Source organism: Sorex fumeus, unplaced genomic scaffold, assembly GCF_029834395.1.
Source record: "Sorex fumeus unplaced genomic scaffold, SorFum_2.1 ptg000098l, whole genome shotgun sequence".
Taxonomy (NCBI): Eukaryota; Metazoa; Chordata; class Mammalia; order Eulipotyphla; family Soricidae; genus Sorex; species Sorex fumeus.
Genome location: NW_026606155.1, coordinates 82,620,488 through 82,908,845, shown reverse-complemented (window position 1 = coordinate 82,908,845; position 288,358 = coordinate 82,620,488). Strand labels below are relative to the sequence as shown.

At 43.7% G+C, this 288,358-nt stretch overlaps 2 protein-coding genes, 1 non-coding gene and 2 pseudogenes across 3 annotated transcripts; 3 read left to right on the top strand and 2 right to left on the bottom strand.

Annotated features, from left to right (window-relative positions):
* The first annotated feature begins 128,176 nt into the window (after positions 1-128,176).
* On the top strand, positions 128,177-205,229 carry RASGRP1 (RAS guanyl releasing protein 1). The gene is made up of 17 exons (XM_056134124.1): positions 128,177-128,358; positions 132,840-133,024; positions 179,382-179,487; positions 184,356-184,418; positions 184,741-184,872; positions 186,598-186,751; positions 188,951-189,124; positions 191,917-192,033; positions 194,216-194,491; positions 195,255-195,335; positions 197,126-197,230; positions 198,188-198,297; positions 199,142-199,286; positions 200,101-200,137; positions 200,724-200,876; positions 201,607-201,995; positions 205,098-205,229. Exons 1-17 carry the CDS (start codon positions 128,324-128,326, stop codon positions 205,227-205,229), a joined length of 2,394 nt encoding a protein of 797 aa, XP_055990099.1. The 5' UTR covers positions 128,177-128,323.
* LOC130042154 (U6 spliceosomal RNA) lies at positions 155,840-155,946 on the bottom strand. The gene has a single exon (XR_008795128.1). It is a non-coding gene; the product is annotated as a U6 spliceosomal RNA (small nuclear RNA).
* A 5,039-nt stretch (positions 205,230-210,268) lies between the features above and the next one.
* Positions 210,269-241,988, bottom strand: FAM98B (family with sequence similarity 98 member B). The gene is made up of 8 exons (XM_056133722.1): positions 241,880-241,988; positions 233,040-233,185; positions 231,181-231,315; positions 226,335-226,513; positions 224,973-225,053; positions 223,290-223,406; positions 215,461-215,628; positions 210,269-211,437 (listed from the first exon to the last, which is right to left on the bottom strand). Exons 1-8 carry the CDS (start codon positions 241,948-241,950, stop codon positions 211,081-211,083), a joined length of 1,254 nt encoding a protein of 417 aa, XP_055989697.1. The 5' UTR covers positions 241,951-241,988; the 3' UTR covers positions 210,269-211,080.
* Positions 241,989-248,332: 6,344 nt separating this feature from the next.
* Positions 248,333-248,444, top strand: LOC130042222 (uncharacterized; annotated as a pseudogene).
* Positions 248,445-261,122: 12,678 nt separating this feature from the next.
* Positions 261,123-261,890, top strand: LOC130041726 (40S ribosomal protein S6-like; annotated as a pseudogene).
* The last annotated feature ends 26,468 nt before the right edge of the window (positions 261,891-288,358 follow it).

Here is a 288,358-nt window from a genome sequence, read left to right as displayed (position 1 = left end):
CTAAGGAGAATCAGAGACCTAGGGGATGATGCCAAGAGGAACAACATTAGAATCATCAGAGTACCAGAAGGAGAGGGAGGCAACCCCAATGAAAAAGCCACAGTCAAAGAAATCATTGCTGAAAAGTTCCCAGAGTTAAAGAATGCAGACATCCAGATCCAAGGAGCCAGAAGGGTGCCAGCTAAAAGAGACTCTAATAAAAACACTCCAAGGCATATCATAGTCAGAATGATGGATGCTATGGACAGAGACACAATACTGCAAGCAGAAAGGTCAAAGAAGGAAATCACATACAAAGGAGCACCCCTTAGATTTATAGCAGGCCTATCAGAGGAAACCCTTCAAGCCTAAGGACAATGGTGGGATATAGTGAAAAAAACTCAATGAACTGAACACCTCACCAAGAATACTTTATCCAACTAAACTCACACTCAAACTTGATGGCATTATACACCATTTTGTAGATTAAACAACAGCTCAGAAACTTCATAGACTCAAAACCAAATCTAAAAGAAGGATTAAAGGGGCTATTGTAAGATAAGAAGGAAAACACTTATAAACACAACCAACCCCTACAGAAAAATGGCACAAAACCTCATGACAATAGTCTCTCTCAATGTCAATGGTCTAAATGCACCAATCAAGAGTCACAGAGTGGCAAAATAGATCCAGAAACTGAAACCAACATTCTGCTGCTGTCTACAAGAAACTCATCTGAACAATCAGAGCAAACACAGACTCAAAGTTAAAGGATGGAAAACAATCCTGCAAGCAAACAGCTCCCTCAAAAAAGCTGGGGTGGCCATACTAGTATCCGACAACATAAATTTCAGGTTGAAAAAGATTAGAACAAACAGCGAAGGCCATTTTCTATTTATCAAGGGATACATACAACAGGAAGAAATCACACTTTTAAATGTATATACACCTAATAAGGGAACAGCTAAATATTTAAAATAACTGCTAACAGATTTTAAGGAGAACTTTGCTAGCAACACAATAGTAGCCAGAGACTTTAACATCGCCTTATCACCTCTGGATAGATCAACAAGAACAAAACTCAACAAGAAAACATGGGCTTTGAAGGAAGAAACAGAAGGGATAGGGTTTATAGAGGGCTTTACACCCCCAAAAGACATAATACACATTCTTCCCCAGTGCACACGGAACATTTTCCAAAATAGACCACGTTTTAGGCCATAAAACATACCTCAACAGAATCAGGAAGATCTAAATAGTATCAACAATCTTTTCAGACTACGATGCACTGAAGATAGAAGATAGAAGCGAATCTATCTTTCCGATAAACAAATCAAACACCTGGAAATTAAACAACTCAATGTTGAACAATGAGTGGGTCAGGAAGGAAGACAAAGACGAAATCAAAAGATACCTGGAGACAAATGAGAATGAAGATACGAGCTACCAGAACCTATGGGGTGCAGCTAAAGCTGTGCTAAGAAAAAATTTACAGCATTGCAAGCATTTCTAAGGAAAGAAGAAAGGGCCTACATAGATAACCTAACCACACAGCTCAAGATTTTAGAAAAAGATCAACTAAAAGAACCCAAAATTTGCAGAAGGAAAGAAATAATAAAACTTAGAGCAGAAATTAACGACATGGAAACCAAAAAAAAAATCCAAAACGTCAATGAAACCAAGAGCTGGTTCTTTGAGAAAATAAATAAGACTGATAAACCATTAGCAAGACTCACAAAGAAAGAGAGAGAGAGAGAGAGAGAGAGAGAGAGAGAGAGAGAACCCTAATAAACCGAATCAGAAATGAAAAAGAGGACATCACAATAGAAACCAATGAAATTCAAAAGATCATCAGAGACTAATTTGAAAGTCTGTATGCCACGAAACAAGAGAACCTAGAAGAAATGAAGAAATGGATAAATTCCTGGATTCCTATAATCTCCCAAGATTAAACCAGGAAGATTTGGGATACCTGAATAGACCCATTCATATCAAGGAAATTGAAGCAGTAATCAAAACTCTTCCCAAAAACAAAAGCCCAGGCCCAGATGGATTCACTAGTGAATTCTTCCAAACATTTAAAAAGGACCTATTGCCAGTTCTCCTCAAGCTTTTCCAGGAAATTGAAAAAACAGGAACTCTCCCAAACAGCTTCTATGAGGCACATATCTCCCAAATACCAAAAACTAACAAAGACACCACCAACAAAGAAAACTATGGACCAATATCCCTGATGAACACGGATGTGAAGATCCTCAACAAAATATTAGCAAATAGAATCCAACAACTCATCAAAAAGATCATACACTACGACCAAGTGGGATTCATTCCAGGGATGCAAGGATGGTTTAATACTCGGAAATCAATCAACATAATCCATCATATCAACAAAAGTAAAGATAAAAACCATATGACCATATCAATAGACGCAGGAAAGCTTTTGACAAGATCCAGCACCCGTTTATGATGAAAACTCTCACCAAAATGGGTTTTTCTTCAAGATAGTCAAAGCCAACTACGACAAACCTATGGCAAGCATTATCCTCAATGAGGAAAAACTAAGGGCCTTTCCTCTAAGATCAGGGACAAGACAAGGGTGCCCACTATCACCACTTCTGTTCAATATAGTACTGGAAGTACTTGCAATAGCGATTAGGCAAGAAAAAGACATTAAAGGCATCCAGATAAGAAAGGAAGAAATCAAGCTCTCACTACCACAGATAATATGATACTATATCTTGAGAATCCTAAACCCTCTAACAAGAAACTCCTAGAAACAATAGACTTGTACAGTAAAGTGGCAGGCTATAAAATCAATTCCCAAAAATCCATGGCCTTCCTATACGCAAATAATGAGAGAGAGAGGAAAGTGACATGAAAAAAATAATCCTGTTCTTATTCGCCAACTACACATCTGATAAGGGGTTAATTTCAAGAATATACAAAATACTGGTTCAACTCCACAAAAAGAAAACATTCAATCCCATCAAAAAATGGGGAGATGAAATGAATAGAAACTTTGACAAAGAAGAAATCCGAATGGCTAAAAGACACATGAGAAAATGTTCCACATCATTAATCATCAGGGAGATGCAGATCAAAACCACAATGAGATATCACTTCACACCACAGAGACTGGCCCACATCCACAAGAACAAAAGCAACTGGTGCTGGCGCGGGTGTGGCTAGAAAGGGACACTCCTTCACTGTTGGTGGGAATGCCGACTGGTTCAACCCTTTTGGAAAACAGTATGGATGATTCTCAAAAAATTAGAAATTGAGCTCCCATTTAACCCAGCAATACCACTCCTGGGAATATATCCCAGAGAGGCAAAAAAGTATAGCCGAAGTGACATCTGCAATTGTCTGTTTATTGCAGCACTCTTTACAATAGCCAGAATCTGGAAAAAACCTGAGTGCCTGAGAACAGATGACTGGTTAAAGAAACTCTGGTACATTTACACAATGGAGTATTATGTAGCTGTTAGAAAAGACGAAGTCATGAAATTTACATACAAGTGGTACTACATGGAAAGTATCATGTTAAGCGAAATGACTCAGAAAGAAAGGGATAGACATAGAAAGATTGCATTCATCTGGGGAACATAAAGTAACAAAATAGGAAACTAACACCCAAGAATGGCAGAGATTAGTACCAGGAATTTTGCTCAATGACCTGGAGGCCAACCACACATGTTAGGGAAAAGGGAGCTCAGAAAGAGAAGGGAACACCAAACAAAGGGTGTTGGGAGGATCCTCCCAGGATGGGAGAAGCATGCTGAAAGTAGACTATTGACCAAACATGATTGCCACTCAATGCCTCTTTTGCAAACCACAGCACTCAAAAGGAGAGAGAGGGAAATGCCCTGCCACAGAGGCAGGGTGGGATGGGGGCTGGGGGTGGGAGGGATACTGGGATCCGTGGTGGTGGGAAATGCGCACTGGTGTAGGGATGGGTGTTTGATCATTGTATAATTGAAACCCAAGCACAAAAATGTGTAAGTCTGGAAAAAAATAAATAAAATGTTTTTTAGTGGAAAAAAAATAATAATAATCCTGTTCACAATTGTGCCCCAGAAAATCAAATAACTCAGAATCATCCTAACTAAAGAGGTAAAGGACCTCTACAGTGAAAACTACAAAATTCTACACCATGAAATAAATGAGGACATGAGGAAATGGAAACATATCCCCTGCTCATAGATAGGAAGAATTAACATCGTCAAAATGGCAATACTCCCGAAAGGATTATACAGATACAACGCAATTCCTATAAGAATACCCATGAAATTCTTCAAAGAAATAGATCGAGCACTCCTGAAATTTATATGGAACAACAAACACCCAAGAATAGCTAAAGCACTTCTTGGGGAAAAGACATGGGGAGGTATTACCTTCCCCAACCTCAAACTCTACTACAAAGCAGTAATAATTAAAACAGCATGGTACTGGAACAAAGCCAGGGCCACAGACCAATGGAACAAAGTGGAATATCCGTACACACAACCCCAAATGTATGAACATCTAATCTTGGATAAGGGAGCAAGAAATGTGAAGTGGAACAAAGAAAACCTTTTCAACAAATGGTGCTGGCATAACTGGACAACCACATGCAAAAAAATGGGCTTAGACCTCGACCTAACACCATGCACAAAAGTCTTATCAAAATGGATCAAAGATCTCAACATCAGGTCAAAATCCATAAGGCACATTGAAGACAAGGCCAACAAAACCCTCCACGATATTGAAGCTAACGGTATCTCCAAAGACGACACTCCACTGACCAACCAAGTGGAAACAGAGGTAAACAAATGGGACTATCTTAAATTAAGAAGCTTCTACACCTCAAAAGATACGGTGACCAGAATACAAAGACAATCTACAAACTGGGAAAGGATATTCGCCCAATACCCATCCGACAAGGGGTTGATTTCAAGGATATGCAAAGCACTGTTGAACTCTACAAGAAGAAAACATCTAACCCCATCAAAAAATGGGGTGATGAAATGAACAGAACTTTCCCAAAGAAGAAATCTGAATGGCTAAAAGGCACATGAGAAAATGCTCTACATCACTAATCATTAGGGAGATGCAGATAAAAACAACAATGAGATATCATCTCACACCACAGAGACTGGCCCACATCCAAAAGAACAAAAGCAACCAGTGTTGGCATGGATGTGGTGAGAAAGGAGCCCTCCTTCACTGCTGGTAGAAGTACCAACTGATTCAGCCCTTTTGGAAAACAGTATGGACAAGTCTCAAAAAATTAGAAATTGAGCTCTCATTTGACCCAGCAATACCACTCCTAGGAATATCTCGGAGAGGCAAAAAAGTACAGTCAAAATGACATCTATGCTTCTATGTTCATTGCTGCACTATTCACAATAGAAAAAATCTGGAAAAAAACCCAAGTGCCTGAGAACAGATGACTGGTTAAAGAAACTTTGGTACATCTACACAATGGACTACTATGCAGCTGTTAGAAAAGATGAAGTCTTGAAATGTACATACAAGTGGTACTACATGGAAAGTATAATGCTAAGTGAAATGAGTCAGAAAGAGAGGGACAGACATAGAAAGACTGCATTCATCTAGGGAATATAAAGTAACAAAATAGGAGATAAATACCCAAGAATAGCTGAGATAAGTACCAGGAGGTTCATTCCATGACTTGGAAGCCAGCCTCACATGCTAGGGGAAAAGGCAGCTCAGATAGAGAAGGGAGCACCAAGTAAAGGGTGTTGGTAGGAACTCCCCAGGATGAGAGATGCATGCTGAAAGTAGACTATAGACCGAACATGATTGCCACTCAATGCCTCTTTTGCAAACCACAACAACCAAAAGGAGAGAGAGAACAAAAGGGAATGTCCTGCCACAGGGGTGGGGTGGGGGTAATGGGGGAGTGGGAGGGATACTTGGAGCATTTGAATTGGAGAATGGGCACTGGTGGAGGGATTTGTATTTTCAATCATTGTATAACTGAAAACCAAACACAAGAATTTGTAAGTCTACAACTCTACCTCATGATGTTTCACTAATAAATTTTTTTTAAATATTGAATGTAATCAAAGTAAAGAGATAGTAAAGTGAAAATCATCTGCCACACAGGCAGGGGGCAGGTGGGATGCGGGGGTATACTGGGGTTCTTGGTGGTGGAACATGTGCACTGGTGAAGGGATGGGTGTTTGATCATTGTATGACCAAGACTTACCTTAAAGCTTTGTAATTGTTCTCACAGTGATTCAATTAAAAAAAATGACTTTGGGTGAAGACTTCCCTTGTTGCATGTACATATATGCATGAGACAGAGGCCAACACCATCTTCCATAGTCTGCACTAGCTCTAGGTCTCTGAAGGTGAGCAATTGATGACAATATTCCACAAATTTGCTATTACTTGCTCTTGGGGAAAGTGCAACTTTTCCAAACTCCACAGTCAAGGAAATAACAAGAGAAAAGGCTAGTGTCCCCTGCTTTTCCCAAACATCTCCCAAACAAGCAAAGGAAGTAAGCAAGGCATGAGACACTCACATCTCAAAGGGTGCTTGCTGCTGGTCCTCAGTCAACACCTGAGCACTTGCCCAAAAAATCAGAAGCAACCCCTCATGGGCTGCAATTCCCCAAATGGTCAGTAGAGGGGGTCTTGACATGCTTGTTCTTCCCAAAGGTGCTAGAATTTGCCTAGTGTATAAAGCTCGTAGATAAGTAAGTGCAAGAATGTTCTGCTTATAAAGGAAGAATTCAGAGACCTAATGTGTAGCCCCAAACCAAACAAGGAAAGTTAGGGCACTGAGGCCTAGGTAACAGCCCAGACAGAAGTGTGAAGGCATGTGTTTGATGAAGAGCTCTGGAGAGTCGCAAGCGGGGTTGCAATTAGAGGGCCTGGTCAGTCCTTGCAGCTGGCTGAGGAAGGAACTCGGAGCTACATTAAAGACGGTATTGCTGTGGAGAGCCTTTGACTGATAACCTCTCAGAATCTGTATTGCAAATCATAATGCCCAAAAGTAGAGAGAGAGAGTATGGGGAATATTGTCTGCCATGGATGCAGGAGGAGAGTGGGAAAGGGGGGTATACGGGAAATATTGGTGGTGGGGAATGTGCACTGGTGGAGGAATGGGTGTTTGAGCATTGTGTCATTGTAACCCAAACATGAAAGCTTGTGACTGTCTCATAGTGATTCAATAAAATTTTAATTAAAAAAAAAAAAAGATGGTATTGCCCCCAGCCAAGTCTCCATGTGGCCAATCTCCTTATTGCAGAGAACTTTGGTCAAAGAATTCGATACTTAACAAAACCCATGAAACAGCATGACAGCTCTGTCGCTTCCACACTGCGATTATGGGGGGCAAAGGAACTGTTTAAGTGAAATTCGTCTTTTCGTCTTTGGTGACTTCTACCTGATCTTAAAGCTCCTGATCTGAGCTCTGTCCCTAAGGCTGACCCCATTTTCCCCCCAAATTCGCTCCTCTCAACCCCGCTCCCTTCCTCTGCCTCTTGGCTCCCATGGGGGTGAGGCGGGGGGTGGGGGGGTGGCAAAGAAGTTTTGCTTCCAAAGAACAAAAGCAACCGATGCTGGCGTGGATGTGGCGAGAAAGGGACACTCCTTCACTGTTGGTGGGAATGTCCACTGGTTCAGCCCTTCTGGAAAACAGTATGGACGATTCTCAAAAAATTAGAAATTGAGCTCCCATTTGACCCAGCAATACCACTCCTGGGAATATATCCCAGACAGGCAAAAATGTATAGTTGAAGTGACATCTGCACTTGTTTGTTCATTGCAGCACTCTTTACAATAGCCAGAAACTGGAAGAAACCTGAATGCCCAAGAACAGATGACTGGTTAAAGAAACTTTGGTACATCTACACAATGGAGTACTATGTAGCTGTTAGAAAAGATGAAGTCATGAAATTTACATACAAGTGGTACAACATGGAAAGTATCATGCTAAGCGAAATGAGTCAGAAAGAAAGGGATAGACCTAGAAAGATTGCATTCATCTGGGGGATATAAAGTAACAAAGTATGAGATTAATACCCAAGAATAGCTGAGATCAGCACCAGGACGATTACTCCATAACTTAGAGGCCAGCGGGTATCCTAGAGGAAAGGGCAGTTCAGATAGAGAAGGGAGCACCAAATAAAGGATGTTTGGAGGATCCTCCCAGGAGGGGAGATGCATGTCGAAAGTAGACTATGGACTGAACATGTTTGCCACTCAATGCCTCTTTTGCAGACCACAACACCCAAAAGGAGAGAGAGAACACAGGGGATTGCCCTGCCACAGAGACAGGGGGGATGGGGGGATGGGGGTGGGAGGGATATTATCCATGGTGGTGGAAAATGGGCACTGGTAGAGGGATGAGTATCTGATCATTGTATAATTGAAACCAAAGCACAAAAAATTGTAAATCTACAACTGTAAAAAAAAATAAAATAAAATAAAGGGAAAAAAAATAAAAAAGAAGTTTTGCTTCCACCTTGGTCTTTTTTTTTTTTTTTTGGTTTTGGTTTTTGGGCCACACCCGGCGATGCACGGGGCTACTCCTGGCTCTGCACTCAGGAATTACTCCTGGCAGTGCTCAGGGGACCATATGGGATGTTAGGAATCGAACCTGGGTCAGCCGCGTGCAAGGCAAACACCCTATCCGCTGTGCTATCTCTCCAGCCCCATTGGTCTTTTTCCTCTTTGCAGGTGCCATTGTTTTTTCACACAGGGCTTGGGGGGAAAAAAAAACTCTAAGACTAGCAGAGTTTTTCAGCTCTAAAGTGCCTTTTACACTTCCCTTGGCTGAGTCACAATACAAAACAATCCTCAGGAAAGTCAGTTTCAACAAGTTGAAGCCATCTCCCTGAAGAAGCACTGCTCCGAGATCAGGGTCTCCCTGAAGGGCTGCGTAAAGCCTTTGAAGAATCCTAAGGCCCTTGGGCAGGAAAGGGTGGAGCTCTGCTCCGGCTGTTGTCTCTGGGTGCCTTCCTGAGGGTTCTGAAGTGTAGGTGGGGCCAAGGGGAGGCTGGGGGGAAGGGTGGGGGTGCTGGCAGCTGCAGTCACGCATGGAAGCAGCTGCCACACAAACCTCCTTAGCCAAACACATCAGCGCTCCTGGGGACAGGCAACAAGGGCGCTCCTGCTCCCATATGCCATGTGCCTGGTCCTGGCCAGCATCACATCACAACTGCATTTGATGCCACTGAGTATGGACTGGGCTTTGTCTCAGACTGGGCAGGGAGGAAAGGAGGCTTCAGGCAAGACAGCGCTGAGGAAAAGGGTGACACATGTACCACTGACTCAGGCAGCTGAGGTTGGAGGCTCAGGCAGGTGTGACCTAAGTCCATCTCCAGCGTGAGAACCAGGAGTCTGCAGGCTGGAAGCCTGGGGTCACGTCCTGCTTGAGTTGCAGTAAGTCTGAGGCTTTTCCTAAACCTATTTCTCCTCTGTAAAGTGGAAGGGTCTTGACATTGGCTAAGAGCGTGCCCATGAGAGTGAGAGGTGAGCTCCACAGAACAGGTAACCTGCTGTCCAGCACCCCGGACTGGCAGGAGAAGCAGGACAGGGCTTAAGGCTCTTGCATAGGGTCCCCCAAGCACTGCCAGGTAGGATCCCTGAGCACTGTGGGGTGTGACCTCATCATCCCACTACCCCTGCCCCACCCTCCACCCCCCCCCAACACACACATACACAATGAAACAAAACAAAAAGCAACCTCAATGGACTTTTGTGGCTTTTTGTTTTCTTTGGGGGCCACACCTGGCAGTGCTCAGGGCTTGCTTACTCCTGGCTGTGCACTCAGAGATCACTTCTGGTAGTGCTTGGAGGACCATATGGGATGCCGGAAGTCTGGGATTAAACCCAGGTAGGCCACATGCAAGACAAGTGCCCTACCCACTGGACGATGGCCTTGGCCCCACTCCTGTGGTCTTTTAAGGTTCTTCCAAGAGATGGGGTTACCACGAGAAGGTTCAGGTTTCTGTTCATCCCCTCACCCACATGCCGATCTTTAGCCTGACAGATGGTGGAAAGAGGACACTGGCAGGTGGTAGCAGCCCCTTGCTCACTGCCTTGTTGAACCAAGTTTTGTGCTGCTGCTTACTTTCTGGGAAACATCCTGTGCCTCAGGGCTCCCACCCCCAACCCTCCCCCCCCCCCAGCCCACACAGGGGGTTTCTATCACCTCAGCACTTAATGCAGGATCCTGGGGAGATAATGGATTGGAGAGAACAAGGGGCCACTTAGAGGCAGAAGCCCCAGGGGCACTGGGTAAAGGGTGACAGCCCAGAAACTCACTAATGCACTCTGGCCATTACTTTTCTCGAGTTACCCTCAATTAAGCTTTGCTCTTCCAAATCCCAGGCTCCCGGAGCATCCCCTCCCTCGCCATCATTAGCTTTCATCTGGCACAGCAGTCTGGCTGTCAGAGCAGCCTGGCATTTCTCAGAAATCTCCCAGCTGGGGGCCATACAATCTTGTAGAAACCTCCTTAACACAGTTCCTGACTGTTCTCAGCCTTGACAACAGCTACCTGAATGTGACCGGGAAGAAGCCATGGATGAGTTGGGAGAAATGTGTTGCCCCTTTTCTCTGTTCTCTGCCCCTGGTGCTGGGGGTGGGGAGGCTAGTCGATTTTGCAGTGGGTTTCACCATTAGGGATGGATTATTTCTAAATTGGCATGTCGTTTAACATGTTCTCTGAGTAACTCCAGAAGTTCATGCAGTGTTAATAATCTTTGCTAAGTCCAATAGGGCTGGAGCGATAGCACAGCGGTAGGGCGTTTGCTTTGCATGCAGCCAACATGGCCGACCCGAGTTCGATTCCTCCGCCCCTCTCGGAGAGCCCGGCAAGCTACCGAGAGTATCTCGCCCGCACGGCAGAGCCTGGCAAGCTCCCTGTGACGTATTCGATATGCCAGACACAGTAACAACAAAGTCTCCAATGGAGACGTTACTGGGCCCGCTCGAGCAAATCGATGAACAATGGGAGGGCCTTTACTTTACTTTACTTTTACTAATTGGGTGGGGGAGCTGGGGTCCTGTCAGAGAAAGTCACCCCCTTAGAGCATGGTTCCTGGGTTTCCCTCCAGAGCAGGGTTTTCTAAAGTGAGTGATACTGGCCCCCAGGGTGCGGTAATAGACTCAGGAGCAATTGTTGGGGGCTCTTTTTATTTGTTCACTTTAAATAAGGTAGAGACCAGAGAGATCCAACCAGTAAGTAGGCACTTGTTTTGCACGTGACCAATGCAGGTTTGGTCCCTGGCATTGCCTATGGTTCCCTGAGCACCAACAGGAATGACCACTAAGCATCATATCATATGACCTAATAAAACAACAACAAAAGTAGATCTCCAGGGGTGGGAGAGGAATTTTTTTTCTTGAAAGAGGTGTTGCAGGGGCTGGAGTGATAGCACAGTGGGGGGGTTGGTGGGGTAGGGTGTTTGCCTTGCACTAGGCCAACCTGGGTTCAACCCGGGTTCGATTCCCAGCATCAAATATGGTTCCCTGAGCACCGTCAGGAGTGATTCCTGAGTGTAATACCTGATCATCAGACCTTTTGTTAAATAAAATCTTAGAACTTCCCTCAGTATTTACAAGGTGATCCACTTCCCTTCACTTCTCTGTCACCCACAAAATAATTTAGTCTTGGCTGAGTCTGAAAAATGCTTAGTTACTGCTCTGTAATACATGCGTGCTACCACCAGATGGCGATAAAGGTTACTGTTGTGACCAGATACCTTGCTAGGCGTTAAGAATTCGGAGATCGGCCGGAAAAAAAAAAAAAAAGAATCCGGAGATCTGGGGTCAGAGTGATAGTACAGCAGGTAGGGAGGTTTTGGGGGGTTTTTTTGCCTTGCACATAGTGGACCCCTGGCTTAATTCTTGGCATTCCATATGGTCCCCTGAGCACTTCCAGGAGTGATCCCTGAGTGCAGAGCCAGGAGTAAGCCCTGAGTGCAGAGCAATAAGTAAGCCTTGAGCAGACTGGGTGTAGCCCAGTGGTGCAGGTTGCCTAAAGTCATTACAGTGACAAAAATGTATTAACTTCACATGCTGCTGAGGTTGCCCATTCTATCCTAGCACAAGGTTAAACAAACAATAACAAAAAAATAGAATCTAGAGGTAAGAAAAATCCCAGTGCCCTCCCTCCTGCCCAGCCACCCTCCTAAAGCTGCCATACTTAGCAAGAAAGCACTTAACAAAGTACTCCAAATACTTCAATGGCAACACTGGAGGAAACATCTAGATACTAGTGTTAGTAGTGAGCAGAGAGCGTGATTCTATGCCTCATGCTCCAGCCACCTGACAGCCAGCTGGGCCTCACAACTCGTTCTGGCCCATGGGATGTGAGGCTGTTGTCACATGGGACACTTTGGAGACCCAAATGTAGAAAACTGAGCCTATGGGTATTTCTTGCTGCTCTCCTCTCCCTGTGCTGAGCTAGCTGATACAGTGGCATATGTGGACCCAAGGTGAGCCTGAACCACCCCTCACCCCCACCCCAACCCCGCACCAGCCCTGCCCACTGAGCTGCCAGACCCCAAACCTCCATGGCTCTTGCTCTTAGGTAGTGCCTATGTTTACTAACTGTACATTGGAAGGCAGGCTGATTCTGCAGCAGCCCCTCATCAGAATGCGGGTCTGATGGAAGACTGACTTGGCAATAGCAGGAATGGGACTGGGAGGGAGGCTTTTTCCTCCTGAGTGGGTGTCAGATAGCTTATGAGGATGGAGAGAAAACAAAAGTCAGTCACATTGTCCCCTCCAGCCTTCCCGAGCCCAGTGTGGGGATGAAAGAAGACCCCTTAGCCACAGAAGCCAGGAAAGTGGGCTGTTCCTTACTCCTGAGCAGGACACTGAGCATGTGACCCACAGAAAGCCACCTCCAGGCCAGGAGAAATTGGTGCTGAGTCCGGGGCCGGACTTTCCTGCAGGTCAGCTGTGGGGTCAGTGCCATGCACAGAACTCTCTTCACTCACTAAGGTCCCACCTATAAATGTTTTCTCTGATGAATGTTGCCCTGAGTAGCCTACTTTGAGGAGGGTCTGGAACACGGATTTGTCTACTTCCCCGAAATAAATTCCTAAAATTAAACGTGCTGCGTTAAAAGGCAGGAGCATTTTTTAAATGTTTTCGATTTGTTGCCAGATCATCCGAGAGCGCTCATGCACCAATTTCCAGCACAGGCGCTCACGAGAGCAAGCCCGTGCTTGGACTCTCTCCAACACAGTCTTCTTCTGAGGTTTTGATTTATATTTAATTACTGGAGAGACTGAATCTTTTCATAGCTTGATAGGTTCTTTTTTGTTTTATTTTTCCACTTAGTGTCTTTGCCTTCTTTTTCCTTTATGGATGTTGAGTGACTTTTTATACATTAAAGATACTCGGTCTACTTTGCAGGAAAACTGAATGACAAAATGTGAATTTAGTATTGAGTTTTGAGTTTGACAGGAATGAATGCTACGTTTCAAACAGAGCAATGGGCTTTTAGAAATGTCTTTTCTGTGAGCAAAATACATTTTCTCTACATTTTTATCCCTGGAAGGGTGAAATTATGTTAAAAATGCATTCTGGAGTGATAACTGAATGATGTGGTACACACACTTAGCATGTGGCAGGCCTGGGTTAAGTCCCTGGCACCAAATGGTCTCCTGAGCACCACAAAATCAATACCCAGAAATAGAATTACTAGTGCTTGAGCAATAGTACAGCAGGAGAAGCACTTTCCTGCATGCAACTAATCCATGTTCAATATCTGATTTCCCATATGATCCCCTAAGCCCTGCCAAGAGTGATTTTTGAGTGTAGAGCCAGGTGTAAGCGCTGAGCACTACCAAGTGTGCTCCTCCCACTGCCCCCCCCCCCAAAAATTACCATCTCTTCTTTGTCCTCTCCCACATCTCCTGGACTGACCTGTGCCACTGACTCTACGTCATCTTGATGAACGGCAAGGATGGAATAGGCCCAGGGGACCTGCCCCAAGCAGTTCAGGAGAGAGCTCATCGGACAAAGTATTTCTAGGGGCCAAGCTAAGGGACCAGCCATAAAGGCACCTTTCATCTCACTCCTAGAATAAATTCAAAGTTGGTAACCAGGAAGCTGGGAACAGTTACTCTAGTGAAAATATGTGACCCCTGGCCCAGAGGCTGACCCATGGGTCAGGGGTCAGAGACTCATGGTAGAAGGAGAGACTGGATGACTAGAAGGAAGCACCTGATGGAAGGTAACCTACTAGTGACAAGAGTAGCAAAACTGCTGGTATCAGGTGTCTCTGAGAAAATGCAAAGTGGCTAAAATGTGGAGTATTTGATGGCCTGTATCACCTGTATTACCTGTCATCCCTTTGTTCATCAATTTGCTAGAGCAGGCGCCAGTAATGTCTCATTCATCCCTGCCACGTGATAGTGTAGCCCAGTGGCATATTGGGGGCTCTTTCAGGGTTAGGGAAATGAGGCCCATTATTGTTACTGTTTTTGGCATATCGAATATGCCACGGACAACTTGCCAGGCTCTGCCATGTAGGCGGGATACTCTTGGTAGCTCGCTGGGCTCTCTGAGAGGGACGGAGGCTTTCGGGGGTGAAAAGCGTCCAGGAAATACTGCGTCGTTCTCTTCCAGGAGCTTTGTTTTATAGTCTCTGGATCTTGGCCATTGATGAGGTTACATGGCGTGGGAGCAGTTTGTGGATGTGACTGCCAAGCTTCTGGAAAACGGGGGATCTGGGTGGAGAAGGCCCAGTCTCAGTTCGAGCAGGCTTGGAGATCTCAGCTCTGGGTTCTGCACACCTGGGTTCCTCTGTCAGTTCCTTCATGGATGAGGCTTGTCCAAGCATGCGGAGAGTGGTCCTGAGCATGGCTGTGACTGGGTTCTAGAAGTTTTCAGCTGCCAGGGCTCTGCTTGGGGCTAGGAGGGAAACTTAACCTGCCCCCCTCCGAGAGGACCCTGGTGATGAAAGCCTGGTGCGGGGGCAGGAGATTCTGCCAGTGATTTGATGACCAGTGAAGATTAATCTTGTATGACTAGGTAGTAGAACTCTAGTACTGTCAAAACCCAAGATCAGAAGCTAATCCTGCCTCCTGCAGAACCCAGAAAGTGTACAAAGGGATCAGGTGATGGACACTTTTCCATTGCTTTTGACTTTTATCATTTACATAACAATAACAATTAAAAACAAAACAAAACATAAAAACAACCCTTGAATCTTACCGTAGAGCTTCATGACCTCTGAAAGTGTATGTAACCTTCTGCACTTTTTTCCTTGCTATTCTAGCTTTTTAATAACCTGTTAACCTACTTTCTCTAACTTAATTTTAGAATTACAGGAAAAGCAAGAAGACCAGACGAAGTGTTTCCATATACCCCTCACACAGTTTCCCTTATCATTAATATTTACATGAGTACAGTATATTTGTTGTAATAAATCAATGGTGCTATACTGTTGTTTCCTTAAATTCATGTTTTAAGTGGGTCTCCTTAGTTGTTGTTTGGTTTGGGGTCAGGGAGAAGATTTGAAGAAGACACCAGTACTCAGGGATCACTCCTGGCAGTGCTCAGGGGCCCATATGTGGTGTAGGGAATTGAGCTGGGGTCGGTTGCATACAAGGCAAGCACCTTAATTATTGTACTATCTCTCCAGCCTCTCCCCAATGTCCTTTTGCTGTTCTAGATTCCCATCCAGATACTAGGAGAAAACTCAAATGAAAAGGCACATGCTTGTCATAGGCAAGACCCTAAGTTTGATCTCCAGCATCATTACTCTGCCCCCCCCACAGGGTCTAACCCACGTGGCCTTTCAGAATTTTTGCGTGTGAACCCCTTTTATTTGAAGCAGTGTGATCTACAATACTACTAATGATAATGCTCCATGCAAAGGACATTCCAGCACTATCCAGAGCATTTGCTTTCTTACACTGTTATTTCAGTGGCCCTGACATGGTAAAACTCAATTCTGTAGACCAGTTTTCATATCCTGTTGAATTTTTTTTAAGTATCTCTGTGTCTCCTTAGGCTTCTCTTGAGTAAGGCGGCTTCTTAGACTTTCCTTGTTTTGGGTGATCTGACATTTTTAGGGGTCCCTGTCCAGTATTTCATATGATGGCCCTTATATTGAGATGTTTCTGATGTTCCTCTTGTGGTGAACTGGGCTTATGAGAAGTTTGTGCCTGTTTTATTCTGTTTCACGTAACTTTGCATGCTGTCCCCATCGCTGGGGAGAGTTCTGATCTCTTGGAAGCCTCTGTTTCTTGCTGCTTTTGTGGGTTGAGCTAATGTTCAAGTTTTGAGCAGAGTCAGAAATAGTAGCAGAATAAAAAAGCAATGTAATATTTGCTTTTAGAAAAGACCTCTTTGCACCGCAATACCTATAAAGAAACCTAGCAGCTACCACCAGTTTTTCCTGAATTAGCATCTGAGAGGTCCTGCTGGCTTCTTCCTTGCAAGCACTCAGAATGCTCACAATTCAGATTCCAGTTCAACAAAAATCTCTTGTTATTACTTTATAATCCTTGCATCTTCATAAAATACCAAAGAGCAACTAGTTTTTTCTAAGATCATTGGCATTAAAGTATTGCTGCAATTTTTGTTTGTTCTATGGCTCTTTTGTCTCAACACGATTCTACCCAGTGAAGTGACACTGAATGTGCATATGCAGAAGGTACAAATGCTGGGAGTTGGCAGCAGCTCTCCCCCATACCTGTAGCACTTCTATTGTCTTATAAACATCTCAAACCAGGCACTATCACTATCACTATCACTATCACCCTGTTGTTCATCGATTTGCTCGAGCGGACGCCAGTAACGTCTCCATTCATTCCTGTCACCTGCTAGTGTAGCCCTATGGCATATTGGGGGCTCTTTCAGGGAAATGAGGGCCATCATTGTTACTGTTTTTGGCATATCGAATATGCCACAGGTAGCTTGCCAGGCTCTGCCGTGCAGGCGGGATACTCTCGGCAGCTTGCTGGGCTCTCTGAGAGGGATGGAGGCTTTGGGGGGCAGCCTCTAATCACCTTGACAGGTGTTCCCAGTCAGGCATATATGTGGGCAGGATACTCTTGGTAGCCTGCCGAGTTCTCTGAGAGTGAGAACTAGACAATAGGAGGTTGCACGGCCGCTTGGTTTTATAGTTTCTGAATCTTGGCCGTTGATGGGGTTACATGGCAGTTGGTGGGTATAACTGTCTAGCTACCAGAAGATGGGGGATCTGGGTGAAGGAGGCCCAGTCCTAAATTGAGCAGGCTTGGAAATCTCAGCCCCGGGTCCCTCACACCTGGGTTCCTCTGCTGGTTCCTTCATGTGTGAGGCTCATCCAAGCGTGTGGAGAGTGGTCTCAGCATGGCTGTGGCTGGGTCCCAGAGGTCTTCAGCTGCTGGGGCTCCGCTCAGGGTGGAGAGGGAAACTCAGTCCAGGCAAAGTAGAAGGAATCTGTTTGCTATATCAAAAGTGTCTGAGTTGGGGCTGAAGTGATAGTACAGTGGGTAGGGCATTTGCCTTACATGTTGCTGATCCGGGTTCAGTTCCTAGCATCCCAGATGGTCCCCCAGGGGACCATCCCAGATGACACCACCAGGAGTAATTCTTGAGTACAGAGCCAGGAGTAACCCTTAAGCATCGCTAGATGTGACCCCAAAAGAAAAAAACAACAACCAAAAAAAGTGTCTGATTTTTCTTTACTTTGAGGTAAACTTCTAATAAAACACACAGATCAGTAATCAATTAGAGTTTTGACAATTAGAACCCCAGGTATCACTACCCCAAGAAAAAAAGGAACATCTCCATCACCTCCAGAAAGTACCTTTGTGTCCCTTTTCAGATAAATATCCTGAAATAGGTCATGGCAAAGCCTGGCAAGCTACCCGTGACGTATTCAATATGCCAAACACAGTAACAACAAGTCTCACGATGCAGACGTTACTGGGCTCGCTCAAGCAAATCGATGAACAACGGGAGGACAGTGACAGTGATGTTAGGTCTATTTTTAAATTATTTTTTTAAGAAGATGCTCTAAGTTTTTCCACACAGCTTCCATTGGTTTTTTATTTTCATGACAAATTTATCTTGCTTATTCTTTATTTTTGTTGTAGTGAAATTTTAAAACAAAAAATATATATAGTTACTGCTTTAACCATTTTTTGATTGTGTAATTTAGAGGTAGAAGGCCTATGAGATTTTTTTAACCATGTCACTGAGGACATTATCATAATGTGGATAAATAACTACATCTTCTATATTATTTTACAAGTGAAACTTTGTGCCACTTGCTCCCTTTAACCTATTAGGTGAACCTAATTCCCACCTCCGAACACCTTCCTTCTGACAACCACCAGACTGTTCTCTGAAATTTATTAAATTGGTTGTGTCTTATTTGGCTTATTTAGGCTCTTACATCCCACACATGAAATTATATGGTATTGTCTTTGATTCATTTAGCTTAGTATGACATTCAGGTCATCCATGTTGTCACAAATAGCAGGATTTTATTCTTTTGTATGACTGCATAATATTCCATTACATATATATAGATAAGTGTATACACATGCACATGTGTACGTGTATATAATTATATGTGTTCATGTGTGTAAAAATACGTTACATATACTTTATCCATTTTTCTATATCAATGGACAGTTGGTTTGTTTTCATACCCTGGCTATTGTAAATAATGGTGCCATGACCATAAAAGATGCATATAAATTTTATAATTAAGATTTTAGTTTTCTTCAGATTAAAACCCAGAAATATAATTACTTGGACTGGAGCAAGAGTACAGCAGGGAGGACACTTACTTTACATGCAGCTGACCCAGCTTCAGTCCCCAGCCCTGCCAAGAGTGATTCCTGAGTACAGAACCAGGAGTAAATTCTGAGCACCACTGAGTGTGAACACCCCTCAAAAAATACACAGAAATAGAATTACTATATCATGTGGTAATACTATTTATAATATTTTTAGAAACTGCCATAATATTTTTCGTAGTGACTAAATTCGTTTACACTCTTGTCAGCAACATACCAGGGCTTTTCTCTGCTCACATTCCTTCTGACACTTGTTGTTTCTTGTCCCACCATTCTCACAGGCATGAGGTAATACAATCATTATGCATTTCCTGAATGAGAAGAGGTGAATAAACATCTTTTTATGTACCTATTGGCCATTTGCATGTCTCCTTGGAAAAAAATTCTAGTTAGAACATCTGCCCTTTTTCAATCATATTCTTTGGTAGTTTTTGTTTGTTATTTTTTGTTACTGGGTTATACAAATTTTTTAAATCTATTTTGGATTTTAATCACCTTCTCCCATTCAACAGGTTGTCTTTAGTTTTATTGGTGCTTTTCTTTTGTTTGGGGGACACACTCAGTGTCCAGGAGTTGCTCCTAGTTGGGGCTGGGTGGGGGGTGGGATTCATGCTGTAATGGGGATAAACCCCAGGCCCTCTCCTGCACACAGAACATGCACTCAGTTCTTTGTGCTATATCCACAGCACTGTTAGTCATTTTCTTCACTGTGGAAAACGTTTTTTGTTTGGTATAGTCCTATTTGCTTTTTTTTTTTCTTTTTGGCTTGTGTTACCCTTGTCTTTAGCATCACTTTGGAAAAAAAAAATGAAACAAAGCCTGCTAAAAACTGACATCAAGGAATAGACTGACCACCTATATACCTACTTTTTTTTATGAGTTTTCAGGTTTCAGGTCTTACTTTCAAGTTTTGAATCCCCTTTGAGCTGATGTGTGTGTGGTGTCAGTGGTCCAGATTTATGCTTTTATGTGGTTGTCCATCTCTCCCAGTGCCATTTATTGAAGATGTTTGATCACTGTATTTTCCTAATATAATTTGAAATTAGGGAACATGAGGCCTCCAGATTTCTTCCCCTTTGTTGGAATGGCTATTTGGGATCTTGTGTAGTTCCAGACAAGTTTTAGCAATGTTCTACTTCTGGGAAAGATACTGATGGGATTTTGACAGGAATTGCATTATTCTATTTGTTTTTCTCTTCTCAGATTTCATAGACATAGAATTATGTTGTGTGGAATCTTATATCCATATTTGTAGCCATCTTGTGGCCACAGGGTACCTGGGAACAGGAAGCCGATCCTTCAGGGTCTATGGCTGGTAGCTCAGCAAAATCATGCAAAGAATTGGCTGGGGAACAGTCCACACATGTCACAGATTGATGGACCAATGACAAAGTTTATTCAGGGAGAACAGTGGTAAACGGGGTAAACGGAATGTGATATGTGTAGAGCGTGAGAAATGAAAGGGTATGAGGTAGGAGGGAAGGGGGTTCAGATTGATGGCTACATGGGCTATGTGGGATAGAGTGGGACAGAGTCCCCATGATCTAAAGCAGAGGCAAAGCTGTAATTCTTACAGATACCATAGGTGTCAGCTTCCCACATTTCAACCCTGGCCACCAATAATTGCAAGGTCATCCATCTATACTAATCTCCAGGAAATGCCACTCGCCTAGCACTAGCTCTCCCCCATCCAGGCCAGGACCCAGTTTTCTCACAGGCCCTGCAGCCCAAATGGTTGAAGAGCTGTGCCAGGAAGAACTCCAACACAGGTTTTTAATTTAGTACTACATCTTAAGATTAATTAGACATAATAACAATGTAATATCCAGTTCAGGGAGAAATCATAGCTTATTTGCAGTATATAATAGGCCCATCTTTAACATTTGCTCTTCTAGAACAATACTCTTTAGCTGGGGTGCTAACCACCCAGGGCCTCTCCATAAGGAGCTAGAATACAGTTAAGACTGAGAAACAGTGACAGGAAGATTTCTGATCTAGAAAATTCTTTCATGAAGAAAAGAATGGAGGGGCAAGAAAACAGTCACTCCATATTACAGGGGCTGTCAGCAGGAAGAGAAAGTCAATTCTTTGTGTGTAGTTCCAGAATTAGAAGCTGGGGTAAAAGAACTGGGAGGCAGTTTGGGGCACTGTCAAAGTGGAACTATTTTCAATAGCAGGCCATCAGGGTGCTTGCATAACAATTTGGCTTCTCCTCACAGAGTGGGTGGAAGAGGTTAATAGTCATTTCTCATGGGCAGGGTTAAAGGAAATCCCCCAGGGCAGGAGAGGACCTCTTTCGATGCAGTGCTTTTCATTTAGACAAAGATGGGGCTTATGAAGAACAAAACTTCATGCTTATTGGTTGGTGTGGTTTCTTATTCCCCTGCATCTCACACTGGCAACAGGACCATATGGCTTTCATACCAACTCTCTGAAAACCAGCTGCCGCCATGAAGACTGCGCTCTAGCATTCAGAACTTAGGCTGGAATGTGTGCTCTTATTTTTAAAAAGTGTTCTCTGTAAGAAAGTGTCCTTCTCTGCACTACACCCCAAGGCACCTGCCAGAGGCTCATCGGCACTGGCACATCTGCATCACCATCATGAACACAGCATCCAGAAGTGCAAGGGCCACGAAAGGGTGGGCCTCATCCTCCCACAAAGCCCAATTTGGCACTGAAATAAACAGTATGAGTGCTGCCAATCCTTTGCAACTGATGAGGAACTGATTAGGATAAAGGAAATATTTACGAGAGGTGGCCACTGTCCTGCAGGTGGCTGACAGGTCTCTTTTGTTTGTCTACATCTGTCACATCCTTCCTTCCCCATGTCTCCCAGTCCCCCTGCCATTTGATCTGGGCCTGACCACCTGTGTCAGAGATCTGAACGCAGGTTTCACCCCAAGCAGCTGTCTGCAGGGGAGAGCAGCTGATCTGATCATGGTTGGCCTTTATCACTGTCGACAAATCCCAACTTCCAGCGAACCTCTTTTTTTAAAACCTCATTGCTTATTTATTCTTTGTAGTTTCTCTCTCCCCAGCAACTTCTTATTTTTCCTCTTCTTTCTTTTTTTTTTTTGCTTTTGGGGTAACACCCAGTGATGCTCAGGGATTACTCCTGGCTCTGCACTCAGGAATTACTCCTGGCAGTGCCGGGGAAGGGGGGACCATATGGGATGCTGGGAATCAAACCTGGTTCGGTCACGTGCAAGGCAAATGCCCTACCCACTGTACTATTGCTCCGGCCCCTATTTTTTTTTTTCATTATTTTAATATTTGTTTGTTTGTGGCGGGGTTGGGGCAGTGAGGAGGCGCACATCCGGTGAGAATCAGGACTTTTTTCTAGCTCTGCACTCAGGGAATCACTCCTGGCAGGCTCAGGTGACCATTTGGAGTGTTGGGATCCAACCTGGGTCAGCCACGTGCAAGGCAAGTACCCTGTTTGCTGTACCATAGCTTCAGCCCCACCCTCCAGCAACTTCTGAACATCACTCCATTGGCAAAATAACTCAAGCATTTATAGATGCCCAGAACTGCCCTCCTCCCTGCTACCCGCAAACCACCATCTCTGAGAAGCCTGCCGGGAACTCCTCAGTGTGTAAACAGCTAGGTCATGCCAATGTGACCTTGTGTATCTGTTGCTTTCTATGCAAAGCAGAGACAGTTTTGGAGATACGTGTAACATTTCATAACCAGCAAAACCCCCTAGAAGCTCATTTTCTTTAAAATCTAGGGACACTTCACAGTATGATCTTTAGCAGAAAAGCCTTCCCATGTGGAGTCCCAAGCTGCTCACGGAGAATATGCAGCTAAGGCTTCATTGGCCTGGTGGGTGGTGACTCTCCGCCAAGAACCATCTGGCTCATGTAGTGACTCCTCTTTGCCATGACATCTGCCGGAGGCACACCCCCCAGCCACACCCATTCTGGAGAAATACTGGACAGGAGGGGGCTCACTGTGCATCCAAATGGCTTGCTGTGTGGTGCAAGCCAGTGGGACTTTTCACAGCTGATTTCTGCTTTCAGAGGTTTACTCGGAAAGGGGAAGTGGTTCATCCAAGGCCTCTGGGAATGAGGGGCAGAGCCAGGGCAGGAAGCCTCATTTCCCACTACTGCATGACTTATCTTCATTAAGGAGCTGACCGCAGGCAATGAAAGGTTATGGTCATGGCAGCTGTGGGGATCTGGTGGAACACGCAGAGATGCAGGTTTGACTTTTGTCAGTGGCTCCTGAACCGTCTTTCTCCTCTGTGAAGACACGGACATCTGTGCCTCCCATTAGAGCCTTTTGTGAGTGACAGAAAGGACTCAACGCAAGGAGACAGCCTGCCACTGATGAGCATTCATGAAATAAAGACGTCTCTGTCCTTTGTTGTTATTTGCCCTGCTCTACGAAGGCATTCGCTTCGGGAGTTAACGCCACGCCCTCCCCCAACCCTACCAAGACTTCTCTTACATGTTTGAAATGTGAAGCTTAACCAAGTGCAAGAACTACTCTTTAAAATAAACAGTTTGAAAGTTTCCTAGAGTGTCTGTCAAACAAAGAGGATATTTTTTAAGGCATCCATCCCGTGGATGCCAAATGATGTTGGGAACATTTGTGACTTTGTTTTTCCCCACTTGAAGAGGAGGGTGCCTAGGGTTTCTGCAGCATATGGGTACCAAGCACGCTGATCTGTTGGCTGGAGGCAAAAATTAAAAAAAAAAACAATCCTGATTGAATAATTCTTGGATGGAATCTTCTCCTCTCAGAAAATTCCTTTTTCTACTGATAGGGCATGCTAGTAGATAGCCATGGTTTTGCCAACACTGTGAGATGATTAAGAGAAGGAAATCAAATACGGTGCCTTCACAAGACAAGAACTGAGTGTTAAATGTAGGTGAAGGGATATACCTGATAACCTTTCAGCATCTGTGTTGCAAATTAACAATGCCCAAAAGGGGGAGAGGGAGAGACAGAGACAGAGAAAGAGACAGAAAGAGAGAGAGTGAGAAAGAGAGAAAGAGAAAGAGAGAGAGAGATAAGAAAAACGACTACCATAGAGGAAGGGCTGGGGGTAGGGTGGGGGGTGGTGTGGGGGGTGATGGGAGGAAAACTGGAGACACAGGTGCTAGGAAATGTACACTGGTGGAGAGATGGGTGTTGGAACACTGTATGACTTAAACCCAATCATGAACAGCTTTGTAAGGGTCTATCTTACAGTGATTCAATTAAAAAAAATAAAAACAAAACAAATAAAACCAGTGCCTTGTTTCCTGGAGATGAGAAAGAGTGGGAGCCCAGGGCCCTGAAATCTTCCTTCGAGCAGATAGAATAAGCCCTGAGTCGTGCCCAGGCATTCTGGACATTGCCACGAATGTCTGAGCTGGAACTCAGAGAGGCAAGAGGACTCAGGGAGGCTGCTCTGCATGCTAGCGTCTCCCTAAGGTGTCACAAAAGTCAAGTAGCACCCTTCCCCAGCATGCCGGCAGCTCATTCTCCCTCCCGGAGCCCAAGCCTCTGCTTTTATGACTTCCCCTTCAGGGCTGCTACGGCACTCCTCATTACCTGATTTCACTTCTAGAAAACATGCGGTGGGGAAGGAAACTCAGAAGCTCTGCCGGAGCCCTGTGCCACCATGTGCCGCCATGTCTCCCCACTGCAGCTGGCTCTAGCTGCAAACGTTTGCATCTGGCCATCACGTCTGCCCTGAACAGCTGCTGTGCTCCCGGGGTCCTTCAGTGAGCCCTCACCCCTGCAGGAGTCACTTCTCTTTATGTTTTCTCCTCAGCTGTTGACTCTGTGTTGGCATCCAGCGTATGTGATCACTTTGAACCCTGACCTTAAGAAACTCACAGCCTTCTGCTAATTTTAAGGAAGGAAAACAAAGACCTTAGGGGGGATTAATCTCTCAACATAGTAGCAAGATTCTTGTGGCCTGCTATACAATAATTTCTCCCTCAACAGAATTTTCAATTAAAAAAAATATTTGTTTTCTCTCTTAAGTAAATAACTGGTGGCTGAGGACACAGCTCAATGGGCTGAAACTCATACTTTGCATGCCATGCCAGGGGCTATCTTCCCTGAGCACTTCCAGGACTGATCTGCAAGCAGTGCTCTGAGAGTAGCCCCGCAGCTAGCCCAGGTGTGGTCCCAAAAACAGAAGAAAAACAAAAAATGAATTGATGTCAGCGATTTATCCTTAAAGCAAAGGAAGAGCAGGCTGCGTCCAAAAATTTCTGGCCATCCCCCTTCTTTCTGGTATAACCCCAGCTTTGCTTTTTGTTCCACATAGCTGGTTTCTCTCAGAAAAGCTGGTCTCTACCACCAAGTCCAGGGTGGACCAGACGGGTGTAAGGATGACCTCACTCCCTCCTTGTCTGTGATTGGCTTAGAAATGATCCTGTGGCCCAATGCTGGTCATGTGGCCCTTTAAGAAGGGAGGTTTTGAGGGCTGGAACAATAGCACAGCGGGTAGGGTGTTTGGCTTGCACGTGGCCAGCTCAGGTTCAATTCCCAGCATTCCATATGGTCCCCTGAGCACCACCAGGAGTAACTCCTGAGTGCAAAGCCAGAAGTAATCCCTGTGCATCACCAGGTGTGACCCAAAAAAGAAAAAAAAAAAAGAAGGGAGGTTTCAGAGGACCTTTTGAAAATTCATTTGTTCCTCTAAAGCCCCCTCCACAGTGTCACTCACCCACTGAATGTGAACAAAAAAGCCAAGAGCTACACTTATTCCTGGCAGCACCCTGGCCAACAAAGAATAAAGCCAGTAGTTTCAGAGTCACAGAAGATAGAAAATGTCCTGAGAAATAGACCTACCAACCCTCCCAGAAGCCTGCCATTTAAACATGGACTTTCTACCTAACGACTGAATACCTCTTCACACGCTGTCGGATTGATTTAGGTTTCTTTCTTTCTGTTCTTCACAGCCAAAAGCATCTTCAACCCATTGGCAACTGACATATCTGTGAACCCTCATAATGATGCTTTTAACAGTTCAAATACTAGCCAGGAGGCACCACACAACTTTCAATTAAGCAGCAATAGCCAGTTTGGGAGATGCCAAGTATTGTTTGGTGTGTAACAGAGTCATAAATTCTTTCTCAGTGGGAGGCTGTTTTCCCCGTGAGCATGGCACTCATTCTGACAACAAAATATAGCGAAAATGACTCTAATTCTGAGAGTGGGCCTTGCGAGATGTATGGATTCCATTGCATTGCATCACATGGAACACTTAGTTCCCTCTCAACCCAGCCACGCTGGAGGTAGAGTGCTGTAAAATATGCCAAGCTGGCTATTCTGGGGAGAGAGACAGACTATGAGGTAGCACTAAGGCTCCCATGTACAATAGAAACCTCCTCAAATGCAGCTCCGTGAAAGGGACGCTCCTTCACTGTTGGTGGGAATGTCAACTGGTCCAGCCTTTTTGGAAAATAATGTGAGTATTCCTTCAAAAACCAGAAATTGAGCTTCCATATGACCCCACAATACCACTTCTGGGAATATATCTCGAGGGTACAAAAAAGCACAAGAGAAATAACGTCTGCACCTGTATGTTCACTGCAGCACTGTTCACAATAGCCAGAATCTGGAAACAACCCGAGTGCCCGAGAACAGGCGAGTGGTTAAAGAAACTTTGGTACATCTACACAATGGATTACTATGTAGCTGTTAGGAAAGATGGTAAAGGTAAAGGTAAGGTAAAGGCCCTCCCGTTGATCGTCGATTGCTCGAGCGGGCCCAGTAACGTCTCCATTGGAGACTTTGTTGTTACTGTGTCTGGCATATCTAATACTCTCGGTAGCTTGCTAGGCTCTCTGAGAGGGGCGAGGAATCGAACTCGGGTCGGCCATGTTGGCCTCTTGTAAGGCGAACGCCCTACCCGCTGTGCTGAAATTTGCATATAAGTGGATGGACATGGAGAGTATCATGCTAAGTGAAATGAGGCAGAAAAAGAGGAACAGACATAGAATGACTGCACTCATTTGTGGAATATAAAATAACATGGGACTGACACCCAAGGACAGTAGACACAAGGGCCAGGACTATTGCTCCATGGTTGAAAGCCTGTCTCATGAGCTGGGGAAGAAGGCAGCTGGAATAGAGAAGAGATCACTAAGTCAATGATGGTTGGCAGGATCATTCAGGATGGGAGATGTGTGCTGAAAGTAGATAAAGGACCAAACGTGATAGCCTCTCAGTATTTGAATTGCAAATCATGATGCCCCAAAATAGAGAGTATGGGGGAAATTGTCTGCCATAGAGGCAGGGGAGAGTTGGAAAGGGGCGGTGGTATACTGGGAGATTGGTGGTAGAAAATGTGCACTGGTGGAGGGATGGGTGTGCGATCATTGTATGACTGAAATTCAAACATGAAAATTTTGTAACTGTACCTCACGATGATTCAACAAAAGAAAGAAAGAAAAGAAGAAAAAAATAAAGCTCTGTGAACCCCAGCAGAACCATTGAGAGCCTAGCTTTTAAAACTGAAAGAAACAGACAGACAGACAGACAGATGAGCATGAGCACCTCCTCAAATGCAGCTCCGTGAGCCCCAGCAGAACTATTGAGAGCCCAGCTCTTAAAACTGACAGAGACAGACAAATAGATGGGCGTGAGCACCACAAGCTGTAGTGAGAGCCCGGGAAACTGTCCCAGGAAGTGCAACCTCTGGTGAACACTGAGCAGCACAGCAGCCCCCTACAAGCACCACAACCATCCTTATGCGCTTCAGGTAGAATGTGACCCCTTGTACCCACCACAGCTCAAGGAACACGGGCCTCGGCCAAGGGTGTGTATCCCCACCAGAACCACAGCCAGGTGTGTGTGTGTGCCCCTGGTCATCCCATCAGTAGCCAAGTAGACAAGACAGGAAAGGGAGAGCGATGGGGAATAAAGATCAATTAAAAGTCAAGTCCTTAGGGCTGGAATGATAGCACAGTGGGTAGGGTGTTTGCCTTGCACGTGGTCAGCCTGGGTTTGATTCCCAGCATCCAATATGGTCCCCCGAGCACCACCAGGAGTAATTCCTGAATGCATGAGTAACCCCTGTGCATCACTGGGTGTGACCCAAAAAGCAAAAAAAAAAAAAAAAAAGCAAAGTGATCATATAGTAAGTTGTGTGTGAGCAACAGGCTTTCAATGTATAAGGCCAGCACCGTTTCACTCCATCCCCTCCTGTTCTCTGTCCTCAGTGAATTCTGGCTTCTCACCAAGACTTGGCCAAGACTATAAAAAATGTGTATGAAAGTAGTGCACAACCCCAGGGAAAACCACGTTTTTTAAATTGAATCACTGTGAGATAGGCTTTTACAAAACTGATCATGATTAGGTTTCAGTCATATAGGGTTCCAACACCCATCCCTCCACCAGTGTCCATTTCCCACCACCAAACAATGTCCCCAATTCCTAGCCCCCCCCCCCGACTCCACCCCCAGCCTCCCTCTTTGCTCTTTGGCAGGTGCTTCTCTCTCTCTCTCTCTCTCTCTCTCTCTCTCTCTCTCTCTCTCTCTCTCTCTCTCTCTCTCCTGCCCCTCCCCTTTTGGACATTGCAATTTGTAATACAGATACTGAAAGGTTGTCATATATATCCCTTTCTTGGTCTGTCATCCACCTACACAAACAAGCAGACAGATTTCACTGCACAACTGTTGCACCAGGGTTTTTCCATTTGGTTTGGGAGCTGGGGGTAGCACCCAGTGGTGCTTAGGGGCTATTCCTAGCTTTGTGTTAAGGAGTGATCCCTGGCAGTACTCAGGGGCTCTATGTCACGTCAGGAATTCAGCCAAGGATTGACTACATGCAAGGCAAGTGCCTTAACCCTGTGCTAGCCCGTTACCATGAAGTTTAAAGAAAAGAAAAAAGAAAACACCAGCAACAACTAATTCCAGCACAATTGTTTTTTTAAAGATTCACATAATAGTTGCATCCCTTTTCATTTGACCCCTCTGCTCAAAAGGAAATTGGCACAAAATCTGTGATAAAATGCAGTGCTTTTCCTGTGTGGAAGGCTGGTCTTTTCTTGTCCCTCTGCTTGGCTTGGCAGGACAGGGGCTTCTCCAGAATTTGTCCCGTGGAAAGTCAGGAGACTAAATTCGCCTCCAGTTTCTTTTTCAGCTGAGCTGACATTTTGAGCTAAATTTATTTTAACTAGGGATTTATGACAGGAAAGGAATAGTTCTAATTAAATAAGTATTAGCCTCAAACAGTGTGAATAATGACCCATTGGAAGTTTCCCAGTCCCCTAATAGCTAATTAACAGCTCATAACTGGGTTCCCTTTGTGTCCTGAGGCAAGTGTGAAAAGGAGGCTTTGACTGATTAATGAGATCGACTCAAACAGGATTAAAAACGAAAATTGGCTTGATGGACACCAGACCTGCAAATCCGCTCCCCTGAAAAGAAGGGATTATTTTTAAGGCCTCGGGCAATCACTGTGAGAACCAGAGGGCACAGCTGAACGTATTGATCTGTTCACACCTTCCTGGTGCCGCTTTCCCAGCAGCCTGGACAGAAGAGAGGACAGACAGCCTGCTGGGCCGGAAATGGGCGCGCCATTGTCGGAAGCCTAGGGGATGGAGAGGGAAAGTCAAATAGTCTTTGTGGAAATGTACCCTTGCTTTGTCAAGTTTGTATTTCACATCAATTTGAAAGCACAGGCTGCAAATGAATAATGTGTGATTGTTAATGACTGATAAATTCCGGTCCCATCTCTGTAGTTCCTTGTTAGAATGTGTTAGAAATGCATCTCTCTCTATCAAAGACCAAAAACGAGCTCCATCATATGAAAGGAGCATGTGCTGAGTGAACTTCCCATGCAGGCCTTGGTCCTGGCTGCCTCCCACATCACATCCTGCCACTTTTCAACCACCGCTGCTGAGTTACTATCTCCTCTGCAGCTGATGGGGGGTGTCTCATGGTCAGGTCCCTGAAACTGGAAAATAGGGTAGATTTTATTTTTTGTTGGCAGGGTAGGGATGAAGGGCTTGGAGCCATACTTGGTGGTGCTCAGGCATGATTCCTAGCAGGGTTCAAAGGACCTTGCGTATGGGGTGTCAGGGTTCAAGCCCAGGCAGATTGTATGCAAGGCAAATGTTCTACCTGTTGTATTATCTGTCTGTCTCCTAAAAGTGTCTAGAAATTGTAGCAATAGTAGATTGAGTAGGGTGGCCAATCCAGGTGCTCCCCAGCACCCTATATGGTACCCTAAATACCATCAGGAGTGATTCCTGAGTGCACAGCCAGGAATAATCCTTGAGCATCACTGGGTGTGACACCCTCTTTAAAAAAAAAGAAAGAAAAGAAATAGAAATTGAGGCATGTTTGTTCCTCCCAGTTCCATTCAGTACACGAGAAGTGATGTCACTGAGGTGGGGAAGATAGCTGGAAGGGTCCTAAAGTACCATAAAATGTAATTGCCCAAGAAGGGAACACCAAGTAAAGGGTGTTGGGAGGATCCTCCCAGGATGAAAGTAGGCTATAGACCGAACATGATTGCCACTCAATGCCTCTTTTGCAAACCTCAGCAACCAAAAGGGGAGAGAGAACAAAAGGGAATGCCCTGCCACAGAGGAAGGGTGGGATGGGGGGATGGGGAGTGGGAGGGATACTGGGATCAGTGGTGGTGGAGAATGGGCACTGGTGGAGGGATGGGTACTCGATCATTGTATAACTGAAACCCAAGCACAAAAACTTGTAAGTCTACAACTGTACCTCATGATGTTTCACTAATAAAAATTTTTTTAAATAAAATAAAATAGGGGGTTGGAGTGATAGCACAGTGGGTAGGGCGTTTGCCTTGCACGCGGCTGACCTGGGTTCAATTCCCAGCATCCCATATGGTTCCCTGAGCACTGCCAGGAGTAACTCCTGAGTGCAGAGCCGGGAGTAACCCCTGTGCATCGTCAGGTGTGACCCAAAAAGCAAAAATAAATAAATGAATAAAAATTAAAAAATAAAATAAAATTTACTGTTAAAATAAAAAAAAAATGTAACTGCCCAGAACAACCAGGCCTCTCCTACTTCTGATCTGATCTGGGGACATTCTCTAAGTGTGGGCCCGGGCAAGGCCACCAGTATAGGGGTGGTGGTTTAGGGATCCCCACGGAGTGGGGTTATATCATCACATAGTTGATCTGTCAAAAGCAGATTCTACATAGGGAATTCCATAAAGGGAACTTTCTTTCTGGGTTTCTAAGTCAACCATCAACTGCCATGATCAGAAAATGGAAGGCTTTCCCAAGGTATGAGCCAGCGGTGACGGGGCAACTGCAGTCTCATGGGAAGGGGGACGCGGTACTGGCTAGTCCTTCACACCCTACCGAGGTCACGAGTTGCCCCCCACGAGCGGCTTTCTGGCACAGCCATGGCTCCAGAGGCAAAAGAACTTAATTCAGAGCCTGGCAACTTGTGGCAGAAAAGTAAATGGACCATGCGTTAAACTACGGCACCATGCCGCCCCCCAGGAGGGAAAGGGTGTTGCTCCCTTCCGCCTCCCCCACCACCCCAGCAGCAAGGTGACTGCCGCCTCAGAGCTTATAGGAAAGCCAGGTATGAGCCGGAAGTGATGGGGCAACTGCAGTCTCATGGGAAGGAGGGCGGTACCGACTCATCCTTCATGCCCTACCGAGGTCACGAGTTGCCTCCCATGAGTGGCTCTCGGGCACACATAACACCAGATGCACAGAAACCAATCTCGTAATGATCTGGCTCTTTGCAGAAATCCAAAATCATTATATGACATTATATGATTCTCATACCAGCTATAGAAAACAAAGTATTTCACAATGCCTTTTCAGCAATTCTGATTGTTGGGGGGGAATTCTAAACAATTATGGTGCATCTTTGTCGAAATAATGAATGTAATCAATGTAGAGAAGAGTTAAGAAGAAATCATCTGCCTCACAGGCATTGGGAGGGGTGGGAGGTGGGTATATTGGGGTTCTTGGTGGTGAAAAATAAGTACTGGTGAAGGGAAAAGTGTTTGATCATTGTATGACCGAGACAAACCTGAAAGCTTTGTAACTTTTCCCACAGTGATTCAATAAATAAATATAAGAAGAAAAATAAATAAATAAAATTATGAAAAAAAAGTAAGGTGGAGTTCATGCCCAATTCAATCAGTTAATCAGTGGCTGAATAAATAGCAGTACTCCTACATAAAACAAACAAACAAAAAAAAATGGAAGCTTTCCACTAACCAACAGATCTCCAGTGTTCAAAACCTTAGGCCTGCATTCTGTTTCGCCTTTATTTGACAGTTTTGGAAAGGTATTCGAGACTCTTTAGGGTTTCATAATAAATCTTATGAAAAAGTGGCTAAGAGCTAACCAATCAACCAGGGCATTGGGGAGCTGATTTTACCTGCCTTATTGAATTATCCCACTCCTGTATTCCAGGAGAATAGTCCTAAACTTCACTCTCCTTAGCTTGATCCTTACCATCTTCAATGGCAAGAACAGAACCATGGTAGGGATACACTATTGTCTTCTCTCCCCTCAAAGCATATCCCCTCTGCCTGGAGCTCTTCACCATTTTATACCCAGATCAGAAATGAATCCTGACCATTAAGAACCTTCAGCCCTGCTCTGGACAACACATAAACTAAAGCCAGACCGTGGATATGGCTCAGTGGTAAAATATATGCCTCGCATGTGTAAGGAAATCCCTGGCCTTGATCCCCAGCTCTGTAGGGTAGCCCAAGTAGCAAGCCATAAGAAGCCCCAGAACACTGCTAGATGCCACACACACACACACACACACACACACACACACACACACACATTCCCATCCTTTGAAAATTGCATGGAGAACACTGACTTTTGTTTAATCCTTGCCAGGCTTAATGATAACCTGTTTGAATTACTGCCAAGAAAGGCACCCTCTCTCCAGGGAGGTAGAGACTCTTGTTATCAGTTAATTAACACTCTTACAAGGTGAACCAAAGTGCTCTCCTAGGCAGCAAAGAAAGCCATGTTTTTCTGACACTGTGACTTGGGACCTGACACTTCAAAATTGTCAACATCAATTTGAGGGATGGGATGTGTCTCTTTAGTTATTTTAATCAGCAGTAAGTTCTAAGTACACTTTCATGAGAGCTCTGACTGCATAAGCTTCTGTGGAAGATAAGGAAGTAGCAGTCACAGGGCCTGAGAGAAGGGCTCTTGCCTTGCATGTGGTGGAGCATAGTTCTATCCCCAACACCACAGATGGTCTCTCAGGAGTAATTTCTGAGCCCTGAACACTGGCAGGTAGGGCCCTAAAATAAATAAAATGAGCAATTATGTCTGCTCTAAAGGAGTTTGAGTTGCACAGATTACATTGTAAAAGACCTAAAGGAACACACAAGTGGCATTACAATAATGTTGTGCCTCTGTTAAGTAAGAATTCTCAAAGAGTGATTGTTTAACCTGAGCACTTCCAGGAGTAATTCCTGAGCACAGAACCAGGAGTAACCCTTGAGCATTTCTGGGTATGATTCAAAAAGCCAAAGAAAGAAAAATTAGAGTAAACATTTTTAGTATTTTCACTAAGATCTTCAAGTATTAGGGCATTTTTAAAAAGTGCGTTGGAAGAATTTGGGGATGAATAGTCAGTAAATTCTGTGTCGGGACTGGCTGGTGAATGCAGTGGGACAAGCAGTTAAGAAAACCAGGCTTTCATAAAACGAGAGATAAAAATTAAAATGTAAGGTTTAGAGTTATAAAGGTAATGAAAAGAGAAACAGAGATCAATATTAGCATCAAAAATTGGAAAAGGCATGGGGTGTGGGGAAAGGGTGAGAATGAGCTAATCCTCACCTCTCCATCACGAAAAGATCGTGAAGGGCATCTAAAATAAAGGCGTCAAAGAGCAAAATCATCAGCACATTTTATTGTGCAAGTAATCACCAAGACAGTGAAAAACTTAAGTCATTAGGGATACTCAAGAAGGAACTAAATGAAAACTGCTGCTTGTCATCTTGAACTTCATGGTGCTCACTAATGTTTTCGCATGTATATACAGTACCTTGACAAGTCTTACAACAGAGGCTTTCCTGCTCTTCTAAATGCCTTTGATCCCTTTCCAAAGTCTACTCAGGAGGACTAAAGAAATAAAAGAACAATTCTCTCAAATGCAATACTTAGTAAAAGCCCAGAGAAACACTATATATATATATATATATAGTCCATTCTAAAGAAATACCGGCAATGAGAGTCTTAAAACTAATAGTATATGTTGAAGACTTCACTCTAATTTTCTTCTTCCTTGGGGGCCTCCCAAGGGCTCAAGGGGCACCTGGGTCACTCCCAGTGATGCTCTGTCAATGAAACCAGTGCTAGATTCAGTGCCTGGACCCAATGCCACAGTGCTGATGTTCAGTTCTACAAGGGCCACTAGGGTCACCATGGCAGTGCTTACAGGCCCTGAGGTGCCAAGAATCAAACTTGGGTCCTTGTGCATATAAGGCATGCACTCCTGGTCCCTGAGTTGTCTCCTCAGCCCCTCGTTTCACTGTTAAAGGTTCTTGCTTATCAGTCCTTATATTTAGAGGGGGTGAAAATCATGTCTAAGAGACTTGGAAATATTATAGTTTATATTCCTATAGCCTGTCACTGTCTCTGTCCTCCCATTGTTCATCGATTTGCTCGAGCAGGCCCAGTACCGTCTCCATCGTGAGACTTGTTACTGTGTTTGGCATATTGAATACATCACTGGTAGCTTGCCAGGCTTTGCTGTGTGGGCAAGATACTCTCGGTAACTTGCCAGGCTCTCTGAGCGGGGCGGAGGAATCTAACCTGGTCGGCCAGGCCGGCTGCACGCAAGGCAAACACCCTACTACTGTTCTATTGCTCCTATGGCCTATTCAAAACTAAATGCAAAGACAGCCAGAAGGGCTGGAGCATTAGCACAGTGGGTAGGGCATTTGCCTTCCATGCAGCCAACCCAGGTTTGATTCCCAGCATCCCATTTGGTCCCCTGTGCACCGCCAGGAGTAATTCCTGAGTGCATGAGCCAGGAGTAATCCCTGTGCATCGCTGGGTATGAAACACACACACACACACACACACACACACACACACACACACACACACAAAGACAGCCAGAATTTTTTATTTTCTCAAGTTTTTCCAAAACTTCTGCTTTCGCATCATTTTCTTAGCTCCTTCCCATATTATATTCTGAGATGGGAGATGCTAGAATTTAAACATCCAGGGTCATCTGGCCTCATTTCTTCATTTTAAAGATGAGTAAACCAGGAACTCCAGGTATTCTGTGCCTAGTTCCAGGATATAAACAAATTAGTGAATATGCCTTTCCCTCTCACTGCAGTGAAATGCAAGAGATAAAATTCTTAAGAACAGTGAAAAAAATTACCTTCACCACAATTAAGGAGTGAGTCATGTACCAAAATTTCTCCTCCACCCATCACTTCTTAGGCACATCATCTTAAAGTATCATTTTTGTTCTGTGAAGAGAAAACAGCCTTTAAAGGGTCGGATATTCTTGAGTCAGTCAATGTGGGAAGGGGGGGGGGTGAAAAGGGAGCTCTTCGAGGATAAGCACAACGAGAACAAAAGCCTTTCCAAATTATGCAATACATTATAATTATGCTATAAAATTGCTCTTCAGCTGGAGATGTCAATGGAGAGCGCATTACAATTTTTAAATAGTTTTGTTCTTGATGGGAATTCACGAACACTTGAGGTGTTCATGTGTGTGCATACATATTCAGGCTACAAGCATTCTACTGGAGCTCTGCTGTCCTTTCTCCCATCATTTTTTTTTTAAAGAAGAAGCAAAAGCAAAAGAACTGCCTAGATGTACATGCAGACCTTGCCCTTATGGTGGAATACTTTAATAAAAAGAATTTTACCTCTATTGTTGATATGTCTTGAGATAGTTCAAAGGGCTTCCCAAAATTCTTTGGTTTAAATTTTTTGTCCAAAGATGACTGTTTGCCTGCAGGCGATGTTGATCGAGATAGAAGCAGTTAAGTTGTTCCAAATAATAATAGAAAAGACAAAGAAAATACCAGAGACAAAGCCTTCACAGTGTGAAAAGGGACAAAGTACTACTGTCATTTAAGTGGCTGTCTCTTTGAGTACAGCTCTGTGCATTTTGAAAATACAAGAAAGGAAAGACTTGAAAACATCAATGGTTTTAGTTTTTTGGTTTTAGTTTTGCTCTGTCTATATCCAGATGTTACCTACAACTATATTGTTATTCTGAATTTCATATTTCTACCTTAGGATCTTACATTTCCATCACCCACCACCAGTCCCCAATTACACACTTCCTTGCCTTAAGCTTTGAATCAACTATTTTTTGTTGTTAATGCTTCGGAGGCCTGGAGCAATAGCACAGCTGGTAGGGCGTTTACCTTGCACACAGCTGACCCAGGTTCGGAGAGCCTGGCAAGCTATCGAGAGTATCCCACCTGCATGGCAGAGCCTGGCAAGCTACCATGGTGTATTCAATATGCCAAAAACAGTAACACACAATGGCGATGTTACTAGTGCCTGCTCGAGCAAATCGATGAACAACAGGAGGACAGTGCTACAGGACAGTGCTACAATGCTTCTGGGAGTTCGGAGGGGAGGAGGGTAGGTGGGAGTTTAGGGCCATACCTGACTGTGCTCATGGATCACTCCTGGCTCCAAGGCATGTGCCGTAACTCTTTATATATCTCTCCTGCTTTTGTTGTCCATGCTTTTATTCTCTATGGCTGTCAGCCTGGACTCTCAGGGGAATCCTTTGAGGATCTAAAGAAGAAAAACACTCTCTCCACCAGATCAATTGTATCAGAATCTCTGAGTGTTCAGTGTTTAGAAAAGCTTCCTAGAAACACTAATTAGAAACATTAATGTATAGTCTTGAGTGCTACAGATAGTGTGAGGAGATGTTTCTCTAAAAACTTTAGTTAAACTCATTTTTACCTCAGAATGTGATCAAGGATTTAGAACACGTAAATGAGTCCCTTGGTGGGACTTGAAACTCAGTGTGCCTGTTCCACAACCTGCCATGTCTGAGGGTGACTTGAGGATTTCGGTCTTTGTAATTAAGGAGTTTCAGACAGGGAGCAATCATTTCCTTCATCGATGCCTCAATTTCACTGTGACAAAATAAGTAGAATAATTGCCCTAATCCTGGCTATGTTGTTTCAAAATTGAAATAAATGTTTTGGAGAAAGGACTCTGGAGAGTAACAATGTCCTAGTAAGAAATACTAATCAGAGAAACTTAACTTCTGTGCTCAACTCCATAGAATTTGAGAGGGGCCACACCTTGTGGTATTTGGAGGCTACTCCCAGCATATTGCTTGTAGGGCCACTCCCCCCAGATCTAGGGATATAAGACTCCAGAGCACCCACATGCATTCTGTGCTCCTGCTTTCAAACTCTCTCCCAGATCCCCATCTTAATAGTCTTAACCTAGGAAGCTATTGCTGGTCTTAGGTACCTATGCATACTGACTGCAATGGAATGATGCAGCCAGTGATGCAGTGAAGATTGGGAGAAGGGGCGGAGGTGGGAGGTGGGGAGCAGATTGTTCCCTAAGTCAATGTGGGTTCTGTGAAAGGACATGACTGTGTAAGAATTGGGACAATTTACAAGAGGTTTTATTTCCCAGATGACTCCTTCATATCCTCTACAATAACTCAGACTTCAACTGGGACATTCTGCCTGAAAATCTGACTTCTCAGGAGTCGAACATTTGGGAGTAAATGCTAATGGTGTATATACTAACTATTGAAAACTGTGAAAGTCATAAACAGAGGCCCCTTGAGGTTGGGAGATTGTAGGGATATTCTTCTTGCAAGCACCTTAAATAATTTTAAGCCCAAGCTAAATATTTAATAAAGCTGCTGCAGTAATGGATTCAGAATTAATCATGTAGATGTATGATGATATATAGTACCATTTCCTCAACCTAAACTGTCAATATACTATATAAACAAACACATAGAAACTATTAAAGAATGAACTAATGGGCTGGGAGATAACTCAAGTGGTAGAACATCTGCTAGCATGTGCAAGATCCAGAACTTAATCCTTGACACTGATTTATTCCCAAGCCTCCAGCATCACTGGATAGGGCCTCATGGTTCCCAAATCAGGCTGGCCAAACCCTAACATTGTGGGGATGATCCATATTAAGAACGACAACAAAAGAAGGTGCTAGTAGACAAAGGCTAACTAAGAAAACAAAGATTTGGGCAACTCACATTCTCATCTCTGACAATCTTACAGTGCTTGAAAGAGCCACTCTATGCTACTCCTGATATTTCTGTGCATTTAATAACTCTATCTTAAAAATAAAGAGTTTTTCCCTATGTATATGGCCTTTTCCTAGGGAGAAAGGCAAATATTTCTTATTGTCCAGGGTAAGAATAAAGAATATTTGCAATGGGACTGGAGTGATAGCACAGCGGCTATCACTGTTTGCCTTGCACGCAGCCGACCTGGGTTTAATTCCCAGCATCCCATATGGTCCCTTGAGCATCACCAGGAGTAATTCCTGAGTGCAGAGCCAGGAGGAACCCCTGAGCATCGCCAGGTGTGACCCAAAAAGAAAAAAAAATTTTGCAGAAGTTGGAAAATTTGTTAAGTCACTCTTGTTTTTTCTTGTACCATATTTTTTTTATTTCTTTTGAGAGCAATATTGGGGTCACAGAATAATTAGGGAACGAACAGAGATCTCCACATCCTCCCTTCACCACCACCCCCACAAGCATAGTCTCCTCCATTAACAAACAACCTCCACGTAGGGGCACATTTGTCATAACTGATAAAATTTCAGGGATGCATCATTATGACCCAAAGACCATATATTTTTTTTAAATGGAATCACCATGAGATACACAGTTACAAAGATGTTCAAGATCCGGTTTCAGTCATACAGTGTTCCAATTCCCATCCCTCCACCGGTGTACATTTCCCACCACCAATGTCCCCAATATCCCTCATACCACCCCACCCCCTCCAAGCTTGCAAGCTTGCCTGTATGTCAGGCACTTCTCTCTCTCTCTCTCTCTCTCTCTCTCTCTCTCTCTCTCTCTCTCTCCATCATTTTAATTATAATTTACTTTTTATATTCTACACTCCATCAGGTTGGACAAATGTATACTTGCTTATAAGTATCTACAGTAACTTCTTAGCACGTTTACTGTTCAGTTTCTCAACAATCAACCAGCTTGTGGATTGGGTAGGATTATTATCTACAGTAAAGTGACTCATCCAACATAGCAAATAGGAAGAACCTGGATAAAACCTAGGGCATTGCAGCAAGGGGTCTATTAGTTGTCATCTGCAGCTGCCCTGTCACAGCCTGGGGCTCTGGTGAGTGCCCTCATCACCTTACCAGAGGTGAAAGGGTCCAGAGAGGTGCCAGCCCAGACTCAGGGTGCAAAATATTACTTATGAATAGATGGCACAGATGTGCTGTTCCTGAATTGCTTCCTGGAGGAGAGGAGTGAAACAGATGTAATTTTCCAGGTTGGTTTTTCTTTTTCCTTATTTTTATTTTCTGGTTTGTTTTGATTTTTGTAAACATCATTAAGTGAGGTGTTCTGTTTTGCAGTAGAGCTGAGAGCAAAGGGAGAGAAGGGAGGTTGGGAGACAGTCAGGAATAGAATATTCTAATTAAGAGCTAGAGAGTGGGAACTCTGCAGGGATTTTTGGGAGGGGAACACCCTTACTTGAAGAGAGATGTGAATTGAAAAATTCAGAGAAAATCAATAACAAATATTGGTGTAAGTACCAGAATCAATTAGCTTAATTTGTTCACTGAGATCTCATTAGAAATGCTGCCCACAATTAAAATTGCCTTGGAAACCTGAACTCTCTTTGGCTCACATTTCATGAAAAAGATGACATGAATATGGGAGAAAATTGCTTATACATGTACCAGCAGAGATAAATCACAGGGTCATCTTGACTTCCAAAAAGCAATAAACAATATGAAAAGATACCAAATAGCAATTGAAATTAGTAGGTTATCAATGGCTTTGAAGCACAGATGGAACCAAGATTCTCCAAGTTGGGGAAGGTTGAACTGGGATATTCACCTGAACCTTATATCAGACAGTCCTGTGTCTTGAAAGAAGAGCAGAGTTTTCACAAGGAGTATGAGTTGAAGGAATCAAATAGAGAATACAGCGGATATTCTGCCTTGCATGCTGCTGACCCAGGTTCCGTTCCCAGCATCCCCATATGTTCCCCTGAGCCCCACATGAAGTGATCCCAGAGCATAGAGCCAGGAGTAAGTCCTGAGCACAGTCCAATGTGATCCAGAACACCAGAACCCATTAAAAAAGGGCCATTCTACTGTACAATAATGATGATAAATAGACTAATCTGTCTCTGCTTGAATGAATTTTTCAATTAGTAAAGACTGTTTTTAAAAGTTTCCTCCAAAAGGACAATGCTATGACTTTTGTGTAAATTATCCATGGATTAGGGCTGGAGCGATAGCACAGCAGTAGGGCGTTTGCCTTGCACGCAGCCAACATGGCCGACCCGAGTTTGATTCCTCTGCCCCTCTCGGAGAGCCCGGCAAGCTACCGAGAGTATCTCGCCCTCACGGCAGAGCCTGGCAAGCTCCCCGTGACGTATTCGATATGCCAAACACAGTAACAACAGTCTCCAATGGAGATGTTACTGGGTCCGCTCGAGCAAATCGATGATCAACGGGTGGGCCTTTACTTTACTATCCATGGATTGAAAATAATCTTAAATTTAATACCGGTAAGCTCAAGAAAGCAGACAGGTTGTGCTTTCTACTTCTGTAGAAACTCTTCATCAGCTTCAGTAGGATGTAAAGGAAAGGATTATGTAACTTCTCAGATCTGGCAGAGTGTCAACAGATTTCTGAAATAATCACATACACACAAATTTGAAATGTAGGTTTACGTCAATTACTGTTAATGATGGACACATCCTAAGGGAATAATTTTCCTTAAGATCTAAGCTAATAATAACATGAATGTATCATAATGAGCATGTTTTTTAAAATATTATTTATTTTTATAAATAAAAACCCCATCAGAAGTGAGCCAAAAGCCAGAAGTATGCCTTGAGCACAGCCAGATGTGACCCAAAAACCAAAAAAAGAAAGAAAAACAGAAAGACACAAAGAAAGAGTGCTTGTTTTACTTTTACCTCCTCTTTTAAAATTTCTTTGCTTTCTACATAAAATTTTAGAGCAGTTACATGTACATATTTTAAAGAATTTTAAAGAACTAGTAAATATGTATTTTTAAAAATCAAATAAGCAAACAAACAAACACTGTCCTCCCGTTGTTCATCGATTTTACTGGAGACGGCCCAGTAATGTCTTCATTTTGAGACTTGTTGTTACTGTGTTTGGCATATTGAGTATGTCACGGGTAGCTTGCCAGGCTTTGCCGTACAGGTGAGATACTCTCGGTAGCTTGCCGGGCTCTCTGAGAGGGGCGGAGGAATCGAACCTGGCTCGGACGGGCTGGCTGCGCGCAAGGCAAATGCCTTACCATTGTGCTATGTTCAAAAATGCTCCACTGGTAGGGCTATATAATAAGAAAAGCAGAAAGTAGTAAAGCAGCTGAGGAAGATTAATAGAAGCTGAAATAAGAGAGCATTTCATAGAATTTGTATCTGATGGATGGCATGCATGGGGAAGGTAAGTCCATATAAAAGAAAACGTGTCAATGAAGCGGGGGGAGTGTTAGGGGCAGAGCATAGAGATTAAGATTCTTGCTTTGTATCCCTTGCACCTCAGTTCAAATTCTTAATATCACATATGGTCCTCCCAGCACAGCTAGGAGTCACTCCTGAGCACAGAGCCTGGAATAACCCCTGAGTACTGCTGAGTTTGAGCAAGGAAGGAAGGGGAGGTGGGAGGGAGAGTGTTAGCAGATCTGGCTTGTGGTCACATAGGGAAGGCTGGACCACTCCTAAATTAAGGAGGAATAAAGGTCTAATAGTTCACTTTGGGACACACCTGTCTGCTAAAAAATAAAAAAGAACTCTAGTCTTTTACTTCTTCCAGTCTTACCTGACACTCCTTCCCTCAGCAATTCTATAACCTCACTTCTCTTAAGAGGGACTCACAGACATACCATTATCTCTGCACTATTTTCTAGGTGCCCATTGGTCCCCTAAGCGCCACCAAGAGTGATCCCCCAAGCACAGAGCTGGGAGTGGCCCTTGAGCACTACTGGGTGTGCGGTCAAAACTAATAAGAGAAAGGGGGCTGGAGCGATAGCACAGTGGCTAGGGCATTTGCCTTGCACACTGCCAACCTGGGTTCAATTCCCAGCATCCCCTATGGTCCCCCGAGCACCGCCAGGAGTAATTACTGAGTGCAGAGCCAGGAGTAACCCCTGTGCAACGCTGGGTGTGACCCAAAAAGAGAAATGTGACCTAATCAGAGAAATAAAAATAACAAAAGCTACATTTTACATTATTTTAAAGATATAAAAACAATAAGTCATTCAACAGATATTTACCTACTATGTTCCAGATACTGATGAAGATGCTATGGATACATGAATGAAAAAACACACAATGATATCTGACCTAGATGCCTGACTCCAGTGTCTAAATTAAAGTAAAAGTAGCAAAACTATAGTAAAGTGAATTGTCAAGTTCACCAACTAATCTTTGAGGAAAAAATGTTTGAGGTAGTTAACTAACATATCTTACTTTATAGGAGCAATTTGCTCTTTTGTTTGAGTCAAATCTCAGCTCCATTACTAATAAGCTAATTGACTGAGTTAAATTATCTGACATCTTCCCCTTCTGAAAAATGGACTTTCTAATATGAAATTAGGGCAATATATTGGGGTATTTCATATTTTTATGAAATAAAGTCTGTGTTTACAACACTTGTTAAAGAAAAAATTTCTTTTTCTTCAACTTTTTTCGGCCTTCATCTAGAAATTGAATGTGTCTGTGAATGGCATATCAAATTGGAGGGATAACTTGGGTTGGGTTGAGAAAGGGGCACACATGAAGGAACCTCCTTCACACCCTGGCAGCCTGCCTTTTGGAAACTTCTCAGCTTCCCTGCCAGAATCCATTGTCTGGGTCCTGCAGAGTTGCTCTAGACCACAGCTGTGGTAACGGCTCTCTCTGGCTTTTCCCTTTGGGGAGACAGGGTCTTGTCATGCTTCAGGTTCCAGGGTCTTGTCATGGTTCATGTCCCTCCCTGTCTGCATATGGGATAGTGCTAACCACCAAGTTCTACCTTGTTGAAATCAGGCACCCCACTGACACATTAGTGAAATATTCTATTTAGTATATCCTAACAAGGTGTTCCACGTGTATAGAAAAGTGCATTGTGGCATTGGTTCTGTATGTCATTACAAATGCCAGAAACTTTATCTTAGCCTTTTCTCCACGCATGTATGCCGGGCTCACTTCCTCTTAAAAGAGCAACAATCCCTGGGACTGGAGTGATAATACAGTGTGTAGGGCATTTGCATTGCACACAGCCGACCAGGTTCAATCCCAGCATCCCATATGGTCCCCTGAGCCCTGCCAAGAGTGATTCCTAAGTGTGCAGCCAGTAATAACCCCTGTGCATTGCCGGGTATGACACACACACACAAAAAAAAGGCAACAATCCTTAAGGCTAGGCTCACCTGGTGGATCCCACTGAACTTGCAGACTTTATCTACAATAATAGTCATATTGAGGGGCAACCCTTCCACAGATGTACGGGATGTAGGGAGGACATTATTCAGCCCATGAAAAGCAACAATCCTTGGGGCTGGAGTGATAAATATAAAAACTTTATTTTTGTCTACAGAGAGAAGTGTAAACTAAAGTAAGGAAGATTTACGGTCCTTGATCTCAGTTCAGCCTTCAAAACAGAGTTATAAATGAAAAAGAAGGGAGTCCAAGATTCCATAAATATGCAAACTGTATCACCAGGATAAAAAGAATTAATCAGGGAATTAAGAATCTAAAGCTAAATGCATTAACTGAGAAGTACTGATCTCAGGCAATGCATCTAATCTCGCTGCTTAATTTTCTGTTCTATAAAATGAGGTTAAGACTTCCTGCTGCAAAAAAGAAAAAAGAAAAAACGATCCTGTGATTCAAAAATAAACAAGGCAATATTTTCCATTTTAAATCATCTCTTTCCCCTGATTAATGTCTTCACACTCACTGCCTTTGGAAATATATTTGGTGTGGTTATTTTTACCCTGTTTAATTCTCAGGGTGAATTTGCTCATCAAGCACAGGCAATCCCTTTGCATGTACTTTCTTCTATAATGACCAAGAAGCTGCCTTCTGGTTTCTTGCCAAAGAGAATAAAGGAAAGAGCTTTTGCTACTGTAATGTAAGCAGTTAGTGCAACTAAGAAATGACATAGCTGTGTGTAAAGCACTTACAGGGTTTCTTTCAAAGAGACCTACAGTATTCTAATTTTATATTTTTGATGCATTTTGTCACTGAGGAAAGTTTACAGATAAATTGGGTAGATTGCCCAAGAAAATAAGCTTATTATTAGTGATGGAGTTGAGATTTGATAGATTTCACTTAAAAAAAAAAAAGTAACTCAACATGGGGCAAAAGATAGTACAAGGGTTTAAGTTACATGCTCGCATATAGTTCACTGCAATTTGACTGTAATCGATGACCACTGTGGTGACTCAGGATCCCAACACCCCAAGATCCAATTAGTACCACCTCCTTAGGCCCTCTCATTGAACCACTGACCTATTGGGTTGAAAATCATCCAGAAAGAACCCTGGCCTCCAGAGCAGCACTTAGGAGCCCCTCCTCTCCACACAAACCTAAACACACTAAAAAACAAACAAGACAGCATATTAGGGTGCTTTTATAGCTGAACCTCATCTACCTGAAAACTTGTCTTTTGGGACCTTCCCCTCTACCAAAAACAAATCACGGACAGGATTCACTTAGAAAGCTCGTATTGGAGCTAATGGCATAGTACAGGGGTTCAGGCACTTGCTCTGATGCAGCTATCCCAGGTTCAATCCCAGACATTACCTATAATCCCCTGAACATTTTCCAAGAGTGATCCCTAGAACAGAGCAATAATCACTACAGCAAACCAATGCTTTTCAACGTTTTTTATGCCTGCAGCTCAGCACCACTGTCCTAAGGGGTAGGGTCTCTCCACCTTGTACACCCATCCTTACACATATGATTGTTTAAACAGACACAACTATAATGGACAAGAGAAAATAGATTCACAAGTTGAAGTAAAACATGTATTTTCCTAAAGCTCGGTTATCTGGATCCACAGTGCTGAAAGGCTCCATCAGTTTTCAAAGCTTCCTTGTTCCAGACCTACCCCATGCAGCTGGGGACCACTACTCACGCTTGCTCCTGAGCACTTGGCATTTACATATTTAGCACAACTGAGGGGCTGCATGAGAAGGTTCACCTTGATTTTAACACTGAGTTCATTAAATGACAAAAAAAAAAAAAACCACAGCAGTTTCTTTGATGGAACATTGTTTCTTTTTCTTTCTTTCTTCTTTTTTTTCCCAAAAACATTACCAAGATTATCCTACCTGAACATTACTTACATCTGGACAATACTCACATTTGCATTCTGACACAAAGAACTCAGACATCTCCTTAACCTCCTTAAACCAGGAAGCTACTAAACACACCTAAAAGTTATGTTTTGTTATTGTTGTTGTTGTTGTTGTTGCTGGTGATGGTTGGGGCCCATACCAGGAAATGCTAGGGGTCAGGCATGCATTCCATGGATCAAATTCAGGGTCCCACACATAAAAGGGAAAACGCCGTACCAGCTTGAGCCTCATCCCTAGGCCCTGTGTATGTTTTAATTCTGGACTCTTTATGTCATGGAGCAAGCATGCCCCGAAGCCCACTAGCAACAGAGAAGGGAACATTTACTTTAAATACATGTTTTTGAAGGGGGTTGACTTTATCTAGTTCTTAGATCAGGGCTGCTCAATCTTTTTCTACTCGTGACCCCTTTTCACTTAAGAAATGTTTTACCCAACCCCTGAGAATACAGTTATTAAAAATAAGCATGCAAACATTCACTGATAGTAAGTCATGAATGTATTTTAAAACAAATTTTCAAAAAGCTATATGATCCATAATTTAAGAACCTAAACTTTGAGGGAGACAGATAGCTCAGTAGGGTAAAGTGCTAACCTTGCACAGGATCAACCATGGTCTTATGGTTTCCTGGAGACCACCACAAGTGATGCGTGAGCACCAAACCAGGTGTGACCCCAAAACAAAACAAAATAAAGAAAAGGAGGAGGAAGAGGAGGACGATGAGGAACAGGAGAAGGAGTAGGGGGAGAAAAATAACTTTATATGACTCTCTGAAAATAGATTTATCCTGCCTATATTGTCCTCTGTTAGAGTGTCTGGCTAGAGAGCAAAGGACTTATGTTGAACAAACTTGACATTCAGCAACATAAGTGCAGCGTTTGTGTGCAGACTAACTCTTGACATGCTTATAGTCCTTTGCTCTTCTCAATGAGAGTTTAGAATATCTTGCATGGTTTAAAGCCAAGTCATTATAACAGACTTATAGAATCTGCCAGAGACTTGGGAGCTAACAGCATTATGAAGATTATGAAGCTCTGGGCTCCTTTCATCTTTGCTTAAGATATTTATCTGACCTTTGGTGCTTGGTTCCAATCTGACTACTCTTCTGAGCGTCAAATATCCTGACCAAGTATCACTTTCTTTAAAGAAAGGTAGAAGTTGTCCCTGCCCCCACCTCATCATGGCCTATCACAAAAGACTCACTAGAGCTGGTTATCATTTTTGATTTGCAAAGATCAAATATTTCTTCTGCAGTGCTCAGACAGCCACAGAAAACCTCCAACCCACCCCTCCCAAGCCTAACTTCCTGACCCCAAAACCCAAGAGTCTAATCACTGAGCCAATAGCTTCAAGTTTGGGGTTTTGACAGCTACAGAAAGCCTCACTGCAGCAAAGTGGCTCCCGGAGCAGGGTAGAAGGGGGCATGATGAGGCAGCCTGCAGGTTAACTTACTTTCATTCTGCTGGTTCCCATCAGCATACTGCTTTGTATATATTTTCAGTTTGCTTTCTCATTTCAGTCACTCAGGTTCCAGGGATTTGATTCTATATTTTATGTACTAAGCAAGGCAAGGTCTAAGCATAAGGCACTGCCTCTGTCCCAAACTAGGGGTATCAGAAGATGGAGAATTGCACTGGGTAAAGAGACAGATTCAGATCTGTGGCCCTGGGCTTGGCACCCAATAACATGTTGAAGTGATTAAGTTAATGATAGAGTGGATGAATTTCTTGATATTGAGAAGGATCACCATGCTTCTGACCCAAAATTTAGTGGTTCGGATGGAGACTAGAACTAGAACAGGCAGTTGGTGGGCTAGGCTGCCTTCGCCTTGATCATTGCCAGGAAGTAAAAGTTTCACTCAAATCAAAGGTCCTTTGCTTTACTACAGCGGAGTCTAAGATCACAGGCCACTTAACAGTAAATGTTATGTGCCTGTTTCCAGTGTAGTTTTTTTATGTTATGTTTCATGTTTTTGTTTGTTTGTTTGGGTTGTGCTCAGGCTTACTCTGGGCTCTGGGATTACTCCTGGCAGGGCTCTGGGTACCATATGTGGATAGAATCTGAATTGGCTACATGTGAAGTAACAGCCTTACCCACTTTGCCATCTCTTCCAGCCCCTGTTATGTTTTTGCAAGTATGAGTGGTAGTTACTCCAGTAAGTTTAGAATCCAGAGCATATCCTCTACTCATATTACCTCCATTCCTGAATCACTGATGCCTGAAAGCACTACAGCACTGTAGCACTGTCTTCCCATTGTTCATCAATTTGCTCTAGCAGGCACCAGTAACGTCTCCCATTGTGAGACTTATAGTTATTGCTATCACTCCAGCTGGCAGGGCATTTGCCTTGCACGCGGCCGACTGGGGTTCCATTCCTCTGTCCCTCTTGGAGAGCCCAGCAAGCTACCAAAAGTATCCCACCTGCATGGCAGAGCCTGGCAAGCTCCCCATGGCATATTCGATATGCCAAAAACAGTAACAACAAGTCTCACAATGGAGGCGTTACTGATGGCCACTCAAGCAAATCGATGAACACTGGGAGGACAGTGCTACGGGGCTACATCTTCTGGCAAGATACCTGAAAAAGCCCATTAAAAGTCATTTGGCTAAAGGGTAAAATAATCTGGGAAGGAATGATACATTAAAATTCATTGGTTATCAGTAGCATCACTGATCAGGAATTCATTTTGTCAGTTTTACACTATTTCATTTTATGAAAGCATTTTTAAGAGAAGGAAAAAAAAGCAGAAGGTGGCACTGGAGTGATGGTACAGCCAGTAGGCTTTTGCCTTACGCGTGGCCTACCTATGTTTGATTCCCAGTACCAGATGTGGTCCATTGCCCCCTGCCAAAAGTGATCCCTGAGCGCAGAGTAAGTCCTCAACAGTACCAGGTATGGCACAGAAAACAAAGCAAAAGGTATAAGGTGCCTGGGAAAATATCTTATAGACAATGGCAATGCATATTCCCCTCACGTCTCACTGCGCCAGTTCTAGATGAAGTTGAAAATAACACTTCAGGGGGCTGAAGTGATACTACAGTGAGTAGGGCATTTGCCTTGCACACAGCCGACCCAGGTTACACTCCCAGCATCCCAGATGTCCCCCGAGCACTGTCAGGAGTAATTCCTGAGTGCATGAGCCAGGAGTGACTCCTGTGCAACACCGGGTGTGACCCAAAAAGCAAAAAACAAACAACAACAAAAAACAAACAAAAAATGAAAGGAGAGAAAAAAAGAAAGAAAGGAAAAGAAAAAAGAAGAAAAAGAAAATAACACCTAAGGAGGGAACTAAAGGAAACTGGTAAGTGGGTGCCCCCTAGTTCTGCTTTCTCTTTCCTGTCCTATAACCCTTCACTTCAGACTGCCTATTGCTGAAACAGAGAGGCCTGATGGGAGGTTATTGTTGTCACCTACAGGGGAAGGAGTTGTTTTACTTTAACTTCAGCTTCCTTTGCTGTTTGGGTGCAGCTCACACAAGTGTTCACATGCGCTGTTTGTTGGAACAGAGGCGTTACTACCTGAGCCCGTGTATTTAGGCAGTGAGAGGGGGAGGAAAAACATCTCTTTGAAGGGTTGAAAAAAAAAGCCACATTAAACAGCCAGCCAGTGTTATATTTGGGCTTGCTCCTATTTGCAAGAGGTATAAAAATACCCTGGGCCATTTCTGCGACTGCACTTATTTAACCTAGCAGTTCGCCCCATTTCCAAGCAGCCCCATGTAAAGGCACTTCCTTTGTTTCTCTCATACCTGCCGTGAGCTTTGAAACTGTTTTCTGAAGGCTCAAGAGCTCCAGAAATTCCCATGGAAAATTTAGACTCCGGCCCAAGGAGAAACCAAGATCTCAACTCAAACAGGACAATCAACTATTCATCCTGCCCCACCCACCCAGCACACACCCCAATCAAATCGGCCTAAACCCACACTCCAGGGGTGTGTCCCCCTAGGTGCTTACTCAGAGATAAGTGAATTTAATTGTCATGAGAGAGTTGTGTGGGGTATCTTTGTTTGATGTGGGGTGGATATTTAAAACTGTCAAGAGAGTGTCTTGATTTGTCTCTGACAGTTGAACAATTATGGAGACACAGAACATTTTGTAGCCAAGTAAAATCCTTTTGTGTCCTATACAGATGAGTTTTAAAATACTGCATTCAAAATGAGAAAAGGTATGGGGCTGACCTCAGTCAAGAGAGCGTTAAATATAATGTAGTGTGACCATAAATGGAAAATTGAGCAGTTGCAACAAAATGAAAGAGAATGAGGAAGCTCCCTGGGCATTGATATGGAACAATCACCAAGAGATATTATTATGTACTGAAAAACAAGTTAAAAACACTGTTAAAAACACTGTTAGAACAAAATTCTGCAGAAGCACAGAGCGCCTATCATCCTCAAGGTAAAACATATCCTGTGTTACCTTCCAGAGCTCCAAAGTACTGAAACCCCCAATCCCTCCAAGAACCCAGTTATTGTGTGTCAACTATGTGCCAGGGGGTCTTTCTCAAACAAATAAAATCACAGAGATACTCAACATTACAATGAGTAATATCATAAACACTTCACCATGACACTCATTCATAGCCAAATAACCCTTCCATAAAAAACAGATACAAACTTAGAATTATTCTGAAAATAACAGGCCTCTTATCATTTTATCCATGAAGGTTTCAGTACAAACTTACAGTTATAATCATCAAGTTTTCAAACAACAACAGTACTATTGACTTACCATCCCCAATTTTACAGTACCACTGTAGCACTGTCCTCTTGTTGTTCATCGATTTGCTCAAGTGGGCACCAGTAATGTCTCCATTGTGAGACTTGTTGTTACTGTTTTTGGTATATCAAATACGCCATGGGAAGCTTGCCAGGTTCTGCCGTGCGGGCAGGATACTCTCAGTAGCTTGCTGGGCTCTCTGAGAGGAATGGAGGAATCGAACCCCAGTCAGCCGCAGGCAAGGCAAACACCCTACCTGCTGTACTATCACTCCAGCCCTCGATTTTACAGTAAATCTTTAAAAATCATCACAGTTCCTGACCTCTGCCCATGTTCCCCCACGTTTCCAGCAACTCAGCAGTCACACCCACAAGCCACCTTTGACTGACACCAGACAATCTCATCAACAGCTACAATCCATCTCCTTCTCTCTCAGAAGAGAGCATAAAACAACATGCCATAGCCATGCCACCGAACCCTGCGCCAGGCTTTTCATTAGGGGCACCCTGGAGGGGGCCAGGTGAGACCCCTCCCCACCCCCAAGATATTTAGCCACAGCAGCCGAAAACCTCCAGAACTCAACTGCCACCATGCTCACGGCCGCTCTCCACATGCTCCGCCAGCCTCACCCACAAATAAACCTATTCCTAGACATCTCATATCTCACACCACTCAAACTCCAAGAGTAGCGCACCACATTTGCTGGGGTTTAAAGTAGAAGACAAACAACCTTAAAGTGAAATACAACAATCTCCACACACTCTCCTCTAAGGAGAGTGTTTTGGAGCATTTTCGGTGGTTTATTCATAACAAACAATACAAAATAAATTATTTCGGTTCTGCTTTGGGGCAGGGATTGGTGTTCAGGATGGAAACATCCAAAATATGGTGGTAGGAAAGTATAATTATGGTGGGATTGGTGTTCGAATATTAAATGCAATCAAATATTGTGAACTACTTTATAAAAATAAAATTAAATTAAAAAAACTTTTTTTAAATTAAAAAATGTTTAAAAATCATCACAGTTCTGTTCCACATTCACTCCAAAGGAAAATTGAGAGCAATTGAACAATACCTGGATTTTCATGTAATGTTAAGAATTAATTACTTTGAATCAAGATTTGAACAGGATTCATTGGTATTTGGTTCATCTGAAGTCCACTTATGATTTTAAAATATGTATTTTTGTTGAATGAACTGTATTAGTTAATCTAGATCCTTATCCCCTGTATTTGGCTAATTGTATTCTTGTAGACTTGGTTTTGTCCATTGAACCTCCTATGTTAATAATGTTAAATATAGAAACTTGGCTTCACTCAGGTTTAATCTTTTTTAACAGGAAAGCTTCTGAGAGGGATTGTGTTCACCCACTGGGATGGCATGTGTCTGGTCATCTCTCTTTTAGTGACTTCAGCTGATGGTTGGTTACCTGGATCCATTATTTCATTTGAGGTCATAAAATGGGGCTATACCTGTTCTATCATCCTTCTTTATATAGAGAGAAGTGTTTTAATTAACTCTTTGGTTTACCTGATAGAGTTCACACTTGAAAGAAAGAATAAATGCTTAAACTCTTCCCTCTACTTGTAAGTCATTGACCTAATGAGAAAATTCAAATCCCATTTGGATTAATGATACTGGTCTTTTCAGTATCCTTCAGAGATAAACAGCTTTTTTTTTAAAAAAAAAAGTATCTTATGAATTCAGGTTTTAACATTTCTGATACATTTTAATTCATTGTGGTTTATAACTTTTCCAATGCTTAGATCTGTCTACTTTTGGCCAATGGGACACCTTCAAGTTGGTTCCTAAAAATTTTGATCTATGTCCAATGGTTCTTTGATAGTTTTTGCATTCTGGTATGAAAAGATATCCAAGTGCTTCTACACTGGGGTCTGTTCCAACTTGGAACAACTATTTCTTCTCAAGTCCCTGGTTCCTTTGACTGGAAAAGTGTTCTTTAAGTGCTGCAATGTGAACGAACATAAGGACTGATTTCTGCTCTTGGACTGAACTTTTAGTGGGTAGACCAAGAAATATTTTTTCAAATAATAGGTTTATACTAATATTTTTGTTGCTATTGTAATAAAATCTATTCCCACTGGTGCTGGTGGCCACCAGGGCCACATACATTAGTAATGGGGTGGAGATGGGGTAGGATATGGAACCTGGGGTCCTACACAGGCAAGGATTATGCTCTACCATTTGAGATACATTCCAACACCATCACCATACTGGTGTTTGAAATTTAACTTTAGGATTATAAGATTTTGTTTTTATTATTTTGTACCCTCTTTTCTTTTAAGATAAAGTCTTAGTTTCTAATCTTTTTAACAAAATCATTCATTTACTTTATATTGCAACAGATGTAGCTACTTCAGGTAACAATGCAACAGTACCATCATTATTCTCTTTTGTATTTTGGTTTTGTTTTGTTTTCATTCCTCTCCAGACACCTGACAGTTCTCTGAGGCCAGGTGTTGGCAGGATCAAACCACACACCTGGCATTGACATAGTAAGCATGAGCTCTACCCTTTGAGATATCTCCACTGTCCCTTTTTATTGTTATTGGGGGATGTCTTCCAAACACAATGGGGGAAGGGGCAGGGGAGGGGTAGAGAATGGGTGTTACTCCCAGTAATATTCCACCAAGCAGTTAGGGCAGAACAATTCAGTGTATGACCAATTAATGTGATGATGCTCAGGCTGACAGGACCAGGAGCCGCCAGACCTCTGTAGGTGGTATTCAGGGAAACATACTTCCATACTTCAAACACCAGAGATCAAACTGGGCCCTCCATAGGACAGTTATATGCTCCAGTTCATTGAGCTCTCTCCCTGACCACCATTTTTTTCTCTTATTGGATCACACCCAGTGATGCTCAGGGGTTATTCCTGACTTTTCACTCAGGAATGACTCCTAGCGGTGCTTGGGGGACTATATGGGATGCTGAGGATCAAACCCAGGTCGGCTGTGTGCAAGGCAAATGCCCTACCTGCCTTACTATCACTCTGGTCCCCTGACCACCGTTTATTTGTCTACTTGTTACTGTTTTTACTATTGTTTGCCATTCTTTTTTATCTTTATAAGCTCTGTAATGAAAGGGCTGTGTGTTAAACCCTTTGTTTTTAAATTTTAAATGTAATGCTTCTTTATTTTTCTTAGTTATTTATAAGTCATTGACATTGCATTAATATTATAGCCACAGAACAAAATACATTTATAGAAGTCTTAGATCTTCCTCTCTATTTTTTTATTTCATAGTTCCTTAAATATCAGAAGATATATACACATACATATCACTCTTGATTAAGTAAATGTTAAACCACTATTATACTTATCGTTTGTAATTTTTTTTACCAGACATCTCATAGGGCCAGGGAAGTAGTACAGGAGTTAGGATATGCATCTTGCACACAGCCCTCCTTGATTCTGTTCCAGGCACTACACAGCCTCCGAACTATGAATAAATATTGCCCTTCTGGGCACTTCTGGAGGGACCACAAATCTATTATGCTGATCACTTATTTTGAGAGATATCCTTTTTTCCTGCTTGCAGCTGCATAATATTTCACAGGGGGATGTTTTATAATTGAATTCTATTTCAGTTGTCTTATCACCATCACAGGAATCATCAACTGGAAGAGCCCAAAAGAAAGTATTCAAAATAAATATTCCTCATCCTTTACCACCCACCAGTCCCTTCACACCCACACATCCCTGTTGCTTGTAATCGTCCTCATACTTTTCCTTGATGACCTTAGAAAATCTGGGGGACCTGAAAAAGGTATTAAAGAACTAAAGGAATCATGCTAAAGCAAATTTCCCCACTAACCTAGAGCCCAAGAGAGTCCTAGGATGGATTTAACTGGTTTGGGATTTTGTTTATTTTGTGGAGGAAGGGGTGGGCCACAGGCAATGCTCGGGGCCTACTCCTGATTCTGTGCTCAGGGATTGTTGGATAATATTTTTTTGTCCTTGCTCCTCCAGCAGGAAGCTTAGGTTTATTGAATTACTTCCACCACTGTGTTCCTGAGGCAAACCCAATTTCATCAGGTACTCCTAACCCTATATTGCTTTTCTCTTTCCTTTATGTCCTTTGTATGGTTTAGCAATGTCCTTTTTGTATAGACACAGGAAGACAGTTGATGCTATGTTTTTGTACCTTGGGAATTAATTGATTCCAAAATAGTATTACTCTTGGGCATCTGTCATATTTACCTGATGTAAGCCTCAGTTGCCCTTACTTCATAACAGTCCCAAAAGGAGGATCCTGGCGAGGATGGACCCAGGGCAAGCTGGCATTGAAAAGGGATCAACTAAGTGCCATAAGAAGTATAGCACAGTCATAGAACAAACTCTGTCATTACCCAAAAAGAAGTAACTGAATAAGGATTCAATTGGTATTAGGAAAGACTAACCTGGCCTGAGGACTCTAATCTGGGTTATATAGCCAGATGTCCCCAGGAAGAGTCACCCTTTAAGCTTAATATATCTCTTACTGTGTTCATACAAAATGACTAGAAATAATTGGATTACTAGCTAAGGAAAGGAGAAAGCATTACATCTTCGTGGGAATCCCACCCTTGAGCGGATCTCCTAGTAATGTAGAGTGCTGAACTCCCAGATAAGATTTTTGTCCCTGAGTTAATCTCCTAGAACTTCCCCTGAAAGAGGGGCTTTACACCTGTTTATTGTTATGATAATGTTCAAAACTACCTATGTGTATCCCCACCCTTTACAATTACTATATAACTATGCTATAAGAGAGAAGTGAAGGAGAAAAGGAAATAAACAGTCCCTGACTACCAACCAGCCTGTGGCCCTGTTCCTTCATTTCCCATTCCTCTGTTCCTTCGTCTGTCCAACACAGTGGGCCGGCCAGGGGAACGGTTCTTACCACTGAATGCACGCATTGCACCCACACTATTTAAACTCACAAGGGATTACTCCTGGCAGTGCTCAGGGGACCATATGTGGTACTGGGAATCAAAACGCTATCTCCTCATACCCAAATGCTGACAATTTTTTAATAGGAAATCAGTTTAATTTAGGATATTAAATATTCTACTTTAGAAATGTATTTCTTAGTCACTCTTTATCTTTGGCAATAAATGATAATACTTTTGTTGATGACTAGTTCTCACTTAGTAATTCAATTTGCTTTCCGCACATATGCTCACATATCATTGAAGTATTTAAAAAGAAAAATAAAATATAAATGCCTTCTTTGAATTCAATTAATAGTTAATGAGACTCTACCTGTCACTTTGACAAATACTGTTAGGAGTTTTGGTTTGGGAGCCAAACTCAACAGTGCTTAGGCCTTACTCGTGGTTTTGGGCTTATGGACCACTCCTGGCTGTATGTTTGGGGGACCATATGGGGTGCTGGGGATTGAACCCAGGTCAGCCACATGCAAAGAAAGCACCCTACCTGCTATACTATTTTTCCAACCCCCAAAAATTACTGTTTTATTTTCTCCCACTGCAGTTTTTTTCCTTTTTTCTGGTACATATATATTAAATACCTTTAAGTACTAGCATCATGTCAAATGCTGGGGAGATATGTATCAATCAGGATGGGTTTGCTTATGTAGTAGTAACAAGTATCTCCATCAATGTCCTGTCACTGTCCTCCCGTTGTTCATTGATTTGCTCGACCGGGCCCAGTATAAAGGTCTCCATTGTGAGACTTTGTTGTTACTGTGTTTGGCATATTGAATACCTCACGGGTAGCTTGCCAAGCTTTGCCGTGCAGGCGAGATACTCTTGGTAGCTTGCCGGGCTCTCTGAGAGGGGCAGAGGAATCGAACTCGGATTGACCATGTTGGCTGCGTGCAAGGCAAACGCCCTACCCATTGTGCTACTGCTCCAGCCCCATATCTCCTTTTCCTGTTCATACTAAGTATATGCTGTGGGTTGACTGGAAATCTGCTCCCCATCTTTGCCATCCTCGCTTTGGGTCCTTGGTTGACAGGTAGCGTTGTCACTATGTATGCATTGTGTTTCCAGACTAACACAAGCCACTTTCACACCTAACTAGTCACATGACTTCATCAGCATTAGGGAAGTTACAGGATAGAACATTAAAGTGGAGTGGTTCTTGCCTTGTGTGTCACAGTCTATGTAGTTGGGAAAAGACACATAAATAGAAATTTTCCAATAGTACATGCTAATTGCCCAAACTAAACTCTGCAGAGGTGGCTGGGGTGGGGAATGGGGAGGAACGGGTAATGGGGATAGTGGGGAATCTAAGAAAGAAGGTCACAGAGGCTATCTGGGGAAGGTATAAGCTGACTGAATAGTGAATGAATGAGAGGTAAGATCCAGCAAGGAAAGGAGGCAAGGGTCATTGACCCTCTAGGCACTGGAGACCAGGCAGAGGCAGGAGATGGCCCAGTGTGAGTGGAACCAAACAGTGTCGTTGCAACATTGCTTACTGCCAAGCACTAGCCCAGAAGGAACAGAGGACAATACTGTAGATACAACAAAGGCAAATCCTGCCATTGGAGTGAGCTTGGAAGCTACCCAGTACTTTAGCAGGAAAGTCAGTGGTGACCAACAATCCAGTATTTCCCTTTATATTCTTAGGACATAAAATGTGACATAGAGAAAAATCAATCCAAATTAGACCCAAGTGCAAAAATGGAACATTACTAATAAAGAAACAGTCTCTTGACCAAAGAGATAAAGTATTGGATATAGATATAGTTAAGGCACTTGCCCTGCATACATATAACCCCCACTTCAATCACCAGCACTGCATAAGGTCCTCTAGGCACCACCAAGACTGATTCCTAAGCATTGCCAGATGTGGCCACCACCAAAAAATTAACAACAAAAGAAATAACCCAAAAATTATATTCACAGAGTCAAAAGAAAACTTTTCCTCTGGCTCTACCCTGTTTTGTAGCTTTATTTTTATATTTAAAGAATTACTTTTTAATTTCAATAAATTAAACAAACAATCACAATCACGATCATCCTGTTGTTCCTCGATTGCTCGAGCAGGCACCAGTAACATCTCCTTCGTCCTAGCCCTGAGATTTTAAAGTGCCATATTCAAGCCTCTTTCAGGATTAGGAGAATGAGACCCATCATTGTTACTGGTATTTGGCATATTGGGTACACCATTGGGAGTTTGCCAGACTCTGCCGTGTGGGCAGGTCTTGGCTGTTGATGAGATTACCAGGACATTTTTTCCGAACCGCGTGGCCGCTTATGTGGCCACATGACATTTCCTTATAAGCGAAGTGATCAATGGAAAGTAAATCATCCAACATTTCTCCCTGAAAATCAGGTCTGACTCTTTTGCAAACCACAACACCCAAAAGGAGAGAGAGAGAACAAAGGGGAATACCCTGCCACAGAGGCAGGGTGGGATGAGGGGAATGGGGGGTGGGAGGGTTACTGGGATCTGTGATGGTGAGAAATGGGTAACGGTGGAGGGATGGGTATTTGATCATTGTATAATTGAAACCCAAGCACAAAATTTGTAAGTCTACAACTGTACCTCATGGTGTCTCACTAATAAAAGTTTTAAAAAATCTAACATAATCAGCATTTCTAACTTACACATAAAAGTAGAACTTTAAAAAAAACTTAAAAAAACTAGAACTTTTAAAAAACTTTTAAGAAAACTAGAACTTTTAAAAAACTATGATAATTTTATCACATATTTATAACAGTGCTAACATTAATGATTTTTTTTATAGTTTCCTCACTTCACTACTGAAGTGCCCGAGACCCTTCACCAAAGTCCTTACATTACCTCTGGTCCATCTCATCAATTCCTTCTACTTTCTCCTTACCTAACATAGTTTTCTCAATTCTGAAATATAGGACCAAGGGTTTTTTCATATGAGTGAGAATATCCAGTATGTGTCCTTCTCCCTTTGACTAATTTTGTTCAATGTGATAACCTTCAGTTTCATCCGAAAGGTAAAAAGATTTCATCTTTTCTTTCTTATGATTGCATAGTAGTCCAGTGTGTATATATACCACAATTTGTTCATATATTTATCTGTTGTTGACATTCAGGTAATTGCCCTATCCTGGCTATTATTCAGAGCACTACAGTACACATAGGTGTGCATGTATCTCTTCAAATTAATGTTTTTTTGTGCTTGGAGCACATGCCAAGAACTCATTGAGTCACACAGGAGCTCTATTGTTACTATTTTGTTAGTATTTTGAGAATCCTCCATCCTGTTTTCTCTTGAGGCTGACACCCCACTAAATGAATGACGGCCCCCCCTTTTTTTACCATATCCCTGCCAACAGCACTGTTTGCTTCCAGCTTTTTGGATAGAGGCTCTCTATCTGGTGTGGGAGGGATACCTCATTGTCATTTTGATTTGCATTTCCCTGCTAATAAATGACTATGAGCACTTTTTCATATGACTGCTGTCAAACCATGAGTTCTTTTCACTGAAGTGTCTCTTCACCTCCTCTCCCTGTTTTTGATGAGTGTATTTGTTTCTTTGATGCTTTTTTGTAAGTGCTTTATATACTTTGGATGTAGCCCTTACCTGGTATACTGTATGCAAATATAAACACTAGAACTTCAAGAAAACCATTCCACTGTGAAGACTGGAGAGATAGTATAAGGTATACTATCCTTAGTATAACCTTGCATGCAGCTGTTCCCAGTTCAATCCCCAGCACTGAATATAGGCCCTTGAGCTCAGAGCAAGGAGTAAGGCCTGAGCCTTACTTGCCAGGTGTGGCCCCAAATCAAAACCAAAATCTTCTATTGTGATAAAAAGCATTTAATATATGCTCTACCGCCTTGACAAAATACCCCACCCCTTCCCTTTTTTGTTGTTTCTTGCTGTGACTGCAATATCTGGAAGTCACATGCACATTTGGTTGTAGTCCAACAGAGGTCACACACTTAAGGACTAACTAAGGATCACAGGGAATATCTTCTAGCCTCTTTCATGCAAGGCAGGTGCACCACCACTGAGCCACATCCCTGGGCCCTGCACTACAATTTTCTAAGTTCAGTAAACTCTCCTACATGTTATCATTTTCTTCTACTTTAATTTTGCCTTGATAGTCTTTGGTTGGCGCTGTCACTCTGACACTGTTTATAAACTTATTATTAAGTGTCATATCATTCATTAAGCATTTTGAATTCCAATTGACAATTTATAGCTTACAGTTTATAATTTATAATTTACAGTTGAAAACTGTAAACTACTTTCAAGGCTAAGGTCCTTGTCATGGGAACCCCTAATTCCACCCAGCAAGAGGGGAAATTTGTTCCTCTGCCTTTCAGTTCCCTCTTCTATTCTGACATCTAGGGAGTTCCCCCTGTTTTCTCACAGACTACACTATACAATTTTTGGTGTGTGTTTTTTTTTTTTTGCTTTTTGGGTCACACCTGGCGATGCTCAGGGGTCACTCCTGGCTCTGCACTCAGAAGTCATTCCTGGCAGTGCTCAGGGGACCATATGTGATGCTGGGAATCGAACCCGGGTCAGCCGCATGCAAGGCAAACGCCCTACCCGCTGTGCTATCATATCCCTACACTATACATTTCAAATAATTTTTGTCTTATAGTTTGTCTCCGAATTGGTATGGGAGAGTTTTAGGTTCTTCTGCATGTCTCTGAAATTTTATTGGATAATTAGAATGTGTGCACCCCTTGGGATTGGTTGGGTTTCTAGAAGCTGGTTTTGGTTATTTCCATCCCTCTTTGTTCTTCTGTGCTAGGAAGGTTCTCCTGGGAATGTGCTTTCTAGCCTCTAGACAATTTCTACTTTGACCCCACCTTAAGACTCTGTTTGTTCAAATACCTGATTAATGAGTCATTATATGGACACCCGCCATTAATTCTCTATCTAGGGTTTAATGCTTTGTCTGGGGCTGGAATGATAGCACAGAGGGTAGGGTATTTGCCTTGCACGCGGCCCAGCCCGGGTTTGATTCCCAGCATCCCATATGTTCCCCTGAGCACAACCAGGAGTAATTCCTGAGTGCATGAACCAGGAGTAACCCCTGTGCATCGCTGGGTGCGACCCAAGAAGCAAATAAATAAATAAATAAATAAATGCTTTGTCTCAAAAGTGGACCACCACTGGCTTTTTCTCTAACACTGTCCCAGTGCACCAATGGGTAGGAATGAGAAGTCACAGTCTATGGCATCTCCCAAATTTAGATAATTACTGCATGGCTCCTCCCAGTCAATATGTTAAAGTGAATAAAGAACCAGATGGCTCCAAATTTTACCCATCCCACTTGTGACTTCAGAGAGAGGAGGAAGGTCTCACAAACACCTGTGTGTGAGCACCAGCCACATTACTCACCCTTAGCTGTAGCAAGAACAACAACGAAGGGAAGGAGAAGAGAGGGTTAAAAACAAAGTTAGGGGGTTGGAGCCATAGCACAGTGGCTAGGGCATTTGCCTTGCAGGTGGCCAACCCAGGTTCGATTCCCAGCATCCCAGCATCCCTGAGCACCGCCAGGAGTAATTCCTGAGTGCAGAGCCAGGAGTAACCCCTGTGCATCGCCAGGTGTGACCCAAAAAGAAAAAATAAATAAATAAAATAAAATAATAAAAAAATAAATTTGGAACAAAGTTGCTCAAGTGGGCCCAGTAACGTCTCCATTGGAGACTTTTGTTGTTACTGTGTCTGGCATATTGAATACTCTCGGTAGCTTGCCGGGCTCTCCGAGAGGGGCGGAGGAATCGAACTCGGGTCGGCCATGTTGGCCCCTTGTAAGGCAAAGGCCCTACCTGCTGTGCTATCGCTCCAGCACAGCGGGTAGGGCGTTCGCCTTACAAGTGGCCAACATGGCCGACCCGAGTTCGATTCCTCCGCCCCTCTCGGAGAGCCCGGCAAGCTACCGAGAGTATTTGATATGCCAGACACAGTAACAACAAAGTCTCCAATGGAGACGTTACTGGGCCCGCTCGAGCAAATCGACGATCAACGGGAGGGCCTTTTACTTTACTTGGAACAAAGTTAGGCTGCCAGGAGGAAGAACTTAAACAAATTCTGCTTAGCGGCCTTTACAGTGCCCCTACCATACACACACCACGGAAACTTTGTATATTGTTTGATCTTGGTAGGAGGGTCTTTTTCAATAGAGAAAATTTTCCCTTTGAACTAATAGAAAGTAAGAACACAATGGTCTTTTTCTTACAACTTTGGTAGGGTTCTTCTGTAGCACTACAGCACTGTCCTCCCATTATTCATCCATTTGCTTGAGCGGGCACCAGTAACGTCTCCATTGTGAAACTTGTTGTTACTGTGACTTGTGACTTCAGAGAGAGGAGGAAGGTCTTATCGGCATATTGAATATCAAGAGAGAAGAAAGGTCTTATTCGCATATCGAATATACCCCGGGGAGCTTGCCAGACTCTGCCATGCGGGCTGGATACTCTCCGTAGCTTGTCGGGCTCTAGGAGAGGGACAAAGGAATCGAACCCAGGTCTGCCATGTGCAAGGCAAATGCCCTACCAGCTGTCACTCCAATGGTAGGGTTCATCTTTCCTAGCATGCCCCAGGAATGTGGTGATAATGGTGTGCTGAGGCCACGGGGCCACACCCGGCAGTGCCAAATGGGGAGTTAGGGGGAGTAGAGCCTGTGATTCTGAGGATCAAGCTCAGTGCCTTGCAGATGCTGATATAAGCTCAGCAGCCTGCGCTATCTCCCTGGCACCAAAGCATTTGTCTTTTGGAGGACTTATGGCAAATCCCAATATCTGGCTCAGTAACAAGAAGTGCTTTTGGATTTTGCGGTCTGGTGAGGCAGGAAACTTTAGGTGTGAGAAAATGCAAATCAATGAATAAGACTTAGGAAATGTCTCCCTGTCTCCCCGCAGGGGTTTCTGCAGGGCTGGCCTGAAGAGGGATGGGGGACTGTGAGGATTTTTATCTTCAAAGGGTTTTTTTTTTCTCCCTGTAGATATGACTTCGGGGTGGGGGAAAAAAAACTCCAGGAATTCACTGTTATCTGTTTAGTCTCCTCAAACTGGAAAAAAAAGAAGCCTGAGTCAAAATACGTGTTTGCTCCAGCTCAGCAAATCCTTTCCAGAGCATGCATCCTACAGAAATAAAACACTAATTGTGCTGCTCTACCTGTAGACCCTACTCCAGCCGTGTTTATAATAACAAAATGTTGGGAAATACAAATGCCCATAAAGAGAGCATGGATTTTCAAAACGGAGAGAGGCCAAGCACATATTCAAATATTCTACAACTATTGGGACCAGAGTTATAGGATGGTCAGCATGGTTCTTGCATAACATGGCAGGAGTAATTCCTGAGTGCAGAACCAGGAGTAATTCTTGAACATCGCTGGTTCTGGCTCCAAAACAAACAAAACTATTGTACAACTTTTAAAATGTAGCACAGTAGCACTGTCCTCCCATTGTTCATCGATTTGTTCGAGCAGGCACCAGTAACATCTCACAACAAATTGTGAGACTTGTTGCTGCTGTGTTTGGCATAACAAATACGTCACGGGTAGCTCTCCAGGCTTTGCAGTGCGGGCGAGATACTCTCGGTAGCTTGCTGGGCTCTCCGAGAGGGGCTGAGGAATCGAACCTGGGTCAGCCATGTGAAAGGCAAACACCTTACCCGCTGTGCTATTGCTCCAGCCCAATGTTATATTCTGTTATATTCAAAGACGATCAGAATATAACAAAATACCTAGGTAATTTAAGTCTTTTTTTCCATTTTATTTTATGTTTTTTGCTTTTAGGGTCACACCCGGCGGTGCTCAGGAATTACTCCTGGCAGTGCTCAGTGGATCATATGGGATACTGAGAATCGAACCTGGGTCGGCTGCATGCAAGGCAAACGCCCTACCCACTGTATTATTGCTCTAGCCCCCTTTTTTCCATTTAAACACCACCACTCTGGTCTTTCCCACTCTGATCTTTCCGGAACCTAACACTTAACTTTTAAAAAGGGACAGGTGGGGAGAATTATACAAAAGTCAAAGCACCTGCCTAGCATGTGGTTATGACCACAATACTGGTTCAAATCCAGGCACATGATATGTTCTCCCAAACACCACCAGGGCTGGCCCCTGAACAGAGACAGGTGTGGACCTGAGCCCTGCCAGATGTCACACCACCACCACCACCACCAGCACCACCAAAATACATATAAAAATAAAAAGCAGGGCCAGAGAGATAATACAGATGTTTAAAATGTAAATTTAGAATAATTCTGTGGTGTGGGGGGGGTTGCTGTGAACTGTCATTGACTGAGAAATGCATGATCCTAAAAAGTTTTGTACAGTATAATTTTTATTGAAGAAGTATTGTTCATCAACATTAATTATCAGGGAAATTTAAATCAATGACAAATCAAATGCAAATCAATGACAGTGAGTTCTATCACCTGACACCAAGGAGAACAATCTTGGTGTATAACAAAAAGAAATAAAGGTCCATCCTTGGTGCATGGGAGGGCGGGTCTCATGGGCTGTTTCACATCTGGGAAAAAAAGATGTGAAGGAGGAGGACAGTAAAAAAGATAAATAAGGGGGATGGAGTGATAGCACAAGGTAAGACGTTTTCCTTGCATGTGGCCGACCTGAGAGTTTGATTCCCAGCATCCCATGTGGTCCCTTGTGCATCGCCAAGTGTGATGTGGGGGAAAAAAAAGATTAAAAAAAAAGAACACTTTTTTTTCCCATATCTATACCTTGATGCAATTTATGTCTTTGAAGAAATAATGTACTAAAAGATGTGTATGATTAATTTTCTGTGTGTGTGTATTCATATGTGCCAAGGTCACTGGCCGTGAAGAGATAAGCAGCATTAGTGTTTATTAATGTTTTCCAAAACATGCTAATCCTTTCTTGGATTGCCTAGAGCTATCTCTTAAAGAATTGATACTCCTTTCATGTACCCTGCATTTCATCCTCTTGACTTCCTGGGAGATGTGAACTTTAAATGTCACAGGGTCCTCTTCACCTGGCATCAGGAGTGTGGCCTGTACAGGGACAGGCCAGAGCAGCCACTTTCTTCTTGTGTGGGGAGCAAGAGGAGAAACACTTTGGGGGAGGACAGGGGAGGAAGGAGGAAGGAGGAAGAGTGGTTTGCTGGGCTTTGGGCTTCTCCAGGCACCTTGGTCATTTGCCAGCTCTTCCAAACACAAGAGGAAAGCTCTGTGGGCAGGTAGGTCCTGCATGCCCCATCAAGGAACAAGGGAGAAAAGACATTAAATCCAGAAATGCTTCCCACCTGCCACTTTTCAGGGGCTCAGCACAATGACCCAGTGAAAACAGGGTTTGAGCAAGGGGTGTCTACTCTGATTGGTCCAAAGGAATGTGTGCCTCCCTCCACAGGCTGAGTGGAGACGCCTTGGAATACAGGAGTATAGAATGAAACCCTGCTTTCACCTCTTCCTTGGAGAGTTAGCTTACAAGTCAAATGCTCTCAAAATGGTTCTTAAATTTATTTCATGCTTGGCCACTTCAGAGGGGAGCTCAAGGGACCATATAGGATTCTGGGACTGTGTACAAGTTAATTACCTTACCTTACTATCTCTCTGGCACCAACCCATAATTTAAAATGTGTTCTCTCTCTTTTTGGTTTGCTACTGAGAGTATCTCGCCCGCATGGCAAAGCCTGGCAAGCTACCTGTGATGTATTCAATATGCCAAACACAGTAACAACAAGTCTCATGATGGAGATGTTACTGGGCCCGCTCGAGCAAATCGATGAACAATGGGAGAACAGTGCTACAGTGCTACTTGGCCAGTGGGGCTGGAGCGATAGCACAGCAGGTAGGCTGTTTGCCTTGCATGCAGTCAACCTGAATTTGATTCCTCCCTCCCTTTCAGAGAGCTGGGCAAGCTACCAAGAGTATCCCTTCTGCATGGCAGAGCCTGGCAAGCTCCCTGTGGCATATTTGATATTCCAAAAACAATAACAGGAAGTCTCACAATGGAGACGTTACTGGTGCCCGCTCAAGCAAACTGATGAACAAGGGTAGGACAGTGCTACAGAGCTACAGTGCTACTTGGCCAGTGAGACAGTACCAGAGGTAAAACACTTGCCTTGCCTGGGACTGACGTGGGTTTGATCCCCAGCACCCCTTAGGGTCTTCTGAGCCCCACCAGAGTGATCTTTGTGCACAGACACAGGAGTTAGCCTTGAACACAGCTAGGTGTGGTCCCCCAAAACAAAGCAATTCAAAGTGTGATATGTCATTGATATTTATGACTATTATTTTTTGTATAGAAATGAGTATCATTAAATGAAAAAGAAAGTGTGTTATCTATTGCCCTAGATTAACTCTGATAGTTTATTTGGGGGCCAGGGGTGTTGCTTGGGCCACACCTAATTAAGCAGAGGTGAATTTAAAAAATCAAGAGTCAAGGCCAAAGTCCAGTCTGGAAACTTTGCAAGAGACTTCATGGGATATGAATTAGGGCATGAGCAGTGACAGTGGATGTGGTGGTGGTTATGACAATGATAGTTGGAAATAATCACTCTGTACAAAAACTAGGTACTGAAAGAAGGTTAAGTGATTTCTGTGATACCCTTTCAGTAACAGTATTGCAAACCACAGTGCCTAAAAGGAAAATGAGACAGAGAGGGGGCATAATACTAGCACATCTACCACCAGTGTGTCCACCTTTCTCCCCCAATGACCCCAGTGTTTCTCCTCCTCAACCCCCCACTCCAAATTCAGTTGTGTGGATCAGTTCTCCCATTGTGTTGCTTTTGGCCTTTGTTGCTACACTGCTGTATATCTATAAGTACTACCTATGAAAGAAATTATTCTGTATTTCTTTTTTTCTGACTTCACTCAGTCTGATGTCCTCTAGTTGCATCCATGTCACAGCAAATTGCACTCTTTTGTTCTTTCTTAGATCTGCATAGTATTCCATTGTGTGTGTATTACCACAACTTCTTTTTTTTTTTAATTTTTATTAGTGAAACACCATGAGGTACAGTTGTAGATTTACAAATCTTTGTGCTTGGGTTTCAATTATACAATGATCAAATAGCCATCCCTCCACCAGTGCCCATTTTCCACCACCATGGATCCCAGTACCCCTCCTATACCCATCTCCCCCATCCCACCCTGCCTCTTTTGTTCTCTCTCTCCTTTTGGGTATTGTGGTCTGCAAAAGAGGCATTGAGTGGCAATCATGTTCAGTCCATAGTCTACTTTCAACATGCATCTCCCCTCCTGGGAGGATCCTCCAAACACCCTTCATTTGGTGCTCCCTTCTCTATCTGAGCTGCCCTTTCCCCTAGAATGCCCTGCTGGCCTCTAAGCTATGGAGTAATCCTCCTGGTACTGATCTCAGCTATTCTTGGGTATTAATCTCCTATTTTGTTACTTTATATCCCCCAGATGAATGCAATCTTTTTATGTCTATCCCTCTCTTTCTGACTCATTTCGCTTAGCATGATACTTTCCATGTAGTACCACTTGTATGTAAATTTCATGACTTCATCTTTTCTAACAGCTACATAGTACTCCATTGTGTAGATGTACCAAAGTTTCTTTAACCAGTCATCTGTTCTCAGGCACTTGGGTTTTTTCCAGATTCTGGCTATTGTAAAGAGTGCTGCAATGAACAAACAAGTGCAGATGTCACTTCGAGTATACATTTTTGCTTATCTGGGATCTATTCCCAGGAGTGGTATTGCTGGGTCAAATGGGAGCTCAATTTCTAATTTTTTGAGAATCGTCCATACTGTTTTCCAAAAGGGCTGAACTAGTCGGCATTCCCACCAACAGTGAAGGAGTGTCCCTTTCTAGCCACACCAGCGCCAGCATCCGTTGCTTTTGTTCTTTTGGATTCACCAGAATTTCTTGACCTTTAGCTGCTCATTTGAGTTGTCATCACTTTGTGAGTGCTTAATAGGTCTTGGGTATTAGTTCTTTATCTGATATTTTGTATGCAAATATTTTCTTCCATTCAGCAAGCTGTCTTTTTTTTTTCTTTTATAGCTTGAGTTTCTTATACTGTGCAGCAACTTTTCAATTCGATGTAGTTCTGTTTGCTTATTTTTGTTTTTGTTGTCTTTGCCTCTGTGGTCATTTCTTTAAAGGTACCTCTGTGGTCAATTTCATGGAGAGTTCTGCTGATGTTTACTTCCATGTATTTTATGAATTCTGGTCTAGTTTCAAGGTCTTTAATTCAAATTCAAAGAAATTTACTTTTGTGAATGGTGTGAAGTATGATTCTAACTTAATTTTTTTAGACATGGCTATCCAGTTACTTTCTCTGTTCCACTCATATACTTACTTCTTTTGTCCATAGAACTTTCCATAAATCTGGGGGTCTAACGCAAGACTCTCAATTCTATTCCATTGATTTGCAGATCTATCTTTAGTCTAGTACATGCTGTTTTGATCATTATAGCTTTGTACCATAATCCAAAGTTGTGAAATGCAATGCCTCCCATGTTTTAGTATACTTAAGATAGCTTTGGCCATTCGGGGAGTTTTGTGGCTCCACACAAATTTTAGCGGTAGGGCATTCGCCTTACAAGCGGCCAACATGGCCGACCCGGGTTCGATTCCTCCGCCCCTCTCGGAGAGCCCGGCAAGCTACCGAGAGTATTCGATATGCCAGACACAGTAACAACAAAGTCTCCAATGGAGACGTTACTGGGCCCGCTCAAGCAAATCGACGATCAACGGGAGGGCCTTTTACTTTACTTTTACTTCGTTTTCGAAGTCTTTGTAAAATGTCATTGGAATTTCTCAGTGGGTATGTCATTGAATCTGTATAGTACTTTGGGTAGAACTATCATTGTGACAATGTTGGCTCTTCCAGTCATTGAACAGGGAATATATTTCCATGTTCTCATGTCCTCTTCTGAACACAGAGCCCAAGAATAGCCCTGAAGCACTGCAGGGTATGGCTCAACCCCTACCCCAACTTATAAGATTAAATAAATGCCAGGAAGATCTCTGTTTCCAGTGTGATAATTCAAAAATGTCTCCAAATACTGAAAATGATTCCTGGTGAAAGGAGATTTGGGGGGGGGGGGGGGGCTGCAAAATGATTCCTCTTGAGAATACAGCCCTGAGCTATAAGTCCTGAAGCACAGCACCCAAAGTTGCCTGTGTTTGAAATAATTCATTTGCAAATCACTTCCTATAAATGGAAGGAGATGCCTGTGTCACTTTCAATTTGGAACTTATTTAAAATACAGCTTCTTTCCTCCATTTAGAGTCTTAATACATATGGCTTGCCGCTCTTGATTGTCAGTCACTCAGGCCTCCTATGAAGGATGATGATGGCTCAAAGATCCCCAAAGTTAATTCTGAATAGACCATTTAGGAGAGAAAATATTTGCATACAAAACATCAGTTCACCCCAGTATTTTTAGCTGTAAGAGTAAAACCGTTTTATGGGGAAGGGAGGGTATTTGGTTTTGGGGTTGTTTGTTTTGGTTTGGTTTGGGGAGCCACACCTGGAGTGCTCAGGGTTCACTCCTGGCTCTGCACTCAGTAATTACTTCTGGCAATGTTTGTGGGTTGGAGGGAACCATATGGGATACTGGGGATCCAACCCAGATCAGTCATGTGTAAGACAAGTGACCTGTCCACTGTACTATTGTTCCAATCTCAAGGAAGTTCATTTTATTTAATTTGCTGATGTGTCCTCATCCTGAAGATATGGGTTTTTTTGTTTTGTTTTGTTTTGTTTTTGCTTTTTGGGTCACACCTGGTGATGCTCAGGGGGACCATATGGGATGCTGGGAATCGAACTGGGTCAGCCATGTGCAAGGCAAACGCCCTAACCACAGTGCTATCCCTCCAGCCACAAAGATATGTATTCTTATTGATTCCTGTTGATGAAGATCAAACCTGCACAGCTTTCAGGATCACAGTTTTCAAAAGAAAACTAACTCCTCCCAGTGCTGCACTAAGGCTGATGACATCCCAGTAAACAACCTCCAAACAAATTCTTGACTCTAGAAATAAGTAGGGGTTATTTATAGAGAGGAGTGATTTTCAAGTGGTTAGGTCAAAGGGAAAAAGAAGCTGAGAAGAGTCAGTCAGGAAACTCCCAATCACCCAGTACTTGGGGTGAGGAACTACACGTTGTTTGTCAGAATGGAAATTCTGTGTCACTATAACTAATGGAGGAATGATGTTTCAGTGAATTTTCAGCCTGTTAACAGCAGAGTACATGCTTTGTATCCAGGAGGCCTGGATTTGATCCCAGGTACCACATGGTCCCCCAAGTGCCCCCAGGAGTGACCACTAAGTACCAAGTCATAAATAGTTGCTAAAGAACACCAGGTGAAGCCCAAAAATAAAACTACACACACAAATATGTATGTATGCGTATGTATGCACACACATGCTTATATACAATTCACACCCAAAATCTTTCTTTTTTTTTTTTTTTTGTTTTGTTTTGTTTTTTTTTCCCCTTTATTTTATTTTATTTTTTTTTTAAAGTTGTAGATTTACAATTTTTTGTGCTTTGGTTTCAATTATACAATGATCAGATACCCATCCCTCCACCAGTGCCCATTTTCCACCACCATGGATAATATCCCTCCCACCCCCATCCCCCGATCCCCCCGTCTCTGTGGCAGGGCAATCCCCTGTGTTCTCTCTCTCCTTTTGGGTGTTGTGGTCTGCAAAAGAGGCATTGAGTGGCAAACATGTTCAGTCCATAGTCTACTTTCGACATGCATCTACCCTCCTGGGAGGATCCTCCAAACATCCTTTATTTGGTGCTCCCTTCTCTATCTGAATAGCCCTTTCCTCTAGGATACCCGGCTGGCCTCTAAGTTATGGAGTAATCCTCCTGGTGCTGATCTCAGCTATTCTTGGGTATTAATCTCATACTTTGTTACTTTATATCCCCCAGATGAATGCAATCTTTCTATGTCTATCCCTCTCTTTCTGACTCATTTCGCTTAGCATGATACTTTCCATATTGTACCACTTGTATGTAAATTTCATGACTTCATCTTTTCTAAGAGCTACATAGTACTCCATTGTGTAGATGTACCAAAGTTTCTTTAACCAGTCATCTGTTCTTGGGCATTCAGGTTTCTTCCAGTTTCTGGCTATTGTAAAGAGGGCTGCAATGAACAAACAAGTGCAGATGTCACTTCGACTATACATTTTTGCCTCTCTGGGATATATTCCCAGGAGTGGTATTGCTGGGTCAAATGGGAGCTCAATTTCTAATTTTTTGAGAATCGTCCATACTGTTTTCCAGAAGGGCTGAACCAGTGGACATTCCCACCAACAGTGAAGGAGTGTCCCTTTCTCGCCACATCCACGCCAGCATCGGTTGCTTTTGTTCTTTTGAATTTGGGCCAGTCTCTGAGGTGTGAGATGGTATCTCATTGTGGTTTTGATCTGCATCTCCCTGATGATTAATGATGTAGAGCATTTTCTCATGTGCTTTTTACACACCCAAAATCTTTCTGGAAAGTTGTACATGTGAATGTTAAAAGAGGAATAACTTCTGTTGGTAGTGCTGAGTTGTGATGAAACTTGATTTCCATTCTATATCTGTCTGTACAGTGTGAAAACTTTATAAACATGTGTCCCTTCTATAATTTTATACCCAAAACATCACTTAATCACTTTATCCCCGTTATTCATCGATTTGCTCGAGCAGGTGCCAGTAACGTCTCCATTCATCCCGGTTGTGTGCTAGCATAGCCCAATGGTATCTGTTCGTTCTAGGAACATGCAGAGCCTCAAACCGATCATTCAGGGTCTTGACGAAGAAGTCTGACCATCTTGTAGGTGGGCGTCCACGTGATCTTTTGATGTCTCGTGGAATCCAATCAGTAATGGCTCTAGTTCAGCGGTTGTCTGTAAACCTCATTACGTGTCCAGCCCATCTGATTTTTGATGTCTTGGCAAATGAGACAGCGTCCTTGATTCTTGAGCATTGACGAAGATCAGAACTCCGGATTCTATCTCTCATTTGAGTGAATCGTGATATTCCAAGCATAGTTCTTTCGATTCCTCTTTGAGAGACCCGAATAGCGTTCTCATCCTGTTTTCGTAGGGCCCAGGTCTCTGAGGCATATGTTAATGCAGGAAGAACAGTGGAATCAAAGAGATGTGCTAGTAGCTGGAGGTTCTTTGTCCTTTTAGTTATTTCTTCAACGTTCTTGAAGGCATTCCAAGCCGCTCTGTTCCTCCTGCGCAACTCAGGTGCCAGGTCATTCATCATGTTGATTTCTCGACCTAGGTATATATAACTGTTGCATTCGGAGATGGTGGTTCCGTTGAGAGCAAATGGAGCATCAGGAACAAGGCTGTTTCTCATAAACATATGAGATATGTCTATGCCAAATAGACCAAATTGATATGCCAAATCCAGTAATAAATGGATCTCATTCCCCTAACCCAAAACATCAGGTTATCATAAATAAAATTTCCTTTAGTGAGGTCTTTGTTGGTTTAAAAAAACTAGAAGAAAATTATTTTCATGCTTTTTACTATTTCTGAAACTTTTCTTCCTAAAGTGTCCCATACCTTTAATACCCCCTCCCAAACTCCCCCACCCCATATACACAGTGTTTTTGTCCTGAAACATTGAGATTCACTGTTATGAACAAGTTAGGGTTATCAGGTAAGTTACAAGATACTCAGTTGAATTTCAGATTAATGATGAGTAAAATTTCAATGTATATAATTGCATACTAGAAAGTTATACTAAAAAATCACTTCATCTGAGATTCATATTTCACTGTGATTCATATTTCACTGTTTCTTTATCATTTTTGTTTCATTGAGATAACATTGGTTTAAGAGATTGTTATTGTTTATGCATTCTATGGGTACAATTTTATCATCACACACCTCCCACCAATGGATCAATATTGTCCCTCCTTCACAATCCTTTCATCCTTTTAATCTTCCTCCCTCAATGGCTACCTGAGTTCTTCCAGTGAGAATCTAAGCGTTTGTTTATGTAGATGTTGCCTGATCCCTTGATTGATTTATTTATACTCTTTCAGTGTCTTACAGTTTTGTGTGCAAATCAGACAACCTAAAACAGGAAAACACTCTTAAAAAATGTTAAAGTCTTGGAGGGCATCAGACTTTCCTTGTGATCAGATGAGTTGGAAAAATAATGGAGCAATTTTTCCAAACTCTGACTCTATCTGAACACAGTTGTCCTGACTTCTCAAGAGACCATCTGTGCGTGACAGGACTTGAGTGTCTGCCTCCAGTGTTTATTCTGTTGTCTGTCCCTCAGGTGTCTGTACCCAGGCTGCATTTGAGAGTCCAGCAGAGAGAGTTCTTTTTTTTCTTTTTGGGTCACACCCAGCAATGCACAGGGGTTACTCCTGGCTCACGCACTCAGGAATTACTCCTGGCAGTGCTCAGGGGACCATATGGGATGCTGGGAATTGAACCCGGGTCGACTGTGTGCAAGGCAAATGCCCTACCTGCTGTGCTATCGCTCCAGCCTCAGAGAAAGTTCTTGTCCACACATGTTACAGCAGTGAATACAGCCTGTAAGCCTATAGTGCCAGGATTCTGTCTTTGAGCACTGGGGCAGTTGTGCTGAGCTCTGACATTTTAATCATTCAATAAACTTGCCAAACAGGCACAGTTCAGCTGCCCTACCAGACCATCCCCCTCCCCCACATCCCCCTCCTCCCACAAGGATACAGCAGCAGTTTGGCCCAGTGTAAAGTGACAAAGTTCCTAAATGACTCTAGCCTGAAGCCAGCATCTGAACAAGCACCCAGGCTCCCAGACCATCAGTGTCACCTCTCTGCAGTGTTTTTTTTTTCCACAAAATAGAACCTCTCAAAATGTTGGTGCATCTGGATTGAATTAGGATGCAGTTAAAATGCAGGGTCTGATGCCACAATTCTTCACGGGGCCAGGAGGTCTGCTCCTGGGTCCTTGGGACACACTTGGGGAGCAAGGCCACATGAGAGAGAGACCAAGACTGAAACTAAACAACCTTAAGACTCAAATCAGGGACCGTTTATTTCTTTACAATTTGTAAAATAGGCAAAATTAATATTCTTACAAGGCAACAATGAAACTCCCCTTGGATCAGCAGGAGACTGAAGACGAGCACCATATGTGCTCCCAGGTTTCAAATCGCAACTTCCCGAGATTCATTTCCTCTCCGTGGGAAGCTACACAGAAAATAATGTTGGTTGGACTTGCAGGATACAGGTTTGTTTCTGGTTTTTAATAGACTTTTTTCCCCCTGCCAGAAACAGTCAGAGACCTCAAGCTAAAACTTCTAGACTAAAGGTCACAAAATCCCAATAGATGTGTCAGGCCTGGCTGTGGAATGACTGTGCTTTCAACTCTTTGCAAATGTAATGGACACTTCTTGGTGAATGAGGTGGGGGAAGTGCTCTGTGGGGATATAGGCTTGAGTTCAGGTGGCCCCTGGAGCCCTTCTGGCCCCATACTCTACCCGAATCAACCCCATAACAGACCTAGTGCGTTTTCCATGGCAGCTTTCTTGGGCCGGAGAAAAAGCACAAGAGAGAGGGCACTTGCCTATCATGCGGCCATCCCAGGCTTTCTCTTCACTCCATAGAGTTTCCTGAGCATCATCAGGAATGATCCCCAAATGAAGCCAGTTGTGTCCCCAAAATCAAACAAACAAAAATTTTAAGGTGGAAGGGAAAAAAAACAAAAAGAAAAATTTGGGGGCTGGGGCTGGAGCAGTAGCACAGCCGGTAGGGCATTTGCCTTGCACACGGTCAACCCGGGTTCGATTCCCAGCAACCATATGGTCCCCTGAGCACCACCAGGAGTAATTCCTGAGTGCAGAGCCAGGAGTAACCTCTGTACATTGCCGGGTGTGACCCAAAAAACAAAAAAAAAAAAAAGAAAAGAAAAATGTTCCTAAGTGGTGACCAGGAACAAGGCTCTGGACCTCCCAAAACTGCTCTTCTTAGGTAGTTCACAGCTCTGACCCTCAGGGCAGGTCATATTGCCCCCCTCAAGCCCACAATCCCCCAGTACCTTCTGGAAAAAGAAATGCACAATCTGTCTCGCTAAGATACCAGGTAAAGTTTTTAGTTAACATGGGGCCTGGTATCTTATCTAGGTCTCTCTTCATCTCTAAGTAGGGTGGAAACACTCCCATGATGTCATTTACAGAGAAACACCGACTCCACTTTCTTGCACAGTGCAAAGACCTCTGCTCCCTGCTCTGACTTCAAGCCCCCAGTTCTGTTTGAACCACAGATGTTGATGAGCCCTAAGCAACGCAAGCACCATGATTTAAGAAATCTGTACCCAATGAAACTTGATGTTGAACAAAATCCAACAGGTTTTTCTTTCACTTCATGGAAAAAGGAAGTTTGTCCTGTGTCTTGTGACCACAGTGACTTCCTTTAAAGTTCAAGAGGAGAGAACTAAGGACAGCAGCATTGCTCAGCACCTTTATTGGAGCAGAGACTTGCCAATGATGCTATTAGTGGGGTCTGCAAATGGAAGTAGAGAGGAGTCAGTGTGACGGAAAGTACCACAGGTTTTTAATATGCATGAGAAGCTGCCTGCTCTCTCTCCCAAAGCAAATGAAGAACAAGAGGCACAAAGAATTCAACCCTATTTGTAGGGAGTCTTTGGAATAAAGGGGCTGACAGTCAGGTGGTGTTTTTCAGAGCTGTGTGGTGTGCAAAACCAACCAGGTTCACATCTGGCTTCTAAGAGACAGACTCTGACTAGTTTCAGTGAAGAGTTAGTAAAAAAAAAAATGTCAAAATAGCAGATAACCCTTGAAATGCCAGTGTCAGTCCCAGAGAACAGCTTCCAGAGATGAGGAGTGGGTGGACTTCCAGAGACACAGATTCAGATTCTAACTTTAGCCTGAACTTTCTGAAGCTGTTCAGCAGTACCAGGGAAAAGATTCGGTGTGAAGGCGGCTAAGAATAGCAGCTCAAATCAGACTTTGGAATTCACTGCATCTCAATCAGCTATGAGCACCCTCCCACCCCCCAAACACACACACACACACACACACACACACACACACACACACACACACACCTCTTTCCTTCCCTTCAGCCTCTGGTGGGGAACTGAAACAGCCATAATCCTGGACAGTTGGAGCTAAAGAGACTTAGATAGAGGGATGGGGGGGGGTAGTATACTGGGGACATTGGTGGTAGAAAATGTGTACTGGTGACTGGTGGAGGGATGGGTTTTCAATCATTGTATGACTGAAACTCAAACATGTGCTCTTTGTAGCTGTATCTCACGGTGATACAAGGGGGGGGGGGCTCAAACCCAGACCTTGTTTAGGTGATCTGACACTTAGGACTGACAAATTTTATACTGAGCACATCATGAGGATGAATTCACTTAATATGGTAGTACTAGGGGCATCTCGTCTTACCAGTGGAAATGCTGTAGACCAGGAAACTGCTTCAAGTTCACTCTTCTGGGTAAGGGATAGAACTAGAAAAAAATTACAGTGAGATGCAGGGAAATGGAAAAAAAAACTTGAAAGAACTAGAAGATCAAGGACTTTGAAAAGAAGGGGAGGCCTTCAAGTATAGTAGTACTAAACAATGGGAAAGATAAGTCGTTCCGTACTGTGAAAACAATGAGTAATTATATCAAAGTGAAGAAAAAGAAATGAGGTTAAATGGGGGGGTGAGGGGGGAAACAGCTATATTGTAAAACTGTATAGCATAAATTTTCTTTGTAAGACACAATTATTAAGGTTTATGCTATTTTTTGGGGGGGACAAAGATATGACTCAAATGGTAGAACACATAACTTGATCTTTTGCACCACATGCAATCCACCCCAATATGGTCAGGAATGGTCCTAGACCCCCAAGCCCCACTGGCTGTGGCCCCTATAATTTTTATTTTTAATTATAGAATGTTTTTTGCTTCTCTGGATATGTTCCATGGACATTCATTCTTTAAGATATCATCAAATTTGGAGCTGGAATGATAGCACAGTGGGTAGGGAGTTTGCCTTGCATGTGGCAAACCCGGGTTCAATTCCCAGCATCCCATATGGTCCCCCAGCACCGCCAGGAGTAATTCCTGAGTGCAGAACAAGGAGTAATCCCTGTGTATCGCTGGGTCTGACCCAAAAAAAACTACAACAAAATACCATCAAATTTATCCAGGAAATATTGTTCTGCAAAAAGCCAAACGAGATTTTTTGCTGAATATTTAGGTTTGGGTTTGGGGGAGCACACCCCAAAGAGCTCAGGGATTACTCCTAGCAGTGCTCTAGGAACCCTGTGTGGTGCTGGGGTAGCTACATACATACCCCGGGGCTCAAATCTCCAAGCCCCGGATGAGGACTGGGCCTCCTCCACCCAGATCCTTCATTTTCCAGTAGCTTGGCAATCACACCCACAAACTGCCCCCAGAGCCATGTAATCTCATCAACAGCCAAGATCCAGAGACTATAAAACAAAGCTCCCAGAAAAGAGCGATGCAGTACTTTCTGGAGTACTCATTCGCAGCCACGAGACCTCTTATACTCTAGTCCACTGATGTACCAAAAGTACCACACATTTGTTTGGTTTTTAACATACTTGCTTGTATTCTCTTTTATAGGGGCTTAAAGAGCTCCAGAATGAAATACAACAACCTTCACACACTTCCCTCTCATTGTGGTGGGAAGATGCTCACTGGTGGGGTGGGTGTTTGAATATTGTCTTTAATGAACTATTGTGAACTGTAGCACTATCCTCCCATTGTTCATCGATTTGCTCTAGCGGGCCCAATAACGTCTCCATTGTGAGACTTATTGTTACTGTGCTTTGCGTATCGAATACGTCACGGGTAGCTTGCCAGGCTCTGCCGTGCTGGCGAGATACTCTCGGTAGCTTCCCGGGCACTCCGAGAGGGGCGGAGGAATCGAACTCGGGTCAGCCATGTTGGCTGCGTGCAAGGCAAACACTCTACCCACTGTGCTATCGCTCCAGCCCATTGTGAACTACTTTATGAAAATAAAATGTATAAAAATCGAAAAAAAAACCCACTCTATTGGTAGGTCCTTCCTCATCAAGTGGCATAGACGACAGAGACAAATGACCAGGCTGCCTTCACAAGCTAGATGGCAAGGTCTAAAGTTTTGCTTACGTAAGTGATGCCTGTGCTCCTCACTGGAGCTTCCCTGCATGGAGTGCTCAGACTACCTCAAGCATAGTGCTCACCGGGTGTTGAACGTCTTCCATGGTTGCTGATTTCCAAGATGAAGGAAGAAGATGCTACCAGTGCTACCAAAGCTTAGACATTGTTTCCACACTCTATTCATTATTCAAAATGAATCATAGAACTATTTGGATTGGGGTTGGAGTGATAGCACGGCAGGTAGGGCATTTTCCTTGCACATGGCCAACCAGGGTTTTGTTCCCACATCCCATATAGTCCCCTGAGCACCGCCAGGAGTAATTCCTGAGTGCAGAGCCAGGAGTAACCCCTGTTCATCACCGGGTGTGAGCCAAAAAAGAAAAAAAGAGCATTTGGATCTAAGAAACATAAAATTGATGGGTAAAGTGGCCTCCCACTACAGAGAGAGATTGAATTGGAGGTTGGTATGCTGCAACCCCCCAGAATAATATTAGATGCTGTGCGTGGGTTCCCCCAAACTGTTTTTTGAAAAGTCTTCTAATGTGTATCCTGAACTGACTCTTCCTCTGAAATAATAGGGACCTCAACTTGCTGTACAGAGGAAGGATGTCACACCCATGGAACATGTCAGTGTCAGGACAGGGAACGGGTTTGATCTCCTCATTCAGCATCCATCACCACCTACCCAAGCCATGTATCTGGGTCTGTGCAGGAACTTATCTCTGGGTACATGCGGTTGTAATGGAGAAATAGGTCAGCTCTCTGAAACTTACATTCTTCAATAGCAAACAGTCAATAAACTAGAATTTTAGAAAGTGGTAAGGACAATGAAGAAAATTAAATAGGCAATGTAATTGTGCATGACTTCCTGAGAAATTTAGATCAAGATGTCAGAAAAGGTCTCATTCAGGGGTTACCACTGAACTGAATGAACAGAGAATGGAAAGGAAGCAGGCATTCAAAGAACTGAGGTCCAGGGACCAGAGCTATAGTACAGTACTTATCTTGCACACTGCTTATTTGGATTTGATCCCTGACACCACATCTACTCTCCAAAGCACTGCTAGGAGTGATCACAAAGCACAGACCTAGGAGTAAGCCCCAAGCACAACCAGATCTGGCCCCAAATCTCTCACCTTCCCAAAGAACAGAAACAAACAAATACACAAGCAACACCCCAAAAATACCAAGAACTGAGTTCAGAGTGGCTAAGTACAAAGGCCCTGCACTAGGGGTGTGTCTAGTGGCTCTGAGGACAGATGAAGGCCTGTGGAGCCGGCTCACAAGAGTGAAGAGAGCCTGTGAGAAGGTTGGAGAGATGGGTAGGGCCATCTCTCAGGGCTGCATAAGGCTCTGCAGACCAGAGGAAGACTATAATGGCCCATGTAAGAGCAAACAGTTATTATGATACATCTTAGCTGCAGAAAAAAAACCACTGGACAGTTTAATATGGAGGTGACACAACCTGATTTGCATTTTAACAAGGACACTCCAGCTGCTATGTGTAAACAGATTGTAGAGGGGAAGAGTGGAAAGAGGATAACCAGCCCGGAGGAAAATACAGGAATCTGAAGAGAGTGTGGCAGCGTGCACTATTGCGGAGGGCTGTGTGCTGGGACCCCTGTAGATTTCTTCCTCTCCTCTCCTCCTATCCTTTCCCACCCTCTCCCATCAGGGAAATGCAACATGCTCTCTCCCCACTCCGGCTCCATTCCCTTCAATTTCTGTTAATTTAGTTTATCACAGACTAAACTATTTTTCCAGCTCTTTCCATTGTATTAGATTTAGTTTTAGAAAAAAAAAAAGTGTTAGAAAAACAGCATGTTTTCATCCCTTGTACCCAGAAATATGGGAGTGTGAAGAGCTGGGTAAGCACGTGCGTTGCATGCTGCAGACCTGGGTTCCATCCCAGGCATCTCATCCGGTTCCTTGAGCCCCACAAGGAGTAATTTCTGAGTGCAGAGCCAGGAGTAAACTCTAAGTATTACTGAGTGTGGCCATTCCCCCAACCCAAAAAAGAAAAAAATACAAAATATTAAGATATTTCATTTCTTCTATTATATTCCAAGATCTTAAGATTCAGATTATTGGAATTATTTTCATTTTATTATATTAATTTATATAACCATAAATATAACACTACAATAAATTCTGGTACCCACGAGTGACACCAGCCGATTAATATCATCTTTCTCATGTTTCAAATGTTTTAGTAAGGCCTCGCACACAGCTGACCCCAGTTCATTTTCTAGCACTGTGCATGAGTGATGCATGTGTTCCCTCGAGCACTGCCAGGAGTGATTTCTGAGTATCAGAGGTTGTGGTTCCAAAACAAAAATTATGATTCCTGCTTTCCAGCTTGAACCCAGAATACTCAGATGGGCTACCTATATTCTGTAGCTCCTTCTGAGCTGTGACTGCACTAAGGGAGGAAACTGTACTTGCTCTAAGAAAATCATTGTAAATTCTTAACACATCATTGCTTCTAATTGTGCAAGTCCAGAACATGGCACCATTTATTCTGTTTTCTGAGAGTCACCCTAATTTTTCTACACTGATTTGTGTGTGTGTGTGTGTACGATTATTGTTCATTTCAATTTTTTTTATTGTGGAGGTAGTAACACCTATGCATGTATAGACAAATAAAGCATACACTTATTTTTTTCAATAAAGATGTATAATAGAACTAAAATTTAGAGAGTTGCCTTGCATACAGCAAATCTCAGTTGAATCTGCAACATCACATATGGTCCCCCAAACAACCCTAGGAGTGATCCCTAAGTACAGAACCAGGAGTAAGCACTGTGATCCAAAGACACACTTTCCAAAAATTTTGTTTCCAAGAGGGCAACAAGTAGTACAAGACATCAACCTTAAAGTCTACTTAGTAATATGTTTTAATTTTAGTCATCGTGATTGACAATAATGTTAGTGATAGAGGCTTTTCCCCCTTTAATTTTTAATGTAATCAATATATATTACATATATATTATACAGACATTCTGTTTTTTTTATTTTTATTAGTGAAACAACATGAGGTACAGTTGTAGAACTTAGAAATATTTGTGCTTGGATTTCAGTTATACAATGATTGAGTACCCATCCCTCCACCAGTACACATTCTCCACCACCAATGATCAAAGTATACCTCCCATCCCCCCAAACCCCCATCCCACCCCGCCTCGTGACAGTGCATTCCCTTTTTTTCTCTCTCTCCTTTTGGGTGTTGTGGTTTGCAAAAAGGCATTGAGTGGCAATCATGTTCGGCAATCTGTAGTCTACTTTCAGCATGCATCTCCCAACCTGGGAGGATCCTCCCAACACCCTTTATTTTGTGATCCCTTCTCTATCTGAGCTCCCTTTTGCCCTAGCATGTGTGGCTGGCCTCCCAGACATGAAGTGAACTTTCTGGTACTTATCTTCGCTATTCTTGGGTATTAGTCTCCTCTTTTATTACTTCATATTCCCTAGATGAATGCAATCTTTCTATGTCTGTCCCTCTCTTTCTGACTCATTTCACTTAGCATGATACTTTCCATGTAGTACCACTTGTATGTAAATTTCATGACTTCATCTTTTCTAACATCTGCATAGTACTCCATTGTATAGATGTACCAAAGTTTCTTTAACCAGTTATCTGTTCTCAGGCACTCAGGTTTTTGACTATTGTGAACAGTGCAGCAATGAACATAGAAGTGCAGATGTTATTTCGACTATACTTTTTTGCCTCTCTGGGATATATTCCCAGGATTGGTATTGCTGGGTCAAATGGGAACTCAATTTCTAATTTTTTGAGAATTGTCCATACTGTTTTCCAACAGGGCTGAACCACTCGGCATTCCCACCAGCAGTGAAGGAGGGTCCCTTTCTTGCCACATCCGTGCCAACACTGATTGCTTTTGTTCTTTTGGATGTGGGCCAGTGGTGTGAGATGATATCTCGTTGTTGTTTTCATCTGCATCTCCCTGATGATTAATGATGTAGAGCATTTTCTCATGTGCCTTTTAGCCATTTGGATTTCTTCTTTGTGAAATTTTCTGTTCAGTTCGAAGCCCCATTTTTTTATGGAATTGGATGTTTTCTTCTTATGGAGTTCAACCAGTACTTTGTATATCCTTGATATCAACCCCTTGTCAGATGGGTATTCGGCAAATATCCTTTCCCATTCTGTAGACTGTCTTTGTATTTTGGTCACTGTTTCTTTTGAGGTACAGAAGCTTCTTAGTTTAAGATAGTCCCATTTGTCTATCTCTGTTTTCACTTGCTTGGCCAGTGGCATGACATCTTTGAAGATACTATTAGCTTCAATGTCATGGAGGGTTCTGCCAAACTTGTCTTCAGTGTACGTTATGAATTCCAGTCTAATGTTGAAGTCTTTAATCTATTTTGAACTTACTTTTGTACATGGTGTTAGGCAGAGATTTGAGCCCATTTTTTGCATGTATCTGTCCAGTTTTGCCAGCACAATTTGTTAAAGAGGCTTTCGTTGCTCCACTTCACATTTCTTTCTCTCTTATCAAAGATTAGATGAACATATGTTTGGGGGGAGATGTCAGTATATTCAACCCTGTTCTATTGATCTGCAGCTCTGCCTTTGTTCCAGTACCATGCCGTTTTAATTATTACTGCTTTGTAGTAGAGTTTGAAGTTAGGAAGGTTGATTCTTCCCATTTTCTTTTTCCCCAGAATTGCTTTAGCTAGTCATGGGAGCTTATTGTTCCATATGAATTTCAGGAGTGTTTGCTCCATTTCTTTGAAGAATGTCATGGGTATCGTTATAGGGATCACATTGAATTTGTACAGTGCTTTGGGGAGTATTGCCATTTTGACAATGTTAATTCTCCCAATCCATGAGCAAGCGATATCGTTCCATTTTCTCGTGTCCTCTATTATTTCCAGAAATACCGTTATGTGGGCTGGAGTGATAGCACAGCGGGTAGGGTGTTTGCCTTGCACACAGCCAACATAGCCAACCCGAATTTGATTCCTCCACCCCTCTCGAGAGCCCGGCAAGCTACCGAGAGTATCTCGCCCACACAGCAAAGCCTGGCTAGCTCCCTGTGACCTATCCAATATGCCAAACACAGTAGCAACAAAGTCTCAAACTGGAGATGTTACTGGGCCTGCTCGAGAAAATCGATGAACAATGGGAGGACAGTGACAGTGACCGTTTGGTAGTTTTCTTGGTACAGGTCTTTTACTTCCTTAATTAAGCTGATTCCTAAGTACTTGATTTTCTGGGGCACAATTGTGACTAGGATTGTTTTCTTCGTGTCACTTTCTTATCTCTCACTATTTGTGTATAGGAAATCCAAAGAATTTCGGTATTGATTTTATAGCCTACAACTTTACTATACAAGTCTATTGTTTCTAGGAGTTTCTTGGTAGAGGTTTTAGGGTTCTCTAAGTATAGTATCTTATCATCTGCAAATAGTGAGAGCTTGATTTCTTCCTTTCCTACCTGAATCCAAGTACTTCCAGTACTATGTTGAACAGCAGTGTCACATCCCTGATCTTAGAGGGAAGGCTCTCTCACTTTTTCCCCATTGAGGATGATGTTTGCCATAGACTTATGGTAGATGGCTTTAACTATATTGAGGAAAGTCCCCTCTATGAAGGTTTTCATCAAAAACGGGCCCTGGATCTTGTCAAATGCTTTCTCTGCATCGATTGATATGATCATATAGTTTTTATCTTTTCTTTTGTTGATATGATGGATTATGTTGATTGATTTCTGAATATTAAACCGTCCTTGCATCCCCGGGATAAATCCCACTTGGTCATGGTGTATGATCTTTTTGATGAGTTGTTGAATTCTATTTGCTTGTATTTTGTTAAGAAGCTTCACACCCGTGTTCATCAGGGATATCGGCCTGTAGTTTTCTTTTCTTGTGGTGTTCTTTGTTTCCTTTTGGTATTAGAGAGATACGGGCTTCATGGAAAGTGTTTGGGAGAATTTCTGTTTCTTCAATTTCCTAGAAAAGCTTGAAATGAACTGGCAATAGACCCTCTTTAAATGTTTGGAAAAATTCACTAGGGAATCCATCTGAACCTGGGCTTTTGTTTTTGGAAAGACTTTTGATTACAGTTTCAATTCCTTGATGTTAATAGGACTGTTCAGGTATTCTAGATCTTCTTGATTCAGCCTTGGGAGATTAAAGGAATCCAGGAATTTATCCGTTTCTTCTAGGTTCTCTTGCTTCATGGCATACAGACTTTCAAAGTAGACTCTGATGATCTTTTGAATTTCTTTGGTTTCTGTTGTGATATCCCCCCTTATCATTTCTGATTTGGTTTATTACGGTTCTCTCTCTCTTTCTTTCTTTGTGAGACTTGCTAGTGGTTTATCTTTCTTGTCTATTTTCTCAAAGAACCAGCTCTTGATTTCATTGATCATTCTAATTGTTTTTTGGGCTTCCATGACATTGATTTCTGCTCTAAGTTTTATGATCTTTCCTTCTGCCTGGTTTGGGCTCCTTCTGTTGGTTCTTTTCTAAGATCTTGAGTGGTGAAGTCAAGTTTTTTTTTTGGGCCCTTTCTTCCTTCCTGAGAAATACTTGCAGAGCTATAAATTTTCCCCTTAACATTGCTTTAGCTGCATCCCATAGGTTCTGGTAGCTTGTAGCTTCATTCTCATTTGTTTCCAGGTATCTTTTGATTTTGTCTTTGACTTCCTTCCTGACCCACTCATTGTTCAGCATCGAGTTGTTTAATTTCCAGGTGTTTGATTTTGTTATCCGTGTCAGTGTGTGATTCACTTCTATCCTCAGTGCGTCATGGTCTGAAAAGATGGCTGATACTATTTCTATCTTCCTGATTCTGTTGAGGTATGTTTTGTGTCCTAGGACATGGTCTATTTTGGAAAATGTTCCGTGCGCACTGGAGAAGAATGTGTATTCTTTCTTTTGGGGGTGTAAAGCTCTGTATAGGTCTATTAGCCCTTTCTCTTCTATTTCTTCTTTCAAAGCCAATGATTCCTTGCTGGGTTTTGTTCTTGTTGATCTGTCCAGAGGTGATAGGGCAATGTTGAAGTCTCCATTTACTATTGTGCTGTGAGCAATGTCCTCCTTAAAATCTGTTAGCAGTTGTTTTAAATATTTAGCTGTTCCCTCATTGGGTGCTTATACATTTAAGAGTGTGATTTCTTCCTGTTGTGCGTATCCTTTGATAAATAGAAAATGGCCTTCGCTGTTTCTTCTAATCTTTTTTAACCAGAAATTTATATTTTCAGATACTAGAATGGCCACCCCAGCTTTTTTGAGGGAGCTGTTTGCTTGCAGGATTGTTTTCCATTCTTCAGCAGAATGTTGGGTTCTGTCTCTGAATCCATTTTGCCACTCTGTGTCTCTTAATTTGTGAATTTAGACCATTGACCTTGAGAGAGATTATGTTATGGGGTTTTGTGTCATCTTTCTGGAGGTGTTTGTTGTGCTTGTAGGGTTTGTCTTGTCGTATAGTAGTCCCTTTAGCCCTTCTTTTAGATTCGGTTTTGAGTCTATGAAGTTCCTGAGCTGCTGTTTATCCACAAAATAGTGTACTGTTCCTTTGAGTTTGAGTGAGAATTTAGCTAGATAGAGTATTCTTGGTGAAGTGTTCATTTTAGTGAGCTTTTTTTCACTATATCCCACCATTGCTTTCTGGCTTGAAGGGTTTCCTCTGATAGGTCTTCTGTGAATCTAAGGGGTGTTCCTTTGTATGTGATTTCCTTCTTTGACCTTGCTGCTTGCAGTATTGTGTCTCTATTGGCAGCGTCAATCATTCTAACTATTATATGTCTTGGAGTGTTTTTGTTAGGGTCTCTTTTAGCTGGCACCCTTTGGGGTCCTTGAATCTAAATGGCTGCATTGCCTGGCTCTGGAATCTTTTCAGCAATGATTTGTTTAACCATGGCTTTTTCACTGCAATTGTTTCCCTGACCTTGTGGTTCTCCAATGATTCTAATGCTGTTCCTCTTGGAATCATCTCCTAGGACTCTGATTTGCTTTAGAGCTATTTTGAGATCTCTTGCCATTGTTTTGTGTTGCCTGTTGGCTTCGTGAATCTGCTCTTCCAGCTCACTAATTCTGTCTTCAGCTGTGGCCATTCTACTGTTGAGGGCATAGACTGAGTTTTTTATTTCATCTAGCAAATCTTTTATTAGTGACATTTCTGTGCGTAGCTTTCCAACTTCTGCTCTCATTTCTTCCTGGATTTTCTCAATTGTCCAATCCATTGTTTCTTTCATGTCCTCCTTTAATTTACTGGATATCTGTCTAACTGTTTCATTGAGTTCATTAAACATCTTCATTACTTTATATCTAAATTCTTTCTTAGAGAGATCCTTCACATGAGTAGCACCTACTGAGGCTTCTGGACTCTTTTCATGATCCTCCCCTTGTGGTAGGGATTTGCGTTGTTTCTTCATGTTAGTGTGGAGGTATGGAGACTGAGATGTTACGCGAGAATGCTGGGTATGAGTAAACGCCCAAAATTAGACCATACCCACTTCTACAGAGACATTACTCTCATTTTTATATGAAGAACATCAGTTAGAGTCTTGTTGCCACTACAAACTCTCACACAAGACCTGCCTGATAGAAATGGAAGAGTTTGGTTGCCTAGAGTATAACACATGGAGAACGTTACAACTCCAAGACCCTATTAAACAAAATCTCCCAAAGAGAAGCAGTGATAGAGTCTTATGCTTAAAACTTTCCAACACCAAAAATCCCAATAGAGTGTCCACTTATATTTGTGAAAAAACAAAAAGCAGTGTGGATTCAATTTCCCAGGAACCTGCAATTGAAAAGAACAGTTTTCTGTTCCTTATTCCCTGGGGAGCTTTTAGTACCATATTTCTCAGCCTCATTGCCACAGATTTCTTTCTCTCTCTCCCTCTCTCTCTCTCTGAAAAAAGTGGGGTGTTACTATTACGTGAAGCTTTTTAAAAATCATGCCAGTATTACTTAAAAGTAGTATGATATTTGTGCGATGGTGATATATGTAGCAACAGTTGTCATTTTTGTGAACTGGCTTCTTGAAGAAAATGCAGGTGATAGGGTCAACAGGGAAGCTGGACCAGCTGGTAAGTGGTGGTAGGGGTGGGAGTGTAGAGAGGAGACAGAGGAGAGAAATGAACAAGGTCAATATACTTACTGAGCTAACTAGAGGCTCAGGAAATGTCCCATACTGAGACCAGAATCAGAATCATAGGCCAAAACGTCTCTTCAGGTATCTAGTCCTTTGCTTAGAGGGAAGCCCCTTTCACACACCCCACAATGACGGTGTCATTGAAAGTGTGGGTTCCACATCTCTAAGGAGTATGGCAAAATGCTAGACATTCATCATACTGCCATGAAGATTCCTAGCCAGGGAGGAGTCACGCGTTCCACCAATTGCCATGCACTGTGGCTGCCATATCCACCCTGATCTGGATTCCAAAAGATCCTTTCAGAGGAGACAAATATGCTGGGAAGAATCAGCAGCACACTCAGAGAATAGAGGCTGGGAAGGGCATTTCCCCAGACCGTCATTTTTATTCTCCAGGCCAATAGGAACAGAGACTTATTCTCAAGGTGAGTTTGCACCTCTGTGTCTGCTCAGCCCTTTCTCTCCTCGCAGTAGAAGACCAGCCTTATGAAACAATCCGGGCCAGCCCCCAAGCTGTGCCAGGCACAGAGATATTTTTTGAGAGAACCACCAATTACCAGTTATCTTTCCTAAACTACTTGTTTTACATGGATTCCTTCCAAGGGCCTCTCACTGCTGGGATTCAGGTGGGTCTTGAACCTCAGAGATGGAAGATTTCATCCAGAAAAAAATAAAAGGCAGAAGCAAGCTGGAAAGTTCTGATGTGAGAAATAAGTGGGTAACCCCCCCCCAAAGAAAAGGCAGATTTTTTTACATAGAGGTCTGTTTGGGGATTATTGGAGGTAATAGATTATGAGACAGAGGAAGGGGAGAGAAATTTCAGGCAGGGCTAGATTACTGATGGCTGTGGAAACGACATGGCCAGGAAGGACTGAGTAAGAAGTCTGGGTGCAAAGATTACCCCAAACACTTCCGTGGGGGGGGCAGAGAAGTAAACCTGTACATCCATAACATAAACTACAATATTATTGTAACCATGTTACTGAAGCTATAATTTTAAAAAATGAATCACCCATAGAGAAGAAATGACCGACTTTTTTCCCTTGCTGATACGAGTCATCAGCTAGAATTATCTGAGAAGCATCAGGTTCTCTCTCAAGAGGTCTGAGCACCACTTCTCCTTGGTTGGTGGACACATCTATCATCCAGGAGCTAAAGAACTTAGAGGAGAATTTATTGTCGCTATAGACAATAAATAAAATTCACGCAAGACCATATAAAGAGGAAAGAAATCAACCCTGATCTCACAACAAATAAAATTCAAGTCCTCTTAGCTATTAAATTTGTATGCTTGGAAGGAAATCAAGCAGTAGTATTTACTGCTGGAGTGTTTTATTGCTTCTGAGCTCTCAAAAAACCAAACTCAAGAAGCCACTCAACTGTCTGACCAGTGAAGGACAAGAAACGTGTCAATGTTCCTAGAAAGAGCAGAGCAGGGGAAGACCTTGAGCATCACGGAGAACATGTCCTTTTGCCCAGGAGTGGCACAGGGAGCCCCCCCCCCTTTATACAGGATGCGTGAATAAATGAATGGACGATTATCATGCACCACCTCCATGTAACAACGTTCTCTCTAGTACTGAGTCCTTCCTGTGAGCTACTCAGGTGCACTAATTCTGATTTTTGTCTCCTATGTTTTCTTTATATACTCTGTCAAGAAAACTCCACTTATGGGCCTGGAGCAATAGCACAGCAGGTAGGGCGTTTGCCTTGCACGCGGCTGACCTGGGTTCAATTCCCAGCATCCCATATGGTCCCCCAAGCACAGCCAGGAGTAATTCTTGAGTGCATGAGCCAGGAGTAACCCCTGTGAAACACTGGGTGTGACCCTAAAAGGAAAAAAAAGAAAGGGTTTAGTGATGGAAAATAGAATCTTTTCCATTGAGGAAGGAAGGATTTTGTTTTAGGATATCAAGTGGCTTGTAGGATCTTTGTAGTGCTAAAACAGTAGGCCTTCCCAACACATGCTACCAAAAACGCCCACCACGGGTGCTGCTCCCCCTTTCTTACCACAGCACACTGCCGCTGAGACACTGCCACACTGCCAAGAAGTCTGCTCCACGCCACAGGGCACTCACTATGAGTGAATATCCCATGCCCTGTCCCTTGCTACCCCTCAGAGCCACCACAGTAAACTCTGGAATATTAACTAACTCTCCTGTGGAAAGACCACATGCCTGCATTTGCTTGCAGCCTGTCAAGGCAGGAGAAGTCTAAGACTGGACTGTGTTGCTTTGCTTTGGGGACCACACCCAGCAATGCTCAGGGCTCGCTCCTGGCTCTGCACTCAGGAACCACTCCTGGTAGGACTTGGGGAACCATATGGGATGTCAGAGATCAAACCCTGGCTGGCTACATGCTAGGCAAGCACTTTATCTACTGTACTACAACTCCAGCCCCCTCAGTCTTGTCTGTTGGCCAGGTCTGTGTGAACGTCACTGACTGGTAAAACTTAAGTCACCTCAGGAAGCACAGCTTTCCAAGAAAGTGAGGGAATAAATACAGCCTTTTGACATCTGGTCTCTGAAGCAGCAAAGATTGTGAAAGGAAGATAGAGCAAATAGACAATCTATTCTACCATATCCCAGTTTGAGGACATCTCAGAGAAGATCTTCTCCTGATATTTTCTGTCAATTCTTCAGTCCAGTCCTAACTCGGGTTTTATCCTTGTGTGTGAAGAAATTTGAAACAACTTTGGTGAGTTTTCTTTGGAGATAGAAAATCAGGAGTAACTGAGCATTCTCTTCCATAAAGGAACAGCATCTACGGACTGAATTTCCATCCCCATGATACATCATTACCCTACGCAGAATTTCACAAGGTCACTGATATCACCCAATCTTTCTGACCTTTCTGAGGTCAAATAATTAATAACCCTTAAATTCAAACCACAGCTTCAAGGTTTGATTTTCAGTGTTCTTGTGACTTCTGTGTCTCTATGTCAAGTTCTGGTATAATCTTTATGACCTTGTTGACATGACTCAGTCAAGATATTTATTAAACTTCTCTATGTGCCAAACACTGTTTACGTATGAGGCATGCTGAGTAAGTCTGATTTATCATATACTCAGAACTGTTTTTGCCTCTTGTTGTCCTTTAATAACTTCCCCTCCCCCCCTGCCCCACACCCCTACCCTACCCCCAGTGAGCTCATCTTTCTGGCCCCTGAATAAAACTTGGTAGGAATGGTGACTTTTCTGCTTACCCCAGGAAAGGGCATAGTAGCTTTCAGAGTGAAAGATATTTTGTCTCTCTTAATCTTAAGAATGATCAGTGTCTTGTAATAATTAAGAGGCTTTTCTCATTTCTTGGGCTGCCATGCTTGGGAGCCTATAACAGGGAGGGGCGTTTGACTCCTCACCTCCCCACTCTCCCACTGTCAGAGCTAAAGGAGAACAGGTAGGAGAGAAGTTAAGATTAGAAGAGTACTTCCTGTGCTTGCTGGGCCTGGCACATGACTAGCATTCTGGGAGAGCTCTTTGTTTCCTAAAGTAAGTGCCTCTTCATGGATCTCTTGTTAAAATCTCTCCTACAAAATCCCTTTGATCTAAAGAATACACCTAATTTTTAACAGCCTCTCTATTCATCCCCAGTGTTTCAAAGCAATGCAATTTTTGAGCCCTTTACTGTGGGCTTTTTCTTTTCTTTTTTTAACCTCTTCTTTTTTTTTTCCCTGCAAGATCATGTTATTTTCCTCAGCAAAATACACACATGGTTGAATGATGATCTGATGACCCTAGTCTTGTCCCTCTTGCCTTTCTCACCACCAGTGTATGTATTCCTCATCTGGAATCCTTTCACTTATGTCTCCCTCCTGGCTGGGGCTTTATGCTGTCAGTGACCTGTCACTGAGCCTTTCTAGCACTGTATCCCAGCTGTTCCCTGTCATCCTGGCTTTCCTTGGTTCCCAGTCATGGCCACGTGCTCATGGCTGAGCATGAGCCATGTGTTGACTAAAGAATGGGTAAAGAAGAGGTAATTCATACCTCTGCTCAGCTCACACCACAGCAGTCTTCGGTTCTCTGTACCTTGTTGCTGTATAGGCATACAAGACCTTCCTGATTCTGCATTCTTTCTGGACATAGGTGAAGAGGACAGAGAATGAATGAATGCGTGAGTGAGAGAGAGAGAGAGAGAGAGAGAGAGAGAGAGAGAGAGACAGAGACAGAGAGAGAACTTCTTCTTGTTGCTGTTCATGCTTTCTTCTGTAATCTTGTAGAGTGTGCAGAGGTCACTACTCTTGTTTCTTCTCCTCCTCCCTTTGATCCCTTAGTAGTGTTGGTAACTTTATGCTGATGTCTCAGCTCAGAGGCAGGAATTTTCTCATTGCAATGTCCTGTACACCTACCTTCTTATACCCCCACCACACACACACACACACACACACACACACACACACACACACACACCATAAAGATTTGCCCAGACCCTCCCAATAGATAGTAAGTTACTCATCAACACAAATCATGCTTGCATTGTTCTTTTTCCCCATCACTGTCCATTCTTTTTACACTCTTCAAGATCCATCTCATCCCCCATGCCCTTGGTAAAGCATAAAGTTTTTCTAGATATTTATGACTAATTAATGTTTCTCAACCTTTCACACAGTTCTTAACCTCATACGTTTTCCTGTCCAGTTTGCCTCCCCTGTGAAGCCCTGACCTACATCAATGCCCTTCATTCACTCCCCTGAAGCACCCCCAAGTACTTTCTCACTATATTTATGATGATATTTTGTGCGAATTGTTTCCCCAAATATTTGCCTAACACAGTTATCTGAGAACTATTCCAGGACAGCGCCCATTCTTTAGTCAATTCATACCTCTTCTCAGCTCACACCATAGCAGCCTTCATAGCTTCATCCTCAAACACCATACTTGGTGCATCCAAAGCAATCAATTCATGCATGCCATGTGGCTTTATTGAGCAACTACTGCACACGCTGAGTTCACTGTGATGAAAATGATTGACGAGGTCTTGACTTTTGATGGCACTTGAAAGAATCCAAATGTATGTGTTCCTCATGGAATCTTCCACAGTCTTTGACTGTGCCAGGCCCCTTTGCATGTACACTCCAGGGAAGAGACACAGAGAAATTCTCCATTACGTATCAAGAAGTGTCACACAGTGAAATAGTTAACATAAATGCTTCTGGAGAACTCTGACTTGTTCCCCTGATGTGGACTTGTCCAGTCAGTGATGCCATTTACATAAGAACTAACATGGAGGGTTTACTCACAGTTTGTGAGAAAGACAAATGCTCTACAGAGAGCTGTGTCCTTCCCCATGAGTCACCTGAGCATAGGCCCAGCCGAGGGCTCCTTGGCATCAGATCTCTATGTGCAGGAAGGATGGAAAAAACTACGTAGGCTCCCACAGAATGCCTTTTCTGCCTTTCATCTAATATAAGAGCATGGCTCATGGATAGTTTAGGTTATGAGACAACTGTTTTATTTTACCTCTGTATGTGAGGGGAGAGAAAGATGGGGATAATAAGACCAATCATGCCTGAATGTTTTGAGTTGGGATGTCACAATGTTACTGAATCCTCTATCTACATCCAGCTTTTTGTCAGCAATGAACTTTCACAGTCTCCTCCACCCTAGGGACACCTTTTAGCATCACTGGACTTACTCTACACTACAAGCAGGACATTCCACTATGGAATTCTGACTACAGAGAGATGACTCCAGACAGAGGTTCCCCAACTCAGTTGATTCACCACCACCTTTTCAGAAAAACATGATGGCACCTCACAGAAATTTGCCTTCTTTTAGTTTACAGAAATCACCCACCACCACCACCTATTGCCCTTCCTGGAGCATTTCATTGCCTCCCCAGGTGTGTGTGTATAGAGTTGGGGGTGTGATAATGCCCTCTTCGGGATACACTGCTAAGAAATTCCATGTTTAGATAACTATGTGGGCATCAGAAACTCCAATAATGTAGTGTAGTGTAAGTTCCTGGGCTCTAAATATTCTTATTCAGAGATCAATCAGAGACCCAAATGCTATAGAGTTTGTTGTCATTTATTGTTTTATCGGTTTGGTTTGGTTTTGAGAGGGTTGAGGAATGCACCTAGGGTCTTATATAGTGCAAGTTCTACCATTGCGCCACATCCTCAGCCCCAACTCTCAATATTTGTTATGGAATTAACTCTGCCTATATTTGTCAAAATGCCTGTGTCTGACCTCAGAGGTCACAAGATAAAGGAGCTCTGACAATGAAGCACTAGTAGACATGTCTAAACTTCGTGTTACACAGAGAGGAGTTAATCCCAGGTGGTAAAACTGAGGGAGACTGTGCCGTGGAGATGATGTGCCTGCAGCATGCCAATGATTGATTGACCTTCCATCCTGGGAACCGTGTTCAACATGAAGTTATAAGTATGAGAACCAGAAAAAAAGAAGAAAAGCCGAACTTCCTGCTCACGGCTTTTTAGTTTCTAAGAATCCTTCCTAACTAAGACCCTTCTGCCGTCCATAAATCTTTCCTGTAAAAGAGAGTGTTGGTTCAGTACCACAAAACCAAATTGTGAGTCAACTGAGCTGCTAACTTCCTGAAAGCCATCACCAGCCCTGAGCCAGGCTCTGACTTCGTGGAACTGATTGTTCCAGGAGTCAGTTACCTCAACCATCCCCTACAGAGCTTCTCCCTCAAAAGGAGGTATATCTTTAGCAAAGTCCAGTGGTCATTTCAATGGGAGAAGGCTTCTCCTTATGGCACTCACAAGGGAGATTCAGGGGAAAACCTAGACATCCTAGACAGTGCTAATTGGTGGTTATCTAACTTTGCCACCTGTTTATCCCTGCTCCACCCACTTCACAAAACAAGATGATTTGCATACAAATCCGAAATTTAAGCATGCTCTCTGCCCTACTATTTTTCCTTTCTGGGCCTGCTGGTCCTGTTTCAGAGGCCTTATTGCTTCATACACTGCCAAATCCCCTACTCATCACAGATGCTGTGGAAAGTCCAAACTCCCTGCTTTTGCTTGTCCTGTTCTTCTGGTCTTAAATGTTCCCCTCTTTCATCACTCTCTCTGACATCTTCTAAGACCCAGGTCTAACTTCCAGTCTTCTACCAAGTCACACTTGACAATCCTGAACTCCTGACTATATTTGTAAGCTCAGGTAATAATTCCAAAATCAAACTGGGTCAAATGAAGCCCTTTGAGAAAGTTTTAAAATAACATCATCCTCCTCAGACTGAATTTGAGGAAGTTAGATTGGTATATCTGCCTCTGGGTATGTTCCTTTTCTTAATGTCCCATGGACATTGGACATGATTGTTCATGTAAGAATCATTGGTCTATAAAGTACCACATAGTACTTGATATGAGATATCACAGTGTTGTTTTTCCATCATATCAAGTTTCTAGCTTTAATTTTTTCTAACAAACCATTGGATGTTTATTTTTGGGGTGGTGGCAGACAGGGGCATACAGATAACAAACCACATAACACATGTGTCTATTTACACACATCTGTGCTGCAGTATTGAACACATCATACAGATATAATCAATCACTGATGCTAGCTTGCCAGATTCAATGAAGGTAGAAAGGGATGGAATTACGGGAGAGTGAAGAGTGAATTATTAATAGTATCTTCCCTCCTTTGTGATGTATAAAGAACAAATCCAGCACATGACACAGACTATTCTCTAAAGAGCTCATCTTATATGAAAAAGATTGTAGTCAAAATCCAAAGCACTGACAAGCCCAAATGCTGATGAAACTGTAAGTAAGAAGTTATTGCTCATGGAAATGCCAAATGAAATGACCACTTCATCAGTTTGGCATGAACTACTTAGTTGTTACAAAACTAAACACGCACTAACCATATGATCCAACAGTCACATTCTTTGATATTGACTCCAATGAGTTGAAGCTTATATCCATCCATTTAAAAAAAAAAAACTAAGGAAGGATATTTAGCGCAGCTTTATGTATAATTACCCAAACATAGAAGCAAACTGATGTAGAGATTGTAAGCATTCTTCTCTCCTCACATGTAGAGTCACTCTAATAATGCCACACCACCATGGTGCTCTTAAGAGATTGGGGGTGGAGCTAGCTTGGCCATTTGCCTTGCACACAGTAGATCTGGGTTTGATCCCTGGAAACCCATATGGTTCTTTGAACCCGGCAGGAGTGGTTAGCAAAATTGTTTATCAACAATTGACAAGTGCAGAACCAGGAGTAAGCCCTGGGTACAGCCAGGTGTGCCAGAGAGAGAGAGACAGAGACAGAGACAGAGAGAGAGAAAGACAGAGAGAGGGAGAGAAATGTCTGGTTCACAATGATTGTTATGAATGGCATGTTTATTAAAGCTATAGTGCAAATATACAATCAAAGTTGCTTACTTGTTATTTTATGCTGTGAACTCCCAACTCAGTTTGTTTGACTTTCTACTTTTATCAAAAATTTGACTCAACAATCACCAAACTGAAACATCTCCAGAAATACTGCCTTTCCAGTGCAGGTTTGATAACACATTGCTGTGGTGGTGTTCAGTCACCAGCCCATAGATCAGTGCTGGTCTTCAGGTATTGAAAGGTGGAAAATCACTGGTATTATGCCTTGGTTATAATTGATGGTCCATGGACAGGTGCTGGTCCACAGGTGTAATAAAAAGTTGATAAATGCAGTTCTAGTGTTTCCACATCTTTTGAATAAATAATATCCAAAGTGGTACTGCTGGATCATGGATAATTTACTTTTTTATTTACAAAACCAAGTTTTTAAAGAGTACTAAGTTCACATAATAGGCACAAATGTTCTACAACAAATTCTGCCACTGAACTTACATGTTTAGTTCTGCTCAGAAGTGATCTCTTAATGACCAAGGATAGAAGGCCAGGGGCCAGAAAGATAGTATAGACATTTGCCTTGCATACAACAAACCTGAGTTTAATCCCCAGGGCCTCATATGGTACCCCAAGGACAGCTAGGAGTAATTCCTGAGTGCAGACCCAGTAGTAACTTCAGCATCACCAGGTGTACCACAAAAGCAATAATAATAATAATAATAATAATAATAATAATAAAACCAGGTAAAAAGAACTCTTAGAGAATTTTGACCAGAGAGCCCAAGAGAATTATACTTTTACAGAAAATCCCTAAATGTTACCACCACAAGCCATCTGGGGAACTAAAACATTTACAGAAGATGACTATGATGCTCAGTGTAATTCTAGAATTAACATCCATTGAGCCTTACAGAAAATGGGCATCCAGGTGTTTTTACCTGATAGTGGCTAAATAAAGAATGCAGAGGCAACTTTGTCATAAAACATCCTCCAAACCAACACAATAAGGGGTGTCTTACATTGAAAAAGGACAGGTGTGACCACTCTGTCTCCAAGAGTGGCAGTGGGCGACCCTGAGCACCACTGGGTCTGGGTCCTAATTTCAAAAAGGCATAGAAGGAGGGAGTCTAGTAGCAAATTCGGAATTCAAATTGAAACCCTTGATTCAAAAACTAGTGTTTCATCCAGATTGGATGGTATGTAACAAAGGAGGCAATGAATCTTGACTAACCAACCAGTAATACAGAATGCTTATCCTGTAAAAACATCTTAGTAATCCCTCATACAAGGTCTTAATGTCCCCATGGTAAAATACAACACTTTACACTAATTTTCTTCTAAGGAAATATTTTTGATCATTCTGTTAACAATATGTTGATAACAAGCTATATAAAATATATTATTGTGGGCCTGCTCTAGAGAGAGGTTTGATGGCTGATTGGGAAAACTGGAGACAATAGTGGAAGAAAGGTGATAATAGTGGTGGGATTGGTGTTGGAAAGTTGAATTTCTATAACAAATCATCATAAACAATTTTGCTAACCACAGTGTTTATACAAATTGTAGGGGAGGAAATTTATGTAAGTAAGCCTTACCTATTTCAAATAAACTCCAAAGTGTATTAGCACAGAATTTCTTCAGAAGTTTTATTAATGAGAGGTAAGCCATAATGATTGTCATAATAAGATCCAAATATAAAAAATAATGCAATCTGCTTTAGATTTAAGAGTTGAAAACTTCATTATATAAATGAGAATAAGCATTTTATTATATTATATTTATATTAAAGTTTTATTTTTCTTATTTACACACATAGGTTAAACTCATATATCAATCACAAATTTGCTCTTACTAATTTATTTTCTGATCATTCTATTTGCCATTTCTTAAACTTTTGTTTGAAGAATATAAAGTCAATCTGTTGTGTACCTAAGGGGGCAAGTTGGGGATGGGAAGGAAAATGAGGACATTGATGGAGGGAAGGTCACACTGGTGGTGTTGGAACACTAAATGCCTGAAACGACTGTATAATAAACAACTTTGTAAATCATGGTTTGCTCCATGATTTACAAAGTTTTTTATTATACAGTCGTTTCATCATGGTGTTTATAATAAAATAAATAAATAAATAAATAAACAACCCCAAACCAAAAAAAAATAATAATAAGGGGTGTTTTAGCTCATATCCATCATCACAAACAGTTGTGGATTTCCAATTTCTCATTCTGCATCCCCAACTCTTGCCCTGAAAGCAAAATAAGGTTATGTTAAAAAATAATTATCCCATGATTTAAGTTACTTCACTGAAATATCTAATCCCTGATTTCTTAGACCAAAGTAACTTTTAGGAGTAATACTATTTCTCTCCCCCACAAGGGACCCAGCATGGCAGTCGACCTCCACTACACAACCACTGCCACACTCCAGGCCACTTTCCACATGCTCAGGCTGAGCCGCACATATTCCTGAACACATCATAAGACACTCTCTATCCATTTTCAATAATTACCACACCATATCTAATGGGTTTCAGACAGTATGCAATAAATCATAGGGGGAAATATATACATATATACCTCTCGGAGAGCCGGGCAAGCTACCGAGAGTATCCCGCTTGCACAGCAGAGTCTGGCAAGTTACCCGTGGCATATACGATATGCCAAAAAACAGTAACAATAAAGGGTCTCATTCACCTGATCCTGAAAGAGCCTCCAATACGGCAGCATTGGGAAAGACTAGTAAGGAGAGGCTGCTGAAATCTCGGGGCTGGGACAAATGGAGACGTTACTGGCGCCACTCGAGTAAATTGATGAACAACCAGATGACAGTGATATAGTGATCCAATACTAGTTCTAAAAATGTTTTCTGGGCAGTAGGTGTACTATTAGGAAGTATATATGAGAGATGACTCTTGAAAAGAAATGAAGTAGCCTTTTCAGAGCCAGATGAATATAAAAATAGAGTTTCTATCTCTTGACTGATAAAGACTCTATATGGTCTTGTTCTTCATCTTTTCCTTCCCACTTACATACTTTTTATTTATCTAGGCTAGGTAAGTGGTGTGAGGGGTTATTTCTCCTTTCCTTTCTCATATTGTGATTTTGTCGCAAAGGGAACTTTCTCTAATCCTCGGGGAGAAAGCTTTGGCTTCCTGTAGATGGGCATCTTATACATAAAGTGTGGAGCTTTCCCTGTGGTGGTCGGAACCAGGAATGGCAGCATTAACACGTTGACTTCAGTACTTATGCTTAATAAAGCCAAATTCAAGTGTGAGTCACTAGTGGTACACAGTAGCATTGACATGTTAATGGAAAAGGGACTGTGCCTCATGTGCCCCTCAGAAGCCTTTACTAAGCCACAGTTAACCAATCTAAAGGCCCTGGTAGAGGGGAAACTCTGTGCCCTTTCCCAATCAAGCTACTTTCTTCCACCTACCACAGCTCCCAGAGAACTGCCAGAGCAACTACACTTTCAGAATTGGCACCATGCACAGAACCATGAATGGCAGCTGAGCGCTGCCAGGTGTGGTCCCCAAACAAAAAAACAAACAAAAGGGATAAGCATTAATGAGGACACCTCTTGACTCCACCTCTACATTACTCAGATGAAATTCATCGAACCAAGTGGACAATTTCCTGCATCTTTTTTCCACTGGGGGAAATCCATGAACCCCTTACCTATGGCTCTTCCCAGAAGCAGTGGTGATTTTTTCTGATGTTGGGGTTCTCCCTGGGGCGAGGGGGAGGGAGCTGGGGGACCAGCAGTTCTGTGGTGTGTTTTCTTGCCCCTGATCCAAATTGGCCAGGCCGGTGACTCCGCAATCATCTCTGCAGTGGCGACTTCACTGCTGTTCTTCTAGGAAACAGCCTCTGGTTTAAGACCACATGCCCTAGAGGATGCAGATCAACCCACCTCCCCTGTACCCCAACTTCTCTGCAGACTTCACTTTCCTAAAGGCCCAACTTGTTGCCACAGACAGGAAGTGGCATATTCTCATGGGGGGTAGAGGGGGGCGGGGAGCAGTGTTCCTCAGGAGAGGAGATGGGAAAGTGGATGGGGAGCCCAGGGGTACCACTGCCACCCTCCCTCCCACACACACACACACATATATACCCCATACTTTCTGCTCTCCCGAGGCAGATGTTCCTGAACAAAGTTTGTGACCTGGCACCCATGTCAAGGAATCAGCTGCCTGAGATGGAGAATACCTACACACACACACACACACACACACACACACACACACACACACACACAGAGTGAGACTGTCCTGCTCTCTTGTCCAGTCAGAACCTTGTGCCACACTGAACACTTTAGGGAGTGCATGTGTCCCCCCTCTCTATCTCTCTCTCTTCTCTCTTCTCTCTCCTCTCTCTTATGTCTCTCTTCTTCCTCTCTCTGTCCCTTTACCTCTCTCTCTCCCCTTCTCTCCACCTTCCATCTCCTAGCCCTCCCACCTCTTTCAGAGTAAGGGCAAAACTGTAGACATTAACAGACTTTTTTTAAATTACTGTCCCCTGCACTTCATTGGTATTGCTACTTCCACTGTCAGAGGTTGACACTGAGGTCTCAGTGCTCACATAGTCACATGCTCACTAGTGTTTGCACCTCTTAGCTGTGGTGCTGGCACAGGGGCACACTGGCAAGCAGACTCTTTTTGTTTTTTGTCTCAGTGTGCAGATCCTGACTCTTGCAATGATTTTTTTTTAATTGAATCAGCGTGAGATACAGTTATAGACTTACAAACTTTCATCATTACATTTCAGCCACACAATGATCGAGCACCTATCCCTCCATCAGTGCCCATTGTCTACCACCAATGTTCCCAGTATCCCCCCTGCCACCCCCACCCTTTTCCACCCCCTGCCACTATGGCAAGCACATTCCCTCTTTCTCTCTCCTTTTGTGTGTTATGGTTTGCAATACAGGTATGAAGAGGCCATCGTGCTTCGTCCATAGTTGTCCATATTGTTTTCCAAAAAGGCTGGACCAGTTGGCATTCCTACCAACAATGAATGAGAGTCCCTTTCTCCCTACATCCATGTCAGCTTTGGTCGTTCTTGTTCTTTTTGATGTGTGGCAGTTTCTGTGGTGTAAGATGATATCTCATTGTTGTTTTGATTTGCATCTCTTTGATGATTACTGATGTAGAGCATTTTTTCATGTGCCTTTTGGCCATTTGTATTTCTTTCTTAAGGAAGCTTCTGTTCATTTCTTCTCCCCATTTTTTGATGGGGTTGGAGGTTTTTTTCTTGTAAAGTTCTACCAGTGTCTTGTATATCCTGGATATTAAGCCCCTATCTAATGGATGCTGGGAAAATAATTTTCCCCATTCCATGGGCTCTTTCTGTATTTTGGTTACTGTTTCTTTTGAGGTGCAGAAGCTTCTCAGGGCAAACAGACTCTTAATTGAGGTATCTGAGTTATGATTGTGGTGCTCACCACAGGTCATCCTGCTGTATGAACAGGTGGTGTTCACACATCCAGTTAGTTGAGTGTTCACAGGGTAACGGGTTCACACCATTTTTTTATGGTGCTTACACCCAGGCTGCAGTGCAGTTGAAAGTCTGCACTAGGGTGCTGGGGTTGGAACACTGAGCATTTAAACTCACAGCGATATGGCTACAACGCAGTTCTCTGAGACACTGTGTAGTCCTTTAGACTCCAAGGTGAGGAAAGTTTTCTTGAGATTTTACTCACCCATGGCAGAAAAAAAAATCTCCCTGCTCAAATGATCCACCTCCCACCCCCACTTTTCTTGTCTGGAATGTCCTTTGTAACATTTGTATCACTCTACCAAGGTGAAGGGCTGGAGCGATAGCACAGCAGGTAGGGCTTTTGCCTTGCACGCTGCCGACCCGCTGGACCCAGGTTTGACTCCTCCGCCCCTCTCCAAGAGCCTGATGAACAATGGGAGGACAGTGACAGTGCCTAAGGTGAAAGATGCTATTTTACTTAAAGGTTAAGAATAGCACTTTGAACACGCTGAGAAATAGCTCAAAGGGCTGCTCTTGTGCTTGGCCCGCAGGAGATCCAGGGTTGATCCCTGGCACTGCATAGACTCCTGAACACCACCAGAAGTGAGCCCTGACCACCTCCAAACTTACCATAACAACCACCTTGCCATAAGGAATAACACTTTTGAGGCCAGAGAGATAATCCAGAGGATTAGGGGCTTTCCTAGCTTGTTACCAACCCTGATTCTATCCTTAGCACCACATACAGTCTCCTGAGCACTGCCAGGAGTGATCTTTGAGTACAGATCCCAGAGTAAACTCCAAGCATAGCCTAGTGTGGCCCCCAAAACAAAAATAAAACAGCACTTTAAAATAAAAATTGTCAATAAATAATAGAAAAACATGTATGTAAAATGCTCATACTTTATGAATATTAATGTTTATAATATGGGATTACAGTTAATCTTAGTAAATATTAAAATATGTGCATAATATTGCTATGAGCTAGGTACTGTGTTATTTCCATTTTGCAGATTTTAGAAAGAGAAAGAACAGATACATTCTTTGCAGTGATTTATTTTCTCCTCCCAGACACCTGGTCAAGGCATCCCTCTCACTGAGTGTGTTACTCCCCTTGGAAAATGTTAGAAACACACAAGTAAAGAAAAATATTATTCTCATAAGGAAAACTTTCTGCAGCACTATAGCTATAGGGGTATTGTGAGAGGAGAGAAAACTCAAGTTCACCTCCAAATATGACAAGGACAAGTGGGAATTCACAACCTGGAACAGATTACAGGAAGAAGCAGGGAGGGTCCAGGGTGGAAAATCACTAAGAGGAGACACCTCAAGTCCTGGAATTCTTGCTGAACTGGCCTGACAGGATTCTTGCTGAAGGCAGGCCAAGGACTTAGACATGGAAGGTAGGGGATTAGAAACTTGATCGGATATCAAGGGTATTGAGGAGTCTTGCTAAACTGATCTAGCAGGGTTCTTGTGAATACTGAACGAGGTAGGCCCAAAGCTGGATCAGGACTATGGTCAAAACCTATGGAGAAAAGGGCTCCAAGAGAGTAGGCCAGAACTTTGTTCTAGGAATCTGTATACACACACACACACACACGCACACACACACACACACACACATGCACGCGCACGCGCGCACACACACACACACACACTCATTCTCTTTCTCACACATGTGTCACACACATTCACCCACACTGAGAGCCTCTCTCTCCCTCTCACACACTCTCTTTCTCTCTCTCTCTTTCCTTCCTCTCTCTTTCCTTTCTCTCTCTCTCTCTCTCTCTCTCTCTCTCTCTCTCTCTCTCTCTCTCTCTCTCTTCTCAAAGAGTTTGCCCTTAAACAGTCCCCATAGTAATAATTCTTTTTCTAAGAAGTTGGGGCAAATTTATGATCAAAAAACTTAAGTTCTGGGAATCAGAGAGATAGTACAGTGGGTAGGGCATTTGCCTTGCACACAGTTAACCCAGGTTTGATCCCCAACACCCCATATGGCCCCTGAACCTTCCAGGAATAATCCTTAAGCGTCACTGGGTGTGACCCCAAGACAACCAAACAAAAAAAGCTTACATTCTACCCATTGCTTTCCCTTTTTGTCTTTAAATCCCAGGCCTAGTAAGGAGAAGCTGGGCAGACTTTATCTGATGCAGGAGAGGCCGGCCATCTATGCAAGCATATGTCCCTGTTGCAAGATTGCAAGGAGAACTTAATACTCATTTGAACTGATTTCATTTAGCTGTGGAATAGTATTGAGAGAGGAGAAAATAGTGCTACTAAGTATTTCCTGCCATGATTTAAGAGGATACTTAACAGCCCTGCAGGACAAGCACAAAGCAGGGTTTTTAGAAACCTGAGAAAGAACTTTGAGAGGGGACAAATGGTCCTGGAGCATCCTTCCAGGGAACAAGCCTGGAGGACCCCTTCAGAACACCACCTTTACTGGTCTGTGCCTTATTGAGTTTAAACCGTTCTGCAACACTCCAGACAGACTTTTGCTTGCTTGCACAAACCTGAGAGTGTAGCAAATGGATCCTGTCCGTAATGAAAGCAGAAGAAATTTGTTCTGTGAAATTGCAATTGATTTCCACCGTGTGGTACAGACTGTTTTTGCTTCTTTTGGCAAATCAAAATCAGCAATTCTGATTGCCTATAGAAATGTCTGGTCTTTAGTTTTTCTTTTAACTTAGTTGTAAGATCTTCCAATTTCTGTCCGTTTTAACCAGTTAAATGACGTTATTTAATGTGCTCACTCTATATTTATATAGATTCATGCCTTTACCTTTTCAAAAATTATATGCTAGGATTCAGAGAGATAGTGCAAAGGGCTAATGTAGTATCACAAACAAAAACAAACACTGTCCTTCCGTTGTTCATCGATTTGCTCAAGCAGGCCCAGTAACGTCTCCATTTTGAGACTTGTTACTGTGTTTGGCATATCGAATATATCACGGGGAGCCTGCCAGGCTTTGCTGTGTGGACGAGATACTCTCGGTAGCTTGCCGGGCTCTCCGAGAGGGGAATCAAACCTGACTAGTCCAGGCTGGCTGCACGCAAGGCAAATGCCCTACCACTAGGCTATCGCTCCAGCCCTGACAGAAACAAAAAAAGACAAAAAAAAAAAAAAAGACATATGCCTTAATTGTTATATAACAATATAGCCCTTTCCTGTTCTCTGCTGTGACCCTAAAATTATACCAGATCATTCCAGTTCTCAATGAGAGGCAGCTTTATTTTAAGCGGGTGGGGAGCACACCTGGAAATGCTCAGAGTTTACTCCTGGCTCTTCACTCAGGAATCACTCACATAGGGCCTTGGGAGAAATGATGGGATGCCAAGGGTCAAACCCAGATCAGCTATGTGAAAGGCAAGCACCCTACCCACTGCATTATCACTCCGGCCCAAGAAGAAGCTTTAAAAGCAAACAAAACTGAGGTCAAAGAGAGTACTGGTGTTTAGATGCGTGCCTTGTATGGGGCCAATCCTGGGTCGCCCACGGCTCCACAACATTTGTCTTACAAGCACTACTACATGTGAGCCAACACCACCACCCTCATAATTTTTTTTCAATAGTATTTTTTTTCTTTCTGGATTATACCTGGCAATGCACAGGGGTTACTTCTGGCTCATGCACTCAGGAATTACTCCTGGCAGTGCTCAGGAGACCATATGGGATGCTAGGAATTGAACCTGGGTCGGCTGTGTGCAAATGCCCTACCCGCTGTGCTATCACTCCAGCCCCTCAATTGTATTTAAAATTGAAAAGGTTCCTTGCAGGAGAACTACACCTCATAGATATCTCTGAGCTTCAGTGCAGAGTACAGATGCTGGCAGTTGTGGGCATGCCCCCAACTATTGGAGAACTGGGTAAAATCTGCTCTGAGTGGGGTTGGGAATGGAAGATGAAGAGATCTAGAGAGCAACCTAATTTCTATTTATGTTGGTCTTTCCATCATTGTCAGAAGTGACTCTGAGCACACAGCTAAGTGTTTCCTGAGCACAGCTGTGCATGACCCAAACCCCTGCAAAATGTATGCATGAGGCTCTCTCATCACCAGTACTTCAAACCATGGTCTTTCAGTGAAAATTGGGGGGAAGGGGAAGAATTATTAATTTCTAGCCAGGGAGATAACGCAAGTGATACAACACATGCCTGGTTTATGTGAGACTTCGAGTTTGACCCCCAGCACCACCTTGCCCTGCTGGGTGTGACCCCTCTATAGTTAAAAAAAAGAAAAATAGAAACAATTTTTAAAAAAGTGAAGGACTGAGAATCTGTCACTTGATATCTTCCTACTTGTTTGGTTTTGTCTCATTGTGCTTTCCTTTTTCCTTTATTGCTTGTGCTTTGGTGCCACAGTTGTTAAATCATTTTTAAAAATTGTCCAAAACCAGAAAAACAAAGCAAACATCATTGCTAAGAACAACAGAATGTTATTTAACATTCTAAAAAGGAATAAAATTGTTTTATAACAATATGCTTGAACCCGGACAGTTTTAACCCGGCTGAGTGAAATAAGCCAGCCTCGTATCCTCATGATTCCACTTAGAAGAGGAATCTTTTATTCAGACTCATAGAAACAAAGTGAATGGTGGTTGTCAAGGACAGGAACGGAGGAGGGGAAAAGGGAAATTATGTTCAACAGGTGTAAAGTGTCAGGTCTTGAGAATCAGTAAGTTTTTAGATCAGCTGGGTGACATTATACCAATAGTTCACAGCACTCTGTTAAAAGGCTAACTCTCCTGTGAAGTGCTCTCACCAGGTCAACTTACAACTTAAGGAGTTTCTCAGATGAAATTGAACGAGACACCTAGCAAAGAGATAGCACACTCTAGGCTATCAAGTGACATGTGAAGCTTGACTAACTCATTTTGGGTCAACCTGTACCCATCCACCATAAATGAACCTTAAACGTTTATGTAATTAAGAGGTATGATCATGTCCACAGAGCAGATGGTCTCAATAGTACATCAGTCTCTTGAGGCTGCATCCTAAAGTGGCTCTTAAGTGTGTGAACAGTGGGCAGAAATTCCATCTCAAAGACAGACTCTTCTCATGACCCTGGTCCATATTCAGGGTTAAGCCATGGTCATGATGATCTCCCCCAACATACATGAGAAAGAGAGAGAGAGAGAGAGAGAGAGAGAGAGAGCACAGTCGGTAATCACGTGCCTTGCACACAGCAGACCCGGGTTCGATCCCTGTTACCCCATATAGTTCCCCAACCCTGCCAGGAATGATCTTTGAGTGCAGCGCCAGCAGTCAGCCCTGAGCACTGCTGGGTGTGCCCCTTCCTCTCCCCCTCCCCCACCAAAAAAAATTTGAGCAAGGGAAAGAGAGATGATACAGAGAAATAGGCTCTTGCCTTGCATATAGCCAATCCTGTTTCGAATCCCGAGCACCCTGAGCACCTCAGGAGTAAACCCCAAGCCTCTCTGGGTGTGGCCTAAAACAACACAGGAAAAGATTCAAGGGAATTTTAGATGCCAACGTATCTCTCGTTATCAACTCTAGAACCAAGGATATGGCTCAAAGGACAAGAACACATACATGGTTCCCCTCCCCAAAGCCCCCACCAATGCCAGCACTGCCAGAAGTAACCAGGTATGCCCCACCTCCTGCCCCCAAAAAGTAATTTTATTAATTTAAATATGACAATATAGAGCAGATAATAAGAGCAGTAGCTCAAAAAGACAGTGTCAGAGGCAGTCAGCTCTGAGGTGTCCACTGTCACACACGGGCTTTGGAATCTCTGTTTCTCCCACAGTTCCCGCTGCTCTTGAAGAAGAGACAAACCAGACGACTTGCTACCTGGCAAGTGCCCGGTGTTATTAACTCAGGAACAGAGAGAATTTTAAGGCTCAGTGGTTTCCACGGGGTCCAAAGACCACCAGCATCAGCCACCCGGAAGGCTGGTTGGAAATCTCAGTTCTCACAGTTAAGAACCAATAGGTGATTCTTATGGGGCTGCAAAGTCTGTAAGTCATTACATTGTTGAGCTCAGCATGGAAAGAGGGGAATATGTTCATTAGCCTCAATGAACCTTAAAAACCACCCAGGGCAGTATGAGGCTAAGTTTTAGACACTCCCCCACTCCCACCCACTGAGCCCAGTCTGCCTCTCCAGCTACCTTAAGGTGGAGAAATGGAACTAACAAAGTATTTTACTCTTCACCATCTGCTTGCCATTTTCAAGCCATCTGTTCCTTCCCATGAACTATTTTGGCTATTAAGACAGGAAAGGGTGGTGATTAGAGCTGGATTGCAGACCGAGAATACCAGGACTGAGTGTTGTCTGAATTTGTCACTGCCTAGCTCTGAAGCCTGAGGTAAAAGACTCCACTTCTCTGTGCTTCTGTTTTCTCACCTCTAGGAATAGATGTTGCAGTTGTGAGGGTTACACTCATTAGTGTAAGCTGTGACAGTTAAGTACACAGGTTGTGAGAATTTGAATAACAGCATAGAGAATAACAATGGAAAGACCCATATGTGATAAGTGCTCAGGAAGTATTAATTGTTATCCTTATCACTGACTCTCTCCTGTGGTTATTCTTTAAAATAGAAGGAGATTAACTATTAACAATTTGGTTTCTGTGGGTGTAATGCAGGAAATGGCTGAGCTACAGTCTTAACTCATGGACTCTGTACTCCCTCATTCAGCAATTTAAGTCAAAGTCAAACTTCAGCCCCAGAATTTTGGGGCATTTGGGTTTCAGGGGGGAAAAGTGTGGTATCGCCACACCTGGCAGTGCTCAGGACTTACTCCTGACTCTGGGCTTAGGGGATCACTCCTATAGGGGCTATAGGAACCATTTTGTGATGTCAGAGATCCAACCTAAGTTGGACGTATACATGGCAAATGCCTTGCCCACTAAATTATAATATGGGCTCTCGTGGTGCACTTTAACCTTCCATCCCCTGATAGAGACCTGTGCTAATGCCTGGTACAGGCTCTGCAGGTGAACCGAGAAACACCCCTCTAGCCCAACCCCAGTTGGCACCGTTCTCTCCCTACCCTAGCCTTGCTCCCAATTTCCTGGTTAGAGAGCAAAGATAAAAGCAGAAATCAGTTTAGCAAAATATGCTCCCAAAAGGAGAATTAGATTTCTTAAGCTTTTCTAGCCCAAGTCTATTCTTTTTAAAAGAAGATGACATTAAGACGTGGTAACTACCCAACTAAAGCCTGTCATTTAGATAAAGAGCAAGCATTACTGTTCCCAGAGCTGAGTGTGTTGAAGTATGCCCGAGAAATGAGAATCACTTTAGATAATTACTCTTCTGGCTTTTAAGAGAACTCAGGAGACTCGCCATACACGCTGAGTTGCAAAGTCATTAGAACTGCTGGAGTGTGTCGTGTTCTGCTGCTCCCAGCAGCCGCACTCACAGCGGCCAGAGGTACGAACTGGGTTTGAACCTTGAGTACCTGCATTGCCGCCTCCCTATTCAGCAGCAAATAAATATTTGTCTTATGACATCCTACGCCTGAGAGATCACAGGGGAACTTCCAGACAGCTCAGCCTGGCCACTTGCTGCCTGTCTGACTTGGATTCAAGAATGCAAATCCCTTGCAAGTTTCATTTTCCTTATCTGGGTGGGACACCAAAAGCCAAATGCTTGTCAAAGTTAGCATGCTTTTTTATTTTTGGTGTTCGGTAGTGGGGGGTGGGGATTGGGGGGTGACGCAAAATCTTGGTGCATTAAACACTCCAGCATCCCTGTTACATAACTGCAAGTGCATGGGTAAGCCAGAGCTGGGGCACATCCCTGCTTACCTCGGGCCTCACCCACTATACTGGCATCCTTTACAGCAGCCAAGATTCCCACCCGCCTTCCAGCCAGCACATAGCAAGGGGAGGGAAAGGCCTAAGTCCATACCTCTTTCCATCATAGGAACACCTCCCTACAACCTCCCCATCTCCTCTTTCCACCTTCCACTCCGTATTTCCCCACCAAAATCCCCCTCAGCCCTCAATGACTTGCCCCTGTCTTCTTACACGGTGGCTCACAACCACCTGTGAGATCACATCACTTCTTTAAGATCTGTTTTAGGAATCCAGAGCAATAGCACAGTGGGAAAGGTGCTTGCCTTGCATGTGGCTGACCCAGTTCAATTGGTGGCACTCCATCTGGTCTCTCAAGCTCTCTGAGGAGTGATCCCTGAGCCTAGAGCCAGGAGTAAGCCCTGAAACAGCTGGGTGTGGCCCTAAAACCAAAAATCACAGTCACGGTCCTCCCGTTGTTCATCGATTAGCTCAAGCGGGCCCAATAATGTTTCCATCATGAGACTTCTTGTTACTGTGTTTGGCATATCGAATACGTCACGGGGAGCTTGCCAGGCTTTGCCGTGCGGGCGAGATACTCTCGGTAGCTTGCCGGGCTCTCCGAGAGGGGCAGAGGAATCGAACTCGGGTCGGCCATGTTGGCTGCGTGCAAGGCAAACGCCCTACCTCTGTGCTATTGCTCCAGCCCCAAAACCAAAAATAAATAAATAAATAATTTAAAAATGTGTTAAAGTAAATTTCTTTCTGATTTATTACCAGCAAGTGTTTGCTTTACAGGCCTATTTTATGTAACTCTCTACCTAGGGTCACACAAAATGTAGAAAAAATTAGTTGAGCAAAATGGGGTCATGAGTGGGAAAAGTTTATGTCCTGCGCTAGAGCGAGATCATCACATGCCACCTCTGAACTAATCCCTGTTGACAGATCCTGAATGGTGAATTGTTCGGGTGAACTATGATTCCCCATAGATCTTTTTCATGGGTAGCTTAGTCCTTCTTGAGGATAGGATCACTTTCCCCAGGGACAGGGTGACAGGGAGAACAAACAACAGCAGGACTTGAGGACTGGGGGAAACTGGCTGGAGTTGGCAGGAACCCTCCACTCTCCAACACCAGCACTACCCTGCTGCCTTCTTGGGTGAGTAGATGCACCTGGGATTAAATCGCAGCGCCTCGAACAAGGGAATGTTAACAACAGCTGACATTTTTAGGGCATTTCAGGTGCCAGAAGTGTCTATGTGTGCATTGGAAATGGAGTGATGCCCTGGGCAGGAAGTGCCATTTTGATGCCAGTTTTCTTAGATGAGAAACAAGGTGAATCTGTCACCTGACCAAGTAGGTCTGTCTCAGACTCAGCCAGTGGGTTTCAGAGTCCTCCTCTATTCTTTAAGATCTCTTAGCCCTGAGCAGCAAGCTAACCTGTCACCTCTTCCCTCCCCTGTTTGCAAGAAACGTGTAAATGTATCGAGGTCGAGTTGGTAGATTCTCACACATGAGGAGGTAGGGAGCAATACAGAGAGTAGGGGCCTTCCCCATTAGGAGCCAGCAGCAGGATGCTGTGTTTAAGGAAGGACCAGTGGGAGGGAGGCTGCCAGGAGCCACTCAGCCTGGACCCCTGAGAAGGGGTTAGTGTGGGGTGACCATAGAGTGTCCCAGACTACTGTGGCAGCTGGTCATTTCTAGGAAGCCACTCTCAAGTGACTTGGGCAAAGTGAAGAGACTTGGGAAGCCTCTCTGGAGTGAGAGCCAGGGCAGTGTCCAAACCTTTCTTTTTTTTTTTTCTTTTTGGGTCACACCAGCAATGCACAGGCCTTACTCCTGGCTTATGCACTCAGGAATCACTCCTGGCAGTGCACAGGGGACCATATGAGATGCTGGGAATCAAACCCAGGTCGGCCACATGCAAAGCAAATGCCCTGCCCAGTGTGCTATCGCTCTAGCCCCAGTGTCCAGACATTTCCATCTTACACAGACTGTGAAGGTCATTTCATCCACAAAACCATGGGCTCAGGAGCCACTTCAGCAGTGAACTTCATGACCCACCATAGTTGTGTTTAAGGAAACCCAGCCCCACTGGTAAACTCTAGAATGTTCCCTGTGCTCTTTACAAAAAAACAAAAACAAAAATTAATTATCCCCCCTTCTTTTCTTTTCTGCTCTGTTTATTGCTGTTAATGTTGGAAAGATGGGGAGGAACAGGCTGGGGGGGGTGGGGGGGAAGGCTGCAGGCTTGCCTGTCTGTGGTGCTCATAGTCTGATTGTAATGCTCACCAGAGACTTCTGTGGGGCTCACTGAGGTGATTTGTCATAGGTCACACTCCCTGGCCTTGGTTCCCATAGATCTCTTCATTGTGGTGCTCACCAGGCATCATTTTCCTTTGACATGATGCTCAGCCACATACATGGCTGAGGTCTCATAGGAATCATTTGCCACATTGGGATCACAGATAGCAGAGCTGCCAGGAGCACAATCAGGGATTGTGGCAGAATTTGGGATTGAAATCGCAACCATATGCTTTCAAGGCAGGTATTCCAAACCACTGAGCTCTTCCTCCAGTTCCCCAGTGTTCTTTTGAAGCGATAGACTGGTAGCCACAATCTCTCACTCTTAACTTGCAAGAGAAGTTTAATATGGGGGGGGTCGTGGCTGGGAATCAAGATTGTCTATAGGTACTAACACCCAACAATAGTAGAGATAAGGACCAGGAGGTTTACTCCATAACTTGGAAGCTGACCTCAAATGCTGGGGGAAAGGGCAGCTCAGATAGAGAAGGCAAAACCAAGTAAAGGGTATTTGGAGGATCAGCTTGGGTTGGGAGAGGCGAGCCGAATGTAGACTATAGATCGAACACAATGGCCACTCAATGCCTCTAGTGAAAACTACAACACCCAAAGGAAAGAAAGAACAAAAGAGAATGCCCTGACACAGAGGCAGGGTGGGGGTGGTGGTGGTGGGAGGGATATTGGGATCATTGGTGGTGGAGAATGGGCACTGGTAGAGGGATGGGTACTCGATCATTGTATGACTGAAATACAAGCACTAAAGTTTGTAAGTCCGTAACTGTACCCTACAGTGATTCACTAATAATTATAACACTGTAGCACTGTCCTCCTGTTGTTCATCGATTTGCTCAAGTGGGCCCAGTAACATCTCCATTTTGAGACTTGTTACTGTGTTTGGCATATTGAATACATCACAGTTAGCTTGCCAGGCTTTGCGGGCGAGACACTCTCGGTAGCTTGCCGGGTCTCCGAGAAGGACAGCGGAATCATTAGATTCTGCCGGGCTGGCTGCACGCAAGGCAAACACCCTACTTCGTCTATAGGTTTGCACTGGACACAGGTGTTCCAAGAGCTCACTCAACCGTTATACTCATGCCCTCATCTCCCCGGCAGTTACATCCTGACATGGCTGAGCCGTCAGTATGGGTGTTTGTGGAGGGTGCTGGAGATCTACATAGAACCCTCATGTGCCTATGAAAAGTGCCCTGACCACCAAGTAAAAGGTGTTTGGAGGGCCGGCTTGGCATGGGAGATGCATGCTGAAAGTAGACTATAGACCAAACATGATGGCCATTCGATACTTGCATTGCAGACCATAACACCCTAAAAGAGAGGGTGAGAGAGAGAGAGAAGAAAGAGAGAGAGAGAGTTAAAGGGAATGCGACTGCCACAGAGGCGGGGTGGGGGATGGGGCACCAGGGAATGGGGAGAGAGGGATACTGGAAACATTAGTGGTAGAGAACGGGCACTGGTGGAGGGATGAGTACTCGGTCATTGTATGACTGAAACGTAAGCACAAAAGTTTGTAAGTCTGTAACTGTACCTCATGGTGATTCATTAAAAAATAAAAAATTTAAGAAAGAAAGAAAGAAAGAAAGAAAGAAAGAAAGAAAGAAAGAAAGAAAGAAAAGTGCCCTAGACTTCCCAGTCAGAGAGGAACTTAGAATGAGGAGCCCTAGATAATACTTCCTAGAGGACTCTAACTTGAAGTAGGTTTTCTCTAAATGGCCCACACCACTTCCTGTAACACCAGGTTTCCTGCCAAGCGGGAATCCAGAGGACATGCTGTGAGCAGTTTCCGATCAGAGTCAGATCCATGAATTTAGCCCACTTCAGATTTGGTCTGTAAACATGTTCCTGTCTTGTTTTAGTTCTTAATCTAATCTGATCTTAAAATTACTATGGGATCCAAGTTAGGGAAGGAACTGAGGTCACACAGGGCATTGCCTCTTACCAAACTGGATGCCACTGGCTAGTCCTAGGGGTTTGGACTGCTGAGGTCAGGAGTTTAAGTACCTGCCCAGATGAGAGAACCAAGAACAAGGGAGCTGTCTAGATCTTTTCTAGCATTTGATTGGTGTTTGCAGTGTGAGTTTATCCCAACCTTTTCTTTTTATGAGGTGGAAAGAGGGAAAAGATTTAAGAACCCTGGTATAATTTTCAGGATGCCTATCACTAAAAGTCCCTAAATTCCTGCCTATTGGGGTGAATCCTTTTCCAGACAGCTACTCTTTAAATAAGTAAAAATATTTATGTGTATGCAGAATACATATTTTTATTTCAGTGACTGGTTTATAAGCCCGTATGCATTAGAGGGATGCAATTTCACACCTTTCCAAAATACATCTTATCACATGTCCCCCACCACCCCACACCAATTCCTCAGACGAGCGTTCACTGGAGCCCGTCTCCTCTTTCACAGTTGTATTTTTATTATTGACTGTGTACATTCCCTGGGTTCTGAGTCACAGAAATTCCCCCACTTTGACTGTTACATCAGGCTCCTTAGTCAAGTGGGGGTGGCCGTTTCCCCCCTTTTTCTCCCAACTGCCTTGCTGACCTCTGAGGAGGGGCACAGAAACAGGTGGTGATCTCAGACCCGTCTAGACAGCCAGCAGCTTAATCAAAGGCTCTGAGAGTGAAGACCTCAGAGAAAAGGAAGGTGGGGTCATCTTGTCCTGTAGTTTTCAACACTCTGTGTCTCTGAGACCTGGAGGTGTCACCTAGCCCTGACAATTGGGGGATAGGGAAGGCAGAAACAAATGGGCCCAGATACTTTCCCAGGGTGGGTCACCCCAACCCATTTATTCCCAGAGTTCTACTGGAAACATTCAATAGCTAATAAGAAAGGGAGAAGACTTGAAAGTCGCCAGTTTCCTGTGACCCTTTTATTTTACAGACAAGAAACCAACACCTCGTAACCCCCCCCCCCCCCCGCCCAGTATATTCTATAGACCCAGAATTTCGGTAAGTTATCCCAATAAAATCATCATGATTTTGTGAAAGTTTTAACAACTTTCATGATACTATGGTTGAGAGTAGAGGGAAGTTTGGAAGCACCAGCAGGAAGCAGTTGAACAAACAGGACTATAGTTCCAAACAGGGAATATTGGACATCCCATGGATCAAGGAAGGAAACTCCATATGGGGAAAAGAGTTCATAGTAGCTAAGTGGGACACAAGAGGAAAAAGCCTGCCATGGACAAGGACCACTTGACATCCTCAGAACTGCATGGAATGGTGCTCACGAGTCTTCAGAGTACCAGAGCTGGTATGAGCTGAGGCAGAGAAGGCAGGACTGTGCCTGTCAAATTAAACTCAGAAGAATTTAGGCTACTTATTGGCATCAAAGACTTGAGGAACTAGGACTCTGACCAACTATACTAAAAGTTGCAGGAGGGCCAGCGTGTGTCCCACTTAGCTACTATGGTCTCAAAATACATCTTACCACCTGTCCCCCATCACCCCATACCAATTCCTTAGATGACCGTTCATATGTCTTTTCTGAACTTATGGTCTCCATTTCTGTCTTAGGAGGACTTCCTGAGATGTTTCATCATGCCCGTGATTGGTATCTGGTGGCCTGTGACATGCTGCATAGTATCTGAAAACAGAAAAAGGCAGAAAACAAGAGGAAAGCCTGCCATGGACAAGGACCACTTGACATCCTCAGAACTGCATGGAATGGTGCTCACGAGTCTTCAGAGTACCAGAGCTGGTGTGAGCTGAGGCAGAGAAGGCAGGACTGTGCCTATCAAATTAAACTCAGAAGAGTTTAGGCTACTTTTTGGCATAAAAGACTTGAGGAACTAGGACTCTGACCAACGATACTAAAAGCTGCAGGAGGGCCAGCATCATGCATTTCCCTGTCCTCCCTAAAAAACAAAAGAAAAAAAAAGTTGTTGAACTGTCCTTAACAGTCTAGAATATGATAAGGTCCCTGGTCTAAGAGACAGGGATGTTTGTGTTTGTTCATTTATGTTTGTTTCTTCAAACAGAACCACTAAGGAATGATAGAAACAACCATCTAATCAGATATTCTTTTGGTATCTTCCTCTTTTTAGACTCTACCCAAGATTTTTTTGTTTATTTATTTATTTTTGTTTTGGGGGTCACAGCCAGTAATGTTCAGGGGTTACTCCTGGCTCATGCACTCAGGAATCACTGCTGGCAGTGCTTGGGGGACCATATGGGATGCTAGGTATTGAACCTGGGTTGGCTGTATGCAAGGCAAACACCCTACCCACTGTACTATCACTCTGGCCCCCTACCAACATTTATGGAGAGGGTAAATTTATGAGAAGACTCTCACTTTCTCATGTTTGTTTGTTTGTTTTAATGCTGGGAAGTCTCTTTCTTGCTTTCTCTTAACTTCAAAACTCAAAGCTAATGTCTTTCCCCTTTTCCATGGAGTGACTTTTATTATCCCTGCTGACTCCTTGGGCCTCCTTCCTTAGAAAACTGTACTGAAAAATGTATCACCACACTCCCAAATTCAGACACATACCCAAACAGCCCCCATATGTGTAAAGCACATTTAAATTCTAGAGGTTCTTAAACTGCCCTCTGAGAGTCATGGTTGACCCAGTCCCTTCAAACCTTATAACTGTCTTATCTTTTACTAAGGGATATATAGAAAGCTAATGTCATAGGTTTTGAAAAAAAATTTGTTTTGAGGGGTGGAGTTGGAAAGGTGATAGGGGTTGTGTCACACCCAGTGGTGGTTAGGACTTTCTCCTGTTGGTACTCAGGGGACCATATGACATACTGGGGATCAAACTGGGGTCAGTTACACAATGGAGTACTATGTAGCTGTTAGAAAAGATGAAGTTATGAAATTTACATACAAGTGGTACTACATGGAAAGTATCATGTTAAGCGAAATGAGTCAGAAAGAGCGGGATAGACACAGAAAGATTGCATTCATCTGGGGAACATAAAGCAACAAAAAGGGAGAGTAACACCCAGGAATGGCTGAGATTAGTACCAGGAATTTTGCTCCATGAATGGAAGGCCAGCCACAGGCTCTAGGTGAAAAGGAAGCTCAGATAGAGAAGAGAGCACCAAATAAAGGGTGTTGTGAGGACCCTCCCAGGGTGGGAGAATCACGCTGAAAGTAGTCTATAGACCAAACATGATTGCCACTCAATGCCTCTCTTGCAAAACACAGTACCCAAAAGAAGAGCGAGAGAACAAGGGGGAATACCCTGCCACAGAGGCAGGATGGGATGGGGGGGGGGGTGCTGGGACCCGTGGGGATGGATGACGGGCACTGGTGGAGGGATGGGCACTTGATCATTGTATAACTGAAACCCAAGCACAAAATTTGTGGGCCTATAACTGTGCCTCATGGTTTTTCACTAATAAAAAAAGAAAAAAATAAAAAAAATAAAATAAAAAAAATAAAAAAACAAACTGGGGTCAGAGATATGCAAGGCAATCACCTTAACTCCTGTACCATCTCTCTAGCCCCATGTTGATTTTTAATTGTTATTATTAGTATTAGTAGTAGTTTTGAGGCCATACCTGGCTGTGCTCAGGGATTACTCCTGGCTCTGCCATCAGGGATCACTCCTGGAGGGCTCAGGAGACCATGTAGGGTACCAGGGATGGAACCTGGTTCTGCTGCATGCAAGGCAAAATAGTACTTTACCCACTGTACAGTCTCTCCAGCCCGAACCCTGTTGTTTTATAAAAATCACCTCTGAAGAATAACTTTAAGCACATAAAATTTTGGTTTGTTTTCCTTTTGTTTGTTTGTTTTACTTCACAGGACATACCAGTTATAGAATCCTCCAGAACTCTTCTCAGACTGCTCTGCTAAACTGCTCTGAATTTGTAATGCTGCTGTTTAAAAGGTATTTGAGAATAAGTGTAGTTAAAACAAGCAGGGTTTGTTTCCTTTTTCTCTTCCAGAAATTGGTGTTTTTGTTTTGCTTTTGTTTTGGTTTTTACGTTACACCTGGAGGTGCTCAGAAGGCTATTCCTGCTCCTTTCTCTGTGCTCGGAGATTACCTCTGACAAGGCTCAGAATACATCATAGGTTTTGAGCACATTTAAATTCTAGAGGTTCTTAAATCACCCTCCAAGATCCATGGTCAAATCAGTCCCTTCAATTCTTGTAACTGTAAAATCTGTTATCAAGGAGCATAAAAAAGTTTCTTCCTCAAACTCCACTTCCCTTTATTTTATTTATATTTATTTGTTTTTGGACCATGCCTGGCAATGCTCAGGACTGACTCCTGGATCTGAGCTGAGGAATCACTCCTAGCAGGGCTCAAGGGGATACATGGAGTCTAGATGGGATTAAACCTGGGTCAGCTCATGCAAGGCAGGGCCTTAATCACTACACTATCTCTTTGGCCCCTTTTATTTTATACCAACACTCAATAGTTAAAAGCTACCAGCTCTCCTGGAACCAAGATAGAAAATTTTATCTTTTGGGGAAGAAGCTGGCCTAACTCCCAAGACCAACTCATCTAGGAAACAGTGTCTGGAACCCATGGAAAATGTTTTAATTTCATATCTTTTCAAATCAGGAAAAGAAGTGAATAGGATGATAATGAATATAATAATAATGAATTTAGTCAGGATCAGATACATCTTCAAATGCCTTCACCATCATGAAATATATTTCAAAATATATTTGAAGAGGAAGAGGAGGAGCCACAAACGTCAAAACTGGAGTCTGAACTGACCTTATGTAGAGAGGCCTGAGGCAAACTCCACACCTCAAACTTCCTCTGGTTGGCAGAAGACAAAAGTCAGACTTTGTGTTTTATTTTCCCAACAATTTTCAACATCAATTAACTATAATTCACCTATTTCTATCATAAGTCTAACCCAGATTTCTTCATCATTCCCTAAAATTAATGACATCAGAGCCACTCCAACCTAAGCTGGATTATACCTTCATGGGCCAACCAAATTAAGACCCAGCCTGTGGTAACGCTCTTTGGGGAGCAAAACCCCGCTTCTGGAACATTTGAAAATCACACATAAACATGCACTGCCTGAATTTATCACAGCATGCAGCAGTGCTTCGCACAGATTAATTTAAAACCAATTCAGCTGAGCACTTGCGAGACTCGTGAGTAGGTCTTTTCTGTTTTTAGGAAGCCACAAGGTAGACCCCTTCAGCTGCAGAGTTTGGTGCTGACCCAAGGATCAAAATGTGTTGTATCAACAAGGGGCAGGAAAAGTGGGGGGAAAACACAAAAGAAACTGTTAATCCCTTACTGTACAGTTTTTTGCTATTGTTTACATGGATGCTTAGGCATTATTTCCAGGAAGGAGAACTAGTACCCCCTAGGTTCAAACTCGACACCACATATAGTTGCATGAGCACCTCCAGAAATGATCTCTGAGTAGAGATGAGAGCCATGGTTAAGCCCTGAGCAACTACCGGGTGTGGCCCCCCAAAACCCAAAAACAAACCAAAAAAAATCAAAGAAATGATCTCCATCAAAGCATTTAAGTCTTTGCCAGTTTGACACAGAAGTAGATCCATCTGATTAATAGTTGTAGCAGATGTCAGCTTTCAGCTTTTTTCAAATCTCTTTCTAATTGTCACTATGCTCCCTTGGGTTAGTCTTTATTATTGTGAAAAAGACCCCATTTGCAAAGGCAGTTACCCGCTGCAGCCAGGCACTCCTGCCCCTGGGCTAGCAGAACCCAGTCCTTGAGTGCCCTGTCCCCCCTGCCCCGATGTCCTAAGGCCGAAGAACAAAGAGGACAGATTCTTCTTTTTCTATTTTTTTTTTAAATTTTATTGAATCACTGTGAGAAAGTTACAAGCTTTCATGTTTAGGTTACAATCACACAATGTTCAAACACCCATCCCTCCATCAGTGCACATTCCCCACCACCAATCTCCCCAGTATATCCCCTTCCCAACCCCCCCCCCCCCCCCCGCCTCCATGGCAGATAATATTCCCCATATTCTCCCTCTACTTTTGGACATTATGGTTTGAAGGTTTGCAATACAGACACTGAGAGGTCATCATGTTTGGTCCATTATCTACTTTCAGCACACATTTCCCATCCTGACTGGTTCCTCAAGCCATCATTTTCTTAGTGATCCTTTCTCTGTTCCATCTACCTTCTTCCCTTTGCTCATGAGGCAGGCTTCCAGCTATGGGGCAATCCTCCTGGCCCTTGTATCTACTGTCCTTGGGTGTCAGTCTCATGTTATGTTATTCTATACTCCACAAATGAGTGCAGTCCTTCTATGTCTGTCCCTCTCTTTCTGACTCATTTCACTTAGCTTGATACTCTCCATATCTATCCACTTATAAGCAAATTTCATGACTTCATCTCTCCTAACAGCTGCATAGTATTCCATTGTGTAGATGTACCAAAGTTTTTTTAACTGATCATCTGTTGTAGGGCACTTGAGTTGTTTCCAGATTTTGGCTATTGTGAACAGTGCCGCAGTAAACATATAGGTACAGATGTCATTTCTACTGTGCTTTTTTGCATCCTCAGGACAAATTCCCAGAAGTGATATTGCGGGGTCATCACTTAAAAAATCACTTAAATCACTTAACTTCCCGTTAGTCGTCGATTTGCTTGAGCGGGCGCCAGTAACGTCTCCATTTGTCCCTGTCGCGTGCTAGTGTAGCCCAGTGGCATCTCTTCGCTCTGGGAACATGGAGGGCCTCAAACCGATCGTTCATGATCTTGACAAAGAAGTCTGACCATCTGGTAGGTGGGCGGCCACGCGGTCTCTTGACATCCCGTGGAATCCAATCAGTAACAGCTCTAGACCAACGGTCGTCTTTAAATCTCATTACGTGACCAGCCCATCTGATTTTCGACACCTTGGCAAATGAGACAGCGTCCCTGATCCTTGATCGTCGACGGATGTCAGAACTCCGGATTCGTTCTCTCATTTGAGTGAAACGTGATATTCCATGCATAGCTCTTTCTATTCTTCTTTGGGAGACCTGAATGGCGTTCTCATCTTGTTTGCGTAGGGCCCAGGTCTCTGAGGCATATGTTAATGCAGGAAGAACAGTGGAATCAAAGAGATGTGCCCGGAGCCGGAGGTTCTTCGTCCTCTTAGCTATTTCTTCGACGTTCTTGAAGGTGTTCCAAGCCGCTCTCTTTCTCCTGCGCAGCTCGGGTGCCAGGTCATTTGTCATGTTGACCTCTCGACCTAGGTACACATAGCTGTTGCATTCGGAGATGGTCATTCCATTGAGAGCGAATGGGGCGTCAGGAACAAGGCTGTTTCTCATAAACATTGTCTTTGTAAGATTCAGCTGTAGTCCTACCTTTCCACACTCACGGTCAAAGTCGGCCAGCATTTGTGCCGCTTGGCTGATGTTTGGTGTTATTAAAACAATGTCATCAGCAAAGCGGAGGTGGTGTAGTTGCCGACCATCTATCTTCACTGCCATTCCTTCCCATTCCAGTCGTCGCATGATGTTCTCGAGGGTGGCACTGAAGAGTTTCGGTGAAATGGTATCACCCTGCCGCACCCCTCTCTTGACATCAACGATCACTTCTTTGTAGAATGGTGAGATCCTGGTAGTGAATCCGCAATACAGCTCACGGAGGATCCTGATGTATTGGGCTTGAATGCCCTGATTGGCTAGGGCTTCAATGACCGCTTCCGTCTCAACAGAATCAAAGGCCTTCTTTAAATCAATGAACGTTAAGCAGAGCGGCATCTTGAACTCCCGAGAAACCTCAATGAGCTTGGTTATCGTGTGGATATGGTCGATGGTGCTGAATCCTTTGCGGAACCCGGCTTGCTCACATGGTTGTCCTTCATCTAGTGTTCTGCCAATCCTATTCAGGATGACTCGAGTGAACAACTTGTAGATGACAGACAATAGGCAGATCGGGCGATAGTTGCCAATGTCATGGATGTCTCCCTTCTTGAACAGTAGTACGGTCCTGCTGGTTTTCCATTGGGACGGAACCTTGCATTCAGACAGGTAGCAAGTGAAGAGCCGAGCCAGTGTATTGATGAGTACTGACGGCAGGTTCTTCAGGTGTTCAGGTCTGACCTTGTCTGGGCCGGGTGCTGTTTGCTTCTTTACCGACGAAATGCGGGGTCATATGGAAGCTCAATTTCTAGATTTTGAAGGACTGTCCATATTGTTTTCCAGAAAGGCTGGACCAGTCTGCATTCCCACCAACAGTGAAAGAGTGTCCCTTTTTCCCCACATCCCCGGCTGCACTGGTTGCTTTTGGTTTTTTTGAATGTGTGCCAGTCTCTGTGGTGTGAGATGATATCTCATTGTTGTTTTAATTTGCATCTCCCTGATGGCTAGCGATGTGGAGCATTTTTTCATGTGCCTTTTGGCCATTTGTATTTCTTTTTTGAGGAAACGTCAGTTCTTCTCCCCATTTTTTGATGGGGTTGGAGTTTTTTTTCTTGTACAATTTTACTAAGAAGCTTCTGAACTTCAAAAGAAACAGAATGGGAAAGAATATTTACCCAATACCCCTCTAATAAGGGATTAATATCCAAAATATACAATATACTAGTAGAATTGTACAAGAAAAAAACCTCCAACCCCTTCTACTTTCATCAAAGTGTTTTCTCTTCACAAGAGTTTCACTCCTCACACCCTTAACAAATCATCAGACAGAATTAAAAGGTACACCTGTGTGGGGTGGCAGAGCCTAGGCTGAAGTATTAGGGCACCGAATGTGCTGTCAAAATCAAGAGGCTACAGTCTGAGTTGCTTGTACAGTGGCCTACTTTCGGATTCCTTCAATAAGAGAAAAGAATGTCCCATTTTATAGAAAAGCAGGTTTCCTCTAAGGATACACCTATAAACAACTGTTTGAGAAGCCCCTGTCCCTGCTAGTTTACAATGATTTCCCCCCACGCAGTTCGCCTGTAAATGTATCTATTGCTACCAGAGTTTTCATTTCAATATGTGCTTATCATAGTACTCTTTTTTTGGAAGCCTATTGAACAGGGTTGTTGTTTTGTCTTGTGTTTTCTTGTTGCTTTTAGTGGTTTTTGTTTTGTTTTGTTTTTTTAACCAGGAAACCACATCCTTTGACTAATCCAGGGCACTTGAATCTTTCTATGAACTGTTTTTTTTTTCCCAGCTTTTACCCACGTGTGTGGATTTAGGTAGATGTTAAATTATTAAGTGGAATTGATCTCTGGGGTAGACATTGAGTGCCCAACAGGAGTTTAAAAATTTGTGGCTGCATTGGCAAACTCCTTTTAGCATTTAAATGATTGTTATTCTGATTGCAATGTGAGCTCTTTGAAAAGCAGCTGAGTGTTGAATTTTAATGAACTCCATCCTGTCTACAGAAGTGCGCAGGCACATACACACACACACACACACAATCTCAAGCATCCAAAGGCAAACTTGGAGAGTGGTGTTAATTGAATCACATATAAAGCTATATAAAGTGAAACCAGGGATTTAAGGAGCCCGGAGGGCAGCTTTAAGGTGTGAAGGCAATAGACAAAGCCAAGCTTGAGAACATTATTTGTGTATTTGCTGGGGTAGAAAAAAGGCATCAGAATAAGTTGTCCTTCTTATTGCTCTTCTCTTCTTTGGCCTTACCTCTGTCTGCTTTTTGCTTTCTCTCACTCCCTTTGTCTCTGCCCTCACTTCTATTTCCCTCACTGTTCAGCTTCTCCTCTTGCCTCTTAGCTCTGATCTCACATCCTCCGAGACAACAACTGGTCCCCCCCAACTAAGAGCTGGGGCAGGCGTACCTTGGATGCTGTGGCGCAGCTCTTACTAGATTCCTGAAACATGCACCTGTGTGCCCACACCTGGCCTGAGTCATCATCCACCGCATGAACATGCCTGAGTGGTTGCTACATGCCACACATATTCCTGGCAGAGCGTTGTTCAAAAAGTTCCGCAAGGGATATTGTCTTTGTACCCGTTTTTATAGATCTAGGAAAGGAGTCATCAGAAAGTAAACTTGCCCGGGGGTCACTTTGTAGGAAGTATTAGGACTGAACTTCAAAATAAATCTGTCTCCATGAGGCTGAAGCAATGTACAGCGGGTAGGATTCTTGCCTTCCAGCAGCTGACCCTGGTTGATCCCTGGCATGCCATATGGTCCCCTGAGCCTCACTAGGCATGATCCCTGGATAGAACCCTGGAATAAACCCTGACCACCATCAGGTGTGGCCCAAAAATAAGCAAAAAAGAAATCTGTCTCCAGAACGCACACATCTAACCACTGCTTCATAAGTATCACTTTTCCAAAATGATTTTAAAGAAACTTGTCTTTGTTGCTTCACCTCTTTTGTGTGTGTGGGGGGGGGGGGGGGGCGGGGAAAGGCACACTGGACAGTCCTCAGGGATTACTTCTGGCAGGTACTTGGAGCATCATATAGTACAGGGCATCAAATTGGGGTCAAGTGCATGCAAGGTTGGCACCTTAAACCATATAGTATCTCTCTAGTCTCTTCATTTTTTTTGTTGTTTTTTTAACAGCTACTGAAGTTAGAATCAGAACGAATTTTACACCAGACTGATTCTGAATGAGATTTATTTATCGAATATGTGCCTGCACATAATTTTTTTAAAGAAGTTACTAGGGGCTGGAGAGATAGCACAGCAGGTAGGGTACATGTCTTCCATGTGACCCACCAGGGTTTGATCCCAGACACTTCATTTTGTCCCTGTCACCCTGCCAGGAGTGATCCTGAGCTCAGATCCACGAGTAAGCCCGAAGCACCACTGGGTGTGGCTCCCAAAAAACAATACTATTAAAAGATTTAAAAAATAAAAGTTACAAAGGGTAAACAATTAATAGTATAATTTCCCCCAGCTCAAAGCTTCCCAGTTCCCTTTTCCAGAGGTGAGAATTGAGATTGTTTTAGCAAACACAGGAGCTCAGTCGAGAGCGGTGTTTTCTCAACCATCATCCCTATCCTAGTTACGCACACTTTAGTGGAGCGGGATCAGAATTATTTTAATGTCATTTAAAGTTGTTGGAAAAGATCAGAGTCATCCACAGTAAGGGATTGCTTTTTCATGCAGCTCATGTTTCAGTTTATACGTAACATAATTGTCCACCTGTGTTCCTGCATATAAACCCTGTAATGATGTGCAAAACTGTGTGTAAACTTCCAACCTGGTGAACCCAGAAGAGAGACACTCAGGCATTTTTATCAAATCCCTTCCACTCTCACCTCCCAGAAATGGCTATAGGCTTTGTGTGACCCTAAAAAGCCAAAGTCTGGATCCCGGAAAAAAAACATGTATTCAGGGGGGTGGTCAGAGAGATAGTACAGCTGAGTAGGGCACTTTCCTTGCTTGCAGTCAATCTAAGTTCAATCCCCAGCAGTCCATAGGGTCCTCCAAGCCCCACCAAGAGTGATCCGTGTATGCAGAGCAAGGAGTAAGCCCTGAGCAAAACTCCATGAAAGCCTTCAAAGCTGGCTGTGACCCAAGACCAAAAATAAATAAATAAATAAATAAAAATTAAAAAAAAAAACAGTACTCTGGGATGGGAAGGAAATATGCCTCCAGGGAAACCTTAGAAGGGACTCTACAAGACAGGAAGTGTCCTACCAAGATGCTGAAAACAAGAATGACTTTTCACCTGGAGGGCTTCTACTGTGATGAACTCTCTTTAAATGTAGTTCATAGCACAGTCCTAAAAGGCTCCTTGGAGACTCGTGTTGACCTCAGGGAGACAGAGGTCTCCTCCAGAAAGTCCAGTGCCCAAACAGAGAGCACCATAAAGGGGGCTGGGAGGCCAGCCAAGCCCCTTGACAGGAAGAACAGAAGGAGTGTTTTCCCCACAGTACAGGACAGCCAGTCATAGTCATAAATTCTGAGGCCAGCTCTTCCTGTCCGGGACATAGGAGCAGCCTGCAAGAGAGCAAAGCACCCATCACATCCCTTCCCTTTCTCTCCCCACAGCTCTTCACTCTGGTCCACAGCTGCGTGCCCCTGAATGTGCTAGCTCTGTCCTCAGAGATCCAGGTGGGAGGCTCGACTGGGAAACTTCCAGGCAGCAGCTCCTGGACATGAGCTATAAAATCGAGGTGTATCTGTTCATTTGTAGATTTTGTGACTGTTGTGTGGGAACTCATGGGAATGAGGATTGCATTTTATCTGCCAGATTCTCCTTGCTGAGGACAACATGTGGCATGATGCAGCACCCCAGGGAATAAATCTAAGTGGCCGCTTAAATATTCTCCAAGGACAGCCCTTCACCCAGCACATCCTAAAAGGCAAGTGAGGGCTCTTGCACCTGTGGGTCCTGTAGGGCTATGGTCCTCCATCTCCTGAATAGCTATGGACAGGTTTAGGTAGAGAAAAGCTGAAAACCGCCAGTCAACCACCTTGATTATAAGTACTGGTCTGTAAACTGGGCTGCAGGACAGAGGCTGGGCTGCAGATATAAAATGGCTAAAGAATGCTGCTCAACGGTGATTCGCCACTTTGGCATGCACTGGTCCTGCCTGTGTCTCAGTGTGTTTTCCAAGTGAAAAGAGAAGGTGAGCTGACAGAAGAACATGAACAAAAGTGTGGGAAAGGGCAGAGGACATGTGGTCACCAGGAGCAACCAGGATGTAGCGCTAGGTCAGGTTCCTGGGAGGGCATGGCTGGAGGGCCCGTTGAGAGGGGCCACCAATGGGAGCACAGCATGAAGTTTGCCTGCTACTGCTACTCTGTAGGCCTTTGGAGATGTCTTACCAGCTTGGAAGCAGAGAAATGAGTTGATTATGTAACTAAGAGCAACATGATAGGAGGGTCAGGAAAAGGCGGTTCTGTAACTAGGAAGACCCAATGACAGACCGAATGACCTGTGTGACAAGTCTGTCACACAGGCCCAGGTAAGAGAAGATGAGGTTCAATGCCATCATGGATCCCCTAGTCTAGGTACTGTGTTTTCCTTTTAATTTATTTATTTTTATTTTTAAGTTTTGCGGCTATACCTGATCTGCTCAGGGCCTACTCTGGCAGTGCTCTGGGAACCATATGTGGTGCCATGGATCAAACCTGTGTTGACTGTGTGCAAGGCAAGTGCTCTCCCTGCTGTACTCTCACCCCAGCCACACCAGCTATGCTCAAAGTTTACTTCTTGCTCTCAGCTCAAGGTTTACTTCTGTCCCTCTGCTCAGGGATTACTTCTGGCTCTGTGCTCAGGGATCACTCCTGACAATGCCAGGGATTGAACCAGGATTCTCAGTGCAAGACAAACTTAATGTCTGTACAGGGTCCTTAACTTCTAAGCTGTGAAGTCCCCATAGCCACGGGAGTCCCTGACTGTGGGTTCAGCAGAGGCAGGACTACAGCTGAGGTCCAGACTCCAACTCTCAGATTCTGTGTAAAGTGTCCTACTCTGTAGGCACAATGAACCCTGGAGCACAGATCAGGGAGCTTAGAGACAAAAGGAAGTCCCAGGGGACAGTGAGAGAAGATACCCTATTGGAAATGAGGGTCTGGGTGCTGGATAACAAGTTTGAGTAATCAGACAGGAGAGTCACCTGGGTCTGGCTGAAGCAACTTAAGAAAACAAGACACCTGCTTTGAAAGTGAATACTTACAAACTCTGGTGGAAACAGGTGTTTGTTGTCCATTCCAGAGGTCTCACAAATATCTGCCAAGTTAATAATCCAGAGACATTCTGTTAAGCAGCTCTGATTGACAGGAGGGAGAACAACAGAGAAAGAGTTCCAAAGGGTGAATTGAAAGAGGCAAATTAAAAAAAAAAAAGAACAGGGAGAAAAAGAGAGATTAGAACTTTGTACTCAAAGTCAGCGTCGCCTCAGACAGCATCAGAAAAAAAATAAGACCTGGCAGAAACTTAAAAAAGAGATGGGGGTGCAGAGAGATAGGACAGTGAGCAGGACACTTTCTGTGCACACCGCTGGCCTGGGTTCAGTCCCCAATACTCCAAATGGTTTTCTGAGCCCCACCAGGAGTGATTCCCTGAGTGAGGAACCAGGAGTAAGCCCTGAACACTGCCGGGTATGGGTCCAAAACTAAGACAAAACAAAAAAAGAGATGGAGGGGTCAAAGTCAGAGTACAATAGGTAGGATGCTTGCCTTGCACACAGTCAACCTGGGTTTGATCCCCAGCACCCATTATGGCCTCTGAGCACCAGGATTGATCCCTGAGCACAGAGCCATAAGTCCTGCTCGTATCTGGCTGCATTCCAAAAAACAAAGAGATGGGATTAATGTCTACTGTTATCACTGTTTAGAACGATAAATTGCTCAGGTAGGCAGAGTCAGAAAGCCTCATCTAGGAGCTCAGGGGGGCCCAGAAACAGGGTTAATGCAAGCAGAGCACAGGACTCCCAGGAAGCCAGAGAGAGGAGAAAGCCCCCCATGGAGAAAGAGGCCTCCTTAAAAAGCACATGCAGGACTCTCCAACTTCTACACTTACTTCCACATGTGGGCTGCAGTGTGTGTGCATGTACACAGCTGCCTGCTTTTCATCAGTATTATGAGCACACACTGAACAGTCCCTGTCTACACAAGTATTTATGCTTTTACACCCAGTGTTTAGTCTACATGGCCTGGAAGGTAGAAGTCTGTGATGCTTAGGGGCTACTCCTGGCTCTATGCTCAGGGCTAGTTCGGAGGAACATACGTAGTTGCCAGGGATCAACCTGAGGTTGGCTGCAGGCCTGGACGGCAGGCACCTTAATCCTTGTACTATCTGTCACACCAGTATTCACATATTTATGCCGCACATGCATGCGTGTGTGTGTGTGTGTGTGTGTAAAATTTGGTTCTTTCTATAAAGGTTCTCTAGAGAAATTGCTTTTTGAACTTAGCTGCTATAAACTCCGGAGACAAATTTTGGTCCCAAATGTTCCTCAAACAGCATTAGGAAAACCAACACCTGGCAGAACCAAATGTAGCAAAGCATTCTAGACTCTGAGGGGTGTATTTTGTGAGGGAAAGAGGGTGTTGGGTCCCACCTCGAGCGTGATGCTATGTGTGGTGGGATGCGCTCCTAGCTCAGTGCTGGGGATGGAACCCTAAACAGTGGCATACAGACAAGCACCTTAACGTATGGGGTGCATTTTGAAAAAATAACTTTCTTTCTCCAATTTATGGACCTTATTTTTCATTTCATACACTTCTTTGTGTTGTGTGTTGGCTCCTTCCCTTTGCCAGCTCTGAAATTCTTCTTATTTTTTTTTTCAGTCGAGGGGGCACATAAATACAGAAAATACAGAGGTGAAGTCCCAGCTGGAGACTTGCAGGTCCAGCCATTACGACTGGGAAGAGACCTGTTATTGCGGCATGTGACAATTGAGAATGAGTGTGTTATTAGGCTCGTCCACCGTGATTACTGGCAGACAGAGAGATCTTGTCCCCGGTCAGAGTTCTCTCTGCTGTCTCCTACTCGTGTGATATGGGGGTATGGTCTCCAAACCTTCGTTTTCCTCATCTCATCTCTGAAAGGGCGACCTCCTCTTCTCGGGAGGAACTGGATGGATGTGGTCACATTTCTGCACACTAGTTATACCATTCGCATCGATGGTTTGAACAAGCAGGGTGGTGGGGCCGCTGCTCTTGGCCATGTGTGCTGTAAAAATAAAAGGTCTCCCTGGCCTTCTTGCATCTGTCCCCGCTCTCCGCGCCTCTCCCCCTCCCCCCACCCCCACTGCCCTACAAGAACCCGAAGCACAGAAGCTTGACCTGACCTCGAAGAGACGCCCCTCCCACACCCGCGGGAGTGCGTCTGGCAGCCTCTCCCTCTCCCAGCCCCAGCTCTGCGCTCTGATATAAACTGGATATATGTACTGGGGGTGGGGGTGGGGGTGGGGGGAACTGCCCGGGGTGGGGGAGAGGGGCTTGGCACTGACCAGCCCCCAGCTGGCGGGGTCCAGATTGCACTGGGGGTGGATGGGGGCGGCTTCCCTGGGGCTCACCTCGCCTCTGAGCCCCCTGAGCTGCCCCCTGGACGTGACCCCCACCCCCACTCCAGGAGGCTGCAGGGCGAGCTGGCCGGCGGGCTGAACTGCTAGCGCCGCTCTACCGAGTACTGGGGGCTGGATTCGGAGAAGCGCCGCGTCGGGCCACATGTTTCCTCCCGCCGATAACATCAGCGTTGTCAGGTGGGGGTGCGGTCGGGCGGGCTGAACGCGCGCGCGCGGGGGACGGGGAGGGCGCGCGCCCAGAAAGTTTGAGCCTGCGGGTGCGCGGGGCTGGGGCTCGCTCGCGGGGCGGCGGGTGGGCGGCCCGGGGTGGGGCGCCGAGAGGCCCGGGGCGGAGGGCCCGGCAGGCGGCGGCGGCGGTGACCGTGGCGATGCGCCGCGCCCCGCCGAGCCCGTCCCGCCGCGCGACGTGAGGCGGCGGCTCCCGGACGCGGGCCGCGGTCATGGGCACCCTGGGCAAGGCGAAAGAAGCTCCGCGGTGAGTCGGGGCCCCGCGGGAGGGCCGGGACATCCCTTGCTGGACTTGGGACCTGGGGTCCCGGCACGTGGACCTCCCCCCCACCCCCCACGACAGGTCTCGAGGTGAAATGGGGCGCGGACAGCGGCCGTCTGACTTGGCCTTAGCCCACACCAGGGCGCGCGCGGAACCCTGAACGCCCGGGACACGGGAAGGCGGCGTGGCGCGCGCAGCCGCGGGTCTGGACGGTGCCCAACGCAGGGCTGCGCCCCGGGTCGCACTGGACTCCCCTGGCCACCTGCTAAGGGCTCGGGGGTGGCTCCGGCGGCGCCCCCTGGTGGCCTCGTCCGGCCGCGCGGGGCTCGGACAGCACCTAGAAAGATCAGCCGGCCGCGTTTGAGGGAGCGCACGGTGGTCCAGGAACCTGAAAACCTTCTGCATGGAAACTTATCCTCTCCGCCACCCCGCTAGGACTCTGGAGATTATTTTAGGAGGGTCGTGGAGGTGATAGAAGACGAAGGAAAAGCGACAGTAAGTGGGGGGAATTAATAACTCTTGGCAGGACAAAGCAACCTGGAAGGGGTCAGGCCATGTTTGCATTTGCCCCTCTCCCCCCAAAGGGCGGGACAACTACCTGGGCTTGGTGTAAGCTGGGCACGTTTGGCACTTTCCAGTGCCACCCACGTGGGCACTGATGTGACTGCTCCGTGCCCAGCCGGCAGGAGCATTCCACCAGCCAACGGAAGCGCTGTTGTGCTGGACTTTCCAGAGCTCAAAACCGGTGACTCTTTGCCCTCCCGCAGCCCACCCCTACCGAGCCCCAGAGGGTTTAGTAGTTTGGGTCTCTAATACAGAGGTGGAAGCGAACCGGGCTGAAAGGAATCCACACTAGAAGGCAATAAAAGCCACCTTTTAGGGCCGGAGAGCTAGAACAACCGGTAAGGCGCTGCTTGCCTGCCCGTGAGAACAGGTAGGCTTACTGCGGGTACTCCTAAAACAAAAAAGTAAAAAGCCATTTTTATTGCAAAGAAAGTTGTGGAGGTTCCCATTCCCTCTGCTAATTTTCTCCTGTGTAGGCTGGACTGCATAAAAAACGTTCAGCCTGACATTTTGACCTGCCCCAGTTGGGAGCTTTGACAGTTTCCTTCTGCAAACACCATGGGACCTTGACTGCTTTGAGCCTCAGAAAATGCTTTCGAATTGTTCTCTTGCGCTTAATGTTTTTAGTCTTTTCTTTTCACTCACAAGGGAATTGGCCAAGAAACATTTAGATTCTATCCTTTTAAAGCAGGCCTACAGGCAGTCATAGAGGCTATTTTTCCTATGGATTGGTCAAAACTCCGCTAGACCTACCTATAAGGAAATAATTTTGCAATTCCTTATCTGCAGCCATGTCACCAGAAACAACAGTGATTTGAAGTCTAGTCACTGAGTGGCCAGTCAAAATCAAGATACTGAGGGCAAAAGGGAAGAGCTTCCTAGTCGATGGTGTCACTAACCCCAGTAAGGTTGCAGGGTTCTGTTTTGGTTTTCATTTCTCTTCTCCCAGGGTCCTCATGCCCAAGCCTCACTGTCTGTCTCTCAGGTATCCACACTTCCCAGATGATATCTCCCCAGCCACCCCTGCCCTCCCTCCTGTCCTAAATACTCAAGTTCCTTCTTTCTACTTGAATCTACCCCAGAGCCTCAGAGTTCCGGTAAGAGGATCTACCTCTGAGAATCACCTGCTAAGCCACAATACTTTCCCCTACGGGTGACAGCGGCAAACATTTTGAGAATCAGAGCCCATGTTCCAAGTCCACAGTGGTCCAGGCCGCACAGAGAGAGTCAGGGTGGAATTTTCCTTTATTTGTGCAGGTGCAAGACAGAGGCAGACCACCTGGCCCCAGCAGTCTGTGGGGACCTAGTCTCTACAGACTGCTATAGAGACTCTAGTGTCAGCCCAGGAGAAAATGGAGGCTCCTACAAAGGACTTTATTTTCATCCTTTCCAGTTCTGCCTTGCTGTATGTCTTCGTGGTGATAAAGGCAGCGGCTAAGGCTGAGTTGAGTTTGAAAGCTATGTGTGTACATGCGCACGCATCCCTGGAGGGAAGGGAGCTGCTGGGGGATACAGCACAGGGACAGCGGGCCCGGGTTCCCCCTGTCTCGGTGCTAGTGACCTCATGCGTTCATGCTGTCCTTTGTTCTGAGCTCTTCCGGACAATTGGTGCAGGCCTTGAATCATCCCCCCAAAGAGTACCTCCACAACGGAGGTTGAGAACTGTTCCAGGACCTGGCTGAAAGTGGGAGGGTCTGAGATTCCGCCTTTATGGGTCAGCTGTGTTTGGGGAGGGTGTTACTTTTGTTTCCAGCTGTGATGGTCGGCTTCTGGTTTTTCTGTTTTGTTATGTTTGGTCCTCGGGATCTTATCTAGCACTTTATATGTGCAAGGCAAGTTCTCTACCACTGAGTCACATTCATGACCCTCTGCTAGTTCTCATTTAGAGAAAGGAACATGGTTTCGGACACAATTATTGTTTATTACACCAGTGAAGCCAGAGAGGCTACCAGGTATAAATCCCGTATCTAGCACATCTCAGTTATAGGATTCTGGTTATGTTCATTTCTTTTTGTCTCCATTTTTGGAATTAATGGAGATAACAATCTTTTTGAGCCACAGATTTTATTTTTATTTCTCTGTCCCCCCCCCCCCCCACTACCACACACACACACCTAACAGTGCTCAGTGCTTACTCCTAACTCTATACTCAGGAATCACTCTTGGAAGTGTTCAAGGAATCAAATGCGGTGCCTATGTTTAACTAGTATTGGTTCAAAGCAAGGCAACTGCTCTAATACCTTGTACTATCTCTCCAGCCCCATGGGCTATGGACCATTTTAAAGACTGTGTAAATCCCCAGCACAGTGCCTGCTGCCCATGGTAGCTAGAAGCTGCTTTCCTTTCCCTGGGCCACCTCAGGGCAGGAGACAGAGAGCCACCATAAGATAAGTCCTGCTCTAGAGGCCAGCCGGGTATTCTAAAGGAAAGGGCAGTTCAGATAGAGAAGGGAGCACCAAATAAAGGGTGTTTGGAGGATGCTCCCAGGAGGGGAGATGCATGCTGAAAGTAGACTATGGACTGAACATGTTTGCCACTCAATGTTTGCCTCTTTTGCAGACCACAACACCCAAAAGGAGAGAGAACAAAAGGGAATGCCCTGCCACAGAGGCAGGGTAGGAGGGGGACATGGGGGGGTGGGATATTATCCATGGTGGTGGAAAATGGGCACTGGTGGAGGGATGGGTATTTGATCATTGTATGACTGAAACCCAAGCACAAAGATTTGTAAATCTACAACTGTACCTCATGGTGCTTCACTAATAAAAAAATAATAAATTAAAAAAAAAGATAAGTCCTGCTCCCTGAAGTGATTTGAAACAGTACTTGAAGAGCCAGGGGGTCCCTCCACTAGCCTAACTCTGTACTTAGGGACCCCCTAGTATATTACACTGTCTGCTTGGAGTCCCTAATCTGTGTGTGTGTGTGTGTGTGTGTGTGTGTGTGTGTGTGTGCAGCATCTGATTTTTATCTAAGTCCCTTTATCTAAGGCCATGTCTTATCAGAGACACTTTCTCCAGTACAGTGCTTGGAAATGATTGTCCTGACAACACCGTGCTTGGTTACCCTCAACACTCACCAGATACTTAATTATGATTTATGCTTCTGTTTTCATATTCTTCATCTGATACTCTTCTGTTTTTGTTTTTTTTAACTTGTTTTGGGTGAATCCCAGCGATGCTCAGGGGTTACTTCTGGCTCTGCACTCAGGAATTACTCTTGGCGGTGCTTGGGGGACCATATGGGATGCCTGGAATTGAACCCAGGTCTGCTGCGTGCAAGGAAAATTCTCTACCTGCTGTACTATTGCTAAGGCCCCAAAAAACAGATTCTTAAAAGCAACCACGATGTGTGAGAATGGGAGGATCAGCTGTAGACCTGAACACAGTGGACCCCCTCACACCTGCCCCCTGCGGGTCAGCCTTGGACTTCTTTCTCCAAATCCTGAGAGGTGCACCCCAGGCTGCCTGGCCTATAGCGGCTCTAGTATTGTTCAAAATAAACCAATGAAAGACACAACATTTTGCTTTCAAATTTTTAATTCCTAAGATCAGTCAGTGGTCTGATCCAAAACTAGTGCTAGAAACTAAAACTGCCCCTGCCTCTCCTCGCAGGGAACTGGAAACAGGAGCCAGTCACCCAAACCCGGGAGGCAGAGCCAGGTTGCAGCCCAGAAATCACGCCTTGTTATTTACTCTGAGATGTCTCTTTAACAGCCAACCAGTCTGATAGGTGCATTTGCCAAGTGGGAGGGGTAAATCTCTTCAAAGCCCAACTCCTGGGATTAATTGTTTTATCTCTACTCCTTTCTTCTCCAATCTGCCTCCAGAGCCCTGAGCTGCCAGTTTGTTCCTCCCCAGGCAGCTCTGCTTCGTACTCACTCGCCTTTTTGCTCTCCCCAGGAAACCTCCTCATGGCTGCAGAGCTGCCCCTAAAGCAAAATTAGAGGCGAAGCCAGCCAGCAGCCCCGGCCCCTCCCACCCCAGCCTGGCCCAGATCACCCAGTTCCGAATGATGGTGTCGCTGGGACATTTAGCCAAAGGAGCCAGCCTGGACGAGCTCATCGATAGCTGCATTCAATCTTTTGGTGAGTTGGTGAACTGCCCACACTCAAAAAAAAAAAAAAAAAAAAGAACCTATATTACTTTGTTCTTGCTTTAAAAAGTGCTCTATAGAATAGCAACCTAAATTGTATTGGGGCTTTAAAAATAGCTTTAGAGCCTCGGCAATGTTGGAGACAGTGTGCACTGTGGCATGTGACTGTGTGGGTGTAATAGGTCGTGATGAGAGGTGCGAGTTAAAGTGAGAAGTTACAGGGGAGAGTTTGCGCTTTCATTCTCCCTGGGATGGCGGGTCCCTCATGGTGAGGACTGTTCCAAAGTGCTTGTGTGCGTTGGGTGCTTTGACATCTTCTGGCGGTGTGTTCTTGGGGCACACGGTGACTGGGTTTCAAAGAGCCAGTGGTATCCAGTTGAAATGGGAAAGCCTTTGAATCATTTAGACAGAAAGGGGTTAATGATTCTCCTCCCAGTCCAGGGGGTAATTGTGATGGGGTAGGGAAAGACTAGCTGAAGCCAGGATGTCTGTGACTGACAGATACGGGGTAATAAGCATCCCTGATAGAGGGTCAAGAATCTGTGAGATAAGCCCAGATGCACATTGGCAGAGAATTATCTTGATGCCATGCTCTGTCATTGCCTTACTCACTGTGAAGGATGCAGCTGACAAGCAATTAGCTGCAGAGATGCCCTGGCTTTTGAGTTATAAGCACTGTCTCTTTCCATTATATTTGTGAAATAGTGATTGGAAAGTACCAACTAGTTGCTTCCTTCCTAAAAAGGAATAATTCAAATGACGAGGAATATTGTCGATTCCTAGTGCCGCTGCTTCTCACTCTATGTGCTCCTTTTCAAACTCCACCACCTCCCACTGAGGGGCTGATCAGCTTTCTGTTCCCAAGCACCATATTACTCCATGCCTGGGCCCCCTGTGGTGTACGGGGCAGGCGGGATGCTCAGATCCTTGGTCTCAGGGTCTGTCTGTGACAGTGAAAGGAATCATCAGCTGGACATGTTGAAGGCTTGGGCAGACCTTATTTATAAAGCCAGGAAAGGCTTGATGTTCCTGGGATACTCTGCACAATTTGTTTTGTCGACATTGAAAAGAACAACTTCAGTGGTTTGAATATGGTTTAAAGCAGCAGCCCTTCTCAACTAAGCATATGCTCCCCACTTCCACCCCCGTGGACCAGCAGGGTATTCCAAGAGTACCATGGGTGAAAAGTGTACAAATGGGGGTCTAGGGGTAGGGCCAAAAGATGAGGGGTTGGAGGGGTTGGCTACAGGAAGGAAACAATGTCAGAAAGAGATTGAAAAACACAAGTTTAAAGCAGTGGTTCTCAGTCATGTGAACTTATGTGCCAGCATCTGGGCCCCAAGTATCCAGGGTAGGAATTCTCATTGGGAAAAGTTCTCAAGTGATGCGTGGAAATGCAGTTGATCAGAGGACCCCACTCCTTGGTTTGTTACAGACTGGGAATACTTTTACTATCACCCATGCAGGGTTATATTTTGATCAGATTTGCATGTACGCTTTTGTAGTGAAGTTTGGGAGTAGAATGGATGGCTTCTAGTTCCAAATCATCTGCCGAGGAAAGGCCCATACAAAGAATAAAGTGGGAGGAGAGCCCGCCTGTGCCCCAGTTCCTCCTCTTGTGCCGGCCCTGCCTTCCTTGCTCCTCTTTCCAGCTGGAATATTCTGCATCTTCCTCCCAGTAGGCGGGCATCCCTCTTGGCATGGGAGTAAGGCGCTGCATCTGCTTCATGGGTCAGAGGTTTTTTTTCTCTCTTTGTGTGACTGTTGAGACCAGGGCGAACAGGGATGCATCTTCCAAGCAGCATTGGGTTCTCTTCTATCCTGGCTGCCAGTTGCCAGTCACACAACTAAGAATGTGCCTGCTCCGTGTAAGGTTGTTTTCCTAACCTCCAAATAATCATAACATCAACCTGAAAAATCTGTGGCTGCTTCTCAAGTCCTTCCCGGAAACCAAGCCTAACCCACTCCCCTCCACAAAGCCGACAAGAGCTATATAGATTCAGTTTTCTGGAATATGTTGAACAGGGCGGAGGACCTTCATTTAAAAAAAACAAACTCTTTGTTTTGTATGTGGCTGACCCGGGTTTGATTCCCAGTATCCCATATGGTCCCCCATGAACTGCCAGGAGTAATGCCTGTGCATCGCCATGATGTGACTCCAAAAGCAAAATAATAATAATAAATTAAAAATAGGAATGAATGAATAAATAAATAAATAAAACTCACTAAGTTTTATAACTATGTGGGGGTGGGGGGCACGGCCGGTGATGCTCAGGGCATACTCCTGGCTATACACTTAAGAATCACTCCTTGTGGTGCTTGAGGACCACGTGGGTTGTCAACTACAGGCCAAGCGCCTGACCTGCTATACTATTCCTGCATCCCCAAACCTTTTATTAATCTATAAATATGTTATTGGACTCTGGGAAATAGTCTATAGAGTAACCTTTTCTTCATTTTTGAGAGGCAGTAGTGAAGCACGTAACTGCAGCTGACCCTGTGCTCTGCGTGTACCAGGAAAATTATAGGATTGAACCCCTGCTCCACAACCGGAGGTGGGAATAACTGAGATGTGCACCACTAGGAAAAAAAAAACAAATCTGTACCAGAGACAGAGTTCAGAAAACTAAGGCATGTGGGCAGAATCAAGGACTTTCAGTTCTCTCCAGGGTGAGGGTGCACCGGGCACCCCCACCCTACCCCCGGCTCTCCCACCCCACCTTGCTGGGCCCCACAGGAAGGCTGCTACAGGAAGACAAGGCCAGTCTGATGGCAAGGCTTTGCTTGCGTGCTGCAGAGCTTCCTGCCGCAGGGTTTACATGAAAGAGGCGAGAAAGGAGACACCTCTGTCTGCTGGGAATGGGAGTGAGCTCTGAGTCTGCGAGTTGACTGTTTGCAGGCTCTGGTAGCTGTGAAGTGTCTGGTGCAGCAGGAGGGTGGAGCATGAACAGGGGTGTCAGGCAGGCAGCAATGGGACTCTGAACTAACTGCAAACTGCGTGTCCCGTCTGTACGGTACCCTCCTAGGTGTTTTGAGGAGAACTGGGACTTCGGATGAGCGAGAGCAGGAGCTATGTCTCTCTAGTGCTCTCTGGTTGGTTGCCTCCTCCAGTTTGCACAGACATGATTGCCTTTGGAAAAGAGCATTCTAATTAGCTTTTTGTTCATGAGTTGAGATGTCTTCTTATGAGAACCCAGAGAGAGAGTGGGAAATAGTGCAGATATGAGCAGAAACTTTTCTTTTTAGTAATCCCTCATATCATACCCTGGTTTCAGCCACTCCTCCTTGTCCCCTTGCGGGGGGTGTGGGGGGAGAAGAGAAGAGGAAAAAACGTCTTTTGAACACAAAGACAGGTTCGTTGATTTATTACTTTCTGGCATCTTCTCTTGCCTTCCTGCAGATGCTATGAGGTTTGAACGGGCAAGATGTGCTGCTCGGGATTCAGCCACCAGGTGGATATTTAGTGAATTAAAATGAAATGTAAGGGGCTGGAGTGATAGCACAGCGAGTAGGGTGTTTGCCTTGCACGCAGCCGACCTGGGTTTGATTCCCAGCATCCCATATTGTTCCTCAGCACCGCCAGGAGTAATTCCTGAGTGCAGGAGCCAGGAATAGCTCCTGTGCATTGCTGGGTGTGACCCAAAAAATACAAAACAACAAAAAAATAAACGTATTAAATTTTTTAATTAAACCCTCAACAGCTGAAGTTCAGGGACTCAGACGTGGTAGCTGCCACAGAGTATCGTAGAGTGTTTCTGCCATCAAAGGAAGACTATTAGAGAGTGCTGGGCAAGACAGATGGTCAGCCTGAAGGGGGAAAATAACTGACAGGCCTAATGTAAACTGTCAGATTTGCAGATTCTTTTGCATTTTTGTCAGAAAAGGTTTCACATCCAGCATTGCTGAGGTGGTGGGGGTGGGGGGTGGGAGGGGGGATCGATTGCTTCTACCTGGGTGCTCAGTGCTTGCTTCCAGGTGGTATTCAAGGTAGCACATGGTGCCCTGGGTTAGAACCTGGGACTTGAACCCAGGGCACCTGTCTGCAGTATTTTCCCATCCCTTGAGCCATCTCTCTGGTTCTAAATTCCTGTTCTTCTAGCTGTTCTAGGTATTAATCGGAACACTTGTGCAGGCAATCTGGGCACTTGTCTCTCGCTCTCTCTTTAGTATTATTCACCATTAATTATCACCCACACTGTGCTCAGAGGAAGGACTTATTACAGCGCTTTTAAGGGTGGGAGAATGGTATGTACAAATTAAGGGTGCATTTGAAGGCCTCGCTTGCCAGCTACCCAGTGTCATAGACAAGGTTACAAATCTGTGATTAGAAACTCTGAGCCTTGAGTCATCGCTCATCGCTTCAGCCGAGTCTCAGCCCTCTCCTACCTGTCTGTTGTTATCAGGGGTCATGCTTTACATTCAGCTCTCTTCATGCCAGTTCAAACACTCTTCAGCTTGGTATAATGAGGCAAATCATCCCAACCTGCTACATTTATGTCAGATGTATGTGAATCACACCATCTGTTTTGAAGGTGCAGAGAACTATGAGCTCATTAGGATGTTTGGGGCTGTTATAGGGTTTTTTGAAAGGGGGGGGTGCTGGTGATGGGGGGTGGATATTTTCACTTTGTGAGTGGGCTTCCAGCATTGAGAGCCAAACGGAAAGTTTCAGATATCCAAATTCATGGAGCTCTTTGCTCCTCTCCAAGTTCCAACAGCCTCAGGAACAAAAATGCAAAGAGGTCCGGGCAAAGGTTAGCAGTCAGAACTGCTGCCGGCAGTTGTCTGTGGGAGAAACTCAGCATTCTGGTCTCACCTGCTGTTTGAAGGGGCACACATCTCACCTGGCACCTTATATTATAGAGTGTGTTTCTTGGCACTCCCTATGATCAGTTTTTTTTTTTTAAACTCTCAGTGTGAAGGTCAGGAGTTCTTGTCTCTATTGGACAAATGAGAAAATAAATCACACATCTGAGAACTCCAGCACCTCCCCTCCTGCCTCCAGCCCAGAGAATGATTCCATTGCCGTGTCCCCAGCAGTCACCTGCAGCCGGCGATGGGGCCTGCTCACATCTCATCCTGTAACTCCCTCCCCCTGCTGCCAGGAGACCGGTCTGCCATCCAGACAGCCTCACCCAGTGCCTCCCATCCTGCCGTCTGACCTCCCCATGGGGAGAAATTTAGCCCCATTCAATGTAAGATACTTTTATTGGAACCCACATACATGTGGAGTGTCATTCCGAAATTTTCTCTGGAACAAAATGTGAATTTAAACGACCATGTGTGTCATACTATCACTATCCAAAGTCCTCCTGAACCTGAAAAACAGAATGAGCTAAGGTTAGAGTGATAGCACAGTGGGTAGGGCATTTGCCAGCATTCCATATAGTCCCCCAAGCACTACCAGGAGTAATTCCTGAGTGCAGAGCCAGGAGTAATCCCTGTGCATCGCCAAGTGTGACCCAAAAAGCAAACAAACAAACAAAAAACAGAAAGAGCCACTCTATTTCCCATACCACAGAGCAGCAAAAGCATCTTATAGATCTAGACTAATATAGAGTAATATACCTATATTTTTTATTTCTATATTTTATATTTATACTCTATTATAAGTTTACATCTAAATATATTTAACTGTGTAATATAAATATATTTAATTAAATATGTTGAATAGCTAATGTAAATATGTATATAAGTATATATTATTTTTATAAATTAAATAAAATTAATGAACCTCCAGGTCCAGAGAGACTGTACTGTAAGTTGGGCACTTTCTTTGTATGTGGGAAACCTGAGTTTGATCCTTAGCACCATATATGACCCCTGATCCCCACTTGGAGTGATCCCTGAGTGCAGAGACGAGAGTAAGCACTGAGCACTGTAAGGTGTGTTCCCACAAAATCAACTAACAAAATCTATGTGTGTAACACTATGTGATTTGGGGGTGGGGGGTGGCGTGTCACACAGCCAGTGGTGCTTTGGGGCTATTCCTGGCTCTTTTCTCAGGGCCATTCCTGATGGTGCTCATTTTACCAGGTTTGATTCTGGACATCAAACAGATTGAGGTCAACCATATCTGAGGCAGACATCTAAACCTCTGTACCAGCTCTTGGTTCCATGTTCCATGTTCATCACTTGAAATCAGAAATATACCTTTTATGTTCTGGAGGGGTCATGCTTGGGAAGTACATCCGGTTTTGCTCAGGGGCACTTCCTGACTTGGTGCTCAGGGAAATAATGCGGTACTGGGAATCAAAGTTGGGCCACCTGTATGCAAAGCTTTCAAAATTTCAAGTTTTTTTAATATATATGTGTGTATATATGGGCTGGCACTCCACTTAGCACAGCGGATAAGGCGTTTGCCTTGCTTGCAGCCGACCCGGGTTTTATTCTCCCGTACCTCTAGGAGAGCCAAGCAAGCTACCCAGAGTATCCTGCCTGCTCAGCAGAGCTTCAGAAGCTGCCTGTGCACTGTGGCATGTTCGATATGCCAAAAACAGTAGCAACAAGTCTTACAATGAAAACGTTACTGGTGTTCGCTCAAGAAAATCGATGAACAAAGGAAGGACAGTGCTACAGTGTGTGTGTGTGTGTGTGTGTGTGTGTGTATACACATACATATATACATAATTTATATGATAATTTTTATGAGATGGTAATTTTCCTAACGTTAAGCCTTGAAATTCATTTTCCTGGTCTTTCTTTCTCCTTGCATATTATCTTTATTTTACAAATGACATATTTTTTGATGTATAAGTGTCTCACTTTTGTTAAGTTTATTTCTAGGTTCATAAATTTTTAGATAAATTATAAATAAAATTATTTATTTAAAAAATTTCTTTCATTTTTTCTTACATATAAATATGTAGGATATTTTAATATATTGATTTTATAGCAAGCGACTTTACTATATTGGTTTATTTAAAATCAGCTTTTCAGTGGGGATGTTTGAAAGTTTTTAAAAAATAAATCTTTGAAAGCACTGATCATTTTAATTTTTCTTTATTGCCTTATTTCTCTTTGCTACCTAATTTATCTGACTTTAACTTCTAGAGTTATGTTGAATTATAGTGGTGTGAATGAACATCCCTTCTTTTACATGATGATAGGGGAAAATCTTCCAATTTTCACAACTGAATATGATTTAACTGTGGGTTTCTCAAATACAACATGTACTTTACTGAGATATGTTTCTTTAATCCCAAACTTAATGGGCTTTTCATTGTAAATGTTTAGTAAATCTTATCCAATGTCCTAGGTTTATGTAAAACATCATTTGATACATCTTTACTTGCCTTCCTGTATTGCATCAATTAGTTTGTTTATATTTAACTCTCCTGCATCCCTGGGACAAATCCTGAATCCTGCTGTTGACTCTGAATTTATTGTGGAATTCAGTTTGCTTTGATCATATATAATGCTTTATCACTTTCTCCTTTTCACCTCCTCCTCTCATTTTATTTTCCCTCCATTGCAGTTTTTGCCCCCTCCTTGTTCTATCTCCAAGTCCCCTCAGTTGTTATGTGTCCTTAGACTACCCATTATGTTCTTTGCTTCCACTTCCTTTGGAAGTGACGTTCATTATTGACATTCATTATTCCCCCATTATGTTTCCTTACTCTCTGTATTGCACTCTGCATATGAGAGAGATCATTCAGTATCGGTACCTTTCTTTCTGATTAACTTCACTCAGCATGAAACTTGACAGTTCCCTCCATGTGCAGCAAACTGCATTACTTTATGTATTTATGGCCAAGTAATATTCCATTCTGTATCTGTACCATAGTTTCATTTTTCAGTTATCTATTATTGGACACTTGGGTTGTTTCCAGAATTGTTTTCTGGATAATGCTGCAAGAAACAGAGGGGTGAAAATGCTTTTTCTCTATTTTGTTATTGGGCTCTTAGGGTATATTTCAAAAATTGGATTTGCTGAGTCAAATGGAATCTCAATTTATAGATATTTTTAGGATCATCCATATGTTTTTTTTTCAAACAGACTGGACCATTAGACATTCCTAAAAGCAGTGAATGAGAATCCCTTTCTCCCTACATCCATGCCAGCTTTGGTTGTATTCTTGTTATTTTAGATGTGTGTCAGTCTCCCAAAAAGAAAAAAACATGTTAAAAATTCTGTCCATATCCAAACCTCAGGTGTGTCATCATGTGATCCTTTAGGACAGCATGCAGGTTTTGATGTGCTAATTTTGCCCAGAGATTAGAAAATTATTAGTACTTTTAGAAATATTTTATTATTATTCTAAACATACATTTAGGAAAAGTGTTGTGGGATTAGGAAAAGTGTTGTGGGTGGGGGAGGAGGAGGGTGGTGGGGAGGTGGAGAATATAACAGAATTACACTGTTACAATTTTTGACATGGTGGGTCCATGTGACCGCTTAATAAAGGGGATAAAGGAGAGGTAGGACCTCAGTCCCCAGCTTGAATTATTTTCTGCTTCCACAGAATCCATTTCTATGATGACATAGTCAGCGGTTTCATGGACTGTGGTCTTCTCGTCCAGTGGGAACTGGGATGATTTTCCATTCCCTTCTATGTTCTTTAAGATCTCCTCAATCTCCTCTTCCGGTTGTTCTTGTAGAATGCATGAACCTTGCAGCTGGGGGAAGATCAAATGGGGTGTGTTGGTTGGGTGTCCTTGGGAAGGGCAGTCCCTTCCTGGCCCCCAAATAGCATACATGAGTTTTCAAGGAGGTGTTGAGAAGAGGTGGCCCAGAATATGCCATGGGAAAGTTGGGGGTTGAGAGAAATTGGAAGGAGGGAAACCAAGAGTTAAGGAGGATTTCTCCCAGGGGCCGCTGAGGGCAGAGTCAGTCTCACCGAAGATGTTGTAAACACTGTGAAAGGCTCATTCTGAACATCAATGTCTTGTTCTGAAATTGGCAGGACTGCCACATTCTCCTTCACCTCCTCTTCCTCCTTCTCCTTTACAACCTCCTCCTCTTCCTTAACCTCCTCCTTTTTCACCTCCTCCTCCTCCTCCTTTTTGTCCTTCTCATTGTCCTTCTCCTCCTGCTTTTCTTCCACCGCTTTCTCCTCCTTTTGCTCCTGCTCAGCTCCATTTCCTGTGGGAGGATCCCCAGGGTCACCAAGAGCCAAAGACAGTGGAGCCACCTAGGGCAGTTCTGGCTTGCTTCTGCCTCCCTGTGTAGCCCTACCCTCACCCTGCTGCCACCTCACCCAAAGCTAGCTTCTCCCTCCTGGGGTCCCTGTCACTTACTATTTGCATGAATTCTGAGAACTTTGAGCTGAGCCTTCAGATGAAGTGCATCTTCTTTGTTGTTTTTCACGAGTTTCTAAAGGAGAAGGAGAAAGGTGGTGAGGGAGTGAGGAAGGAAGCCTGCTTCAGGTCTTCCTGCTCAACTGTACCGGGCCCCTCTCTCACTTGAAGTTCTTTAACTTCAGACTCCTGTTTTCTTTTCTCTTGGTCTAATTGCTCCAGGAGCTGCCGCTCCTTTTTCTTGGCTGAGTCTTGGCATGCAGCCAGTTGTCTACAAAGATTAGCAGAGCACTCCTGGAGATCTTGAATGTACGCATCCTGCCGGACTAACAGAGTCCAGAGTTCCTGGTTGCTCTTCCTCACCTGCGGGCATGAAGCTGGGATTAAGGACGGGCAGCAGGGGCAGCAAGCACAGGTGACTGTCACGCACAGACTCCCAGGCCCAAGGAAAGAGCATTTGGGACAGTCTGTTCCCGGCACAGGTCTTGATGGTCTTAGTCTCAGGACCTAAGAGATCCCGTCTCCACACATTCACACACCACTACCAACACCACTCAGGCCCTTGCCTCCTTCCCTCCTCCAACCTCCCGGGAATCTTCGGCCTTGGCTTTAAGCTCCTGAATCTTGCTGGTGTGTGGTGAAGTTTAGGCTTCAGCCCAGGGCTCAATCCCTGCTTTGTGCCCCTCCTCCCTCACCCCTCCACCCCCCATTGTTTGGACTCTTTCTTGATACATACTTCAGCCTTGATTATAATTTCCAGGCCAGGCCCTAATTGACATAGAGGCCTTCGCACCGCCCTTCCGCCTTTCCCTCATGGGAACTGCCTTGGTTCTCTCTTACCCTGGCTCCCAGCAACTCCTCCCCCTTTCAGGCAGGAGCCGCACCCCAGCAGGAGCAGAGCTTACCTTATCGGTGATATCTGATAATGTTTGCTCCAGAAGTTCTATTTTCTCCCTCTCCGGGTCCTTAGCGTGTTCTCCACTCTGGAAGACCCAAGTGAGTCGGTCAGTCAGCGCCACCCCAGCCCCTTACCTGAAAACCTCCTGCCCACCTCTACCCCCATCATCCAAGTAGGGCTCTGTGCCATCATTCCTGTTCCCTGCTTCCTGATGGAGAGGGAAGAGGGAAACAAATTCCAGAACATCCCAGTCAATCAAGCAGTAGAGAAAACATCCAGAACGGGCCAAGGGGGGAACAAGAGACACCCCGACAGTGGGAATGCAGCCAGCACCTCGTGCAGATCTGTCAGAGGGCATGGCACCTGGCATGCCACTTTTCCCATGGGACAGTATTCTCCATTGCAGCCGTAAAGGTCACACTTCACCCCAGTCCTTAATCTAAAGGGAGCAAAAAGTACAGAGCAGACAAGGGCCAGGGAAAATAGGGAGACAAACCGAGACCAGGTGTCCAGGGGTGGCAGGTCCCCTTGCAATGTTGCAGGAGAGAACAAAGCGGCCATAACAAATAGGGCCATTGGCCAGTACCACACATTTCCCTACTTGGAGGATTAGCCTGTCCCATTGCAAGGCTTTTTTTCACCGTGAATGCCTTTCATCAGGCCCATGAGGATGGGGTAGGCACCCGAAGGGCTGCATCCATCCACCTAAGCTTCTCCATTGTAAGAACTAGAACCAGATTTCTGATGAAGGGGCTCGCTTAAACAAAGGGGGCTACAGATAAATGATCATGGTTTGTGGCAGAGAAGAGACACAAGAACCCTTATTTTCTTAGGCTGCCCAGCATGCTGATACCTGAGAAACACTTCTTCCCGCCTTTCCCCCTCCCTTCCTCCCGTGTCCAAAGGCCAAACTTGCCCATTCAAGTGAAACACTCCAGTTCAGGGCTGTGGGAGTGTGCCCCATGTCAGGCCAAGCAGAGCACGAGCATGTGGGGAAGCAGCAACGTAGTTTCTGTGGGTACCCCCCTCCTTCCACATTCCTAAACATCCCTGCAACACCCCTTGAGCACCTATCTCCTTGGGATGTCCTGCAGGGCAAGACTCACCCCATTCGGCAGTTGGCAGGGCCTGGAGGTGGCGGTGTTCCTGCCACTGTCTCCGCAGTTTTTCCTTTTCTTCCTCCTCTTGCCAGGGACTAAATCATTCTCCACTTCGAACTTTTTGAGCTGCAGAAAAGCAAAGCAACACCTGCTTGAGCCTGCTTGTTCCCATCTCACTGACAAAAGTTCTCTTATACTCGTCTCCATGGGAGGAACCCATGGGCAGGAGGATGGTGTTTGTCTCGAGAAGGGGAACCCTAGGGGTTACTGGACTAGAGTCCCCAGGAGTCCCAGGAAGGCAGCAGCTGCTGGGTGAGACTGGCTAAAGACTTGTTTGGTCTGGAAAGGGCCCAGGGGTTTATCAGCCAGTGGCCACACACTGACCACTGATGGGTCATCATGGGCCTTGGGCAAGCCACGGGAAACAGATCCCAGCACTTTTTCCTTACCATTTCTCTAGCTTTATCCAATTTTAATTTTATATCTTTATTCAGATGGGTGTCCATTGGGCATAGGGGTTGGGGCCTCATCTCGTTACTTCCTTGTGCATGAGGATGTCTCATCAAAGGACATAAGTGCTGAGAGAGGTTGCCACAAGAGGCTGAGGTCGCGCATTTATAGAGGGGGTTCATGGGTGTGGCCCAGGTTCTGCAACCCCATTGGCCAGTGAGAATTCCATGTCCCACAATCCTGTGCAGAGAACATGGACATCACAATGGAGGCTGCAGCCACTCCTGCTCATGCAGCAGTTGGGCCTGAGGGGAGCTCCCCACCCCCACCCCAGGAGCCCCAGAACTCCCCCTTCCCCAACATGACTCTGAATGGCAAAACAAAGAGTGGGAATGGAGTGTCCTCAGAGAGAAAGGGCATGATTCTATGCCCTGACCCTTCCTGCCTTGACATAGTTTAGTGCACTACTTTCTCAACCCCAGAAATCATGTCAGAGATTGCTAACCTTAACCACTATACTATATTTCTGCCCTCTCAATATGTGTTCCTAACATTTTCATTCTAATCTTTGCTGAAGAGATAAACCAGTATAAAGAACACTTACTGATAGGAGCTTTGCAGGCTTCTGAATCTGAAATATCAGCCCTGTCTCTCCCTCTGTGGGCAGCCAATAGTTCTTCTAATTTCATGATTGTTTTCAAGAGCAGCAGCATGTGGACATTCAAACTGTTAGGGTCTGTGATATCACGAACGGGTGCAGGACAAATGGGAAAGTTCAACAGAGCTTTATTTTGTTCCAAGCATAGCGTCGAGGTACTGATTGATCAATCAGTCAGGGTCTTCTCCCCAGAGAGAGAATGAAACCCTACATCTTTGAGCCCCTTTTATACCCTGAACCCCAACTGTCAACAGACCTATTCCCTGCTTGGTTGGACTTGGGGAAATTAGGGACTTTGTGGTTCTGATTGACCGCCTTTCTGGGTCTGTTAATTCAGTGATTTCCTTCTCTCCCCTATTGGTCCACCAGCTGCTGAAGTTGGTAGTCATTCCAGTTAGGTGGGCTTACGTGGGCCCTACCAAAAACATGGGGCCAGCATCGCTCCAAGGATGCGAGTACAAGCTTTGCCTACTGAAGGCCTGGATTTGATCCCTAGACCCCTTGGTACCTGAAGCATCCCAGGAGCAACTCCTGAGCACCCTGCCTGGAGAAGCACCTGAGCACGGTTGGGTGTGAACATTAAGCAAAACACATCACAGAAAAGAGGACTGTTTCAGCCCTATGATACAGCAAGAAGTAGGAAATCGGTGACTGTACATTGTGTACTTGTGGGTAGGCTTAAGGACTGTTGTAGCCACTCACCAGCTATCCAGCTACACTGGACCCTAAGAGAAATCCAACTCCCCCTGCACTACTGCAGTACTGGACTGAAGCTGGTTCTGGAAGTGGTTCCTCTCCTCAGACAGGTTGTTGGGAAAGTGGGGAGGCAGGTGAAGCCTTGATTCTATCTAAACTTTGCCATGCTTATTTGCTTGTTTGTAATTAACTGAAGTAAATGACCCTAAAATTGATGGTATTTTTTGCAACCTATGAACCCCACAAGAGGGCTTGGCTCATCAAAATTCATGTGAAATCTCTTGATTGTTGAATTCTTAAACATTGTTTTTACCAGGTTGCAGGACTGTGCCACAAATTCTGGATTCTGGCTGCCCAGAGGTTCATTACACTAGTCTTAATGTACTTTGACTTTTTATTCGTGTAACGTATTAAAATAATAATAACAATGTTGGTGACTGAAAAAATGTAAGACAAATAATAAACAGCAAATTTTGGGGTTTGAAAAAATAGGTGGGAATGTATATGTGGTTTGGGAACATCAACACAGAATTCCTTACTTCCAGATATGTCAAAACATTTCTAAATAATGGGTATAAATAGTCATGTCTATTCTGACTTTACGTCAGTTTTTTATTCACTGAGGTATTCATTTGTAAGAATTATAAGTAGTTATTCTTCTAAATGCTAGGGTATTTCTCATTTTTTTCCTAAATGCTGTTATTTATATCTTGTTTTTATTTTTTTTAAATTCAGTGGGAAAGAGGTGTTTTCTAACAAGTTTCTTTGAAGTCTAATATCTTATGTATTTTCTAACCTTTCCACTTCTCTAGTTTTTGTTCATATTCCCTTGCTCTCCAATGCACCTGTCTGAATCTATGACTGGCTAATTATTATGATTATGATTATTCTTCTGCCCCCGCGCCTGGGTGTTCCTCGCCAGGGCCCCTTGGAGGGGAGCAGGTTGAGCTTTCCTCCCCGCCCCGACCAGGGCTCCGGCAGCCGAAGACCTCCAGGACCAGCCACCACCATGCTGAGACCACTCTCCGCACACATGAAGGTACTGGCAGAGGGACAAAGCCACGCGGGTCCCGGGGCCGAGACCTCCAAGCCTACTCGGATTGGAGTTGAGCATCTTCCATCCAGATCCTCCAAATTCCAGTAGGCGGGGGTCACACCCACCACCTGGCCCCCTGGCGCCGTGTAATCCCATCAACGACCAAGACTCAGAGACAATAAAATCCAGCTCCCGGACGAGAACGGTGCAGTCTTCTGCCCCCGCGCCTGGCTGTTCCCTGCCGGGGCCCCTTGGAGGGGAGCGGGTTGAGCTTTCCTCCCCGCCCCGACCAGGGCTCCGGCAGCCAAAGACCTCCAGGACCAGCCACCACCATGCTGAGACCACTCTCCGCACACATGAAGGTACTGGCAGAGGGACAAAGCCACGCGGGTTCCGGGGCCGAGACCTCCAAGCCTACTCGGATTGGAGTCGAGCATCTTCCACCCAGATCCTCCAAATTCCAGTAGGTGGGGGTCACACCCACCACCTGGCCCCCTGGCGCCGTGTAATCCCATCAGCGGCCAAGACTCAGAGACTATAAAATCCAGATCCCGGAACATCTTATCAGAACTTTTTTTTTATGACATCTTATTGTCTCATTCCTACTTTGGACAAACTTGCAGGCTATCGAATGTAGCCTGCCCACAGGGCAGAGTCTGGCAAACTCCCCGTGGCGTACCAAATATGCCAAATACCAGTAACAATGATGGGTCTCATTCTCCTAAAGAGCCTTGAATATAATCTCAGGGCTAGGATGAAAGAGACGTTACTGGGGCCTGCTCGAGGCAATCGACGAATAACAGGATGATGAAATGAAATGAAATGAAAACTATTTATATTTTCTACAGTGTGAATTTTATTTTTAATATAGGCATGTTATATATATCTAAATTTTTAATGTACAGAACTATTTGTGGTGATTTGGTTTGTTTTGATATTTGGACCACCCCGTGGCAGTGTGCAGGGACCATGCGGTACTCCTGAAGGCAAGGCACACGCTCCAGTCCTTGCACTAGCTCCCTCCTCCTTCATATGTCTAATTTTTTTAAATTTTAGGCACTGTGGCTTACAATACTATGAATGACGAGGTTTTATGCATATAATGTTCCAGCCGCACCCCTGCACAAGAGTGTTCCTCGACACAAACCCTCCTCATATCTCCCATACCACAGTCAGCTCAGTTTCAGAGACCGATTCTCAGGGTCTATTGCTATTGGCTATTTGTTATTTCTTTAATAGGCAGAAGTTCTTAATGCTGCTTTTTAATGAATAATGAATATCATAAAAACCTCAAGCAATACCAGATGCTGCAAAATGAGAAGGAACTCTTAGTCTATCCCCTCACTACTGGGCTCCTCTCACAAAGCCATCAGCATGGACAGTTTCTCATGGCTTTTCAGAAATTTCCTGTCATCTTTAAGTATTTGTGTAAAGAAATAGGTTTTCTTCTAACAAGTAGGACCATGCTGCACAGTGCTCTTCTCTGACATTAACATTAACATTCTCTGGTTTCTTCTTTAACATAGTAATTTTTTTTTCCTTTCGGGTCACACCTGGCAATGCTCAGGGATTACTCCTGGATCTGCACTCAGGAATTACTCCTGGTGGGTGCTCAGGGGACCATATGATGCTGGGAATCGAACCCAGTTGGCCGCGTGCAAGACAAACCCCTACCCGCTGTGCTATCTCTCCAGCTCCAAACGAAGTCATTTTTAGAGAGATTTCTCTACCTTATTCTTTTGAATGACCACACATTATTTCTTTCTAATAAATGTATCATTACTAAATTGTCATCACTCTGCCCGTCTCGGAGTAAGCTACCGAGAGTATCTCACCCGCACGGCAAAGTCTGGCAAGCTACCTGCAACCTATTCAATATGCCAAACACAGTAACAACAAGTCTCCAAAAAAAAAAAAAAACGGAGGTGTTATTGGGCCCACTCGAACAAATCGATGAACAACGGGAGGACAGTGACAGTGACAGTGACTATCCTTTTGATGAGGTCCCTTCCACTTTTTTTTATATTTTAAATATTGATGCAAAGATCTCTCAGAAGGTTAGAGAGCTAGAGCAGGGTTAAGGCACTTGCTTTGCATGGAGCCGACCTGATTTGATGCCTGGCACTCCGTTGTCTCCTGAGCACAGAAGCCTCTAAGCATTGCTGGGTATAACTCCAGCTCCCCACCTCCACGCCCTCCCCCCTCAAAAAAAACTTTTTTAGGTTCTTTTGCACATGGCCAATAAGTTTTCTTCAAAACTGTTGCCCCGATTTGCTGTCTTATCAGCACTGAGTACCCTGTCCTGTATTTCATCAGTAAGGTGTATTAGTCCTTTGTATATACAGGAAAGTCTGTGTATCTGTTTCCCAGTTCCTTGGGCAGAAAATAAAACCCTCATCTGTTCCCCTAGGCTTCCTCTCCAGCAACAGATGGGTCCTTTCCTGTATTTACTGTGTTTTATTATTTGATCGCTGAAAATGTGCCGTGCACCCTGGTGGGAGTGTGTGTGGGAGAGAAGGGGGGAAGCCACAGAACCACAGGGACAAACTCCCCTAGCTGTTCGCTGCAAAACCTTCCTTTTCCTGGGCCTACACAGAAACTCACAGCAGTCAGGGTGCTCACTGTGCCTGCTTTAAATCAGCACCACGGAGGATGAATGCATGCTTGTGGGCAAAGGAGTTCTTCATACCCTGCCACTTAGAGTATGAGGGACATAGGCCCTGAGGGGGGGCAGTGTCCCCAAGAACACACCCATCCAAGGAACCTTGTCCACTATAGGGTCAGGAAGAGACTCAGAGCTATGGCCACTGTTGTTCTCAGCCCTGGGGGAGACTGCCCTTGCACAGGGTCGGAATGGCCTTGGGTGTCCACCTCCATTGGCTTCTCCATCACATTGCTGCATAAGCCCAGGCCTAGAGGAGCATTCTGCGACCCAGGTGCCCTTTTTTTCCAGGTGCTTGGCTCCTGCATCTTGTATAAGCTGGCTCTCCTAGAGGGAGTGTGGGGGGTAGGGTTTATAGCAGCCCACCTCTCATCAAGGCTGTCTTAAAAATGTTTCCGCACAGTCAGGGTAACCAAAGGCTCGAAGTTAAAGACTGGAAAAGAATCTTACAAGTGAACGATTCCCTTAAGAAGGCTGGGGTGGGGGGGCTGGAGCAATAGCACATTGGGTAGGGTGTTTGCCTTGCACGCGGCCAACCCGGGTTCTATTCCCAGCATCTCATATGGTCCCCCGAGCACGCCAGGAGTAATTCCTGAGTGCATGAGCCAGGAGTAACCCCTGAGCATCGCCGGGTGTGACACAAAAAGGAAGTAAATAAATAAATAAGGAAGAGGGTTGGGGGGCTGGAGAGATAGCACAGCGGGTAGGGCGTTTGCCTTGCATGCAGGTGACCCGGGTTCAATTTCCAGCGTCCCATATGGTCCCCCAAGCACCACCAGGAGTAATTCCTGAGTGCAGTGCCAGGAGTAACCCCTGTGCATAGCCGGGTGTGACCCAAAAAGCAAAAAAATAAAATAAAATAAAAAGAAGAGGGTTGGGGTGGCCATACTTGTATCAGGCAACATAGGTTTTAGTTTTTATTTATTTGTTTTTTGGGCCACACCTGCCAGTGCTTAGGGCTTGCTTCTGACTCTGTGCTCAAGAATGACCTCTGGTAAGCTTAAAGAACCATATGGGATGGCAGAGATCCAACCTCGGTCAGCCTCTTGCAAGGCAAGTGTCTTACCTGATATATTATCACACTGGCTCCAGATTTCAATGAAAAAAAAAACTATTAGGGTTGGAGAGGTAGTTCAGGGGTTCCAGCACTTGCCCTGCCCAAGGCCAGCCTTGGTTCTATCCAGGCAACACATATGGTCTCCTGAGCACTGCCTTGAGCGATCCCTGAGCACAGAACCCTGAGTACCCCAAAACAAAACCAAAAAAAATGCTTTTAAGGTAAGAGTACATGGGTGGTCATTTCTCCATGATCAAGGGATTAATACATCAAACAGAACTCACACTACTGTAGTCATACCTCATGCACCTAATGATGGGCCATCAAATAATATATTTTACAGTTTTTTAAAAATATTTTTTGGTGTTGGGGCCATACCCAGCCATGCTTAGGGCTTTCTCCTGGCTTTGTGCTCAGGGATTGCTCCTGGTAATGCTCAGGAGACCATATGCGGTGCCAGGGATTGAACTCCAGTAAGCTATGCACTCAGCAAACATCCTACCTACTATACTCTCTAGTCCAAAGGAACTGCTTAATAGACCTTATGGAAGATACTGAGAGCTACACAGCAGTAATGGGCGACTTTAATGCTGCTCTGTTTCTGCTACATAGATTAACTAGGAAGAAACTCAACAAGGAAACACTAGCCTGAAAGGAAGAAATTGAAGAACTAGGCCTAGCCAACATACATAAGGCACTGTGTCCCCCAAACATAGAGTACATGTTTTTCTCCCGTGTACACCGACATCCTCCAGAACAGACCATATGCTGTGTCACAAAACATATTGTCATGCAATCAAGGAGATAAAAATCACATCAACTGTGCTCTCAGACCTCGATGCTTTGAATATTAATCACAGACAGAAATGGTGGTGGTGTGGGGGGGGGGGGGGGGTTCGGACTTAAACACTAAAAAGTTAAACATAAAAAAAAAACAGGAATTTCTGAATTAAAAAAAAATACCACTATTAAAAGACAGAATCTCTGGGGTCCCACACTTGGTAGCAGGGCTTGCATGCTTAGTTGGAGGCACTTTCTGGGGCTTGTACATGGCTTGGTTCAAGTGAGCCCAAGATGACATGCTCTGTGTGGGTTATAAATGTTCATGCCCCCTGCTTCGTGCTCGGCATGTGGGGCAGGGCTGAGGTTAGAGTTCATAGCCCTAATGCTTGCAAGGCAGGTGCTGTACCACTCAGCAGTCCCCAGTCCCGTCCAACAGATATTTTTAAAGTAGGGATTTCCTCAGTGAAACTTCGGGATCCTGGGGCTGTGCTTAGTAATACACAACCCAGTGAAGCTGGCCTGATAGTTTGCTGCCCACACAGGATGCCAACAGAGCTACTCTGCTGTGCTTGGGGCCATGTGGTCCCAGGAAATCAGACCCAGGGCCTTGAGAGTGCAAGGGATGTGCTCCACCCTTTGAACTATCTCCCCATTCTCTGAAGTAGATTTTTAATTTTTTTCCTTATTTTAAAGATGGGGGAGGGGTGGGGAGTGTTGGGACCACACCCTGCGCTCAAGGGATCATATGAACCATATTCCTATATCCAGGCTCAGGGATTAAACTCAGGCCTCCCACATGCAAAGCATGTGATCAGCGTATTGATGAACCATGTGAACCATCCTATATAAATATGTATTTTTGTGGGGGTGGGAAGTGCACCCAGAAATGCTGAGGTTTCTCAGCAATCAACAGATTCATACATCAAGGAGAACTCAAACTCCTATACTTATATCTCATGCACTTAATGATGGGCCATCATTACATCAATACATACTTTTACACTTTTCATGTTTTTTGGTTTGGGGCCCATATGAAGCAGTGCTCAGGGCTTACTCCTGGCTCTGTGCTTAGGTATGGCTCCTGGGAATTGCTCAGAAAACCATATGCAGTGCTGGGAATCAAATTGAGATTGGCCCCATGCAAGGCTAGCTATTTACTCTTTTTTTTTCTTTTTAGGTCACACCCAGCAATGCTCAGGGGTTACTCTTGGCTCATGCACTCAGGAATTACTCCTGGCGGTGCTCGAGGGACCATATGGGATGCTGGGAATCGAACCTAGGTCAGCCATGTGCAAGGCAAACGCCCTACCCACTGTGCTATCGCTCCAGCCCCTCTTGTACTCTCTTTGACCAATATTTGAGGCAATATGTTTATATGAAAAGTTATTTAAAGATGATGAAAACATATCAGGAAAATGCACCAGGATGAAATAAAGTCAGTATGTTCCACAATGTAAGTAGGATTAACTGTTTGGGCAGTCAGACCACTGAATAGGTCTTCTGAACTTAAGCCTACTCCATAATGGTAGCACCTGAACCCTCTGTCCAGAGCAGTTAACACTGCTGGACTTTGTGCCTTAGTCCTAGGTAATTTTGCCAGCCAGCTAGGTGGGATTATCCTAGATCAATTGGGCAGAGAGTTTCAGGAAATATAGCAAGAGCATAAGCAGGGCTGGCCAGGGCACAGGACAGGACACTCCATTTCATAGTGTCACATTCGTGAAAGTCTTAATCTGGAAGAACAGATTGTTATGCTTTCAGGAATTTTTCAGGCCAGTTCCTAAACACAAACCACTACTAAAGATTAAATTATACATATTTAGTTAAATTATATGAAAAAAGCCCTCAAAAATCAGTGTTTCCTAATCTGACCACATTGTACTGTAGCACAAGGCTAGAGCAAGGTTCTCTTGGTTGCATGTTTAGGTATAATGGCACAGAGTGGTTTGCTGTTAGGTACATCTCAGCTTCATGTCAGTAGCTTGCCTTACCCATGATTGAGATGATTTATGCCTTGGGAAAGAACCGAAACCACTAATCAGGGCTTGCTCTTCAACCCCACCACTGAGAGAACCTCTGAAACACGTAATGGTTTACACATTCATCCCTTTTCGAGGGCGCTTTACTTAGCTAAGTATTGAGAAAGGAAGCCAAAATTTTTATCACCTGTTAAGACTAAGTAGTCGTCATTTTTCCCTGGGTTGTCTCTTTCATAGCACAGCAGTTGGGCATTTGCCTGGCATGCAGCCAGCCCAGCTGAGCCAGGTTTGATTCCGCCGCCCCTCTCGGAGAGTCCGGCAAGCTACCGAGAGTATCTCACCCGCACGGCAAAGCCTGGCAAGCTACCCATGATGTATTCGATATGCCAAACACAGTAACAACAAGAATCAAAAATGGAGACGTTACTGGGTCCGCTCGAGCAAAATCGATGAACAATGGGAGGACAGTGTTTGTTTTGTTTTGTTTGTCTCTTTCATAGTGCAGTTTCTCCATGTGTTCTTTACAGATAGAGAACCATGTACCTTAAAGAAATATCAGTGGAACTAACAAATTTTCTTAGCATAGTGACTGACAAGGGAGCTTAGAAACTGAACATTTCTCATTCCAGAGTTGACTATCTGTGTTCTTGTTTTTACAGATTACCTCCTTTAAAAATGTTCCTTGCTTAAACTAGCCCTTGTTTCTGACCAGCCAAACCTTGATTCAGTATTGTATGCAATTTCTGTTTCTTGAATCTGTACTCATCTGCCTTCATTTCTTCTTGCACACACACATATTTCTTGTTACACACAATTCATGAGGATTTTAGTTGCTGTATTTCCAGTTTTGTGAACTGTGTCTCTTGGTTGCTAACTGTTCTGTGTTTTTAATTACTAAAAGCTTGCAAAATCTTTTGTATTAAAGAAACTATCGACTCTTGGAGTAGTATTTGCTACAGCCATTCTTACCCATTTTTATTTCCACTTTATGTTGCTGTAGCGATTCCAAGTTATACAAATTTTACATTATTATATAGTTAAGTTTCTTCTTAACTTTTAATTTTTCCATTATTGACTCTAAATTGGAAAAAATCTGTATGTCAAAGATCTAGTGAATATGTTATTGTTGATTGTATCAGTCTTGTTAAGCCCATGGTATAACATACTTCCATATTTCATGTTGTAGATGATCAAAGCTTGTCAGTAGTTTTTTTGCTGGATAAAAGCCTTTCCTTTTGTTTCTGAGTTGCTTTGGAACTGAGAACCTGCCCTTCCCTATCTGGTGCTATAGTGATCCTCTCCTAAACTCAAATGTCCGAGTCCAGGTGTGCTGATTTGAGATTTCAACCATAGTGTAGAATGTGAACTTGGAGAAAGTCCATCAAGAATTTGTATATTTAAAGAACATACATTTGCTCTGTTTGAAGATCAGTATCCTTAGGATAGAGACTTTTTTTTTTTTTTGCTTTTTGGGTCACACCCAGCAATGCACAGGGGTTACTCCTGGCTTTGCACTCAGGAATTACTCCTGGCAGTGCTCGGGGGACCATATGGGATGCTGGGAATCGAACCCCCATGTCTGCCGCGTGGAAGGCAAATGCCCTACGTGCTTTTCTATCGCTACAGCTCCTAGGATAAAGACTTAACCAAATCTAAACCCATTCGTTCTAAATTATTAATAGCAGATGGAAGAGATCGTACAGGCACTCAGTTCAGTCTTCAGAGCTGCCTGTACCCTGAGCCATGATGTAGTTCCTGGAAAGTATCTTTCCCCAGCACCACCAAACTGGTCCAGATAATTCGAGCACCCCAGGGCTTGAGTAGCACTGCATCCTTTGCCTGGTGTAGAAATGCCAGCCTAATTGGTCAAGAATCTCTGGGACAGACCTCCAGGTCTAGCTGAGTACTACTTGGTAGAATCTACCCACATCCAATATTTTTAATAACATACTGTATTGTTCTCTCCTAGACTTTTTATTGTAGCACAATGTACATAACCAAGTAATTACCAGTTATACAGCATTTAAAATATCATTTTAGGAGGTAGCACAACAGGATGGCCCGTGCTTTGCATGTTTTGGCGACAGTGGGAGCAAGCCCCGAGCATAGAGCTGAGAATAGCCCTTGAGCACTGTGGGATAGCCTCAAACCAAAAATAATAAATTTAAATTTAAGACATTATTTTAATTGCAGTTAATTTTTGAATATTTACTAGCATTTGTATTTTATATTTTACATATTAATGCGGCAAAATATGGAACACTTCACAAATTTGCATGTCATCTTTGTGCAGGGACCATGCTAATCTTCTCTGTATCATTCCAATTTTAGTATATGTGCTGTTGAAGGGAGCACTAATTATTAAATTTTAGGGATTTAATTGTACCTCAGTTCCCATTTGCTTTTAAAATTCTGATAACTGAAAAATATTCAGGTTCACTGTAGAAAACAAAAAATTTAGATTAGCAAAAAAAAATTAGTCATCTATTCGCTCACCCATCGACATAAGCACTATTACTAACATTTGTGGTATATCTTGCTGGATTTTCTTCTTTTTCACATGTACATCAGATTAGGAGAAATAAATCAGAGAATGAAGAACAAATTCCAGATAAGGGCTTACTTCTGACCCTATGGTCAGAGCACTCCTGGTGTGGCTTGGGGGACCACATATGGTGCTGGGGATAGAACCCAAACATGCCCTGTGCAAGGCAAGTGCCCTACTCACTGTACTATCTCTCTGGCCCTTTGCATATACTATAGTCACATTAAATTTTTATGATAAATGTGCTATGATTGACTCTTTACTTTCTATAATTCACTTTGTTTGTGTGTGATAGTGGTATTAAATATGTGTGTGTGTGTGTGTGTGTGTTCTTTTGGGTCATACTCGGCAATGCTCTCCTCTGCACTCAGGAATTACTCCTGGCAGTGCTCAGAGTACTATAGGGATGCTGGGATTGAACCTGGGTCATTCACATGCAAAGCAAACGCCCTACCCACTGTACTACCGCTCCAGCCCTTGAACATATATTTTTTAACAGTGATGATCTTAAAATCAACATTAGTATTTATAAAGCTGTCTGTTAACAGACAAGGTTACTCTTCTAAAATCTACTTTTAAAATAATTCTGGTTTAATCCCTTCAAATATGGGACATAAAAGTGAAGGTTGCTTGGCAACTAAAGATTCTAATGAGGAATTAAAGGCATCAGAAGAGTTAGTTTCTTTCCAATGTGAAATGCTAATTAAGATAGCTATGGTTGATTGTAGTTATAACAAATGACAGAAACAAAAATGTTTCCCTAAGAGTAAAATTCTAGGTGTGATTCTTTTTATGTATAAAGTCCAGTGGGTTTTGCTGAGGATAAATTTCATTCCAGAAACAAAGAATCATAACATATCTTTATTAACTCTCTAAGTAAATCTAAAGAAATAGCAGCTGGGCAGGATACCTAGTAGAATCACCAAGAAGCTGCCTTTTTGGTGTATTTTGATTCTTCTGTAGAGTCGAAGGGATGCGGGAGGGGACAGGAAGGCCAGGAAAGGTCAGAGTTGTTTTATTTCTTCATCCAAAGTATTCAGAAGCCCTAAGGAGGGTACTGAGATTCTTCCCCAAATCTTCAGGTCACAGATGCTTCTAAAATGGAACTTGGAGTGGGGTGAGGGTGTAGGGAGGAACTTGCACCGATGATTAGAAAATGAGCAGGGACTAGAGGTTCTGTTCTTGGGGCCAAGTGCCAGGGGAGGGATGCAGTGATGGTCAGTTTTATCGTGAAGGCAAGAATGGCCTCACCAGAGCAGTGAGGCCATCTGGGAATTTCCAGCTGACTGAATTTCTAACTGACTTTCTTCATTGTTGCTCTTCCTGAATCCTCATCCAGCATTTGTTTTGTAGTCTTGGGAAGGGGCCCACTGTATTTATGGATGAGTTATGTGGTTTGGCCACATCCGGAAATGCTCAATTGCTTGCTCTGCACTCAGGGTTCATTCCTGACATGGCTCAGGGAACCATTTGTCATTTGGATTCATTTGCTTGTACTTATTTAATCCCTTCTCCTCCCCAGTTCATTCGGAGGGAGTAATCCCTCCAAACCTGTTTGGCTGAGGTCACTCTTTGCTTCCAATCCCGGAGAGTTCAGAGGGTTCCTCTGCTTTGCCAGGACGGAGCTATAGTCCTTGCTTTGTGGATTGTGGACTCTGCCTTAAGTTCTCTTCTGTCGCCTGGGATGAAGCTTAGGCTCTGCAAGTGATGCTGGGGCTCACCTGACTGTGTGGCACAGCATTAAGTGCCAGTGGAAGGGCTCATATTCACTGTGCTCTGGACGCTCCCCCTCCCCCCGTACCAGAGGCTTAGCATCCCCTGACTTGGTCAATAACCACCAAATCCTCTTGAGCTCAAGGTCTACTCCCAGTTTGGTGCTGGAACCCAGTACTCAGAGTTCATGCAGTGCTGGGGAGTGAACCTCGGTTCCACATGCAAAGTATGTGCAACAGCCATTTGAACCATCTCAAATGCAAAGCATGTGCAACAGCCATTGAAGCCCATCTGAACAAAATATGAAATCTTAAGAAAAAGAAACTGGGGACATTGATGGTGAGAAATGTACACTGGTGAAGGGATGGGTATTGGAACATTATATAACTGAAACCCAATCATGAACAACCTTGTAACTGTATCTCGCTGTGATTCAATTAAATAAAAGCTCAAAACCAATGCATCATACCACACCTCAAACAATGCCTCTAGTGATTCTGTAAGAGAATCACATAGCCATTGAGTTTTCAAATTTCTAAATACCATTAGGCAATTTTATAATACTTATGAACGTGTATATGTGTATGCACACACCATTTTTTTTTAAAAAGGCTCACACACTGGTTGAAATGTCCCATTAAGACTCTTTTTAGGCCTAAGCTTCCTTGTCCCTTGTCTAGCTTCCTAAAACTCAAAATCATCTTCTTGTCAAAAGATAGCAATGAATGACCACGCTAGAGAATGACAGATACTCTATGTATTTTTATGAGAACTTATATTCAAAATAAGAACTCCTATAAGCAAATAATAACACAAGGATGCCAATTGAAAGTGGACCAAATGGGGGCTAGAGAGATAGTACAGTGGGTAAGGCCCTTACCTTGATGACAGCTAATCTGGGTTCAATCTCTTGAGCCCTGTCCAGAGTGATCCTTGATCACAGAGCCAGGAGTAAGCCCTGAGAACTGCTGGGTGTAGACCAAAAACAAACCCCAAAAATGGACAAAAATTGGGGCCAGAGAGAGAATACAGGAGTTAAGGTGCATGCCTGGCAATTGATCCTGGTCCTGTCTCTGGCATCAAATGATCCCCCAAATATCACTGGAGACACCACCACACTCCCAAGCGTTGCTGGTTTTACCCTTGGTGACCTCAGGCCCTATAACTGAACTGTCACTCGTTGTTGATATATTCAGCATCAGTTAATCAAAAAAACATTTTGCTTAGTGAAAGCATTGCACTTAAATATATATAAATTATATAGAGCAAGCTCACATCAAAACCAGCAAATACCAAAAACCTAGTAGAAATATCTTCATAGATAGATAGATAGATAGATAGATAGATAGATAGATAGATATCTCAAGATTTGAGGACAGAATATCTAGAAACACAGAAACCAGATCTCCCTTCTGGGCAGAGGTTGGGAGATGAGTAAAAGCCTTCCCCCCGAGATTGTCTCTATTCAATCAGATGACCTGCTGCTAATGAAATATTCTTTGGGGTACCCTGGAAACTTAAGAGGTGACTTGGCTAATTACTTGAAGGTTAATCCATGAGATGTTTCTAGTGAAAAAAAAAATGGCTTATTGAACTCAACCAAGAACCCATGCTTTCCTCCTTTTTAGTCTGTCCCAGGGTTATTTTACCAGAGTTGTTGAACTACTAGGAAATGGCTGTTGTCCTATCCCACTGTGAGTGTTCTCCCTGCCAGAAGCGCTATTAGTGATAAAAAGCCCAGGAGTTGAGTGGTAAGGAAAAGATGAAAAGGTTTCATTATAGGATGAAATTGCACATCCAAACAATAGAAGATAGTCCCCTGAGACTGAGCTTTAGGCATCCCTTCCCTAATTCTCAGAAAGGGATTGATCCCAGTAGACACCTCCTAGGTCCTCAGTGGCAGAGCAGAAAGAGGAGACTTGGGGAAGATCTGTGCCTTCGGAGACCCCAGGAGAACACACACATTTATCTCGGAGAGCAGGAAGAGTTCTGGTCTCTGGTTGCAGGGATAAGGAGGCTGAGTCACAGGGGAGTGACCCAGACCACACGGAACTTCCACTTGTACATTAACCAAACTCCCCTGCACCCAGGAGAGTTTGGCTCATGTATGACAGGAAGCTCCTTGTGGTCTGAATCACTCCCACATGGCTGGGGTTCTCTGGCTTGCCCCAGGTGTGCTTCTGAGTGTGCTTATAAATTAAAACTGACCGGGTCCCATTAAAGACTCTGTAATGTTAACACCAGATTACCTATTAGGTCCTGTCCTTGGCATCCAGCCCTGACAATGGCTGAAAAATCTCACTGCTGATGAGGTTTCTGAAATAAGATGGATCTATCCCAGGTCATTTAGTAGCTTACAGATTTACCCCAGTGGCAAAGTATGAATAAAAGTCAGCCTTTGTTCACCATCAGATCTCTGAAGAGATTTTTGTTTTTAATTCTGTGTCTCATCTCTGGCTCTCTTGATGCAGTCAGTAGGTCTGAGTGAGGAAAGGCCTTGGAATCCATCTGGGATGGGGTTTCAGGTGCCCTTTCACGCCACCACCACCAAACACACGTACACACACAGACGCACACACACACAGACACACAGACACATACACACACACTGCTATCATTTGCCATTCTAGTAATGCATTGTTGTATAGATTTAGGATTTTAACTTGCATTTATCCTTGATTACTGAGGATATTAAGACTGAACAGTTTTCCTAACTTTATAGGACATTAGACATTCTTGTTTTTTTGTAAAATTTTTATTCACCTATATAGGCTCTCCCTTCTCTCTTCCTCCCTCCTCTCTCTCACTTCACTCTCTCTAGCTCTCTTTCTCTCTCTCTCATATTTGAAAGGACAAAGGTTCTCACATATCCATCTGGGTTTATTGGTGTTTTTGTTCTGAAGCTTAGCCAGCAGGTCTTGTAAAGCAGCTCAAACTTAATATATCCCTTTGCTTCCAGAAAATCTGGAACCTGTTTAGCCAACAACAGAAAACCATTTATTTTTCCCCATGAACCTCTCCAAAGGACAAGGAAGATGAGTCTGTCCAGTATTATCAATAAGTCCTCCACATTAAAAATAAGTAGGACCATTACTGACTAAAACCCCCAATTTAAGCTGGTATGAATTTTTTTTATTACATTATCTCTCTCAGTATGACTGTTATTATGCAAATAGGACTCGTTGAATATTGATGTCTCCTACCCCTTAATATAGCATGATCTTTCCTATGGTTTCGATTAGAAACCAGATGTGTGAAAGGTGGGAGGTGTAGGGGAGAGTTACACCCAGTGGGGGAAAGCATTGAAGTCTCCCACTCATGGCCTGCTCCAAGCTCCCTGAACTGACCTCGGGTTTATCATTTACCGAATCAGTGTGAATCAGGGCAGAGGTGCCACCAGGGACACACAAGAGGCCAAGAATTCAGTAATGACATTTTCCACACAATACTTAGGAGGTAAAGCCACTGTACAGGGGCATTAAGCGGGGATCTCCCCCCTTTTCTCCTTCAGTTCTGTTTTGCTGACCCAGTGATAAGTGAACACACCAGGGATTAGCAAGAGGAAAGAAAGACAAACTTCGAATGCACAGAGGACTGTAATGTGAACCTGGTCAGCAAGGAGAGGCCGTACTGTTTTTTAAAAAGGGGCTAGTACCTTTGGGAGGAACCAACAAAGAATCTTTCAGAGTCAGATACAATTTAGAAAGGAGTTCGGTGGGGCTGATCTCCTCTGGGGAATTGGGCCTGGGAGGCTTCTGGGGTGAGGAGGCTGCCTCCTCTTCTAGGTCCTGGAAGGGAAAATGTCTCCCCTGATTTTAGGGAGAAGGACAGATGGGCACCTTTCATTCTTGGGGTCTAGTGTTTCTTAATTGCCTTCATTTCCAATAATTACTGCCTCAGGCATATCCTGGGGCCACTCATCCTTAGCCTCAGCACCATCCTTGCCAGCTTTCAGCACATCCTCACGGACCTCTTGTGTGTTTGAGGTTGTCTGTGTTTGTTCTCAGCTTCCTGTGACAGATCAGGGAAGGGCTAGAGTTGATGCTCCCCCAAAACATGGTTGGGTCTTTCACCAGCGTCAGCTTCTAAGTGAGGCTGGAAGATGAGTACAGGGGATGGAACAGTCTCGTGTGTGTGTGTGTGTGTGTGTGTGTGTGTGTGTGTGTGTGAGAGAGAGAGAGAGAGAGAGAGAGAGAGAGAGAGAGAGAGAGAGAGAGACACCCAGAGATGCACAGGGGTTACTTCTGTCTCTGCACTCATTAATTACTCCTGGCAGTGCTCAAGGGACCATATGGTCCCTTGAATTGAACCCGGGTCAGCCACATGCAAGGCAAACGCCCTACCTGCTGTGCTATCACTCCAGCCCCAGAACTGAGTCGCAAGAGTCTCGAAATGGCACCATGAGGTAAGAAAGCTAATGCTCTAATGCTTGTGAGTAAGGACATTTCCCAAGTAAAAGCAGTCATGTTCCTCCTACACTCGGACCTTGGGTACATGCACAGGGACATGGCCTTTCTAGCCTGCCCTGGGCTGTGTGGCCGGGAAAAGCAAGTGAAAATTAAAACCAGGTCACAGATTCTCTGGAAACAGCCTTCCTCCCCCTACTCAGATTCAGCTTGGAGGCATAACAAGCTGGCAATTCTGGGAGGGTCTTGGGTCAGAGTATGCCACTTTCTTCTTTGTGCACAACTCTTGTGTTGGCAGAATTGTTGGGGAAATATGAGAATAAGGACAACACCCCAGTTTTATGAGTTGCCCACGATGCATCTCTAATCTTTCTTCCTACCTGTATCTGTGCTCTAATTCAGCCACCCGGGACTTCTCTTACTTTCCCAGATATGCTTTGCACTGTTGTGTCTCCAAAGCAGAAGGCATTTTCCCATGAACACCCACCCCTCCAGTTCTACCTTCCTCATCTTTTATGGCCCACTTCAAATGCTGTGTCTTCATCACGATTGAGCTGTCTCCCACCCAAATCTGACTTGCCTTCCCATCTGTACGCCTTGGTGCTTTGTTGGTGCCTCCCCTCAACCTTCTGTGTTCTGTCTCTATGAGAGCCAGTAGACTCTGGACAACTCCTGGGACAGGAGGCCAGGCGATCTCTGCTTCTCCCCATATCCATGAGACCTGGCTTGGTGTCCCTTGAACAAAGAACTCTGGACAGGTGATGCCAACATCCAGGCCTGAATTCCAATTCTGCATTTTTGGTGGTGGGACTGTCCACAGCCAGTATTGTATGCAAAAATCTTCAGTGGCTGACTTGCACTGACCCCTGCCCTTGGAACAGGGACCCATTGCCTAGGGAGCACTGTCCTGCTTCTCTCCACAATGTGATCTCACCCCGACTCACAGGTGTTGGGGACAGATCGGTGAAGGATGGTGACATGTGTGAACATCTGTAAAGTGAGAACTCAGGTTCATGCATATGTAAGTTACAGCTCTCATGGTTCTGGTGCACTCGTGTTCTGGGCAGCCCTGGCCCTCACTGTATTCTCTTGCTCTGTACAGAGCAGTTGCTCAGCTATCATAGAGCAGGACACAACAAATCAGAGGAGTCTGGAATCAACCCGTAAGACGCCAACCTGTAAGAAGTTTTGTTGGATTTGTTTGTTTTTTTCAAACATCTCCTCTTAACTTTTACCATCTAAGAAACAAGTAATCCTTCAGTAGTTAAGTTTTGAGAAATTTTATGACCCTTAAAAAGACTTTTGGGGTCAGAGCTATAGTACAGCAGGTAGGGTATGTGGCCAGCCCAGGTTTGATCCCCAACATCCGATATGGTTTTCCCAAGTACTGCCAGGAGTAGCCCCTGAGCATCACAGGTGAGGCCTAAAAACAAAACAAAACAAATCTACAATGACTTTGGTTTGAGGCCACATCCACTGGTGCTCAGGGGTCACCCCTGGCACTGCCTAGAGACCATATGCAGTACCAGGGATCCTATCTAGGCTGGCCACGTGCAAGGCAAGCACCTTAACCTCTATATCATCTTTGTGACCCTAGGAAGACTTTTGAGCTTGGCTCATTCAGGACCCTATGTTCAGTTACCCAATGACCTTGAAATTCAGAATCACTGGGGCTGGAGCAATAGTACAGCGGGTAGGGTGTTTGCCTTGCACGCTGCCGACCCGGCTTTGATTCCCAGCATCCCATATGGTTCTCTGAGCACTGCCAGGAGTAATTCCTGAGTGCAGAGCCAGGAATAACCCCTGTGCGTTGCCAGGTGTCACCCAAAAAGTAAAAAAAAACAAAAACAAAAACAAAAAACAGAAGAAAGAAAGTCAGGATCATTAAAGCTCTCTGGGAATCTTTCTTCCAGGGGCATCAAACCCTTTGTAGCCACTGGTTTGTATTTGTTAGCAGTGACTGATGGATGTCTATTTTTAATTAATTATTTATTTATTTAATTTTGGCCTTCCTAGTCATGCTGGGGGGAATTGGCGGGGGGCAGGGGCTGAGGAGGGGACCTCTCAGTGATACTGGATCAACTGGGGCAGATGGTTCAATGCTGGGGCCTGAGTATGCAGTGCTGCTCGGGCTCTGCAGTGCTGGGAGAATATTGCAAACACCAAGGTCAGTCTGACAGTGCTTGAGATCCTCCAGGATTACACCCAGCAGTGCTGTGAGGGCGGGGGGATGTAATACTGGTGATCAAACTGGGGTTCTTGTGCACATGGGAAGTATCATGCCTGACTGACCTTTGTGCCCTCTCCCCAGCCCCTGGATGTCATTTTTAAGTTTTTTGACAATGTTAATGTTTGGATATAAGTGAACAAATGGCCGTGTGTGATGTGATCTGTCCAGGAGAGCAGACAGGAAGCAGGCATCTCTTATTCTTATTGATACTCATTTAAAGGGCAATACAGTGGATCATGGAGCAAAATGGTCTTTCATCAGAAAAATACAGTGACAACTAAGTGATGTATGAAATTTAGGTAAATTCAGTCCTGTGCTCATGTTGTTTTCTAGAAGTTCATAAAGCTGGGGTCAAAGAGATAGTACCGCTGGCAAGATTGTACTTGCCTTGCACGCAGCTGACCCTGGTTTCAGCACCACATGTGGTCACAAAAGCACTGCCAGGGGTCACTCCTGAGCAGAGAGCCAGGAATACCCCCTGTGTACTGAGGTCTTGGTCAAAAACAAAAGGTTGATAAGTTAATAAAATTGTATAAGATAAGGGGACTTCAATAATGAGGTAAAATGGGTAAAGGGCATACAGGTACTCTCATGATCTTGTGACTATGTTGTAAAAAAAATCCAAAAATATTGCAAAACAAGAAGCTTTTTGAACTAAAAAATATATACATTTTAAAATAGTAGGCAGCGCAGGTCTATGCTAGATGAAGAGACCCGAGAAGGAGCACGAGAGACCGCCCCAACAGTGATTAGCAGCCCTCCCCGCTCCTGCGATGGAGTCAGTCTCTTTCAGCAGAAAGAGGCCCCAAGCAGAGCTGTGGAGAAAGTTAGAGCACCTGCCAGATGGCCTGGTTTGCCCTCAGGATGCTCAGGACTCAGGGTACGGCGGTATTGGTGGCGGTGTTGGTGGCGGCAGTGTCACTGTGCATTCACCAGGATCTGCCTCTGGACGTGCCCCTGCCCTGCACGTCCCAGCAGGAGAGGTGACTCAGGGTATGCTCCAAACTCAGTCAAACACTGGCTCTTAGCAGACGTGTGACTTTTGGGAGCAGACACCCCCTTACTGCTCTCTGCTTCCTCACCTATAATTAGTAAAAGTCAGGCTCATTCCTGAGAGTCATGGGGGCAAGATGGTCGGTGGCAGGGAAGAGCTACTGAACAGCTGTTACAAGCTTCTGAGTAAGGACTCATGTGCCTACGTGACAACTGTCAAGCAACCTAGATAACTGGGACCCGCAGTTCAACCACACATCACAGCGGTTTGGACTAGTTCAGGACCTTGTTCTCCTCAAAAGATATCAAAGCTCCTTCCTTATCTTGACTGATCTCCTGGTTGTCGCTGCTGCAAGGGGGCAGGAGATGGAACCTTTGCAAGCTCTCATTCTGCCAAGGTGCAAAGTCAGGCTCAGAAGCAACTGTGGCACCTGCAGGACTGGCACCTGGGTTCGAATCTCAGGTCTGCCCCTGAGTCGTGGCTGTATACATGCCAAAGAGTTGTCAGGCCCACGTGTCCTTCCATTTCTTCCTCTAACAGGAGAACAGCAGAGAGATGACGAGAGAGAGAGAGAGAGAGAGAGAGAGAGAGAGAGAGAGAGAGAGGAAGTTAGGCTTGACTTAAGAGTGTGGCTCATTTGTCTTAGTCAGGGACCATGTTTCTTTAATCCATGCCAATACTTGTCCTGGCACCTCCATCTTCTGGTGGGTTCAACCTTTTAAGTTGATGTTCCTGTAAGACAGTGACATGTGGACGGACTGAGGCTGTTCTGAAGATTTCTTTTTTTTGCAATTGTTGCTTAGTTCCTCCTTCTTTCCTCTTTGATGTCATCCTTGTTGCAGAAGGGGGTGGAGCCCAGCTAATTGCGGTGCTCACTGGGGAATGCTCACTTGGTCACGGTGGGGCAGTGCTTGGACTCAGCGCCTGACCTCAGGCCTGCAAGCCTCACACCTGAGCCACATCCTTGGACCCTTGAAATATATTATTTTTATGACTGGGGGAAGCCACATCTAGAGGTGCTCAGGGGATATTTCTGGCTCAATACTCAAATATCACTCCTGCAGTGGTCAGGGGCTTATATATGGTGCCAGAGATTCAAACCCAGATCAGCGGGATGCAGTATATGTGCTTAGTCCCTATACTTTCTCCTGGCCCCTAAATATATGCTAAATTTTTTTTGGTCTCTGGGCCACACTCCACAGTGCTCAGGGGCTGATCATGACTCTGTGCTCAGGAGTGATCTCTGGTGATGCCCCCAAACCAGAATTGAACCAGGGTCAGCTGCTTGCAAGGCAAGCTTCTTAACCCCCTGTATAATGTCTGCAGGTTGGAAACACATCCTTCTTATTATTATTATATTTTTTGCTTCTTGGGTCACACCCAGTGATGCAGAGGGGTTATTCCTGGCTCTGCACTCAGGAATTATTCCTGGCGGTGCTCGGGGGACCATATGGGATGCTGGGAATCGAACCAAGGTTGGCTGCGTGCCAGGCAAATGCCCTACCTGCTGTGCTATCCCCTGGAAACACACTCTAGGTGTTTGGCTCCTGCAGAGAGGGAAGTTCCTTCCTTCAGATAATAAAAGGTTCCTGACTACCTGTGAAAGGTCCCTATGTCTCCCTCTTCCACAATGCCCCTAGGACATCCTCCTGTCTGGAAGCTCTGAGGAGAGGGTGCATTGGGAGGAAATTTAGAAGACACACCGCTCGCACTCCCAACCCCTTGCTACCCGCTACCACTTCCATAGAGTGGGCCAGGGCTGGAGAGGAAACCAAGTCACAAAGCTCCTCAGCAAAAATGAAAAGACAAACCTTAGTGGACAGCGATCCTTTTGAGTTATGGTGTGTCGTGAAAATTCATAGTCTCAGGCCAGTAAAACCAGTGACTAACTGATGCCATGAGAAAATTGAAATAGTGTTTCCCACCTTTCATGAGAAAGAAGAGCAGTTATCAGCAGTTTTGAATACTTAATCAAACCCTATCTAGTTCTCACTCTAACCAGAAGAGAGGAGTGACTCTACCCCATCACTCTGAGAACAACTTCCATCTGATTTCAGAAGGCTTTGCTCCATCCCTTTTGCCGTACGTGGTGATGCTCCTTGTGCAGGCCTCTTCACTGCAGAAAATTACGAGCAGGGGTCAGTGTCTTTGGTAAGAGTCTGGGGGGGGGGGGGGGATATGGATCCAGTGGGTTTTTGTTGTTGGTGGTGGTGGGTTTTTTTTTTTTTTTTTTTTTTTTTTGCTGTTTGGGTCACACCCAGCAATGCACAGGGGTTATTCCTGGCTCTGCACTTAGGAATTACTCCTGGCGTTGCTCAGGGGACCATATGGGATGCTGGGAATTGAATCCGGGTCACCCGCGTGCTAGGCAAACCCCCTACCCGCTGTGCTATTGCTCCAGCTCTGGATCCAGTGCTTTGCTGCTTGCATCACTGCTGCTTCCATCCCAGTGGGCACTGCAGTGAGGCAGCTAGGGTGTGTCAGAATCAAGTCAGCTGTGGGAAAAAGCCTCCCAGAGATGAGCTCAGTGGTAGAACAGATGCTTTGTATGTGAGGGCTTTCAGTTGAACGCACCACCCTATGTTGCCAAATACACCTCCTAGAACTGCCACCCAAGTGATCCTAGCCAACTGTGAGTTCCTGGCTAATCCCTCAGTCCCAGATAGGCCTTGTGTTGCTTCACTCTCTGAGGGTATTTGAGAAGTTGCCCAACTTGCTTCTTGCCCCTGCTTTAGCTCCTCCACTATCATGCAAATGGGGCCGGGCTGGAGGGAAGTGATCAGAATATGGTGCAGGGGAGTGAGGAGGGAGGGAACCAGGTCTTCTTCCCCATTTGGTTCGTTTTGTGTTGCTTCGCTGGAGGGTCCACTCTTGCTTTGTGGCCTCCTTCCTGTCCTTCCTAGCTGCTGAGTTTCTTGAGGAGTGGGACAGGACAGGCTTCTAGATCCTGTTTGCCCCCTAACAGACACATTCCCGGGGTGGAGAAGGGTCACTGGGAGTCTTATAGGCTGGGTTGACAGCAGCACTCCAGGAGAATCCAGTGGTGACTGAGCTTCCCAGCTAGACAGTCAGGCTGATCCCAGGGAGTCTGCTGGCCACCCAGAAGCAGCTGCCTTCTGTCCCACAGCAGCTCTTTCTTAGAGTCTGGGGCTTGCACTCCTTCGTCATGTCCCTGTGTCCCACCTCCCCCAGTCCTGTGTCCCGTCTGCACCCCTGATGTGCAATTGTACACCCCTCATCCTTCAGACAGGTCAGGCTGCCATCCCCCAGGAAGGCCAGCTGTCCATCTCAACAGAAGCTCCTTCTCACTTTAGGCCATCTATGTGCTTGCTGAGACATTCATAGATTGCAGGTGCCCATCCAGAAAATCTAGGTCAGCCTTTGCCCAGCGCTTCGTGCTTTGAAAGAAAAGCTGTGGCGAGGGAGGACCATTTTTCTCCATGTCTGGTTGGCCAAGAGAGGGGAGAGACCCCAGCACAGGCGACTTTCCATTCTCAGGGGATTTGCCCCTTTCTCCTGGGCACCCTGGCTCCAGATGCTCTCCCCCATACCCCCCCTCCGCCGATCCAAATACTGCCCAGATGGCTGCCCTGTGTTGACACCATGAAAGTGGCGCATTGAAGACCTCTACCTTCCAAGAGGACTTGGAGCATGCCCCTTCATTTCAGAGAAAAGAGAGGCTTGGACTGTGTGCACAATGTTAGGTCTTTTTGGAAGAAAAAGGAGAAATGGGGTGTAGGCACGGGGTTATTACAGGTGTCTGGAAGTTAGAGTTCTGGGCTGCCCAGTCTTCACTACTGGGGAGGGGCAGATGCTGAGGGAGGAGCCCTAGGCTGGGACCACCACTGGCCATTCCCGGCCCAGATCCTCCACTCCCTAGCCCTGTGAGCTCAGTACCTGCTCCCCCCATTTCCTTGTCCTGAGAGTGGAGCCTGGAATTCCTACAAGAACGCAGAGTTACTGTGTGACTCTGAGCTACAACCCAAGTGTTTCTCAGAGTGGACCCAAAGACTGTAAATGCATGTTGCTCACAAGAGTTCTCTCCTCTCTCTCCTCTGAGTTGGTGCTTCTGCTGCCTCTTGTGGGCTTCAGGGTGATGATCGTGTGTGTGTGTGTGTGTGTGTGTGCGTGCACATGTGTGGGTGCACGCATGTACCTAGACGGGGGCTAACTTGAAACACCTGCCCGTCCTCCACACCAATCTCTGGACCACAAGGACAATGAATCGTTATCAACAGAAAAAGCAAGACAGAGAGATAGTACAGTGGTTAGGGCACTTGCCTTGCAGGCGGCACCTCATATGGTGCTCCAGAAGTACTACCTGAGATTACAACCAGGAGTAATTCCTGAGCACAGAGTGTGAGCCAGGTGTAAGCCCTGAGCATTGCGAGGTGTGGCCCAAACTCTATCATCCTTCCTCCCCACCACCTCCCTATCCTCTCTCCCCAAAACAAGAAGGGCTGGGGATGGAGTGATAGAGCTCCTTGTGTGTGTGAGGTCCTGGATTCAGTCCCCAAAACAAATCTCCGCCCTCCCCCCCCCAAAAAAAAAGCATGCAGAGAGAGGGGGTTGGGAGGAAGGGAGAGAGAGAGAAGGAAAGTGCCTGCCATAGAGCCATAGAGGCAGACTAGGGGGTAGGGGTGGGGCTGTGGCAGGAGGCAGATTGGGGTCATTGGTGGTGGGAAATGGATATTGGTGGAGGGAGGGATGTTGAATCATTGTATGACTGAAACCTGATCATGAACAGCTTGGTAACCATGTATCTCATGATAACTCAATTTAAAAAATAAAAATAAAGTTGGGGCTGGAGTGATAGTATAGTGAGTAGGGTGTTTGCCTTGCACGCGGCCAACCCAGGTTCAATTTCCAGCATCCTATATGGTTCCCCAAGCACCGCCAGGAGTAATTCCTGAGTTCAGAGCCAGGAGTAACCCCTGTGCATTGCAGGGTGTGACCCAAAGGCAAAATAAATAAATTAAATTAAATTAAATTAAAAAACATGCAAATGGGAGGGAGGGAGAACAGGTTAACCACCGCAGGCAGCAGCCCTCTGAATCTCAAATGAGCCCTGTGAACAGAGACTTCATCCTTTGCAAGTTGCTTTCTTGTTCGTGATTATTCTCATCCCTCCATTCTTGAGGGGCTAGCGCCACAAGAAAGATCAAAGCTGTGCCTGATACCTGTTTGAAACTGCTCTGGTTGGAGGCGCTGAGAGAACTGAAGCCCGAGCAAGCCTCTGTTCTTCCTTCACATGCACTTGCTGGCCCGGGGGCAGCCATGGGCACTAACAAAGTTAAACAGTGACTGGACCACGTGTTCAGCTTGATGGTTTTTGTACAACTTCCAAACAGACTGTGATGAGTGTAAATAGTAATTGCCAAGTGGTTTTTCTCTGTCTTCTTTTTTCACTTTTTAATTTTGATTGTATTACCTTCAGCCTAAGGATGACATAAATCACAGGTTGGTGCTAATTGTATCTCTCTCAGTGAGTTCATAAAAACACCAGTTGCATATATAGATGGATGTATCTTTGAATGTCTGTCTAAAAGACAGCCCTAAATAAGAATCCTAGTCTGACTTTAGTAAAGAATTCAGAAGCAAAGTTTGGCCTTATAGCTGGTCGTGCTGGATTTTAAAAGCATCTGACTGTACAGTCGTCTGTAAGATACAAGAAGTGTTGACTATTCTTTAGTCGCTCTTACACATAAGTCACACTTTTTGTTAAGTAAAAGGCCACATTTTAGATACAGTATTTTAATTAAATTGGCATGATTGAGGCCGAAAAAATAAAGGGACCACTGTCAGCTTGTCCTTAGCCATTGCTTTTTGCTAGTGAGCACAACCTGAAACCCAACTGATTCTTCCTCTGTTCCCGGAAATAGTGAAGAGATTTCTTCAATATTCAGACATGGTAATAGAACCAATTAAATGAAGCTAAGTAGAAAACTAATGTCCCCTCACAGGTTCCGAAATGGCATTCACCATCTCTGTAGAGGTGAACATGACTAATCAAGTCCAGTCATATCTTATGGTGAGATTAGTGATTGTACTTGCTGACCTGGAGTTATCTAGTTTCAAAAATCTGACCATAGAGTCTATTTTCATTGTTGGACTCAACTTCTGGACACCAGTTGCCTAAAATCCATTATTTTTTCTCCTCAAAAGGCAGGGTACTAGTTTCTCAGACTAAACAAAGGAATAGCTGTGCAGCTGGAGTGAGGTGGAGACCTGTCAGTCCCGCCACAGGGCCAGGGTCAGGGGAATTCACTCTTCATGTCTCTCTTTGGAGGCCCACAGCCTGTGATGCTCAGGGGCCAGAGATGGCAGGGAACGAGTTCGGCGCTCCTCTCCTGGCCCACAGCTGCACTTCCCGGGGGTGCCAGAATTTAACCACAAGCAAACGTACTTAAATCAGGACTGCCCAGCAAAACTTTGCTATCAGCCAATCATGATCTGAATTCTGGTGAATGAGATCAAAATAGGGTACACATAGAAAAGCCAAGAGACTTCTCTGCTTTTGTTTTTGTGCCTTTTTTTTGTAATAAATAAGGCTGTGCCAACTATTATTCATTGGTAGCTTTTCTTCAGATAAGCTATAAACTCTGCCCTTTTGCCCTTCTTAATGCCAGCAAAGATCTTTGTTGTTCCAGGCATTCACCAAATAATCCATCAATGTCTTTTCTCTTCTCCCCAGGGGATGCCTTTGTTTTTTTCCTGTCCGCATCTGTATAAGTGAGTCTATCAGCCTGATCTGTCTTGTGTCCAAACAAACCTTGGAGATTCAGTCCAAGTCTTGTGCTTGCCTCCCTTCTCCATGGTATGACGCTAGATACTGGTAGCACTGTCCTCCCATTGTTCATCAATTTGCTCGAGCAGGCCCAGTAACGTCTCCATCATGAGACTTGTTGTTACTGTGTTTGGCATATTGAATACATCACGGGTAGCTTGCCAGGCGAGATACTCTCGGTAGCTTGCCAGGCTCTCTGAGAGGGGTGGAGGAATCGAACTCAGGTTGGCCAGGTTGGCTGAGTGCAAGGCAAATGCCCTACCCCCTGTGCTATGCTCCAGACGCTAGATACACTTCTGAACAAAAAGCCCCTCGCCCTTGACACTCCCATCCATTTTCAGGTGGCTTTCATTGTATGCAACACAAAAGGCCTGCAGGTGGCAGGTAGGGGGTGTGCAGGTGTGGGGGTGGGGAGAGGGAGGCAGTTCTTACAGACATTTTACACCCTGTTACACATTCAGACTTCTGTGCTTCTGTCAGGCTCTACCTAGCTGTAGCCTACCCCTTATTTCTGGAAAGATGGCCTTTGGCAGCTTTGAGCCCAGCTTTCAGTTCCAGATCAGCTTTGCCCCAAGAGTTTTGCTATATACCCCTTTCCTGTTCCCATGTGCTGGCCCCTGGTTTGACACCTGTTATGTTCCCTTGGCTGACAAGCTTGCCTCCCTTCCATTTCTGACATTCTACCTGTGGTACATGCAAAATCCCATCACACATCAAGGGGTCTCCATGGAAAACCATGGGATGCAAAGCAGCACCCCTGGAGTTTTCATGGTGGGGCACAGGCTTTGTGCCCTTTTGTAGTGAACTGGGTGCATCTCATCCCCCAGGCAGCCCTGGGTATGAGATGTGGCCACAACCCCTGTCAGGAGGCACAGGGCCTGGAAAGCGGCTCTGGGCAGGCATGTCCCCTGGGGCCCCAGCATCGGTTGTTCAACTTTCTCAGGTGCAAGCAGTTTATTTTTTCTTATTTTTTTATTTTTTTGCTTTTTGAGTCACACCTGGCGATGCACGGGGGTGACTCCTGACTCATGCACTTGGGAATTACTCTTGGCGGTGCTCAGGGGACCATATGGGATGCTGGGAATTGAACCCGGGTCGGCCACATGCAAGGTAAATGCCCTATCTGCTGTGTCATCGCTCCAGCCCCTGCAAACAGTTTATTTATACCCAACACATTGATGCTGTCACTGCCATTTGTGTTAGTTAAACCACATTTGGGTGTGAGACACCGGTGGTATATTAGCATCAATATTTTAAACCGTGGATAGGAAGTAAAGATCATGCAGGCTGATTTAGAGGTGGCAGGCTGCACCCTGAACTTCTGGGTCACTTCCTGTAGGTATCACAAAAATCTCCTAGACATCACTAATGTCTCTAGTGGTCTCCATGGGTTCTACTCTTGACATCTACTCCCTGATGTCATTAGGTGCTAAAGGTGTGTTCTTTTTTGGCTAGATTATGGGCTCCTCTCCTTAGTGACAAGAATTTTTTGTGGGTGTGCGATAATTTCTTGTGTGTGTGTGTGTGTGTCTGTCTGTCTGTATGTATGTATGTCTGTGTGTGTCTGTGTGTCAGTGTGTCTGTGTCTTTGGGGTCATAATTGGAGATTTTTAGGGATTATTCTTGGCTTTGTGCTCAGGGATTATTCCTGGTGACACTCAGGGAATCACTCGTGCTTGTGATCCAACCGGATCAGTTGAGTATAAGGATCTGGACTATCTCTCTGGCCTCTGCAGGCATCTTTTAGACCTGTAGCCCTCAGGACTGGGAGAGCTATTGAAGCTCCTCTACTTTAGCTCCCATTTAATCCTGGAATTCCTTTTTCTGACACCTGGTCCTATGGTTTATAGCAGAATACAGCTGAAAGCAGCATATCTGGAATTAAACCACCTAGAGCTGATCCCAGGGCCTCCAGCCATTGTCTCTGACCTAAAACAAATGCCCTAATCTTAAAACACCGGCATTTCTTTCAGCTGTAAATTATGAACCATACCAACATGGCTGGAGCGATAGCACAGCGGGTAGGGCGTTCGCCTTACAAGCGGCCAACATGGCTGACCCGAGTTCGATTCCTCCGCCCCTCTCGGAGAGCCCGGCAAGCTACCGAGAGTATTCGATATGCCAGACACAGTAACAACAAAGTCTCCAATGGAGACGTTACTGGGCCCGCTCGAGCAAATCGACGATCAACGGGAGGGCCTTTACCTTTACCTTTACCAACATTGCAGAAAAATTGCAAAAATTGGAATTCTTATCATTGCGTCATGCTTGGCACAGCCTTGGGTATTTTGCAGGCTGCGCGTGCACAGTCCCTACTCTGCCAATTATATCATGATTGTTTGATGTCTTTCTGCAGCCTCGTCCCTGGGCACCTGTGATGGGAAGACTTCCATCCCCATCTTGTCCTATGGTAGAATTTTCTGTCACATTGCATCCAGTTCTCTCTTACAACTTATTCTCATCCTCTTGGTTCTGTCTTTTGTGGTCCCACTGAATGAGCCTAAACTTCCTGAGCATGATCCTCAACTCTTTCCTGGGTCTTCTCCTGGCAAATGCATTTAGTCCTCTGAATGCTCCCAAATCCAGTCCTTTGATAGATCTAAGGTCCTCTCCTGAACAGATGAGCATCCATGGAGAGAGGTTGGTAGCCACAGGGACCAAGTGCGAACCCAGCTTTTAGCTCCTGTACAATTAAGCCTGTGACTGTGTCCTCTACGCCTATAAAAATTCTAACACAAAAACTGCAAATGCATTTCACAGTTTCTCCTGCTCTGTACCAGAGTGCATGGGAATAGGAATGTATCACTTCTTCTTCCTTGGGGAAAAGTGAGTGGACAGACTATTATGTCAGATGCTGAATTAGGAAGTTCCTCCCCACCCCCATAATTGTGGTAGACTTGAATATATCAGTCTCCACACACACACTCCTCCAGTTTTCCACTTTCCTGCATCACTGACTTTGAGTTACCTGCCCTTTGACTTGAGATTGGACTGTGTTTGTTCCTTGCTTCAGCCAACACACCAAGCCAGAAGGCCCCACATTCCCGTCCAAATGCAGGCTTAGGAAGTCTTCACTATTTCCAGGGGTCCTTTACTTCCTATCATCACTGTCATTGGTCCAAGGAGGGGCCTATTGCTTCACCACCATCATCCCACAGATATGGACAAAAAAACAAATGGCTCCTCTTTTAAGTCACCGTATTTGAGCGTGTTTTGTTTCACAGAATTTCTATTTTAACATTGTTTAATTGAGACCTTCCAAGTGATGCCCAGGGGTTGTGGAAATATTCTCCCTGAAAGGGTGAAATGAAAGTTCTGAGTTTGGAGCAGTGCCAAAGGACCATATGGTGTCAGGGATGAAACTCAGAATGTCATAGGTGCAAGGCATGTGTTTGACCCTTTGAGCTATTTCCCTGGCCCTGTTATGCAGAAGAAAGGGAGGGAGGGAGGGAGGGAGGGAGGGAGGGAGGTTTGCTTTATTTTTTATATATTAAGGGCAGTCCTAGCTGTGCTCAGGATTTACTCCTAGCATTGTGGTCGTGGCCACTGCGGACAGATCTCGAGTATATACAATATCAGGAATCAAATCCAGGCTGACCACATGCAAGGCAAGTGCCTTTCCTCTGTGCTATCTCTCTGATCACTATGTCATTCAAAATTTTTATGGCAAGAGAACTATTCTAGAAAATAAGTTAGCCAGAAAATCTAGAGATAAGCAGTGTTATTCTTGCCTCACAAGGATGTGAGTTTAGCAGAATTAAAAACCCACAAAACTGGGGCTGGAGTGATAGTACAACGGGTAGTGCATTTGCCTTGCACGCAGCCGACACAGGTTCGATTCCCAGCATCCCATATGGCCCCCCGAGCACCGCCAGGAGTAATTCCTGAGTGCATGAGCCAGGAGTAACCCCTGTGCAACGCTGGGTGTGACCCAAAAAGAAAAAAAAAACTCACAAAACTGCATCTAGAGCAATAGCACAGTGGGTAGGGCATTTGCCTTGCACGTGGCCAACCTGGATTCTATTCCCAGCATCCCATATGGTCCCCAAGCACCATCAGGAGTAATTCCTAAATGCAGAGCCAGGCGTAACCCCTGTGCATCGCTGGGTATGACCCAAAAAGAAGAATACCCCACAAAACTATAATTATTTAGGCAGACACTTCATTTCAATGATTTATGAAATAGTAACTTTTAGTTTGTTTTATAAACTGTGGCCAAGAAGAAAATGAGAGTTAATGACACAAGCAAATTAGTATCAGAAGATATTAAAAAGTTAAGGGACGTCGTGTTTGTATGGGTCACTCATTTACTCAATTTTCTAATGAACATCTACCATTATCAGCACTACTCCAGACCCTGAAAATAAGAGAAAAACCAAACTCAGTTTTCAAGGGCTTATTTTCTAGTGGAGACTCAGAAAATTCAAAATTGGGGCCAGAGCCGTACACACAATTGAGATACACACTGAGTTGGTGCCAGTTAGAGGGAATGGGGAGATTGGAGGTGTTGGGGTCCTGGGGGGAGGGAGTGGTGATGGGTGTGGTATTGGAATTATGTCCATGAAAAACATTATTAATAATACTGTAGACCAAAATTATTAAATTAAGACAAAAATTATGCCAAAACAAGAAAAAGAAAGAAAGAAAAGGGGAACAGAGAAATAAGAGGTAGCCAGAATGAATAAGACTTTAGGGTTTGGGGGTCAGAGCAAGAGTACAGTGGGTACTCATTTGCTTTTCATGCAGCCAATGAGGGTTCAATCCCCAGCTTCCCATATGGTCTCCCAAGTCCACCAGGATTAATTCCTGAGCGCAGGAGTAACCCCTGAGGACTGCCAGGTATGACCCAAGAGAGAGAGAGAGAGAGAGAGAGAGAGAGAGAGAGAGAGAGAGAGAAGAGAGAGAGAGAGAGAGAGAGAGAGAGAGAGAGAGAGAGAGAGTTCATGGTTTGATTTTGTTTGAAATAGGAGATTTTGCATATTTCAAAGTAAACCACAACAAGTAAACCAGGACAAGGGGTAATGTTGATAATGCAAGAAAGTAGCCAAAGGCAAGATCGGGGTCCTTCAGATTGCTCACAGCTCAGGGGCAGCTCTGACTCAGAACTGCAAAGTGCTGGGTGGGGGGAGTACTGGAGGTGGGAGGGAGGCACAAGAAAGGGGTAGTAACCCAGCAGGTGTGGGGGTTGGGGGGATTGTGTCAGCTCTTCCATGTTTACCCAGTAAAATCTAACCTGATGTTATCATCGAGAACCTGCCAGGACTTCTACATCTTGAACTCAAAAGCATTGGGAAAGAATGGAAATGACAATCCCTTTTATATAATGCCATTCATTTAAAGGGCTATGGAACAATAAAAACCGATCACATTGATGCTTTCATTTGATATTTTCCTCTGAATCCTTCCCAGCAGGGACCAGAATTTGCATGGTTTGTTTAAATGCAGATACTTCATGGAGGAAGGAAAGGAATGCAGTTAAGAGATGCTGTTCTTCAAGCTCCTGTCTCCCCAGGGCTAGAGAGACAGTACAGGGTCAGGGTTCTAGCTGTGCACACAGTCAGCCCTAGCACCACTGCACATGTTCCCCAGGCACTGCTGTGTAGTGCAAACCCCTCAAGCTCCCACAAAAAGATGCCGCCCATAGAGATGATCAGCTGCCCCCGTTATTAGCACCCTTCGGGCCAAAGGGCCAGGAAGATGACGGTGTTACAGCCCAGTGAGAGCTGGAGCTAGGAAGTGATGATTTGTGGAAGAAAGCTGTAGCTGCTGCCAGGGCTGGGGAGCAATCAGTGCAGAGAGAGCCTGAGAAATACCCTGTGTTCTCTCTCCTCCCATCTCTTCCTCATGCTTCCTCACTGTCGAAAGCCCAGCTGGAAGCCAGCAGGCAAAGGAGCACTGGAATATAGTCCTCTGGGAGGGACAACTACATGTGTCAGCAGATGTCCACTGACACTTAAAGCCAGAAATGTTGAAAGGATTAAAAACACATTCCCGGTAGAACCTTGATTGCCCACTGCCTGGGTCTAGAATGCATCTTTTATTTGGTACCAGAAAAATCAGAAATCCTGGGGCTCCAGCAATAATACAGCAGGCAGGGCAGCTTGCACACAACTGACCCAGGTTCAATCCCTGGCACTACATATGGTCCTGAGCCCCTCCAGGAGAGCACAGAGTCAGAAGTAAATCCTGAGCACAGCTGGGTATGATCCCAAAAATGACAAAGATTTGAAAATTCAAGTCACTGATGCTCTTTGTTACAAATCATCCTGAATTTCTGAATCCAACTCCTAATCTCCAAGGGATTAGTGTGTATTTCCTTTATTTCCATCCGGAGGTATCTATATCAAACTTGAGGATGGAGAAAATACAGGGGTAAGGTGCTGGCCTTACACTTGGGTGACCCTGGTTTGATCCCAGGCACCATGTTATGGTTCCCCTAAGCACCGTGGAGTGTGGCCCAAAACCAAAAAAAAAAAAAAAAAAAAAAAAAACCTCAGCATGCTGATTGTTCAGGGCTTCCCACTTAATGAGCTGCTTCCAAAAGCGTTGGTGGAGAACCCCAGAAATGCACTGCTACGGGCACACAGCATGGCAAAATCTGCAAAAGGAAGCATTTACACTGCAGTTCAAGACGCCCTCTTTTCATGGGGACCGTTTTTAAACTCACATCCCACTTACACATCTTCTAGGCCCTCCAGGCCTGGGTTGCTTACTCTCAGCAGAGTCCATTGTCTGGTGTAAAAGTTGTCCCTGTCCTGGTTTCTCCTGCCTGTGCTGTCCAAAGGGACTTCTGAGGAAGGGGAGATGGTGTGGAAGAAAAGCTCTGCTTCCTGCTGCACCCCACCCCCAACAGTGACAGCCCCCCCGCACCACACACACAGAGAAGCAGGCATCAGTGAGGTGCTCGAGCTCACCCCAGCTACTACTGGCTCTGTGCTCAGGAATTACTTCAGGCAGCGCTTGGGGGGACCATAAGGGATGCCAGGGGATCAAACCCCCAGTTGGCTGCGTGCAAAGCAGACGCCCTACCCACTGTTCAGGCCCCACGGGTGACTCTTTTCTCTCTGGACCTCACACAGGCCTCCTCACACCAATGCTGCTCTTTGTGTTTTCAGATGCAGATGGAAACCTGTGTCGAAGTAACCAGCTGCTGCAGGTTATGCTGACCATGCACCGGATCATTGTGTCCTCTGCAGAGCTGCTCCAAAAAGTGATGGTGCTATATCCTTTGCACACAGGCCAACAGGCCAACCACCCCTCGGGGCACATTCAAAAGGATCTGGACAATGTGCCACACACTTCAATTTTTATTGCTGTTGATGAGTTTCTGTGTGTGTGTGTGTGTGTGTGTGTGTGTGTGTGTGTGTATGTGTCTGTCTTATTTTGCTAAGACAAGACCACTGATGCTGATTGTTCTGGGAAACAGTCAAAGAAATCAACAAAATCAACATGGAGCAATAGCACAGCGGATAGGGCGTTTGCCTTGCATGCGGCCAACCTGGGTTCGATTCCCAGCATCCCATATGGTCCCCCGAGCACTTCCAGGAGTAATTCCTGAGCACATGAGCCAGGAGTAACCCCTGTGTATTGCCGGGTGTAATCCAGAGAGAAAAAAAAATCAACATGCAAGCCATTTCCTTTCATGTCTCTGCTAGTGAAAAATACTTTTCATATTCACCCTGTGCACATTGACTAGGGTACAGACATGATTCTGACAAGGTGCTTGTTCTGGTCAGTTCTCCCAGCATCCCCAGGTTCTGAAGAAAGCTCCCCAGCACTGCAGAGCTGAAGTGTCCACTGGTGCTTTTCTGTTCTGGCCAGGGGCCCTGGATTTGTGCCCAGGCAAACCCTGTTGGATGTTAATTTACTCCCGGGGTTTCAAGTGAGTGGGGTAGAGAAGAGACTGCTCCCCATCACTGGAGACTTGAACTCTGTTCCCAGAAGATAGACAGCAGTGGGCGAGTAAGACTGTTTGGCATCTCTAGATGGGCTCCTGGCACTGAGTCACCTATCATGACGCACCTCCCTTCTCATCAAAGGGCACACAGAAAACTAGGTGAAAGCCTGTAGAACTGAATCCCTTCTTGAACCCTCCTTATAAGTTGTCACCTCTCCTCTGAGGAGCAGTCCAAGGAGGGAGCACTGAGAGGGAGTCACATAAGAAAAGCTGCATGTATGGGCTGGAGAGATGGAATGGCAGGTAGGGTGCTTACTTTGCATGCAGCCAAACCCATTTGGATCCCTGGCACCACATAGGGTGCCCCAAGCCCACCAAGAGGGATCCCTGAGTGTAGAGCCAGGAGTAAGCCATGACTTAAGCTGACTGTTGCTCCAAGACCAAAATAAATAAATAAATAAATATTAGTGGGCCAGAGATAGCACAAAGTTTAGGGGCCTTGCCTTGCAGGTGGCTGACCTTAGTGTGTCCCAAAAAAAGTCGAAAAAAAGTTTAGTGAAATAATTTCAGTTAGGAGATAATCTTGTTTCCTTTGCTGTATCCAACCTGTATCTATCTCTGGCCTGGTATACTTTGAGAAGCTTTTTCTCTTGAGTTGCAGAAAAGGTGCAGTGTTTTTATCCCTCTAGCTAGATAAATCGATCCACCTGCACCGCTGCCTGTAAGTAAGTTGTGGTGTAACACGTCAGCACTTTGTTCTTAGATGACTGAGTCAATAAGCCACAGAACCTTTGTGACCACTTGCCACAGTTTGAATTTTGTTAGTCATCTGAAAGAGTAATGAAAATGTCATGGAATAGGAAGATACCTTAAGAAAAAAATTTTAATGTGTTCTTTAAGACACACGCTACACTGTAACTTATAATGACCTGTCCTTCCCCCCACTTGATGTGCCCTCCTTGATGGTGGGAACCAGCACTGTTTGTTATTCTCGCTTTTCTAGCCTGGCATAGCAGCTGCCCCAAGTTACGTGGCTCGGCTACAGGTGCAAAAACAGTGCAGTGTGTTCTCACAATGTTGAGGGGAGAAATCTGGGGAGAGGAATTCTGAGAACAAAATATGAGATATGATTCTTGTCATTGAAACACTGGTTAAGCAGGGAAGGAATAACAAGGTTTTCCCCTTCCATGCCTGTTCTCAGACCTAGAAGGAAGAGAATGGGTTAAAGTAGGACCAGAGTGATTATACAGTGTATAAGGCACTTGCCTTGCACGCGGCTGACCTGGGTTCGATTCCCGGCATCCTATATAGTCCCCCAAGCATCATACGAGTGATTCCTGAGGGCTGAGGGCAGAGCCATGAGTCACCCCTAAGCATTGTAAGGTGTGATCCCAAAGCAAAAATATAAGCTCATGAGGTTTCCTGTTGGTTCCTACTTTCCCACCTTTGGTAGGAAAGGGGTGGGGGCGGGGGGGGGGGGTAGCAGGTTTGTGAAACATGCTGGAAAGCATCCAGATGCCCCCTTTCCTGTTGCTCGATGCTCCCAGCAATGTTGCGGAGAAGACGTGGAGGCAGAAGGGCCCAGCAGACAGAGCTGTTAATGCTGGCATTTGCGCATTTGCTTCATCTCCTCACTGAGAAAACAGGTGCCCTACCTGCCATGGGGGTTGGATGACATTAGGTGGCTTCTGCCCCAAGTGGTTTGCTGTGCCTGCCTTGCCCCCCGCCCCCACCCCCTCCCTGTGCTCAGCACTGGGATGTAGACTGCCAATACATATGCTCCCCACCCACAGTGACCAGGAGAAAGAGAAACTACACAGCGGAAGTCACCAGGTTGAGGGTTATAGCCACCAAGTGGTTGTGGAACAGAGTTATGTTTTTGTGCTGGTTCCTCATGAGAAAGGATGATGAAACATTCCAACAAGCAGAGCAGGTAATAGGTAGCATCTGAAATGGGTTCATGTGTAGCATGCCTTGGGCTTGAACCATTTTTTCTTGAATGTGTGGGAGTGTTTTGAGGCCACATCCAGTGGTGCTCAGGCTAACTCCTGGCACTGTTCAGGGGAGACCGTATGGGGTGCCAGGGATCTAACCTGGGTCAGGCATGTGCAAGGCAAGTGTCTTACCCACTGCACTTGTCTCTAACTGCAAGACTTATTTTTATTTTGACTTTCTTTGTTGATGCGTGTGGGTGCTTGTTTTGGTGCTCCTAGGGGATAGATTTTGCAGGCAAATAAATCAAGTCAAGTAACAAAACTTAAAAAACTATTTTAAAAAGCTAATTTTTAATTCAAGTCACTTTTTTTAAGTATATATTTTACAGCTTTTGTTCTTTAGGAGTTAAGTCCAGTTTATGATTTTTTATATTCTTTCAATACATTTAGCATGTTTTCCCCAGCATTAGGGGGCCTTGAAAAGTTTGGTTAATTTGAATAAAACTAATTAATTGTATGTGTCCAGAAATTTAAAACTCCCATTTTTAATTTCAGTTATGAATTTCAGATTTTTTCCAGTTTTTTTGTTTTGCTTTGGGGTCACACCGGGCAGTGCGCAGGGGTTACTCCTGGCTGTGCACTCTGGAATCACTCCTAGGGGGTTCAGGGGATCATATGGGATGCCGGGGATTGAACCTGGGTTGACCCTGTTCAAGACAAACACCCTCCCCACTGTACTGTATCTCCAGTCCCTAGTATTTCAGATTACTCCTTAATTCTAATTTTTGCCACTCTAATAGATTCAGATTATAAACCATAAAGCTGACATTATCTGAAATATTCCAGTGCTTGTTGTAAAATTAATAACTCTAAAGCACTGGACTAAGTATCCGCAGTTGAATTTTCAAGACTTTCATCTTTCTTCATTTTGTTGTTGTTGGGGTTGTTTTATTTTGGGTGGGGGGTCACATCTGGTGATGCTTACGGATTATTCCTGGCTCTGTACTCAGGAATTACTCCTGGCAGTGCTCAGCGGACCATATGGGGTGCCAGGGATCAAACCCAGGTCAGCTATTTACAAGACAAGCATACTACTACTGTACTATCACTCTGGCCCAAAGATTAATTTCTAATTGCTTCCTAAATAGAGTGGGCCTATACCATCTCAGTACTGTAATCTGGACTTGTACTTCTCTGTCTTTGATCCTAAAATTTCCACACACCCACTGAAAGAGACCATTGCTGCCTCCATGGCTTGAAATCCCAGCCCATGGTTCATTCACTGCATCCTCTCAGGCTGGCATTCTCTGGACCCAGAATCACAGTTACTTACAGCATCATGTTTCAGCCAGTTGATAGAAGATGGTAGGGCCCACCCAGCATACCAAAATGGAGTGGATTTTTGCATTTCTCTAACTTGTTCAGTCAATCAGTAGTCTTTCCATACATCTCAAAAAAAAATAAAACCCTGAGCTTTAAGGGGACCTTGCTGTTCTTTCCCATGCTTAGGTTGGTAACATTCTCTTGCAATATTCCACAGGATAAGGCTCCTTCAAGTCATCTCTGACTGGATTTTTACATGGGTCACGCAGCTTTTGTCGATTTGCCAGTACAACAAAGGTCCAGGCACACACATCCTTTATATATTCTCATTGTTCATAGGATTGTTCTTAATTATCAGAACAATTGTTTGAACATTCCCTTTCTTCTATTTCACTGCCATGTGTATCAGTCACTGCAGACATTTCCAAGGATGAGAGACTGCTTTGTTTTGAACTTGGCTTCCAGCATCTTGGTCTGATAGGCACAGCCAGAGGCCAGTCACTGCTTCAGTTATCACAGGACCTCCATGCCATTGGCATCCTGGTTCTCCTACACTGGAGTTGGCAGTAGGAGTTGTCCAGTACCATGTCACCCCATGTCATTCATCCATTTTCCCAGTTGCCAGCTGTTCTCCTTCTCAGCCCAGCAGGGAGAGGCACCAATCACCCTTTAGGTGATGATAAGCTTGTACACATCAAGATGGCTTTTACCCTGTGATTGAAGAGGCAAGAAAATTGTTTCAGAGAATAATTTAGGGATTGAGCTGAGTGGTCTTACCTCTCTTGGGTGAGACCCTGGGTGTGATCTGCTACCACACACAAAAACACACATGAACATGCTGGAATGGAGAGAGAGTTTTTGGAAATCCTTCCAAAGATGAGCAGTTGTGTGGTTTCTGTTGATAGAGGCTTCTGTTTCCTTAACCATAGTTTCACCTATAAAGATGCCTTGGCAAAGAATTCTCCAGGACTTTGCCTGAAGATCTGCTATTTTGTAAGGTAATGCCTGGGAGTTGGAGTCCCTAGACAGTGAAAGATTTGGGTACAGTGAGAGACTGAAGCAAGGGACTAGAATTCAATCCTTAACCCCTATTCTCTCTCTCTCTCTCTCTCTCTCTCTCTCTCACTCACTCTCTCTCTCTCCCCCTTCCTTCCCTCTCCCTCTTTTCCTCTCTGTATAGAATCTATTTTTCCATATTTCCAAAAATACAGTAGGACCCCAGCCTCTTGCCTTTTTCTGAACCTCTGGGTGGGGCGAACCCTCTGGAATGTGATTCAGTGACGTTGGTTTCTGTCACATGTTCTGTCTTGCACCATGTAGATACTGGATCACGGAGTTCTGGATCATGTTTAAGATGGACGCCAGCCTGACCCATACCATGGAGGAGTTCCAGGACCTGGTGAAAGCCCATGGGGAGGAGTTGCATTGCCGGCTCATTGACACAACTCAGATGTGAGTGTCCAGGTTTGAACTGAACTGGCAAAAACTGCCCTTCCTCCCCTGAGGTCATCCTAGCTGCCCAGGGAAGCTTTGGGCTCAGCAGCGCGCACATGTCCAAGGAGCAGTGACCTCAGACTGTTCATACAGGCAGTGACCTCAGCATGGTGAAAAGTCTAATGAGTATTGAGGACCAGATAAAGCCCCCAATGACAAATACTCAAGAGCAGAAAGAAAAGGCCCTGTCCAAAGGTAGAAGACATGGACTCAAATGCATCCTGTGCCTGAAAAGTGAAGCCCTCAGGGCAGCTACCCGAGCAGCTCAGGCCCAGGCCTAGTCCCAGGTGGGAAAGGGACTGCGGGTCATGTACAGAGCCAGGGATTTCCAACGTGTGGAGTGCTGAGCACGGGCCGCAGTTACTGGAAGGGAGCTCAGGAATAGTTCTGAGTTCCCCCTTGGATTTTTTTTTCTTAATTTTATTTTTATAAAGTTGTTCACAATATTTGATTACATTTAGTATTCGAACACCAATATCACCATAATTACACCTTCCCACCACCATATTTCCATCCCGAACTCCAAACCCTGCCCCCAAAGCCAAACCAAAATAATTTATTTTGTATTGATTGTTTTGAATAATCTTCTAAAAGTGAGACAAAAAGACTTCTTAGAGGAAAGTCTGTGAAGATTATTGAATTTCACCCAGAAGCCATTAAGCCCTTCTATAACAGATTAGTAATATGTTGTTAAAGGTTGAGCCTTGTGTGCTGATATATCTGTAATCTGTATAAGTATATTTCTAAGATTGGTTGCCTTCTACTTTAAATCCCATCAAATGTGGCATGCTGCTTTTTGGTATATTAATGGTATATTAGAGAGCATGGTAGATTCTCTCATGGGTAAGACTCATCCGATTGGGTGGAGACCGGCAGTAAGCATGGCAATGGTTGAGTTCTGGAGGTTTTGGGCTGCCCAAGCAGGCTCCATTGGGGCAGAGAGGGACCTCACTCATCCCCTCTGGGTTGCCCCGAATTAAACACTCTGGCATGGGGTCTAGAGGTATATCTATGGCATCTCCCTTGGATGTTTTTATTTACGAGACTGGCCTACTCTGGAAATCCCGGCACCCACCCTCATTTTCTGCAGGAGAGTACTAGGTGGCTGCTAAGGTTTTCATTCTGCAGCGGCTTCTCTAGAACTGCAAGTTCCTGGGAAGTTGAATTCTAGAACCGAAACACGGTCTTTGGAATAGAGGTTCCCAAATTTGTTTGGATTAGCAACCCCTCTTCTGAAAAAGAAGTATCATTTAATCACACACACACACACACACACACACACACACACACACACACATGCACACAAGGCTACTACCATCCACTGGTTGGATGGCTACTACCATCTTTTCAGTGCCCCACAAGGAAACCACACTGTACTAGACAAAGAATTCAGCACTAAAGGTGAGGAAAGACCCACAGCTTCCTATTGCCTAAAATCAATGCACTTCACCTGCAGTGCCCTGCTAAAGAGTCACTGAAAACCACCCAGATTCTTAAGTTGCCACCATAGAGAAAAACTGTTCTGAGGAAACTCTGTTAATGCACTGTTTTGTCCAAGGAATACTGGTCAACGATGCTCTGTATTCTGTGGGAAACGTTAATGGATTCGTTTGCATGAAGAAGTAATTTTGATGGATTCTTTTTCTCTCTCTCCTTCCATTTCACTCTTTGCCTCTATGAAAGCAATTCCCGTGACTGGTCCAGGAAACTGACTCAAAGGATAAAATCGAACACCAGCAAGAAGCGGAAAGTCTCTCTGCTCTTTGACCACCTGGAGCCAGAAGAGCTCTCGGAGCACCTCACCTATCTGGAGTTCAAGTCCTTCCGGAGGATATCGGTGGGTACCTGGGGCCCAAACACTCTGCTCTGGCAAAGACTGGAAAGGAGCCAAGACATTCCACAGCCCCATCTGCTCCCTTACCCTAGAGACCCCCTCAGTGACCACAGGCTCCTCCCGGTCCAGAAAAACATTTGAACCCCTTAATTGGTCCTCCTGTGCCTCTCCCCCATTTCCAACCTCCATGACCACCTCCGCCCACCCCAGCCCACCTTTCACTCACGTAACAGTAACACTGATCCTCTGCAGCGGTAGTCATGAGGTATTCACACACAAAAGCTTACACCTTTTACCCTTAATAATCATTTAGGCATCCAGGAACCTTTTGAAGTTGTTTTTTTCAAATTTTCTACCCAAAAATGTGGGGAAATGTCCTCAAAAAGTTAGAGTTTGTGGGGCCAGTGCCATAAGACAGTGAGTAAGGTGTTTGCCTTGCATGTGGCTGACCTGGGCTTGATCCCCAGCACCCCTTAGGGTCCCTCAAGACCACCATGAGTAAGCCCTGAGCATGACCTGGTGTATCCCCCAAACAAAAAACAAACTAACTAAAAAGAGTTCACTCTGGATAGGATTTGAACAGTTCTGGGAAATCCTAAAGTAGATGCCAGAGGTCCCTGGAAATAAGTGTAGGCCCAGAGGCCCCAGTTAGGGTACGATTCTATTTGTAAGAATATAAGCCTCAGCTTGACCCTTTCTTTCTTATGGCCCTTCATAAATATTTTTAGGTCATTTTTTATTTTCCTACGCAATTTTAAATGGTTTCCCTGACAATAAAGGTGACGTAGGATGAGGACCTTTATCCATGCTGTGAGCTGAGTGGCATTTGATCTTTTCTGTTTTTACAATAGTTTGAGGTGGGGAGAGGAGAGAGATAACTGACTTTTTTAAGTGGATTCATAACCATGAACATAGTATGGAGATTAAGCTTGCCATGAGGTGGCTGACCCCAGTTCAATCCCTAGCACCTGATACGGTGCCCCAGTCCTACCAGGAGATCCCTGAGCCAGGAGTAAGCACTGAGCACTGCTGGGTGTGGCCCACCCACCACTCCCAGATAAGTCTCAGTACTTCCACTTGCTTCTACTTTCACTGACCAAACTCCAAAGTGTGAGAACAGCAGGGCTGGAAATAGGTGGAGCAACTTCCAAGCTCTAGGCTCAGCCTCCTTCTTGGCTACATGGAGCAGAATGGATGTGGACACTCACACAGGCTTTGGTGGACATCTGCAGGTTTCACACCACTGTTTCATTGTCAATCTCAGCACATTTCCACCTGGAGAAAGGTGACCACTGACCACCAAATCCTTAGTGACCGAGCTCTGTTGTCCATGTGGCTTCTGCTCGTTTTTTAGCATGAGGTCACTCTTAGCACTGCCTGCATCCCTGCCCTTTTGAGGCATGATCTTAGGGCAGATGTTATCAGCTCATTTTTAAATACAGAAACATCTGGGGGAGGGGTCAGAACTATAGTATAGTAGGTAGGGCATCTGCCTTGCATGTGGCAGACCCGAGTTCTATCCTAGCAGCCCTTATTGTCCCCTAAGCACCACCAGGCATGATTCCTGAGTGCGGAGACAGCAGTAGCTCCTGAGCATCACCAGATGCAGTCCCAAAACCAAAAAAAAAAAGCCAAACAATCAAAAAAACCCCAAAAAATCTGGGAGAGAGGGAGATTAGAATCTTGTGAGCAAACTGTTTTTATTCCTCCACAACAGAGCTGGAGCTATTCTGAGATTTTCATCTTCTACTTTTAATTTTCTTTAATTTATTGGGGTGGAGGTAGATGTTGAACCACACACCTCAGGTCTCAGGTCTCAGAGGTTACTCTTGGTTCTGGGCTCAGGAATGATCTGGCGGCACTCAGGGACCTACCTAGTGCTGGGGATTCAAAACAAGGTGGCAGCCACCTGCAAGGCAAGTGCCTTTAGCTCTCATACGATACACACACACAAACACACCACCACCACCACCACCACCACCACCACCACCACCACCACCACCACCACCACCACCCAGTTGGGCTCTGTTGTAGAGAAAGCATATTGCAGATAGAATGAGAAAGAATTTCTCACCCACAAGCGGAGGCGGTGCAGGGGAAGGCAGGCAGAGAAGGGTCCATTTGTCAGTGGAAGAGGTGACATGCCCCCGGGTCTCCCGGAATACCAGGGTGGTGTCCCAGCAATGGTTTCTTTCTCCCCAGTTTTCCGATTATCAGAACTACCTGGTGAACAGCTGCGTGAAGGAGAACCCCACAATGGAGCGGTCCATCGCCCTGTGCAACGGCATCTCTCAGTGGGTGCAGCTGATGGTTCTCAGCCGCCCCACCCCACAGCTACGAGCGGAGGTGTTCATCAAATTCATCCAGGTGGCTCAGGTGAGTGATCAGGATTTCCCACCTGGCCTGCGAGGTAATTAATTTCCCCTTCCACCAAAGCCCTCTTAGTCTGTCCATGGGAGCTTCTTGTCCCTCCTCAACCCCGAGGGGCATGTGTGCCTTCAGCTATCTCAACATCTGCTGTGAACGGAGAGACATTTGCTCTTTTCCTTTTGTTATAATAGTCTTGGAGTGGGGAAGAGGAGTGATTACTGGGATCATTTATTTGTTTCTGAACACCAAGTGCTGTTCGGGGCTTACTCCTGATTCTGTGCTCAGAGATTACTTCTAGCGGGTTCTGGGGACACATGGGATGCTGGGGGTCCAAACAGAGTAAGCCATATGTAAAGCAAGTGCTTTACCCTCTGTACTAGCACTCCAGCTCTGGGATAATTCGTTTTTTAAAAAGTGAATTCATCCCCAATTTTTCCAGGGGAAAAAGGAAGTTTTTGCTTAAATTTACCCTTTAAGTTTTCAGTTCTTGAGTTTCAGTTTTGCAACAGAACTTCTGGAGGTTGGTTGTACAAAATTAGCAATGTACTTTATACTGCTGAACTGGGTGGTTAAGATGGTTAGTTGGGTTAAGAGATGGCCAATTGAATATTATGTATTTACCACAATTAAACACACAAAGATGTCCCAAATCAGGTTACTGGTGTAACGGTGGAGCCTGAAAGTTTGCATTTCTGATGATTCTGAGACTATGTTCTGAGAACTACCTAGAGAAGGAAAATTAATAGTTCTAGAAGTCTCTGGAACTATACTATTAAGTATAAGAGGGGCTATGGATTACACTTTGCTACAAGCATAAAGGGTTTTGTCTTTCCAGTTTTCATCATAAGCATGATGACTTTAGATTGCATGTGTATTGCGGGGGAGGGGAAAATAATCATTGGATTCAGTATGTGAGTGGTGAGAGGGGCAGGCTTATCAATAAACTCACTGGAAGTTATGGGTTCTTTTCCTAAACTTTTTGCTTTGTGACTCTGAACAGTTTTGGTCCATTCATGTTTCCACCCATCAGCAATCAAATCTTCACAAAGTGGGTCTCAGGGCACTTTCATTAGGCTATGAATTTTTATTTGCTAGTCATGATAACTTAAATACTACTCCTGGAGCCTCTCTCCCACAACCTCAGGTTCTTAACAAAGTTAAGGTTCTTTCCAGCATCTCCAGTGCCACTCCTAACTTGGTGCAGGGGGTTGTTCCTGGAAGTGCTCCGAGGAATCATCCCCCTGTAGTGCTAGGGATGGAATCAGGGGCTCCTGCCTGCTAAGCTTGCACTCAGCCCCTTGATCCACCTCTGTCACCCAGAGTTTAACTTTCATTCATACTGCAAGTCAGACCTGCTTCAGCAGGGGCCTTTGCTCATCACAATACCCAGTCCATTTTAGGGGTCGGGGTATGGTTTTATGTTTATTTTAGATTACTGACATGTTTTAAGAAGTACCTACATTTTAAAAACATATTTCAGAAGGTACCGCAAACTGGCCTGCATAGCAAGGTAAGGCACATTACCAAAGCTGGAATGGCCTGGCTGATTTGCAGCCCCAGCTGAGTTGAGTGTGCTTGCCGTTAGATGGGGAGCAGCAGAAGCAACTGGTCCAAGAAAAACATACTGTGAACAACAGTTTGAAAATCCATGACTCTAGATCCTCTCCTACCTACTGTCATTATATATAGCCTCTGGCATTGAATAGGAGAATGAGGTCCTTGCCCTCCAAAGTAAAAATCTGGTTAATTTGGGTAAAGGGTGAAACATATTACACTGTATCACTGTATCACTGTCATCCTGTTGTTCATTGATTTCCTTGAGCATGCACCAGTAATGTCTCCATTCCTCCTAGCCCTGAGATTTTAGCAAGTTCCACATTGGAGGCTCTTTCAGGGTCAGGGGAATGAGACCCATCATAGTTAGTGGGTTTTGGCATATCAAATACTCCACGGGGAGTTTATCAGATTCACCGTGGGGCAGGATACTCTCAGTAGCCTGCCGGGTTCTCTGAAAGTGAGAACTAGACAATGAGATGTTGGGAGCTTGGTTTTATAGTCTCTGGATATTGGTCGTTGATGGGATTACATGGCACGCTGGGGGCAGTTGGTGGGTGTAACTGTCTAGCTACTGGGAAAAGGGGGATCTGGGTGGAGGAGGCCCAGTACTGAAACACTGTAGGGTGTATTTTTCCAGCAGTTGATGAACTTGTGCTTCCTAAAGTTCAGTATCTGGCCACCTGGTACATTACAGATACAGGGATTCAGGAAACCCGGGCTCCATTACTGACAGGAGTGATTCCTGAGTGCAGAACCAGAAATAACCCCTGAGCATTGTCAGGTGTGTCCCAAAAACAAAAAAAAAAATTATTTTGTTTTAAACTGGGGAGCAATAACACTGTCAGTAGGGTGTTTGCTTTTCATGTGGCTGACATGAGTTGAATCCCTGGCATCCCATATGGTTCCCCAAGGACCACCAGGAGTAACCTCTGAGCCTCACTGGTTATTGTCCAAAAACCAAACAGACCATGCCCACCCCCCCAGAAAATCTGGGCTTGGGTGCAGAAAAAATCTGTTTGAACAAGTCCTGCGGGTATGTGGGGTGGAGACACCGCTGGTGGAGAGGGTGGCCCCAGAGCAGCTGCAGCAGTGTGAGAAGTGCTGCCATGTGTGATGGGGATCCCCCGGGCCAGACGGGAGTCTCAGGGGAAACATAGCAGCTGTTGGCTGGGCTTGGACCCAGTGACCCCCTGGACGATGGCACACACAGTTACTCTGCTCTTCTTGGTTCTGTGTCACAGAAGCTCCACCAGCTCCAGAACTTCAACACACTGATGGCAGTGATTGGGGGGCTCTGCCACAGCTCCATCTCCAGGCTCAAGGAGACAAGCTCCCACGTCCCGCATGAGATCAATAAGGTGGGTTCTGCTGTCTCCTTCACTCTGCTGCCTTCCCAGGCCCTGTGGCAGCAGGGCCTCTCCTCAGGCCAGCCACACCATCCTTTGTTAGACAGAATAGTGAGGGAGCAAGCTGCAAGCAACCCCACAGGACAGAACTACCATAGTTCAAAGAATTGACAGAGTTGCTCTGACCTCTGTGGGTCTCTGCACACACATACTCCGGTTGGCCGGTAGAAATCAAGTGTGCCACTGAATCTTTGGTCTCTGGCTTAAACACCCACTCCCCAGAATGGTTTCTGTGGAGGAAAAGTGGTTCAGCTGATGAACGCTAGTTTTGCAAGTCAGAGAGAGTTAGTGATGCATTGAAAACCTCACTGTTTTGGGGCTGGAACAGTAGCACAGCGGGTAGGGCATTTGCTTTGCACACAGCCGACCTGGGTTCAATTCCCAGCATCCCATATGGTCCCCTGAGCACTACCAGGAGAAATTCCGGAGTGCAGAGCCAGGAGTTACCCCTGTGCATCGCCGGGTGTAACCCCCAAAAGCCCCCCAAACAAAACAAAACAAACTTGCTGTCTATAACTGTGGACACTGAAATTCTGGATAGTGTTTTCCCAGATTGTTGGAAGTGAGATTTTCATGTGTCATTTTATATTAGTGTCCTATTGAGGAGTTGCTTTCTCAAGTGCCCTGAGCACTATCCAGCATGATTGAATTGGGCAGAATACACTTTTTAATCCCAGGAGTGGTGGGGTTAGAAAACTAATGGCTCTTGGAGCACTTTCACCTCATGGGAAAGGATGGACTAAACACAGTGTGTAGACCTCCAACTGGTACACACATGTCCTTAGTCAGGAGATTTGTCTTTCCTCCTCCCCAGGTGTCTAACACCTTTAGGAAAGTTACTCATCTTTCACCCCACTCCTACTCCACACACCTGATGTGCTGGACACCCTACACTTCCCCAAGCGCCATGAGACCTAGTGAAACACTGCCAAAGATAGCCATGTCCAGAGCAGATGGGGGTGGGGGGGGAGGTCTGACATTAATATGATTTTATGCCTTTGTACATTGAGCTACTCATCCCCTTCGTGGTCCCCCAAAGTGGTGCCATCTTGTCTGCAGCTCGTGCTTCTTGGGGCAACGTGTGGGATGAATTAGTAAACTTCTGTCTTCCCAGCATCTTACCTGACCTATCCTGAGAAGACAAAGGTCTGTCTTGTGAGCACCTTTCCTTCTCTACCTGCATGTTTGTGAGTTACAAGCTAAAAGTTCACTCTAGGACCTCAGGTTCCTCCCTGGAGGTAGATGACACTCTTTGAAAATTAAAATGTGATTGATTTCTCTCTTGGTTTATAAGACTCTCGTTTTGGGAGTCCCGCTCACCCCATATTTGTATAAGCCTCACTACACCACCACCAAGTCCTAATGCCCTTCCCAGGATCAGACTGAGCCCCTGTTCTCTTCCCTCCCTATCTTTTTCCTACTCCCACCACAGCTTTTGTTGTTTTTATAGAGTTTTGTTTGCTTTGGTCTTTCATGAGGCAAACCATCGTGTAATTTCCTTCACTGACATAGCTTCACCACCCCATGCCCCATCCGTGGTGTCTCAAAAGCAAGATGTAATCTTCCCTAGTGGTCACTTGGTTTGTACCTTCTATACTTTTTTTTTCTTTTTGGGTCACATCGAGCGATGCACAGGGGTTACTCCTGGCTCATGCACTCAGGAATTACTCCTGGTGGTGCTCGGGGGACCATAAGGGATGCTGGGAATTGAACTCAGGTTGGCTGCGTGCAAGGCAAATGCCCTACCCGCTGTGCTATTGCTCCAGCCCCACTCCTATAGCCTTTTTAATCCAGTCACCTGTCAATGGGCATCTTGGTTGTTTCTGTGTCTTGACTATCTCCTGCTTCCTAGTCTGAGGAATAGTCCGAGAATAGTCCAGTCCGAGAATCACTGCACCAAGACCTACAGAAGCCACACAGAGCTTCAGAGCACGTAACATGTCAGAAGCCCCACACTTAAAACCCACATTTTCCCCCTGCCAGCAACACCTCACCCAGCATGTCCAACCTCACTGTTAAAAATGCCATGTTGCACCATCCACGTCTCTGCCTGATCTGGGCCAGGAAGCAGGTGGTCGCTGAAGACAGTCCCCCTTGCCCACGGTGCTTTGACAGACCTGGTTTTTCCTTGCAGGTTCTGGGGGAGATGACTGAGCTACTGTCCTCCTGTAGAAACTATGACAACTATCGCCGCGCCTATGGAGAGTGCACCCACTTCAAGATCCCCATCCTGGGGGTGCACCTTAAGGACCTCATCTCACTGTATGAAGCAATGCCAGACTACCTAGAGGATGGGAAGGTGAACGTGCACAAGCTACTGGCCCTGTACAACCACATCAATGAGCTGGTGCAGCTGCAGGAGATGGCCCCACCACTGGAGGCCAACAAGGACCTTGTGCATCTGCTGACGGTAAGGGCCTCCGCCCCACGCCCTCCAGCCCCCACCTGGCTCACTGCATCCTAGTCCTCACTCCCAAGGACCAAGTGCTGCTGTCTCCACTTTCAGGATGGGGTACTAGGCACACAAAGACAGAATTTCCTGCCAGCCCGGTATTGCATGGAGAACAAGGTTAAGATGGTTATAGAAAATGTCGAGCTTATTTCCAAGCCCTCGCTTTTCCTCAGATGTTCTTATTCTGAGACACAAAACTCTACTAACATTTGTTAAGTTTCACACCAGGCAAATGCTTTTTGCATGCTCCCTCTACTGTGAGATAGGGTCTTGGGTTTATTAAGTGTTGTCTAAAGGTTTTGAGACTAAACCAGCTTAATAGCTTAAAAATCACAGCATCTTGCCTTTCAAAACATCTTAACAACAAAAAACAGTAACAGGCTGGGCAACAGTACAGCTGGTAGGACACTTGCATTGCCCAAAGCTGATCCGGCTTCAATCCCTGGCACCTTATATGGTCCCCTGCGCTCTACCAGGATTCCTGAGTGCAGAGCTAGCAGTAACCCCTGAGCATTGTTGGGTGTGTCTCAAAAACTAAAAAACTCTTGCTCTATCGCAGGAACAGATATGACAGCCAACTTTTTAAATTTTTTAAGACAAATCTCACTAAGAGCTTAGAAAAATAAGCCACTAGAGAGTGAGAAGGAGAAAAGAAAGAAAGAAATGGGAATATCAGACATCACCTAATAGTTACCCCTGTTTTGCTCCATTTAATCCGCAGCTCTCCCTAGATCTCTACTACACAGAAGATGAAATCTACGAGCTCTCCTATGCCAGGGAGCCCAGGAACCACAGAGCACCCGTGAGTTTTCCATATTAAGACTTCTGAATGTTCCCAGTTGAATTCCAAAATGTATTAGTGCCATACAACGATGTCTCTGGAACCCAATCATTTATAATCTAGAAGTTTATATTTACAATCGCGGCTGTGCGAGCTCTCATGATACTCAACATGAGCAATGAAAAATAAATTATTTAGCGTCTGCCCCTGGCAGTACGTTTGAATGGTGGTGGGAAATTTTGAGCAAAACATAAAGCCCAAAATTAGAGAGACAGTACTGGGGAAATTGTCTGCCATAGAGGCAGTGTGAGGACTGGGATGTGGGTAGTGGAAGGTGTGCACTGGTGGAGGAATAGGTGTTCCATCATTGTATGGCTGAATCTCAAACATAAAAGCTTTGTAACTCTATCTCATGGTGATACAACTAAAAAAAAAAAGTAATATGGAGCTCATACCCAGTTCAATCAGATTAATCAATGGCTAAACAAATAGCAGTACTCCTATATTATTAAAAAAAAAAAAGACTCCTGAGTCTGAGTGTTAAAGGGGCTTTCCAAGCTGCTCCTATAGGTCGGTCGTTCATCTTAGGTGTGTCACACCCTGTGTTGGCAACAGAGAAGGCACTGGGGTCTGTAGAGGAATAGGTGTGTGGGGGGGACAGTTTCTGACCATATAGGACCTGTGGTGAAGCTACATGCTCTATACCATGTAACAGCGTCAGAAGGAAAGATGTGACTGGTGGTTTAAGTCAGAGACATCTACGTGTGGGCTGACTTGGTCTCTCCACCCATTGATTATAGACCCCACCTCAGTGTTTCCTTCTAACCTGTGCTTTTGGTTGGTAAGAGTGAAAGGACTACGTGAACTGAGCAGAAGCTAACATTCTGGGGGAGGCCTTCTAGTTTGGGAGGAAAGCCTAGCTCCCGGTGCTCAAGCTCCTGGGGCAGAAAGAGCAGTCAGCAGCCTATGAGCCCTTGTGATGATCCCCAGCATGGCATATGGTAGAAACCTCCTCAGTAAGCTGGGCTCACCTTTCCTGCAGACAGGGAAAATAACATCTTCCTCTGAAGATTCTGTCTCCGGAGAACTTTCCAAGCCTCCAAAAAAGGGTGGTCTATGGGAAAGTTATCAACACATAAGAATCACACTTCGTCCAGCTAGCTAAATGTCATTGTCTCTCCACAAAAAGATCCCAAGAGGTAGTGGAGGGATTAATGAGCTTGCCTTGCAGGCAGCCAATCCTGGTTTGGTTTACATATGGAACAGAGACAGGAATAAGTCCTGAGCATAGCTTAGTTTGGCCCTCAACTAAAACGATTAAGTTCTATTTTCTTATTAAAATAAGAGATGTTCAACTGAAAGACTTGGTAGGTTCCAGTTTTAGAGCATCTCACTGGAATGGGTATGTGTCCCTGTCGTTGGAGTTTAAATTAGGCTGAGATTCGATCTTGGCTTGTTGAGGCCTCAGATCTTTTCTTGTATTTCTTCCTACCTTTTCCTATCTTCTCATCCACATTTCTACTAAGTAGAAGAGAAACAAAGAAATTGTGAATGATGCACTTAGCTCCAGTTAAGGGTAGCTTCAGTTTGATGAGGATGGAGTGGAATGCAAACTCTGGACTTTAGGGGAACTGCAGGCGAGTGGCAGGAGAACCTTGCATACTGCCCGCACAATTCTGGCATTTGTCACAGCCTTGAGACTTCAGCTGCATGTGATAGAGGTTTACCTGCAGAGCCACCGATGTGGTGGGTTATATTATAATATTATATTTCATGGTAGTTATGGGAATTTCTCTTGGATCTTGTTTTAGCCGCTAACACCTTCAAAGCCACCAGTAGTGGTAGATTGGGCCTCTGGAGTATCTCCTAAACCTGACCCAAAGACCATAAGCAAACATGTCCAGAGGATGGTGGATGTAAGTACAGCTGGGTTTCAGTGACAAAAGCAGCAAACTGCCTGGCTTAGCTGTGTCCAGGGTGATGCTGAATGGGGCGCGGGGCGGGGGTGAGGGGAGAGGAAGAGGGAGATGGTAGAAGCATAAAGGTAACAAGCAGGGAACCACACCTCATGTTACAGCAGATCAGTTCCATTCCAAGGGTACATTTCGCAAACATTAGGCTTGCTATGAGGTGGGTGTGGGGGCAGGTGTGCATATTAAGAAAGGATTTCTCTTAGAAATGAGCAGTAGTTAGGATGCATGCTCCCAACTCAGGTCTGATCACCACCACTTGGTCCCCCAAGCACCGCTGAGGTGACCCAAGTGATCCCTGGCACTACAGGACCCAAACAGCCTGCATCCTTGTGTTGGTCTGGGTGAATAAGAATCACCAGCGGGACCCCAGAGCACCCCCGCAAAAAGGTTTCCTTTTAAAGATCTAGGGGTTTGCAGGCAGAGGGGCATTAGGAAGCATCAGAGAAAAGGCTGCACTCCTTTCTGCCTTGTAGAGAGGGTTTGCTGAGTGGAGTAATGAAAGGATGCTGGAGTGGAGGGAGAGTTTCTGGCCACTGAGCCATGAGGACAAAGAGCAGGGCCAGGGGGTTGACAAGACTGGAAGCACCTGGCCACATCTGCCGGTGGAGGGGGTGATCAGTGCATCCTTGTAGCTGTTTCCTGTTCCTCTCAGGCTAACAGGCTTTGACCCAGTTGCTTAGGCTCCTAAAAGGAGAAAAGATGGCTTTCCCTTTGTCACCAAAACACTTTTGGGAGAGTGCAGTGAGGGTAGAATGAAAGTACAGCAGGCATGATGCTTGTCTTGTATGTGACCACCGCAGGTTCAATCCCTGCCATCCTACACAGTCCCCTGAGTCTCTAGGATTAAGCCCTGAGTACTGCCGGTTCTGACACTCCAAAACAAAAACAATTTTTTAACAGTCTGTCTTCAAGAACTATGATCATGACCAGGATGGATACATTTCTCAAGAAGAGTTTGAAAAGATAGCAGCAAGTTTCCCATTTTCCTTCTGCGTAATGGACAAAGACAGGTGAGTGTGGGGTTTGGGAATATGAGGGGAGGAGTCAGTTGATGAGAAGGGTTTATGGGTGTGTTACTATAACAATCTGTAGATGCAGATATAATCCTGTGTAGCCACTTAAATGAATATTAGGGCTAAGAGTAACCATCAACCGGAGACAGTACAGCAGGTAGGGTTTTTGCCTTGCATGCAGCTGGCCCCATTCTCTCCTCAGCACCACATAAGTTTCCCCAAGAACCACCAGGAGGCAATCTCTGAGCAGAGCCAGGTATGATCCAACAAACTCCCCCCCACCCCACATACACCCCCCCTCCCCAAAAAAGGTTGCATTTCATACCTCAAGCCTTTGGTATAAAATGCAAAAAAAAAAAAAAAACATGCTTTTTAAAATGCTTAAATTGAAAACTCTATCTGGCATTTTAGGAATACTCAATTATAAATAAGAAAAAGCTTAGTCTTCCTCCTTTGAAACAGCTAATGCTTTGCAAGCATGTTTACTTTTATCAAGTTACCAAGTATCTCAAGCCTCTATATGAAACCAAAAATGTGTTCGGTGAGATATGTATTTTGTAACATGAAAAAAAAACCACCCCACCCCACAGCACTGTATTCCTCTAGTCTCTAGACACACATTCTCGTCATTTCAAGTCTTAGACAGTGGCTGAAACAGAAGAGCTCTGTGGAAATGAGGAATGCCTTGCCACCTACTTACTGCATGCATCCCTTGTATTATTGAGGCCTCACGTAAGGAAGCCATATCAGATAACGCTGCTACTAAGGGTAAGGGGAGTCTTTAGGGGCTCCGTAGCTACCCTTTTCCCCATACTCACATCCTCTTGTCATTTGCTGGCAGGGAAGGACTCATTAGCAGAGATGAGATCACAGCCTACTTCATGAGAGCCAGCTCAATCTACTCAAAGCTGGGCCTGGGCTTTCCTCATAACTTCCAAGAGACCACCTACCTGAAGCCCACTTTTTGTGACAACTGTGCTGGATTTGTAAGTTGTTTGTTCATAGAGTGTCACGGTGTGGAGGTTTAGGAGATAGCCTAAATCATTGTTTTCTAAAGTGGGTGAGGTTGCCACCGAGCTCTGAAATGATCCCGGAGGTAGCTTTGGGGAACCTTTCAGATTACTCCTTCGGAGAAGCTAGATTTCCAGTGGGGAACTGGGTGCTTTTCTTTTTTTGAAGAGGGGCAATAGGTCAAGTAAGTTGTGAACCCCTGGTCTAAACACTTTTAAAAGCCAGGCTCAGGAACCTGAAATCATTCTAGTTTTAGAGCTTAAGCAAACACTTAAAATATCCAGACCGCAAGTGTGGTTTTTAACTTGCATTCATTGTTTCCTGTTTCTTCCTGGTTTGTTTCTTTTCTGGTGCATGAGGTTGGGGATAAGTGGTAAAGAAATAACGAAATCTGGGGTAGAATTCTAAAGTATTGTATAAGAGTACTGAATATACATGCCTTTTCAAGTGTCAGGAAAATATGAGAACCTGCTGCATCCTTCCCCCCAAACATAACTGCCTTAAAGAATTCATCTGGGTTTGGTCCCTCCTGTCTGGGTCTGTCCATGTTAGTTTGTCATCCAAGTTTTTCCTTTGCTTTATTCACTTCAAGGGGCATCAGTGAGACCCTGAAAATGTTGGGCTCTGATCATCACAAACTTTTCAGTTTAAAGTCAGGGAGCAGAAAACATAAGAAAGAAACTAGTTTCCCTCCTGAGGTAGAGGGAAAATGAACGGAGGGTAGCATCTGCACCCACCCACCCTCCACCCTAATGAATAATGTGTTGCATTGTATCATTTGTCTCACAGCTCTGGGGAGTGATCAAACAAGGATATCGCTGTAAAGGTAAGCCAGGGCTTTGTTAAGCCTGGTCTCAGGGACTTCTTAAAGCATTTTTACCCAAAGCAGCTGTTCATTTCATTTCCCAACACCTCATCCCACACTGGCTACCTTGGGACCCCCTAGCTACACCACTCCTCTAGGGCCCTGGCTGCCCTGGACACAGGGAGGGCAGGTGGTCACAGAAAGGAGGCTCCCGAGTGAAAGGCCTGGAACATCTCTTGGACTAGAATGACTGGTCAGCATTCCTTTTTACCTACCTTCGGACCAGGGAAATTCAGGAGTGGAGAGAGCTTTTACTACACAGATGAAAGAATAAGACCTAAGGCACAACTAGGGATCTCCAGGGCAGTGTGATGCAGGATAGCCAAGACCCCTCCTTCTCCCTCCAGGAAAGTAGAAGCTACTACTTGTGAGATTCACGGTCAGGATTTTGGTAAGACAAAAATCAAGAACCCAGAGAGAACGCAAGGTCATTAGGAACAGTGGGGGTCCTGGCTGCAGATGGCAGGACAGTTATGAATGACTAGAGAATACAGCGTGAATGTGCTTGTAAGGTACAGACTTCCTGACCAGAATGTCTTGTCCACAGATTGCGGGATGAACTGCCACAAACAATGCAAAGACCTGGTTGTGTTTGAGTGCAAGAAGCGATCCAAGAATGCAGCAGCTCTCACAGAGCACAGCACCTCTGGGGGGCCAACACCGGACCTCTGCTCACTAGGAGCCAGAGACCTGCTCCATGGTAAGTTCTGGAGAAAATACCACCTTTATTTTTCCTATTCTTTCGTGAAATCACCACAAATGTCATTGTGGAAGAGGTCTATTTATCATGCACCTGTTATTTTAAGAATCATACAGAGACCAAAAAGTCACGTAAAATGTAAGTTCTCGTGAAAGAAAGGTGGCAGAGAAACATGAAGGCTAGAAACTCAGCATGGAACTAGAAAGGGCTCAATTCTCAAGCTCCCAACTCCTCTCCCTTCTCAAATACTGCCCGAGGCCAAGGACTTCTAAAGCCAGTAAGCTGGTGGTAGGGCAATCACGAGTGAATCAGGGACAGAAAGGGCAACCATGTCAAATTTGGCTAGTGATAAGGAAAAACTGACTACTAATATTATCTGTGATGGTATTGGCTCATCAGATCAAAACTACCAGCAATGTCTTTATCACCATCACTACAACACCTTATATTTCCTTTCTTCCATCTGCTCCTAAGAAGATAGAATTAAACTAGCAATCTTAGTAACCCCTCACCAAGATTATTACTGATGCGAATTAGAGAACTTTCTGTTGTCCAGAAACTATCATGGTTAGTCGTGTCCTGTCTAGAAAGCCTCTAGATTTCAACTTTCTTGGGAGGCCCCCCTAACCTGCCAAAAAATGAATCTGAGTTGGGCCTCTCACAGTAAGAAACTCATTTACTATTCAGTCTTGAGTTTGAGTTCCTGAGTTCATCTTGTATCTCTCTCCAGCGCCCGAGGAAGGAGGACCTTTTACACTCCATAATGGGGAAGCTGTGGAACACAGTGAGGAGAGTAAAGACCGGACCATCATGCTCATGGGCGTGTCCTCACAGAAGATCTCTGTTCGGCTAAGGAGGACTGTTGCCCACAAGGCCACACAGACCGAATCCCTGCTCTGGCTCGGAAGTGAGGGCTCTGCCAGCCCTTTTGTGCTGTCATCCCCGAGGAAGACAGCCCAAGATACACTCGATGTGGTTCCTGGCCCCACATCTCCATGCCCCAGCCCAGTCTTGATCAGAAAGCGGGCTTTTGTCAAGTGGGAAAATAAAGATTCCTTCATAAAATCAAAGGAGGAGCTCCGTCACTTCAGACTCCCAACCTACCAAGAGCTGGAACAGGTACCTTTTTCCTTTCCTTCAGTGTGAGAGAAATGGGTGTAAACAAGAGCAGAGCCTATAAAGTGAAGATTCTGACTGGACTGACTATTCAAGAAGTCGATGGGTTCTTATTACACAAATAGAACAGGATATACAGGGTCTTTTCCTGACACAGAAGGACCATTTCAAAGCACTAAAGCTCAGGTCACAGCAGACTTCTTGAGGTTAAACCCAGTTTCTGTTGACCAGCTTCACCATGCAGACATCACACCTTTTGGAGATAAACATGCTTAAATCCTCTCCTATAGAGGTCTGTTTTAACCTTTCCCATCAAGAGTTGTTTTAACACCCTCAGAGGCATTTCCCAGGAGGTAGGTGAGCTTTGTGCTTAAAAAAATAAAAAGTATTGTAGATCACTACAGGAAGCTTTTCCTCCTTCATAAAATTGAGAGAAATGTGCTGATCCTTAAGCAGTTAAATCAACAGTAGCTGGTGCCAAATAAAATATAATTTATAGCCATATAACTTAGAAAACGGTAACAACTGTGCTACCAAAAGCTCCTTCTATTAGGTTTCAACAGCATAACTGTACAGCTGGCACCTCATGAATGGAGGAAAAAAGTAGGAGACCGGTAGCTGTCCAAATGCAGTTCAGAGTCTGTTGCCTACTTTTGTTTAGAATATAAAGCTCACAGTGAGAGTGAGATTACACAGACTTTCTCTAATGGGGACAGTCTCTCAGAGCAATGATATCAGTTGCAGCAGTATTAGCCATTTTATTTAAAGAGAAGGAATGCCTACGTTTTCTAAAACATCAAGTTGGAGATGCAGCAACACAAACAAACCAGCTTATAGTCTACATCGTGAAGCTGCCCGAGGGATTCCCTTCCTCTAGAAGTCTGTGTCCTACTTGCAGGAATGACAGCAAAGAGTAGTGAAGGGCAGGCTAGGTAGTACACTGGGTAGGGAACTTGCTTGAGGCCTACCTGGGTTTGATTTCCAGTACCACCGAAGTATAGCCCAAAAACAAACAAAAAAGAGTGATGAAATTAAGAGCTGACTTCTTGAAAGGGGGTTTGTGGAGGGGGAAGGGTAAAGGAGAGAGTTAGCAAAGAGTACAAAGGAAAGTACTGCAAAGACTACTTGGAACAATTATCAGCAAATTGGAGGACATATGAATTCCTAGGATCAATCTTATAAGATTGAACCAGTAATCAAAAAACTACCAACAGACCAAAGTCCAGGATGATACAGTTAACTTTCACAGTCAATTAAACACTCAAAAACTGAATATTTATCCTTTTCAAACTCTTTACAAACTGGAGAGAAATAATTCCAAATTTCTTTTGTAAGGTCAGCATTCCCCTTACTCCAGAAGCAGGAAGGGAAACCACAAATTACATGCTAAAATACCTGATAAACTCAGATGCAAAGATCCTCAACAAATTATTAGCACACTAATACATTAAAGCATCATTTACCAACATTAAGTGGGATTTACCCTATGGAGACCAAAGCAATCAGCATGGTGCAGTACATACCTCAACACAACAAAAGCCATATATGATAAGCTCTCAACTCTGCTAAGTTTAAGTTCATGAATAGAAAAGGACTCACCACTTTAGTGGTGCTGGGGATAGGACCTTAAATAAATAAGGCAAGTGCTTACCCCTGAGCAGCACACTTCCACCTCTCTCACCACTCTTATTCTGTGTGGTATTACAAGTACTAATCAGGGCAATTAGGCATGACAAAGAAGAAAGAGCCACATTGGAAAAGTAAACTTTATTTTCCAGTGACATATAGAACCCTAGAAACTCTACCAAATAGCACTGTTAAGGAAGGAAAAAAACAAGACATGATGTTCCCTGGTTTCAAATATTTTATGATATATTATTTTAAGCATATATTATGTCCTTTAATCCAGTATGGGAAAAGAAAGAGCAAAGATTTAAAGTCTGTGGGGCTGGAGCAATAGCACAGCAGGTTGGGCGTTTGCCTTGCATGCGGCCAACCCGGGTTTGATTCCCAGCATTCCATATGGTCCCCTGAGCACCGCCAGGGGTGATTCCTGAGTGTAGAGCCAGGAGTAACCCCTGTGCATCGCCAGGTGTGACCCAAAAAAGAAAAAAAAAATAAAGTCTGATATACCTGCATTCAAACTACCCCCATTTAAGCTTTTTCTGCTGCTCTGAGATTGAAACATACTACCCATATGTGGTGTGTCTAACTGTGTATCATATAACAATAATATACAGCAAATGCTTGATATCTTATACTAGCTCACAGATAGCTATATAATGCAGGCTGAGAAATAAGTCAGTGTATTCCAAAGTAACCTGGAGATCATTCAAATATTCTTTTTTGAGAAATTAATATAATGCAAGATACTGGATTCAGATGAGAATACTTGAAATTAACTTCTGAATCTCTAATTAAATAACTGCAAATTAGACAGCTAAGTCCCATTTAGGGACTTATAATCTCTTAAGAACCCTCAAGGGGTAAAATTCTTTATAAGATTCCATTAGTTTTCTATTATTGGGGGCAAGTAGGGGGAACGGAATGAATTGTAGTATCTCATACTACATTCTGATTCATTGCTTTCATACTTCAAACCTGACCAGACAATCTTTCTGCTAAATTGTGGTCTCCTATATATAATATCCAAAAGTTTTTTTCATTATCCATTTATTAACAATATATTCTGCATCTTAAACATTCCTATCTTTGACAGAGCAAAAAGCAAAAACTCACTGCAGTGTACATCATCTTGTTATTTTGTATGCAGAGAAAAATAACTGTCCTGAAAGTAGGTTTTTTTTTTTGCTTTTTTTTGGGGTCACACCCAGTGATGCTCAGGGTTACTCCTGGTTCTGCACTCAGGAATTACTCCTGGCAGTGCTCGGGGGACCATATGGGATGCCAGGGATCGAACCCGGGTCTGCCACATGCAAGACAAACGCCCTACCCACTATGCTATTGATCCAGCTCCCCCGAAAGTAGTTTTAATTTTTTGCCAGATGAATTCAGAGATACCAGTCCAGTATAGTTGTCAGTACTGTTACTCATTTGCTAGTTATGGCTATTTTATTAACATATCTCCTTCTCATTTCACTTTAGAAAATAAATACTCTGAAAGCAGACAACGATGCTTTAAAGACCCAACTGAAGTATGCACAGAAGAAAATAGAAACCCTCCGGCTTTCAAGAAGCAATCATGTCTTAGCTCAAATGGAGCAGGATAACTGTTAGCCCAAGAAATCAAGGAGAAAATTCTACAGAAGAATACATCAGAACTCACATTTCTTAAACAGATTAACACAAACACCTGGGAACCACAGATTTTAAAATGGAACTGAAAAAAGAAAAAAAAAATCAAAATTCAGTTAACTCCTTCCTAGACCTGAGATTCCTAATATATGGTGGTATTTTTTTTAACTAGTCAGCAGTACCAAAGTGAAGAAAAGCCAATCAATTGCAAAGTTTTGCCAATCATATCACAAGCTGTTTTTCAAAAGCATGCAAAACAAAACACATAGCTATGACTTCCTGACAAGGTAGTTTCTCATGTGACCTTCCCAATTGCTTCTTAGAATTAAAATCCCTGGAAAATGTGTTAGTTTTTGTCACCAGATTTGAGATTTGTGATGTCAGAATATACTTTGTTCTATCTTTTTCAGATAGAACAAAGCTCACTTACAGAAAAATAACCATGTTCTGTACAAGTACATTTACTTTCTCAGTTGTGCAGCATTTTTTTCATGAATCTGGTTTCTCTTTACTACCTCAGATACAATCATTAGCCCTTTCCCTCTTCTTCCTCACTACACTCACATATATATAAGATACATATCTATTTACCTAGAAATGAACTTCTAAATATGTAACCATTTTAGGAGCCTACTAAAGATCCATTTGCAAGTCAGCTTGTAAGTTTTAGTCTCACAATCATACGTCACAATAAACAACCAAATTAAGAAACTGGAAACATGGCTATTACCATCTCATTGGGTGTGACTAATTAGCTAAAATAATGTGAACAAGATGTTTGTCCTCATATAGTCTTCAGTGGTCAGAATTAGGAATTTGTGACTTAAAATAGTTTGGATAGTCTGCTCAATTCATGTTCTGTTATTTTTCAAGTAACTATTTCTAAAGTTCTCTTTTGACTTAAATTTGTGCTTCTTTAGTATTGAGACTATTTAGAAATAAGCTAATTGGATCAGAGGCTTCAGTAAATGAATGTATATATGTATATAGCATGTATATCAGGCATGTATATGGCTTAGAATATTTTGTTTTCTATATAAAACTGTGTTTGTGAATTATACTTTTAGTCATTTACACAAATTCATAAGAATAAAGATCTGTAGGCAGCAAGATGAAAAATTGCATATGATGTAAACTATTATTTGGCAGGGTCACAAGTAATGTCATGTGAGTTGTCTATTAATGATAGTTAATGCTGCAGTGATAGCACAGCGGGTAGTGCGCTTGTCTTGCATGTGGCCGACCCAGGTTTGACTCCTCCATCTCTCTCGGAGAGCCCGGCAAGCTACCGAGAGTATCCTGCCCGCAAGACAGAGCCTGGCAAGCTATCTGTGGCGTAATCGATATGCCAAAAAGAGTAACAACAAGTCTCACAATGGAGACGTTACTGGCGCCTGCTCGAGAAAACTGATGAACAATGGGAGGACAATGCTACAGACAGTGCAGTGCTAATGTTAAATTGGCCCATTCAGTTGTCTGAGCAACCACTTACAAATTCATTTGTCAGCTTCTTGTTCTCTTAAAAAACTTATGATCATTTATCTTGGGAGGGAAACTTAGCTTCTATGTTTGGAAAGCCTTGAACCAAACCGACTTGAAATTCACACACAGAGTTGGCAAACAATCAAGAATACAATCTCAAAAGTTTCAAAACTAGGAATACCAAGTCTTAATTGAAATTAAAAATATATACAGTATTGCTTTCCTGGATTATTCAGACCAGTTCCATTTGTATAACTTGTTGTACTGAATTTTAACCGAATCACTTTTACATAGATCTTAACCATTTTTTTAAAAAATGAAACTCAAAACAATAGAGCAGTTTTGCTTTCATCACCACCAGGTATACAAACTTATAAGTGAACTTTACGATGAATCTTATATGAACAAATATGAGTTTATGACAAGCTTTAAAAAGCAAATTCTTCACTATTCTTTTCCTGATACCTTCCTGACCAAAGGTAGTACAGTTCAGTTTCTTTAAATAGTCACATAACTTTTTTCCCCCCATTCTTTTTACCACCTTCCAAAATACATTCCCAGATTGGTCTCTCTGCAGGTATCTGTGATCTAAAGGAATTCAGAGGATCACAGGTACATGAATATGGCTAGAAGATCTTAATCATTTCAGAATATATCACATGAACAGTCGTTTCAACACAGGTCTTTACAGCCCAGCAAGGGCTGAAGCACTGTCCTCCCATGTTCATCGATTTGCTCAAGCGGGCCCAGTAACGTCTCCATTGTGAGACTTGTTGTTACTGTGTTTGGATATCAAATACGTCAGGGGTAGCTTGCCAGGCTCTCCAAGAGAGCCGGAGGAATCATCCCGGCTCGGCCTGGCCAGCTGCAGCAAGGCAAATGCCCTACCACTGTGCTATAGCTCCAGGCCCAAGGGCTGAAGAATACTGTGTAAATACTCATAGTGACCTCTACTGTATTAGTAGAATCCACAAATATAATCAATTTGTGGATTGTGGAAAACAATTTTATCAAGTCCAGCATCTACCAATTTTTCTGTCTTGTATGGCTCTAATTAAGTTTGAGCACATTTATTTTCTGCCTATGTTTTTGGTAAATGACTTGCCTTTTAATTTGTGAATTTCTGTCTGAAGATAGAAAATGTGTAAAATTGAAAGCTAACCAAATGTACAAATTGTAAAGGTTTTTTTTGTAGCTATTGTTTGTTTTCTTTGTGTAATATTTATATGATAAAAGGTATTAGGATCTCTAAAACAATAAACATCTTGTGTTTTTTTCGTTTCGAGTATATAGAAATTTCACCTGAATTTCTATTATAATCCACAGCTAAGAATACTTCCCATCTATTAACAACACTTAATTTTCCTAGAAAGAAAAACACAAAAGCAACCAATTATCTAGCATACATTTTCTCTAAAGCTTTTTAGAACATTAATAATAGAAAAAGTCAATTTTTCCTCGGGACTTGTGATTCCCCAAATACTAGTGATTTCGCCAAATACCGCATCTTAATACCTGAAGAAAATATTTAAATTTTAATTTTTGGGGGTAGCTTTAGTCTTTAATTTCACATTTCTAAGAAAAGTAGCAAGAGGAGAACTTTGAAGTTATGGATAAAGTTTAGTGGAAATTCAATCCAGTGTACAGAGGCATAAATATTGTTTATAAATATTTAGAACTAGAGATAGCCATGCTTTTCTCCTTCATTCCCTAGTCAACTTCTGTTTAGCCAAGCCTGTGATGAGAAGATAATTCCAGTAAAAATTCCACTGTGTACCATACTGATATTTGAATGTGGGCATGTTTATCTTTATGACAATTCATTATCATTCAAAATGATGTCACACAACCTGATACCAAAGGAGAGATTAAACACTCCCATTCTCCAACCCAACTCCCATTCCAAATATTTTAACTCTGATTTTTACAGGTTATCACTGTTAAGAACATTTTCTGGTCACAAGTCTTTTGTAGGTTATCTTACCCTCTTTTGATATAAATACAGGTAAAATGTTTTTCTGCTATTGAAGTAAGGTATCCCTGATCTGAAGAACATAAAGGAATAATAAATTCACAGAAAATACCTGATCCCTTTTGCTGAGGGCATATTTAGAGTGAATATATGGACAAGACACAGGCCCTTTAGAAGTCCATATGAGAGATCAGCTATTTCACTAATTCACAAACTCCCATAAAGTCATGTCTATAAGTGCTATTAAATGTACAAGCTAGGCTAAACACAGCAAAAGAAAATTTTTTAAGCAGAGAAAAAAGTGAAATTGAGAATATGGAAAAAAAAAACTGAAGAGACACAGAAAAGAGGTGTCAAGATTTTAGAAAGCAGTAAAATGCCGCTCGTCATACAACTACATGTTGCAATCATTTGCAAATATTTACAAAGCATTTCTTATCTTTCACATTAAGGCCCCAAATTGCCTTATTGCTGTTACAGATATTGCTCAGTAGACTCTTAGACAAAAGAAATTTTACAGAATGAAGGTTATCATGAAAGTCCTACCTTCAGGAGAAAATAAGATACTAGGGTCTAGAATGGACCAAGTGGTTAAGACAGTTCAATGCTTGGACCTAGTAATTAGGTGCTGCACAAGCTATGTGGTTCTTAAGAGCCTCCAGAGCTTCACCCAAAGTGAAGGGGATCGAACTTCCTTCAGGGCCTCACAAATAAGCTTCAGTCCTCAGTGTTTTGTTAATTATGGAAAGCATTTCCCTCCAAGTATCATATGTGAATTTAAGTATCTTAATTTAATTTGGGAAGCCAGAGAAACAGTACAGCGGCAGGGCACTTGCCTTGCGCCTGGCCAACCAACGTTCAATCCCCAGCACCTCATATGGTCCCTCAAGCCTTCCAGGAGTATTCCCTGAGTGCAGAGTCAGGAGTAACCCCTGAGCATAGTTGGTTGTGGCCCAAAAAACAAAAAATGAAAAAAGTAATAATGAATAAATTTTTGAGTAAGTTTACAAAAAATGGATAAAATTTATGTTTTCCTTAACCGAACAAATTTCTTTAAAGGGTTAAAGGATACAAAGTAAAAATGCCAGCCATCCAGACAAGCTCCAGTACTCAAACTTTCTGCTAGCTAGATCACAGAAATTTGTTATGCACAGATGTTATTGGGATACAGATTTTTTAATAGAATTGAAAAAGATTGTGTAGTTCTCTTTAATTCTCTTCAGTAATGCAATAAAAACCCAAAAGCGTTACTTGGTCCACCTTTAAACCACAATGCTGGAAGCTCTATATACTCAATAGATTGTACTGGTATTTGTTGTTAAAAGGGGGCAACTGCCACATTTCCTTATTATAAATGAGAACAAGTTAATCCCTGAAAACAAGGTCATCTCAGCACACAGGACCCCTGGCCTAGGACTAAATTCTATAATTGGAATTCAAAATTCTTGATCTTCAAACCTTTGACTACTACACACCACACAGACATTGCCAAGCCCCATGTTTTCTGAATTTCAATATGAATCAGAATTACCAAGGGTTGCCAAGGCCCATATTCTGATACACTGAATGCAATGAATCTTGTATTTTCATATGCAGATATCTAAAGTGACTGCACAAATGAAGAAGAAACCAGTTTATAGAAACATATTTTATACATCATCATGTAAAACTAGTACATCCTTGTCCCTTAGAATAATTCTGACCTCAATATTAACTTTTGCTTTGTTACGCAAAAAATAAAAAGTTACACAAATTTTAAATTCAACTGGAAAATCGACCAAATATAGATAGGAAAAAGTATACTTGGGTTTCAATTCATGGAACCTTTAATGGAGACCTCAGCAGAGTAACTGCCTCCAGTAAGAGGAAAACTGAATCAAGATGACCACCTATTAAAATTATCAGGGTCTTTTCCTACTATTTTGTAAAGTAGAATTAAATATAGAACACAGCCACAGGAATAAAAGGAAGACAACAGTCTACATCCCTTGCCACTTGAAGCGGGGTAATCTACGTGTCTCAGACTTGAATAAAATACAGCTAACAATCTAAATTCAATCATGACAATAAAATACTTTCTATTTTCCAAGTCAGGTGGCAATAAATATTTACATTTTTTTAAAAAAAATTTTTGCTCTTTTTTTTTTTAGAAAAGACAACATGCTCAAGGGTACACACAGAAAAAAATCTCTTTGTCTAAGAGAGCAAATGGTAGTATAAAACAATATTCTTACATATTAATCCAATTCAAGAATGAGATCACCAGGGAATCTAACATCGCCTTTACTTCAAGGATGACATTCAAGTATGTTCTTTAGAACACTATACCTAATGCATTTACCAAGAAGCAGTTACCTAGTTGCTTTTTTTCTCCAGCTTTCAGTATCGTCTGTATCCCCCACCTCCTCCCCCGTATGGATCTCCATAACCCCTTCCTCCATAGCCTCCTCTCCCACCATATCCCCCTCCTCTTCCACCATAATCTCCCCTGCCTTGGAAACCTCCTCTTCCACCTCCTCCCCCACCCCCTCCCCAGCCTCCTCCTCCCCCTCCTCCTCCTCCTCCACCTCCCCAGCCACCTCGCCCACCCCCACCTCCTCTACCACCTCCACCACCCCAACCACCCCTTCCACCGCCGCCGCCGTCTTGTCTCTTTTGCCAAGGGGGCATTTCAGGAGGCGGTGGTTCAATTTCATTCGGTCTTCCGCCCCTGTCAGGTACCCTGCCCATCAGCACCTGTGAAGAAACATTTTCTTTCAGTTTCTAATATTTTAAAAAGCTTAAATTTGGAGTCAGCGAGATAGTACAACAGGTAGGGCACCTGCCTTGCATGCGGCTGACCCAGGTTTAATGCCCAGCACCACATGCAGTCAAGCACCACTCCAAACAAATTAACATTTAAATTTACATAAAGAATGCTAATGATGCTAAAGTTGCTACTTCTAGCAAAGGCCCAAAATCAAATATTTAAGGGCATGAAAACAGCAGTATAAATTAATATGGAGAATATATATCAAATTCTTTAGAATGTACATAAATTTAAAATAATTTCTTTAAAATTATTTTTAAATAACCAAGAGGGATATTTCTGAGATTTAAAGATTTATTAATTTAATTTCTCATTTAAATTTGCTTCACAAGTTCTTGGGGGTGGGGGGGGTACAGGTTTGGGCAATGCTCAAGAGTTATTCCTGGCTCTACACTCAGGAATTACTGCTGAAGGTGCTTGGGAATGATATGGGATGCCAGGGATCAAATCTGGGTCAGCTGTGTGCAAGGCAAACCTACCCACTGTGCTATCGCTCAGCATCCATTACACTAAAAAAGAGTTGTCTTGCAAACATATTCAACATAAATGAAATACTTTTATTAACTTTATGTCTTTTATAAGTTACATTATAGACATAATATACATTAACTTTATTATAATATAATATACATTAACTTCATATAACCATGCTTTCCATTGCCACTAATTTGGTAAATGGATAATTTAAAACAACTACATTTCTAAGTACATTTTATTTCAACACACACTATCAAGTATATATGAACAAATGTGAATGAACATGGCGAGAGATTAATAAAAGTATCAGTGCAGAAAGCTACAAGAATTTGCAATAACCAATTCTTTTCTTATGAGGAACATAAACTCACTAATTTTCAATAATACTGGCTGCTATATAATTATGAAGAAAATAAATACACAATATACTTTCTTAATCATTTTACCTTTTTAAAAGGTAAACACCAAAGGAGTTTGGTTTTGTTTTTTGGGGGGCCATACCCAGCAGTTCTTAGGGCTAACTCCTGGCTCTGTGGTTAGGGATTACTCCTGGCTGAGCTAGGGAACCATGTATGTCTGGTCCTGTGCCTGACCAGCACCTTACCTGCTGTACCATCTCTCTAGCCACTAGGAGTCTGGTTTAAGTTGCCAGACTTTTTTGTTTGTTTGTTTGTTTGTTTGTTTTGGCTACACCCATTGTGTTCAGGGATCATCATTTCTGGCATGTTTGGGGGAACAGTGTTGGGGACAAAACTGGAGTTGGTGACTTGCAGCATGCACACCTAAGCCCCTGTTTTATCTCTCCCTGTCCCTCAAGTCTTCAACTTTTTATAGAAAGATTTACTTTATATACCCAGAAAAGAAAAAAAAAAAACAGAAAAAGACAGCAGTAATCATTGTATGAGTGAAACCCAAGCACAAGAATTTGTAAGTCTACAACTGTACCTCATGATGTCTCACTAATAAAAAAAAAAAAAAGACAGCAGTGATAAGGGTATCATATCTATCACAGTCAAGAGAAAATCAAAAGTTTCCAGAGAGGGGCTGGAGGGATAGCACAGAGGGTAGGGCGTTTGCACTCAGCCAACCTGGGTTCAATTCCCAGCATCCCATATGGTCCCCTGAGCAATACTCAGTAATTCCTGAGTGCAGAGCCAGGAGTAACCCCTGTGCAACTCCAGGTGTGACCCAAAAAAAAGAAAAAAAAATTTCCAGAGAGGCTATTTCAAGAAAAGTTAAACAGTAACTGCTTCAAAAAAAAAAAAGTTTTGGGGGCTGGAGAAATAGCACAGCAAGTAGAGCATTTGCCTTGCACGCAGTCAAACCTGGGTTCAATTCCCAGCATCCCATATGGTCCCCTGAGTACCACTAGGAGTAATTCCTGAGTGCATGAGCCAGGAGTAAGCCCTGTGCAATGCTGGGTGTGACCCAAAAGGCGAAATAATAAGTTCTGAATGACTTTGGTTCCACTTCCACTGATCCCCTGATCAAAACAATGTTTCCGTAATCTGTCATGAATGTAGCACTGTGGCACTGTCCTCAGGTTGTTCATCCATTTGCTGAGCAGACCCAGTAACGTCTCCATTATGAGACTTCTTGTTACTGTGTTTGGCATATTGAATATGTCACAGGGAGCTTGCCAGGCTTTGCTGTGTGGGCGAGATACTCTCGGTAGCTTGCCGGGCTCTCTGAGAGGGGTGGAGGAATCAAACTTGGCTCAGCCAGGCTGGCCGCGCGCAAGGCAAACGCCTTACCTCTGTGGAATAAAACATTGTGGGGCAAGGCTCAAAGTAAATAAGCATTCTTTTTAAAGTTAGCTTTAAAACTTTTTTGACATAATTAACCTAAAATGACCTAATATTCAAACCCAAACAAAAACCTTTCCTTAGTTGTTAATCTCTTCAATTTCTTCACCAACCATGTTGATTAGTAAATGGGAATACTGCTCTAAGAACTAAGACTGTTCTCAAATAATTAGAGGGTAAATTATATAAATTCAAAAGAGAAGTCAAAGAGATGATACAGCAGGTAGGGCACTTGCTTTGCACGCAACCAACTGATGTTCGATCCCCACATCCCATATGGTGCCCTGAACACCATCAGGAGTGATTCCTGAGGGCAGAGCCAGGAGTAACTCCTGAGCATCACTGGGTATAGCCCCAAATCTAAAAAATAAACTGAAAAAAGAGAAGGGCAATGTCACTTAAGTTGAACTTTTGCTCCAGCAAGAGATTATAAATACCTGGAGCAAGATAGCAAACATATTTAAAGACTGAAAACTGAGAAAACGGAGACTGACCTAACATGGTAGTAAAGAAGCACAAACATTGATGCCAAGATTAGCAAAAAGTAGCAAACTGTTTTCCAATTTTGTTTAGAGATCTAATTGGATTTACTCAAATCAGTCACAAATGGGGCAGCATCCCATCCAGTGAGCTGACACACTTTGCCAAAAGCGGACTTTAAATACAACCCATCTCTCTGGCAAGGTATTCTCTACAGCAATGGCACCTTTCTTATTACAGGGAAAATGAATTATGAGATAGAATATCTTAAAATAATTCAGCCCCCTCACTTCTGATGCTTTTCTTTTTGGTAAGAGTTTCCAGAATGCATGATCTAAACAGAGTTACATGCTAGTCAAGCCAACTCGCGTTCTATATTAGTCAACTGCCGCTGCTATTATTTTAAGGTAAGGGGGTTATGCTCTAGGCTTATTTAAGACTAACGTCAGAAAGAGATAAATACTTTGAATTTATCAAAGTGATTGGGTGACTTGCCTCATCTGATTTCTCAATTGTAAATGATGAAATTTAAAATGATGACAGGTAATATAGAATGAGACTGGTAGGTAGGACACTAAACAGTGGGGTGTACAATGTGGTGGAGCGAAATGGAAACTGGTGAAGGGATTGATGTTGAAACACTATATGTCTGAAACCCACTCATGAATAACTGTAATTTCATGGGGACTAAATAAAAAAGTAATTAAATGTAGGATGATAGATAGCAAATGACAGAAAAAAAGCTCAGGTTTTATGACCCCAAAGTATGTTTCCCTTTGCACCAATGAAATGAGCAGTATGGAAGCACTCTGGAATGACTCCTATAGAGCTTTAATAACAAGAGACAAAATTCTTAGAATTCAATTATTGCTAAAGTTATCAACAAAAACAATTCTTGATTTCTCATAATCAGATAAAATTTTGGTTTAATTTATGAAAGTAGAAGTTTAAATCAATACCCACACACAACACAAACAGAAAGATGGGTCTCTCTATCATTCTCTCTTTTAGGGTCTCATTTTTTAAGAAAAAAAATTAAAATCCATAAAAACATTCAATTGAAGATATTATAAATATTTGAATACTCAATAAAGATATAATAAATGCATTTTTAAAGAATTAAAATCCATAAAAACATTTAATAAGGATATCATAAATGCATTCTCCACTATATCAAAAGAAACAAACCTTGTTTATGGCACATGCCGTCTTCTCTCGGCTGGTGCCACTACTTGTCCTAATGATCTTGGACAGATCTTCACGAGCAGCTAATAGATGGGCCAACGTAATTGTTGTCTTAGGCGACAAAGCGTAACGTTTAGGTTGATAAATTCTTGCTATATCATCTGTTTTTACCTAAAAGACAAAAATTAGGGACAAAAGGAACCAGAGAACAAACATTTCAACTGAAAAAGCAATGGCAATCATCATCTCCAGAAAGAAAAGAGACAATGCAGAAGTAGTAAAGTGCAAAATATCCAAATACCTAATGACAATTTGCATATGGAATGAAAAAACAGACCAACAGATACTAAAAGAATATATAATTACCAGTAACAACTCATTAAAAAGGTAACAGAAAAATTCCATTCACAGTGACCAAAAACAAAATACTTAGAGTAACTTCACCAAAAATACACATAGGGCCTTTAAGAAGAAAACATCAGTGAATCTTATAAAAAAAAAAAAAACTTGGATTAATGGAGATAAAAGTTTCTGGATCAGGAGACTGAGTACTGTCAGTTTTTTCCTCAATTGGCTAAAAAAGGAATGGAAAATCTATTGGATTGATTTGAGGAAGTTATAATGAAGAGGAGAAAAATAAGTCCAAAGTTAATTCAGAACTAAATACATACAAATAACTTAAAGAGTTCTGAAACAGAATTCTGCCAGATACTAACACATAATAGGATATTATCATCATTGTCTTAGCAGGGAATACTCATTGTAACTTTATTAAATGTGCCAAGATACTAGTCACTTGTCATTGTTTCTTTAATTCTCAAAGCATCCTTTTAGAGTGATTATTACTCCCTTTTGCAAATACAAGAAAAATTGAGCTTAGAAAGCTTAAACATTTTCAAAAAAAAAAAAAAAAGAGGAAAGAAAAAAATTTTACTCATTTACAATAAAAGTCTATCTGACCCTCAAAACAAAGGTTTATTATACTACCGCTGACGAATTACGTGGAACTTGGGAGGGTGGGAAAAATAGGGGAGGGGGAAAATAGATTGATGATACAGGGCAACCAAGAGTCAAACCTTATAAATATATGAATCAATAAATGGTACTGGCAGCATTCAAAGGTAAGGGGAAGAGAAAAGGAATGAGTTATTTGGAGGAGGGGAGGAGTGGGGGTTTGGGCCACATCTGGTGATGCTTAGAGATTATTCCTGGTGGGCTTGGAACCATATGGGGTGCCAGGGATTGAACCCAGATAGGCTGCAAGCAAGGTAAGAGCCCTACCCACTGTACTATGGCTCCAGGCACAAGATGAGTTATTTTTTTAATGATACTGGAAGGTATTGCTGCTTAATGGTAAAAATTAGGTATAGTATGTAACAAAGGGAAATCTAAATACAGTAAAGAATTTGTAGTTTAAAGTTTTATTTGAAACTAAAAAAGCCACACAACTATTTAAAAAAAAAATTTTTTAAATTTTACATATCAGGCCACCAGCAGGTCAACCTGTACCTGTGAAGCGAGTGCATCAGCAGCCTCATGGCACCTTCAGACTTCCAGATACCCCAAAATTGCTGCTGCCTTTGGTCAGACCCCAAAAACTTGGGGCAAAGTTTACCAAGAAAGTAAACTGCCAAAAGTTAGGTATGTGGGAAACACACCCACAAACCACCTCCGGCTCAGTTATATAATTGGAGGCAAGACCTCTTTGGTTCCTGATTGAACTGCTTAATGGACATGATCCCAGAGACTCAGAAACAAATCTTGGAACCCAGCGGCTTTAGGTAGAAATGCGTCCGATCCCTGCAGTAGGCTACTGGTGCTGGGCCAGCCCAGGTGGGAATAGGTTTCGTGCCTTGGCCTGTTCCCCCTGGTGGCCCAGTGGCCGCCATCCTTCAGAGGCCACTGAATAGTCACATTTGGGACCCCAGTGACGAGACACACAGGGCCTCACGGGATGGGGGTGGAGCCGGGCTTGTCCTCCCCACCCCAATGAGATCCCAAGTCATCGCCCACGAATGGCCTCTCTGGCTCCTGATCAAGCTGCTTAACGGCCATGATCCCAGAGACTCAGAAACAAATCTCAAAACCCAATGGCTTTTGGCAGAAATGCATCCGGACTCCACAGTACGTTACTGTTGCTGGGCCACCCCAGGGAGGAAAGGGTGTTGTCCCTCCGCCTGCTCCCTCTTGGCGACTTGGTGGCTGTCATCCTCCAGAGGCCACTGGACAGTCAGGCTTGGGCCCGCAGTGACGAAACTTGTTGGGCTTCACCTCACGGGATGGGGGGGGGGGGGGTTGGGGGAGCCGGGCCTGTCCTCCCCACCCCAACGAGACCCCAAGTCATCGCCCACAAACGGCCTCTCTGGCTCCTCATCAAGCTGCTCAACGGCCATGATCCCAGAGACTCAGGAGCAGATCTCTAAACCCAGTGGCTTTTGGCAGAAATCCCTCCAGATTTAAGTGTTAAAATTTTGGAATTTCAAAACCACATGGCCCTACTGCAGCCACACGACATCATGTTATTCATAACCAGCAATAGAACACAAATTGTCTATTGTTGCCTTTTCGGTAGATCTGGGTGTTGGGGTAAAATCTCAAATAATGGTGGGTCTGGTGTCGAAATAGTGAATGTGATCAAAGTAGAGAGAGAGTAATGTGGAAATCATCTGCCCCACAGGCAGGGGGAGGGTGTGGGATGGGGGTATATTGGGATTTTTGGTGGTGGAGAATGGGTACTGGTGAAGGTATGGGTGTTTCATTGTATGACTGAGACTTAAACCCGAAAGCTTTGTAACTGCTCTCACGGTGATTCAATAAATAAAATTATAAAAAATGGGAAAAAAAAAGTAAGGTGGAGTTCATGTACAATTCAATCAGCTAATCAGTGGCTGAATAAATAGCAGTCACAGTCCTCCCGTTATTCATCGATTTGCTCGAGCGGGCCCAGTAACGTCTCCATTGGAGACTTTGTTGTTACTGTGTTTGGCATATCAAATACATCACAGGTAGCTTGCCAGGCTCTGCCGTGCAGGCGAGATACTCTCGGTAGCTTGCCAGGCTCTCCGAGAGGGGCAGAGGAATCGAACTCAGGTCGATCATGTTGGCTGCGTGCAAGGCAAAAACACCCTACCGCTGTGCTATCGCTCCAGCCCTGATGGTCTAGTGGCTAGGATTCTTAATACACAAGATGCTCAATTGAAAGGGAAACAAAAAGACACTGAAGGGAAAATAAAATAAAATAGAAAAAGAAATTTTTAAAAAGAGGAAATTCAAATGACTAACACGTTTAAAAAAAGTTCAATTCAACCAATAAAAAAGACAAATTTAAACAATTTAAATCTTTATTTAATATTTTTAACATCAAATGAGCATTAAAAATTTAACATATACTACATATTAAAGAGACTAAAAAACAAAATTTAATTTACCCTACCAGCAGAAGTTTAAATTTAAACACTTTGTGGAAAATATTTTTCCCACTGAATCAAGAACATCATCTTTGAGAGTAAATTTTCCATTTAGAAATCTGCTATAAGAATAGTCTTTGGGGGCCAGAGCAATAGTATAGCTGGTAAAGCACTTGCCTTGCAGTCAATCAGGTTCAATTCCCAGTATCACATTAGTAACCTGAGCACCACTAGGAATAATCCCTCAGTGCAGAGCTGTAGTAAGCCCCGAGAACAGCCAATGTGTCCCCATACAGAGCCCCTACTCCCCAAAATGTATTCTGAGGACTGGGGAGATAATACAAGAGCTAAGGTACTTCCCTTGTATGTGTCCAACCCCAGTTTGACTCCTGGCACTGCATATGGCTCCCCATGCACTAATGGGAGTGACTCACCTATCCTACAAATATACTTTGGAAATTACAAATAAAAATATACAAATATTTTTGGTGGTGATACAGGAAAAATCTGTAAAAGAATTATAGTATCATTTAAAATATAAGTAAAAAAAATGACACTAATTAGAAAAGAGGGCATGTTTTGCAAATAGGGAACCCAAATCAATCTCCCGAGTACCACTAAAAGTGAATGACCCTCAAACAAGCCAGAAGAAGCTACTGAGCTCTGCCAGTATGACCATTACACCCCGTTCCCGCCCCCCTCACCCCCCTGCAACACAATAAAGGAGATATTGAATGAATGTATAGTACAGGAAATAAAGAACTTACCTTGCAGGCGGCCGACCCTGGTTTGATCACCAGCACTGTAAATGGTCCCCCTGAAAACCACCAGGGTCCACTCCTGAGCACAGAGCCAGAAACAGCCCTGAGCATGTTCAAAAGAGTAGAACACCCTGAGTTTTATCCCCTGAACCACAAAGCCACAATGCCACATGTGTCCGGTGGCCTTTTGAACATCATGAGAATGACTCTGGTGGTCCCCAGCACCACTAAGCTGAAGTATACTATAACCCGAACAGAGGTCCACACTGTCAAGTCAAGTCCACCAGGAGTGGAACCCAGGTCCCCAAGTTCTGTAAGGATCCCCCTCAAAAGGAAAATTCCTAGAACACAATAGCCAGCTCCAACAATTTCAGATGTCAACAACTCCTAAAAATGACTGGACTTCACAGTTGCTTTTAAATAGCTTGCTCTTAAATATGGACAACCAAGGACCACTATCCATTTATTCATTTGAAGAAAGTCACAAGACCAAGGAAGACACCCCCCCGTCAAAAAAAAACCTCTTCCTACAGGTGACAAAAAATATTATACTCATTTGAGAAAAACAGAACATCCATTAAAAAAAAGTCTTGAAAAAAGAAAAATTTAACAACCCTCACTCCTCCTCCCCCCAACACAATTTCTACAAATTAAATGCAGTAGAAACAAAATTCAATACATGAAACTGACAGCATCTGTAAGAAAATGAATCAAAAAGGAAAAAAGAGGCTTGTTCTCCAAGCCTATGCCCTCCCTTGAACCCCTATCTTGCTTCCTTTTCTCTAGGTCTCTCTGCCAGCTTTTCCATTCTGGAGAAGCCTGTGTTCTCTCTTAAACACGTATTTGTTCTCTCCTCTCACATCTAAGTTTCAATAAAACCTGACCTTCACAAAAACAAAAACCAAAAAAAGGAGAATAAGAGAAACAAACAAAAATAATTATCCAAGCCATTCAATATTTAACAGAGTTTCAAAAAGAAGACAGAAGGGGAAACATAAAAGCTAAAAGTCTAAAGATTAGAGGGTTCACTTAGTATTTATTTCACACCTTAATAAAAAAGAACTCAAATCCACATACATCGTGGATTTTCAGAACATCATAGATTGAAAATAACCTAAAAACTTTCAGAGAAAAATAAAAGGTGACCTACAGGAAAGACACTAGCATCCAGTTTCTTACTATCAGCACTAAATGCTAGAAAAAAAGGAAGCAATGCCTTCAATATTCTTAGAGTTTTGACCAAGAATTTTTATTTACCCAACAAGCTAAATATGCACTATACAAGACACATTTAATCTCATCACCCTGATAGGAAACTATTTGTGGAGTACTAATCTTTTGCATTCAGAGTACCTCTCCTTGGCACTGACAAAGTTTAAGTATGGCTCTCAGGCACACTGATGTTATGTAGTTATATATATACATACCTAACAAACAGCACAAACCATGAGAAAAATAAATCTACATCACACTACAAATTTGTTCAAAAGTCATGCAACTAGTGGGAAACTTTGGACATTTAACTGTCTAATGGTCACCCATCATCTTCTGATAATGACCAATGTTTGAAAGGAGATCTTCACAGCATAAATTGTCTAAAGGAAGAGAAAATGTCTTGTCTGTTTAACTGTAAATACTAAAAAGCAAACCATTTACTAGTGTGAAACTTGCAGTTAGCAACCAGGGTTACACTCTGCTAATTACCTGGAAAGCACCATACTCTGAAAAATATCAATGATTTAAATTTAAATTTCCCTTTATAACGTGCCTATATAATATCAAAATGTTTTTAAAAGAGCATATTTAACATTTTATTGCTATTTATTGTCAAGTGATCAAGTGATCAATGACATATTACACAACTATAAAAAAGAAAAAAACTGCCAGAATAGAGGCCAGAAAGACAGTAAACAGGCAGGATGCTTGTCTTGTGATTGACACAGGTTCAATCCCAGCAGCAGATATGGTCCCAGAGGGCCCCCAGGAGTGACCCCTGAGCACACTGTTAGGAGTAACCTCTGAGCACAGCAGGCAGGTTCTGGCCCCAAACCGCCAGATAATGAAGAAAATTATCAAAGTGGGTATAATGTTTTATCAGAGAAAAACTGAGAGCAAATAGCTTAAAAAAATGAAAGAGGAATAAACAACGGAAGAGGTCATGGGAACCAGGAAGTGCTGGAATGGCATGGGATGGACAGGCAAAGACCCAGACTGCAACAGGAGAAACCAAGCTCAGAGGAGGAGAACAAAAGCAGAAAATGGGAGGACTTCTCAGAACTCTCGAGTTTCTATTTAAAGTATAAACTCAACAGCATGAAATAGAGAAATGCAAATGCAAGAGGAAAACAATTCAAGTAAGAGATAGAACTGTTGGTAATCTAAGAATATTCACATCTAAATCTCTAGAAGCTATGAATATATTAATCACAATTGCATAATCAAAGTTAAGAATCATAATACGGAAAGATGATCCTGGATTATCAGAGTAGATCCAGTGTGAGACCCTGATCCTTAACTGAGGCAAGAATGGCAGAGACAGGAGAAAGCAAAGGTACAAAGCTCAGAAGATCCTCACTACTGGTTTTGAAGATGTAGGATGAGGTCAAGAGCCAAGGACTCATCCTCCATGTGGTTTCTGGAGGCTTTCTAGAAAACACAAGGAAAAGGATTTTTTTCCCCTGAAGCATCTAAAAGGAATGCAACCCTGCCAATACCTTGATTTTAGGTCTTCTGATATCTAGAACTCTAAAAGACTAAAAATTTATTATATTACCCATTAAATATGTGGGTTTTTAAAATTAAGAAAATCTGTCGAATGAAACAAACGCAAGATATCATGTACAGAGAGAAACCACTTAAGAGTGAAGAAGTAATGGAAGCACCTGAACATAAGCATATGAACATGTGAACCAACAATCATGAATGTTCCAGCCAGGCACCATCTGAGTAAAACTGCATAATTCCAGCTTATCCCACATGTAGCAAAATAACTGTTCAGCCAATATAAAGACTGTAATGATGGAAGACACCCTAGAAAATTATCTGAAGAGATGATATTTGGAAAACTTCCTACTCAACAACTCACTTTCAAATGGAACAAACAAAATCCACAGCCATTGAGATATTTTTAAGAACATCAGTGCTATCTGCAATTATTCTTGTCCTTATATTTCACTTCCTTGATCAGATTCTCATTTATATCTAACACTGTCTCCTATAATGCTCATTTGTGTGTGTGTGCGCGCGTGTGTGACACTAAAATTAATGTGAAAGATTTGGGGGATGAATTAAGATACATACAAACAGAGAACGATATAAGACCAGGATCAATATGAGAGTAGTAGTTGGCCTAGACATAGCTCATCCCTTCAACTATTGGTGAAGGCCCTCCCGTTGATCGTCGATTTGCTCGAGCGGGCCCAGTAACGTCTCCATTGGAGACTTTGTTGTTACTGTGTCTGGCATATCGAATACTCTCAGTAGCTTGCCGGGCTCTCCGAGAGGGGCGGAGGAATCGAACTCGGGTCGGCCATGTTGGCCGCTTGTAAGGCGAACGCCCTACCCGCTGTGCTGATGAACTGCAAAATGTTTCAGTGCCTGAGAGGAGCTGGAAGACCTGTCACAGAGTACCACCTACAGGACACCAATGGGAAAACATCCTTACCTTGGCTCTGTCAGACCATCCAAAGGACTGCACTGTCACATCTAAACGTTTCATCAACATCCGCCGGCGGCATTCATATTCACAGGAAAGAGCATCGTTTATTTTTTCCAATTGCTCCTAAATAGGAAACAAAAATCCTAAGCTTTAGACTTATTAAATGCAAAATACAAATTTTAAAATTCTTAAAACTTTGATTTGACTTTCTGATCCCACAAGATATTATAGCAATTATTTAAGTGACTATTTGCTACAACATTTATGATGTTATTTAGAAGTTTAATTTATATGTAATTAAATTCAACAACTGATAGAGTGAGTTTCTTAACTTCAATCAAATGTACTGATTTAAGTAATTGGCTATATATTTTCTATCAACAAGAAAAGAAAATACCAATAAACTTCACTCATTTCAACTTCCAACTCCCGCATGCTATGAAAGACTATAATACTTCAAGCCAACTACCTAAAAATGTACAGACACACAGCTGCGAGTTCCGGAAGACACCACATTGCCGGAGATCTCTACGGGTCCCGTATGGAGCCAATTTCACCGGGGCACCTCAGATAGAGCAGGTGCGTTCTTCCCGCCACTCCAATGAAGCCCTGGTGACCCAGAACTTCCACAAGCAAGGCCCTGGTCCAGGCCCTGCTCCAGGGATTCCCAATTGAATCCCAAAATAGATTAGTGCCCTACAGAGATGTCTCTGGACCCCAATCATTTACAATCTTAGAATTCCAGAAGCGTGTGGAAAGCAGTGGTGTGACCTCTCATATTCAAAGTGAGCAATAGAAAATAAATTATCTAGCATCTGCCTCTGAAAGGCAGGCTTGAATGGTGGTGGAAATTCAAGGAAACTATAATGCCCAAAAATAGAGAGAATGTACTGGGGAAATTGTCTGCCATAGAGGCAGGGTGAGAACTGGAATAGTGTGGACGGGGATACTGGGGACATTGGTGGTGGAAAATGTGCACTCGTGAAGGAATGGGTGTTCAATCATTGTATGGCTGAAGCTCAACATTAAAGCTTTGTAACTGTATCTCACAGTAATTCAATTAAAAAAAACTAACTAAAAACATAAAAATATGAAGAAACAGAGGACCCATCACTGTAGAATATCAACCTATTTTCATTTCCAAAACAACAACCATATGCTACCCCCTGTAAACTCTAGACTTCCATTTTTCTTTTTCTTTTATTTATTTATTTTTGCTTTTTGGGTCATACTCAGCGATGCACAGGAGTTACTCCTGGCTCTGCACTCGGAATTACTCCTGAGTAATAGCATGCTCAGGGGACCACATGGGATGCTGGGAACTGAACCCGGGTCGGGTGCATGCAAGGCAAACGCCCTTCCCACTGTGCTCTCTCTCCAGCCCCTAGACTTCCACTTTTAATATTCATTTGTACTTAGGAGTTGGGGGAGACAGCTCAAGTAACAGAACACGTGTCTCGCATGGGATCCTCAGCAACACAGGGTGTGGCCCTGGCGGTACCCTAGCACCACCAGCTCATGTTGGGTCTAACCTGATGCCCCGTACACTGCCAGTGGCCCCTCCATCCTCTAAGCCCTTGCACCCCCCAATTGGCTCAGTTAGTCATGCATCACAGAGAGGGATCCGGTGATGAATTAAGTTGTATTCAGTCATTTGATTACATATAAAAAACAAAGAGGAAAATTTACCGCCTGCTCCAGATTTAAATCAATTTTCAACAGTGGTTTTCCAACATGACTTTTCTGGACTTTGGAGAGAATATCTTTCACCTAAAAATAAATATGAAAGACTGATATAAGTCTATTTCTATTTTAAAACAATCTTATTCTTCCTTACAGTGTTTCAATACTCGAGAATACTTTTATTCATTGAATATTATTCAATATTGAATAATAATATTGAATATTATGTATTCAATAATAGAGAAACTATTAAAATACACCTCCCTATCCTAGAAAAAGAATTATCCTTAGAATGTAGACTTTTTCAAATAGACATTAGTTAAATTAATTCAAGTTGAAACATTTTCTAGAACAAGAAAAACTATGTACTGAGCCCCTGAAGATAATTCAAAGGGCTAGAGCACATGCTGTGCATGCAAGAGGCCCAGTTCAATTCCCAGCCCCACAGGGTTCTCCCTGGACCACCGGGAACAACCTCTGAGGACTGAGCCAAGAGTAGCCCCATGAACTTCAGGGTGTGGCTCCAAAGCAAAAAAAAGTAATGAAAAAAGCGATAGAGCTACCAAAAGTCTTTACTATGAAAATGTGTGTGCCTTATGTGAAACAATGATGGAGTTTCTAGCTTAGGAAAGGGATTCTTCAATTGATAATTTCCAATACATTGAACTGTTGAATAGCTTAAGAGCACACACTCTTTAGGTCTCATTTCCACTGGTCTGGCCCTGAAGGCACTGGCCCGCCTGAAAATTACTGGGAGTGGCCCCCAGATCTCCTGAGCACCACTTCGGAGGTACCCTGCAAAAAACTAAAATTTCAAAATGTTAAAAGATCTAATTCCTAAATCTGGTATGCAAATTAGTCACATGCATATTAAATGCAAATTCAAAATTTATTTTATATGAAATGATGGTCTTTTGAACTGTAATAAACTTAAGAGAAAAAATAATTTTTTTCCCTACTTGTACATTTCCTACCACCAATTTCCCCAGTTTCCCTCTATTCCTGTCCCCTTCAGCCCACCTCTCTGAATCGCAGGCACTTTTTCTTTATCCTCAGAAATACTTTTTAAAATAAATTTATTTTGAATCCCCTTCCCCAACTCCCTGGGAGCTGTCACTGCAGTGCTGAGGAGTCGGGGGCTCCTCATCCAGACTGGGCTGCAGTGCTTGCCGGGGCCTAGCTGAGGCAGCTGTGGTGCAAGGCAGATCACACTCTAAAGGCTTGTGCCTGTGATGGAACTCACGGTCCCACGGCTTTAAAACATTCAACCGCTTATCTGCCCTGTTCTCTAAAATTTTTTATTCTTAATACATTTCCATGCTAGCATTCAGTTGAATTTTGAGGAAAGTGAAAACTGAAATATGGTACCTTTGACTCCACTTGGGTTAGCATTTGCGGAATGTCAGAAGTTGTTGACTTGGGTACACCAAGGGCATCGCAGATAGCTTGAATTTCCTGATGAATTTCATTATTTTTATTTAACTGAGAATTTTTGTGTTTCTTGCTCTGCTGTATCTGTAAAGCTTGAAGCTCTGTGCTTAAAAATACTATAATAAAACGGAGGGAGAAACATTAAAATTTTAAAACAAAAATTATTTTAAAATACATTAAGAATTCCTTTAAAAACACCATTTCTGGGTAAATACCCAAGTAATTGAAACCAGGATCTCAAAGATGTCTGTATTACCAACTTCACTAGATAGATCTTAATGACAAGTCAAGACATAGAATCTAAATGCCCTTCAGTTTTAAAATAAAAAATTCTAAAATGTACTATATTCACCTGCAATGGAATGTTATTAACCTTTAAAAAGGGCAGCTCTACCATTGCAGTAACAGAAGAATTGAGAACACACAGTGCAAAGTGAAATATCTAAGATACAGAAGGACAAATAAAACAGTCCATCTTCTCATGGATAAGAGGAATATAAAATAGACAAACTCATAAGGCAGAAAGTAGAATGATGGCTTCCAGGAGCAGGGTGAAGGAAAAATTAAAGAACAAAGTCAAAGTTTAAGCTGTACAAATAACTAAATCCAAGAGATCTGCTTTATACATAGTAGCTATTGGTACTGTTACACATTAATATACTTAAAAATCCACCATGGCATAGGTTTTATTTAGTACCACAAAAAAGAATCAAGAGAACAGGAAAAAAACAAATTAAAAAAAAATAAACAATACACACCCACAATGAGTTTCAAGTACAGTAAGAGAGACCCATTAACAAATCAACTATTTAAGAATGCAAACTAATGTGTAAATTGATATTCTTAAGATACTTATAGCCTTGTTTTAAATTAACTTTTACTACAAATAGCTAAAATATTGTGGGTTATTTTTGGTTTGTTTTGGAGGTATACCCAGTGGTGCTCAAGGCTCACTCCTGGCTCTACACTCAAGGATCACTCCTTGCTGGACTCAGAGGACCTTATGGGGTGCCAGGGATTAAAATCAAGTCAGTCATGAGCAAGTACTATTGCTCTGGCCGGATTCTGTTTTTACTTGTTCTACATCAAACACAAGTGGGCACAAAACTGTGCACATGAGCGCACATGCACTACAATTTAATATAGTAGATTCAATTTTAGTTTAACAGAATACTTGTTTGAGATTTCAAGTGCCAGGGCCTTCATCCTCAATGATTCTAAACGTCTAGAACTGAAGAAATTGAGCATCATGTGGCTTGTTTTAGACCCAAGATGATTTTCATAGATAGGAAGGATTGAGCAAAACGTGTATACTCTGTGTTTCAGTCGATAAAACCATGCAATCCATTCTGTTTCTCTTTTTGCTTTAACTGCTAAAACGGCTCAGCAAAAATTCAAATATTTTCCATGACAAATATGTATCAGACTATGCTTCTGAGTATTATATAAAGGTCCCTCTGATTTCAAAACTCCATTAAAACTGATCATTAGTTCCAAAAAAAGTTTGTATTTTGGAAAGAACCTGGATTAAAGTTGGCATTTTTCTATATATGAACTGAAGTTCAGTCTAGTATTCAAAATGCTTAAGCACACAGATGGCATACAACACTGTGAAAAGTTAAACTTCCCACCACACATCCTCCCAAGGAATTCACCATAACTAATTTCTTGGGGATATTTTTTAGATTGTGTGTGTGTAAATAGTAAATGTACATATATTCAATATCGGTATCTATTACTTCTTTTCTAAAAAAAAGAGCATTGATGTTCTGATCATTCCCTGTCTACACATCTGATCTGTTTTCATCTTAAAGGTAATAGTGTTATTACTATAAAAATGTCCCATTTCTATTTATCAATAAAAACCATCTTTTTCATATATCTTTACATATTTAGGGAAATAAGCTTGTATTCCTAGTTATAGAACTGTAAAGTAAAATGGCAGGTGAGTTTAATTTATTTTTGGTTTGGGGGCAACACCTTGCAGTGTTCAATGGTTACTCCTGGTTCAGTGTTCAGGGGACCATATGGTGTCAGTGAACAAAATCCAGGTCTCCAAAATGCAGGGCAAGTGCTCAGTCTAATTGAGCAATGTCTCTGACCCAATAAGTGAATTTTACTTTTGATGATGAAAATCTACTCTTCTAAAAGTTTGTAACAGTTATTCTCCCATCACAGTCTAACTGACTCACAGCATGTGAGAATAAATACTCCCACAAACTTGTTCTATACCATATATGTTTATATCACATACTTGCTAACTTGGTAGGTGAAAATGGTATACTTTTATTTTTGTATGAAATTAAATCAATGACTCTGCACTGAGAGAAATATGGGAAAACTAAAAAATGGGATGGACATACAAAATTTTATCCAACAAAGTAATGGACAAGTTTAACATGCCTATTACCACCAACAGTTAAATATACACACCTACACAATGACTGCTCTAATGGAATAAGCATTACTGACACTAACTCAAGCCTCTGAGTTATATCATAGGAAGGTACCTTTGTTTAACAGGGTATGTTCTATTCCTGGTTCAGTGCTTGGAGGGATAATGCAATGTTGAGGATCAAATTCTGAGACTCCTTTTAGCCCTTTGAACTATCTCCCTGGCCCTCACAGGATCTTGTTGTAAAATCTTTCCGGGAGCAGAGAGACAATGCAGCAGGTAGGGCAACTGCCTACCATGTAGCCGAACCAGGTTGAATCTCTGGTACCCCATATAGTCCCCAAAGCAATGCCAGGTGTAATTCCTCAGCACACCGAACAGCAACAAAAAAATCAAAGGTCAGAGCAGCAGATAGGATGCTTGCCTTGCACGCAGCTGACCTGGGTTTGAACCTCGGTATCCCATATGGTCCCCTGAGCCCACCAGGAGCGATCTCTGAGTGCAGAGCCAATGCTTGGTGTGATCCCAAAACAAAACAAAAATCTTTCAAATGCTTTATCTGTAGAGTTTTTAAAACTGCATGAAATTCAACAGATTTACGAAGGGATCAAATAAATTAATAGAAAATGTACACTGGTGGAGGATGGGTGTCATTGTATAACTGAAACTGTCATTATAAAACTGAGCATGATCAGCTTTATAACTGTGTATCTGACAGTGAGTCAATGAAAAAAAAAGGGGATCAAATAAAGGAGATCTAATATTTATGTTAACTCTTTGCATACTGGTAATTGCTATTGCAAATTCAGCCAACTAAACTCATTTCATTTATTTAAATACTCAGTTTATCTTTAAACACTGAGTTTATTTAAAAATAAACTACACGCATTAGTATTCGTAAGTGATTAAGTGAAACTACACGCATTAGTATTCAACTAGTCACTTCTTTAAAAAGCCACTATATTCCAAGTGCCTAGAGTAGTTTCAAAAACATTAGAAGCTGAGCCAATAAATAACTGAGCCAACTTTCAAGGAATCTTCCTAAAGACAAAATTTAGTAAAAGTTATCAAAAGGCTATTTTCCAGAGCTTTAAGATTAAACAGGATGTTGGAGCACACCAACTTTAACTTAGTTATAAATTCCAAGATAAGGGCCAGAGATATAATACAGGGATTAAGATGCTTGCCATGCACCTGGCTGACCTGGTTCTATCCCTGGCACTATATAAGGTCCCCTGAGTACCTCCAGGAATGTTCCTTGAGTAGAGTCAGGAGTAAACCCTGCAAGCAGCTGGGTGTGTCACCATCCCCAACAACAAAACCACAAGCACAGAGTATTCCAGATAAATCAAAAAGGCCAGAAATGTTAGATGATATATTAGAACTTATGCTACATTTATTTATGAGTTGGCTTCATATTTTAAGTCCAATATTAAAATCTTTTTAATATACAAAAAACTTCAATAATAAATCTCCTAAATCTTTTTTTTTTTTCTTTTTGGGTCACACCCAGCGATGCACAGGGGCTACTCCTGACTCTGCGCTCAGGAATTACCCCTGGCGGTGCTTAGGGGACCATATGGGATGCTGGAATTGAACCCGGGTCGACCGCATGCAAGGCAAACGCCCTACCTGCTGTGCTATTGCTTCAGCCCCCTAAATCTTTTTTTTTTTTCCCCTTTATTTTATTTTATTTTTTTTAAAGTTGTAGATTTACAATTTTTGTGCTTTGGTTTCAATTATACAATGATCAGATACCCATCCCTCCACCAGTGCCCATTTTCCACCACCATGGATAATATCCCTCCCACCCCCATCCCCCCATCCCCCCTGTCTCTGTGGCAGGGCAATCCCCTGTGTTCTCTCTCTCCTTTTGGGTGTTGTGGTCTGCAAAAGAGGCATTGAGTGGCAAACATGTTCAGTCCATAGTCTACTTTCGACATGCATCTCCCCTCCTGGGAGGATCCTCCAAACATCCTTTATTTGGTGCTCCCTTCTCTATCTGAACAGCCCTTTCCTCTAGGATACCCGGCTGGCCTCTAAGTTATGGAGTAATCCTCCTGGTGCTGATATCAGCTATTCTTGGGTATTAATCTCATACTTTGTTACTTTGTTACAGCCCCCTAAATCTTAATTTTAAAGTAACAAACTAAGGGCCGGAGTGATAGTACAGCTGGTAGGGCATTTGCCTTGCACATGGCCATTCTGAGTTGATCCCGGGCATCCCATATGGTCCCCCAAGCACTGCCAGGAGTAATTCCTGAGTGCAGAGCCAGAAGTAAGCCCTAAGTATCACTGGGAGTGACCCAAAAAGCAAAAAATAAATAAATAAAGTAAAAATAACAAACTAGATCAAACACAAGCATTTGAATATTCAAAGCTACTTACAAAGAAGTTTCAAACAATCATCCTTCTTTTTCAAACGGTCTTTAATTTCTCCTGAAATGAGCACAGAATAGGGACATGCCATTTCTTTTAAAAAACCACTTATTTCAAGTTGGAAGCTCTCTAGATCATCTCTTCCTTTAAAAAAGAAAAATAAAAAAAAAATTTACTGAATATTTACCATAGAATTATCACCACTAATTGATTTCAATTTTTTATAATTAATTCTAAACTTTCAGTTTCACATTGAATCTTTACATTTGTGGCCCCAAAACTTAAAGTAACTAATATTTACATGTGGAAAGTAACACTTAAATTTAGAACCTAGCATCTAATCATGAGATTATACACATTTTTTGGTGGGGGGCAGGGCACGGGAGGATTGAGTCACACATGGTAATGCTCAGGGATTACTCCTGGCACTGCACTCAGGAATTACTCCTGGTAGTACTCAAGGGACCATATGAGATGCCAGGGATCAAACTTGGGTTGGCCACATGCAAGGTAAATGCTGTACCAGCTGTATTATTGCACCAGGCCCAAGATTATATTTTTATACTTGAATCCCTTAGTATTTTTCAGTGGACTTTCCATAAAAGCAAATAAAGTGAAATTATTTTTATGTCAGCAACTGAAATATTAAAAGCATTATTATAATTAAAATAATTGACTGGCTTTAGTGTCAATAGCTTATTTCTATTGTATTTTTATGAATTCAAAATTAAATGTAAAGGTAAAGGTAAAGGTAAAGGCCCTCCCGTTGATCGTCGATTTGCTCGAGCGGGCCCAGTAACGTCTCCATTGGAGACTTTGTTGTTACTGTGTCTGGCATATCCAATACTCTCGGTAGCTTGCCGGGCTCTCCGAGAGGGGCGGAGGAATCGAACTCAGGTCGGCCATGTTGGCTGCGTGCAAGGCAGACGCCCTACCCGCTGTGCTATCGCTCCAGCCTAAATGTAATCACCTAAATCTCACTATCTTAATTATAAAGAACTTGTGACATCAATTTTTAATTCACCTTAGTTTATCTTATTTCAAGTGATTTAGGCAAGGGGAAAAAAAGTTAAAAGTACTCCCTTCACAGAAGGGAGGACTACTTTGACTTTAGCAAAAGCCTAAAAAAAATTTTTTTTTACACAGTCATAAATTCTACCGAAAAACTACAAGGTCTCCATACACCCTGATAATAATGACTATAGGGTATATGGAATACACCCCCAAAATCTGGAATAACTTCTACAGTTAATCCAGATATTTTAAAGAAAGGTATTACTATATAAACCTTTGTCAACATTATACTCATGGTAGTAACTCTTAATCTAGGACAACATGTACTTTAAAGGAGTATGTTAGGGATATGAGATAACTCAAAGGGCTAGAAGCACATGTCTGGCAAGCACATGGCCAGAGGAGTTCAATCCCACACAACTCAAGTACTCCCGGGCACCACTGGTCCAGTCACACTGTACCTCAGGCTAAACTTAAATATTCGGGCCCTTACCTCTAGGTCTAATATCATTAAGAGACTCTTCTCCCCTCCCCTCTTCAACTGTCAAAAATAACCACCTTAATTCATAATACTACTCAAAAATAAGCTTTTTGAGACTACAAATTTAGACTCTATTTTTTCTTTCTTGAATTTATTTTCATCAGATCCTATTTCTTCCAAAGGACAAAACTAAGGCTAAGAGAGCAAATATGCCAACAACTGCTTACAACTTTAGACAAATATAAGAAGAAATTTGAATATAAAGTTTAATCCTATGACATCACTTTATAGTCAGATGAAATTGTAACTCATAAGCTATCATTTCATTTTACTACTAAACTAAAAATAAATAAACAAAATGCAATGACAATACCAGCTGAAGTGATACTTTCTTCCAAGTTGCACAATGATTTTATCTGAGAGCCTAACCAAACACAGAGTTCTGAAAATTCAGGTGATGATAATCCGCCCTCTGCTGCCTTGCTAAGGGCTTGCTCTTCTAGCAGTGGTCCCTTATACCTAGGAAGGAAGACAACAAAATGTTAAAAAAGCAACAACAACAACAGCAAAAATTCCCACAACACTCAATACATTCAGACCTACTTTTCTCCCCTCCACATCTGTTTTTATAAAACTTTATTAGGACTGGGGGTTGGAGCAATAGCACAGCAGGTAGGGCATTTGCTTGCACACAGCCAACCCGGGTTTGATTCCCAGCATCCCATATAGTCCCCTGAGCACTGCCAGGAGTAATTCCTGAGTGCATGAGCCAGAAGTAGCCCCTGTGCACCGCCAGGTGTGACCCAAAAACCAAAAAAAAAAAAAAAAAAAAAAAGAAACCACTTTATTAGGACAAAACGTTGCAGGCAGAGATCCATCTGAGGAGCCTGGAAAGCCTCTGTGATGCAGAATTCCAGGTCTAGAGCAAGGCTGGATCCCTGGGAAGAGGGGCTCCAGGACTTCATGGACAAGCCACAGAGAACTCGAGAATGAGCCACCAGAAGTTTAATGCTTTCCACCCGTGAAAAGCCCAGTTAGCTCTTACTTGTGTAAAGAATTTGAGACCAAAGAAATTATGGAAAATACCTAATTACAATTCCATTCCAAGGTGACCAAGTGCTCACTCCACTCTGGAGAAACTCCTGGTCTCTGGAGCTGGTAAGTCTTTCTCTCCCTACATTTCACAAACAAACCTATTTCACTACACTCTTCATCTCCTTTCTGAATTTTTTTTCTGCACAGAAGTGATGTTTCTGGAAAACCTGGGTAAAACTTAGGGCTCCCTTCCCTCCCCTCCCCTCCCCTCCCCTCCCCTCCCCTCACTCTAACCTGAATTCCATAGAAATTCCAAGAAACCAGATGGTAGGGATCATTTCCCAGTAAAACAAGTGTGACTCAAGTGCAGTTTGACCACTGCCCGGTGGAGCTGGTGAGGCATCGAGTCCGTAAGGTCTGCACCAGGCAGGTGCTCAAAGCAGGCTTCCATCAGTCCTAAGCTCCCCCAGGTATTTCTCTGAAGAACCAAGGTGAGGAGAGAGGAAAGTAACAGACTCCCCTCCTGAGGCTGCCACTTCTCTCCCCACTTCACATTAAGTGACATATTATAACAAATTATCTCTTTACATACTGCCTCTGGCTGTTTACAATGACAAAAGTTGAGTCACAGGGACAGTATGGACGAAGCCTAAAATGTTTACTATGCGGTTCGTGACAGAAATGGTCCTACTCCATATAATCTACATTTGGGATGTTACAAACATTTGAAGCAAAAGTTATCAACCAATTTTAATCTAAACATTATATATTAACACCGTCAAATAAAACAGATGCTAATAACGTCACTCATTGTAAGAAAAAATAGAGAGAACCGAATTTTAAAAACTAAAGCTGCGGGTAGAGTGATACTACAGTGGGTAGGGCACTTGCCTTGCACACAGCCCCAACGAGGATTTGATCCCCAGCATCCCAAATGGTTCCCCATTCACCACGAGCAATGATTCCTGAGCGCAGAGTCAGGAGGAACCCCTGAATATCATCAGGTGTGGCCCACCCCTCAAAAAAAATTAAAGCGGAAAAGCATCTGAAATAATTTTGGATCTAATCCATTTGTTTTAAATTCTATCACTGTCACTGTCCTCCCATTGTTCATCGATTTGCTCAAGCGGGCCCAGTAACGTCTCTATTCTGAGACTTGTTACTGTGTTTGGCATATTAACTACAACACGGGTAGCTTGCCGGACTTTGCCATGCAGGTGAGATACTCTCAGTAGCTTGCCAGGCTCTCCGAGAGGGGTGGAGGAATCGAACCTGGCTGGCTGCATGCAAGGCAAACGCCCTACCGCTGTGCTATTAAATCTACATTGTTCAAAATCACGATCATGCTGTTGTTCGTCGATTGCCTCGAGCAGGCACCAGTAACGTCTCCTTCTTCCTAGCCCTGAGATTTTAAAAAGTGCCATATTCAAGGCTCTTTCAGGGTTAGGAGAATGAGACTCATCACTGTTACTGGTATTTGGCACATTGGGTACGCCACGGGGAGTTTGCCAGACTCTGCCATGTGGGCAGGTTACATTCCGTGGCCTGCCAGGTTGCCCAAAGTAAGAACGAGATAATAAGATGTTGTGCGGCTGTGAATGCATTTTTAACTATATTGTTTAAAAAAACCCAAAAAATAAAAAAAAAAACTACTGCAGAGTATATTTCAACAGAGCCTTGACTTTTCAAATTATTTTAGGAGCCAGAGAGATAGACAGGATATAAGGCATTTGCCTGGCTCTAGGTTAAGCCCATTTCAATTCCTGGTTCCACCTATGGTCCCCCCAACCCACCACTCCTGAGCAGTCAAGAAGAGCTGAGCACCAGAGAGGGTGGCCCCAAACCCCAGCACAAAAAAATAAAATAAAATTTCTAATTTATTTTTAATGTTACCTTAATTGCACTACATACGTTTTCTTCTTTTATTATTCTTCTGTTTGTGTTTTGTTTGGGGGCCACAATCCAGAGCCCAGGGATCATTCCTGGCAGGCTCAGGTATGTGATGCCAGAGTGATCGAACCCTCAGGCAAGCCTCCTGCTGTGCCCTCTGTACTATCACCTCAGCCCCTTTTGTTCTTCTTTGCATCTGTGAAGAGAGGGTTTGGGCCACACCCAGTTGTGCTCTATGGGCTACTCTGTGCTCCCAGGACCATGCAGTGCTAAGGATCAAATCAGGGGTGGCCACAGGCCAGGCACAAACCTAATCCCTGTACTATTCCCTCCAAAAGTGTCCTATTCCTGGTTAGTGAAAGTTCATTAATGCTTGCACAATGAATCATTCCTAGTATTCTCTGAATACTTTCATTGCTTACAAGATGCTTCTGTCCTATACCTTTAAAAACACCATTTCTCCAAGGAGACTTTTTTTTTCAGTGACAATTAAAGTATAGGACCAGCGAGACAGTACAGAGGGTAAGGTGCATGCCTTGCATGCAGTTGGCCTGGGCTCACTCCCTGACACCCTAGATGCATCGCCAGGAGTAATTCCTGAGTGCAGAGCCAGGAGTAACCCCTTAGCATGACTGGATGTGCCTCTCCCAAGCTGACTACCACACCTCGCCCCAAAGAAAAAAAGAATCCCAAGGTTTTGGGCCTTAAGGGGTTAAAGTGTTTGCATTGCACAGGCTGACCTGAATTAGATTCTGGTACCACATAAGGTCCCTCCAGCACTGCTAGGCATGATCCCTAAGCACAGAGCCAGGATTAAGCACATATACTTTAAAGATACACAGATAATTTTTTTTTTTTTTTTTTAGTTTTAGGGCCACAGCCAGTGGTGCTCAAGAATCCTTCCTGTTGGTGCTCAGGGGACCATATGTGGAATCAAAAGGGGATCAGCAGTACAAAAGGTAAGCTCCTTACCCACTGTCCTCTCTAACCCTTTCATATATTTGTGTTTCTTTTAAAATGAAACTCATTTCTAATGACATTTAATAAACCCTACAAATAAAAATTATGAATTACATACATACTAGATTGTCACTTTCAATCTTTTTGTTTATACCCAGCTGTACTCAGGGTTTACTCTCGGGTCTGTACTTAAGGCTCATTGCTGGTGGTGCTTTGAGGGCAATACACGGCACCAGTGATTCAAACCCTACCTGCTGTACTATCTCTCTGACTGGTAATTCTTCACTTTTTAACTGCAAAATGTGGACTGGAAAATATTCACCCATTATGTGATATGATCAAGAATTCAGAGAAAAAGAAATGCAGTTTGAGAGATAGCACTGAGGTTAATGTGGTTTGTCTTGTGCATGGCTGTGTGTGGTCCTCTGAGCAACACCAGGTGTGATCCCTGAGCATAGAGCCAGGGGTAAGCCCTGAGCCCTACTGAGTGTGACCCAATGCCCTCCCCTCAAAAAGTTTTGTAAACCACCATGGTGCAAGAAAGAAAGAAAGGAAGGAAGGAAGGAAGGAAGGAAGGAAGGAAGGAAGGAAGGAAGGAAGGAAGGAAGGAAGGAAGGGAGAAAGAAAGAGAGAGAGAGAAAAAGAAAGAGAAAGAAAGAGAGAAAGAAAGAAAGAAAGAAAGAAAGAAAGAAAGAAAGAAAGAAAGAAAGAGAGAGGGAGAGAGAGAGAGAAAGAAATGCAAATGTACTTTAAACATATAAAAAGATGTTACAGTTCTCGGCTCATAAGAAAAATGTAAATTAAAACTATACTGAGATGCCAGATGGTAAAACAATTATAATGATAACTTTGGTGAATTATGGAGGGGATGAAAATGCTTTTATCTAATGCTGCAACCCCTAGAGGAAAATTTAGTAGCATAAAGCAAAACTACACACCCTTTTACCTTTGACCCAACAACCACACCTCTGAGAATCAATCCCAGATACAAAATAACAATAATTTGTGTGTATATTTAGCAATAAAACAATATATTGCAAGCAATCTTTTAATTAAAAAAAAAGTAAAATTTTATAGAAGAATCCAAAATTATTAAATGTGGTTGCTACTGGGAAGGGAGGGAATATTATTAAGACTGAAACCTGGGGGCCAGGGAAGGGAGGGCAGAGCTATAGTACAAAGGGGAAGGGTGTTTGCCTTGCAAGTAGTCAACCTGGGTGCAAACCCCAGCATCCCAAACGGTGCTACAGAGGCCAGCAGGCATGATCCCTGAGTGCAGAGCCAAGAGTAAGCTCTGAACAATGCCAGATGTGGCCCCCAAACAAACAACAAAAACCATTCCTGGACATCTAAAAGAGGTCTTGGATTTAAAGCACATACCCAACAAACACAGGTCATGAATTCAAACCTTGACGCCACTCACACACTGGGCGCATAACAGTCAGGAGAGGCAGGGTGGTACTGGCTGTGACTGCTGTGACAAGGGCTCAGAAGGTGGCTTAGTGGCTTAACGCACTTGCCAAGTCCAAGGCTCCAAGTTCAAACCCCAATGCAAAACAGCACGTACTAAGGCAATCCAGACAGTCCTGCTTTTAAAGATCATCACAGACGACTTCCCAAAGATGGCTCAGTGGCCTTGAAAGCACCAGGGCAAGCACTGGGGTACACCCAGGGTATGTGTACCCCAGTGCCATGCATGCCCCATGATCTGTTGCTGTATAGTCTGGAGTTCCTGACAAAAGAAAAAATACGGATGCCTGTACTGTACTCATGAGGGTCATGATGGAGTCAACTGTAGAATACACCAGTTTGGAACCTTTTTCACAAGCTCCATATGTGACTCTGATAAAAAGCCTGGGTTGAGGTCTTTTTTTTTCAGGTTTTTTTCTGTTCCCCCCAAAAACCCACAGAACCAAATGATTTAAGTCATCTGCTTCTTGGGGCTGAAACGATATAATACAGTAGGGAGGGTGCTTGCCTTGCATGCTCCTGACCCGGGCTCGATCCCCAGTAACCCATATGGTTCCCTGAGCACAGCAAGGAGTAATTCCCGAGTACAGAGCCAGGAGTAACCCCTGAGCATCGCCAGATGTGACCCTTTAAAAAAAAAAAGGCAAAAAAAGAAGTCAGCTGCTTCTTTTATGCTTTCCTAGATGAGAAAAAAACGAATTCCTATGGTTTTCACCAATAATATCCTATACTTCCCTAAACTGTTCTTTCACATACATTTTACCTTTTAATTCCTCCCCTTCATTTCCTATTTTCCTTGACAAACCAAAGTACCTTCATGGACATTCTAAATGTTTTGCTCAAAATATAAAAATGTATATAGGGCTGGGAAGATAGTACCTACCTAATATGTTAGGTAGGTACTAGTATGTAGCATGCGGTTGCCCAGTTCGATCCCCAGCACCACATACCTAGTATCAAGGGTGCAGTCCTAGAGAACACTGCCCCCCACACCACCCCAGTCCAGCACTGCTGGGTGTCACCCTGGTGGTCCCCAGCACAGTAGGGCCTAAGCAGCACTGCATCCTTGGGCACAAGCATTGAACTCCTATCCAAGTTAGCAGGTGAGGAAAAGAGAGGGGTGAGGAGAGGAGGGGAGGTATTAACAACCCACATGCATATTTTTACATGTCAGTTATAATGCATACTGTAGGGGAAAGACAACTCTGTACATTTTGTTATCACTAGAGGAAAACTGAGGTGAAACTAATTTTCTTTGATAAAAGATTTTAGCAAATTTCATTTTTCAAACCTATAAACAAATTCAAGGATGAAGGAAGAAAGACACAGACTCCTTTAAAAAAATACTATGATACCTTTTCTTTTTGGGGGAGATGGGGGAAGGGGAGTGCTGCAATCAAACCCAAGCACTCACAGATGCAAAGCAAGTGATCCATTCCCTCTATAAGGGTGAGGTGGGGTGGGGGAATCTTGCATCTTCAACTAACACTAAATAAGGTTAGTTCCTTTACCCACTATACTCTCTGGCACTCCCTCTAGCCAGTGTTTGAGGCCTAAATGCTTCTATCATGCTACTGAGTATTTTAACATGTTTGGTGAACTCCTTGGCCAAGCTAAGTAAAAAATTCCTAAGGACTTCATGTACGTAAAAACACCACCTAGTCAGGGATGTGGATCTAGGCTCAATCCACAGCCATATTAAGAAAGAAAGAAAGAAAGCAAGCAAGCAAGCAAGCAAGCAAGCTAGCTGCTGGTGTCCATGCAAGAAAAAAAGGAAGGTGGGAAGGGAAGGGAAGGGAAGGGAAGGGAAGGGAAGGGAAGGGAAGGGAAGGGAAGGGAAGGGAAGGGAGAAAGAGAACGAACGAGCGAGCGAGCTGCTGGTGTGAGTGCAAGAAAGAAAGAAAGAAAGAAAGAAAGAAAGAAAGAAAGAAAGAAAGAAAGAAAGAAAGTTGCTGGTGTCCATGCAAGAAAAAAAGAAAAAAAGAAAGGAAGGAAGGAAGGAAGGAAGGAAAGAAAGAAAGAAAGAGAGAGAACGAACGAGCGAGCGAGCTGCTGGTGTGAGTGCAAGAAAGAAAGAAAGAAAGAAAGAAAGAAAGAAAGAAAGAAAGAAAGTAAGTTAGTTGCTGGTGTCCATGCAAGAAAAAAAAGAAAGAAAGAAAGAAAGAAAGAAAGAAAGAAAGAAAGGAAGGAAAGAAAGAAAGAGAACGAACGAGCGAGCGAGCTGCTGGTGTGAGTGCAAGAAAGAAAGAAAGAAAGTTGCTGGTGTCCATGCAAGAAAAAAAGAAAGAAAGAAAGAAAGAAAGAAAGGAAAGAAGGAAAGAAAGAAAGAAAGAAAGAAAGAAAGAAAGAAAGAAAGAAAGAAAGGAAAGAAAGAGCTGCTGGTGTGTGTGCAGGTGCAGATCTCAGTAACCCCCTGAACAAAGCTGGCCTGCCTGACCCTCCAGAAAACAAATTTTAATTCCCTAATTAATCACTGCTATTTTATTTGACTAGCATTTACTCAGGACCTGCTGGGTACAGGTCAAGTAGTGGCGAAACAAAGCAAAGTGTCTGTGAATCAAAGCAAAGTGTATGTTATCGCATCACAAAAGCAGTTGATAGATGAGCACGCAGTTTGGGAAAACGTTGAGGACAGGGGGAAGCGGCTTCCAGACTTCACGACGGCACAGGAAACTATGCCATGGGAGAACAAGAAAGTTCGCCAGGCGGATGAACACTTGTGAAGCAGTGTTGCTGTCTCTTTGAAGAGTATTTTTGAACACTATCTGACCCTTTTCACCCTCTCCTCTCCCCCCAACTCCCTCCCTCCCTCTCTCTCTTTCCTCCCCCTCCCTCCTTCTCGTACCTCATTCTATGCCAACCCCCACAGCCAACAACCCTGGGACCCACAGTGGCTGTTGCCGGGAACATCCTTGAGTTGACTTGGAGGGGTGAGGGAGAAAAGAGGGTCTAAGGGACAATAAATAGGCAAAACAGGATCATCTGAGAAGAGATAGGGGCTGCGAGAAGCTGCAGGGTGCGGCTAGTGCACGCACTGTCCCCTCCCGCCCCCCCCACCCCCTCCGTGCGCGGGACCAGTCGCCTCTCTGCAGTGCGCGCGCGGCCTTCCCGCCGGGCAATCGGAAACCTACTGGGAATCGATCCGAAATCTATTAGAAAACTACCGGCAGCTTTTCCCTCCGCCTAGCCCATACCCTAGCTCTCAGTGAGTCCCTACGGACCCCTCGGGGCTGCGTCGCTAACGGAGGCTGCGGGGGTGGCAGGAATGAATGAACTCGCGGTGAACTCCAAGTCGGTGGGTGCAGGGGTGCAGGGGACGTGAGAGCGCAGCCCGGCCCGGCGTCCACGCTCACTCGGCCCCGAGGCAGCCGACGGGCAGAGGTGGCAAGGACCGTCTCCGGGGGAGATCAGGGGCGGCGAGCAGATGGGACCGGGCTGCGGGAGTCCAGGGAGCCCCCGGAGAGGGGCGGGAAGCCCGTCCCCCGCCCGAACCGAGCAACAGGTGGTGGCGGCCGGCGGGAAGCGAGCGCAGTGTCCTGGGGCCGCCGGGGACGCACCCCCCAAAGCTACACGCTCGGGGCCGGGGTCCGCCTCCGGCCTCACGGAGCTCGGGGTAGGGGGCCGGCGGGTTAGGACACGGAGCCCGCGGCCCAGCTTTCGACCCGATGCACCTCCCACCCCCCAAGCGCACCCCCAGCGCCCCCCAGGCGCCCCCAAACGGGCTAGTCCCGCCCGCGCGCCACCGGCGGGAGCAAGGCCGGGCCGGGCGCCGGGGACGGCGGCGGCCCCGCGGGAGGGACCCCGCGTTGCAAGGAGGCGCCCGGTGCACGAAGCGACGGCGTCGCTGGGAATACCCACCCCAGCGCCTCCAGGGTGTCCAGCACGTCCCCCTCCATGGTAGGTCCAGGCCCGGGCTCCGGCCCTCGCATGCTTCCCGGCCCCCAAGCTGGTCCGCTTTCTAAGGAGCCCGCCGGAAACCGGTGTCTCCGCTCTACGGTTCCGGCCTGGGTTCCGGCCTGGGTCCAGACGGCCCCAAAGGGTCCCCGAAGCCGGGAAGGAGCACCAAGGACAGTCCCGTCGGTCCGTGCTGCTACCTCAGCTATTTCACAGAATAAACCATGGCCAATTCAACTACTAGGTAAATTGTTTCAGTGTGCGGGAAATAGATACTTTGTTTATTCTTGTGCCCCACCCAGCACGCAAGCTCAGAAGCTGCTCCAGGGCACTCCCAGCGATGCTCCGGGGATCTTTTTGCTTTGTCTGGGACCAAACCCTGGGCGAGCAGGCAAGTCCTCAGGCTGTGGAGCTACCTCTCCCGCCCTGGAAATCAGTCTTAAGAGGATTCAAGCCAAGTTGTCGTCCTGTGAGACTTTGTTTTTAACAAAAATGCTGAAAAGAAATCATTGCTTTGAAGTAAAAGTAATTCCTATGATGTCTCTCTATATGTAATTTTTACAGCATCCGTGACAGTGTTGCGACTTTAAGGAAAGATTTGTATCAATACAATAATTTACGACTATGTTTGTAGTGTTGACAAAGTATGGGTGAGTGCCTGGTTAGAGTAGGGTAAATGACATAAGCGTGTTTTTCACAATTATGTGACAGTTACCTAAAATTGCATTTAAAAGACAAAGCATATTTATTGAGGATGAAGGAACTGCAATTGAGGATCCACAAATCCAGATAGAAAGCCGAAAGCATGAATTACTTTTACTTCAAGCCATTTTTTTCTTTTCAAGTTGGAGAGTGGAGATGTTCATGAAATAATCATTTTAGTCTAGTTACAGATCTCTGGCCCTGTTCAATGAAGACAGGTGATGGCTATTCCTCTATAGAAATTCAAAAGAATATGATAGAGGGTAAAGAGAAAGCTCACTGGGCTGGTACATGCTTGGCAGGCTGGAGGCCAGAGTTCCATCCACTGTACCACGTGGTCCCTTAAGCAGCACTGGGAGTGAACCCTGAGCACAGAGTTATAAGTAGCCCCCAACCATTGCCATGTGTGGCCCAACCACACACCAAAACACACAAAAAAACCTACACACAGCTGCAGATATAAAAGAGAATAGAAGTTAAACTAAAAATTGAAAATGAAGACTAATAACTAATTAAATAAACTAATAAAGGGTATACAAACATTGTAAAAATATAGGCACCCCACCTTTTGAGTAGGTTACAATAATAGTTGGGAACTTTCACTCCTACTTTTAGCAATAGATAAATTACCCAAAGTAGCAATAAAGAGGGTCATTGGCAGGGGGAGGGAGACACCCAGTGGTTCTTAAGGTTCAATCCAGGCAGTGCTCAGGGTACCTTATTTGGTGCCAACTAGAGGTTGAGCACCTGCAGGGCAAGTGCTTTAATCCCTCCCATCTCTCCAGCCCTAGAAACAAGACTTACTTTTAATTGTTAAATTTTAGACACTGTGGTTGACAATACTGTTAATGATAGGGTTTCATGCATAACATATTCCAGCACTACACCCTCCACTGGAGTCTTCTTTTGCCTACACCATTATCCCTATGCTAATCCCTCCTCAACACCCGAAGCATAGTCTTAACAACACCTTAGCCTGAATGAACCCAACAGTTTATACAGAACAGTCTGACCACGGCTAAATACACACCCTTCTCAAGCAGTGCACATGGAATATCTTCTGTGATGAATTATTTGTTAGGACAGAAAACAAGTTAGCATATTCAAATTGAAGTATCAAATGCTGGCTTTGACCACAGTGGTTCTAAACTGGAACTTAGTAATGGGTGAAACACTCGCCATACACAGACATTAAACAACACTCCCCAAACTACTTAAACAAACCAAAAAAAAAAAAAAAAACTAAAGGAAAAAAAAAACATACATAGAGACAAACACAGTAACAAGTCTTACAATGTTACTGGGCCCGCTTGAGCAAATCGATGAACAACGGGAAGACAATGACAGTGACAGTGACCTAGAGAAAAATGAAAATAGAAAAAATATGGGGGAGGGATACTGGGGCCATTGGTGGTGGAGGGATAGGTGTTCAATCATTGTATGACTAAAACTCAAACAACAGTTTTGTAACTAGCTCATGTGATTCAATAAAAAAAATAGAAAAAATATCAAAAATATATGGGTGAGGAAAATATAGTATACAAAAACTAATTTATAATAGTGGACACATGAAATTTGTTATAAAGCAATTCAACTTCAGAAATATTTTTGAAATAAAAGTATATCAATTTTTGGTTTGGGGGCCTTAACAGCTATAAAATTTCTCTAACATATTGTACTCTCCAACACAGTCTACAAATTTGCCCAGAGATAGCACAGCAGGTAAGATGTTTGCTTTCCATGCTCCTGACTGGAATTTGATCCCCATCACTACATATTGTTCCCCAAGCCCACCAGGAGTGATCCCTGTGCACCACTGGGCATGGTCCCAAAACCAAACTAAAAAACATTGAGCTAACGCTTTCCTGAACCAAGATTTCTCACAAACATTTTTGAGAACTGTTTCTTCAAGGCATCATTCCAGTTTCATCTTGGTTCCTAGCTTCTTGCCATTAGTTAAAAATACAAACATGGCAGTGTAATGCTGCTGGCCCAGAAGCAGGGCACCTACTCAAAACCCAGCACCTCTACACAAAGACATACCCAGGCTCCACCCACAAGGGGGGCCAATCCCAGAGAGGAAATGGGGCCCACAAACCTATTCTCTTCTTCAGATGGTTCTAGCCACTCCTCTATTAATTATATATTTTTACCTTAACAGTAGCATAAATTAGCTCATTTCTCTTTTGAGTTGTGCATTTTAAAATACGTTCCAAAGAGGAGGAGAAGACACAATGATGTACCTTGTATCTAGCGCCAGTCTTTCCATATTTTTCACCTCAAAATATGTCCTGTATAACCTCTCATCAGTTGTCACCTGCAACTCTCATGGCTTCTAACACACATTGTTTGACTTAGCTACCAGTCAGAGTACTGGTGGCCCTTTGATATTTCGCCTCTTCTGTGTTTTGTCCATTTTGAATCATGGCTTCAGTAGCTAAACCACCAGTTGGTCTTGTCCTGATACCCTAAGCCAGGAATAAACTTGCCTATTTGGCTCTTTACAGGTGACTCAGGTGCTTCAGGTGATGAACATTTGGGGACTACAGCCTCTGTGCCTAGCTCAATGCTTCTCATTTAAAGCTCTGCCAGAAGATGACATTAAAGGTGATAAACCCTGCTCCTTTGGAAGATTTGGAAACTAATCAACAAAAGAGAACATGAATGTCACGGGTTGAAACACGTTTCTGCGCACAGATACTAATGAAGATGTTCAAACAACTAAACCCTGAATAAATGCATCAATTAATGACTATTTCCTGGGCCAGAGAGATAGTACTATGAGTCAGGAGCTTGCCTTGTATGCAGCTGGCCCCGGTTTGATGCCTGAGCACTGCCTAGAGGGATCCCTGAGCACAGAGTCAGGAGTAAGCCCTGAGCACCACCAGGAGTGGCCCACTTTCCTCTCACCCCCCCCCCACCTCGCCACAAAAAAAGTCTTGGGTTCTTGAAGATTTAGCATATCTAAAGAAACACTTCTCTCAGTTTCTAGGATTGGAAGGAAATAGAGATTTTGTTTGTTCTCTTAGGGCCACAACCAGTGCTCAGGGATCATTCCTGGCAGGGCTCAGAGGACCACATGGGGTACTGAAGATAAAACCCAGGTCAGCCATGTGCAAAACAGATGCCCTCTCCACTGTACTACGCTTCTGGCACCAATATCAGAGAGATTTTAAAAACACATACAAATTTTTCCCCTCGGTTGAAACATGAAATTCAGGAAGAAAAGCAAAACAGAACTTGCTTAATTGTAGTTATGTGATGGGTTCACAACAATTTTCAAGTTGATAATTCTGATGGACAGTTACTGCACTTGTACCCCAAAGTGTCAGAGGCCCTCCACTGTCGTCTGTCACATCACTTTCATCCGCTTCTTTCTCTCCCACCTTTACCCACCGTGACTTCCTGGTACCCTCACCCTGCTGAGTCCAAGTGTTTGCTACCAGAATCTGTCCATTCCCCTGCTTTGTTTCTCTATTACCACAGATCATCCGGTGTTTGTCCTTCTGCCTGTGACCTGTTTTCCACTTCACATAATCTCCTCTAGCTCCAAAAATCATGACAAAATTTTGTCTTTTGTTTGTTTGTTTGGGTACCACATCCAGCAGTGAGCAGATTTTAATTCAGGGATCACTCCTGGATGGTGCTCAGGGGACCATGGATGGTAGGTGCCAGGGTGCAAGCACCTTACCCATTGGACTATCTTCCTGGCCTCTAATTTCTTTTTAGCTTAAACTAGTTTCTATTGCTTGTAACCAACTAACAGAAATGAAAATATCATCACAGCAGGTAGAGCGTTTGCCTTGCACGCAGCCAACCCGGGTTTGATTCCTCCGTCCTTCTCAGAGAGCCCGGCAAGATACCGAGAGTATCCTGCCGGCATGGCAGAGTCTGGCAAGCTACCTGTGGCATATTAGATATACCAAAAATAGTAACAAGTCTCACAATGAAGATGTTACTGGATCCTGCTTGAACAAATCAACGAACAACTGGAGGACAATGCTACAGTGCTACAGTGAATCACCGTGAGGTACAGTTACAGATTTACACAATTTTGAGATTACTTTCAGTCATACAATGATCAGTACCCATTCCTCCACCAGTGCCCATTCTCTACCACCAATGTTCCCAGTATCTCTCCCCCATCACCCCCCAGCACCCAACGCCTCTGTAGCAGGCACATTCCTTTTTACTCTCTCCTTCTGGGCGTTATGGTTTGCAATATGGGACTAAGAGGTCATCATGTTCTGTCCATAGTCTACTTTCAGCACGCATCCTGAGCGAGCCCCCAAGCATCCCTTACTTGGTAGTCCCTTCTCTATCTCAGCTTCATCCGATATTTAAAATGTATTACCAAATGAACATTAAATTTAAGAGTGTAAATTATAGAATAGTAATTAAATGCATACAAAAAGAAAGAGCACATATATTCAGAGTCCTTTCACGTCACATACCTTAAAAGTACTCAGGAACCTGTGTCTTATGCAAATCCGCAAACTTGTTTTTCGCCTCATACTTGTAAATCCTTTTATGATTACTTTGGACGTTGCGTTTGCTCCAAATTACAGAGAGTTATGTTCACTTAGTTTTGTGGCTTATTGCAAGATAAATGGAATGTTAACGTGCCAGAAGGGCGTGACCTGACCCAAGGGGTTCCTGTGAAGCCCGAGGCAGGAGCAGACAGCAGCCGGCTGCACGCCTAGGATCTGACCGCCAGAGGGAGCTGCAGGGAGGGAAGTCGGGAGTCTGAAGCCGGGGACCGCGACCTAGTGTGAACCCCTAACCCTACCCCACCCCCCTGCGAGAGCCGCTGCACCATGACTCTGGCTACCAGGAACTGCGCAAGGCCCAGGGCAGCCCACAACCTCTCCGAGATGACCGCAGCCTCCCAGAATCGAGTTTATCTCGGTGCCTCCAAGAGGAAAGTTTCAGCCGAGGAAGTGAGCGTTTCTTCCAGAGTCAGAAATGAGCCCGATGACCGAGAACTCCAGCCCAGAGAGCAAAGGGGTCCGCTGCTCCCCAGCATTTTAGAGAGGCAGCGCGGGATAATGTGACGGTCCCCTTTGCACCTGTCCACCTACAAGAAGACTGACCCATGTCCGGGGTAAAACTTTCTTCCCCCTGTGCCGGACAGTGTGTGATTTCTCAGTGATTTCCAGCCAAGCTAGTTCCTCCCTCATGCTGGGAAGCAGTAACCACCATCCCAGAAAATCTTAATACATTTTTATTATGTAGCACTGTAGCACTGTCCTCCCATTGTTCACCGATTTGCTAGCGCGGGCACCAGCAACGTTTCACAACAAATTGTGAGACTTATTGCTTTTGGCATATCGAATACGTCATGGGTAGCTTGCCAGGCTTTGCCATGCGGCGTAGATACTCTCAGTAACTTGCCGGGCTCTCCGAGAGGGGCAGAGGTATGCTAGGAAAAATAAGACATATTATCCAGTTAGTCCTTGCCCTAGTAAATCATTATTCAAAGCTATTATTTTTAAAAGCTGGGGCTGGAGCGATAGCACAGTGGGTAGGGCATTAGCCTTGCATGTGGTCAAACGGGGTTTGATCCCCAGCATCCCCCAAGCACCACCAAGAGTAACTCCTGAGTGCAGATCCAGGAATAACCTCTGTGCATCGCAGGGTGTGACAACCCCCCTCCACCCCCCCCCACACACAAAAGCAAAAAATAAATAAATAAAATAAAAGCTAAGTAATTTCTGCAGCTGTGTCAAAACAAAGTCAGTGGTCCAGAAGGTAAGACAGCGACACTGCGATACATGGGCCCTGATCCTCTTCCCTGGGCCTCAGGGATAACTCTGGCTAAATACTAAGGGGGGAAAAGGAGTAATTTTCATGTCACACTAATGTTAAGAAAAAATCACTTGATCACTTGACTTCCCGTTAATCACCAGTTTGCTCGAGCGGGCGCTAGTAACGTCTCCATTTGTCCCTGTCACATGCTAGTGTAGCCTAATGGCATCTGTTCGTTCTAGGAACACGAAGAGCCTCAAACTGATCATTCAGGATCTTGATGAAGAAGTCTGACCATCTAGTGGGTAACCACACGGTCTTTTGACGTCCTGTGGAATCCAGTCGGTAACAGCTCTAGTCCAGCGGTCATCTCCGAATCTCATTACGCGTCCAGCCCATCTGATTTTTGACGCCTTGGCAAACGAGACAGCGTCCCTGATTCTTGATTGTCGACGGAGGTCGGAACTCCGGATTCTTTCTCTCATTTGAGTAAATCATGATACTCCAAGCATAGTTCTTTCGATTCCTCTTTGGGAGACCCGAATAGCATTCTCATCCTGTTTGTGTAGGGCCCAGGTCTCTGAGGTGTATGTTAATGCAGGAAGAACAGTGGAATCAAAGAGATGTGCCCGGAGCCGGAGGTTCTTCATCCTCTTAGCTATTTCTTCAACTCTCTTGAAAGTGTTCCAAGCCCGCTCTCTTCCTCCTGTGCAACTCAGGTGCCAGGTCATTCATCATGTTGACTTCTCGACCTAGATACACATAACTGTTGCATTTGAAGATGGTCATTCCGTTGAGAGCGAATGGAGCATCAGGAATGAGGCTGTTTCTCATAAACATTGTCTTTGTGAGATTCAGCTGTAGTCCAACCTTTCCACACTCACGGTCAAAATCAGCCAAAAAAGAAAAAAATATTAGATAAGATTTAGTACTATTGGAAATAATGTCATTTCAAAGCAGAGTTAATCTCTGTATCTGAAATGAGCGAAGCATAAGTATGTAGCAGATGTTTCTTGAGTCCATTCTTTTTTTACCCTTTGTCCATGCTGACCCTTTGGTGGGGCAGGGGATACACTCAGTTGTGTTTAGGGCTCACTCCTGGCTCTGTGCTCAGACGTCCCTTCTGGCAGTACTTAGGGGAATCATATACAGTACTGGGGATTGAACCAGGGTCGGCAGCACATTCTTACCAGTTTTTAGTGATTATATATGTTTTGAAAGGTTGAGACAGAGATTGGCCCTCTCATAAGCTCTTTGGCTGCTACAAACCAGGCGGCAGAAATGAAATAGAGCTTCATAGAAGGGACACCTGGATATGGGGTCACAGAAGAAGAGTTGGAGGCATGCTCAAGTCTGATTATAAATAGACTCCATCAAATTGAATTTTTTACAGAGAATTTGCCAAATACCCAAGTAGATTTTGGAAGCACTATGCAGACTTCTTTATTCCAGCTTCCCTCCTGCAATCACCATCACCAACTTGCCAGATTTGGAAATTCCACCAGGCATGAAGTCCTTCACTCCACAACATTGTATCAGTCATTGAAATGCAAATGCTTCTGAGGCCTGAAACTCACAATGTTTGCAATCTACACGTGGTGGACAAAGAGTCACACTAGCAATAAAACCCCTCCTCATATTTAGGTGACAGTCATATGGGGACACTCACTCAAGGACTGATCATGATGATGACAATGATGTTTTTAGGTGTTTTTGAGCCACTTAGGGCTCACTCGGCAGTTCTCAGGGGTTACTCCTGGCTCTGCACTCAGGAATTCCTCCTGGCAGTGCTCAAGGGACCACATGAGGTGCCGGGAGGGAATCAAACCCAGGTCGACCAAATCAAGGCAGGAGCCCTATCAGCTGTGCTATCTCTCCAAGTTCCATGGATTGTAAGAACATTTTGTTGTGGTTGTTATTACTTGGGGATGCTTCCAAGAGATGCTCAGGAAACCTGGGCTGTAGGATAACACTGTTTTGTCCTTCCTGCACAGCCTCAGGTAGTTTGAGTTTATTGGGTTGCTCCCATCACAATGCTCCCATTCCTCTGTATTTATTTGTAACTTTCTTTGTGCTCTGTTGACTTGTAAATATTGTTTTTCTCTTCTCCCTAAGTCCTTTGCATAGTTTATTCAGAGCGATGTTCTTTTTGTATGGACTCAAGAAGACATGCTTTTTGTAATGTGTAATATTTGTAATATCTCAGTGATATTTCCCTCCTGGGCACCTAAGCCTCAGCTGCTTTTACTTCCTAGTGGCCCCAAAAGCAGAGTCCCGACGAGGGACTGGATGGAACCAGGGCAAGTGGTAAGCTATGTGCTACCCTGGCATCCAGATGGGCCTGGCCAAAGCGCCATAATGCTTACCTATCAGTTAAGAGCTTGGTCATGGACAAATGCTGTCATTATCTAAAAAGTAATAACTAGATTTGGACCCTTCTAGGGTTAGGAATGATTAATCTGGCCTGGGTGCTGTAGTCTGAGTCTGTGGCCAGATGTTCCCAGGAGAGCTACCCTACAAGCCTCAATGGTATCTCTTACTGTGTCCATACAAAAATAACTAGTATTAAGATGTTGACAGTTCTTGGACTGAGGAAAGGAGAAAAACACCTTAGGAGGTATTTTGCCTGGGGCAGTCAGGAAGGGCTTTCTTATGTTGATCTTGCTACCTGACTGGGAGCAGTATCAGCCCAGACTGCAGGGGAGTTGGAGGCAAGAAAGCTGGAGAGAGACAAAGCAGGGCAGCATGATGGACCATGGAGAAGCTAACAAGGGGAACAGAGAGAGAAGAATGTAGAAGAAGAATACAGGACCACGAACGTGGAGAGAGAGAGTCCAGGCTGCGGGATGGAGCAGAGAGATGAGCGGGAGAGACAGAAGGAGACAGGAATGAGAGGCAGTGTGAGACCAGAATGGGAGGCTCAGAGAGACTGCGGCAGGCACGTGGGAGAATGGAATAAATGGCAACTGATCAATCAACTGGCTTGACCCTCATTTAATCCACCGTCTGCCCCAGGGCCCAGGCCACCTCAGGTGAGGGAGCGGCCTGGGCCAACCCACCCCGAACCAGAGGGCCAAAGAAGAGCCATCGGGGCCACTCCCTGACAGACCCGCTAAAGATTTTTTACTGGGGGACCCCACCAGGAATGATACCTGAGCATAGAGCCAGCAGTAAGCCTTGAGCATTGCTGGGTGTGGCCCCAAGTGTCCCCCTAACTCCTTGCACCCCCCCCCACACACACACTAAAAAAAAGACCCAAAGCATATATCTATGAGCCAATGCTAATCTTGTCCACTAATCCCATCGCCATGGCACTTAATGGTACTTTGATTTCAAAGGACCCTTAGGCTACATTTCAGTGGCCCATCTCAACAAGCTTTGACTTTTTGAGAAGATAGAGTTTTGGATATCAGTTTCTTCTACCATAGGAGACCCTCAACTCCTTAAGCCAACTGATCTACCTCCTTTCCAGAGACTGCTCTCTGGTTCAGATTTTAGCCACCTTTTCAAGAGCAACAAAATAAATGATGATACCCAGATGAAAGAATTACTATACATCAGAAGATGCAGGGAGCATTTGGTATTGTAGAGAATCAGGGTTTGAGGGAGCTGTGCTGACCCAGAAACGGGACCTGTTATCTGGGGAGCAATGCCTGTCAGTGATCTGAGATCCACACAGCAGAATAAATGGAGAGAGGGATAGCAGAGGGGCAGCATCGGGGAATTGGGGTCCTCAGCGCATGCCCAAAATACTCTAGCACAACACAGGAACAATTTCCTCCATGAGACTGGGTCAGAGACTGCAGTTCACAGCAACAGATTTCTGGTCCTCCATTTGCGTTTTTCATTTTTAAAACAAAGTTCTGATTAATGGCCCTGATTAAACAAAGATATTCTGAAATTTACTTTTTAAAAACAATTTTATTAGTGAAACACCATGAGGTACAGTTGCAGACTTACAAACTTTTGTGCTTAGGTTTCAGTTATACAATGATCATACACCCATCCCTCCACCAGTGCCCATTTCCCACCACCACGGATCCCAGTATCCCTCCCACCTCCCATTCCCCCCATCCCACCCTGCCTCTGTGGCAGGGCATTCCCTTTTGTTCTCTCTCTCTCTCCTTTTGGGTGTTGTGGTTTTCAAAATAGGCATTGAGTGGCAATCATGTTTGGTCTATAGTCTTCTTTCAGCATACTTCTCCCTTCCTAGGAGGATCCTCCCAACACCCTTTTTTTGGTGCTCCCTTTTCTATCTGAGCTCCCTTTTCCTCTAGCATGTGTGGCTGATCTCAGTCACTCTTGGGTGTTAGTCTCCTATTTTGTTACGTTATGTTCCCCAGATGAATGCAATCTTTCTATGTCTGTCCCTCTCTGACTCATTTCGCTTAGCATGATACTTTCCATGTAGTACCACTTGAATGTAAATTTCATGACTTCATCTTTTCTAACAGCTACATAGTACTCCACTGTGTAGATGTACCAAAGTTTCTTTACCCAGTCACCTGTTCTTGGGCACTCGGGTTTTTTCCAGATTCTGGCTATTGTAAACAGTGCTGCAATGAACAAACAAGGGCAGATGTCACTTCGACTATACTTTTTTGCCTCTCTGGGATATATTCCCAGGAGTGGTATTGCTGGGTCAAATGGGAGCTCAATTTCTAATTTTTTGAGGATTGTCCATACTGTTTTCCAAACGGGCTGAACCAGTCGGCATTCCCATCAGCAGTGAAGGAGGGTCCCTTTCTTGCTACATCCTCGCCAGCACTGGTTGCTTTTGTTCTTGTGGATATGGGCTTGTCTCTGTGGTGTGAAATGATATCTCATTGTCGTTTTGATCTGCATCTTCCTGATGATTAATGATGTTGAGCATTTTCTCTTGTGCCTTTTAGTCATTCGGATTTCTTCTTTGTGAAAGTTTCTATTCATTTCATCTCCCCATTTTTTGATGGGGTAGGATGTTTTCTTCTTGTGGAGTTCAACCAGTACTTTGTATATCTTTGATATCCATCCCTTTATCGGATGTGTATTTGGTGAATATCCTTTCCCATTCTGTAGACTGTCTTTGTATTTTGGTCACTTTCTTTTGAGGTGCAGAAGCTTCTTAGTTCAAGATAGTCCCATTTGTCTGTCTCTGTTTTCACTTGCTTGGCCAGCAGTGTGACATCTTTGAAGATACCCTTAGCTTCAATGTCATGGAGGGTTTTGCCAACTTTGTCTTCAGTGTACCTTATGGATTCCAGTCTGATGTTGAGGCCTTTAATCCATTTTGATCTTACTTTTGTACTTGGCGTTAGGCAGATATTTAAGCCCACTTTTTTGCATGTAGCCATCCAGTTTTGCCAGCATAATTTGTTAAAGAGGCTTTCCTTGCTCCACTTCACTTTTCTTGCTCCCTTACCTAAGATCATATGCTTGGGGGGATATGTCAGTATATTCAACCCTGTTCCATTGTTCTGCAGCTCTGTCTTTGTTCCAGTACCATGCTGTTTTAATTATTACTCATTTGTAGTAGAGTTTGAAGTTAGGTAGGTTGATTCCTCCCATTTTCTTTTCCCCCAGAATTGCTTTAGCTATTCGTGGGGGCTTATTGTTCCATATAAATTTCAGGAGTGTTTGCTTCATTTCTTTGAAGAATGTCATGGGTATCCTTATAGGGATTGCATTGAATTTGTACAGTGCTTTGGGAAGTATTGCCATTTTGCTGATGTTGATTCTCCCCATCCATGAACAGGGGATATTTTTCCATTTCCTCGTGTCCTCTTTTATTTCCTGAAGTAGCGTTTTGTAGTTTTCTTTGTACAGGTCCTTTACTTCCTTAGTTAAGCTGATTCCTAGATACTTGATTTTCTGGGGCACAATTGTGAACAGGATTGTTTTCTTCATGTCACTTTCTTCTCTTTCACTATTTGCATATAGGGTTGGGTATTGATTTTATAGACTGCAAAGTTACTATACAAGTCTATTGTTTCTAGGAGTTTCTTGGTAGAGGTTTTAGGGTTCTCTAAGTATAGTATCATATCATCTGCAAATAGTGAGAGCTTAATTTCTTCCTTTCCTACCTGGATGCCCTGAATCTCTTTTTCTTGCCTAATCGCTATCACAAGTACTTCCAGTACTATATTCAACAGTAGTGGAGAGAGTGGGCATCCTTGTCTTGTCCCTGATCTTAAGGGGAAGGCTCTCAGTTTTTCCCCATTGAGGATGATGCTTTCTGTAGGCTTGTGGTAGATGGCTTTAACTATATTGAGGAAATTCCCCTCTATCCCCATTTTGGCGAGGGTTTTCATCATAAACGGGTGGTGGATCTTGTCAAATGCTTTCTCTGCATCTATTGATACGATCATATGATTTTTATCTTTTCTTTTGTTGATATGATGGATTATGTTGGTTGATTTCCGAATGTTAAGCCATCCTTGCTTCCCCAGGATGAATCCCACTTGGTCATGGTGTATGATCTTTTGAATGAGTTGTTGCATTCTGCTTGCTAGTATTTTGTTGAGAATCTTCACATCCGTGTTCATCAGGGATATCAGCCTGTAATTTTCTTTTCTAGTGGTGTCTTTGTTTCCTTTTGGTATTAGAGACATATGGACTTCATAGAAACTGTTGGGAGAGTTTCTGTTTTTTCAATTTCCTGTAAATGAGAAGAACTGGAAATATGTCCTCTTTAATGTTTGAAAAAATTTGCTAGTGAATCCACTGGACCTGCCCTTTTGTTTTTGGGAATACTTTTGATTACAGTTTCAATTTCCCTGATGTTAATAGGTCTATTCAGGTACTCTAGATCTTCTTGATTCAGCTTTGGGAGATTATTGGAATGCAGGAATTTATCCATTTCTTCTAGGTTCTCTTGTTTTGTGGCATACAGCCTTTCAAAGTAGTCTCTGATGATCTTTTGAATTTCTTTGGTTTCTGTTGTGATATCCCCATTCTCATTTCTGATTCGATTTATTAGGGTTCTCTCTCTCTCTGTTTCTTTGTGAATATTGCTAGTGGTTTATCTATCTTATTTATTTTCTCGAAGAACCAGCTCTAGGTTTCATTGATCTTTCGGATTGTTTCTTTGGTTACATGTTGTTGATTTCTGCTCTAAGTTTTATGATCTCTTTCCTTCTGCCTGATTTGGGCTCCTTTTGTTGATCCTTTTCTAAGATCTAGAGCTGTGAAGTCAAGTTGTTTATGCACAACCTTTCTTCTGTCCTGAGATATGCTTGCAGAGCTATAAATTTTCCCCTTAAAATGGCTTTCGCTGCATCCCATAAGTTTTGGTAGCTCGTGTCTTCATTCTCATTTGTTTCCAAATATCTTTTGATTTCATCCTTGACTTCCTCCCTGATCCACTCATTGTTCAGCATTGAGTTGTTTAATTTCCAGGTGTTTGATTTGGTTCTCCGTGTCTGTGTGTGATTCACTTCTGTCCTCAGTGCATCATGGTCTGAAAAGATTGTTGATACTATTTCTATCTTCCTGATTCTATTGAGGTATGTTTTGTGGCCTAGCACATGGTCTATTTTGGAAAATGTTACATGTGCACTGGAGAAGAATATGTGTTCTTTCTTTTTGGAGTGTAATGCTCTGGATAGGTCTATAAGCCCTTTCTCTTCTATTTCTTCTTTCAAACCCAATGTTTCCTTGCTGAATTTTGTTCTTTTTGATCTATCCAGAGGTGATAAGGCGATGTTGAAGTCTCCAGCTACTATTGTGTTGCTAGCGATGTCCTCCTTAAAATTTGTTAGCAGCTGTTTTAAATATTTAGCTGTTCCTTCATTAGGTGCGTATACATTTAATAGGATGATATCTTCCTGTTGTACGTTTTCCTTGATGAAGAGAAAATAGCCTTTGCTGTCCCTTCTAATCTTTTTCAACCTGAAATTAATGTCGTTGGATATAGTATGGGCACCCCAGCTTTTTTGAGGGAGTTGTTTGCTTGCAGGATTGTTTTCCATTCTTTAACTTTGAGTCTGTGTTTGCTCTGACTGTTGAGATGAGTTTCTTGTAGGCAGCAGAATGTTGGGTTCTGTCTCTGGATCCATTTTGCCACTCTGTGTCTCTTAATCTGTGAATTTAGACCGTTGACGTTGAGAGAGATTATTGTCATGGGGTTTTGTGTCATCTTTCTGTAAGGGTCTGTTGTGCTCATAGGGTTTGTATTGTCTTATAGTAGTCCCTTTAGCCCTTCTTTTAGGTTTGGTTTTGAGTCTATAAAGTTCCTAAGCTGTTTATCTAAAAAATAGTGTACTGTTCCTTCGATTTTGAATGAGAGTTTTGCTGGATAGAGTATTCTTGGTGAAGCATTCATTTCAGTGAGTTTTTTTCACTATATCCCGCCATTGCCTTTGGGCTTGGATGGTTTCCTTTGATAGGTCTGCTGTAAATCTAAGGGGTGCTCCTTTGTATGTGATTTCCTTCTTTGACCTTGCTGCTTGCAGTATTGTGTCTCTATCGGCAGCGTAGTCGATCATTCTAACTATGATATGTCTTGGAGTGTTTTTGTTAGGGTCTCTTTTAGCTGGCACCCTTCGGGCTCCTTGAACCTGAATGGCTGCATTGTCGAGCTCTGGGAATTTTTGATTTGTTTAACCGTGGCTTTTTCACTGGGATTGTTTCCCTGAGCTTCTGGTACTCCAATGATTCTAATGTTGTTCCTCTTGGAATCATCTCCTAGAACTCTGATTCTCTCTAGAGCTATTTTGAGGTCCCTTGCTATTGTTTGTTGTTGCCTGTTGGCTTGGTGCAGCTGATCTTCCAGCTTACTGATTCTGTCTTAAGCTGCGGTCATTCTACTGTTGAGAGCACAGACTGAGTTTTTTATTTCATAAACAGAATCTTTAGTTCGTGACATTTCTGTGCATAGCTTTCCAATTTCTGCTCTCATTTCTTCCTGGATTTTCTCGATTGTCTGATCTATTGTTTCTTTCATGTCCTCTTTCAATTTACTGGATATCTGTCTTACTGTTTCATTGAGTTCATTGAACATCTTCATGACTTCATATCTGAATTCTTTGTGAGAGAGGTCCCTTAGGTGAGCAGTTCCTACAGAGGCTTCTGGACTCTTTTCATCGTCCTCACCATGTGGTGTGGATTTGCGTTGTTTCTTCATGTTGGTGTGTAGTTATAGGGACTAGATTTCTTGGTATGACTAAACTACCTGGGCTGTAGCGATAACACAACGGTAGGGTGTTTGCCCTGCATGCAGCCAACATGGTCGACCCGAGTTCGATTCCTCCGCCCCTCTCGGAGAGCCCGGCAAGCTACCGAGAGTATCTCGCCCGCACGGCAGAGCCTGGCAAGCTCCCCGTGACGTATTCGATATGCCAGACACAGTAACAACAAAGTCTCCAGTGGAGACATTACCGGGCCCGCTCGAGCAAATCGATGAACAACGGGAGGACAGTGACAGTGACAGTGACCAAACTACCTGTGGCCGCGTGAGGGTTGGCCTGCCTAAAATTAAGCCACGCCCACTTCCACAGAAACCACGCCCGCTTCTGAAAAGGCCACACCCCCACTGGTACCTGGTGTGGGGGGGGGGGGTAAAGACTGGGTGGGGGAAAAGACCAGCACAGCTTGGGGGACAAACAGGAAGAAGCAGAGGCTCAGGGCTGCTTTTCTCCCAAGGTCTGAGAGGATGCCTGGGGAGAAATCCAAGTCTTGGGTTCGAATACTGGCAGATAAACTGACCTGGGTTGGGGAGAAGACCAGCACAGCTTGGGGGACGAAAAGGAAGAGGCAGGGAGAAATCCAAGTCTTGGGTACGAATACCGGCAGATAAAATGACCTGGGTGGGGGAGAAGATCAGCACAGCTTGGGGGATGAAAAGGAAGAGGCAGAGGCTCAGCGCTGCTTTTCTCCCAAGGTCTGAGAGGACACCTGGGGGGCTTGCAGGGAGAAATCCAAGTCCTGGGTTCAAATACCGGTGGATAAACTGACCTGGGTTGGGGAGAAGACCAGCACGGCTTGGGGGACGAAGAGGAAGAGAGCAATATTCTGAAATTTAGAGTAAGAATTGCAGATTCCTAAAACATGTCAGCAGGAACTTCAATGCTTACCTAATTATTAATTCTTTGTTATTTTTTATACGACATGTATAAAATATTCCTATTGCACATCACTCCCTCGGTGGTAGCACTTTGCTTTTTGTTTGGGGGCCACACTTGGCGATGCTCTGGGATTATTCCTGGCTCAGGGATCACTCCTGGCGGTTCTCTGGAGATCATATGGGATGCTGAGGATCAACCTCAATTTGGCTACCTGCAAGGCAAATGCCCCACCCTCTGTGCTTCAGCTGCAAGGGAACTGAGCAGGGTTGTTAACTTCTTGGATGGAACAATTGGATCTCTCTCTCTTGCTGTCTATCTGGCTTCCTGATAGCACATTTGGATTGTTAGAGCCAATTGACAGATTGACAACCTTTCTATTAGATTCCGAATGCATAGTTTCAATGTCCCCTCATCACTGTTCATTACAAGCAATAGTCTTAGACTAATTTCAGATTGAAAATCTATAGTTTATGAGCAGGCACAGTCTCTGACTAAATATTTTTAGTTTTTCCCTTGAAGCAGGAGTGAAGGTTAAGAGAAGGATACCTTGCTATTAAACATAGTCTTATCTTTTCAGGGTCTAGTCTTAAATGTTAGATAATTCTGGGGAGAAAGAGTGTGAGGGTGAAAAATGCATGATGCCTGTGAAACCAGAGTTGAAACAGGCGATCATAAATACACAAACACATCTGCATTACTTTATTCAGAGTATTGTTTATCATATGTTTCATGCCCAGAACCGAAGATACAAAGACCAAGGGGCTCAGAACTCATGGGGTGATTTGTTGACAACTCAAAAGTTTTAAGACACTTCTGGGAGCTTGAGGGCCTGTGAAATAGGCTCCAATTGGTCCATCCAAGAAGTTAACAGCCCTGCTCAGTTTCCTTGCAGCTGAAGTACTGAGACTTGGAGGAAGGTGTGATGGGAGGGTGCTGAGTTTCAGGAAGTAGCTTCCTGGAGGAGCTGGTTCCTGCACAGACATCCTCAAAGTCTCCATACGAACCTCATTTGTATTCCTTTGGGCATCACATGGGAAGGATTCAGCTGAAGGGAGCAAACATTTAACCAGGGGGAAATGATAGATTTTAATTAACCTCCGTTTCCATGTGTCAGGGTTTTTCATCAAAGCCGTACAACATGGAACAAAAAGCTCTGAATGCAACTGATTTCAAAGAGACGCAGCCCTTGCTGTGTGTGATTCCAAGAAGCGGGAACCACCAGCTGGCGGGGTGGTGAAGCCAACAGAACGAGAACGCGGCGCGAGCAGATGTGATGCCCCCACGCAGCCACCAGGGGGCTCGCATCTCCGGGAGCGCCCTCGAGCTGAGGGAGCCGCCAGCCACAGCAGGCTGGCTGGGGCATGCACTTTTTTTCCTTTTCTTTTCTTTCTTTCTTTTTTTAAGTCAAGAATTTCTGCCTCTTCTCCAGCACAATCACGGGAACGCGCTCAGAGTTAATTTTGCACACTACGAATGGTCATCAAAAATGAAAGGAGTGTGCCTTGCACATTGCCAATCCAGATCGGTATCCCATATGGTTCCTCCCCCCACCCACCCCACCCCCGCCCCCCCAAGCACTGCCAGGAGTCATCCCTGAGAGCAAAGCCAGGAGTAAGCCCGGAATATATCCAAGAACCAAAAAGAAATTTTTTTTAAAGGATATTGAATGAAGAAGGCTCATTGAGGTCTCCATGACAGGAAAGGAAATAAATGTAAGGGTTCCTCTTAATTTGTCCCTTCAATTCTGACATAATGTTATGAACCCCAGAGAGAGATGGGATATAAATCATTTTGCCTGTCCTTAGATGCTAGGTGGAAATTACTGGCTGGAGGAGGTGGGTGGAGTGGGTGGGAAGCGCATGGACTTGCAGAAGGTCATGATTCTCAGAAGCAGAATCCTTGAAGCTTAACCCTGTCACCTCTTAGATACAAGACGTAATTAGGTTACTCTTTATTTCTGTTACCCAAAAGTTGATCACCTGGGCCAGGGAGGTAGTATAGTGGGTAGGGCGTTTGCCTTGCATGCAGGAATCCAGGGATCAATCCCCAGTATCTCATATTGTCCCTTGAGCACTGCTAAGAATAATTCCAGAGTGCAGAGACAGGAGTAATCCCTACACACTGCCAAGTGTGGATCAAAAAGCAAGGAAAAAAGTATTATCACTTTCTGAAAGGATGCTTTTGTTATGGTGCACTTCAGTTAGGTAAAACTACCAGTTTTAGAAAAACTTTTTCAGTAAATGTGAATTAATAATGAGGAAAGCAATACTACTATAAGAAATTAGTGCCATTACCATCAATTTCTATTCTAAGGTTAGCCATAACTATCTAGTTATGGTGGTTAAAATAACAGCAGAAAGACATTGGGGGAGAAAATGCCAATCAATAGTTTCATAAACATAACAGACACATCAAGATCAAGCTTAAAAGCAAGGAAAACAAAATTTTTACTAGATTAATTTTCTCTCCTGTTCTAAAACATTAAACACTTTAACCATTAAATTATTTACATGCAAAGATTTCAAGCATGCTGCTGAACTGGAAATTACTGTGATCTTCAAATATATATGTACATATAAATAAAAAGAATTTGCGTGAAAAGTACGATGTGGAGCAAGGAAAAACTCTTCAGCAAATAGTGCTGAAATAACTGATGAGTCATAGGTCAAAAAAAAAAAACCAAGGATGGGGCTGGGAGGGGTGCTGCCTTGAACATGAAGCTAAACATCTCTTACTCCGCCACTTACTGCCAGAAACTCATTGAAGTGGACATTGAACATGAACTTCAGACCTTTCATGAGAAGCTGATGGCAACTAAAGTTTGTCCACCCCAACAGTTTGGGAAAAGAATGGAAGAGTTACATGGTCTGTATCAGTAATGGGAAAGATAAGCAAAGTTTCCCCAGGAATCCTGGGGGGTCTTGCCCCACAGTATGGTCCGGTCGCTGCTGAGTTAAGGGTTTTTCTTCTGTACACTACAGAGAACCAGTGAAAGAAAGCACAAATCTGTTCTAGGTTACATTGTAGATGCCAACCTGAGTGTTCTCAATTGGGTTATTGTAAAGAAAGGGGAGAAAGATATTCCTGAACTTACTGATATTATTGTGCCTGGGCGTCTAGGTTCCAAAAGAGCTAGCAGAATCCACAAATGTTTCAGTTTCTCTAAAGAAGATGATGTCTGCCAATATATTGTAAGAAGTCCCTAAATACAAAAGGTAAGAACCCTAGAGTCCTACACTCAAGATTCAGCATCTTATTACCCTATGTGTCCATTACCCTACATGTCAACACTGGCCTATTGCACTGAAGAAAAAGTGTACCAGGAAGAACAAGGAGGATGCTATACGGTATGTTAAATTATAGGCGAAGTGAATGAAGGAGGAAAAGAGAAATAGCAGGAGCAGATTAACAAGAGATAGAGGATGTATCCTTTGAGAGCTTCTGCTTCTAAGTCTGAATCCAGTCAAACAGGAGTTTTCTGAGTAATGAATAAACAAGACCAGACATTTAAGAAATTGAATTCAGGTGCCTTTCTAAGACTATGCACAAAAGTCAAAACAAAATAGATTAAAGACCTCAATATCAGACCTGAATTCATGACTTATATTGAGAAAAACATGAATAGAACCCTCCATAACATAGAAGCTAGAGGTATCAATTCAACAACACTGGTCAAGCAAATACAAGCAAAGATAAATAAATGTGACTGTATCAAACTAAGAAGCTTCTGCACCATGAAAGAAATGAGGACAAGAGTAAAAAGACACCCCAAAGACTAGGAGAGAATATTTGCCCACCATTCATCTGATAAAGCTCTAGAGAAGATATATAAAGCACTAGTAGGCTATACAAAAAATGAACAACAACAAAAACAACATCAAAAAATGTAGGAGAGGGGCCAGAGAGAGAGATAGTTCAGCAGGGAGGGCATTTTCCTTGCATTCAGTCAATCCAGGTTTGATCCCCAGCACCCCATCTGGTTCTCCAAGCCCTGCCAGGAATAATCAATCCCTAAGTACAGAGCCAGGAATAAGTCCTGAACACAACTGGGTATGTCCCCACCCAAAGAAAAATTTAAAATGCATGTGAGAAATGAATAAAAACTTACAAGAAGGAGACCTACAGATGACTAGAAAGTATACGAACAAAATGTTCTGCATCACTCATCATCAGGAAAATGCAAACCAAAACAACAATGCAAACCAGAAACAATCATCTCACGCCAGTGAGAATGGTTTTAAGAAAATAGGCAGGCCTAGGAGGTAGTTTAAGAGCTAAACGAGGAGCTGGAGCGATAGCACAGTGGTTAGGGTGTTTGCCTTGTACGCGGCCGACCCGGGTTACATTACCAGCATCCCATATGGTGCCCCAAGCACCACCAGAAGTAATTCCTGAGTACAGCACCAGGAATAACCCCTGAGCATTGCCAAGTGTGACCCAAAAAAGAAAAAAAAAGAAGAAAGAAGAACTAAATGAACTTGCCCAACAAGCAGGGGGTGGAAATGCAAACCCCAGAGCACTGATCTGTGCTCAGGCCATCCTGATAATCTGACGTAGTCTGGGATCACTAGTGAGGGGAGAAAAAAGAAAAAAGAAAATATGGGCTATTTAGAAGCGGAAAGGCCCAGCCCCTGACAAAATAGCGTCTGTTCCTTTTCCCAGGCAACCAGAGTGCCAAGTGTTTCTGCTCTGAGCAGGCCCAGAAAGGCTCTAAGTCACTCTCTTCCCAAGGCTGAACTGGTCAAGCAGGTGGGCCTGCGGGTCTGTGGTGGGTAGCAAGGATTACACTGAGAAGCTGGGCCTCTGTTTCCCACCTCCATGCCAAGCCAAGCTGTTTCATCTGTTCACATATTGGGATTCTGTATAGAATTTGATTTTAAGAAAGGTTTGTACTACTTTAAAAAAAAAAAAAGCCAACAATCCAAGGATTCAAAACTGCCTCTGGGTGGTTTTTATTTTATTTTATTTTTGGATCACTGATGGTTGCTTGCCCATATTTTTGCCTTCTAGTATCTTCCAAATTTTCAACAATGAAAAAGTATTACTCTCCAGCTAAGACAATATGGTTCTATTAAAATAAAAGAATAAGCATTGCCTACTTCTCCAAAAAAAAGTGCTGAAAACAGACTTTCTGCTGGGATTGTAGCATTTTGAAGTGAGTTGCAGTTTTCAAACATAAAACACAGCTGTTTTGTCTTTTACCCCGAAGCTGTGAAAAAAAAAAGGAGAAAGATTTTGAAAGCGGGAACAGGAAAAGACTATTGAGAAAAGTGGCTGCTATTTCTAGGCTAAAGTCTCCCTGGCAACAGTGCTCTCGGGAACAGCGTCTCCCCACATAGCTTTATCAGGATTGGTAAGGGATGAATCCGAAGAATTCTGGGGTCCCAGAGTCAGCAGAGGCCAGGAGAAATTTGAGAGAAAGCTGAGAGGGAAAGCAGGCTAAAGGTATGTGGCAGCTAGTTTAGTGCCGTCCGGTGGCCCAGCAGAGTTGTGAGAAGACAGAAGGCGAGTCTGCAGCCCTGCAGCTGGGTAGGAAGTTCCTGAGATGGGAGAAGAGGCAAGAACACATGGAACTGTGACAGAGGAAAAGGCTCAGCTTCAGGAAACAGTTACAAAGAATAGAAGGTGAAGTTGCTCAGCAACTAGTAAAGGGTTAGGGCAGAATGATTAAAAGAAATTGGGAATAAAGAATAATTATACGTGGCTGACCCAGGTTCGATTCCCAGCATCCCATATGGTTCCTTGAGCACCACCAGAAGTGATTTCTGAGTGTAAACCCAGGAGTAACCCCTGAGCATTCGCAGGTATGACCCCCTCAAAAAAAGGGGGGGAGAAAAAAAGAAAAATTGAGAGGTGGAAAATTCTTTTTTTTATTTGAGGTGGAAAATTCTTAAGCCACTTCTATCCAAAAAAAAAAAAATCTCAGCCCTGTGCAATTTTAGAAAAAAAGTCAGATTTTTTTTTATATGGGGAGTATTGCTATTTACTCAGCCATTGACAGAAGGCAGATTTTTAAAGTCATTATCCTGACTACATTAGAGATTTCCGACTTAGTTGGGGAGAGCAATTCATCCATGCAACGAGACAGCTGTTAGAGCACTCCCAAAACACTAAAAGCAAGATACCTGCATTAGAAAAGGATAAAAGTAAATAAGAGCAACTGAACTGGAGCTAGAAGATAGCTTGGTGGCCTTAATGCATGCTTTGAATTCAGGAATCCTGGGTTCTGTCTCTGGCCTGCATGGACCCTTAAGTACCACTGGGAGTGACCCCAGCCCTGTCCTGAGAATACCTCAGCTCCAGCCCCACAGAGTGTGACCCAAGAAAAAAAGATAAAAAAGAAACTAGACTGCAAGCCCCTAAGGAGAAGTCTAACATTACTGAATGCATTTTGTTTTACTTAATTTAAAAAGTTTGTCTTACTTAGGATTATCAACAATTTGAAAACAAGGACAACTGTTCTATTACACTTTGTAGAGTTAACTTTGGAAAGAACAAATCACAATTTGCTTGGCCATGGAGGGAACTAGAGGAAACGCTGAGTGAAGTCAGTCAGAAGGAAATAGATGATACAGAACGCTCTCTCTCCTGTGTGGGACAGGACTTAGAGATACAAAGCAAGGTAGCAACAGAGAACCAGAAGCCAAAGGGGGACCTGACCCATACAACTGAAATGGTGGTGGGCAGGGGTGTGGTGGAAAGAGAGGGGCATTGTGGTCCTTGGGGGAGGGAGGCGGTAACTGGTGATAGGTGTGGTGTTGGAATTAATAGCGTGGGCAACTGCAGAAATTTGGGGCTGGAGAGATAGTACAGTGGATAAAGCACTTGCCTTGCCACACGTCTGACTGGGGTTCAATCCCTAGCACTGCAGAGCACTAGGTTTGAGCACCAACACTGCATGGTCTCCAAAGTACAGATCCCAGAGTAGCCCCCAAGCATCTCTGGGTGTGTAATGGTGCAATCTTAATTAATCAATTGCATTAGAAACTGGTTTCACTGTGGCCCAACCCTATGAAGGAAAGTTATCCAGCAATTATGTGGTGCTGGTTTGCATGGGTAACCATCATTAAAAGTATATAAATCACAGAACTTCACTCAGTAAAAAAAATTAATTTCAGGAGGAGGTAAGAAAAAATCCTAACTTTAAAAATGTTTCACTTCTGCCACACATTCTAAGCACTTTAGAATAGGTCTCAGACTGTTAATGCCTTAAGTTCAGTGTTTCAAAATTACTGGGGTGCATTACCAAATAGAGCTAATCAAGGACTGAGACTTAGCCTTCAGCCACCCCTGGCTGCAATGCAGACCAGTCTTCCTACCATACTTGGAGTCACCACTGTTTGTGGCCTACATGACACCTTTGGTGACTATTTTGTCCTGATTTGCTCAGGGCAGTACTGACTTGAATCTGCAGTTCTGGTATAAGGACACTCTTTCTCAAAATTGACCAGGTTTGAAAAGAAATTCTAATAGCTCTCCTAGAAATAGTCTCCTGAGTATTTTCCCTGAGCCCTTCTACTTTTGAGCATCTCCAGTAAGCTGTATTCTCTGAAAGTGAAAATGTAAATGACCCATGCTACTCCTCTTCTATAAACCCTTCAATGACTTCATGGTTCTGAAACAAATATTCATTCCTCACTAAGGCCTGTTGCTCCCACTTGTCCATCTTCTCCTAATTGCACAGCCCTACCTTCTTTCTCTGTTCCAAGTACATTCACCACCACCCCTCCCCATCAGTGCTTTCACAAACCCTCACTCGTCTTGAATTCCACCCAACCTCTCTAGCAAGCCATGGTAGTCTTCTTTTTTGTATTTAAAAATAATTCAAATGAGTCTTCAATCATTCTTTGAGTATATTATTTTAATTGCTCGATTAAATATTATATTAATTGCTGGAAAAATAAAATGATGAAATGATTATTCAAAAAAAATTTTATGGGCTTCCCAAGTGGGGTTCAGGAGGCCTGGGGGCCCTTCCTAAGGATTCACAGCAACCAGACCAAAGATGCTGACCTTGGAGGGATGGGGATTACCTGGACCAAGTGCTTTACCCACTGTACTCTATCTAGCTCCAAATTTCTGCAGTTGCCAACACTATTTAAAACATTTTATGGAGCCTGGAGTGATAGCACAGCAGGTAGGTGTTTGCCTTGCATGCTGCCAACCCGGGTTCAATTTCCAGCATTCCATCCGGTCCTCTGAGCATTGTGAAGAGTAATTCTTGAGTGTAGAGCCAGGAGTAACCCCTGAGAATTGCTGGGTGTGACCCAAAAATAAATAAATAAAATAAAATAAAATGATGAAACAATTATGGGAAAAAAAAATTTTATGGGGCTTCCCAAGCAGGTTTCAGGAGGCCTGGGGCCCTTCCTAAGAATTCTCAGCAAGCATAACAATAATGCAGGCCTTGCAGGGATAGGGATTACCTGGACCACACCCTGCAATGCTTGGGGAACCATGAGGTGCTGGGAATCAAAACAGGGTCAGTCACATGTAAGGCATGCACCTTAAATCCTGTACTATCTCCTGGTCCCTAGAAACATTTTTTAAAGTATTACTTTTTTTTGTAATATTGAAAAATATTTTTATATATTTTTTTTAATTTTTATTAGTGAAACACCATGAAGTACAGTTGTAGACTTACAAATTTTTGTGCTTGGGTTTCATTTATACAATGATCAAGTACACATCCCTCCACCAGTGCCCATTCTCCACCCCCACCAATCCCAGTATCCCTCCCACCCCACCCCCCACATCCCACCCTGCCTCTGTGGCAGGGCACTCCCTTTTGTTCTCTCTCTCCTTTTCGGTGCTGTGGTTTGCAAAAGAGGCATTGGGTGGCAATCATGTTTAGTCTATAGTCTACCTTCAGCATGCATCTCCCATCCTGGGTGGATCTTCCCACCACCCTTTATTTGGTGCTCCCTTCTCTATCTGAGCTCCCTTTTCCCCTAGCATGTGTGGCTGACCTCCAAGCCATGGAGTAAATCTCCTGGTATTTATCACAGCTATTTTTGGGTGTTAGTCTCCTATTTTGTTTATTTATGTTCCCCAGATGAATGCAATAATTCTATATCTATCCCTCTCTTTCTGGCTCATTTCACTTAGCATGATACTTTCCATGTAGTACCACTTGAATGTAAATTTCATGACTTCATCTTTTCTAACAGCTACATAGTACTCCACTGTGTAGATGTACCAAAGTTTCTTTACCCAGTCACCTGTTCTTGGGCACTCGGGTTTTTTCCAGATTCTGGCTATTGTAAACAGTGCTGCAATGAACAAACAAGGGCAGATGTCACTTCGACTATACTTTTTTGCCTCTCTGGGATATATTCCCAGGAGTGGTATTGCTGGGTCAAATGGGAGCTCAATTTCTAGTTTTTTGAGAATCGTCCATACTGTTTTCCAAAAGGGCTGAACCAGTCAGCATTCCCACCAGCAGTGAAGGAGGGTCCCTTTCTCGCCACATCTGTGCCAACACCGGTTGCTTTTGTTCTTTTGGATGTGGGCCAGTCTCTGTGGTGTGAAATGATATCTCATTGTCGTTTTGATCGGCATCTCCCTGATGATTAATGATGTAGAGCATTTTCGCATATGCCTTTTAGCCATTTGGATTTCTTCTTTGAGAAAGTTTCTGTTCATTTCCTCGCCCCACTTTTTGATGGGGTTGGATGTTTTCTTCTTGTGGAGTTCAACCAGTACTTTGTATATCCTTGATATCAACCCCTTGTCGGCTGTGTATTGGGCAAATATCCTTTCCCATTCTGTAGATTGTCTTTGTGTTTTGGTCACTGTTTCTTTTGAGGTGCAGAAGCTTCTTAGTTTAAGATAGTCCCATTTGTCTATCTCTGTTTTCACTTGCTTAGCCAGTGGCGTGACATCTGTGAAGAAACCATATGCTTCAATGTCATGGAGGGTTTTGCCAACTTTGCCTTCAGTGTACCTTATGGATTCCGGTCTGATGTTGAGGTCTTTAATCCATTTTGATCTTACTTTTGTACATGGCGTTAGGCAGAGATCTGAGACCACTTTTTTGCATGTAGCCGTCCAGTATTACCAGCGCCATTTGTTAAAAAGGCTTTTCTTACTCCACTTCACATTTTTTGCTCCTTTATCAAAGATTAGATGATCATATGTTTGAGGGGAGATGTCAGTATATTCAACCCTGTTCCATTCGTCCGCAGCTCTGCCTTAGTTCCAGTACTGTTTTAATTATTACTGTAAAGCATCACTTTTAAGGCAAAAATGACTTTTTGTTGCTTAAAACATACTTCAGCCATTTACAACATTTTATTACAAATAATATTGAGCTACTTTATATTTTTTATTTTAGGCACTATGAGTTAGAATATTGATAACAGCAGGGTTTCAGGCAAAAGCAAATTTCAACACCACACCCTCCACCAGTGCCAGCTGCAGTCCCCCATGTCCCAGTGTTTGCCTCCCCCAAGATCTCCACCCCACCCGCTTAGTGATAAGCTTCCTATTAAAGATCAGAACTCCATTTTGAATATTTGGTGTTGCCTTTGTGTATTCATTATTTCATTACCATATTACTTTTTAAAAAAGAATACTGAATTTATTGTTTTTTGAATCCTCATTGTAATTTATTTATTTAGTTATTTTTAATTTTTAAAAATTTTTAAATGAATCCCCATGAGGTACAGTTACAGACTTACAAACTTTCATGTTACATTTCAGTCATACAATGATCGAGTGCCCATCCCTCCACCAGTGCCCATTCTCCACCACCAAAGTTCCCAGTATTCCTCCCACCACCACACCCCATCACCCCCGACTCCCTCCCCCTTATGGCAGGTGGAGTCCCTTTTACTCTCTCTCTCCTTTAGGGTGTTGTGGTTTGCAATGCAGGTATTAAGTGGTCAACATGTTCGGTCTATAGTCTACTTTCAGCATACATCTCCCATTCCAAGAGGGCCCTCCAAGAATCCTTTACTTGGTGGTCCCTTCTCTATCTGAGCTGCCTTTCCCCCCACTATGTTACTTTCTATGCCACATATGAGGGCTATTTTTTGATGTATGGGAAGCTCACTCTGCTACTTGAAAGTAGAGAGCTTCTTACAAAAGCTGATATGGCATAAAGTGAGGAAGCAATTACCATTCATTTATATGGAAATGTGTTTAGCATTCCCTGACCAAATCATATACAAGAGCTCACAAAACCTATGATGACACTAAAACACAGTGAAAGCGGGAATGACAGGATAGACAACCTATATGAAGCAGTCTTGGGGAGGAGCTCACTGCAACTGTAAGCATCTCTACAACTTTGTGGCAGACCCCCGTATAAACACTCTTTTCATCCTTTTTTTCTTGGGGAGGGGGAGGTGGGCATTGGGATTTGGGTCCATACCCAGTGACACTCAGGGGATTGAACCAATGTGGGCTGCATTCAAGGCAAGGACATTAACCCCTGAACTACCTCTCAGGGCCCCTCTTTCGCTCTGAGTTTCTGTCGCAAAAGTGAATATCCCCATCAGGTGTCCCTCACAAGAACAAGGCAGGCACTAAGGTAGGTCTTTTTGAAAAACCTAACTGGCCTAACTTGAACTTTGAAAAAGCATAGGACAGCTGTCATATATGATTCTGTGATTAATAATGTAAATGTTCTCTTCATTTCAATTTTCCTTAGCATAGATTCCCAGAAGGAGCGTAAATGTCAGATCATCTGTAGCACAGCCTCCTTGATATTCAATTTTTTCATTTCCACTTAGTTTAAAGGCAGCTGCACTATGTGAGGTATGGGGGGGGGAGTGAGGGTTAGACTGAAGGAAGAAGAGGAACAGGTTGGGGAGGTGAGTGGGTGTCTGGAAGCTCCTTCCTTTGTTTTTTTTTCTTTTTTTCCTCTTTTTTGGGGTCACACCTGGTGATGCACAAGGGTTACTTACTCCTGGCTCTGCACTCAGGAATTACTCCTGGCAGTGCTCAGGGGATCATATAGGATGCTGAAGGTCGAACCGAGTCGACCGTGTGCAAGGCAAACGCTCTACCCACTGTGCTATCGCTCCAGTCCAGAAGCTCCTTTCATACTCCTGAGTTCATCAAAGTAACCCTCCCTGAGCCTCTTCCCAGCCCCCCACTCTCATTGCCTTGGGTCGGAGTTATGGGCCAGAATGGAACTGGCCAAACCAGCAATTCTGCACTGCAAGCAGGCGGGTTAGACCCAGGTCACAGTCCACACTTGGAAGACATTGGTGGGTTAGCCCTGGGGCTCAGCTGAAAATTCTGGGACTCTACAGATAGAAGGCACATTTCTCCAGTAGGAATTTTATTAGCAGCATCAAGGGAGTAATTTATCTGCCCGGCAACTATTTCTAAATCAGTTCAAAGTTGGCAGAAGAGATAGCTGCCACTGACAGAACTGCAAACCTTCCATATGTTGCAATAGTAATAATACTTTTCATGTTTCCCAAATGCTAACAAATTTTAAATGTCTGCATTTTTAATAAGCATTGGTGCTCTGAATAAACTTGTTTACGACCGTTTAACCTCAAAACTCTGGCAGTTTGGATATGTTTATCGGTCACTTTGTTTTAGAAAAATGAAAGCACTGAGGGGGCTGTTTCTTTGAAGGTAACACCTCCCATCCCCACCCCTTCAGTGTTTGCTAAATCATTAATTTTGCAAAAATTACTCATGCCCCAGGTCAGCCATATGTAAGGCAAGCGTCCTACCTGCTGTACTATCACTCTGGCCCCCACTTGTTCTTACTTTTAAGCTTAAGAAAACATTGGCATGGCTTGTACTCCAGCTGTCCTTGCTTTTGCTCTCCAGAAGCATCTCTCAGCACTGGGTTAGATCTTGAACCCCTGAACTCCATGTCTTCTACAGTTTCAAATCTTTGCCCTTCTTTCTGCTGTTTTGAGACCACAAATCTCCAATTTGTCTTGTACATATCCGATTTAATTTGAGTACATTAACTGTTTCTTAATACCTCTTTTTTCTGTATTTACTACATATATGCATTGACTATTTTATGCATAAATAACAAAACTTTGGTTTTTCTAAACTAAACATTTTAATTTTTCTGTTTGCTCTCTTTCCCAGCAACCTTTTTCATTTAAGGTCCTTGTTCTTCATTGCATTTGCTTTCTCTGGTTTGGTTTTACTTTACTCTTTTGGTCCTCATTTCAGAGTTAAATTCTCTTAGAAGCACATCAAACCATTTTCTCTTGATTCTTTTGATCTATCTTCTCACAGACTGACTTTCTTTGAGTCTTCAGAATAATTTTTTTCCTTGAATTTTATAATATTTTCCCTGTTAAGACCCACATTTCAGCGTCCAGAGAGATTGTACAATGGATAAGGTGCTTGCCTTGCCTGTGGATTCAATCCCTGGTACCCCATGTGGTCCCCCAAGTCTGCTAGGAGTGATTCCTGAGTGCAGTGTCAGGAAGGTTTAACCTCTGAGCCCTTCTTGGTGTGGACCAACTCCCCACCCACACAAGCACTCCCTCCCCCAATGTTTTGACCCACACCTCATTACATTTTCTCATACCAACAAAAAATGAGCACCATTCAGCTCTGGGGCTGGCTAAGATCTACCTGAAAACATTTATTTTTCCCTTGACCCCCTCCATATCAGGAGCAGCAGAGCTGACTCCCTTTCTGAGTGGGATGAGTGGGTCCATAATATTTTCAGCTAGCTCCCTGTTTCCAGCACACTGAAAGGATGTGCTGAAATGACACAGAATCTCATGCTGCCCTGCCTCATGACTCTCAGATTCTCTCAACAGATGGAGCTCATAAAGTGCGTAGTCCCCACGCGCCCTGTTTCCCCATTGCTCCCAATGCGGAGAGTTACTTGTGGGAATCAAACCTCCCAGGAAATTCAGTTCTCTTTAATTTCCTGCCCAGTTGTTTCCTGAACTTTATTCTGCTGAATATTCTGTGTGTGTGTGTGTGTGTGTGTGTGTGTGTGTGTGTGTGTGTGTGGTGAGGGGTACGGGGTGCGGATGGGAAACAAGTCCCACACTAGCTGTCTCAAGAGAATGTGTCAAAACCAAGAGGGAAGACTACATTCTTTTTCATTTGGTGCAGATCTCAAGGTATCAAGGTGGACGCTTCCATCTTTATTTTTGGTTGATAATAAGTATGGGCCTCGGGGCTGGAGTGATAGCATAGCAAGTAGGGCATTTGACTTACACCCGGCAGACCCAGGTTCTATTTCCAGAATCTCATATGGTCCCCTGAGCACTGCCAGGAGTAATTCCTGAGTGCTTGAGACAGGAGTAACCCCTGTGCATCGCTGGGTGAGTATTCCGCCCACATGGCATAACCTGGCAAGTTGTCACTATCACTGTCACTGTCCTCCCATTGTTCATCGATTTGCTCTAGTGGGCAAGAGTAATGTCTCACAACAAATTGTGAGACTTATTGTTACTCTTTTTGACGTATTGAATACGTCATGGGTAGCTTGCCAGGCTTTGCCGTGCCGGTGAGATACTCTTGGTAGCTTGCTGGGCTCTCTGAGAGGGGCAGAGGAATAGAACCCGCGTGCAAAGCAAAGGCCCTACTCGCTGTGCTACTACAAGCTACCCATGGCTTATTCGATATGCCAAAAACAGTAACAATAACAAGTCTCATTCCCCTGACCCTGAAAGAGCCTCCAATTGTTGGGAAAGATGAGTAAGAATAGGCTGCTAAAATCTCAGTGCTGGGACGAATGGAAATGCCGCTGGCAACAGGATGACAGTGATACAGTGATACAATAAGTATGGGATAGAGGGTGCCAGGTATCAAATCTCAGTTAGCCACTTTCTAGGCAAGCGTCATACCTGCTGTACTATCTCTCTGACCTCCAAATCAGTCTCTTGAGCTTTATCATTGTAGAATTCCACCAGATTCTGGCCCAGGGTTAATAAACGTCAGCAGTTGGTGACAGCTTTGAAAATGTGAGTTTCCAGGGAACTGGAGTGAGAGTACAACAGGTAGGGCATTTGTCTTGTACGCAGCAGACCCATGTTTGATCCCTAGCACCCTAGGTGGTCCCCTGAGTACCAACCATACTCTGCATCTCTGAATGCAGAGCCAGGAGTAAACCCTGAGCATCACCAGGTGTGGCCCCAAACTAAAAATAAATAAGTGAAAAAAGAAAAACAAAATGTAAGCTTCCCTTCTGTTCTGACTCCTCTTCTCATCAACTCTTTGAACTTGGAAAATTACTTCGTAGCTCTAAGTCTATTTTTCCAGACTGCTTCATAAGTAAAATGAGGATGATAATAATCCCATCAGATTAAAAACTCAATGGTAAATTGAATATTTATTGTATTATTGTGCATATTTTTAGTGTTATCCTGAGTTTTCATCTTTACTTGTCTCCTAGGTATGTTTTTTTCCTTCTCTTTAGGTCACACCCGGTGATACTCAGGAGTTACTCCTGGTTCTGCACTCAGGAATCACTTCTGGTGGTGCTCAGGGGACCATATGAGATGCTAGGAATCGAACCTGGGTCAGTCACATGCAAGGCAAATGCCTTACCTGCTGTACTTTCACTTTGGCCCCATGATTTTTATTTTTGTATATAATGTATGAATACTCATTTTGTAAAATTTGGAAAAATGTATCAAGCAAAAATAATGACAATAAGGGGGTATAGTGCCACTAGCAGGTTAGCCCATATCTGTTGGGCTAGTGCATCAGCAGCTTGATGGTGTCTTCAGCCTTCCTGATAACCCAAAATTGGCACTATGCCTTTGGTCAAATCCAACAAAGTGGGGCCACGCTTAAAAAGAAATTAAATGGCCAAAAGTTAGGTATGTGGGAGCCATGCCCATAAACTACATCAGGCTCAGCAATACAAGCTCATTTACTGGTCTTATTTTAGAGATACATAAATCTTGAAAGAGATTAAAAGCCACAGTTAATCTCGGACTCACACATGACTGAACAGACCGGGATAAATCAAAGGGGAACAGGTTGGCAAGGGACCCACCCAAGCAAAGCCCCCCTCTCCCCTGGAAATCACTTGCTTCTACAATCCAAAATTGTCACCATGGGCTGGAGCTATAGCAAAGCGGGTAGGGCGTTTGCCTTGTACGCAGCCAACATGGCCGACACAGGTTCGATTCCCAGCATCCCATATGGTCCCCCGAGCACCACCAGGAGCAATTCCTGAGTGCATGAGCCAGGAGTAACCCCTGAGCATCACAGCATGTGACCCAAAAAGCAAAACAAAAAAAAACAAAAAAAAATTGTCACCATACCCCTGGCCTGACTCCACCATCTCAGGACGGACCTCACCAAGATATAATATGCTGAAAATTTGGGTATGTGGGTTTCTTGGGTGTCCAGATGGGCTAGGTCCGCCCACCTCCACCTCCATGTACTTCCGGAAGCCTGGCAGTCACATCCACACCACAAAGTTGCCACCCAATGAAAAAGCTACTCCAGCCTTACCATTCCAATAAAAATACCAAATGCCCTGAACAAACATCATGACCTCTCAACACCTGTGTTGCAAACCATAATGCACAAAAGGAAAAGCAGAGAAAGAGCAAGAAGGAAAGTGCCTCCCATAGAGAGAGGCTGGGGGTGGGGGTGGGGGGTTGGGGGGTTGAGGGATGGTGGTAGGAAACAGGGGACATTGTTGGCGGGAAGTGTTCATTGGTGGAGGGATGGGTGCTGGATCACTGTATGACTGATATCCAATTATGAACAGCTTTGTAATGGTCTATTGTTGGGTAACATTGCTTTGTCCCTCTACAAGAAGCTTAGGTTTATCTGGTTACACCCATCAATCTGGTTACACCCATCACAGTGCTCCTGAAGCACTTCCACTTCCATTGTGTTTATCTGTAAGCAGTTTTCCCTATGCTCTCCTTCCCACCCAGTTAATCAGCTTTCCCCTTAATCAGACTTTGTTAATTTGTAAGATCAGTTTCCCAGAAATCTATGATTTTATATGTATGAGTGAAATATTGACTTTCTCCTCTCCTTATGCCTTATGAACAGTTTACCTTAAAGTAATATCCTTTTTGTATAGATACAGGAAGACCGTTAACATTATGCTTTGTAATTTAGGATTTGATTGGCCTTCACTCCCGGGCATCTGCTTTCTCGACTTAAGCCTCAGTTGCCCTTAGTTCCTAGCACCCCAAAAGCAGGGTCCCAACGAGGGACTGAATGGACCCAGGGCAAGCGGTGAGCTACCCTGGCAGCGAAGTGGGCCAGGCCAAAGTGCCACGATTCTTAACTATAAGTTAAGAGTTTGATCATAGACAAATGCTGTCATGATCCAAAGGTAACGACAAGACTAGGATCCTGCTAGGGGTGGGAAAGACAATCTGGCCTGAGCACCGTAGTCTGAGATCGAGATGGCCCTAGGAGAGCAATTCTATAAGTTTAAGATATTTCTTACTGTATCCATACAAAATGATTTATATTATATTCTTATATGCTTGTTGGACAAGGAGAGGAGAGGCACACCCATGGGATTATGCTCTAGGGTGGGTCCTCCTGCTGAGGAAGGATCTGTCCTAGGAGCGGTCTTCCCTGAGGCTAAGATTTCTACCCCTGTTGATCTCCACCCCTATTGATTGTGACCACACCTATATGTAATTGTTTCCCCCATTCTCTTGGAGAGAGATATAAGGAGACTGTAGATTGGGCAGGGGGGCAGAGACAGAAGCAGAGACGGGGAGAGACAGAGAAAGATGGAAGGAGGAGAGACAGATGAGGGGAGAATCAGAATAAACTACGACTAATACCTACCAGCCTGGCCCTCGTTCCTTCCTCTGCCTGACCATCGCCATCGACCTCTCCGGGGTGGGAGAAGGGTGAGACTACCGAACGCGGGTGGCGGGAGAGATAGAGCCACCGCCGTTGTGTGGGTGCCGTGCCCCCTATTTTGTGTGAGTTTACACAGTCTATCTCATGGATATTCAATTAAAATTTTTTTAAATTAAAAAAAGTAATGTGGAGTTCATGCCCAATTCAATCAGCTTAATCAATGGCTGAATAAGTAGCAGTACTCCTACATACAAAAAAATAATGACAATAATAACCTAGAATCCTACCATTCAAAAGAACGACTTGGATATTTTATGGTTTTCTTTTTTCAGTGAATGCATGTGTGTGTGTGATGGTATAGGTGGAGGGGGACAGGTATGTATAAACAAAAGAGTAAGATAAAGCTAGTTTATAATCTATGTACCTTCACAAACCTCAAATAGCATGCTGGGGCTGGGTTGCGGGAGAGGAGGAAAACCTGGGGACACTCGTGGGGGAAAATTGACACTGGTGATGTGATGGGTGATGGAACACTGTATGTCAAAACACAACGATGAATACCTTTTTGACTCATGGTGATTTAATAAAATAAGATTTGGTGGGGGGAAGTTGATAGCAACAGTAAGTTTTAATCACCTTCAATAGTAAATACAAAAAGTTACTCTGATTTGAGTGTAATGTTAAATAGAATAAATGTTTTAATAAGCTTATTGGTAATTTAAATTTCTTTTGTTATAATTTATATATTCATTTTCTCTTTGATGAGACATTTCTTCACTGTTTTGAAGAAACATCTTTATTTATTTATTTATTTAAATTTTTATTAGTGAAACACCATGAGGTACAGTTGTAGATTACAAGTTTTTGTGCTTGCGTTTCAGTTATACAATGATTGAGTACCCATCTCTCCACCAGTGCCCATTCTCCACCACCAATGATCCCAGTATCCTTCCCACCCCCCTGAAACGTCTTTATTTAATAAGCATCTAGAAATAATGTGGGGGCAGCACTTTTGGGCAGTGCTAGAACTCCAGAGCTGGAGTTGGAGGGGCCATGTGGGGAATCAAACCCAGGGTCCTTCACATGCAGGATCCCACCCACTTAACTACATCCCTTACCCCAACCAGTAAACATTCTAATCCCTACTAGTAATAGCTGCAACTTTTACCTGTTTTATTTGCTTTATTGTCATTATTGAAACATATCATACATTTGAAAAATTACATAGTGAACAAAACTGTAAATCATTCCCATCAAAAATAAATAAATAAAATAAGTGTCAGAGAGAAAGCTTAAATGGCTAGGATGAATGTTCTGCATGCTGGAGGCCCAAATTCAAACACCAGAACTAACTGTTCTTATTGGACTCTGAAACAGAGTGAAGAATGTTCCTGAGTAGCCCCCCTGAGCATCACAGAGTGTGGCCGAAACCAAATAAATGAAACATGGCCAGTACCTCAAAGCCCACTTCATGCCCTCCAACCATTCATAGCATCTTTCCTCCCAGAAAGTAAGCATAATCATCACTTTTTTCTACAAAGATTAAAATGTTTCCCCCTTTTATTGAATCACCATGAGACACACAGTAACAAAGCTGTTCATAACTGGGTTTCAGTCAAACAACACCCAACCCATCACCAGTGTACATTTCCCAAAACCTGTGCTCCCAGTTTCCCTCCTACCACATCTCCCAGTCTGCAATCTTCACTTTTTAAATATATTATTAGTTTGCTTTTTTTGAACTATATAAATGGGATTCTATATGTAAATGAATTATATAAATGAATTCAACTATATAAATGAATTCTTCTGTGTGTTTATATAAAAGGGACGATGTACCTTGTATATTATTATTATTATTATTTTGCTGCTGTTGTTGTTTGGGGGTCACATCCAGCGATGCTCAGGAATTATTCCTGCTTCCAGGTCAGCCACATGCAAGGCAAACTCCCTACCTGCCGTACTATGGCTCGAGCTCCTATACCTAGTGCTCTTCTGAGTCTGCTTCCTTGTCCCCTACCCCCTGCATCTGCTGCTGCCTCCCTGCTCTTGAGTCTGCTTCTTTTTCTCATAACTATTCTTGTGAAATGACACATACTGCCCTGCTGTATTTTGCTCATTTTCATTGTTTTATAGTACACCATAGTATGACTATACCACAAATCATTAATTAGATGATTAGAACATCTCTGTTCTCATCTATAACAATAGCACATAATGGGTGTCTTTCAAACAACAAGAATTTATTCTATTTCCACTGTTCTAGCAGCTGGGAAGTTCAAGATCAAGATGCTGGCAAGTTCTGTGTCTACTGACTGATCGGCCTGGTCATAGACAGCTTTCTTTCTCTTTTGTAAAATTTTTATTAGTGAGACTCCACAAGGTACAGTTGTAGACTTACAAATTTTTGTGCTTGGGTTTCAATTATTCTTTTTGCTTTTACCTTACATGACAGAATGAATAGAATCTTTTATAAGGGCCCAATTCTCACTCATAAGAGTGGTGGTATAATCATGGTCAGGATTTATGTCCTAATCACATCCCTAAATGATTGTACAGGGAACTGGTTTCAATGTGTGAATTTTGGAGAGATACAAACATTTTGTTTCTAATAGACTACAGCAGGTAGGGTGTTTGTCTTGCACGCGGCCAACCTGGGTTTGATTCCTCTGTCCCTCTCGGAGAGCCTGGCAAGCTCCTGAGAGTATCCTGCCCCCCACAGCAGAGCCTTGAAAGCTCCCTGTGGCATATTCAATATGCCAAAAACAGTAACAACGAGTCTCACAATGGAGACGTTAGTGGTGCCCGGTCGAGCAAATCAGTGAACAACGGGAGGACAGTGCTACAGACTACAGTGAATTAATGCTGCTCTAGTCATTTTTGTCACATATCTTTGAGGATTCCATTGAATACTTCGAAGAATTGTTTAGTCATAGAGTGTTCATCAGATCAGTTTTTAGCAGATGCTTCCCAACAGATTTTTAGTGAGTTTATATCAATTATACACTTACACAAGCTATTATGACTGTTTGCATTCTTGTCAGATCTTACAGAATTGTTCAACATTTGTGTTAACACTTGGAAATATTTGTCTTTTAAAGTTTAGCCATCTGACAAATGCGTGGCGGTATAGTACTGTGGTTTTTGCATTAACATGACTAATTTTTCTTAGCCATATTCTCTTTCTGAAGGTTACTTTCCAAACTCTAGTTTGTTTTTCTATTGTTTTTTCCTTGTTGATTAGTAGAAATACTTAAAAAAAATATTTGGGGTGGGGGTGAGCTGGTACTCAGTGGCTAATCCTGGCTCTATGCTCAGGAGTGACCCCTGGTGGTATGCAGGGGACCATATGTGGTGCTGAGGATTCAAACCGAGGTTGGCAAGAGGCAGAGCTTTATTTGTTTATTTATTTATTTTAAATTTGGGTGCCAGCAATACTCAGGGGTTACTCCTGGTTTTGCACTGAGGAATTATTCCTGGTGGAGCTTGAGGGAACCATTTGGGATGCTGGGAATGGAACTTGGGTAGGACACGTATAAGGCAAATATACTGTCCACCATATTATTGCTTTGGCCCCAGCTAACCCTAACTTTAATCCTATCACTAAACCTAACCCCTAACTCTTAACAACACTAAACAGTAACCTTATATCTAACATTTACCTTATCTCTAACCCTAAATTCTTTTGTTTGTTTTGGGCCATACTTAGGGCTTGTTCCTGGCAGGCTGGGGGGAGTGTCATATGGGATGGTGGGAATTGAAACTGGAATAGCAATGCACAAGGCTAGTGTCCTAGCCCCAGCAGTATCTCTCTACTCCATGTAACCCAAATATTAAAGCTAACCCAAAACCCTAACCCTAATACTAAACCCTAACCAAACTCTAAATACAACCCTACCATGAAACTAACCTACACACATAACTCTAATCCTATTCCTAACCTTGGTCACAGGTCACAGTCCTCCCGTTGTTCATCGATTTGCTCGAGCGGGCCCAGTAACGTCTCTATCATGAGACTTGTTACTGTGTTTGGCATATTGAATACATCACGGGTAGCTTGCCAGGCTTTGCCATGAGGGCGAGATACTCTCGGTAGCTTGCCGGGCTCTCCGAGAGGGGCGGAGGAATCGAACTCGGGTCGGCCATAATTCCTAACCTTAATCCCAAACTAACCCTAACACTTCTGACTAGGCAATGCCTCGTGTTTCCCACAACTCTTCAGGCCAGTGTCCTTTGAGTCTGAGTACTGAGGCTGCCCACAGAAACCCAACAGAAGCCACGAGCAAAAGAGCACCTGGAATGTGAGGAGACCCTCTGCCAATGTTGCCAAACGTGCCTAAGTTTTGGGTTCAAATTCCATGCGTGCTGGGGCTGAAGTGATAGTACAGTGGGTATATTTTCCTTGCATGTGACCAACCCGGGTTTGATCCCCGGCATCTCATTTGGTCCCCAGGGATAATTCCTGAATGCAGAGTCACCAGGGATAATTTCTGAATGCAGAGTCAGGAGTAACCACTGAGCCATGTGTGACCCAAAAAAGCAAAAAGCAAAAAAGCAAAAAAAGAAAAAATCCATGTGTGCTTCTTAGGAAATGTAATCCACATGATGTTTGGGGAGCATTTACAAGTAGCTGTCCACAGGCAGTTTTATAAGGGCAGTTTGGCGTCTCAGCAGCCTGATGGGCTTTCTCTTTTTCCCAACATGATCCTCTGAAAGCACATCCTTTCCTGCCTTGCCTGGAATTTTGGAGCCTTTACTGCTACACTCTCAAGAAAAAAAACTAAGCCTGGAACCCGCCAACAGACCACCTGAGACCATAAACCTTCGAAGAAAGAGAAGTTTCAAGTCAGAACAGATCTGCTCTCCCATTTGCCGGAACAGCCTGCTGACATCTGTGGGAAGGAAACCCACCGAGCTGCAGAGTCAGCCTCCTCCACACACAGCCGTCCTCCTGGCAGTGGAGCACAAAACGGGTTCCAGACCCTGAGTCTGAATTCAAAGAGCATTCTGCCCACTCTTTGCAGAGGAACATTCTGGAAGCCCAGCTTTGAGATTCATTCCAGGGAAATCCACAGAATAACAAACCAGGGCCATCAGGCTCCTAACTGGTTCCATCTCCCTCCCACCAGCCTACTTCTTTGGGAAGCATATTGCTGACGTCTGCCCAGAAGTCAACCACTGAGAATCTCTCTGGGGACACCGGAACTGATGGTGGGACAGGAGCGTTCTTTCCCAGCACACTTCCAAGGTATATGCAAACCCAGCATTCATCATTTCCATCATAGGCTCTACACCCCTTGGCTTTGCTAGGTAACTTGCAGTGTGGTTTCCAACTTAGGAGTTGCTATGGATTTATTAGCATCTAGGCACTGTTCACAGTTCCTCAACAGTAACCCAACTAGGTTTGGAGCAATAGTACAACAGTGAGGGTGCTTGTCTTGCACATAGCCAACCAGGGTTTGTTCCCAGCACCACAATGTGACCCCCTGACCCCCACTAGGAGTGATTCTTGAGAGCACAGAGTCAGGAATAAGCCCTGAGCATAGTTGAATGCAGCTCCAAAATTATGACTATGTGAATAAATAAACAAAAAAACAAAGTAACCCAACTGCACAGCAAACTGCTCCCTAACATGAGATTTCATCTTAAGTTAAAAGGAATCAACTGATAGAAAATAGTATGGTCATTTCTCTGGGGCCAGAGCAATAGCACAGTTGGTAGCATGTTTGCCTTGCCTGATGATGACCCGGGTTCAGTCCCTGGCACTCTATATAGTCCCCTCAAAGAATTAGGAATTATTCCTGAGCAAAAAGCCAGGAGTAACCCCTGACATCATGAACTGAGGACTGAGAAGTAATTAGTTCAATAGGCTTGCTAATAAAGGCTTCTATAATGCAGTGTCAAGGCAGACCCAAATACTAAATTTTATCTTTCAAAATCATGACTGAAAAAGAAGTAAAATTAATATTAACTCTCGCCTCAGAGCTCAGGAATCACTCCTGATAGTTCTCAGAGGACAATACGGGATGCTGGGGATTGGACCTGGGTCAGCTGCCTGCAAAGCAAGCACTCTACCCACTGTATATATATCCCTCTGGCCCATAAATATATTTTAGAGGTATTGCAGGCAGTAATGATCAATTCCTTGATTTCCTTTGAATTGGACTTTCAATTTTCATTTATGACACTTAAAATGAGACAAATACATTTGATTTACAAAACAAACACAAAGTTCCCAAGAATCACCGTTACCTCCCCCCACTTCCCTCACTTACCTCCCCTTCCTGAAGAAGTCCTGGCAGCTATGCCTATGTCCCATAACTGTCACTATGTAAACTGATCTACCAGTGCTGCTCCAGAGACTCAAATATCGAGAGATCACCTAGCTACAAAAAGCTCTCAGATCCCCATTCCTTCCTGAGATCACCAGGATGCTGGGGGGGGCGGTGGTTGGCAGGCCAGCTTCTGCCCAAACAAAGCTCCTATCCCCTCAAAGACACTGCAGTTAAAATTTAACTCCATCCTGACTGCTCAGTTAAGAATTCTGGGTTTTCTGGAGGGCGCACCCCATTTACGGCAGTGCGACATCTCCAATATCTACAACACTGACAGCACTGTAGTAGACAGATTCTGGATATAACATAAATCAACATATTTTGACTAACAAAAACATTAACACAGAAGGTTAACTTGCAACAACAGCTTCATAAACCCTCAGACAAAGAGGACCTAATGTTCCTATGGTAAGATACAACAATTTTTACAAATTTTCCTCTATGGAAACACTTTTTGATCATTTTGTTAGCTATTTAAGGGTAACAAGCAATATAAAATAAATTATTGTCAGCCTTGGTGCATATGCTGCTCGAGCCCATGTGCTGTTTGTGCCCACGTGGCCGAGCACATGTGGCACCCGAGCGCATATGTTGCCCGCATCTCCCCTCTTGAGATGTGTACTTTCATGTCTAATGCTGGGATATGTGTAGGGGCTCTCTCTCTCTCTCTCTCTCTCTCTCTCTCTCTCTCTCTCTCTCTCTCTCTCTCTCTCTCCGCCCTTGGAGCAGCCTGGGTTCTCTCTTTGGCACGCTATCTCCACTCTCTCCCACTTTCTACTCTTCCTTCCCTTCAAAACCTCCAAATAAAATCTGTTTTACTTTAAAAAATTTATTGTTGGCCTTCTACAGGAGCAGACCTGAAGGGTGGTTGGGACAAAAAGGAGACAATAGTGGAAGGAAGATGACAGTGGTGGCAAAATTGGTGCTGGAATATTGAATGTCTCTAACAAATAATCATGAACAAATTTGTAAGCCATGGTGAAGGGGGAAAAAGTATGACCTCTTTTGAAGTCAAGTAAATAACAAGTATTATAATAAATACACGCTTTTGACATACCTTGTAGAAATGGAGAGAGATCTTTGGTAAATAGAAGAGCATCAGACCAATGCAGATCAAAACAATTACAAAACAAGAACCACAGCATCAGAAATGGTGGGGAAGACCCCACTATACAATTTATTCTGCTAATGATTATTCTTTTTTTTGGAGAGGGGATGCCCAGGCTTGACAATGCTTAGGGGTGACTCTGTACTCAAGAACTGACTCTGAGAATGCTCAGGAGGACTATATGGGGTGCTGGGGATCGAATCCAGGTTGGTCGTTAGGTAGGCAAGTGCCTTACTTGCTGTACTATCTCTCCAGGTACTGTCTTCTTCTTAAGGTAAAAATTAAAAAAAAAATGAAAAGATAGAGGAAATCTCGGAGAAGTAGGACAATAAACTTGTGCGTTCCAGAGTCTGGCCTGTTGACAAAGAGAGAAGCAACTCAAAAATGTAGGAGTAAGTCCTTTATCACAGATTAATTCCTAGGGCACAAAAACGCAAATTGTTGCACTCATCTTGAAATAACCTGTCTGGAATGTTGAAGCAACCCAGAGGAACTTGAAGACTTTAATGGAAACAGGAGGCTTTAAATCTTTGCCCTGAGATTACGGGATGGATGGGACTGAGGGAGGAGGCCCTCGAGCCTTTCTCTGTCTTTACCCACAATGAGACATCAGCTCTCCCATAGTTTTGTTCCACCTTGAATACCATATCAGAGAGATCAGCCACAGTCTCCCCTGCATTCCAGTCACTGCCTGACCAAACAGGAAGCATTGCCTGAGAATGCAAACTGTTTGTGGAAGGTGCGGGGCTTGCCAGCGCACAGTGAGTCAGCCCCCATGAGCCAGAGTGTGCCCGGGCAGCCGTTGTGAACAATATGTTATTTTGAAAGCCAGGATTCCTTTTACAACATTTGCGTCTGGGAACATAGTGTGCTTTATATAAAGCAGAAAATAAATAAAGGATTTGAAGGAATTCCTTTCCTACATCTCCAATTCCAAAACCCAAGCACTAAAGGGATTCAGTGAACATGCCTTGTCTCCAACTTTATGATAGAAGACATGTAAAACTATTTTAGTCCTTCCTACCACCTCCCAAAAAGGGGAAATCTCTGAAGGAGAGATAATTGGCCGCAATAATTTGGTTTTAACAAATGAGGATTCTGAAGTGACACAGGCACCAGAAAGAGTAGGGATGGAGGAGTTAGATAAGACAGTAATGAATCATCTGTTTGGTTTAATATTAGGAGGCAAGTCAGTCCTACACAAAACTGGTGATAGCTTATTGTTAATGAATAAATGACTTAAGAGCACTTTTTTCTCCTCAACTTAAGGTCAGGTGGACTCAATACTGTGTTTCTTCTTTGTTACTGACATGGTGGCCTATTCTCTCATAGCCATTCTCTTCTTCCATAATAAAACTAATGATTTTTATCTTTGTGGGTTTTTCTTTTGCTTTTAGTCCCGGGGGAAACTCAGGAGTGTAAGGTATGTGTACTCCTCTGGGCCACATCCCTGACCCACAATTAGTGATTTTGGGAGGGTGGGGGCCACACCCAGCTGTGCCCTGCTTAGGGATTACGCATGAGTAGGCTCTGTACTCAAAAATTACTCCTGGCAGGCTCAGGGGACCATATGGGGTGCTGGAGATCGAACCCAGGTTGGCTGTGTGCAGGGCAAGTGCTGTATCTGGTGTGAGAAAGGCGACTCATTCTCTAATATCTACAACTTGAAGCTGGTTGTTAAGATGGTTATTATTAGTCATCCTATCTGAGCCTATTATTAGCTGTTTAACTCATTGACTTTCAGAATCTATATAAAACCTTCTTGGGGCTCGGGGGGTGGGTAGGGCCTCTGAAAAGTAACAGCTAAGAACTGTAAAGTTCCCACCAAGAGGAGACACTTTTTTTTGCAAGCCAGATTCTGGGTTTTCAAGGTGAAAGGGATCAGTGATTCATGATCTTTGTTCAGGAAAACTCTGATTTAAGGGGAAATTCTAGCATTTGAACTTGAATTGCCCTTAGTAGGGGTCCCTTCCATTAGCTAATTCAATGCCATGAATTTCCTCAAAATGCAAACTCCCCAAAAGGTCAACTCTATCACACCAGTGAAGCTGAACCTATTCATTCCTAACCCTTGAAAAGTCTTTGAAAGACAAAAGATACATGTAATACAGAGTGTTATAAGAAGAGCAAAAACTGGAAATTGGGAATTGGAAAGACAAAAGAGATTTAAAAATCATCTTCAGAGACTTTATAAATATTCCAAAGGCTATCCATGTAAATCAAGTCCAGGACACTCTTTGGCAGGGGTGACAGAAACTACAAAATAAACAAACTCATTCTGTAAAATATGAACCACATGATTTATTCTGCAATGTAATATAAAAAAATTAAAGAGACGGTTGGAGCAATAGCACAGCAGGTAGGGCATTTGCCTTGCACACATCCAACCCGGGTTTGATTCCCAGCATCCCATATGGTCCCCTGAGTACTACCAGGAGTAATTCCTGAGTGCAGAGACAGGAGTAACCCCTGTGCATTGCTGGGTGTGACCCAAAAAGCAAAAAAAGAAAAAAAATTAAAGAGATCAAAAATCTGACATTTAAGAGGAGATTGAATACAGAGGAGAAATTCGTTCAAAACAAGTAATCAATTAGAGATTTCAATAATTGATTGGGAAGATGGCATGAAGGGCTGGAGGTGACACCTGGCACCCACCAAGCAGAGTCCAATGCTGGGCACAGCAGGTTCTAGTGCTATTGGGTGTGGTTTCAGTGTTCCTGGCACTGCTGGCCCCAGCATGGCATCACCAGACAGAGCACTGAAACTGGTAGGCTGAATATTGGTGGGAGTTGCCTGTGGGCCCCCAGCATCATTGGAGAACACCCAAAAAATTCACTTGAGAGCACAGCACAAGACAGCAGCAAATGCAGAGAGGCCCTTCTGCAGCCACAGTTGCCCTAGATAAGTGCCTAGGTGAGAGGAGAGATCTTCTGAATTTTTATAAGTGTGGACATGGGCAGTGGACTCAAAATGAAACCGTGACTTCAGGATGTGTAGCTGGCTGTGGGGGAGAGGGGGTTGGGGGTTGGAGGGGCAATTCAGAACATGGCTTCCCAAGTTGTGGCTGCTCATGCAACACCAGTTAATCTCCCTTTCCAGATTGCATTGGATCCATTTCTTGGCCTCTTATACCGAATTTTCATGAAAACAGCCTGATTACCCCAACCACATTAGACCTATAGACCATTAGTCCTGACTCCAAATATCCCCAAAGCTCACAAAAATAATGGTGAGCCCAAGCATCAATACAACCCTAATCTAAAAGTAACAGTAAGTTCAGGCCAAAGAACATGTTCCCTGAATCAGTGCAAGAGGCCCCACACAAGTCACACAGGAGCACCAAAGAGGAAGGTAGTATCCTTGAAGGGGAAAGAAGAGAAGATCCACCAAGTTCCCCAAGATTCCTCCCAGAAGTAAGAGGGGGACACTTATAGTGTACTGGAAGAAACCACCTCCAGATTACCATGAGCATCATGGGGAAACAGCGCAGATCCCCACCACAAGGAGTAGGTGAAGATAGGAACCCTGACGCTTCAATAAGGAATACCCACATACATAATCTCTCTCTCTGATACAGAATTCAGAGAAGAACCTATGAGATTGTTTAACGAACTCAAAGAAACACTGGAACAGACATCCAATAAAATATGAAATGAGGAAATGAGACCAGAAATTAAAAAAAACTATAAACAGAAGTGTAACTATTTTTAAAAAGTTCAGTAGATAAAATGAAAAATTCCCTAACCACGAGTACTTTACCTGGCTAGATTCTCATTCATATTTGAAGAAACAATACACAACGTCATGGATAAACAGCTCAGGAACTTCATAGACTCAAAACCAACCTTAAAGGAAGGACTGAAGGGGCTACTGTAAGACAAGACAAACCTCACAAACACAACAAGCCTCTATAGAAAGATGGCACAAAACCACATGACAATAATCTCTCTCAATTTCAGTGGTCTAAAGGCACCAATTAAGAGACAGAGTAGCAAAATGGATTATTAAAAAACTGAATCCAACATTCTGCTGCCTACAAGAAATGCAGTTGAATAAAGTAAACACAGTCTAAAAGTCAAAGTCTGGAAAACAATTCTTCAAGCAAACAGCTCCTTCAAAAAGACTGGGGTGGCCATACTAGAATCCAATGACATAGATTTCAGGCTGAAAAAGGTTAGAAGGAACAGCAAAGGCCATTTCTTATAATCAAGTGATATGTGCATCAGGAAGAAATTACACTCCTAAACATACATGAGCCCAATGAGGAGCCAGCAAAATAATTAAAACAACTGCTAGTAGACTTAAAGGAAGTACCAATGTAGCAACATAATAGTAGCTGGATACTTCAACACCGCTTTGTCACTTCTTGATAGATCAACAAGACTAAAACTCAGCAAGGAAATACTGGTTTTGAAGGAAAAAATGGAATAGATATGGCTAGTAGATATATATAGGACTTTTCATTACCCCAAAGCTGAATACTCATTCCAGTGCACCTGGAACATTCTCCAAAATAGACCACATGCTGAGCCATAAAACATACCTCAATAAAATCAAGAAGATAGAAATTTTAGTGGGTTAGATAGGAAATCACAGAAGAAATCAAAAGATTCCTGGAAATAAGTGAGAATGAGGACACAAGCTACCAGAACTCATGGGACACAGCAAAAGCAATGTTAAGAAGAAAATTTATAATTCTGCAAGTGTTTATCAGGAAGGAAGAAAGGGTCTACATAAATAACTTGACTTCACA

Coding starts and splice junctions, on each gene's coding strand:
- FAM98B (XM_056133722.1), bottom strand. CDS start 241,950: ATGCGAGGGCCGGAGCCCGGGCCTGGACCTACCATGGAGGGGGACGTG. Junction 233,186..241,879: donor GACACCCTGGAGGCGCTGGG/GTGGGTATTCCC, acceptor CTTCCTTCCTAG/GTATAAGGGACCACTGCTAG. Junction 225,054..226,334: donor TAACCCAAGTGGAGTCAAAG/GTACCATATTTC, acceptor ATTTATTTTTAG/GTGAAAGATATTCTCTCCAA.
- RASGRP1 (XM_056134124.1), top strand. CDS start 128,324: ATGGGCACCCTGGGCAAGGCGAAAGAAGCTCCGCG. Junction 184,873..186,597: donor CTCATTGACACAACTCAGAT/GTGAGTGTCCAG, acceptor CCTCTATGAAAG/CAATTCCCGTGACTGGTCCA. Junction 189,125..191,916: donor AATTCATCCAGGTGGCTCAG/GTGAGTGATCAG, acceptor TCTGTGTCACAG/AAGCTCCACCAGCTCCAGAA.